The following is a 288,358-nucleotide window of genomic DNA, read 5'->3' as shown; positions in this document are numbered from 1 at the left end:
AGTGGCTGGGAGAGGTTGGGGGAAAAGCATGTGTGAGCACTGGGCCAGAACTCCCGTGTATCTGAGTTGAATACAGCGATTTCCAACGGCTTTCCTCAACCATAGTGTAGCTAGTTTCCAAATCCCATTTACGAGCGGATAGCAGACATCTGCCTCCCATGCATACACACTTCTGAGAGTTGAGCTTATGGCCTGTACCTCCACAGCCAGCCTGCTGGTACCCTTGGCTTCTAAAAGGCCTAGGCTCGCTGTTTGACGGAAGTGCTGGGAGAGATAATTGGAATCACCCGGCACACAAGACTAGTGCCTCCAAGCTCAGTTCAGCGATTTCCTAATAATTCCTGTGGTAGACTGGTGCTACATACTAAGTTCTATACGTGAGAGGGTACCTGAACGCCTTGTCTAAAACCATCTTACTTCTGAGAGTTGAGCTCACCCTCAGTCCCTCACTGTTCGACACTGCCTGCAGAGTGAGTTTCGCAGGTCTTCAGCAGAGACGTTTGCCAGAGGCTTCTGCGACGCAGGGTACCAATGCAGACCTGGAGGGTATCCTCAGGTGCAGTCGACTGGTAATCTTAGAACCTCCTGACTCAGAATACTGCTACCTTCTCACTGCCATAGGAATGCAGCTAGTTGAGAGCTGGCTTCAAGACATGCTTCCCTATGAGAGCTGAGGACAGGGTAGTACCCTCCCGCATGCTGCCTGACTGTAGGAGTAGCTGCTCACATCCTAATGTTAGTGGCTGAGAGAGGTTGCGGGAAAAGCATGTGTGAGCACTGGGCCTGAACTCCCGTGTATCTGAGTTGAATACAGCGATTTCCAACGGCTTTCCTCAACCAGAGTGTAGCTAGGTTCCAAATCCCATGTACGAGCGGGTAGCAGACATCTGCCTCCCATGCATACACACTTCTGAGAGTTGAGCTTATGGCCTGTACCTCCACAGCCAGCCTGCTGGTACCCTTGTCTTCTAAAAGGCCTAGGCTCGCTGTTTGACGGAAGTGCTGGGAGAGGTAATTGGAATCTCCCGGCACACAAGACGAGTGTCTCTAAGCTCAATTCACGATTTCCCAGTAATTCTTGTGTTTGACAGGTGCTACATACTAAGTTCCATATGTGAGATGGTAGCTGAACGCCTTGTCCAAAAGCATCTTCCTTCTGAGAGTTGAGCCCACCCTCAGTCCCTCACAGTTCCACACTGCCTGCAGAGTGAGTTTCACACGTCTTCACCAGAGCCGATTGCCAGAGGCTTCTGAGTACAAGTTAACAATGCAGACCTGGAGGGTATCTCCAGGTGCAGTAGAGTGGTAATCTTGGAACCTCCTGACTCAGAGTACTGCTACCTTCTCACTGCCATAGGAATGCAGCTAGTTGACAGCTGGCTTCAAGACATGCTTCCCTGTGAGAGCTGAGGACAGGGCAGAACCCTCCCGCATCCTGCCTGACTGTAGGAGTAGCTGCTACCATCCTTATGTTAGTGGCTGGGAGAGGTTGCGGGAAAAGCATGTGTGAGCACTGGGCCTGAACTCCCGTGTATCTGAGTTGAATACAGCGATTTCCAATGGCCTTCTTCAATCACAGTGTAGCTAGGTTCCAACTCCCATGTCCGAGTGGGTAGCAGACATCAGCCTCCCATGCATACACACTTCTGAGAGTTGAGCTTATGGCCTGTACCTCCACAGCCAGCCTGCTGGTACCCTTGGCTTCTAAAAGGCCTAGGCTCCCTGTTTGACGGAAGTGCTGGGAGAGGTAATTGGAATCACCCGGCACACAAGACTAGTGCCTCCAAGCTCAGTTCAGCGATTTCCTAGTAATTCCTGTGGTAGACTGGTGTTACATACTAAGTTCCATACGTGAGAGTGTAGCTGAACGCCTTGTCCAAAACCATCTTACTTCTGAGAGTTGAGCTCAGCCTCAGTCCCTCACAGTTCCACACTGCCTGCAGAGTGAGTTTCGCAGGTCTTCAGCAGAGACGTTTGCCAGAGGCTTCTGAGACGCAGGGTAACAATGCAGACCTGGAGGGTATCCCCAGGTGCAGTCGACTGGTAATCTTGGACCCTCCTGACTCAGAATACTGCTACCTTCTCACTGCCATAGGAATGCAGCTAGTTGACAGCTGGCTTCAAGACATGCTTCCCTGTGAGAGCTGAGGACAGGGCAGAACCCTCCCGCATGCTGCCTGACTGTAGGAGTAGCTGCTAACATCCTTATGTTAGTGGCTGGGAGAGGTTGCGGGAAAAGCATGTGTGAGCACTGGGCCTGAACTCCCGTGTATCTGAGTTGAATACAGCGATTTCCAACGGCTTTCCTCAACCAGAGTGTAGCTAGGTTCCAAATCCCATGTACGAGCGGGTAGCAGACATCTGCCTCCCATGCATACACACTTCTGAGAGTTGAGCTTATGGCCTGTACCTCCACAGCCAGCCTGCTGGTACCCTTGGCTTCTAAAAGGCTTAGGCTCGCTGTTTGACGAAAGTGCTGGGAGAGATAATTGGAATCACCCGGCACACAAGACTAGTGCCTCGAAGCTCAGTTCAGCGATTTCCTAATAATTCCTGTGGTAGACTGGTGCTACATACTAAGTTCCATACGTGAGAGGGTAGCTGAACGCCTTGTCCAAAACCATCTTACTTCTGAGAGTTGAGCTCACCCTCAGTCCCTCACAGTTCGACACTGCCTGCAGAGTGAGTTTCGCAGGTCTTCAGCAGAGACGTTTGCCAGAGGCTTCTGCGACGCAGGGTACCAATGCAGACCTGGAGGGTATCCCCAGGTGCAGTCGACTGGTAATCTTAGAACCTCCTGACTCAGAATACTGCTACCTTCTCACTGCCATAGGAATGCAGCTAGTTGACAGCTGGCTTCAAGACATGCTTCCCTGTGAGAGCTGAGGACAGGGCAGAACCCTCCCGCATGCTGCCTGACTGTAGGAGTAGCTGCTAACATCCTAATGTTAGTGGCTGGGAGAGGTTGCGGGAAAAGCATGTGTGAGCACTGGGCCTGAATTCCCGTGTATCTGAGTTGAATACAGCGATTTCCAACGGCTTTCCTCAACCAGAGTGTAGCTAGGTTCCAAATCCCATGTACGAGCGGGTAGCAGACATCTGCCTCCCATGCATACACACTTCTGAGAGTTGAGCTTATGGCCTGTACCTCTACAGCCAGCCTGCTGGTACCCTTGGCTTCTAAAAGGCCTAGGCTCGCTGTTTGACGGAAGTGCTGGGAGAGGTAATTGGAATCTCCCGGCACACAAGACGAGTGCCTCTAAGCTCAATTCACGATTTCCCAGTAATTCTTGTGTTTGACAGGTGCTACATACTAAGTTCCATATGTGAGATGGTAGCTGAACGCCTTGTCCAAAAGCATCTTACTTCTGAGAGTTGAGCCCACCCTCAGTCCCTCACAGTTCCACACTGCCTGCAGAGTGAGTTTCACACGTCTTCACCAAAGACGATTGCCAGAGGCTTCTGAGTACAAGTTAACAATGCAGACCTGGAGGGTATCTCCAGGTGCAGTAGAGTGGTAATATTGGAACCTCCTGACTCAGAGTACTGCTACCTTCTCACTGCCATAGGAATGCAGCTAGTTGACAGCTGGCTTCAAGACATGCTTCCCTGTGAGAGCTGAGGACAGGGCAGAACCCTCCCGTATCCTGCCTGACTGTAGGAGTAGCTGCTACCATCCTTATGTTAGTGGCTGGGAGAGGTTGCGGGAAAAGCATGTGTGAGCACTGGGCCTGAACTCCCGTGTATCTGAGTTGAATACAGCGATTTCCAATGGCCTTCTTCAATCACAGTGTAGCTAGGTTCCAACTCCCATGTCCGAGTGGGTAGCAGACATCTGCCTCCCATGCATACACACTTCTGAGAGTTGAGCTTATGGCCTGTACCTCCACATCCAGCCTGCTGGTACCCTTGGCTTCTAAAAGGCCTAGGCTCGCTGTTTGACGGAAGTGCTGGGAGAGGTAATTGGAATCACCCGGCACACAAGACGAGTGCCTCCAAGCTCAGTTCAGCGATTTCCTAGTAATTCCTGTGGTAGACTGGTGCTACATACTAAGTTCCATACGTGAGAGGGTAGCTGAACGCCTTGTCCAAAACCATCTTACTTCTGAGAGTTGAGCTCAGCCTCAGTCCCTCACAGTTCCACACTGCCTGCAGAGTGAGTTTCGCAGGTCTTCAGCAGAGACGTTTGCCAGAGGCTTCTGAGACGCAGGGTAACAATGCAGACCTGCAGGGTATCCCCAGGTGCAGTCGACTGTTAATCTTGGACCCTCCTGACTCAGAATACTGCTACCTTCTCACTGCCATAGGAATGCAGCTAGTTGACAGCTGGCTTCAAGACATGCTTCCCTGTGAGAGCTGAGGACAGGGCAGAACCCTCCCGCATCCTGCCTGACTGTAGGAGTAGCTGCTAACATCCTTATGTTAGTGGCTGGGAGAGGTTGCGGGAAAAGCATGTGTGAGCACTGGGCCTGAACTCCCGTGTATCTGAGTTGAATACAGCGATTTCCAACGGCTTTCCTCAACCAGAGTGTAGCTAGGTTCCAAATCCCATGTACGAGCGGGTAGCAGACATCTGCCTCCCATGCATACACACTTCTGAGAGTTGAGCTTATGGCCTGTACCTCCACATCCAGCCTGCTGGTACCCTTGGCTTCTAAAAGGCCTAGGCTGGCTGTTTGACGGAAGTGCTGGGAGAGGTAATTGGAATCACCCGGCACACAAGACTAGTGCCTCCAAGCTCAGTTCAGCGATTTCCTAGTAATTCCTGTGGTAGACTGGTGCTACATACTAAGTTCCATACGTGAGAGGGTAGCTGAACGCCTTGTCCAAAACCATCTTACTTCTGAGAGTTGAGCTCACCCTCAGTCCCTCACATTTCCACACTGCCTGCAGAGTGAGTTTCGCAGGTCTTCAGCAGAGACGTTTGCCAGAGGCTTCTGAGACGCAGGGTAACAATGCAGACCTGGAGGGTATCCCCAGGTGCAGTCGACTGGGAATCTTGGAACCTCCTGACTCAGAATACTGCTACCTTCTCACTGCCATAGGAATGCAGCTAGTTGACAGCTGGCTTCAAGACATGCTTCCCTGTGAGAGCTGAGGACAGGGCAGAACCCTCCCGCATGCTGCCTGACTGCAGGAGTAGCTGCTAACATCCTTATGTTAGTGGCTGGGAGAGGTTGCGGGAAAAGCATGTGTGAGCACTGGGCCTGAACTCCCGTGTATCTGAGTTGAATACAGCGATTTCCAACGGCTTTCCTCAACCAGAGTGTAGCTAGGTTCCAACTCCCATGTCCGAGTCGGTAGCAGACATCTGCCTCCCATGCATACACACTTCTGAGAGTTGAGCTTATGGCCTGTACCTCCACATCCAGCCTGCTGGTACCCTTGGCTTCTAAAAGGCCTAGGCTCGCTGTTTGACGGAAGTGCTGGGAGAGATAATTGGAATCACCCGGCACACAAGACTAGTGCCTCCAAGCTCAGTTCAGCGATTTCCTAGTAATTCCTGTGGTAGACTGGTGCTACATACTAAGTTCCATACGTGAGAGGGTAGCTGAACGCCTTGTCCAAAACCATCTTACTTCTGAGAGTTGAGCTCAACCTCAGTCCCTCACAGTTCCACACTGCCTGCAGAGTGAGTTTCGCAGGTCTTCAGCAGAGACGTTTGCCAGAGGCTTCTGAGACGCAGGGTAACAATGCAGACCTGGAGGGTATCCCCAGGTGCAGTCGACTGGTAATCTTGGAACCTCCTGACTCAGAATACTGCTACCTTCTCACTGCCATAGGAATGCAGCTAGTTGACAGCTGGCTTCAAGACATGCTTCCCTGTGAGAGCTGAGGACAGGGCAGAACCTTCCCGCATGCTGCCTGACTGTAGGAGTAGCTGCTAACATCCTTATGTTAGTGGCTGGGAGAAGTTGCGGGAAAAGCATGTGTGAGCACTAGGCCTGAACTCCCGTGTATCTGAGTTGAATACAGCGATTTCCAACGGCTTTCCTCAACCAGAGTGTAGCTAGGTTCCAAATCCCATGTATGAGGGGGTAGAAGACATCTCCCTCCCATGCATACACACTTCTGAGAGTTGAGCTTATGGCCTGTACTTCCACATCCAGCCTGCTGGTACCCTTGGTTTCTAAAAGGCCTAGGCTCGCTGTTTGACGGAAGTGCTGGGAGAGGTAATTGGAATCTCCCGGCACACAAGACGAGTGCCTCCAAGCTCAATTCACGATTTCCCAGTAATTCTTGTGGTAGACAGGTGCCACATACTAAGTTCCATATGTGAGATGGTAGCTGAACGCCTTGTCCAAAAGCATTTTACTTCTGAGAGTTGAGCCCACCCTCAGTCCCTCACAGTTCCACACTGCCTGCAGAGTGAGTTTCACACGTCTTCACCAGAGACGATTGCCAGAGGCTTCTGAGTACAAGTTAACAATGCAGACCTGGAAGGTAACTCCAGGTGCAGTAGAGTGGTAATCTTGGAACCTCCTGACTCAGAGTACTGCTACCCTCTCACTGCCATAGGAATGCAGCTAGTTGACAGCTGGCTTCAAGACATGCTTCCCTGTGAGAGCTGAGGACAGGGCAGAACCCTCCCGCATCCTGCCTGACTGTAGGAGTAGCTGCTAACATCCTTATGTTAGTGGCTGGGAAAGGTTGCGGGAAAAGCATGTGTGAGCACTGGGCCTGAACTCCCGTGTATCTGAGTTGAATACAGCGATTTCCAATGGCCTTCTTCAATCACAGTGTAGCTAGGTTCCAACTCCCATGTCCGAGTGGGTAGCAGATATCTGCCTCCCATGCATACACACTTCTGAGAGTTGAGCTTATGGCCTGTACCTCCACAGCCAGCCTGCTGGTACCCTTGGCTTCTAAAAGGCCTAGGCTCGCTGTTTGACGGAAGTGCTGGGAGAGGTAATTGGAATCACCCGGCACACAAGACTAGTGCCTCCAAGCTCAGTTCAGCGATTTCCTAATAATTCCTGTGGTAGACTGGTGCTACATACTAAGTTCCATACGTGAGAGGGTAGCTGAACGCCTTGTCCAAAACCATCTTACTTCTGAGAGTTGAGCTCAGCCTCAGTCCCTCACAGTTCCACATTGCCTGCAGAGTGAGTTTCGCAGGTCTTCAGCAGAGACGTTTGCCAGAGGCTTCTGAGACGCAGGGTAACAATGCAGACCTGGAGGGTATCCCCAGGTGCAGTCGACTGGTAATCTTGGAACGTCCTGACTCAGAATACTGCTACCTTCTCACTGCCATAGGAATGCAGCTAGTTGACAGCTGGCTTCAAGACATGCTTCCCTGTGAGAGCTGAGGACAGGGCAGAACCCTCCCGCATGCTGCCTGACTGTAGGAGTAGCTGCTAACATCCTTATGTTAGTGGCTGGGAGAGGTTGCGGGAAAAGCATGTGTGAGCACTGGGCCTGAACTCCCGTGTATCTGAGTTGCATACAGCGATTTCCAACGGCTTTCCTCAACCAGAGTGTAGCTAGGTTCCAAATCCCATGTACGAGCGGGTAGCAGACATCTGCCTCCCATGCATACACACTTCTGAGAGTTGAGCTTATGGCCTGTACCTCCACAGCCAGCCTGCTGGTACCCTTGGCTTCTAAAAGGCCTAGGCTCGCTGTTTGACGGAAGTGCTGGGAGAGGTAATTGGAATCTCCCGGCACACAAGACGAGTGCCTCCAAGCTCAATTCACGATTTCCCAGTAATTCTTGTGGTAGACAGGTGCTACATACTAAGTTCCATATGTGAGATGGTAGCTGAACGCCTTGTCCAAAAGCATCTTACTACTGAGAGTTGAGCCCACCCTCAGTCCCTCACAGTTCCACACTGCCTGCAGAGTGAGTTTCACACGTCTTCACCAGAGACGATTGCCAGAGGCTTCTGAGTACAAGTTAACAATGCAGACCTGGAGGGTATCTCCAGGTACAGTAGAGTGGTAATCTTGGAACCTCCTGACTCAAAGTACTGCTACCTTCTCACTGCCATAGGAATGCAGCTAGTTGACAGCTGGCTTCAAGACATGCTTCCCTGTGAGAGCTGAGGACAGGGCAGAACCCTCCCGCATCCTGCCTGACTGTAGTAGTAGCTGCTAACATCCTTATGTTAGTGGCTGGGAGAGGTTGCGGGAAAAGCATGTGTGAGCACTGGGCCTGTACTCCCGTGTATCTGAGTTGAATACAGCGATTTCCAATGGCCTTCTTCAATCACAGTGTAGCTAGGTTCCAACTCCCATGTCCGAGTGGGTAGCAGACATCTGCCTCCCATGCATACACACTTCTGAGTGTTGAGCTTATGGCCTGTACCTCCACATCCAGCCTGCTGGTACCCTTGGCTTCTAAAAGGCCAAGGCTCGCTGTATGACAGAAGTGCTGGGAGAGGTAATTGGAATCACCCGGCACACAAAACTAGTGCCTCCAAGCTCAGTTCAGCGATTTCCTAGTAATTCCTGTGGTAGACTGGTGCTACATACTAAGTTCCATACGTGAGAGGGTAGCTGAACGCCTTGTCCAAAACCATCTTACTTCTGAGAGTTGAGCTCAGCCTCAGTCCCTCACAGTTCCACACTGCCTGCAGAGTGAGTTTCGCAGGTCTTCAGCAGAGACGTTTGCCAGAGGCTTCTGAGACGCAGGGTAACAATGCAGACCTGGAGGGTATCCCCAGGTGCAGTCGACTGGTAATCTTGGAACCTCCTGACTCAGAACACTGCTACCTTCTCACTGACATAGGAATGCAGCTGGTTGACAGCTGGCTTCAAGACATGCTTCCCTGTGAGAGCTGAGGACAGGGCAGAACCCTTCCGCATGCTGCCTGACTGTAGGAGTAGCTGCTAACATCCTTATGTTAGTGGCTGTGAGAGGTTGCGGGAAAAGCATGTGTGAGCACTGGGCCTGAACTCCCGTGTATCTGAGTTGAATACAGCGATTTCCAACGGCTTTCCTCAACCAGAGTGTAGCTAGGTTCCAAATCCCATGTACGAGCGGGTAGCAGACATCTGCCTCCCATGCATACACACTTCTGAGAGTTGAGCTTATGGCCTGCACCTCCACAGCCAGCCTGCTGGTACCCTTGGCTTCTAAAAGGCCTAGGCTCGCTGCTTGACGGAAGTGCTGGGAGAGGTAATTGGAATCTCCCGGCACACAAGACGAGTGCCTCCAAGCTCAATTCACGATTTCCCAGTAATTCTTGTGGTAGACAGGTGCTACATACTAAGTTCCATATGTGAGATGGTAGCTGAACGCCTTGTCCAAAAGCATCTTACTTCTGAGAGTTGAGCCCACCCTCAGTCCCTCACAGTTCCACACTGCCTGCAGAGTGAGTTTCACACGTCTTCACCAGAGACGATTGCCAGAGGCTTCTGAGTACAAGTTAACAATGCAGACCTGGAGGGTATCTCCAGGTGCAGTAGAGTGGTAATCTTGGAACCTCCTGACTCAGAGTACTGCTACCTTCTCCTGCCATAGGAATGCAGCTAGTTGACAGCTAGCTTCAAGACATGCTTCCCTGTGAGAGCTGAGGACAGGGCAGAATCCTCCCGCATGCTGCCTGACTGTAGGAGTAGCTGCTAATATCCTTATGTTAGTGGCTGGGAGAGGTTGCGGGAAAAGCATGTGTGAGCACTGGGCCTGAACTCCCGTGTATCTGAGTTGAATACAGCGATTTCCAATGGCCTTCTTCAATCACAGTGTAGCTAGGTTCCAACTCCCATGTCCGAGTGGGTAGCACACATCTGCCTCCCATGCATACACACTTCTGAGAGTTGAGCTTATGGCCTGTACCTCCACATCCAGCCTGCTGGTACCCTTGGCTTCTAAAAGGCCTAGGCTCGCTGTTTGACGGAAGTGCTGGGAGAGGTAATTGGAATCACCCGGCACACAAGACTAGTGCCTCCAAGCTCAGTTCAGCGATTTCCTAGTAATTCCTGTGGTAGACTGGTGCTACATACTAAGTTCCATACGTGAGAGGGTAGCTGAACGCCTTGTCCAAAACCATCTTACCTCTGAGAGTTGAGCTCACCCTCAGTCCCTCACAGTTCCACATGACTGCAGAGTGAGTTTCGCAGGTCTTCAGCAGAGACGTTTGCCAGAGGCTTCTGAGACGCAGGGTAACAATGCAGACCTGGAGGGTATCCCCAGGTGCAGTCGACTGGGAATCTTGGAACCTCCTGACTCAGAATACTGCTACCTTCTCACTGCCATAGGAATGTAGCTAGTTGACAGCTGGCTTCAAGACATGCTTTCCTGTGAGAGCTGAGGACAGGGCAGAACCCTCCCGCATGCTGCCTGACTGTAGGAGTAGCTGCTAACATCCTTATGTTAGTGGCTGGGAGAGGTTGCGGGAAAAGCAGGTGTGAGCACTGGGCCTGAACTCCCGTGTATCTGAGTTGAATACAGCGATTTCCAAAGGCTTTCCTCAACCAGAGTGTAGCTAGGTTCCAAATCCCATGTACGAGCGGATAGCAGACATCTGCCTCCCATGCATACACACTTCTGAGATTTGAGCTTATGGCCTGTACCTCCACATCCAGCCTGCTGGTACCCTTGGCTTCTAAAAGGCCTAGGCTCGCTGTTTGACGGAAGTGCTGGGAGAGGTAATTGGAATCTCCCGGCACACAAGACGAGTGCCTCCAAGCTCAATTCACGATTTCCCAGTAACTCTTGTGGTAGACAGGTGCTACATACTAAGTTCCATATGTGAGAAGGTAGCTGAACGCCTTGTCCAAAAGCATCTTACTTCTGAGAGTTGAGCCCACCCTCAGTCCCTCACAGTTCCACACTGCCTGCAGAGTGAGTTTCACGTGTCTTCACCAGAGACGATTGCCAGAGTCTTCTGAGTACAAGTTAACAATGCAGACCTGGAGGGTATCTCCAGGTACAGTAGAGTGGTAATCTTGGAACCTCCTTACTCAGAGTACTGCTACCTTCTCACTGCCATAGGAATGCAGCTAGTTGACAGCTGGCTTCAAGACATGCTTCCCTGTGAGAGCTGAGGACAGGGCAGAACCCTCCCGCATCCTGCCTGACTGTAGGAGTAGCTGCTAACATCCTTATGTTTGTGGCTGGGAGAGGTTGCGGGAAAAGCATGTGTGAGCACTGGGCCTGTACTCCCGTGTATCTGAGTTGAATACAGCGATTTCCAATGGTCTTCTTCAATCACAGTGTAGCTAGGTTCCAACTCCCATGTCCGAGTGGGTAGCAGACATCTGCCTCCCATGCATACACACTTCTGAGAGTTGACCTTATGGCCTGTACCTCCACATCCAGCCTGCTGGTACCCTTGGCTTCTAAAAGGCCAAGGCTCGCTGTTTGACAGAAGTGCTGGGAGAGGTAATTGGAATCACTCGGCACACAAGACTAGTGCCTCCAAGCTCAGTTCAGCGATTTCCTAGTAATTCCTGTGGTAGACTGGTGCTACATACTAAGTTCCATACGTGAGAGGGTAGCTGAACGCCTTGTCCAAAACCATCTTACTTCTGAGAGTTGAGCTCAGCCTCAGTCCCTCACAGTTCCACACTGCCTGCAGAGTGAGTTTCACAGGTCTTCAGCAGAGACGTTTGCCAGAGGCTTCTGAGACGCAGGGTAACAATGCAGACCTGGAGGGTATCCCCAGGTGCAGTCGACTGGTAATCTTGGAACCTCCTGACTCAGAATACTGCTCCTTTCTCACTGCCATAGGAATGCAGCTAGTTGACAGCTGCCTTCAAGACATGCTTCCCTGTGAGAGCTGAGGACAGGGCAGAACCCTCCCGCATGCTGCCTGACTGTAGGAGTAGCTGCTAACATCCTTATGTTAGTGGCTGGGAGAGGTTGCGGGAAAAGCATGTGTGAGCACTGGGCCTGAACTCCCGTGTATCTGAGTTGAATACAGCGATTTCCAATGGCCTTCTTCAATCACAGTGTAGCTAGGTTCCAACTCCCATGTCCGAGTGGGTAGCAGACATCTGCCTCCCATGCATACACACTTCTGAGAGTTGAGCTTATGGCCTGTACCTCCACATCCAGCCTGCTGGTACCCTTGGCTTCTAAAAGGCCTAGGCTCGCTGTTTGACGGAAGTGCTGGGAGAGGTAATTGGAATCACCCGGCACACAAGACTAGTGCCTCCAAGCTCAGTTCAGCGATTTCCTAGTAATTCCTGTGGTAGACTGGTGCTACATACTAAGTTCCATACGTGAGAGGGTAGCTGAACGCCTTGTCCAAAACCATCTTACTTCTGAGAGTTGAGCTCAGCCTCAGTCCCTCACAGTTCCACACTGCCTGCAGAGTGAGTTTCGCAGGTCTTCAGCAGAGACGTTTGCCAGAGGCTTCTGAGACGCAGGGTAACAATGCAGACCTGGAGGGTATCCCCAGGTGCAGTCGACTGGTAATCTTGGAACCTCCTGACTCAGAATACTGCTACCTTCTCACTGCCATAGGAATGCAGCTAGTTGACAGCTAGCTGGCTTCAGGACTTGCTTCCCTGAGAGAGCTGAGGACAGGGCGGAACCCTCCCGCATGCTGCCTGACTGTAGGAGTAGCTGCTAACATCCTAATGTTAGTGGCTGGGAGAGGTTGCGGGAAAAGCATGTGTGAGCACTGGGCCTGAACTCCCGTGTATCTGAGTTGAATACAGCGATTTCCAACGGCTTCCCTCAACCAGAGTGTAGCTAGGTTCCAAATCCCATGTACGAGCGGGTAGCAGACATCTGCCTCCCATGCATACACACTTCTGAGAGTTGAGCTTATGGCCTGTACCTCCACATCCAGCCTGCTGGTACCCTTGGCTTCTAAAAGGCCTAGGCTCGCTGTTTGACGGAAGTGCTGGGATAGGTAATTGGAATCTCCCGGCACACAAGACGAGTGCCTCCAAGCTCAATTCACGATTTCCCAGTAATTCTTGTGGTAGACAGGTGCTACATACTAAGTTCCATATGTGAGAAGGTAGCTGAACGCCTTGTCCAAAAGCATCTTACTTCTGAGAGTTGAGCTCACCCTCAGTCCCTCACAGTTCCACACTGCCTGCAGAGTGAGTTTCACACGTCTTCACCAGAGACCATTGCCAGAGGCTTCTGAGTACAAGTTAACAATGCAGACCTGGAGGGTATCTCCAGGTGCAGTAGAGTGGTAATCTTGGAACCTCCTGACTCAGAGTACTGCTACCTTCTCAGTGCCATAGGAATGCAGCTAGTTGACAGCTGGCTTCAAGACATGCTTCCCTGTGAGAGCTGAGGACAGGGCATAACCCTCCCGCATCCTGCCTGACTGTAGGAGTAGCTGCTAACATCCTTATGTTAGTGGCTGGGAGAGGTTGCGGGAAAAGCATGTGTGAGCACTGGGCCTGAACTCCCGTGTATCTGAGTTGAATACAGCGATTTCCAGTGGCCTTCTTCAATCACAGTGTAGCTAGGTTCCAACTCCCATGTCCGAGTGGATAGCAGACATCTGCCTCCCATGCATACACACTTCTGAGAGTTGAGCTTATGGCCTGTACCTCCACATCTAGCCTGCTGGTACCCTTGGCTTCTAAAAGGCTTAGGCTCGCTGTTTGACGGAAGTGCTGGGAGAGGTAATTGGAATCACCCAGCACACAAGACTAGTGCCTCCAAGATGAGTTCAGCGATTTCCTAGTAATTCCTGTGGTAGACTGGTGCTACATACTAAGTTCCATACGTGAGAGGGTAGCTGAACGCCTTGTCCAAAACCATCTTAGTTCTGAGAGTTGAGCTCAGCCTCAGTCCCTCACAGTTCCACACTGCCTGCAGAGTGAGTTTCACACGTCTTCACCAGAGACGATTGCCAGAGTCTTCTGAGTACAAGTTAACAATGCAGACCTGCAGAGTATCTCCAGGTGCAGTAGAGTGGTAATCTTGGAACCTCCTGACTCAGAGTACTGCTACCTTCTCACTGCCATAGGAAAGCAGCTAGTTGACAGTTGGCTTCAAGACATGCTTCCCTGTGAGAGCTGAGTACAGGGCAGAACCCTCCCGCATCCTGCCTGACTGTAGGAGTAGCTGCTAACATCCTTATGTTAGTGGCTGGGAGAGGTTCCGGGAAAAGCATGTGTGAGCACTGGGCCTGAACTCCCGTGTATCTGAGTTGAATACAGCGATTTCCAATGGCCTTCTTCAATCACAGTGTAGCTAGGTTCCAACTCCCATGTCCGAGTGGGTAGCAGACATCTGCCTCCCATGCATACACACTTCTGAGAGTTGAGCTTATGGCCTGTACCTCCACATCCAGCCTGCTGGTACCCTTGGCTTCTAAAAGGCCTAGGCTCGCTGTTTGACGGAAGTGCTGGGAGAGGTAATTGGAATCACACGGCACACAAGACTAGTGCCTCCAAGCTCAGTTCAGCGATTTCCTAGTAATTCCTTTGGTAGACTGGTGCTACATACTAAGTTCCATACGTGAGAGGGTAGCTGAACGCCTTGTCCAAAACCATCTTACTTCTGAGAGTTGAGCTCAGCCTCAGTCCCTCACAGTTCCACACTGCCTGCAGAGTGTGTTTCGCAGGTTTTCAGCAGAGACGTTTGCCAGAGGCTTCTGAGACGCAGGGTAACAATGCAGACCTGGAGGGTATCCCCAGGTGCAGTCGACTGGTAATCTTGGAACCTCCTGACTCAGAATACTGCTACCTTCTCACTGCCATAGGAATGCAGCTAGTTGACAGCTAGCTGGCTTCAAGACATGCTTCCCTGAGAGAGCTTAGGACAGGGCAGAACCCTCCCGCATGCTGCCTGACTGTAGGTGTAGCTGCTAACATCCTTATGTTAGTGGCTGGGAGAGGTTGCGGGAAAAGCATGTGTGAGCACTGGGCCTGAACTCCCGTGTATCTGAGTTGAATACAGCGATTTCCAACGGCTTTCCTCAACCAGAGTGTAGCTAGGTTCCAACTCCCATGTCCGAGTGGGTAGCAGACATCTGCCTCCCATGCATACACACTTCTGAGAGTTGAGCTTATGGCCTGTACCTCCACATCCAGCCTGCTGGTACCCTTGGCTTCTAAAAGGCCTAGGCTCGCTGTTTGACGGAAGTGCTGGGAGAGGTAATTGGAATCACCCGGCACACAAGACTAGTGCCTCCAAGCTCAGTTCAGCGATTTCCTAGTAATTCCTGTGGTAGACTGGTGCTACATACTAAGTTCCATACGTGAGAGGGTAGCTGAACGCCTTGACCAAAACCATCTTACTTCTGAGAGTTGAGCTCACCCTCAGTCCCTCACAGTTCCACACTGCCTGCAGAGTGAGTTTCGCAGGTCTTCAGCAGAGACGTTTGCCAGAGGCTTCTGAGACACAGGGTAACAATGCAGACCTGGAGGGTATCCCCAGGTGCAGTCGACTGGTAATCTTGGAACCTCCTGACTCAGAATACTGCTACCTTCTCACTGCCATAGGAATGCAGCTAGTTGACAGCTGGCTTCAAGACATGCTTCCCTGTGAGAGCTGAGGACAGGGCAGAACCTTCCCGCATGCTGCCTGACTGTAGGACTAGCTGCTAACATCCTTATGTTAGTGGCTGGGAGAGGTTGCGGGAAAAGCATGTGTGAGCACTGGGCCTGAACTCCCGTGTATCTGAGTTGAATACAGCGATTTCCAACGGCTTTCCTCAACCAGAGAGTAGCTACGTTCCAAATCCCATGTCCTAGTGGGTAGCAGACATCTGCCTCCCATGCATACACACTTCTGAGAGTTGAGCTTATGGCCTGTACCTCCACATCCAGCCTGCTGGTACCGTTGGCTTCTAAAAGGCCTAGGCTCGCAGTTTGACGGAAGTGCTGGGAGAGGTAATTGGAATCTCCCGGCACACAAGACGAGTGCCTCCAAGCTCAATTCACGATTTCCCAGTAATTCTTGTGGTAGACAGGTGCCACATACTAAGTTCCATATGTGAGATGGTAGCTGAACGCCTTGTCCAAAAGCATCTTACTTCTGAGAGTTGAGCCCACCCTCAGTCCCTCACAGTTCCACACTGCCTGCAGAGTGAGTTTCACACGTCTTCACCAGAGACTATTGCCAGAGGCTTCTGAGTACAAGTTAACAATGCAGACCTGGAGGGTATCTCCAGGTGCAGTAGAGTGGTAATCTTGGAACCTCCTGACTCAGAATACTGCTACCTTCTCACTGCCATAGGAATGCAGCTAGTTGACAGCTGGCTTCAAGACATGCTTCCCTGTGAGAGCTGAGGACAGGGCAGAACCCTCCCGCATGCTGCCTGACTGTAGGAGTAGCTGCTAACATCCTTATGTTAGTGGCTGGGAGAGGTTGCGGGAAAAGCATGTGTGAGCACTGGGCCTGAACTCCCGTGTATCTGAGTTGAATACAGCGATTTCCAATGGCCTTCTTCAATCACAGTGTAGCTAGGTTCCAACTCCCATGTCCGAGGGGGTAGCAGACATCTGCCTCCCATGCATACACACTTCTGAGAGTTGAGCTTATGGCCTGTACCTCCACATCCAGCCTGCTGGTACCCTTGGCTTCTAAAAGGCCTAGGCTCGCTGTTTGACGGAAGTGCTGAGAGAGGTAATTGGAATCACCCGGCACACAACACGAGTGCCTCCAAGCTCAGTTCAGCGATTTCCTAGTAATTCCTGTGGTAGACTGGTGCTACATACTAAGTTCCATACGTGAGAGGGTAGCTGAACGCCTTGTCCAAAACCATCTTACTTCTGAGAGTTGAGGTCAGCCTCAGTCCCTCACAGTTCCACACTGCCTGCAGAGTGAGTTTCGCAGGTCTTCAGCATAGACGTTTGCCAGAGGCTTCTGAGACGCAGGGTAACAATGCAGACCTGGAGGGTATCCCCAGGTGCAGTCGACTGGTAATCTTGGAACCTCCTGACTCAGAATACTGCTACCATCTCACAGCCATAGGAATGCAGCTGGTTGACAGCTGGCTTCAAGACATGATTCCCTGTGAGAGCTGAGGACAGGGCAGATCCCTCCCGCATGCTGCCTGACTGTAGGAGTAACTGCTAACATCCTTATGTTAGTGGCTGGGAGAGGTTGCGGGAAAAGCATGTGTGAGCACTGGACCTGAACTCCCGTGTATCTGATTTGAATACAGCGATTTCCAACGGCTTTCCTCAACCAGAGTGTAGCTACGTTCCAAATCCCAAGTACGAGCGGGTAGCAGACATCTGCCTCCCATGCATACACACTTCTGAGAGTTGAGCTTATGGCCTGTACCTCCACATCCAGCCTGCTGGTACCGTTGGCTTCTAAAAGGCCTAGGCTCGCTGTTTGACGGAAGTGCTGGGAGAGGTAATTGGAATCTCTCGGCACACAAGACGAGTGCCTCCAAGCTCAATTCACGATTTCCCAGTAATTCTTGTGGTAGACAGGTGCCACATACTAAGTTCCATATGTGAGATGGTAGCTGAACGCCTTGTCCAAAAGCATTTTACTTCTGAGAGTTGAGCCCACCCTCAGTCCCTCACAGTTCCACACTGCCTGCAGAGTGAGTTTCACACGTCTTCACCAGAGACGATTGCCAGAGGCTTCTGAGTACAAGTTAACAATGCAGACCTAGAGGGTATCTCCAGGTGCAGTAGAGTGGTAATCTTGGAACCTCCTGACTCAGAGTACTGCTACCTTCTCACTGCCATAGGAATGCAGCTAGTTGACAGCTGGCTTCAAGACATGCTTCCCTGTGAGAGCTGAGGACAGGGCAGAACCCTCCCGCATCCTGCCTGACTGTAGGAGTAGTTGCTAACATCCTTATGTTAGTGGCTGGGAGAGGTTGCGGGAAAAGCATGTGTGAGCACTGGGCCTGAACTCCCATGTATCTGAGTTGAATACAGCGATTTCCAATGGCCTTCTTCAATCACAGTGTAGCTAGGTTCCAACTCCCATGTCAGAGTGGGTAGCAGACATCTGCCTCCCATGCATACACACTTCTGAGAGTTGAGCTTATGGCCTGTACCTCCACAGCCAGCCTGCTGGTACCCTTGGCTTCTAAAAGGCCTAGGCTCGCTGTTTGACGGAAGTGCTGGGAGAGGTAATTGGAATCACCCGGCACACAAGACGAGTGCCTCCAAGCTCAGTTCAGCGATTTCCTAGTAATTCATGTGGTAGACTGGTGCTACATACTAAGTTCCATACGTGAGAGGGTAGCTGAACGCCTTGTCCAAAACCATCTTACTTCTGAGAGTTGAGCTCAGCCTCAGTCCCTCACAGTTCCACACTGCCTGCAGAGTGAGTTTCGCAGGTCTTCAGCAGAGACGTTTGCCAGAGGCTTCTGAGACGAAGGGTAACAATGCAGACCTGGAGGGTATCCCCAGGTGCAGTCGACTGGTAATCTTGGAACCTCCTGACTCAGAATACTGCTACCTTCTCACTGACATAGGAATGCAGCTAGTTGACAGCTGGCTTCAAGACATGCTTCCCTGTGAGAGCTGAGGACAGGGCAGAACCCTCGCGCATGCTGCCTGACTGTAGGAGTAGCTGCTAACATCCTAATGTTAGTGGCTGGAAGAGGTTGCGGGAAAAGCATGGGTGAGCACTGGGCATGAACTCCCGTGTATCTGAGTTGAATACAGCGATTTCTAATGGCCTTCTTCAATCACAGTGTAGCTAGGTTCCAACTCCCATGTCCGAGTGGGTAGCAGACATCTGCCTCCCATGCATACACACTTCTGAGAGTTGAGCTTATGGCCTGTACCTCCACATCCAGCCTGCTGGTACCCTTGGCTTCTAAAAGGCCTAGGCTCGCTGTTTGACGGAAGTCCTGGGAGAGGTAATTGGAATCACCCGGCAAAGAAGACTAGTGCCTCCAAGTTCAGTTCAGCGATTTCCTAGTAATTCCTGTGGTAGACTGGTGCTACATACTAAGTTCCATACGTGAGAGGGTAGCTGAACGCCTTGTCCAAAACCATCTTACTTCAGAGAGTTGAGCTCAGCCTCAGTCCCTCACAGTTTCACACTTCCTGCAGTGTGAGTTTCGCAGGTCTTCAGCAGAGACGTTTGCCAGAGGCTTCTGAGACGCAGGGTAACAATGCAGACCTGGAGGGTATCCCCAGGTGCAGTCGACTGGTAATCTTGGAACCTCCTGACTCAGAATACTGCTACCTTCTCACTGCCATAGGAATGCAGCTAGTTGACAGCTGGCTTCAAGACATGCTTTCCTGTGAGAGCTGAGGACAGGGCAGAACCCTCCCGCATGCTGCCTGACTGTAGGAGTAGCTGCTAACATCCTTATGTTAGTGGCTGGGAGAGGTAGCGGGAAAAGCATGTGTGAGCACTGGGCCTGAACTCCCGTGTATCTGAGTTGAATACAGCGATTTCCAACGGCTTTCCTCAACCAGAGTGTAGCTAGGTTCCAAATCCCATGTACGAGCGGGTAGCAGACATCTGCCTCCCATGCATACACACTTCTGAGAGTTCAGCTTATGGCCTGTACCTCCACATCCAGCCTGCTGGTACACTTGGCTTCTAAAAGGCCTAGGCTCGCTGTTTGACGGAAGTGCTGGGAGAGGTAATTGGAATCTCCCGGCACACAAGACGAGTGCCTCCAAGCTCAATTCACGATTTCCCAGTAATTCTTGTGGTAGACAGGTGCTACATACTAAGTTCCATATGTGAGAAGGTAGCTGAACGCCTTGTCCAAAAGCATCTTACTTCTGAGAGTTGAGCCCACCCTCAGTCCCTCACAGTTCGACACTGCCTGCAGAGTGAGTTTCACGCGTCTTCACCAGAGACGATTGCCAGAGTCTTCTGAGTACAAGTTAACAATGCAGACCTGGAGGGTATCTCCAGGTACAGTAGAGTGGTAATCTTGGAACCTCCTTACTCAGAGTACTGCTACCTTCTCACTGCCATAGGAATGCAGCTAGTTGACAGCTGGCTTCAAGACATGCTTCCCTGTGAGAGCTGAGGACAGGGCAGAACCCTCCCGCATCCTGCCTGACTGTAGTAGTAGCTGCTAACATCCTTATGTTAGTGGCTGGGAGAGGTTGCGGGAAAAGCATGTGTGAGCACTGGGCCTGTACTCCCGTGTATCTGAGTTGAATACAGCGATTTCCAATGGCCTTCTTCAATCACAGTGTAGCTAGGTTCCAACTCCCATGTCCGAGTGGGTAGCAGACATCTGCCTCCCATGCATACACACTTCTGAGAGTTGAGCTTATGGCCTGTACATCCACATCCAGCCTGCTGGTACCCTTGGCTTCTAAAAGGCCAAGGCTCGCTCTTTGACAGAAGTGCTGGGAAAGGTAATTGGAATCACCCGGCACACAAGACTAGTGCCTCCAAGATCAGTTCAGCGATTTCCTAGTAATTCCTGTGGTAGACTGGTGCTACATACTAAGTTCCATACGTGAGAGGGTAGCTGAACGCCTTGTCCAAAACCATCTTACTTCTGAGAGTTGAGCTCAGCCTCAGTCCCTCACAGTTCCACACTGCCTGCAGAGTGAGTTTCGCAGGTCTTCAGCAGAGACGTTTGCCAGAGGTTTCTGAGACGCAGGGTAACAATGCAGACCTGGAGGGTATCCCCAGGTGCAGTAGACTGGTAATCTTGGAACCTCCTGACTCAGAATACTGCTACCTTCTCACTGCCAAGGGAATGCAGCTAGTTGACAGCTGGCTTCAAGACATGCTTCCCTGTGAGAGCTGAGGACAGGGCAGAACCCTCGCGCATGCTGCCTGACTGTAGGAGTAGCTGCTAACATCCTAATGTTAGTGGCTGGGAGAGGTTGCGGGAAAATCATGGGTGAGCACTGGGCATGAACTCCCGTGTATCTGAGTTGAATACAGCGATTTCCAATGGCCTTCTTCAATCACAGTGTAGCTAGGTTCCAACTCCCATGTCCGAGTGGTTAGCAGACATCTGCCTCCCATGCATACACACTTCTGAGAGTTGAGCTTATGGCCTGTACCTCCACATCCAGCCTGCTGGTACCCTTGGCTTCTAAAAGGCCTAGGCTCGCTGTTTGACGGAAGTGCTGGGAGAGGTAATTGGAATCACCCGGCACACAAGACTAGTGCCTCCAAGCTCAGTTCAGCGATTTCCTAGTAATTCCTGTGGTAGACTGGTGCTACATACTAAGTTCCATACGTGAGAGGGTAGCTGAACGCCTTGTCCAAAACCATCTTACTTCTGAGAGTTGAGCTCAGCCTCAGTCCCTCACAGTTCCACACTGCCTGCAGAGTGAGTTTCGCAGGTCTTCAGCAGAGACGTTGGCCAGAGGCTTCTGAGACGCAGGGTAACAACGCAGACCTGGAGGGTATCCCCAGGTGCAGTCCACTGGTAATCTTGGACCCTCCTGACTCAGAATACTGCTACCTTCTCACTGCCATAGGAATGCAGCTAATTGACAGCTGGCTTCAAGACATGCTTCCCTGTGAGAGCTGAGGACAGGGCAGACCCCTCCCGCATGCTGCCTGACTGTAGGAGTAGCTGCTAACATCCTTATGTTAGTGGCTGGGAGAGGTTGCGGGAAAAGCATGTGTGAGCACTGGGCCTGAACTCCCGTGTATCTGAGTAGAATACAGCGATTTCCAACGGCTTTCCTCAACCAGAGTGTAGCTAGGTTCCAAATCCCATGTACGAGCGGGTAGCAGACATCTGCCTCCCATGCATACACACTTGTGAGAGTTGAGCTTATGGTCTGTACCTCCACAGCCAGCCTGCTGGTACCCTTGGCTTCTAAAAGGCCTAGGCTCGCTGTTTGACGGAAGTAATGGGAGAGGTAATTGGAATCTCCCGGCACACAAGACGAGTGCCTCCAAGCTCAATTCACGATTTCCCAGTAATTCTTGTGGTAGACAGGTGCTACATACTAAGTTCCATATGTGAGAAGGTAGCTGAACGCCTTGTCCAAAAGCATCTTACTTCTGAGAGTTGAGCACACCCTCATTCCCTCACACTTCCACACTGCCTGCAGAGTGAGTTTCACACGTCTTCACCAGAGACGATTGCCAGAGGCTTCTGAGTACAAGTTAACAATGCAGACCTGGAGGATATCTCCAGGTGCAGTAGAGTGGTAATCTTGGAACCTCCTGACTCAGAGTACTGCTACCTTCTCACTGCCATAAGAATGCAGCTAGTTGACAGCTGGCTTCAAGACATGCTTCCCTGTGAGAGCTGAGGACAGGGCAGAACCCTCCCGCATCCTGCCTGACTGTAGGAGTAGCTGCTAACATCCTAATGTTAGTGGCTGGGAGAGGTTGCGGGAAAAGCATGTGTGAGCACTGGGCCTGAACTCCCGTGTATCTGAGTTGAATACAGCGATTTCCAATGGCCTTCTTCAATCACAGTGTAGCTAGGTTCCAACTCCCATGTCCGAGTGGGTAGCAGACATCTGCCTCCCATGCATACACACTTCTGAGAGTTGAGCTTATGGCCTGTACCTCCACATCCAGCCTGCTGGTACCCTTGGCTTCTAAAAGGCCTAGGCTCGCTGTTTGACGGAAGTGCTGGGAGAGGTATTTGGAATCACCCGGCACACAAGACTAGTGCCTCCAAGCTCAGTTCAGCGATTTCCTAGTAATTCCTGTGGTAGACTGGTGCTACATACTAAGTTCCATACGTGAGAGGGTAGCTGAACGCCTTGTCCAAAACCATCTTACTTCTGAGAGTTGAGCTCAGCCTCAGTCCCTCACAGTTCCACACTGTCTGCAGAGTGAGTTTCGCAGGTCTTCAGCAGAGACGTTTGCCAGAGGCTTCTGAGACGCAGGGTAACAATGCAGACCTGGAGGGTATCCCCAGGTGCAGTCGACTGGTAATCTTGGAACCTCCTGACTCAGAGTACTGCTACCTTCTCACTGCCATAGGAATGCAGCTAGTTGACAGCTGGCTTCAAGACATGCTTCCCTGTGAGAGCTGAGGACAGGGCAGAACCCTACCGCATGCTGCCTGACTGTAGGAGTAGCTGCTAACATCCTTATGTTAGTGGCTGGGAGAGGTTGCGGGAAAAGCATGTGTGAGCACTGGGCCTGAACTCCCGTGTATCTGAGTTGAATACAGCGATTTCCAACGGCTTTACTCAACCAGAGTGTAGCTAGGTTCCAAATCCCATGTACGAGCGGGTAGCAGACATCTGCCTCCCATGCATACACACTTCTGAGAGTTGAGCTTATGGCCTGTACCTCCACATCCAGGCTGCTGGTACCCTTGGCTTCTAAAAGGCCTAGGCTCGCTGTTTGACGGAAGTGCTGGGAGAGGTAATTGGAATCACCCGGCACACAAGACTAGTACCTCCAAGCTCAGTTCAGCGATTTCCTAGTAATTCCTGTGGTAGACTGGTGCTACATAATAAGTTCCATACGTGAGAGGGTAGCTGAACGCCATGTCCAAAACCATCTTACTTCTGAGAGTTGAGCTCAGCCTCAGTCCCTCACAGTTCCACACTGCCTGCAGAGTGAGTTTCGCAGGTCTTCAGCAGAGACGTTTGCCAGAGGCTTCTGAGACGCAGGGTAACAATGCAGACCTGGAGGGTATCCCCAGATGCGGTCGACTGGTAATATTGGAACCTCCTGACTCAGAGTACTACTACCTTCTCACTGCCATAGGAATGCAGCTAGTTGACAGCTGGCTTCAAGACATGCTTCCCTGTGAGAGCTGATGACAGGGCAGAACCCTCCCGTATCCTGCCTGACTGTAGGAGTAGCTGCTACCATCCTTATGTTAGTGGCTGGGAGAGGTTGCGGGAAAAGCATGTGTGAGCACTGGGCCTGAACTCCCGTGTATCTGAGTTGAATACAGCGATTTCCAATGGCCTTCTTCAATCACAGTGTAGCTAGGTTCCAACACCCATGTCCGAGTGGGTAGCAGACATCTGCCTCCCATGCATACACACTTCTGAGAGTTGAGCTTATGGCCTGTACCTCCACAGCCAGCCTGCTGGTACCCTTGGCTTCTAAAAGGCCTAGGCTCCCTGTTTGACGGAAGTGCTGGGAGAGGTAATTGGAATCACCCGGCACACAAGACTAGTGCCTCCAAGCTCAGTTCAGCGATTTCCTAGTAATTCCTGTGGTAGACTGGTGTTACATACTAAGTTCCATACGTGAGAGTGTAGCTGAACGCCTTGTCCAAAACCATCTTACTTCTGAGAGTTGAGCTCAGCCTCAGTCCCTCACAGTTCCACACTGCCTGCAGAGTGAGTTTCGCAGGTCTTCAGCAGAGACGTTTGCCAGAGGCTTCTGAGACGCAGGGTAACAATGCAGACCTGGAGGGTATCCCCAGGTGCAGTCGACTGGTAATCTTGGACCCTCCTGACTCAGAATACTGCTACCTTCTCACTGCCATAGGAATGCAGCTAGTTGACAGCTGGCTTCAAGACATGCTTCCCTGTGAGAGCTGAGGACAGGGCAGAACCCTCCCGCATGCTGCCTGACTGTAGGAGTAGCTGCTAACATCCTTATGTTAGTGGCTGGGAGAGGTTGCGGGAAAAGCATGTGTGAGCACTGGGCCTGAACTCCCGTGTATCTGAGTTGAATACAGCGATTTCCAACGGCTTTCCTCAACCAGAGTGTAGCTAGGTTCCAAATCCCATGTACGAGCGGGTAGCAGACATCTGCCTCCCATGCATACACACTTCTGAGAGTTGAGCTTATGGCCTGTACCTCCACAGCCAGCCTGCTGGTACCCTTGGCTTCTAAAAGGCCTAGGCTCGCTGTTTGACGAAAGTGCTGGGAGAGATAATTGGAATCACCCGGCACACAAGACTAGTGCCTCGAAGCTCAGTTCAGCGATTTCCTAATAATTCCTGTGGTAGACTGGTGCTACATACTAAGTTCCATACGTGAGAGGGTAGCTGAACGCCTTGTCCAAAACCATCTTACTTCTGAGAGTTGAGCTCACCCTCAGTCCCTCACAGTTCGACACTGCCTGCAGAGTGAGTTTCGCAGGTCTTCAGCAGAGACGTTTGCCAGAGGCTTCTGCGACGCAGGGTACCAATGCAGACCTGGAGGGTATCCCCAGGTGCAGTCGACTGGTAATCTTAGAACCTCCTGACTCAGAATACTGCTACCTTCTCACTGCCATAGGAATGCAGCTAGTTGACAGCTGGCTTCAAGACATGCTTCCCTGTGAGAGCTGAGGACAGGGCAGAACCCTCCCGCATGCTGCCTGACTGTAGGAGTAGCTGCTAACATCCTAATGTTAGTGGCTGGGAGAGGTTGCGGGAAAAGCATGTGTGAGCACTGGGCCTGAATTCCCGTGTATCTGAGTTGAATACAGCGATTTCCAACGGCTTTCCTCAACCAGAGTGTAGCTAGGTTCCAAATCCCATGTACGAGCGGGTAGCAGACATCTGCCTCCCATGCATACACACTTCTGAGAGTTGAGCTTATGGCCTGTACCTCCACAGCCAGCCTGCTGGTACCCTTGGCTTCTAAAAGGCCTAGGCTCGCTGTTTGACGGAAGTGCTGGGAGAGGTAATTGGAATCTCCCGGCACACAAGACGAGTGCCTCTAAGCTCAATTCACGATTTCCCAGTAATTCTTGTGTTTGACAGGTGCTACATACTAAGTTCCATATGTGAGATGGTAGCTGAACGCCTTGTCCAAAAGCATCTTACTTCTGAGAGTTGAGCCCACCCTCAGTCCCTCACAGTTCCACACTGCCTGCAGAGTGAGTTTCACACGTCTTCACCAAAGACGATTGCCAGAGGCTTCTGAGTACAAGTTAACAATGCAGACCTGGAGGGTATCTCCAGGTGCAGTAGAGTGGTAATATTGGAACCTCCTGACTCAGAGTACTGCTACCTTCTCACTGCCATAGGAATGCAGCTAGTTGACAGCTGGCTTCAAGACATGCTTCCCTGTGAGAGCTGAGGACAGGGCAGAACCCTCCCGTATCCTGCCTGACTGTAGGAGTAGCTGCTACCATCCTTATGTTAGTGGCTGGGAGAGGTTGCGGGAAAAGCATGTGTGAGCACTGGGCCTGAACTCCCGTGTATCTGAGTTGAATACAGCGATTTCCAATGGCCTTCTTCAATGACAGTGTAGCTAGGTTCCAACTCCCATGTCCGAGTGGGTAGCAGACATCTGCCTCCCATGCATACACACTTCTGAGAGTTGAGCTTATGGCCTGTACCTCCACATCCAGCCTGCTGGTACCCTTGGCTTCTAAAAGGCCTAGGCTCGCTGTTTGACGGAAGTGCTGGGAGAGGTAATTGGAATCACCCGGCACACAAGACGAGTGCCTCCAAGCTCAGTTCAGCGATTTCCTAGTAATTCCTGTGGTAGACTGGTGCTACATACTAAGTTCCATACGTGAGAGGGTAGCTGAACGCCTTGTCCAAAACCATCTTACTTCTGAGAGTTGAGATCAGCCTCAGTCCCTCACAGTTCCACATTGCCTGCAGAGTGAGTTTCGCAGGTCTTCAGCAGAGACGTTTGCCAGAGGCTTCTGAGACGCAGGGTAACAATGCAGACCTGGAGGATATCCCCAGGTGCAGTCGACTGGTAATCTTGGAACGTCCTGACTCAGAATACTGCTACCTTCTCACTGCCATAGGAATGCAGCTAGTTGACAGCTGGCTTCAAGACATGCTTCCCTGTGAGAGCTGAGGACAGGGCAGAACCCTCCCGCATGCTGCCTGACTGTAGGAGTAGCTGCTAACATCCTTATGTTAGTGGCTGGGAGAGGTTGCGGGAAAAGCATGTGTGAGCACTGGGCCTGAACTCCCGTGTATCTGAGTTGCATACAGCGATTTCCAACGGCTTTCCTCAACCAGAGTGTAGCTAGGTTCCAAATCCCATGTACGAGCGGGTAGCAGACATCTGCCTCCCATGCATACACACTTCTGAGAGTTGAGCTTATGGCCTGTACCTCCACAGCCAGCCTGCTGGTACCCTTGGCTTCTAAAAGGCCTAGGCTCGCTGTTTGACGGAAGTGCTGGGAGAGGTAATTGGAATCTCCCGGCACACAAGACGAGTGCCTCCAAGCTCAATTCACGATTTCCCAGTAATTCTTGTGGTAGACAGGTGCTACATACTAAGTTCCATATGTGAGATGGTAGCTGAACGCCTTGTCCAAAAGCATCTTACTACTGAGAGTTGAGCCCACCCTCAGTCCCTCACAGTTCCACACTGCCTGCAGAGTGAGTTTCACACGTCTTCACCAGAGACGATTGCCAGAGGCTTCTGAGTACAAGTTAACAATGCAGACCTGGAGGGTATCTCCAGGTACAGTAGAGTGGTAATCTTGGAACCTCCTGACTCAAAGTACTGCTACCTTCTCACTGCCATAGGAATGCAGCTAGTTGACAGCTGGCTTCAAGACATGCTTCCCTGTGAGAGCTGAGGACAGGGCAGAACCCTCCCGCATCCTGCCTGACTGTAGTAGTAGCTGCTAACATCCTTATGTTAGTGGCTGGGAGAGGTTGCGGGAAAAGCATGTGTGAGCACTGGGCCTGTACTCCCGTGTATCTGAGTTGAATACAGCGATTTCCAATGGCCTTCTTCAATCACAGTGTAGCTAGGTTCCAACTCCCATGTCCGAGTGGGTAGCAGACATCTGCCTCCCATGCATACACACTTCTGAGAGTTGAGCTTATGGCCTGTACCTCCACATCCAGCCTGCTGGTACCCTTGGCTTCTAAAAGGCCTAGGCTCGCTGTTTGACGGAAGTGCTGGGAGAGGTAATTGGAATCACCCGGCACACAAGACTAGTGCCTCCAAGCTCAGTTCAGCGATTTCCTAATAATTCCTGTGGTACACTGGTGCTACATACTAAGTTCCATACGTGAGAGGGTAGCTGAACGCCTTGTCCAAAACCATCTTACTTCTGAGAGTTGAGATCAGCCTCAGTCCCTCACAGTTCCACATTGCCTGCAGAGTGAGATTCGCAGGTCTTCAGCAGAGACGTTTGCCAGAGGCTTCTGAGACGCAGGATAACAATGCAGACCTGGAGGGTATCCCCAGGTGCAGTCGACTGGTAATCTTGGAACGTCCTGACTCAGAATACTGCTACCTTCTCACTGCCATAGGAATGCAGCTAGTTGACAGCTGGCTTCAAGACATGCTTCCCTGTGAGAGCTGAGGACAGGGCAGAACCCTCCCGCATGCTGCCTGACTGTAGGAGTAGCTGCTAACATCCTTATGTTAGTGGCTGGGAGAGGTTGCGGGAAAAGCATGTGTGAGCACTGGGCCTGAACTCCCGTGTATCTGAGTTGCATACAGCGATTTCCAACGGCTTTCCTCAACCAGAGTGTAGCTAGTCTCCAAATCCCATGTACGAGCGGGTAGCAGACATCTGCCTCCCATGCATACACACTTCTGAGAGTTGAGCTTATGGCCTGTACCTCCACAGCCAGCCTGCTGGTACCCTTGGCTTCTAAAAGGCCTAGGCTCGCTGTTTGACGGAAGTGCTGGGAGAGGTAATTGGAATCTCCCGGCACACAAGACGAGTGCCTCCAAGCTCAATTCACGATTTCCCAGTAATTCTTGTGGTAGACAGGTGCTACATACTAAGTTCCATATGTGAGATGGTAGCTGAACGCCTTGTCCAAAAGCATCTTACTACTGAGAGTTGAGCCCACCCTCAGTCCCTCACAGTTCCACACTGCCTGCAGAGTGAGTTTCACACGTCTTCACCAGAGACGATTGCCAGAGGCTTCTGAGTACAAGTTAACAATGCAGACCTGGAGGGTATCTCCAGGTACAGTAGAGTGGTAATCTTGGAACCTCCTGACTCAAAGTACTGCTACCTTCTCACTGCCATAGGAATGCAGCTAGTTGACAGCTGGCTTCAAGACATGCTTCCCTGTGAGAGCTGAGGACAGGGCAGAACCCTCCCGCATCCTGCCTGACTGTAGTAGTAGCTGCTAACATCCTTATGTTAGTGGCTGGGAGAGGTTGCGGGAAAAGCATGGGTGAGCACTGGGCCTGTACTCCCGTGTATCTGAGTTGAATACAGCGATTTCCAATGGCCTTCTTCAATCACAGTGTAGCTAGGTTCCAACTCCCATGTCCGAGTGGGTAGCAGACATCTGCCTCCCATGCATACACACTTCTGAGAGTTGAGCTTATGGCCTGTACCTCCACATCCAGCCTGCTGGTACCCTTGGCTTCTAAAAGGCCAAGGCTCGCTGTATGACAGAAGTGCGGGGAGAGGTAATTGGAATCACCCGGCACACAAGACTAGTGCCTCCAAGCTCAGTTCAGCGATTTCCTAGTAATTCCTGTGGTAGACTGGTGCTACATACTAAGTTCCATACGTGAGAGGGTAGCTGAACGCCTTGTCCAAAACCATCTTACTTCTGAGAGTTGAGCTCAGCCTCAGTCCCTCACAGTTCCACACTGCCTGCAGAGTGAGTTTCGCAGGTCTTCAGCAGAGACGTTTGCCAGAGGCTTCTGAGACGCAGGGTAACAATGCAGACCTGGAGGGTATCCCCAGGTGCAGTCGACTGGTAATCTTGGAACCTCCTGACTCAGAACACTGCTACCTTCTCACTGACATAGGAATGCAGCTAGTTGACAGCTGGCTTCAAGACATGCTTCCCTGTGAGAGCTGAGGACAGGGCAGAACCCTTCCGCATGCTGCCTGACTGTAGGAGTAGCTGCTAACATCCTTATGTTAGTGGCTGGGAGAGGTTGCGGGAAAAGCATGTGTGAGCACTGGGCCTGAACTCCCGTGTATCTGAGTTGAATACAGCGATTTCCAACGGCTTTCCTCAACCAGAGTGTAGCTAGGTTCCAAATCCCATGTACGAGCGGGTAGCAGACATCTGCCTCCCATGCATACACACTTCTGAGAGTTGAGCTTATGGCCTGCACCTCCACAGCCAGCCTGCTGGTACCCTTGGCTTCTAAAAGGCCTAGGCTCGCTGCTTGACGGAAGTGCTGGGAGAGGTAATTGGAATCTCCCGGCACACAAGACGAGTGCCTCCAAGCTCAATTCACGATTTCCCAGTAATTCTTGTGGTAGACAGGTGCTACATACTAAGTTCCATATGTGAGATGGTAGCTGAACGCCTTGTCCAAAAGCATCTTACTTCTGAGAGTTGAGCCCACCCTCAGTCCCTCACAGTTCCACACTGCCTGCAGAGTGAGTTTCACACGTCTTCACCAGAGACGATTGCCAGAGGCTTCTGAGTACAAGTTAACAATGCAGACCTGGAGGGTATCTCCAGGTGCAGTAGAGTGGTAATCTTGGAACCTCCTGACTCAGAGTACTGCTACCTTCTCCTGCCATAGGAATGCAGCTAGTTGACAGCTAGCTTCAAGACATGCTTCCCTGTGAGAGCTGAGGACAGGGCAGAATCCTCCCGCATGCTGCCTGACTGTAGGAGTAGCTGCTAATATCCTTATGTTAGTGGCTGGGAGAGGTTGCGGGAAAAGCATGTGTGAGCACTGGGCCTGAACTCCCGTGTATCTGAGTTGAATACAGCGATTTCCAATGGCCTTCTTCAATCACAGTGTAGCTAGGTTCCAACTCCCATTACCGAGTGGGTAGCACACATCTGCCTCCCATGCATACACACTTCTGAGAGTTGAGCTTATGGCCTGTACCTCCACATCCAGCCTGCTGGTACCCTTGGCTTCTAAAAGGCCTAGGCTCGCTGTTTGACGGAAGTGCTGGGAGAGGTAATTGGAATCACCCGGCACACAAGACTAGTGCCTCCAAGCTCAGTTCAGCGATTTCCTAGTAATTCCTGTGGTAGACTGGTGCTACATACTAAGTTCCATACGTGAGAGGGTAGCTGAACGCCTTGTCCAAAACCATCTTACCTCTGAGAGTTGAGCTCACCCTCAGTCCCTCACAGTTCCACATGACTGCAGAGTGAGTTTCGCAGGTCTTCAGCAGAGACGTTTGCCAGAGGCTTCTGAGACGCAGGGTAACAATGCAGACCTGGAGGGTATCCCCAGGTGCAGTCGACTGGGAATCTTGGAACCTCCTGACTCAGAATACTGCTACCTTCTCACTGCCATAGGAATGCAGCTAGTTGACAGCTGGCTTCAAGACATGCTTTCCTGTGAGAGCTGAGGACAGGGCAGAACCCTCCCGCATGCTGCCTGACTGTAGGAGTAGCTGCTAACATCCTTATGTTAGTGGCTGGGAGAGGTTGCGGGAAAAGCAGGTGTGAGCACTGGGCCTGAACTCCCGTGTATCTGAGTTGAATACAGCGATTTCCAAAGGCTTTCCTCAACCACAGGGTAGCTAGGTTCCAAATCCCATGTACGAGCGGATAGCAGACATCTGCCTCCCATGCATACACACTTCTGAGATTTGAGCTTATGGCCTGTACCTCCACATCCAGCCTGCTGGTACCCTTGGCTTCTAAAAGGCCTAGGCTCGCTGTTTGACGGAAGTGCTGGGAGAGGTAATTGGAATCTCCCGGCACACAAGACGAGTGCCTCCAAGCTCAATTCACGATTTCCCAGTAACTCTTGTGGTAGACAGGTGCTACATACTAAGTTCCATATGTGAGAAGGTAGCTGAACGCCTTGTCCAAAAGCATCTTACTTCTGAGAGTTGAGCCCACCCTCAGTCCCTCACAGTTCCACACTGCCTGCAGAGTGAGTTTCACGTGTCTTCACCAGAGACGATTGCCAGAGTCTTCTGAGTACAAGTTAACAATGCAGACCTGGAGGGTATCTCCAGGTACAGTAGAGTGGTAATCTTGGAACCTCCTTACTCAGAGTACTGCTACCTTCTCACTGCCATAGGAATGCAGCTAGTTGACAGCTGGCTTCAAGACATGCTTCCCTGTGAGAGCTGAGGACAGGGCAGAACCCTCCCGCATCCTGCCTGACTGTAGTAGTAGCTGCTAACATCCTTATGTTTGTGGCTGGGAGAGGTTGCGGGAAAAGCATGTGTGAGCACTGGGCCTGTACTCCCGTGTATCTGAGTTGAATACAGCGATTTCCAATGGTCTTCTTCAATCACAGTGTAGCTAGGTTCCAACTCCCATGTCCGAGTGGGTAGCAGACATCTGCCTCCCATGCATACACACTTCTGAGAGTTGACCTTATGGCCTGTACCTCCACATCCAGCCTGCTGGTACCCTTGGCTTCTAAAAGGCCAAGGCTCGCTGTTTGACAGAAGTGCTGGGAGAGGTAATTGGAATCACCCGGCACACAAGACTAGTGCCTCCAAGCTCAGTTCAGCGATTTCCTAGTAATTCCTGTGGTAGACTGGTGCTACATACTAAGTTCCATACGTGAGAGGGTAGCTGAACGCCTTGTCCAAAACCATCTTACTTCTGAGAGTTGAGCTCAGCCTCAGTCCCTCACAGTTCCACACTGCCTGCAGAGTGAGTTTCACAGGTCTTCAGCAGAGACGTTTGCCAGAGGCTTCTGAGACGCAGGGTAACAATGCAGACCTGGAGGGTATCCCCAGGTGCAGTCGACTGGTAATCTTGGAACCTCCTGACTCAGAATACTGCTCCTTTCTCACTGCCATAGGAATGCAGCTAGTTGACAGCTGGCTTCAAGACATGCTTCCCTGTGAGAGCTGAGGACAGGGCAGAACCCTCCCGCATGCTGCCTGACTGTAGGAGTAGCTGCTAACATCCTTATGTTAGTGGCTGGGAGAGGTTGCGGGAAAAGCATGTGTGAGCACTGGGCCTGAACTCCCGTGTATCTGAGTTGAATACAGCGATTTCCAATGGCCTTCTTCAATCACAGTGTAGCTAGGTTCCAACTCCCATGTCCGAGTGGGTAGCAGACATCTGCCTCCCATGCATACACACTTCTGAGAGTTGACCTTATGGCCTGTACCTCCACATCCAGCCTGCTGGTACCCTTGGCTTCTAAAAGGCCTAGGCTCGCTGTTTGACGGAAGTGCTGGGAGAGGTAATTGGAATCACCCGGCACACAAGACTAGTGCCTCCAAGCTCAGTTCAGCGATTTCCTAGTAATTCCTGTGGTAGACTGGTGCTACATACTAAGTTCCATACGTGAGAGGGTAGCTGAACGCCTTGTCCAAAACCATCTTACTTCTGAGAGTTGAGCTCAGCCTCAGTCCCTCACAGTTCCACACTGCCTGCAGAGTGAGTTTCGCAGGTCTTCAGCAGAGACGTTTGCCAGAGGCTTCTGAGACGCAGGGTAACAATGCAGACCTGGAGGGTATCCCCAGGTGCAGTCGACTGGTAATCTTGGAACCTCCTGACTCAGAATACTGCTACCTTCTCACTGCCATAGGAATGCAGCTAGTTGACAGCTAGCTGGCTTCAGGACTTGCTTCCCTGAGAGAGCTGAGGACAGGGCGGAACCCTCCCGCATGCTGCCTGACTGTAGGAGTAGCTGCTAACATCCTAATGTTAGTGGCTGGGAGAGGTTGCGGGAAAAGCATGTGTGAGCACTGGGCCTGAACTCCCGTGTATCTGAGTTGAATACAGCGATTTCCAACGGCTTCCCTCAACCAGAGTGTAGCTAGGTTCCAAATCCCATGTACGAGCGGGTAGCAGACATCTGCCTCCCATGCATACACACTTCTGAGAGTTGAGCTTATGGCCTGTACCTCCACATCCAGCCTGCTGGTACCCTTGGCTTCTAAAAGGCCTAGGCTCGCTGTTTGACGGAAGTGCTTGGATAGGTAATTGGAATCTCCCGGCACACAAGACGAGTGCCTCCAAGCTCAATTCACGATTTCCCAGTAATTCTTGTGGTAGACAGGTGCTACATACTAAGTTCCATATGTGAGAAGGTAGCTGAACGCCTTGTCCAAAAGCATCTTACTTCTGAGAGTTGAGCTCACCCTCAGTCCCTCACAGTTCCACACTGCCTGCAGAGTGAGTTTCACACGTCTTCACCAGAGACCATTGCCAGAGGCTTCTGAGTACAAGTTAACAATGCAGACCTGGAGGGTATCTCCAGGTGCAGTAGAGTGGTAATCTTGGAACCTCCTGACTCAGAGTACTGCTACCTTCTCAGTGCCATAGGAATGCAGCTAGTTGACAGCTGGCTTCAAGACATGCTTCCCTGTGAGAGCTGAGGACAGGGCATAACCCTCCCGCATCCTGCCTGACTGTAGGAGTAGCTGCTAACATCCTTATGTTAGTGGCTGGGAGAGGTTGCGGGAAAAGCATGTGTGAGCACTGGGCCTGAACTCCCGTGTATCTGAGTTGAATACAGCGATTTCCAGTGGCCTTCTTCAATCACAGTGTAGCTAGGTTCCAACTCCCATGTCCGAGTGGGTAGCAGACATCTGCCTCCCATGCATACACACTTCTGAGAGTTGAGCTTATGGCCTGTACCTCCACATCCAGCCTGCTGGTACCCTTGGCTTCTAAAAGGCTTAGGCTCGCTGTTTGACGGAAGTGCTGGGAGAGGTAATTGGAATCACCCGGCACACAAGACTAGTGCCTCCAAGATGAGTTCAGCGATTTCCTAGTAATTCCTGTGGTAGACTGGTGCTACATACTAAGTTCCATACGTGAGAGGGTAGCTGAACGCCTTGTCCAAAACCATCTTAGTTCTGAGAGTTGAGCTCAGCCTCAGTCCCTCACAGTTCCACACTGCCTGCAGAGTGAGTTTCACACGTCTTCACCAGAGACGATTGCCAGAGTCTTCTGAGTACAAGTTAACAATGCAGACCTGCAGAGTATCTCCAGGTGCAGTAGAGTGGTAATCTTGGAACCTCCTGACTCAGAGTACTGCTACCTTCTCACTGCCATAGGAAAGCAGCTAGTTGACAGTTGGCTTCAAGACATGCTTCCCTGTGAGAGCTGAGGACAGGGCAGAACCCTCCCGCATCCTGCCTGACTGTAGGAGTAGCTGCTAACATCCTTATGTTAGTGGCTGGGAGAGGTTCCGGGAAAAGCATGTGTGAGCACTGGGCCTGAACTCCCGTGTATCTGAGTTGAATACAGCGATTTCCAATGGCCTTCTTCAATCACAGTGTAGCTAGGTTCCAACTCCCATGTCCGAGTGGGTAGCAGACATCTGCCTCCCATGCATACACACTTCTGAGAGTTGACCTTATGGCCTGTACCTCCACATCCAGCCTGCTGGTACCCTTGGCTTCTAAAAGGCCTAGGCTCGCTGTTTGACGGAAGTGCTGGGAGAGGTAATTGGAATCACACGGCACACAAGACTAGTGCCTCCAAGCTCAGTTCAGCGATTTCCTAGTAATTCCTTTGGTAGACTGGTGCTACATACTAAGTTCCATACGTGAGAGGGTAGCTGAACGCCTTGTCCAAAACCATCTTACTTCTGAGAGTTGAGCTCAGCCTCAGTCCCTCACAGTTCCACACTGCCTGCAGAGTGTGTTTCGCAGGTCTTCAGCAGAGACGTTTGCCAGAGGCTTCTGAGACGCAGGGTAACAATGCAGACCTGGAGGGTATCCCCAGGTGCAGTCGACTGGTAATCTTGGAACCTCCTGACTCAGAATACTGCTACCTTCTCACTGCCATAGGAATGCAGCTAGTTGACAGCTAGCTGGCTTCAAGACATGCTTCCCTGAGAGAGCTTAGGACAGGGCAGAACCCTCCCGCATGCTGCCTGACTGTAGGTGTAGCTGCTAACATCCTTATGTTAGTGGCTGGGAGAGGTTGCGGGAAAAGCATGTGTGAGCACTGGGCCTGAACTTCCGTGTATCTGAGTTGAATACAGTGATTTCCAACGGCTTTCCTCAACAGAGTGTAGCTAGATTCCAAATCCCATGTACGAGCGGGTAGCAGACATCTGCCTCCCATGCGTACACACTTCAAGAGTTGAGCTTATGGCCTGTATCTCCACAGCCAGCCTGCTGGTACCCTTGGCTTCTAAAAGGCCTAGGCTCGCTGTTTGACGGAAGTGCTGGGAGAGGTAATTGGAATCACCCGTCACACAAGACTAGTGCCTCCAAGCTCAGTTCAGCGATTTCCTAGTAATTCCTGTGGTAGACTGGTGCTACATACTAAGTTCCATACGTGAGAGGGTAGCTGAACGCCTTGTCCAAAACCATCTTACTTCTGAGAGTTGAGCACACCCTCAGTCCCTCACACTTCCACACTGCCTGCAGAGTGAGTTTCGCAGGTCTTCAGCAGAGACGTTTGCCAGAGGCTTCTGAGACGCAGGGTAACAATGCAGACCTGGAGGGTATCCCCAGGTGCAGTCGACTGGTAATCTTGGAACCTCCTGACTCAGAATACTGCTACCTTCTCACTGCCATAGGAATGCAGCTAGTTGACAGCTGGCTTCAAGACATGCTTCCCTGTGAGAGCTGAGGACAGGGCAGAACCTTCCCGCATGCTGCCTGACTGTAGGACTAGCTGCTAACATCCTTATGTTAGTGGCTGGGAGAGGTTGCGGGAAAAGCATGTGTGAGCACTGGGCCTGAACTCCCGTGTATCTGAGTTGAATACAGCGATTTCCAACGGCTTTCCTCAACCAGAGAGTAGCTACGTTCCAAATCCCATGTCCTAGTGGGTAGCAGACATCTGCCTCCCATGCATACACACTTCTGAGAGTTGAGCTTATGGCCTGTACCTCCACATCCAGCCTGCTGGTACCGTTGGCTTGTAAAAGGCCTAGGCTCGCAGTTTGACGGAAGTGCTGGGAGAGGTAATTGGAATCTCCCGGCACACAAGACGAGTGCCTCCAAGCTCAATTCACGATTTCCCAGTAATTCTTGTGGTAGACAGGTGCCACATACTAAGTTCCATATGTGAGATGGTAGCTGAACGCCTTGTCCAAAAGCATCTTACTTCTGAGAGTTGAGCCCACCCTCAGTCCCTCACAGTTCCACACTGCCTGCAGAGTGAGTTTCACACGTCTTCACCTGAGACTATTGCCAGAGGCTTCTGAGTACAAGTTAACAATGCAGACCTGGAGGGTATCTCCAGGTGCAGTAGAGTGGTAATCTTGGAACCTCCTGACTCAGAATACTGCTACCTTCTCACTGCCATAGGAATGCAGCTAGTTGACAGCTGGCTTCAAGACATGCTTCCCTGTGAGAGCTGAGGACAGGGCAGAACCCTCCCGCATGCTGCCTGACTGTAGGAGTAGCTGCTAACATCCTTATGTTAGTGGCTGGGAGAGGTTGCGGGAAAAGCATGTGTGAGCACTGGGCCTGTACTCCCGTGTATCTGAGTTGAATACAGCGATTTCCAATGGTCTTCTTCAATCACAGTGTAGCTAGGTTCCAACTCCCATGTCCGAGTGGGTAGCAGACATCTGCCTCCCATGCATACACACTTCTGAGAGTTGACCTTATGGCCTGTACCTCCACATCCAGCCTGCTGGTACCCTTGGCTTCTAAAAGGCCAAGGCTCGCTGTTTGACAGAAGTGCTGGGAGAGGTAATTGGAATCACCCGGCACACAAGACTAGTGCCTCCAAGCTCAGTTCAGCGATTTCCTAGTAATTCCTGTGGTAGACTGGTGCTACATACTAAGTTCCATACGTGAGAGGGTAGCTGAACGCCTTGTCCAAAACCATCTTACTTCTGAGAGTTGAGCTCAGCCTCAGTCCCTCACAGTTCCACACTGCCTGCAGAGTGAGTTTCACAGGTCTTCAGCAGAGACGTTTGCCAGAGGCTTCTGAGACGCAGGGTAACAATGCAGACCTGGAGGGTATCCCCAGGTGCAGTCGACTGGTAATCTTGGAACCTCCTGACTCAGAATACTGCTCCTTTCTCACTGCCATAGGAATGCAGCTAGTTGACAGCTGCCTTCAAGACATGCTTCCCTGTGAGAGCTGAGGACAGGGCAGAACCCTCCCGCATGCTGCCTGACTGTAGGAGTAGCTGCTAACATCCTTATGTTAGTGGCTGGGAGAGGTTGCGGGAAAAGCATGTGTGAGCACTGGGCCTGAACTCCCGTGTATCTGAGTTGAATACAGCGATTTCCAATGGCCTTCTTCAATCACAGTGTAGCTAGGTTCCAACTCCCATGTCCGAGTGGGTAGCAGACATCTGCCTCCCATGCATACACACTTCTGAGAGTTGACCTTATGGCCTGTACCTCCACATCCAGCCTGCTGGTACCCTTGGCTTCTAAAAGGCCTAGGCTCGCTGTTTGACGGAAGTGCTGGGAGAGGTAATTGGAATCACCCGGCACACAAGACTAGTGCCTCCAAGCTCAGTTCAGCGATTTCCTAGTAATTCCTGTGGTAGACTGGTGCTACATACTAAGTTCCATACGTGAGAGGGTAGCTGAACGCCTTGTCCAAAACCATCTTACTTCTGAGAGTTGAGCTCAGCCTCAGTCCCTCACAGTTCCACACTGCCTGCAGAGTGAGTTTCGCAGGTCTTCAGCAGAGACGTTTGCCAGAGGCTTCTGAGACGCAGGGTAACAATGCAGACCTGGAGGGTATCCCCAGGTGCAGTCGACTGGTAATCTTGGAACCTCCTGACTCAGAATACTGCTACCTTCTCACTGCCATAGGAATGCAGCTAGTTGACAGCTAGCTGGCTTCAGGACTTGCTTCCCTGAGAGAGCTGAGGACAGGGCGGAACCCTCCCGCATGCTGCCAGACTGTAGGAGTAGCTGCTAACATCCTAATGTTAGTGGCTGGGAGAGGTTGCGGGAAAAGCATGTGTGAGCACTGGGCCTGAACTCCCGTGTATCTGAGTTGAATACAGCGATTTCCAACGGCTTCCCTCAACCAGAGTGTAGCTAGGTTCCAAATCCCATGTACGAGCGGGTAGCAGACATCTGCCTCCCATGCATACACACTTCTGAGAGTTGAGCTTATGGCCTGTACCTCCACATCCAGCCTGCTGGTACCCTTGGCTTCTAAAAGGCCTAGGCTCGCTGTTTGACGGAAGTGCTGGGATAGGTAATTGGAATCTCCCGGCACACAAGACGAGTGCCTCCAAGCTCAATTCACGATTTCCCAGTAATTCTTGTGGTAGACAGGTGCTACATACTAAGTTCCATATGTGAGAAGGTAGCTGAACGCCTTGTCCAAAAGCATCTTACTTCTGAGAGTTGAGCTCACCCTCAGTCCCTCACAGTTCCACACTGCCTGCAGAGTGAGTTTCACACGTCTTCACCAGAGACCATTGCCAGAGGCTTCTGAGTACAAGTTAACAATGCAGACCTGGAGGGTATCTCCAGGTGCAGTAGAGTGGTAATCTTGGAACCTCCTGACTCAGAGTACTGCTACCTTCTCAGTGCCATAGGAATGCAGCTAGTTGACAGCTGGCTTCAAGACATGCTTCCCTGTGAGAGCTGAGGACAGGGCATAACCCTCCCGCATCCTGCCTGACTGTAGGAGTAGCTGCTAACATCCTTATGTTAGTGGCTGGGAGAGGTTGCGGGAAAAGCATGTGTGAGCACTGGGCCTGAACTCCCGTGTATCTGAGTTGAATACAGCGATTTCCAGTGGCCTTCTTCAATCACAGTGTAGCTAGGTTCCAACTCCCATGTCCGAGTGGGTAGCAGACATCTGCCTCCCATGCATACACACTTCTGAGAGTTGAGCTTATGGCCTGTACCTCCACATCCAGCCTGCTGGTACCCTTGGCTTCTAAAAGGCTTAGGCTCGCTGTTTGACGGAAGTGCTGGGAGAGGTAATTGGAATCACCCGGCACACAAGACTAGTGCCTCCAAGATGAGTTCAGCGATTTCCTAGTAATTCCTGTGGTAGACTGGTGCTACATACTAAGTTCCATACGTGAGAGGGTAGCTGAACGCCTTGTCCAAAACCATCTTAGTTCTGAGAGTTGAGCTCAGCCTCAGTCCCTCACAGTTCCACACTGCCTGCAGAGTGAGTTTCACACGTCTTCACCAGAGACGATTGCCAGAGTCTTCTGAGTACAAGTTAACAATGCAGACCTGCAGAGTATCTCCAGGTGCAGTAGAGTGGTAATCTTGGAACCTCCTGACTCAGAGTACTGCTACCTTCTCACTGCCATAGGAAAGCAGCTAGTTGACAGTTGGCTTCAAGACATGCTTCCCTGTGAGAGCTGAGGACAGGGCAGAACCCTCCCGCATCCTGCCTGACTGTAGGAGTAGCTGCTAACATCCTTATGTTAGTGGCTGGGAGAGGTTCCGGGAAAAGCATGTGTGAGCACTGGGCCTGAACTCCCGTGTATCTGAGTTGAATACAGCGATTTCCAATGGCCTTCTTCAATCACAGTGTAGCTAGGTTCCAACTCCCATGTCCGAGTGGGTAGCAGACATCTGCCTCCCATGCATACACACTTCTGAGAGTTGAGCTTATGGCCTGTACCTCCACATCCAGCCTGCTGGTACCCTTGGCTTCTAAAAGGCCTAGGCTCGCTGTTTGACGGAAGTGCTGGGAGAGGTAATTGGAATCACCCGGCACACAAGACTAGTGCCTCCAAGCTCAGTTCAGCGATTTCCTAGTAATTCCTTTGGTAGACTGGTGCTACATACTAAGTTCCATACGTGAGAGGGTAGCTGAACGCCTTGTCCAAAACCATCTTACTTCTGAGAGTTGAGCTCAGCCTCAGTCCCTCACAGTTCCACACTGCCTGCAGAGTGTGTTTCGCAGGTCTTCAGCAGAGACGTTTGCCAGAGGCTTCTGAGACGCAGGGTAACAATGCAGACCTGGAGGGTATCCCCAGGTGCAGTCGACTGGTAATCTTGGAACCTCCTGACTCAGAATACTGCTACCTTCTCACTGCCATAGGAATGCAGCTAGTTGACAGCTGGCTTCAAGACATGCTTCCCTGTGAGAGCTGAGGACAGGGCAGAACCTTCCCGCATGCTGCCTGACTGTAGGACTAGCTGCTAACATCCTTATGTTAGTGGCTGGGAGAGGTTGCGGGAAAAGCATGTGTGAGCACTGGGCCTGAACTCCCGTGTATCTGAGTTGAATACAGCGATTTCCAACGGCTTTCCTCAACCAGAGAGTAGCTACGTTCCAAATCCCATGTCCTAGTGGGTAGCAGACATCTGCCTCCCATGCATACACACTTCTGAGAGTTGAGCTTATGGCCTGTACCTCCACATCCAGCCTGCTGGTACCGTTGGCTTCTAAAAGGCCTAGGCTCGCAGTTTGACGGAAGTGCTGGGAGAGGTAATTGGAATCTCCCGGCACACAAGACGAGTGCCTCCAAGCTCAATTCACGATTTCCCAGTAATTCTTGTGGTAGACAGGTGCCACATACTAAGTTCCATATGTGAGATGGTAGCTGAACGCCTTGTCCAAAAGCATCTTACTTCTGAGAGTTGAGCCCACCCTCAGTCCCTCACAGTTCCACACTGCCTGCAGAGTGAGTTTCACACGTCTTCACCAGAGACTATTGCCAGAGGCTTCTGAGTACAAGTTAACAATGCAGACCTGGAGGGTATCTCCAGGTGCAGTAGAGTGGTAATCTTGGAACCTCCTGACTCAGAATACTGCTACCTTCTCACTGCCATAGGAATGCAGCTAGTTGACAGCTGGCTTCAAGACATGCTTCCCTGTGAGAGCTGAGGACAGGGCAGAACCCTCCCGCATCCTGCCTGACTGTAGGAGTAGCTGCTAACATCCTTATGTTAGTGGCTGGGAGAGGTTGCGGGAAAAGCATGTGTGAGCACTGGGCCTGAACTCCCGTGTATCTGAGTTGAATGCAGCGATTTCCAATGGCCTTCTTCAATCACAGTGTAGCTAGGTTCCAACTCCCATGTCCGAGGGGGTAGCAGACATCTGCCTCCCATGCATACACACTTCTGAGAGTTGAGCTTATGGCCTGTACCTCCACATCCAGCCTGCTGGTACCCTTGGCTTCTAAAAGGCCTAGGCTCGCTGTTTGACGGAAGTGCTGAGAGAGGTAATTGGAATCACCCGGCACACAACACGAGTGCCTCCAAGCTCAGTTCAGCGATTTCCTAGTAATTCCTGTGGTAGACTGGTGCTACATACTAAGTTCCATACGTGAGAGGGTAGCTGAACGCCTTGTCCAAAACCATCTTACTTCTGAGAGTTGAGCTCAGCCTCAGTCCCTCACAGTTCCACACTGCCTGCAGAGTGAGTTTCGCAGGTCTTCAGCAGAGACGTTTGCCAGAGGCTTCTGAGACGCAGGGTAACAATGCAGACCTGGAGGGTATCCCCAGGTGCAGTCGACTGGTAATCTTGGAACCTCCTGACTCAGAATACTGCTACCTTCTCACAGCCATAGGAATGCAGCTGGTTGACAGCTGGCTTCAAGACATGATTCCCTGTGAGAGCTGAGGACAGGGCAGATCCCTCCCGCATGCTGCCTGACTGTAGGAGTAACTGCTAACATCCTTATGTTAGTGGCTGGGAGAGGTTGCGGGAAAAGCATGTGTGAGCACTGGGCCTGAACTCCCGTGTATCTGATTTGAATACAGCGATTTCCAACGGCTTTCCTCAACCAGAGTGTAGCTACGTTCCAAATCCCAAGTACGAGCGGGTAGCAGACATCTGCCTCCCATGCATACACACTTCTGAGAGTTGAGCTTATGGCCTGTACCTCCACATCCAGCCTGCTGGTACCGTTGGCTTCTAAAAGGCCTAGGCTCGCTGTTTGACGGAAGTGCTGGGAGAGGTAATTGGAATCTCTCGGCACACAAGACGAGTGCCTCCAAGCTCAATTCACGATTTCCCAGTAATTCTTGTGGTAGACAGGTGCCACATACTAAGTTCCATATGTGAGATGGTAGCTGAACGCCTTGTCCAAAAGCATTTTACTTCTGAGAGTTGAGCCCACCCTCAGTCCCTCACAGTTCCACACTGCCTGCAGAGTGAGTTTCACACGTCTTCACCAGAGACGATTGCCAGAGGCTTCTGAGTACAAGTTAACAATGCAGACCTGGAGGGTATCTCCAGGTGCAGTAGAGTGGTAATCTTGGAACCTCCTGACTCAGAGTACTGCTACCTTCTCACTGCCATAGGAATGCAGCTAGTTGACAGCTGGCTTCAAGACATGCTTCCCTGTGAGAGCTGAGGACAGGGCAGAACCCTCCCGCATCCTGCCTGACTGTAGGAGTAGCTGCTAACATCCTTATGTTAGTGGCTGGGAGAGGTTGCGGGAAAAGCATGTGTGAGCACTGGGCCTGAACTCCCATGTATCTGAGTTGAATACAGCGATTTCCAATGGCCTTCTTCAATCACAGTGTAGCTAGGTTCCAACTCCCATGTCAGAGTGGGTAGCAGACATCTGCCTCCCATGCATACACACTTCTGAGAGTTGAGCTTATGGCCTGTACCTCCACATCCAGCCTGCTGGTACCCTTGGCTTCTAAAAGGCCAAGGCTCGCTGTTTGACGGAAGTGCTGGGAGAGGTAATTGGAATCACCCGGCACACAAGACTAGTGCCTCCAAGCTCAGTTCAGCGATTTCCTAGTAATTCCTGTGGTAGACTGGTGCTACATACTAAGTTCCATACGTGAGAGGGTAGCGGAACGCCTTGTCCAAAACCATCTTACTTCTGAGAGTTGAGCTCAGCCTCAGTCCCTCACAGTTCCACACTGCCTGCAGAGTGAGTTTCACAGGTCTTCAGCAGAGACGTTTGCCAGAGGCTTCTGAGACGCAGGGTAACAATGCAGACCTGGAGGGTATCCCCAGGTGCAGTCGACTGGTAATCTTGGAACCTCCTGACTCAGAATACTGCTACCTTCTCACTGCCATAGGAATGCAGCTAGTTGACAGCTGGCTTCAAGACATGCTTCCCTGTGAGAGCTGAGGACAGGGCAGAACCCTCCCGCATGCTGCCTGACTGTAGGAGTAGCTGCTAACATCCTAATGTTAGTGGCTGGGAGAGGTTGCGGGAAAAGCATGTGTGAGCACTGGGCCTGAACTCCCGTGTATCTGAGTTGAATACAGCGATTTCCAATGGCCTTCTTCAATCACAGTGTAGCTAGGTTCCAACTCCCATGTCCGAGTGGGTAGCAGACATCTGCCTCCCATGCATACACACTTCTGAGAGTTGACCTTATGGCCTGTACCTCCACATCCAGCCTGCTGGTACCCTTGGCTTCTAAAAGGCCTAGGCTCGCTGTTTGACGGAAGTGCTGGGAGAGGTAATTGGAATCACCCGGCACACAAGACTAGTGCCTCCAAGCTCAGTTCAGCGATTTCCTAGTAATTCCTGTGGTAGACTGGTGCTACATACTAAGTTCCATACGTGAGAGGGTAGCTGAACGCCTTGTCCAAAACCATCTTACTTCTGAGAGTTGAGCTCAGCCTCAGTCCCTCACAGTTCCACACTGCCTGCAGAGTGAGTTTCGCAGGTCTTCAGCAGAGACGTTTGCCAGAGGCTTCTGAGACGCAGGGTAACAATGCAGACCTGGAGGGTATCCCCAGGTGCAGTCGACTGGTAATCTTGGAACCTCCTGACTCAGAATACTGCTACCTTCTCACTGCCATAGGAATGCAGCTAGTTGACAGCTAGCTGGCTTCAGGACTTGCTTCCCTGAGAGAGCTGAGGACAGGGCGGAACCCTCCCGCATGCTGCCTGACTGTAGGAGTAGCTGCTAACATCCTAATGTTAGTGGCTGGGAGAGGTTGCGGGAAAAGCATGTGTGAGCACTGGGCCTGAACTCCCGTGTATCTGAGTTGAATACAGCGATTTCCAACGGCTTCCCTCAACCAGAGTGTAGCTAGGTTCCAAATCCCATGTACGAGCGGGTAGCAGACATCTGCCTCCCATGCATACACACTTCTGAGAGTTGAGCTTATGGCCTGTACCTCCACATCCAGCCTGCTGGTACCCTTGGCTTCTAAAAGGCCTAGGCTCGCTGTTTGACGGAAGTGCTGGGATAGGTAATTGGAATCTCCCGGCACACAAGACGAGTGCCTCCAAGCTCAATTCACGATTTCCCAGTAATTCTTGTGGTAGACAGGTGCTACATACTAAGTTCCATATGTGAGAAGGTAGCTGAACGCCTTGTCCAAAAGCATCTTACTTCTGAGAGTTGAGCTCACCCTCAGTCCCTCACAGTTCCACACTGCCTGCAGAGTGAGTTTCACACGTCTTCACCAGAGACCATTGCCAGAGGCTTCTGAGTACAAGTTAACAATGCAGACCTGGAGGGTATCTCCAGGTGCAGTAGAGTGGTAATCTTGGAACCTCCTGACTCAGAGTACTGCTACCTTCTCAGTGCCATAGGAATGCAGCTAGTTGACAGCTGGCTTCAAGACATGCTTCCCTGTGAGAGCTGAGGACAGGGCATAACCCTCCCGCATCCTGCCTGACTGTAGGAGTAGCTGCTAACATCCTTATGTTAGTGGCTGGGAGAGGTTGCGGGAAAAGCATGTGTGAGCACTGGGCCTGAACTCCCGTGTATCTGAGTTGAATACAGCGATTTCCAGTGGCCTTCTTCAATCACAGTGTAGCTAGGTTCCAACTCCCATGTCCGAGTGGGTAGCAGACATCTGCCTCCCATGCATACACACTTCTGAGAGTTGAGCTTATGGCCTGTACCTCCACATCCAGCCTGCTGGTACCCTTGGCTTCTAAAAGGCTTAGGCTCGCTGTTTGACGGAAGTGCTGGGAGAGGTAATTGGAATCACCCGGCACACAAGACTAGTGCCTCCAAGATGAGTTCAGCGATTTCCTAGTAATTCCTGTGGTAGACTGGTGCTACATGCTAAGTTCCATACGTGAGAGGGTAGCTGAACGCCTTGTCCAAAACCATCTTAGTTCTGAGAGTTGAGCTCAGCCTCAGTCCCTCACAGTTCCACACTGCCTGCAGAGTGAGTTTCACACGTCTTCACCAGAGACGATTGCCAGAGTCTTCTGAGTACAAGTTAACAATGCAGACCTGCAGAGTATCTCCAGGTGCAGTAGAGTGGTAATCTTGGAACCTCCTGACTCAGAGTACTGCTACCTTCTCACTGCCATAGGAAAGCAGCTAGTTGACAGTTGGCTTCAAGACATGCTTCCCTGTGAGAGCTGAGTACAGGGCAGAACCCTCCCGCATCCTGCCTGACTGTAGGAGTAGCTGCTAACATCCTTATGTTAGTGGCTGGGAGAGGTTCCGGGAAAAGCATGTGTGAGCACTGGGCCTGAACTCCCGTGTATCTGAGTTGAATACAGCGATTTCCAATGGCCTTCTTCAATCACAGTGTAGCTAGGTTCCAACTCCCATGTCCGAGTGGGTAGCAGACATCTGCCTCCCATGCATACACACTTCTGAGAGTTGAGCTTATGGCCTGTACCTCCACATCCAGCCTGCTGGTACCCTTGGCTTCTAAAAGGCCTAGGCTCGCTGTTTGACGGAAGTGCTGGGAGAGGTAATTGGAATCACCCGGCACACAAGACTAGTGCCTCCAAGCTCAGTTCAGCGATTTCCTAGTAATTCCTTTGGTAGACTGGTGCTACATACTAAGTTCCATACGTGAGAGGGTAGCTGAATGCCTTGTCCAAAACCATCTTACTTCTGAGAGTTGAGCTCAGCCTCAGTCCCTCACAGTTCCACACTGCCTGCAGAGTGTGTTTCGCAGGTCTTCAGCAGAGACGTTTGCCAGAGGCTTCTGAGACGCAGGGTAACAATGCAGACCTGGAGGGTATCCCCAGGTGCAGTCGACTGGTAATCTTGGAACCTCCTGACTCAGAATACTGCTACCTTCTCACTGCCATAGGAATGCAGCTAGTTGACAGCTAGCTGGCTTCAAGACATGCTTCCCTGAGAGAGCTTAGGACAGGGCAGAACCCTCCCGCATGCTGCCTGACTGTAGGTGTAGCTGCTAACATCCTTATGTTAGTGGCTGGGAGAGGTTGCGGGAAAAGCATGTGTGAGCACTGGGCCTGAACTTCCGTGTATCTGAGTTGAATACAGTGATTTCCAACGGCTTTCCTCAACAGAGTGTAGCTAGATTCCAAATCCCATGTACGAGCGGGTAGCAGACATCTGCCTCCCATGCGTACACACTTCTGAGAGTTGAGCTTATGGCCTGTATCTCCACAGCCAGCCTGCTGGTACCCTTGGCTTCTAAAAGGCCTAGGCTCGCTGTTTGACGGAAGTGCTGGGAGAGGTAATTGGAATCACCCGTCACACAAGACTAGTGCCTCCAAGCTCAGTTCAGCGATTTCCTAGTAATTCCTGTGGTAGACTGGTGCTACATACTAAGTTCCATACGTGAGAGGGTAGCTGAACGCCTTGTCCAAAACCATCTTACTTCTGAGAGTTGAGCACACCCTCAGTCCCTCACACTTCCACACTGCCTGCAGAGTGAGTTTCGCAGGTCTTCAGCAGAGACGTTTGCCAGAGGCTTCTGAGACGCAGGGTAACAATGCAGACCTGGAGGGTATCCCCAGGTGCAGTCGACTGGGAATCTTGGAACCTCCTGACTCAGAATACTGCTACCTTCTCACTGCCATAGGAATGCAGCTAGTTGACAGCTGGCTTCAAGACATGCTTCCCTGTGAGAGCTGAGGACAGGGCAGAACCCTCCCGCATGCTGCCTGACTGTAGGAGTAGCTGCTAACATCCTTATGTTAGTGGCTGGGAGAGGTTGCGGGAAAAGCATGTGTGAGCACTGGGCCTGAACTCCCGTGTATCTGAGTTGAATACAGCGATTTCCAACGGCTTTCCTCAACCAGAGTGTAGCTAGGTTCCAACTCCCATGTCCGAGTGGGTAGCAGACATCTGCCTCCCATGCATACACACTTCTGAGAGTTGAGCTTATGGCCTGTACCTCCACATCCAGCCTGCTGGTACCCTTGGCTTCTAAAAGGCCTAGGCTCGCTGTTTGACGGAAGTGCTGGGAGAGGTAAATGGAATCACCCGGCACACAAGACTAGTGCCTCCAAGCTCAGTTCAGCGATTTCCTAGTAATTCCTGTGGTAGACTGGTGCTACATACTAAGTTCCATACGTGAGAGGGTAGCTGAACGCCTTGTCCAAAACCATCTTACTTCTGAGAGTTGAGCTCACCCTCAGTCCCTCACAGTTCCACACTGCCTGCAGAGTGAGTTTCGCAGGTCTTCAGCAGAGACGTTTGCCAGAGGCTTCTGAGACACAGGGTAACAATGCAGACCTGGAGGGTATCCCCAGGTGCAGTCGACTGGTAATCTTGGAACCTCCTGACTCAGAATACTGCTACCTTCTCACTGCCATAGGAATGCAGCTAGTTGACAGCTGGCTTCAAGACATGCTTCCCTGTGAGAGCTGAGGACAGGGCAGAACCTTCCCGCATGCTGCCTGACTGTAGGACTAGCTGCTAACATCCTTATGTTAGTGGCTGGGAGAGGTTGCGGGAAAAGCATGTGTGAGCACTGGGCCTGAACTCCCGTGTATCTGAGTTGAATACAGCGATTTCCAACGGCTTTCCTCAACCAGAGAGTAGCTACGTTCCAAATCCCATGTCCTAGTGGGTAGCAGACATCTGCCTCCCATGCATACACACTTCTGAGAGTTGAGCTTATGGCCTGTACCTCCACATCCAGCCTGCTGGTACCGTTGGCTTCTAAAAGGCCTAGGCTCGCAGTTTGACGGAAGTGCTGGGAGAGGTAATTGGAATCTCCCGGCACACAAGACGAGTGCCTCCAAGCTCAATTCACGATTTCCCAGTAATTCTTGTGGTAGACAGGTGCCACATACTAAGTTCCATATGTGAGATGGTAGCTGAACGCCTTGTCCAAAAGCATCTTACTTCTGAGAGTTGAGCCCACCCTCAGTCCCTCACAGTTCCACACTGCCTGCAGAGTGAGTTTCACACGTCTTCACCAGAGACTATTGCCAGAGGCTTCTGAGTACAAGTTAACAATGCAGACCTGGAGGGTATCTCCAGGTGCAGTACAGTGGTAATCTTGGAACCTCCTGACTCAGAATACTGCTACCTTCTCACTGCCATAGGAATGCAGCTAGTTGACAGCTGGCTTCAAGACATGCTTCCCTGTGAGAGCTGAGGACAGGGCAGAACCCTCCCGCATGCTGCCTGACTGTAGGAGTAGCTGCTAACATCCTTATGTTAGTGGCTGGGAGAGGTTGCGGGAAAAGCATGTGTGAGCACTGGGCCTGAACTCCCGTGTATCTGAGTTGAATACAGCGATTTCCAATGGCCTTCTTCAATCACAGTGTAGCTAGGTTCCAACTCCCATGTCCGAGGGGGTAGCAGACATCTGCCTCCCATGCATACACACTTCTGAGAGTTGAGCTTATGGCCTGTACCTCCACATCCAGCCTGCTGGTACCCTTGGCTTCTAAAAGGCCTAGGCTCGCTGTTTGACGGAAGTGCTGAGAGAGGTAATTGGAATCACCCGGCACACAAGACTAGTGCCTCCAAGCTCAGTTCAGCGATTTCCTAGTAATTCCTGTGGTAGACTGGTGCTACATACTAAGTTCCATACGTGAGAGGGTAGCTGAACGCCTTGTCCAAAACCATCTTACTTCTGAGAGTTGAGGTCAGCCTCAGTCCCTCACAGTTCCACACTGCCTGCAGAGTGAGTTTCGCAGGTCTTCAGCAGAGACGTTTGCCACAGGCTTCTGAGACGCAGGGTAACAATGCAGACCTGGAGGGTATCCCCAGGTGCAGTCGACTGGTAATCTTGGAACCTCCTGACTCAGAATACTGCTACCTTCTCACAGCCATAGGAATGCAGCTGGTTGACAGCTGGCTTCAAGACATGATTCCCTGTGAGAGCTGAGGACAGGGCAGATCCCTCCCGCATGCTGCCTGACTGTAGGTGTAACTGCTAACATCCTTATGTTAGTGGCTGGGAGATGTTGCGGGAAAAGCATGTGTGAGCACTGGGCCTGAACTCCCGTGTATCTGATTTGAATACAGCGATTTCCAACGGCTTTCCTCAACCAGAGTGTAGCTACGTTCCAAATCCCAAGTACGAGCGGGTAGCAGACATCTGCCTCCCATGCATACACACTTCTGAGAGTTGAGCTTATGGCCTGTACCTCCACATCCAGCCTGCTGGTACCGTTGGCTTCTAAAAGGCCTAGGCTCGCTGTTTGACGGAAGTGCTGGGAGAGGTAATTGGAATCTCTCGGCACACAAGACGAGTGCCTCCAAGCTCAATTCACGATTTCCCAGTAATTCTTGTGGTAGGCAGGTGCCACATACTAAGTTCCATATGTGAGATGGTAGCTGAACGCCTTGTCCAAAAGCATTTTACTTCTGAGAGTTGAGCCCACCCTCAGTCCCTCACAGTTCCACACTGCCTGCAGAGTGAGTTTCACACGTCTTCACCAGAGACGATTGCCAGAGGCTTCTGAGTACAAGTTAACAATGCAGACCTGGAGGGTATCTCCAGGTGCAGTAGAGTGGTAATCTTGGAACCTCCTGACTCAGAGTACTGCTACCTTCTCACTGCCATAGGAATGCAGCTAGTTGACAGCTGGCTTCAAGACATGCTTCCCTGTGAGAGCTGAGGACAGGGCAGAACCCTCCCGCATCCTGCCTGACTGTAGGAGTAGCTGCTAACATCCTTATGTTAGTGGCTGGGAGAGGTTGCGGGAAAAGCATGTGTGAGCACTGGGCCTGTACTCCCGTGTATCTGAGTTGAATACAGCGATTTCCAATGGCCTTCTTCAATCACAGTGTAGCTAGGTTCCAACTCCCATGTCAGAGTGGGTAGCAGACATCTGCCTCCCATGCATACACACTTCTGAGAGTTGAGCTTATGGCCTGTACCTCCACATCCAGCCTGCTGGTACCCTTGGCTTCTAAAAGGCCTAGGCTCGCTGTTTGACGGAAGTGCTGGGAGAGGTTATTGGAATCACCCGGCACACAAGACTAGTGCCTCCAAGCTCAGTTCAGCGATTTCCTAGTAATTCATGTGGTAGACTGGTGCTACATACTAAGTTCCATACGTGAGAGGGTAGCTGAACGCCTTGACCAAAACCATCTTACTTCTGAGAGTTGAGCTCAGCCTCAGTCCCTCACAGTTCCACACTGCCTGCAGAGTGAGTTTCGCAGGTCTTCAGCAGAGACGTTTGCCAGAGGCTTCTGAGACGAAGGGTAACAATGCAGACCTGGAGGGTATCCCCAGGTGCAGTCGACTGGTAATCTTGGAACCTCCTGACTCAGAATACTGCTACCTTCTCACTGACATAGGAATGCAGCTAGTTGACAGCTGGCTTCAAGACATGCTTCCCTGTGAGAGCTGAGGACAGGGCAGAACCCTCGCGCATGCTGCCTGACTGTAGGAGTAGCTGCTAACATCCTAATGTTAGTGGCTGGAAGAGGTTGCGGGAAAAGCATGGGTGAGCACTGGGCATGAACTCCCGTGTATCTGAGTTGAATACAGCGATTTCCAATGGCCTTCTTCAATCACAGTGTAGCTAGGTTCCAACTCCCATGTCCGAGTGGGTAGCAGACATCTGCCTCCCATGCATACACACTTCTGAGAGTTGAGCTTATGGCCTGTACCTCCACATCCAGCCTGCTGGTACCCTTGGCTTCTAAAAGGCCTAGGCTCGCTGTTTGACGGAAGTGCTGGGAGAGGTAATTGGAATCACCCGGCAAAGAAGACTAGTGCCTCCAAGTTCAGTTCAGAGATTTCCTAGTAATTCCTGTGGTAGACTGGTGCTACATACTAAGTTCCATACGTGAGAGGGTAGCTGAACGCCTTGTCCAAAACCATCTTACTTCTGAGAGTTGAGCTCAGCCTCAGTCCCTCACAGTTTCACACTTCCTGCAGAGTGAGTTTCGCAGGTCTTCAGCAGAGACGTTTGCCAGAGGCTTCTGAGACGCAGGGTAACAATGCAGACCTGGAGGGTATCCCCAGGTGCAGTCGACTGGTAATCTTGGAACCTCCTGACTCAGAATACTGCTACCTTCTCACTGCCATAGGAATGCAGCTAGTTGACAGCTGGCTTCAAGACATGCTTTCCTGTGAGAGCTGAGGTTAGGGCAGAACCCTCCCGCATGCTGCCTGACTGTAGGAGTAGCTGCTAACATCCTTATGTTAGTGGCTGGGAGAGGTAGCGGGAAAAGCATGTGTGAGCACTGGGCCTGAACTCCCGTGTATCTGAGTTGAATACAGCGATTTCCAACGGCTTTCCTCAACCAGAGTGTAGCTAGGTTCCAAATCCCATGTACGAGCGGGTAGCAGACATCTGCCTCCCATGCATACACACTTCTGAGAGTTCAGCTTATGGCCTGTACCTCCACATCCAGCCTGCTGGTACACTTGGCTTCTAAAAGGCCTAGGCTCGCTGTTTGACGGAAGTGCTGGGAGAGGTAATTGGAATCTCCCGGCACACAAGACGAGTGCCTCCAAGCTCAATTCACGATTTCCCAGTAATTCTTGTGGTAGACAGGTGCTACATACTAAGTTCCATACGTGAGAGGGTAGCTGAACGCCTTGTCCAAAACCATCTTACTTCGGAGAGTTGAGCTCAGCCTCAGTCCCTCACAGTTCCACACTGCCTGCAGAGTGAGTTTCGCAGGTCTTCAGCAGAGACGTTTGCCAGAGGTTTCTGAGACGCAGGGTAACAATGCAGACCTGGAGGGTATCCCCAGGTGCAGTAGACTGGTAATCTTGGAACCTCCTGACTCAGAATACTGCTACCTTCTCACTGCCATAGGAATGCAGCTAGTTGACAGCTGGCTTCAAGACATGCTTCCCTGTGAGAGCTGAGGACAGGGCAGAACCCTCGCGCATGCTGCCTGACTGTAGGAGTAGCTGCTAACATCCTAATGTTAGTGGCTGGGAGAGGTTGCGGGAAAAGCATGGGTGAGCACTGGGCATGAACTCCCGTGTATCTGAGTTGAATACAGCGATTTCCAATGGCCTTCTTCAATCACAGTGTAGCTAGGTTCCAACTCCCATGTCCGAGTGGGTAGCAGACATCTGCCTCTCATGCATACACACTTCTGAGAGTTGAGCTTATGGCCTGTACCTCCACATCCAGCCTGCTGGTACCCTTGGCTTCTAAAAGGCCTAGGCTCGCTGTTTGACGGAAGTGCTGGGAGAGGTAATTAGAATCACCCGGCACACAAGACTAGTGCCTCCAAGCTCAGTTCAGCGATTTCCTAGTAATTCCTGTGGTAGACTGGTGCTACATACTAAGTTCCATACGTGAGAGGGTAGCTGAACGCCTTGTCCAAAACCATCTTACTTCTGAGAGTTGAGCTCAGCCTCAGTCCCTCACAGTTTCACACTTCCTGCAGAGTGAGTTTCGCAGGTCTTCAGCAGAGACGTTTGCCAGAGGCTTCTGAGACGCAGGGTAACAATGCAGACCTGGAGGGTATCCCCAGGTGCAGTCGACTGGTAATCTTGGAACCTCCTGACTCAGAATACTGCTACCTTCTCACTGCCATAGGAATGCAGCTAGTTGACAGCTGGCTTCAAGACATGCTTTCCTGTGAGAGCTGAGGTCAGGGCAGAACCCTCCCGCATGCTGCCTGACTGTAGGAGTAGCTGCTAACATCCTTATGTTAGTGGCTGGGAGAGGTAGCGGGAAAAGCATGTGTGAGCACTGGGCCTGAACTCCCGTGTATCTGAGTTGAATACAGCGATTTCCAACGGCTTTCCTCAACCAGAGTGTAGCTAGGTTCCAAATCCCATGTACGAGCGGGTAGCAGACATCTGCCTCCCATGCATACACACTTCTGAGAGTTCAGCTTATGGCCTGTACCTCCACATCCAGCCTGCTGGTACACTTGGCTTCTAAAAGGCCTAGGCTCGCTGTTTGACGGAAGTGCTGGGAGAGGTAATTGGAATCTCCCGGCACACAAGACGAGTGCCTCCAAGCTCAATTCACGATTTCCCAGTAATTCTTGTGGTAGACAGGTGCTACATACTAAGTTCCATACGTGAGAGGGTAGCTGAACGCCTTGTCCAAAACCATCTTACTTCGGAGAGTTGAGCTCAGCCTCAGTCCCTCACAGTTCCACACTGCCTGCAGAGTGAGTTTCGCAGGTCTTCAGCAGAGACGTTTGCCAGAGGTTTCTGAGACGCAGGGTAACAATGCAGACCTGGAGGGTATCCCCAGGTGCAGTAGACTGGTAATCTTGGAACCTCCTGACTCAGAATACTGCTACCTTCTCACTGCCATAGGAATGCAGCTAGTTGACAGCTGGCTTCAAGACATGCTTCCCTGTGAGAGCTGAGGACAGGGCAGAACCCTCGCGCATGCTGCCTGACTGTAGGAGTAGCTGCTAACATCCTAATGTTAGTGGCTGGGAGAGGTTGCGGGAAAAGCATGGGTGAGCACTGGGCATGAACTCCCGTGTATCTGAGTTGAATACAGCGATTTCCAATGGCCTTCTTCAATCACAGTGTAGCTAGGTTCCAACTCCCATGTCCGAGTGGGTAGCAGACATCTGCCTCCCATGCATACACACTTCTGAGAGTTGAGCTTATGGCCTGTACCTCCACATCCAGCCTGCTGGTACCCTTGGCTTCTAAAAGGCCTAGGCTCGCTGTTTGACGGAAGTGCTGGGAGAGGTAATTAGAATCACCCGGCACACAAGACTAGTGCCTCCAAGCTCAGTTCAGCGATTTCCTAGTAATTCCTGTGGTAGACTGGTGCTACATACTAAGTTCCATACGTGAGAGGGTAGCTGAACGCCTTGTCCAAAACCATCTTACTTCTGAGAGTTGAGCTCAGCCTCAGTCCCTCACAGTTCCACACTGCCTACAGAGTGAGTTTCGCAGGTCTTCAGCAGAGACGTTTGCCAGAGGCTTCTGAGACGCAGGGTAACAATGCAGACCTGGAGGGTATCCCCAGGTGCAGTCGACTGGTAATCTTGGATCCTCCTGACTCAGAATACTGCTACCTTCTCACTGCCATAGGAATGCAGCTAGTTGACAGCTGGCTTCAAGACATGCTTCCCTGTGAGAGCTGAGGACAGGGCAGAACCCTCCCGCATGCTGCCTGACTGTAGGAGTAGCTGCTAACATCCTTATGTTAGTGGCTGGGAGAGGTTGCGGGAAAAGCATGTGTGAGCACTGGGCCTGAACTCCCGTGTACCTGAGTTGAATACAGCGATTTCCAACGGCTTTCCTCAACCAGAGTGTAGCTAGGTTCCAAATCCCATGTACGAGCGGGTAGCAGACATCTGCCTCCCATGCATACACACTTCTGAGAGTTGAGCTTATGGCCTGTACCTCCACATCCAGCCTGCTGGTACCCTTGGCTTCTAAAAGGCCTAGGCTCGCTGTTTGACGGAAGTGCTGGGAGAGGTAATTGGAATCACCCGGCACACAAGACTAGTGCCTCCAAGCTCAGTTCAGCGATTTCCTAGTAATTCCTGTGGTAGACTGGTGCTACATACTAAGTTCCATACGTGAGAGGGTAGCTGAACGCCTTGTCCAAAACCATCTTACTTCTGAGAGTTGAGCTCAGCCTCAGTCCCTCACAGTTCCACACTGCCTGCAGAGTGAGTTTCGCAGGTCTTCAGCAGAGACGTTGGCCAGAGGCTTCTGAGACGCAGGGTAACAACGCAGACCTGGAGGGTATCCCCAGGTGCAGTCGACTGGTAATCTTGGACCCTCCTGACTCAGAATACTGCTACCTTCTCACTGCCATAGGAATGCAGCTAATTGACAGCTGGCTTCAAGACATGCTTCCCTGTGAGAGCTGAGGACAGGGCAGACCCCTCCCGCATGCTGCCTGACTGTAGGAGTAGCTGCTAACATCCTTATGTTAGTGGCTGGGAGAGGTTGCGGGAAAAGCATGTGTGAGCACTGGGCCTGAACTCCCGTGTATCTGAGTAGAATACAGCGATTTCCAACGGCTTTCCTCAACCAGAGTGTAGCTAGGTTCCAAATCCCATGTACGAGCGGGTAGCAGACATCTGCCTCCCATGCATACACACTTGTGAGAGTTGAGCTTATGGTCTGTACCTCCACAGCCAGCCTGCTGGTACCCTTGGCTTCTAAAAGGCCTAGGCTCGCTGTTTGACGGAAGTAATGGGAGAGGTAATTGGAATCTCCCGGCACACAAGACGAGTGCCTCCAAGCTCAATTCACGATTTCCCAGTAATTCTTGTGGTAGACAGGTGCTACATACTAAGTTCCATATGTGAGAAGGTAGCTGAACGCCTTGTCCAAAAGCATCTTACTTCTGAGAGATGAGCACACCCTCATTCCCTCACACTTCCACACTGCCTGCAGAGTGAGTTTCACACGTCTTCACCAGAGACGATTGCCAGAGGCTTCTGAGTACAAGTTAACAATGCAGACCTGGAGGATATCTCCAGGTGCAGTAGAGTGGTAATCTTGGAACCTCCTGACTCAGAGTACTGCTACCTTCTCACTGCCATAAGAATGCAGCTAGTTGACAGCTGGCTTCAAGACATGCTTCCCTGTGAGAGCTGAGGACAGGGCAGAACCCTCCCGCATCCTGCCTGACTGTAGGAGTAGCTGCTAACATCCTAATGTTAGTGGCTGGGAGAGGTTGCGGGAAAAGCATGTGTGAGCACTGGGCCTGAACTCCCGTGTATCTGAGTTGAATACAGCGATTTCCAATGGCCTTCTTCAATCACAGTGTAGCTAGGTTCCAACTCCCATGTCCGAGTGGGTAGCAGACATCTGCCTCCCATGCATACACACTTCTGAGAGTTGAGCTTATGGCCTGTACCTCCACATCCAGCCTGCTGGTACCCTTGGCTTCTAAAAGGCCTAGGCTCGCTGTTTGACGGAAGTGCTGGGAGAGGTATTTGGAATCACCCGGCACACAAGACTAGTGCCTCCAAGCTCAGTTCAGCGATTTCCTAGTAATTCCTGTGGTAGACTGGTGCTACATACTAAGTTCCATACGTGAGAGGGTAGCTGAACGCCTTGTCCAAAACCATCTTACTTCTGAGAGTTGAGCTCAGCCTCAGTCCCTCACAGTTCCACACTGTCTGCAGAGTGAGTTTCGCAGGTCTTCAGCAGAGACGTTTGCCAGAGGCTTCTGAGACGCAGGGTAACAATGCAGACCTGGAGGGTATCCCCAGGTGCAGTCGACTGGTAATCTTGGAACCTCCTGACTCAGAGTACTGCTACCTTCTCACTGCCATAGGAATGCAGCTAGTTGACAGCTGGCTTCAAGACATGCTTCCCTGTGAGAGCTGAGGACAGGGCAGAACCCTACCGCATGCTGCCTGACTGTAGGAGTAGCTGCTAACATCCTTATGTTAGTGGCTGGGAGAGGTTGCGGGAAAAGCATGTGTGAGCACTGGGCCTGAACTCCCGTGTATCTGAGTTGAATACAGCGATTTCCAACGGCTTTACTCAACCAGAGTGTAGCTAGGTTCCAAATCCCATGTACGAGCGGGTAGCAGACATCTGCCTCCCATGCATACACACTTCTGAGAGTTGAGCTTATGGCCTGTACCTCCACATCCAGGCTGCTGGTACCCTTGGCTTCTAAAAGGCCTAGGCTCGCTGTTTGACGGAAGTGCTGGGAGAGGTAATTGGAATCACCCGGCACACAAGACTAGTACCTCCAAGCTCACTTCAGCGATTTCCTAGTAATTCCTGTGGTAGACTGGTGCTACATAATAAGTTCCATACGTGAGAGGGTAGCTGAACGCCATGTCCAAAACCATCTTACTTCTGAGAGTTGAGCTCAGCCTCAGTCCCTCACAGTTCCACACTGCCTGCAGAGTGAGTTTCGCAGGTCTTCAGCAGAGACGTTTGCCAGAGGCTTCTGAGACGCAGGGTAACAATGCAGACCTGGAGGGTATCCGCAGATGCGGTCGACTGGTAATCTTGGAACCTCCTGATTCAGAATACTGCTACCTTCTCACTGCCATAGGAATGCAGCTAGTTGACAGCTGGCTTCAAGACATGCTTCCCTGTGAGAGCTGAGGACAGGGCAGAACCCTCCCGCATGCTGCCTGACTGTAGGAGTAGCTGCTAAAATCCTTATGTTAGTGGCTGGTAGAGGTTGCGGGAAAAGCATGTGTGAGCACTGGGCCTGAACTCCCGTGTATCTGAGTTGAATACAGCGATTTCCAAAGGCTTTCCTCAACCAGAGTGTAGCTAGGTTCCAAATCCCATGTACGAGCGGGTAGCAGACATCTGCCTCCCATGTATATACACTTCTGAGAGTTGAGCTTATGGCCTGTACCTCCACAGCCAGCCTGCTGGTACCCTTGGCTTCTAAAAGTCCTAGGCTCGCTGTTTGACGGAAGTGCTGGGAGAGATAATTGGAATCACCCGGCACACAACACTAGTGCCTCCAAGCTCAGTTCAGCGATTTCCTAGTAATTCCTGTGGTAGACTGGTGCTACATACTAAGTTCCATACGTGAGAGGGTAGCTGAACGCCTTGTCCAAAACCATCTTACTTCGGAGAGTTGAGCTCAGCCTCAGTCCCTCACAGTTCCACACTGCCTGCAGAGTGAGTTTGGCAGGTCTTCAGCAGAGACGTTTGCCAGAGGCTTCTGAGACGCAGGGTAACAATGCAGACCTGGAGGGTATCCCCAGGTGCAGTCGACTGGTAATCTTGGAACCTCCTGACTCAGAATACTGCTACCTTCTCACTGCCATAGGAATGCAGCTAGTTGACAGCTGGCTTCAAGACATGCTTCCCTGTGAGAGCTGAGGACAGGGCAGAACCCTCCCGCATGCTGCCTGACTGTAGGAGTAGCTGCTAACATCGTTATGTTAGTGGCTAGGAGAGGTTGCGGGAAAAGCATGTGTGAGCACTGGGCCTGAACTCCCGTGTATCTGAGTTGAATACAGCGATTTCCAACGGCTTTCCTCAACCAGAGTGTAGCTAGGTTCCAAATCCCATGTACGAGCGGGTAGCAGACATCTGCCTCCCATGCATACACACTTCTGAGAGTTGAGCTTATGGCCTGTACCTCCACAGCCAGCCTGCTGGTACCCTTGGCTTCTAAAAGGCCTAGGCTCGCTGTTTGACGGAAGTGCTGGGAGAGGTAATTGGAATCTCCCGGCACACAATTCGAGTGCCTCCAAGCTCAATTCACGATTTCCCAGTAATTCTTGTGGTAGACAGGTGCTACATACTAAGTTCCATATGTGAGAAGGTAGCTGAACGCCTTGTCCAAAAGCATCTTTCTTCTGAGAGTTGAGCCCACCCTCAGTCCCTCACACTTCCACACTGCCTGCAGAGTGAGTTTCACACGTCTTCACCAGAGACGATTGCCAGAGGCTTCTGAGTACAAGTTAACAATGCAGACCTGGAGGTTATATCCAGGTGCAGTAGAGTGGTAATCTTGGAACCTCCTGACTCAGAGTACTGCTACCTTCTCACTGCCATAGGAATGCAGCTAGTTGACAGCTGGCTTCAAGACATGCTTCCCTGTGAGAGCTGAGGACAGGGCAGAACCCTCCCGCATCCTGCCTGACTGTAGGAGTAGCTGCTAACATCCTAATGTTAGTGGCTGGGAGAGGTTACGGGAAAAGCATGTGTGAGCACTGGGCCTGAACTCCCGTGTATCTGAGTTGAATACAGCGATTTCCAATGCCTTCTTCAATCACAGTGTAGCTAGGTTCCAACTCCCATGTCCGAGTGGGTAGCAGACATCTGCCTCCCATGCATACACACTTCTGAGAGTTGAGCTTATGGCCTGTACCTCCACATCCAGCCTGCTGGTACCCTTGGGTTCTAAAAGGCCTAGGCTCGCTGTTTGACGGAAGTGCTGGGAGAGGTAATTGGAAACACCCGGCACACAAGACTAGTGCCTCCAAGCTCAGTTCAGCGATTTCCTAGTAATTCCTGTGGTAGACTGGTGCTACATACTAAGTTCCATACGTGAGAGGGTAGCTGAACGCCTTGTCCAAAACCATCTTACTTCTGAGAGTTGAGCTCAGCCTCAGTCCCTCACAGTTCCACACTGCCTGCAGAGTGAGTTTCGCAGGTCTTCAGAAGAGACGTTGGCCAGAGGCTTCTGAGACGCAGGGTAACAATGCAGACCTGGAGGGTATCCCCAGGTGCAGTCGACTGGTAATCTTGGAACCTCCTGACTCAGAATACTGCTACCTTCTCACTGCCATAGGAATGCAGCTATTTGACAGCTGGCTTCAAGACATGCTTCCCTGTGAGAGCTGAGGACAGGGCAGAACCCTCCCGCATGCTGCCTGACTGTAGGAGTAGCTGCTAACATCCTTATGTTAGTGGCTGGGGAGGTTGCGGGAAAAGCATGTGTGAGCACTGGGCCTGAACTCCCGTGTATCTGAGTTGAATACAGGGATTTCCAACGGCTTTCCTCAACCAGAGTGTAGCTAGGTTCCAAATCCCATGTACGACCGGTAGCAGACATCTGCCTCCCATGCATACACACTTCTGAGAGTTGAGCTTATGGCCTGTACCTCCACATCCAGCCTGCTGGGACCCTTGGCTTCTAAAAGGCCTAGGCTCGCTGTTTGACGGAAGTGCTGGGAGAGGTAATTGGAATCTCCCGGCACACAAGTCGAGTGCCTCCAAGCTCAATTCACGATTTCCCAGTAATTCTTGTGGTAGAGAGGTGCTACATACTAAGTTCCCTATGTGAGATGGTAGCTGAACGCCTTGTACAAAAGCATCTTACTTCTGAGAGTTGAGCACACCCTCAGTCCCTCACAGTTCCACACTGCCTGCAGAGTGAGTTTCACACGTCTTCACCAGAGACGATTGCCAGAGGCTTCTGAGTACAAGTTAACAATGCAGACCTGGAGGGTATCTTCAGGTGCAGTAGAGTGGTAATCTTGGAACCTCCTGACTCAGAGTACTGCTACATTCTCACTGCCATAGGAATGCAGCTAGTTGACAGCTAGCTGGCTTCAAGACATGCTTTCCTGAGAGAGCTGAGGACAGGGCAGAGACCACCCGCATGCTGCCGGATTGTAGGAGTAGTTGCTAACATCCTAATGTTAGTGGCTGGGAGAGGTTGCGGGAAAAGCATGTGTGAGCACTGGGCCTGAACTCCCGTGTATCTGAGTTGAATACAGCGATTTCCAACGGCTTTCCTCAACCAGAGTGTAGCTAGGTTCCAAATCCCATGTACGAGCGGGTAGCAGACATCTGCCTCCCATACATATACACTTCTGAGAGTTGAGCTTATGGCCTGTACCTCCACAGCCAGCCTGCTGGTACCCTTGGCTTCTAAAAGGCCTAGGCTCGCTGTTTGACGGATGTGCTGGGAGAGGTAATTGGAATCACCCGGCACACAAGACTAGTGCCTCCAAGCTCAGTTCAGCGATTTCCTAGTAATTCCTGTGGTAGACTGGTGCTACATACTAAGTTCCATACGTGAGAGGGTAGCTGAACGCCTTGTCCAAAACCATCTTACTTCTGAGAGTTGAGCTCACCCTCAGTCCCTCACAGTTCCACACTGCCTGCAGAGTGAGTTTCGCAGGTCTTCAGCAGAGACGTTTGCCAGAGGCTTCTGAGACGCAGGGTAACAATGCAGACCTGGAGGGTATCCCCAGGTGCAGTCGACTGGTAATCTTGGAACCTCCTGACTCAGAATACTGCTACCTTCTCACTGCCATAGGAATGCAGCTAGTTGACAGCTAGCTGGCTTCAAGACATGCTTCCCTGAGAGAGCTGAGGACAGGGCAGAACCCTCCCGCATGCTGCCTGACTGTAGGAGTAGGTGCTAACATCCTAATGTTAGTGGCTGGGAGAGGTTGCGGGAAAAGCATGTGTGAGCACTGGGCCTGAACTCCCGTGTATCTGAGTTGAATACAGTGATTTCCAACGGCTTTCCTCAACCAGAGTGTAGCTAAGTTCCAAATCCCAAGTACGAGCGTGTAGCAGACATCTGCCTCACATGCATACACACTTCTGAGAGTTGAGCTTTTGGCCTGTACCTCCACATCCAGCCTGCTGGTACCCTTGGCTTCTAAAAGGCCTAGGCTCGCTGTTTGACGGAAGTGGTGGGAGAGGTAATTGGAATCACCCGGCACACAAGACTAGTGCCTCCAAGCTCAGTTCAGCGATTTCCTAGTAATTCCTGTGGTAGACTGGTGCTACATACTAAGTTCCATACGTGAGAGGGTAGCTGAACGCCTTGTCCAAAACCATCTTACTTCTGAGAGTTGAGCTCAGCCTCAGTCCCTCACAGTTCCACACTGCCTGCAGAGTGAGTTTCGCAGGTCTTCAGCAGAGACGTTTGCCAGAGGCTTCTGAGACGCAGGGTAACAATGCAGACCTGGAGGGTATCCCCAGGTGCAGTCGACTGGTAATCTTGGAACCTCCTGACTCAGAATACTGCTACCTTCTCACTGACATAGGAATGCAGCTAGTTGACAGCTGGCTTCAAGACATGCTTCCCTGTGAGAGCTGAGGACAGGGCAGAACCCTCCCGCATGCTGCCTGACTGTAGGAGTAGCTGCTAACATCCTTATGTTAGTGGCTGGGAGAGGTTGCGGGAAAAGCATGTGTGAGCACTGGACCTGAACTCCCGTGTATCTGAGTTGAATACAGCGATTTCCAACGGCTTTCCTCAACCAGAGTGTAGCTAGGTTCCAAATCCCATGTACGAGCGGGTAGCAGACATCTGCCTCCCATGCATACACACTTCTGAGAGTTGAGCTTATGGCCTGTACCTCCACAGCCAGCCTGCTGGTACCCTTGGCTTCTAAAAGGCCTAGGCTCAGAAGATATTTGCAAATGACATATCAGATAAAGGGCTAGTTTCCAAGATCTATAAAGAACTTATTAAACTCAACACCAAAGAAACAAACAATCCAATCATGAAATGGGCAAAAGACATGAACAGAAATCTCACAGAGGAAGACATAGACATGGCCAACATGCATGTGAGAAAATGCTCTGCATCACTTGCCATCAGGGAAATACAAATCAAAACTACAATGAGATACCACCTCACACCAGTGAGAATGGGGAAAATTAACAAGGCAGGAAACAACAAATGTTGGAGAGGATGCGGAGAAAAGGGAACCCTCTTACACTGTTGGTGGGAATGTGAACTGGTGCAGCCACTCTGGAAAACTGTGTGGAGGTTCCTCAAAGAGTTAAAAATAGACCTGCCCTACGACCCAGCAATTGCACTGTTGGGGATTTACCCCAAAGATACAAATGCAATGAAACGCCGGGACACCTGCACCCCGATGTTTCTAGCAGCAATGGCCACGATAGCCAAACTGTGGAAGGAGCCTCGGTGTCCAACGAAAGATGAATGGATAAAGAAGATGTGGTTTATGTATACAATGGAATATTACTCAGCTATTAGAAATGACAAATACCCACCATTTGCTTCAACGTGGATGGAACTGGAGGGTATTATGCTGAGTGAAGTAAGTCAGTCGGAGAAGGACAAACATTATATGTTCTCATTCATTTGGGGAATATAAATAATAGTGAAAGGGAAAATAAGGGAAGGGAGAAGAAATGTGTGGGAAATATCAGAAAGGGAGACAGAACGTTAAGACTGCTAACTCTGGGAAACGAACTAGGGGTGGTAGAAGGGGAGGAGGGCGGGGGGTGGGAGTGAATGGGTGACGGGCACTGGGTGTTATTCTGTATGTTAGTAAATTGAACACCAATAAAAAAATAAATAAATAAAAAAATAATAATAAAAAATAAAAGGCCTAGGCTCGCTGTTTGACGGAAGTGCTGGGAGAGGTAATTGGAATCACCCGGCACACAAGACTAGTGCCTCCAAGCTCAGTTCAGCGATTTCCTAGTAATTCCTGTGGTAGACTGGTGCTACATACTAAGTTCCATACGTGAGAGGGTAGCTGAACGCCTTGTCCAAAACCATCTTACTTCTGAGAGTTGAGCTCAGCCTCAGTCCCTCACAGTTCCACACTGCCTGCAGAGTGAGTTTCGCAGGTCTTCAGCAGAGACGTTTGCCAGAGGCTTCTGAGACGCAGGGTAACAATGCAGACCTGGAGGGTATCCCCAGGTGCAGTCGACTGGTAATCTTGGAACCTCCTGACTCAGAATACTGCTACCTTCTCACTGCCATAGGAATGCAGCTAGTTGACAGCTGGCTTCAAGACATGCTTCCCTGTGAGAGCTGAGGACACGGCAGAACCCTCCCGCATCCTGCCTGACTGTAGGAGTAGCTGCTAACATCCTTATGTTAGTGGCTGGGAGAGGTTGCGGGAAAAGCATGTGTGAGCACTGGGCCTGAACTCCCGTGTATCTGAGTTGAATACAGCGATTTCCAATGGCCTTCTTCAATCACAGTGTAGCTAGGATCCAAATCCCATGTACGAGCGGGTAGCAGACATCTGCCTCCCATGCATACACACTTCTGAGAGTTGAGCTTATGGCCTGTACCTCCACAGCCAGCCTGCTGGTACCCTTGGCTTCTAAAAGGCCTAGGCTCGCTGTTTGACGGAAGTGCTGGGAGAGGTAATTGGAATCTCCCGGCACACAAGACGAGTGCCTCCAAGCTCAATTCACGATTTCCCAGTAATTCTTGTGGTAGACAGGTGCTACATACTAAGTTCCATATGTGAGAAGGTAGCTGAACGCCTTGTCCAAAAGCATCTTACTTCTGAGAGTTGAGCCCACCCTCAGTCCCTCACACTTCCACACTGCCTGCAGAGTGAGTTTCACACGTCTTCACCAGAGACGATTGCCAGAGGCTTCTGAGTACAAGTTAACAATGCCGACCTGGAGGGTATCTCCAGGTGCAGTAGAGTGGTAATCTTGGAACCTCCTGACTCAGAGTACTGCTACCTTCTCACTGCCATAGGAATGCAGCTAGTTGACAGCTGGCTTCAAGACATGCTTCCCTGTGAGAGCTGAGGACAGGGCAGAACCCTCCCGCATGCTGCCTGACTGTAGGAGTAGCTGCTAACATCCTTATGTTAGTGGCTGGGAGAGGTTGCGGGAAAAGCATGTGTGAGCACTGGGCCTGAACTCCCGTGTATCTGAGTTGAATACAGCGATTTCCAATGGCCTTCTTCAATCACAGTGTAGCTAGGTTCCAACTCCCATGTCCGAGTGGGTAGCAGACATCTGCCTCCCATGCATACACACTTCTGAGAGTTGAGCTTATGGCCTGTACCTCCACATCCAGCCTGCTGGTACCCTTGGCTTCTAAAAGGCCTAGGCTCGCTGTTTGACGGAAGTGCTGGGAGAGGTAATTGGAATCACCCGGCACAAAAGACTAGTGCCTCCAAGCTCAGTTCAGCGATTTCCTAGTAATTCCTGTGGTAGACTGGTGCTACATACTAAGTTCCATACGTGAGAGGGTAGCTGAACGCCTTGTCCAAAACCATCTTACTTCTGAGAGTTGAGCTCAGCCTCAGTCCCTCACAGTTCCACACTGCCTGCACAGTGAGTTTCGCAGGTCTTCAGCAGAGACGTTTGCCAGAGGCTTCTGAGACGCAGGGTAACAATGCAGACCTGGAGGGTATCCCCAGGTGCGGTCGACTGGTAATCTTGGAACCTCCTGACTCAGAGTACTGCTACCTTCTCACTGCCATAGGAATGCAGCTAGTTGACAGCTGGCTTCAAGACATGCTTCCCTGTGAGAGCTGAGGACAGGGCAGAACCCTCCCGCATGCTGCCTGACTGTAGGAGTAGGTGCTAACATCCTTATGTTAGTGGCTGGGAGAGGTTGTGGGAAAAGCATGTGTGAGCACTGGGCCTGAACTCCCGTGTACCTGAGTTGAATACAGCGATTTCCAACGGCTTTCCTCAACCAGAGTGTAGCTAGGTTCCAAATCCCATGTACGAGCGGGTAGCAGACATCTGCCTCCCATGCATACACACTTCTGAGAGTTGAGCTTATGGCCTGTACCTCCACATCCAGCCTGCTGGTACCCTTGGCTTCTAAAAGGCCTAGGCTCGCTGTTTGACGGAAGTGCTGGGAGAGGTAATTGGAATCACCCGGCACACAAGACTAGTGCCTCCAAGCTCAGTTCAGCGATTTCCTAGTAATTCCTGTGGTAGACTGGTGCTACATACTAAGTTCCATACGTGAGAGGGTAGCTGAACGCCTTGTCCAAAACCATCTTACTTCTGAGAGTTGAGCTCAGCCTCAGTCCCTCACAGTTCCACACTGCCTGTAGAGTGAGTTTCGCAGGTCTTCAGCAGAGACGTTTGCCAGAGGCTTCTGAGACGCAGGGTAACAATGCAGACCTGGAGGGTATCCGCAGGTGCAGTCGACTGGTAATCTTGGAACCTCCTGACTCAGAATACTGCTACCTTCTCACTGCCATAGGAATGCAGCTAGTTGACAGCTAGCTGCCTTCAAGACATGCTTCCCTGAGAGAGGTGAGGATAGGGCAGAACCCTCCCGCATGCTGCCAGACTGTAGGAGTAGCTGCTAACATCCTAATGTTAGTGGCTGGGAGAGGTTGCGGGAAAAGCATGTGTGAGCACTGGGCCTGAACTCCCGTGTATCTGAGTTGCATACAGCGATTTCCAACGGCTTTCCTCAACCAGAGTGTAGCTAGGTTCCAAATCCCATGTACGAGCGGGTAGCAGACATCTGCCTCCCATGCATACACACTTCTGAGAGTTGAGCTTATGGCCTGTACCTCCACATCCAGCCTGCTGGTACCCTTGGCTTCTAAAAGGCCTAGGCTCGCTGTTTGACGGAAGTGCTGGGAGAGGTAATTGGAATCTCCCGGCACACAAGCGAGTGCCTCCAAGCTCAGTTCAGCGATTTCCTAGTAATTCCTGTGGTAGACTGGTGCTACATACTAAGTTCCATACGTGAGAGGGTAGCTGAACGCCTTGTCCAAAACCATCTTACTTCTGAGAGTTGAGCTCAGCCTCAGTCCCTCACAGTTCCACACTGCCTGCAGAGTGAGGTTCGCAGGTCTTCAGCAGAGACGTTTGCCAGAGGCTTCTGAGACGCAGGGTAACAATGCAGACCTGGAGGGTATCCCCAGGTGCAGTCGACTGGTAATCTTGGAAACTCCTGACTCAGAATACTGCTACCTTCTCACTGCCATAGGAATGCAGCTAATTGACAGCTGGCTTCAAGACATGCTTCCCTGTGAGAGCTGAGGACAGGGCAGAACCCTCCCGCATGCTGCCTGACTGTAGGAGTACCTGCTAACATCCTTATGTTAGTGGCTGGGAGAGGTTGCGGGAAAAGCATGTGTGAGCACTGGGCCTGAACTCCCGTGTATCTGAGTAGAATACAGCGATTTCCAACGGCTTTCCTCAACCAGAGTGTAGCTAGGTTCCAAATCCCATGTACGAGCTTGTAGCAGACATCTGCCTCCCATGAATACACACTTCTGAGAGTTGAGCTTATGGTCTGTACCTCCACAGCCAGCCTGCTGGTACCCTTGGCTTCTAAAAAGCCTAGGCTCGCTGTTTGACGGAAGTGCTGGGAGAGGTAATTGGAATCACCTGGCACACAAGACTAGTGCCTCCAAGCTCAGTTCAGCGATTTCCTAGTAATTCCTGTGGTAGACTGGTGCTACATACTAAGTTCCATACGTGAGAGGGTAGGTGAACGCCTTGTCCAAAACCATCTTACTTCTGAGAGTTGAGCTCAGCCTCAGTCCCTCACAGTTCCACACTGCCTGCAGAGTGAGTTTCACAGGTCTTCAGCAGAGACGTTTGCCAGAGGCTTCTGAGACGCAGGGTAACAATGCAGACCTGGAGGTCATCCCCAGGTGCAGTGGACTGGTAATCTTGGAACCTCCTGACTCAGAATACTGCTACCTTCTCACTGCCATAGGAATGCAGCTAGTTGACAGCTGGCTTCAAGACATGCTTCCCTGTGAGAGCTGAGGACAGGGCAGAACCCTCCCGCATGCTACCTGACTGTAGGAGTAGGTGCTAACATCCTTATGTTAGTGACTGGGAGAGGTTGCGGGAAAAGCATGTGTGAGCACTGGGCCTGAACTCCCGTGTACCTGAGTTGAATACAGCGATTTCCAACGGCTTTCCTCAACCAGAGTGTAGCTAGGTTCTAAATCCCATGTACGAGCGTGTAGCAGACATCTGCCTCCCATGCATACACACTTCTGAGAGTTGAGCTTATGGCCTGTACCTCCACAGCCAGCCTGCTGGTACCCTTGGCTTCTAAAAGGCCTAGGCTCGCTGTTTGACGGAAGTGCTGGGAGAGGTAATTGGAATCACCCGGCACACAAGACTAGTGCCTCCAAGCTCAGTTCAGCGATTTCCTAGTAATTCCTGTGGTAGACTGTTGCTACATACTAAGTTCCATACGTGAGAGGGTAGCTGAACGCCTTGTCCAAAACCATCTTACTTCTGAGAGTTGAGCTCAGCCTCAGTCCCTCACAGTTCCACACTGCCTGCAGAGTGAGTTTCACAGGTCTTCAGCAGAGACGTTTGCCAGAGGCTTCTGAGACGCAGGGTAAAAATGCAGACCTGGAGGGTATCCCCAGGTGCAGTCGACTGGTAATCTTGGAACCTCCTGACTCAGAATACTGCTACCTTCTCACTGCCATAGGAATGCAGCTAGTTGACAGCTCGCTTCAAGACATGCTTCCCTGTGAGAGCTGAGGACAGGGCAGAACCCTCCCGTATGCTGCCTGACTGTAGGTGTAGCTGCTAACATCCTTATGTTAGTGGCTGGGAGAGGTTGCGGGAAAAGCATGTGTGAGCACTGGGCCTGAACTTCCGTGTATCTGAGTTGAATACAGCGATTTCCAACGGCTTTCCTCAACCAAGTGTAGCTAGGATCCAAATCCCATGTACGAGCGGGTAGCAGACATCTGCCTCCCATGCATACACACTTCTGAGAGTTGAGCTTATGGCCTGTACCTCCACAGCCAGCCTGCTGGTACCCTTGGCTTCTAAAAGGCCTAGGCTCGCTGTTTGACGGAAGTGCTGGGAGAGGTAATTGGAATCTCCCGGCACACAAGACGAGTGCCTCCAAGCTCAATTCACGATTTCCCAGTAATTCTTGTGGTAGACAGGTGCTACATACTAAGTTCCATATGTGAGAAGGTAGCTGAACGCCTTGTCCAAAAGCATCTTACTTCTGAGAGTTGAGCACACCCTCAGTCCCTCACACTTCCACACTGCCTGCAGAGTGAGTTTCACACGTCTTCACCAGAGACGATTGCCAGAGGCTTCTGAGTACAAGTTAACAATGCCGACCTGGAGGGTATCTCCAGGTGCAGTAGAGTGGTAATCTTGGAACCTCCTGACTCAGAGTACTGCTACCTTCTCACTGCCATAGGAATGCAGCTAGTTGACAGCTGGCTTCAAGACATGCTTCCCTGTGAGAGCTGAGGACAGGGCAGAACCCTCCCGCATCCTGCCTGACTGTAGGAGTAGCTGCTAACATCCTAATGTTAGTGGCTGGGAGAGGTTGCGGGAAAAGCATGTGTGAGCACTGGGCCTGAACTCCCGTGTATCTGAGTTGCATACAGCGATTTCCAATGGCCTTCTTCAATCACAGTGTAGCTAGGTTCCAACTCCCATGTCCGAGTGGGTAGCAGACATCTGCCTCCCATGCATACACACTTCTGAGAGTTGAGCTTATGGCCTGTACCTCCACATCCAGCCTGCTGGTACCCTTGGCTTCTAAAAGGCCTAGTCTCGCTGTTTGACGGAAGTCCTGGGAGAGGTAATTGGAATCACCCGGCACACAAGACTAGTGCCTCCAAGCTCAGTTCAGCGATTTCCTAGTAATTCCTGTGGTAGACTGGTGCTACATACTAAGTTCCATACGTGAGAGGGTAGCTGAACGCCTTGTCCAAAACCATCTTACTTCTGAGAGTTGAGCTCAGCCTCAGTCCATCACAGTTCCACACTGCATGCAGAGTGAGTTTCGCAGTTCTTCAGCAGAGACGTTTGCCAGAGGCTTCTGAGACGCAGGGTAACAATGCAGACCTGGAGGGTATCCCCAGGTGCAGTCGACTGGTAATCTTGGAACCTCCTGACTCAGAATACTGCTACCTTCTCACTGCCATAGGAATGCAGCTAGTTGACAGCTGGCTTCAAGACATGCTTCCCTGTGAGAGCTGAGGACAGGGCAGAACCCTCCCGCATGCTGCCTGACTGTAGGAGTAGCTGCTAACATCCTTATGTTAGTGGCTGGGAGAGGTTGCGGGAAAATCATGTGTGAGCACTGGGCCTGAACTCCCGTGTACCTGAGTTGAATACAGCGATTTCCAACGGCTTTCCTCAACCAGAGTGTAGCTAGTTTCCAAATCCCATGTACGAGCGTGTAGCAGACATCTGGCTCCCATGCATACACACTTCTGAGAGTTGAGCTTATGGCCTGTACCTCCACAGCCAGCCTGCTGGTACCCTTGGCTTCTAAAAGGCCTAGGCTCGCTGTTTGACGGAAGTGCTGGGAGAGGTAATTGGAATCACCCGGCACACAAGACTAGTGCCTCCAAGCTCAGTTCAGCGATTTCCTAGTAATTCCTGTGGTAGACTGGTGCTACATACTAAGTTTCATACGTGAGAGGGTAGCTGAACGCCTTGTCCAAAACCATCTTACTTCTGAGAGTTGAGCTCAGCCTCAGTCCCTCACAGTTCCACACTGCCTGCAGAGTGAGTTTCGCAGGTCTTCAGCAGAGACGTTTGCCAGAGTTTTCTGAGACGCAGGGTAACAATGCAGACCTGGAGGGTATCCCCAGGTGCAGTCGACTGGTAATCTTGGAACCTCCTGACTCAGAATACTGCTACCTTCTCACTGCCATAGGAATGCAGCTAGTTGACAGCTGGCTTCAAGACATGCTTCCCTGTGAGAGCTGAGGACAGGGCAGAACCCTCCCGCATGCTGCCTGACTGTAAGTGTAGCTGCTAACATCCTTATGCTAGTGGCTGGGAGAGGTTGCGGGAAAAGCATGTGTGAGCACTGAGCCTGAACTTCCGTGTATCTGAGTTGAATACAGCGATTTCCAACGGCTTTCCTCAACCAGAGTGTAGCTAGGTTCCAAATCCCATGTACGAGCGGGTAGCAGACATCTGCCTCCCATGCATACACACTTCTGAGAGTTGAGCTTATGGCCTGTACCTCCACAGCCAGCCTGCTGGTACCCTTGGCTTCTAAAAGGCCTAGGCTCGCTGTTTGACGGAAGTGCTGGGAGAGGTAATTGGAATCTCCCGGCACACAAGACGAGTGCCTCCAAGCTCAATTCACGATTTCCCAGTAATTCTTCTGGTAGACAGGTGCTACATACTAAGTTCCATATGTGAGAAGGTAGCTGAACGCCTTGTCCAAAAGCATCTTACTTCTGAGAGTTGAGCACAACCTCAGTCCCTCACACTTCCACACTGCCTGCAGAGTGAGTTTCACACGTCTTCACCAGAGATGATTGCCAGAGGCTTCTGAGTACAAGTTAACAATGCAGACCTGGAGGGTATCTCCAGGTGCAGTAGAGTCGTAATCTTGGAACCTCCTGACTCAGAGTACTGCTACCTTCTCACTGCCATAGGAATGCAGCTAGTTGACAGCTGGCTTCAAGACATGCTTCCCTGTGAGAGCTGAGGACAGGGCAGAACACTCCCGCATCCTGCCTGACTGTAGGAGTAGCTGCTAACATCCTAATGTTAGTGGCTGGGAGAGGTTGCGGGAAAAGCATGTGTGAGCACTGGGCCTGAACTCCCGTGTATCTGAGTTGAATACAGCGATTTCCAATGGCCTTCTTCAATCACAGTGTAGCTAGGTTCCAACTCCCATGTCCGAGTGGGTAGCAGACATCTGCCTCCCATGCATACACACTTCTGAGAGTTGAGCTTATGGCCTGTACCTCCACAGCCAGCCTGCTGGTACCCTTGGCTTCTAAAAGGCCTAGGCTCGCTGTTTGACGGAAGTGCTGGGAGAGGTAATTGGAATCACCCGGCACACAAGACTAGTGCCTCCAAGCTCAGTTCAGCGATTTCCTAGTAATTCCTGTGGTAGACTGGTACCCTTGGCTTATAAAAGGCCTAGGCTCGCTGTTTGACGGAAGTGCTGGGAGAGGTAATTGGAATCACCCGGCACACAAGACTAGTGCCTCCAAGCTCAGTTCAGCGATTTCCTAGTAATTCCTGTGGTAGACTGGTGCTACATACTAAGTTCCATACGTGAGAGGGTAGCTGAACGCCTTGTCCAAAACCATCTTACTTCTGAGAGTTGAGCTCAGCCTCAGTCCCTCACATTTCCACACTGCCTGCAGAGTGAGTTTCGCAGGTCTTCAGCAGAGACGTTTGCCAGAGGCTTCTGAGACGCAGGGTAACAATGCAGACCTGGAGGGTATCCCCAGGTGCAGTCGACTGGTAATCTTGGAACCTCCTGACTCAGAATACTGCTACCTTCTCACTGCCATAGGAATGCAGCTAGTTGACAGCTGGCTTCAAGACATGCTTCCCTGTGAGAGCTGAGGACAGGGCAGAACCTTCCCGCATGCTGCCTGACTGTAGGAGTAGCTGCTAACATCCTTATGTTAGTGGCTGGGAGAGGTTGCGGGAAAAGCATGTGTGAGCACTGGGCCTGAACTCCCGTGTATCTGAGTTGAATACAGCGATTTCCAAAGGCTTTCCTCAACCAGAGTGTAGCTAGGTTCCAAATCCCATGTACGAGCGGGTAGCAGACATCTGCCTCCCATGCATACACACTTCTGAGAGTTGAGCTTATGGCCTGTACCTCCACATCCAGCCTGCTGGTACCGTTGGCTTCTAAAAGGCCTAGGCTCGCTGTTTGACGGAAGTGCTGGGAGAGGTAATTGGAATCTCCAGGCACACAAGACGAGTGCCTCCAAGCTCAATTCACGATTTCCCAGTAATTCTTGTGGTAGACTGGTGCCACATACTAAGTTCCATATGTGAGATGGTAGCTGAACGCCTTGTCCAAAAGCATCTTACTTCTGAGAGTTGAGCCCACCCTCAGTCCCTCACAGTTCCACACTGCCTGCAGAGTGAGTTTCACACGTATTCACCAGAGACTATTGCCAGAGGCTTCTGAGTACAAGTTAACAATGCAGACCTGGAGGGTATCTCCAGGTGCAGTAGAGTGGTAATCTTGGAACCTCCTGACTCAGAGTACTGCTACCTTCTCACTGCCATAGGAATGCAGCTAGTTGACAGCTGGCTTCAAGACATGCTTCCCTGTGAGAGCTGAGGACAGGGCAGAACCCTCCCGCATCCTGCCTGACTGTAGGATTAGCTGCTAACATCCTTATGTTAGTGGCTGGGAGAGGTTGCGGGAAAAGCATGTGTGAGCACTGGGCCTGAACTCCCGTGTATCTGAGTTGAATACAGCGATTTCCAATGGCCTTCTTCAATCACAGTGTAGCTAGTTTCCAACTCCCATGTCCGAGGGGGTAGCAGACATCTGCCTCCCATGCATACACACTTCTGAGAGTTGAGCTTATGGCCTGTACCTCCACATCCAGCCTGCTGGTACCCTTGGCTTCTAAAAGGCCTAGGCTCGCTGTTTGACGGAAGTGCTGGGAGAGGTAATTGGAATCACCCGGCACACAAGACTAGTGCCTCCAAGCTCAGTTCAGCGATTTCCTAGTAATTCCTGTGGTAGACTGGTGCTACATACTAAGTTCCATACGTGAGAGGGTAGCTGAACGCCTTGTCCAAAACCATCTTACTTCGGAGAGTTGAGCTCAGCCTCAGTCCCTCAGAGTTCCACACTGCCTGCAGAGTGAGTTTCGCAGGTCTTCAGCAGAGACGTTTGCCAGAGGCTTCTGAGACGCAGGGTAACAATGCAGACCTGGAGGGTATCCCCAGGTGCAGTCGACTGGTAATCTTGGAACCTCCTGACTCAGAATACTGCAACCTTCTCACTGCCATAGGAATGCAGCTAGTTGACAGCTGGCTTCAAGACATGCTTCCCTGTGAGAGCTGAGGACAGGGCAGAACCCTCCCGCATGCTGCCTGACTGTAGGAGTAGCTGCTAAAATCCTTATGTTAGTGGCTGGTAGAGGTTGCGGGAAAAGCATGTGTGAGCACTGGGCCTGAACTCCCGTGTACCTGAGTTGAATACAGCGATTTCCAACGGCTTTCCTCAACCAGAGTGTAGCTAGGTCCCAAATCCCATGTACGAGCGGGTAGCAGACATCTGCCTCCCATGCATACACACTTCTGAGAGTTCAGCTTATGGCCTGTACCTCCACAGCCAGCCTGCTGGTACCATTGGCTTCTAAAAGGCCTAGGCTCGCTGTTTGACGGAAGTGCTGGGAGAGGTAATTGGAATCACCCGGCACACAAGACTAGTGCCTCCAAGCTCAGTTCAGCAATTTCCTAGTAATTCCTGTGGTAGACTGGTGCTACATACTAAGTTCCATACGTGAGAGGGTAGCTGAACGCCTTGTCCAAAACCATCTTACTTCTGAGAGTTGAGCTCTGCCTCAGTCCCTCACAGTTCCACACTGCCTGCAGAGTGAGTTTCGCAGGTCTTCAGCAGAGACGTTTGCCAGAGGCTTCTGAGACGCAGGGTAACAATGCAGACCTGGAGGGTATCCCCAGGTGCAGTCGACTGGTAATCTTGGAACCTCCTGACTCAGAATACTGCTACCTTCTCACTGCCATAGGAATGCAGCTAGTTGACAGCTGGCTTCAAGACATGCTTCCCTGTGAGAGCTGAGGACAGGGCAGAACCCTCCCGCATGCTGCCTGACTGTAGGAGTAGCTGCTACCATCCTTATGTTAGTGGCTGGGAGAGGTTGCGGGAAAAGCATGTTTGAGCACTGGGCATGAACTCCCGTGTATCTGAGTTGAATACAGCGATTTCCAACGGCTTTCCTCAACCAGAGTGTAGCTAGGTTCCAACTCCCATGTCCGAGTGGGTAGCAGACATCTGCCTCCCATGCATACACACTTCTGAGAGTTGAGCTTATGGCCTGTACCTCCACATCCAGCCTGCTGGTACCGTTGGCTTCTAAAAGGCCTAGGCTCGCTGTTTGACGGAAGTGCTGGGAGAGGTAATTGGAATCTCCCGGCACACAAGACGAGTGCCTCCAAGCTCAATTCACGATTTCCCAGTAATTCTTGTGGTAGACAGGTGCTACATACTAAGTTCCATATGTGAGATTGTAGCTGAACGCCTTGTCCAAAAGCATCTTACTTCTGAGAGTTGAGCCCACCCTCAGTCCCTCACAGTTCCACACTGCCTGCAGAGTGAGTTTCACACGTCTTCACCAGAGACGATTGCCAGAGGCTTCTGAGTACAAGTTAACAATGCAGACCTGGAGGGTATCTCCAGGTGCAGTAGAGTGGTAATCTTGGAACCTCCTGACTCAGAGTACTGCTACCTTCTCACTGCCATAGGAATGCAGCTAGTTGACAGCTGGCTTCAAGACATGCTTCCCTGTGAGAGCTGAGGACAGGGCAGAACCCTCCCGCATCCTGCCTGACTGTAGGAGTAGCTGCTAACATCCTTATGTTAGTGGCTGGGAGAGGTTGCGGGAAAAGCATGTGTGAGCACTGGGCCTGAACTCCCGTGTATCTGAGTTGAATACAGCGATTTCCAATGGCCTTCTTCAATCACAGTGTAGCTAGTTTCCAACTCCCATGTCCGAGGGGGTAGCAGACATCTGCCTCCCATGCATACACACTTCTGAGAGTTGAGCTTATGGCCTGTACCTCCACATCCAGCCTGCTGGTACCCTTGGCTTCTAAAAGGCCTAGGCTCGCTGTTTGACGGAAGTGCTGGGAGAGGTAATTGGAATCACCCGGCACACAAGACTAGTGCCTCCAAGCTCAGTTCAGCGATTTCCTAGTAATTCCTGTGGTAGACTGGTGCTACATACTAAGTTCCATACGTGAGAGGGTAGCTGAACACCTTGTCCAAATCCATCTTACTTCTGAGAGTTGAGCTCAGCCTCAGTCCCTCACAGTTCCACACTGCCTGCAGAGTGAGTTTCGCAGGTCTTCAGCAGAGACGTTTGCCAGAGGCTTCTGAGACGCAGGGTAACAATGCAGACCTGGAGGGTATCCCCAGGTGCAGTCGACTGGTAATCTTGGAACCTCCTGACTCAGAATACTGCTACCTTCTCACTGCCATAGGAATGCAGCTAGTTGACAGCTGGCTTCAAGACATGCTTCCCTGTTAGAGCTGAGGACAGGGCAGATCCCTCCCGCATGCTGCCTGACAGTAGGAGTAACTGCTAACATCCTTATGTTAGTGGCTGGGAGAGGTTGCGGGAAAAGCATGTGTGAGCACTGGGCCTGAACTCCCATGTATCTGACTTGAATACAGCGATTTCCAACGGCTTTCCTCAACCAGAGTGTAGCTAGGTTCCAAATCCCATGTACGAGCGGGTAGCAGACATCTGCCTCCCATGCATACACACTTCTGAGAGTTGAGCTTATGGCCTGTACCTCCACATCCAGCCTGCTGGTACCGTTGGCTTCTAAAAGGCCTAGGCTCGCTGTTTGACGGAAGTGCTGCGAGAGGTAATTGGAATCTCCCGGCACACAAGACGAGTGCCTCCAAGCTCAATTCACGATTTCCCAGTAATTCTTGTGGTAGACAGGTGCCACATAATAAGTTCCATATGTGAGATGGTAGCTGAACGCCTTGTCCAAAAGCATCTTACTTCTGAGAGTTGAGCCCACCCTCAGTCCCTCACAGTTCCACACTGCCTGCAGAGTGAGTTTCACACGTATTCACCAGAGACTATTGCCAGAGGCTTCTGAGTACAAGTTAACAATGCAGACCTGGAGGGTATCTCCAGGTGCAGTAGAGTGGTAATCTTGGAACCTCCTGACTCAGAGTACTGCTACCTTCTCACTGCCATAGGAATGCAGCTAGTTGACAGCTGGCTTCAAGACATGCTTCCCTGTGAGAGCTGAGGACAGGGCAGAACCCTCCCGCATCCTGCCTGACTGTAGGAGTAGCTGCTAACATCCTTATATTAGTGGCTGGGAGAGGTTGCGGGAAAAGCATGTGTGAGCACTGGGCCTGAACTCCCGTGTATCTGAGTTGAATACAGCGATTTCCAATGGCCTTCTTCAATCACAGTGTAGCTAGTTTCCAACTCCCATGTCCGAGGGGGTAGCAGACATCTGCCTCCCATGCATACACACTTCTGAGAGTTGAGCTTATGGCCTGTACCTCCACATCCAGCCTGCTGGTACCCTTGGCTTCTAAAAGGCCTAGGCTCGCTGTTTGACGGAAGTGCTGGGAGAGGTAATTGGAATCACCCGGCACACAAGACTAGTGCCTCCAAGCTCAGTTCAGCGATTTCCTAGTAATTCCTGTGGTAGACTGGTGCTACATACTAAGTTCCATACGTGAGAGGGTAGCTGAACGCCTTGTCCAAAACCATCTTACTTCTGAGAGTTGAGCTCAGCCTCAGTCCCTCACAGTTCCACACTGCCTGCAGAGTGAGTTTCGCAGGTCTTCAGCAGAGACGTTTGCCAGAGGCTTCTGAGACGCAGGGTAACAATGCAGACCTGGAGGGTATCCCCAGGTGCAGTCGACTGGTAATCTTGGAACCTCCTGACTCAGAATACTGCTACCTTCTCACTGCCATAGGAATGCAGCTAGTTGACAGCTGGCTTCAAGACATGCTTCCCTGTTAGAGCTGAGGACAGGGCAGATCCCTCCCGCATGCTGCCTGACAGTAGGAGTAACTGCTAACATCCTTATGTTAGTGGCTGGGAGAGGTTGCGGGAAAAGCATGTGTGAGCACTGGGCCTGAACTCCCATGTATCTGACTTGAATACAGCGATTTCCAACGGCTTTCCTCAACCAGAGTGTAGCTAGGTTCCAAATCCCATGTACGAGCGGGTAGCAGACATCTGCCTCCCATGCATACACACTTCTGAGAGTTGAGCTTATGGCCTGTACCTCCACATCCAGCCTGCTGGTACCCTTGGCTTTTAAAGGCCTAGGCTCGCTGTTTGACGGAAGTGCTGGGAGAGGTAATTGGAATCACCCGGCACAAAAGACTAGTGCCTCCAAGCTCAGTTCAGCGATTTCCTAGTAATTCCTGTGGTAGACTGGTGCTACATACTAAGTTCCATACGTGAGAGGGTAGCTGAACGCCTTGTCCAAAACCATCTTACTTCTGAGAGTTGAGCTCAGCCTCAGTCCCTCACAGTTCCACACTGCCTGCAGAGTGAGTTTCGCAGGTCTTCAGCAGAGACGTTTGCCAGAGGCTTCTGAGACGCAGGGTAACAATGCAGACCTGGAGGGTATCCCCAGGTGCAGTCGACTGGTAATCTTGGAACCTCCTGACTCAGAATACTGCTACCTTCTCGCTGCCATAGGAAGGCAGCTAGTTGATAGCTGGCTTCAAGACATGCTTCCTTGTGAGAGCTGAGGACAGGGCAGAACCCTCCCGCATGCTGCCTGACTGTAGGAGTAGCTGCTAACATCCTTATGTTAGTGGCTGGGAGAGGTTGCGGGAAAAGCATGTGTGAGCACTGGGCCTGAACTCCCGTGTATCTGAGTTGAATACAGCGATTTCCAACGGCTTTCCTCAACCAGAGTGTAGCTAGGTTCCAAATCCCATGTACGAGCGGGTAGCAGACATCTGCCTCCCATGCATACACACTTCTGAGAGTTGAGCTTATGGCCTGTACCTCCACATCCAGCCTGCTGGTAACCTTGGCTTCTAAAAGGCCTAGGCTCGCTGTTTGACGGAAGTGCTGGGAGAGGTAATTGGAATCACCAGGCACACAAGACTAGTGCCTCCAAGCTCAGTTCAGCGATTTCCTAGTAATTCCTGTGGTAGACTGGTGCTACATACTAAGTTCCATACGTGAGAGGGTAGCTGAACGCCTTGTCCAAAACCATCTTACTTCTGAGAGTTGAGCTCAGGCACAGTCCCTCACAGTTCGACATTGCCTGCAGAGTGAATTTCGCAGGTCTTCAGCAGAGACGTTTGCCCGAGGCTTCTGAGACGCAGGGTAACAATGCAGACCTGGAGGGTATCCCCAGGTGCAGTCGACTGGTAATCTTGGAACCTCCTGACTCAGAATACTGCTACCTTCTCACTGCCATAGGAATGCAGCTAGTTGACAGCTGGCTTCAAGACATGCTTCCCTGTGAGAGCTGAGGACAGGGCAGAACCCTCCCGCATGCTGCCTGACTGTAGGAGTAGCTGCTAACATCCTTATGTTAGTGGCTGGGAGAGGTTGCGGGAAAAGCATGTGTGAGCACTGGGCCTGAACTCCCGTGTATCTGAGTTGAATACAGCGATTTCCAACGGCTTTCCTCAACAGAGTGTAGCTAGGTTCCAAATCCCATGTACTAGCGGGTAGCAGACATCTGCCTCCCATGCATACACACTTCTGAGAGTTGAGCTTATGGCCTGTACCTCCACATCCAGCCTGCTGGTACCCTTGGCTTCTAAAAGGCCTAGGCTCGCTGTTTGACGGAAGTGCTGGGAGAGGTAATTGGAATCTCCTGGCACACAAGACGAGTGACTCCAAGCTCAATTCATGATTTCCCATTAATTCTTGTGCTAGACAGGTGCTACATACTAAGTTCCATATGTGAGAAGGTAGCTGAACGCCTTGTCCAAAAGCATCTTACTTCTGAGAGTTGAGCTCACCCTCAGTCCCTCACACTTCCACACTGCCTGCAGAGTGAGTTTCACACGTCTTCACCAGAGACGATTGCCAGAGGCTTCTGAGACGCAGGGTAACAATGCAGACCTGGAGGGTATCCCCAGGTGCAGTCGACTGGTAATCTTGGAACCTCCTGACTCAGAATACTGCTACCTTCTCACTGCCATAGGAATGCAGCTAGTTGACAGCTGGCTTCAAGACATGCTTCCCTGTGAGAGCTGAGGACAGGGCAGAACCCTCCCGCATGCTGCCTGACTGTAGGAGCAGCTGCTAACATCCTTATGTTAGTGGCTGGGAGAGGTTGCTGGAAAAGCATGTGTGAGCACTGGGCCTGAACTCCCGTGTATCTGAGTTGAATACAGCGATTTCCAACGGCTTTCCTCAACAGAGTGTAGCTAGGTTCCAAATCCCATGTACTAGCGGGTAGCAGACATCTGCCTCCCATGCATACACACTTCTGAGAGTTGAGCTTATGGCCTGTACCTCCACATCCAGCCTGCTGGTACCCTTGGCTTCTAAAAGGCCTAGGCTCGCTGTTTGACGGAAGTGCTGGGAGAGGTAATTGGAATCTCCTGGCACACAAGATGAGTGACTCCAAGCTCAATTCATGATTTCCCATTAATTCTTGTGGTAGACAGGTGCTACATACTAAGTTCCATATGTGAGAAGGTAGCTGAACGCCTTGTCCAAAAGCATCTTACTTCTGAGAGTTGAGCCCACCCTCAGTCCCTCACACTTCCACACTGCCTGCAGAGTGAGTTTCACACGTCTTCACCAGAGACGATTGCCAGAGGCTTCTGAGACGCAGGGTAACAATGCAGACCTGGAGGGTATCCCCAGGTGCGGTCGACTGGTAATCTTGGAACCTCCTGATTCAGAATACTGCTACTTTCTCACTGCCATAGGAATGCAGCTAGTTGACAGCTGGCTTCAAGACATGCTTCCCTGTGAGAGCTGAGGACAGGGCAGAACCCTCCCGCATGCTGCCTGACTGTAGGAGTAGCTGCTAAAATCCTTATGTTAGTGGCTGGTAGAGGTTGCGGGAAAAGCATGTGTGAGCACTGGGCCTGAACTCCCGTGTACCTGAGTTGAATACAGCGATTTCCAACGGCTTTCCTCAACCAGAGTGTAGCTAGGTTCCAAATCCCATGTACGAGCGGGTAGCAGACATCTCCCTCCCATGTATATACACTTCTGAGAGTTGAGCTTATGGCCTGTACCTCCACAGCCAGCCTGCTGGTACCCTTGGCTTCTAAAAGTCCTAGGCTCGCTGTTTGACGGAAGTGCTGGGAGAGGTAATTGGAATCACCCGGCACACAAGACTAGTGCCTCCAAGCTCAGTTCAGCGATTTCCTAGTAATTCCTGTGGTAGACTGGTGCTGCATACTAAGTTCCATACGTGAGAGGGTAGCTGAACGCCTTGTCCAAAACCATCTAACTTCGGAGAGTTGAGCTCAGCCTCAGTCCCTCAGAGTTCCACACTGCCTGCAGAGTGAGTTTCGCAGGTCTTCAGCAGAGACGTTTGCCAGAGGCTTCTGAGACGCAGGGTAACAATGCAGACCTGGAGGGTATCCCCAGGTGCAGTCGACTGGTAATCTTGGAACCTCCTGACTCAGAATACTGCTACCTTCTCACTGCCATAGGAATGCAGCTAGTTGACAGCTGGCTTCAAGACATGCTTCCCTGTGAGAGCTGAGGACAGGGCAGATCCCTCCCGCATGCTGCCTGACTGTAGGAGTAGCTGCTAACATCCTTATGTTAGTGGCTAGGAGAGGTTGCGGGAAAAGCATGTGTGAGCACTGGGCCTGAACTCCCGTGTATCTGAGTTGAATACAGCGATTTCCAACGGCTTTCCTCAACCAGAGTGTAGCTAGGTTCCAAATCCCAAGTACGAGCGGGTAGCAGACATCTGCCTCCCATGCATACACACTTCTGAGAGTTGAGCTTATGGCCTGTACCTCCACAGCCAGCCTGCTGGTACCCTTGGCTTCTAAAAGGCCTAGGCTCGCTGTTTGACGGAAGTGCTGGGAGAGGTAATTGGAATCACCCGGCACACAAGACGAGTGCCTCCAAGCTCAATTCACGATTTCCCAGTAATTCTTGTGGTAGACAGGTGCTACATACTAAGTTCCATATGTGAGAAGGTAGCTGAACGCCTTGTCCAAAGCATCTTACTTCTGAGAGTTGAGCACACCCTCAGTCCCTCACACTTCCACACTGCCTGCAGAGTGAGTTTCACACGTCTTCACCAGAGACGATTGCCAGAGGCTTCTGAGTACAAGTTACAATGCAGACCTGGAGGGTATCTCCAGGGGCAGTAGAGTGGTAATCTTGGAACCTCCTGACTCAGAGTACTGCTACCTTCTCACTGCCATAGGAATGCAGCTAGTTGACAGCTGGCTTCAAGACATGCTTCCCTGTGAGAGCTGAGGACAGGGCAGAACCCTCCCGCATCCTGCCTGACTGTAGGAGTAGCTGCTAACATCCTTATGTTAGTGGCTGGGAGAGGTTGCGGGAAAAGCATGTGTGAGCACTGGGCCTGAACTCCCGTGTATCTGAGTTGAATACAGCGATTTCCAATGGCCTTCTTCAATCACAGTGTAGCTAGGTTCCAACTCCCATGTCCGAGTGGGTAGCAGACATCTGCCTCCCATGCATACACACTTCTGAGAGTTGAGCTTATGGCCTGTACCTCCACATCCAGCCTGCTGGTACCCTTGTCTTCTAAAAGGCCAAGGCTCGCTGTTTGACGGAAGTGCTGTGAGAGGTAATTGGAATCACCCGGCACACAAGACTAGTGCCTCCAAGCTCAGTTCAGCGATTTCCTAGTAATTCCTGTGGTAGACTGGTGCTACATACTAAGTTCCATACGTGAGAGGGTAGCTGAACGCCTTGTCCAAAACCATCTTACTTCTGAGAGTTGAGCTCAGCCTCAGTCCCTCACAGTTCCACACTGCCTGCAGAGTGAGTTTCGCCGGTCTTCAGCAGAGACGTTTGCCAGAGGCTTCTGAGACGCAGGGTAACAATGCAGACCTGGAGGGTATCCCCAGGTGCAGTCGACTGGTAATCTTGGAACCTCCTGACTCAGAATACTGCTACCTTCTCACTGCCACAGGAATGCAGCTAGTTGACAGCTAGCTGGCTTCAAGACATGCTTCCCTGAGAGAGCTGAGGACAGGGCAGAACCCTCCCGCATTCTGCCAGACTGTACGAATAGCTGCTAACATCCTAATGTTAGTGGCTGGGAGAGGTTGCGGGAAAAGCATGTGTGAGCACTGGGCCTGAACTCCCGTGTATCTGAGTTGAATACAGCGATTTCCAACGGCTTTCCTCAACCAGAGTGTAGCTAGGTTCCAAATCCCATGTACGAGCGGGTAGCAGACATCTGCCTCCCATGCATACACACTTCTGAGAGTTGAGCTTATGGCCTGTACCTCCACAGCCAGCCTGCTGGTACCCTTGGCTTCTAAAAGGCCTAGGCTCGCTGTTTGACGGAAGTGCTGGGAGAGGTAATTGGAATCTCCCGGCACACAAGACGAGTGCCTCCAAGCTCAATTCACGATTTCCCAGTAATTCTTGTGGTAGACAACTGCTACATACTAAGTTCCATATGTGAGATGGTAGCTGAACGCCTTGTCCAAAAGCATCTTACTTCTGAGAGTTGAGCCCACCCTCAGTCCCTCACAGTTCCACACTGCCTGCAGAGTGAGTTTCACACGTCTTCACCAGAGACGATTGCCAGAGGCTTCTGAGTACAAGTTAACAATGCAGACCTGGAGGGTATCTCCAGGTGCAGTAGAGTGGTAATCTTGGAACCTCCTGACTCAGAGTACTGCTACCTTCTCCTGCCATAGGAATGCAGCTAGTTGACAGCTAGCTTCAAGACATGCTTCCCTGTGAGAGCTGAGGACAGGGCAGAACCCTCCCGCATCCTGCCTGACTGTAGGAGTAGCTGCTAACATCCTTATGTTAGTGGCTGGGAGAGGTTGCCCGAAAAGCATGTTTGAGCACTGGGCCTGAACTCCCGTGTATCTGAGTTGAATACAGCGATTTCCAATGGCCTTCTTCAATCACAGTGTAGCTAGGTTCCAACTCCCATGTCCGAGTGGGTAGCAGACATCTGCCTCCCATGCATACACTCTTCTGAGAGTTGAGCTTATGGCCTGTACCTCCACATCCAGCCTGCTGGTACCCTTGGCTTCTAAAAGGGCTAGGCTCGCTGTTTGACGGAAGTGCTGGGAGAGGTAATTGGAATCACCCGGCACACAAGACTAGTGCCTCCAAGCTCAGTTCAGCGATTTCCTAGTAATTCCTGTGGTAGACTGGTGCTACATACTAAGTTCCATACGTGAGAGGGTAGCTGAACGCCTTGTCCAAAACCATCTTACTTCTGAGAGTTGAGCTCACCCTCAGTCCCTCACATTTCCACACTGCCTGCAGAGTGAGTTTCGCAGGTCTTCAGCAGAGACGTTTGCCAGAGGCTTCTGAGACGCAGGGTAACAATGCAGACCTGGAGGGTATACCCAGGTGCAGTCGACTGGTAATCTTGGAACCTCCTGACTCAGAATACTGCTACCTTCTCACTGCCATAGGAATGCAGCTAGTTGACAGCTAGCTGGCTTCAAGACTTGCTTCCCTGAGAGAGCTGAGGACAGGGCAGAACCCTCCCGCATGCTGCCTGACTGTAGGAGTAGCTGCTAACATCCTAATGTTAGTGGCTGGGAGAGGTTGCGGGAAAAGCATGTGTGAGCACTGGGCCTGAACTCCCGTGTATCTGAGTTGAATACAGCGATTTCCAACGGCTTCCCTCAACCAGAGTGTAGCTAGGTTCCAAATCCCATGTACGAGCGGGTAGCAGACATCTGCCTCCCATGCATACACACTTCTGAGAGTTGAGCTTATGGCCTGTACCTCCACAGCCAGCCTGCTGGTACCCTTGGCTTCTAAAAAGCCTAGGCTCGCTGTTTGACGGAAGTGCTGGGAGAGGTAATTGGAATCTCCCGGCACACAAGACGAGTGCCTCCAAGCTCAATTCACGATTTCCCAGTAATTCTTGTGGTAGACAGCTGCTACATACTAAGTTCCATATGTGAGATGGTAGCTGAACGCCTTGTCCAAAAGCATCTTACTTCTGAGAGTTGAGCCCACCCTCAGTCCCTCACAGTTCCACACTGCCTGCAGAGTGAGTTTCACACGTCTTCACCAGAGACGATTGCCAGAGGCTTCTGAGTACAAGTTAACAATGCAGACCTGGAGGGTATCTCCAGGTGCAGTAGAGTGGTAATCTTGGAACCTCCTGACTCAGAGTACTGCTACCTTCTCCTGCCATAGGAATGCAGCTAGTTGACAGCTAGCTTCAAGACATGCTTCCCTGTGAGAGCTGAGGACAGGGCAGAACCCTCCCGCATCCTGCCTGACTGTAGGAGTAGCTGCTAACATCCTTATGTTAGTGGCTGGGAGAGGTTGCGGGAAAAGCATGTGTGAGCACTGGGCCTGAACTCCCGTGTATCTGAGTTGAATACAGCGATTTCCAATGGCCTTCTTCAATCACAGTGTAGCTAGGTTCCAACTCCCATGTCCGAGTGGGTAGCAGACATCTGCCTCCCATGCATACACACTTCTGAGAGTTGAGATTATGGCCTGTACCTCCACATCCAGCCTGCTGGTACCCTTGGCTTCTAAAAGGCCTAGGCTCGCTGTTTGACGGAAGTGCTGGGAGAGGTAATTGGAATCACCCGGCACACAAGACTAGTGCCTCCAAGCTCAGTTCAGCGATTTCCTAGTAATTCCTGTGGTAGACTGGTGCTACATACTAAGTTCCATACGTGAGAGGGTAGCTGAACGCCTTGTCCAAAAGCATCTTACTTCTGAGAGTTGAGCTCACCCTCAGTCCCTCACAGTTCCACATGCCTGCAGAGTGAGTTTCGCAGGTCTTCAGCAGAGACGTTGGCCAGAGGCTTCTGAGACGCAGGGTAACAATGCAGACCTGCAGGGTATCCCCAGGTGCAGTCGACTGGTAACCTTGGAACCTCCTGACTCAGAATACTGCTACCTTCTCACTGCCATAGGAATGCAGCTAGTTGACAGCTAGCTGGCTTCAAGACTTGCTTCCCTGAGAGAGCTGAGGACAGGGCAGAACCCTCCCGCATGCTGCCTGACTGTAGGAGTAGCTGCTAACATCCTAATGTTAGTGGCTGGGAGAGGTTGCGGGAAAAGCATGTGTGAGCACTGGGCCTGAACTCCCGTGTATCTGAGTTGAATACAGCGATTTCCAACGGCATCCCTCAACCAGAGTGTAGCTAGGTTCCAAATCCCATGTACGAGCAGGTAGCAGACATCTGCCTCCCATGCATACACACTTCTGAGAGTTGAGCTTATGGCCTGTACCTCCACAGCCAGCCTGCTGGTACCCTTGGCTTCTAAAAGGCCTAGGCTCGCTGTTTGACGGAAGTGCTGGGAGAGGTAATTGGAATCTCCCGGCACACAAGACGAGTGCCTCCAAGCTCAATTCACGATTTCCCAGTAATTCTTGTGGTAGACAGGTGCTACATACTAAGTTCCATATGTGAGATGGTAGCTGAACGCCTTGTCCAAAAGCATCTTACTTCTGAGAGTTGAGCCCACCCTCAGTCCCTCACAGTTCCACACTGCCTGCAGAGTGAGTTTCACACGTCTTCACCAGAGACGATTGCCAGAGGCTTCTGAGTACAAGTTAACAATGCAGACCTGGAGGGTATCTCCAGGTGCAGTAGAATGGTAATCTTGGAACCTCCTGACTCAGAGTACTGCTACCTTCTCCTGCCATAGGAATGCAGCTAGTTGACAGCTAGCTTCAAGACATGCTTCCCTGTGAGAGCTGAGGACAGGGCAGAACCCTCCCGCATCCTGCCTGACTGTAGGAGTAGCTGCTAACATCCTTATGTTAGTGGCTGGGAGAGGTTGCGTGAAAAGCATGTGTGAGCACTGGGCCTGAACTCCCGTGTATCTGAGTTGAATACAGCGATTTCCAATGGCCTTCTTCAATCACAGTGTAGCTAGGTTCCAACTCCCATGTCCGAGTGGGTAGCAGACATCTGCCTCCCATGCATACACACTTCTGAGAGTTGAGCTTATGGCCTGTACCTCCACATCCAGCCTGCTGGTACCCTTGGCTTCTAAAAGGCCTAGGCTCGCTGTTTGACGGAAGTGCTGGGAGAGGTAATTGGAATCACCCGGCACACAAGACTAGTGCCTCCAAGCATAGTTCAGCGATTTCCTAGTAATTCCTGTGGTAGACTGGTGCTACATACTAAGTTCCATACGTGAGAGGGTAGCTGAACGCCTTGTCCAAAACCATCTTACTTCGGAGAGTTGAGCTCAGCCTCAGTCCCTCAGAGTTCCACACTGCCTGCAGAGTGAGTTTCGCAGGTCTTCAGCAGAGACGTTTGCCAGAGGCTTCTGATACGCAGGGTAACAATGCAGACCTGGAGGGTATCCCCAGGTGCAGTCGACTGGTAATCTTGGAACCTCCTGACTCAGAATACTGCTACCTTCTCACTGCCATAGGAATGCAGCTAGTTGACAGCTGGCTTCAAGACATGCTTCCCTGTGAGAGCTGAGGACAGGGCAGATCCCTCCCGCATGCTGCCTGACTGTAGGAGTAGCTGCTAACATCCTTATGTTAGTGGCTAGGAGAGGTTGCGGGAAAAGCATGTGTGAGCACTGGGCCTGAACTCCCGTGTATCTGAGTTGAATACAGCGATTTCCAACGGCTTTCCTCAACCAGAGTGTAGCTAGGTTCCAAATCCCAAGTACGAGCGGGTAGCAGACATCTGCCTCCCATGCATACACACTTCTGAGAGTTGAGCTTATGGCCTGTACCTCCACAGCCAGCCTGCTGGTACCCTTGGCTTCTAAAAGGCCTAGGCTCGCTGTTTGACGGAAGTGCTGGGAGAGGTAATTGGAATCTCCCGGCACACAAGACGAGTGCCTCCAAGCTCAATTCACGATTTCCCAGTAAGTCTTGTGGTAGACAGGTGCTACATACTAAGTTCCATATGTGAGAAGGTAGCTGAACGCCTTGTCCAAAAGCATCTTTCTTCTGAGAGTTGAGCACACCCTCAGTCCCTCACACTTCCACAGTGCCTGCAGAGTGAGTTTCACACGTCTTCACCAGAGACGATTGCCAGAGGCTTCTGAGTACAAGTTAACAATGCAGACCTGGAGGGTATATCCAGGTGCAATAGAGTGGTAATCTTGGAACCTCCTGACTCAGAGTACTGCTACCTTCTCACTGCCATAGGAATGCAGCTAGTTGACAGCTGGCTTCAAGACATGCTTCCCTGTGAGAGCTGAGGACAGGGCAGAACCCTCCCGCATCCTGCCTGAGTGTAGGAGTAGCTGCTAACATCCTAATGTTAGTGGCTGGGAGAGGTTACGGGAAAAGCATGTGTGAGCACTGGGCCTGAACTCCCGTGTATCTGAGTTGAATACAGCGAATTCCAATGCCTTCTTCAATCACAGTGTAGCTAGGTTCCAACTCCCATGTCCGAGTGGGTAGCAGACATCTGCCTCCCATGCATACACACTTCTGAGAGTTGAGCTTATGGCCTGTACCTCCACATCCAGCCTGCTGGTACCCTTGGCTTCTAAAAGGCCTAGGCTCGCTGTTTGACGGAAGTGCTGGGAGAGGTAATTGGAATCACCCGGCACACAAGACTAGTGCCTCCAAGCTCAGTTCAGCGATTTCCTAGTAATTCCTGTGGTAGACTGGTGCTACATACTAAGTTCCATACGTGAGAGGGTAGCTGAACGCCTTGTCCAAAACCATCTTACTTCTGAGAGTTGAGCTCAGACTCAGTCCCTCACAGTTCCACACTGCCTGCAGAGTGAGTTTCGCAGGTCTTCAGCAGAGACGTTGGCCAGAGGCTTCTGAGACGCAGGGTAACAATGCAGACCTGGAGGGTATCCACAGGTGCAGTCGACTGGTAATCTTGGAACCTCCTGACTCAGAATACTGCTACCTTCTCACTGCCATAGGAATGCAGCTATTTGACAGCTGGCTTCAAGACATGCTTCCCTGTGAGAGCTGAGGACAGGGCAGAACCCTCCCGCATGCTGCCTGACTGTAGGAGTAGCTGCTAACATCCTTATGTTAGTGGCTGGGAGAGGTTGCGGGAAAAGCATGTGTGAGCACTGGGCCTGAACTCCCGTGTATCTGAGTTGAATACAGCGATTTCCAACGGCTTTCCTCAACCAGAGTGTAGTTAGGTTCCAAATCCCATGTACGAGCGGGTAGCAGACATCTGAGTCCCATGCATACACACTTCTGAGAGTTGAGCTTATGGCCTGTACCTCCACAGCCAGCCTGCTGGTACACTTGGCTTCTAAAAGGCCTAGGCTCGCTGTTTGACGGAAGTGCTGGGAGAGGTAATTGGAATCACCCGGCACACAAGACGAGTGCCTCCAAGCTCAATTCACGATTTCCCAGTAATTCTTGTGGTACACAGGTGCTACATACTAAGTTCCATATGTGAGAAGGTAGCTGAACGCCTTGTACAAAAGCATCTTACTTCTGAGAGTTGAGCACACCCTCAGTCCCTCACACTTCCACACTGCCTGCAGAGGGAGTTTCACACGTCTTCACCAGAGACGATTGCCAGAGGCTTCTGAGTACAAGTTAACAATGCAGACCTGGAGGGTATCTCCAGGGGCAGTAGAGTGGTAATCTTGGAACCTCCTGACTCAGAGTACTGCTACCTTCTCACTGCCATAGGAATGCAGCTAGTTGACAGCTGGCTTCAAGACATGCTTCCCTGTGAGAGCTGAGGACAAGGCAGAACCCTCCCGCATCCTGCCTGACTGTAGGAGTAGCTGCTAACATCCTTATGTTAGTGGCTGGGAGAGGTTGCGGGAAAAGCATGTGTGAGCACTGGGCCTGAACTCCCGTGTATCTGAGTTGAATACAGCGATTTCCAATGGCCTTCTTCAATCACAGTGTAGCTAGGTTCCAACTCCCATGTCCGAGTGAGTAGCAGACATCTGCCTCCCATGCATATACACTTCTGAGATTTGAGTTTATGGCCTGTACCTCCACAGCCAGCCTGCTGGTACCGTTGGCTTCTAAAAGGCCTAGGCTCGCTGTTTGACGGAAGTGCTGGGAGAGGTAATTGGAATCTCCCGGCACACAAGACTAGTGCCTCCAAGCTCAGTTCAGCGATTTCCTAGTAATTCCTGTGGTAGACTGGTGCTACATACTAAGTTCCATACGTGAGAGGGTAGCTGAACGCCTTGTCCAAAACCATCTTACTTCTGAGAGTTGAGCTCAGCCTCAGTCCCTCACAGTTCCACACTGCCTGCAGAGTGAGTTTCACAGGTCTTCAGCAGAGACGTTTGCCAGAGGCTTCTGAGACACAGGGTAACAATGCAGACCTGGAGGGTATCCCCAGGTGCAGTCGACTGGTAATCTTGGAACCTCCTGACTCAGAATACTGCTACCTTCTCACTGCCATAGGAATGCAGCTAGTTGACAGCTGGCTTCAAGACATGCTTCCCTGTGAGAGCTGAGGACAGGGCAGAACCTACCCGCATGCTGCCTGACTGTAGGAGTAGCTGCTAACATCCTTATGTTAGTGGCTGGGAGAGGTTGCGGGAAAAGCATGTGTGAGCACTGGGCCTGAACTCCCGTGTATCTGAGTTGAATACAGCGATTTCCAACGGCTTTCCTCAACCAGAGTGTAGCTAGGTTCCAAATCCCATGTACGAGCGGGTAGGAGACATCTGCCTCCCATGCATACACACTTCTGAGAGTTGAGCTTATGGCCTGTACCTCCACATCCAGCCTGCTGGTACCCTTGGCTTCTAAAAGGCCTAGGCTCGCTGTTTGACGGAAGTGGTGGGAGAGGTAATTGGAATCTCCCGGCACACAAGACGAGTGCCTCCAAGCTCAATTCACGATTTCCCAGTAATTCTTGTGGTAGACAGGTGCTACATACTAAGTTCCATATGTGAGATGGTAGCTGAACGCCTTGTCCAAAAGCATCTTACTTCTGAGAGTTGAGCCCACCCTCAGTCCCTCACAGTTCCACACTGCCTGCAGAGTGAGTTTCACACGTCTTCACCAGAGACGATTGCCAGAGGCTTCTGAGTACAAGTTAACAATGCAGACCTGGAGGGTATCTCCAGGTGCAGTAGAGTGGTAATCTTGGAACCTCCTGACTCAGAGTACTGCTACCTTCTCACTGCCATAGGAATGCAGCTAGTTGACAGCTGGCTTCAAGACATGCTTCCCTGTGAGAGCTGAGGACAGGGCAGAACCCTCCCGCATCCTGTCTGACTGTAGGAGTAGCTGCTAACATCCTTATGTTAGTGGCTGGGAGAGGTTGCGGGAAAAGCATGTGTGAGCACTGGGCCTGAACTCCCGTGTATCTGAGTTGAATACAGCGATTTCCAATGGCCTTCTTCAATCACAGTGTAGCTATGTTCCAACTCCCATGTCCGAGTGGGTAGCAGACATCTGCCTCCCATGCATACACACTTCTGAGAGTTGAGCTTATGGCCTGTACCTCCACAGCCAGCCTGCTGGTACCCTTGGCTTCTAAAAGGCCTAGGCTCGCTGTTTGACGGAAGTGCTGGGAGAGGTAATTGGAATCACCCGGCACACCATACGAGTGCCTCCAAGCTCAATTCACGATTTCCCAGTAATTCTTGTGGTAGACAGGTGCTACATACTAAGTTCCATATGTGAGAAGGTAGCTGAACGCCTTGTCCAAAGGCATCTTACTTCTGAGAGTTGAGCACACCGTCAGTCCCTCACACTTCCACACTGCCTGCAGAGTGAGTTTCACACATCTTCACCAGAGACGATTGCCAGAGGCTTCTGAGTACAAGTTAACAATGCAGACCTGGAGGGTATCTCCAGGTGCAGTAGAGTGGTAATCTTGGAACCTCCTGACTCAGAGTACTGCTACCTTCTCACTGCCATAGGAATGCAGCTAGTTGACAGCTGGCTTCAAGACATGCTTCCCTGTGAGAGCTGAGGACAGGGCAGAACCCTCCCGCATCCTGCCTGACTGTAGGAGTAGCTGCTAACATCCTAATGTTAGTGGCTGGGAGAGGTTGCGGGAAAAGCATGTGTGAGCACTGGGCCTGAACTCCCGTGTATCTGAGTTGAATACAGCGATTTCCAATGGCCTTCTTCAATCACAGTGTAGCTAGGTTCCAACTCCCATGTCCGAGTGGGTAGCAGACATCTGCCTCCCATGCATACACACTTCTGAGAGTTGAGCTTATGGCCTGTACCTCCACATCCAGCCTGCTGGTACCCTTGGCTTCTAAAAGGCCTAGGCTCGCTGTTTGACGGAAGTGCTGGGAGAGGTAATTGGAATCACCCGGCACACAAGACTAGTGCCTCCAAGCTCAGTTCAGCGATTTCCTAGTAATTCCTGTGGTAGACTGGTGCTACATACTAAGTTCCATACGTGAGAGGGTAGCTGAACGCCTTGTCCAAAACCATCTTACTTCTGAGAGTTGAGCTCAGCCTCAGTCCCTCACATTTCCACACTGCCTGCAGAGTGAGTTTCGCCGGTCTTCAGCAGAGACGTTTGCCAGAGGCTTCTGAGACGCAGGGTAACAATGCAGACCTGGAGGGTATCCCCAGGTGCAGTCGACTGGTAATCTTGGAACCGCCTGACTCAGAATACTGCTACCTTCTCACTGCCACAGGAATGCAGCTAGTTGACAGCTAGCTGGCTTCAAGACATGCTTCCCTGAGAGAGCTGAGGACAGGGCAGAACCCTCCCGCATTCTGCGGGACTGTAGGAATAGCTGCTAACATCCTAATGTTAGTGGCTGGGAGAGGTTGTGGGAAAAGCATGTGTGAGCACTGGGACTGAACTCCCGTGTATCTGAGTTGAATACAGCGATTTCCAACGGCTTTCCTCAACCAGAGTGTAGCTAGGTTCCAAATCCCATGTACGAGCGGGTAGCAGACATCTGCCTCCCATGCATACACACTTCTGAGAGTTGAGCTTATGGCCTGTACCTCCACAGCCAGCCTGCTGGTACCCTTGGCTTCTAAAAGGCCTAGGCTCGCTGTTTGACGGAAGTGCTGGGAGAGGTAATTGGAATCTCCCGGCACACAAGACGAGTGCCTCCAAGCTCAATTCACGATTTCCCAGTAATTCTTGTGGTAGACAACTGCTACATACTAAGTTCCATATGTGAGATGGTAGCTGAACGCCTTGTCCAAAAGCATCTTACTTCTGAGAGTTGAGCCCACCCTCAGTCCCTCACAGTTCCACACTGCCTGCAGAGTGAGTTTCACACGTCTTCACCAGAGACGATTGCCAGAGGCTTCTGAGTACAAGTTAACAATGCAGACCTGGAGGGTATCTCCAGGTGCAGTAGAGTGGTAATCTTGGAACCTCCTGACTCAGAGTACTGCTACCTTCTCCTGCCATAGGAATGCAGCTAGTTGACAGCTAGCTTCAAGACATGCTTCCCTGTGAGAGCTGAGGACAGGGCAGAACCCTCCCGCATCCTGCCTGACTGTAGGAGTAGCTGCTAACATCCTTATGTTAGTGGCTGGGAGAGGTTGCGGGAAAAGCATGTTTGAGCACTGGGCCTGAACTCCCGTGTATCTGAGTTGAATACAGCGATTTCCAATGGCCTTCTTCAATCACAGTGTAGCTAGGTTCCAACTCCCATGTCCGAGTGGGTAGCAGACATCTGCCTCCCATGCATACACACTTCTGAGAGTTGAGCTTATGGCCTGTACCTCCACATCCAGCCTGCTGGTACCCTTGGCTTCTAAAAGGCCTAGGCTCGCTGTTTGACGGAAGTGCTGGGAGAGGTAATTGGAATCACCCGGCACACAAGACTAGTGCCTCCAAGCTCAGTTCAGCGATTTCCTAGTAATTCCTGTGGTAGACTGGTGCTACATACTAAGTTCCATACGTGAGAGGGTAGCTGAACGCCTTGTCCAAAACCATCTTACTTCTGAGAGTTGAGCTCACCCTCAGTCCCTCACATTTCCACACTGCCTGCAGAGTGAGTTTCGCAGGTCTTCAGCAGAGACGTTGGCCAGAGGCTTCTGAGACGCAGGGTAACAATGCAGACCTGGAGGGTATCCCCAGGTGCAGTCGACTGGTAATCTTGGAACCTCCTGACTCAGAATACTGCTACCTTCTCACTGCCATAGGAATGCAGCTAGTTGACAGCTAGCTGGCTTCAAGACTTGCTTCCCTGAGAGAGCTGAGGACAGGGCAGAACCCTCCCGCATGCTGCCTGACTGTAGGAGTAGCTGCTAACATCCTAATGTTAGTGGCTGGGAGAGGTTGCGGGAAAAGCATGTGTGAGCACTGGGCCTGAACTCCCGTGTATCTGAGTTGAATACAGCGATTTCCAACGGCTTCCCTCAACCAGAGTGTAGCTAGGTTCCAAATCCCATGTACGAGCGGGTAGCAGACATCTGCCTCCCATGCATACACACTTCTGAGAGTTGAGCTTATGGCCTGTACCTCCACAGCCAGCCTGCTGGTACCCTTGGCTTCTAAAAAGCCTAGGCTCGCTGTTTGACGGAAGTGCTGGGAGAGGTAATTGGAATCTCCCGGCACACAAGACGAGTGCCTCCAAGCTCAATTCACGATTTCCCAATAATTCTTGTGGTAGACAGCTGCTACATACTAAGTTCCATATGTGAGATGGTAGCTGAACGCCTTGTCCAAAAGCATCTTACTTCTGAGAGTTGAGCCCACCCTCAGTCCCTCACAGTTCCACACTGCCTGCAGAGTGAGTTTCACACGTTTTCACCAGAGACGATTGCCAGAAGCTTCTGAGTACAAGTTAACAATGCAGACCTGGAGGGTATCTCCAGGTGCAGTAGAGTGGTAATCTTGGAACCTCCTGACTCAGAGTACTGCTACCTTCTCCTGCCATAGGAATGCAGCTAGTTGACAGCTAGCTTCAAGACATGCTTCCCTGTGAGAGCTGAGGACAGGGCAGAACCCTCCCGCATCCTGCCTGACTGTAGGAGTAGCTGCTAACATCCTTATGTTAGTGGCTGGGAGAGGTTGCGGGAAAAGCATGTTTGAGCACTGGGCCTGAACTCCCGTGTATCTGAGTTGAATACAGCGATTTCCAATGGCTTTCTTCAATCACAGTGTAGCTAGGTTCCAACTCCCATGTCCGAGTGGGTAGCAGACATCTGCCTCCCATGCATACACACTTCTGAGAGTTGAGCTTATGGCCTGTACCTCCACAGCCAGCCTGCTGGTACCCTTGGCTTCTAAAAGGCCTAGGCTCGCTGTTTGACGGAAGTGCTGGGAGAGGTAATTGGAATCACCCGGCACACAAGACTAGTGCCTCCAAGCTCAGTTCAGCGATTTCCTAGTAATTCCTGTGGTAGACTGGTGCTACATACTAAGTTCCATACGTGAGAGGGTAGCTGAACGCCTTGTCCAAAACCATCTTACTTCTGAGAGTTGAGCTCACCCTCAGTCCCTCACATTTCCACACTGCCTGCAGAGTGAGTTTCGCAGGTCTTCAGCAGAGACGTTGGCCAGAGGCTTCTGAGACGCAGGGTAACAATGCAGACCTGGAGGGTATCCCCAGGTGCAGTCGACTGGTAATCTTGGAACCTCCTGACTCAGAATACTGCTACCTTCTCACTGCCATAGGAATGCAGCTAGTTGACAGCTAGCTGGCTTCAAGACTTGCTTCCCTGAGAGAGCTGAGGACAGGGCAGAACCCTCCCGCATGCTGCCTGACTGTAGGAGTAGCTGCTAACATCCTAATGTTAGTGGCTGGGAGAGGTTGCGGGAAAAGCATGTGTGAGCACTGGGCCTGAACTCCCGTGTATCTGAGTTGAATACAGCGATTTCCAACGGCTTCCCTCAACCAGAGTGTAGCTAGGTTCCAAATCCCATGTACGAGCGGGTAGCAGACATCTGCCTCCCATGCATACACACTTCTGAGAGTTGAGCTTATGGCCTGTACCTCCACAGCCAGCCTGCTGGTACCCTTGGCTTCTAAAAAGCCTAGGCTCGCTGTTTGACGGAAGTGCTGGGAGAGGTAATTGGAATCTCCCGGCACACAAGACGAGTGCCTCCAAGCTCAATTCACGATTTCCCAGTAATTCTTGTGGTAGACAGCTGCTACATACTAAGTTCCATATGTGAGATGGTAGCTGAACGCCTTGTTCAAAAGCATCTTACTTCTGAGAGTTGAGCCCACCCTCAGTCCCTCACAGTTCCACACTGCCTGCAGAGTGAGTTTCACACGTCTTCACCAGAGACGATTGCCAGAAGCTTCTGAGTACAAGTTAACAATGCAGACCTGGAGGGTATCTCCAGGTGCAGTAGAGTGGTAATCTTGGAACCTCCTGACTCAGAGTACTGCTACCTTCTCCTGCCATAGGAATGCAGCTAGTTGACAGCTAGCTTCAAGACATGCTTCCCTGTGAGAGCTGAGGACAGGGCAGAACCCTCCCGCATCCTGCCTGACTGTAGGAGTAGCTGCTAACATCCTTATGTTAGTGGCTGGGAGAGGTTGCGGGAAAAGCATGTGTGAGCACTGGGCATGAACTCCCGTGTATCTGAGTTGAATACAGCGATTTCCAATGGCCTTCTTCAATCACAGTGTAGCTAGGTTCCAACTCCCATGTCCGAGTGGGTAGCAGACATCTGCCTCCCATGCATACACACTTCTGAGAGTTGAGCTTATGGCCTGTACCTCCACAGCCAGCCTGCTGGTACCCTTGGCTTCTAAAAGGCCTAGGCTCGCTGTTTGACGGAAGTGCTGGGAGAGGTAATTGGAATCTCCCGGCACACAAGACGAGTGCCTCCAAGCTCAATTCACGATTTCCCAGTAATTCTTGTGGTAGACAGGTGCTACATACTAAGTTCCATATGTGAGATGGTAGCTGAACGCCTTGTCCAAAAGCATCTTACTTCTGAGAGTTGAGCCCACCGTCAGTCCCTCACAGTTCCACACTGCCTGCAGAGTGAGTTTCACACGTCTTCACCAGAGACGATTGCCAGAGGCTTCTGAGTACAAGTTAACAATGCAGACCTGGAGGGTATCTCCAGGTGCAGTAGAGTGGTAATCTTGGAACCTCCTGACTCAGAGTACTGCTACCTTCTCCTGCCATAGGAATGCAGCTAGTTGACAGCTAGCTTCAAGACATGCTTCCCTGTGAGAGCTGAGGACAGGGCAGAACCCTCCCGCATCCTGCCTGACTGTAGGAGTAGCTGCTAACATCCTTATGTTAGTGGCTGGGAGAGGTTGCGGGAAAAGCATGTGTGAGCACTGGGCCTGAACTCCCGTGTATCTGAGTTGAATACAGCGATTTCCAATGGCCTTCTTCAATCACAGTGTAGCTAGGTTCCAACTCCCATGTCCGAGTGGGTAGCAGACATCTGCCTCCCATGCATACACACTTCTGAGAGTTGAGCTTATGGCCTGTACCTCCACATCCAGCCTGCTGGTACCCTTGGCTTCTAAAAGGCCTAGGCTCGCTGTTTGACGGAAGTGCTGGGAGAGGTAATTGGAATCACCCGGCACACAAGACTAGTGCCTCCAAGCTCAGTTCAGCGATTTCCTAGTAATTCCTGTGGTAGACTGGTGCTACATACTAAGTTCCATACGTGAGAGGGTAGCTGAACGCCTTGTCCAAAACCATCTTACTTCTGAGAGTTGAGCTCACCCTCAGTCCCTCACAGTTCCACATGCCTGCAGAGTGAGTTTCACAGGTCTTCAGCAGAGACGTTTGCCAGAGGCTTCTGAGACGCAGGGTAACAATGCAGACCTGGAGGGTATCCCCAGGTGCAGTCGACTGGTAATCTTGGAACCTCCTGACTCAGAATACTGCTACTTTCTCACTGCCATAGGAATGCAGCTAGTTGACAGCTGGCTTCAAGACATGCTTCCCTGTGAGAGCTGAGGACAGGGCAGAACCTTCCCGCATGCTGCCTGACTGTAGCAGTAGCTGCTAACATCCTTATGTTAGTGGCTGGGAGAGGTTGCGGGAAAAGCATGTGTGAGCACTGGGCCTGAACTCCCGTGTATCTGAGTTGAATAAAGCGATTTCCAACGGCTTTCCTCAACTAGAGTGTAGCTAGGTTCCAAATCCCATGTACGAGCGGGTAGCAGACATCTGCCTCCCATGCATACACACTTCTGAGAGTTTTGCTTATGGCCTGTACCTCCACATCCAGCCTGCTGGTACCCTTGGCTTCTAAAAGGCCAAGGCTCGCTGTTTGACAGAAGTCCTGGGAGAGTTAATTGGAATCACCCGGCACACAAGACGAGTGCCTCCAAGCTCAGTTCAGCGATTTCCTAGTAATTCCTGTGGTAGACTGGTGCTACATACTAAGTTCCATACGTGAGAGGGTAGCTGAACGCCTTGTCCAAAACCATCTTACTTCTGAGAGTTGAGCTCAGCCTCAGTCCCTCACAGTTCCACACTGCCTGCAGAGTGAGTTTCACAGGTCTTCAGCAGAGACGTTTGCCAGAGGCTTCTGAGACGCAGGGTAACAATGCAGACCTGGAGGGTATCCCCAGGTGCAGTCGACTGGTAATCTTGGAACCTCCTGACTCAGAATACTGCTACCTTCTCACTTCCATAGGAATGCAGCTAGTTGACAGCTTGCTGGCTTCAAGACATGCTTCCCTGAGAGAGCTGAGGACAGGGCAGAACCCTCCCGCATGCTGCCTGACTGTAGGAGTAGCTGCTAACATCCTAATGTTAGTGGCTGGGAGAGGTTGCGGGAAAAGCATGTGTGAGCACTGGGCCTGAACTCCCGTGTATCTGAGTTGAATACAGCGATTTCCAACGGCTTTCCTTAACCAGAGTGTAGCTAGGTCCCAAATCCCATGTACGAGCGGGTTGCAGACATCTGCCTCCCATGCATACACACTTCTGAGTGTTGAGCTTATGGCCTATACCTCCACATCCAGCCTGCTGGTATCCTTGGCTTCTAAAAGGCCTAGGCTCGCTGTTTGACGAAAGTGCTGGGAGAGGTAATTGGAATCTCCCGGCACACAAGACGAGTGCCTCCAAGCTCAATTCACGATTTCCCAGTAATTCTTGTGGTAGACAGGTGCTACATACTAAGTTCCATATGTGAGAAGGTAGCTGAACGCCTTGTCCAAAAGCATCTTACTTCTGAGAGTTGAGCCCACCCTCAGTCCCTCACACTTCCACACTGCCTGCAGAGTGAGTTTCACACGTATTCACCAGAGACGATTGCCAGAGGCTTCTGAGTACAAGTTAACAATGCAGACCTGGAGGGTATCTCCAGGTGCAGTAGAGTGGTAATCTTGGAACCTCCTGACTCAGAGTACTGCTACCTTCTCACTGCCATAGGAATGCAGCTAGTTGACAGCTGGCTTCAAGACATGCTTCCCTGTGAGAGCTGAGGACAGGGCAGAACCCTCCCGCATCCTGCCTGACTGTAGGAGTAGCTGCTAACATCCTAATGTTAGTGGCTGGGAGAGGTTGCCGAAAAGCATGTGTGAGCACTGGGCCTGAACTCCCGTGTATCTGAGTTGAATACAGCGATTTCCAATGGTCTTCTTCAATCACAGTGTAGCTAGGTTCCAACTCCCAGGTCCGAGTGGGTAGCAGACATCTGCCTCCCATGCATACACACCTCTGAGAGTTGAGCTTATGGCCTGTACCTCCACATCCAGCCTGCTGGTACCCTTGGGTTCTAAAAGGCCTAGGCTCGCTGTTTGACGGAATTGCTGGGAGAGGTAATTGGAATCACCCGGCACACAAGACTAGTGCCTCCAAGCTCAGTTCAGCGATTTCCTAGTAATTCCTGTGGTAGACTGGTGCTACATACTAAGTTCCATACGTGAGAGGGTAGCTGAACGCCTTGTCCAAAACCATCTTACTTCTGAGATTTGAGCTCAGCCTCAGTCCCTCACAGTTCCCCACTCCCTGCAGAGTGAGTTTCGCAGGTCTCCAGCAGAGAAGTTTGCCAGAGGCTTCTGAGACGCAGGGTAACAATGCAGATCTGGAGGGTATCCCAAGGTGCAGTCGACTGGTAATCTTGGAACCTCCTGACTCAGAATACTGCTACCTTCTCACTGCCATAGGAATGCAGCTTGTTGACAGCTGGCTTCAAGACATGCTTCCCTGTGAGAGCTGAGGACAGGGCAGAACCCTCCCGCATGCTGCCTGACTGTAGGAGTAGCTGCTAACATCCTTATGTTAGTGGCTGGGAGAGGTTGCGGGAAAAGCATGTGTGAGCACTGGGCCTGAACTCCCGTGTATCTGAGTTGAATACAGCGATTTCCAACGGCTTTCCTCAACCAGAGTGTAGCTAGGTTCCAAATCCCATGTACGAGCGGGTAGCAGACATCTGCCTCCCATGCATACACACTTCTGAGAGTTGAGCTTATGGCCTGTACCTACACATCCAGCCTGCTGGGACCCTTGGCTTCTAAAAGGCCTAGGCTCGCTGTTTGACGGAAGTGCTGGGAGAGGTAATTGGAATCTCCCGACACACAAGACGAGTGCCTCCAAGCTCAATTCACGATTTCCCAGTAATTCTTGTGGTAGAGAGGTGCTACATACTAAGTTCCCTATGTGAGATGGTAGCTGAACGCCTTGTACAAAACCATCTTACTTCTGAGAGTTGAGCACACCCTCAGTCCCTCACAGTTCCACACTGCCTGCAGAGTGAGTTTCACACGTCTTCACCAGAGACGATTGCCAGAGGCTTCTGAGTACAAGTTAACAATGCAGACCTGGAGGGTATCTTCAGGTGCAGTAGAGTGGTAATCTTGGAACCTCCTGACTCAGAGTACTGCTACCTTCTCACTGCCATAGGAATGCAGCTAGTTGACAGCTAGCTGGCTTCAAGACATGCTTTCCTGAGAGAGCTGAGGACACGGCAGAACCCTCCCGCATGCTGCCGTATGTAGGAGTAGCTAATAACATCCTAATGTTAGTGGCTGGGAGAGGTTGCGGGAAAAGCATGTGTGAGCACTGGGCCTGAACTCCCGTGTACCTGAGTTGAATACAGCGATTTCCAGCGGCTTTCCTCAAGCAGAGTGTAGCTAGGTTCCAAATCCCATGTACGAGCGGGTAGCAGACATCTGCCTCCCATGCATACACACTTCTGAGAGTTGAGCTTATGGCCTGTACCTCCACAGCCAGCCTGCTGGTACCCTTGGCTTCTAAAAGGCCTAGGCTCGCTGTTTGACGGAAGTGCTGGGAGAGGTAATTGGAATCACCTGGCACACAAGACTAGTGCCTCCAAGCTCAGTTCAGCGATTTCCTAGTAATTCCTGTGGTAGACTGGTGCTACATACTAAGTTCCATACGTGAGAGGGTAGCTGAACGCCTTGTCCAAAACCATCTTACTTCTGAGAGTTGAGCTCAGCCTCAGTCCCTCACAGTTCCACACTGCCTGCAGAGTGAGTTTCACAGGTCTTCAGCAGAGACGTTTGCCAGAGGCTTCTGAGACACAGGGTAACAATGCAGACCTGGAGGGTATCCCCAGGTGCAGTCGACTGGTAATCTTGGAACCTCCTGACTCAGAATACTGCTACCTTCTCACTGACATAGGAATGCAGCTAGTTGACAGCTGGCTTCAAGACATGCTTCCCTGTGAGAGCTGAGGACAGGGCAGAACCCTCCCGCATGCTACCTGACTGTAGGAGTAGGTGCTAACATCCTTATGTTAGTGACTGGGAGAGGTTGCGGGAAAAGCATGTGTGAGCACTGGGCCTGAACTCCCGTGTACCTGAGTTGAATACAGCGATTTCCAACGGCTTTCCTCAACCAGAGTGTAGCTAGGTTCCAAATCCCATGTACGAGCGTGTAGCAGACATCTGCCTCCCATGCATACACACTTCTGAGAGTTGAGCTTATGGCCTGTACCTCCACAGCCAGCCTGCTGGTACCCTTGGCTTCTAAAAGGCCTAGGCTCGCTGTTTGACGGAAGTGCTGGGAGAGGTAATTGGAATCACCCGGCACACAAGACTAGTGCCTCCAAGCTCAGTTTATCGATTTCTTAGTAATTCCTGTGGTAGACTGGTGCTACATACTAAGTTCCATACGTGAGAGGGTAGCTGAACGCCTTGTCCAAAACCATCTTACTTCTGAGAGTTGAGCTCAGCCTCAGTCCCTCACAGTTCCACACTGCCTGAGAGTGAGTTTCACAGGTCTTCAGCAGAGACGTTTGCCAGAGGCTTCTGAGACACAGGGTAACAATGCGGACCTGGAGGGTATCCCCAGGTGCAGTCGACTGGTAATCTTGGAACCTCCTGACTCAGAATACTGCTACTTTCTCACTGCCATAGGAATGCAGCTAGTTGACAGCTGGCTTCAAGACATGCTTCCCTGTGAGAGCTGAGGACAGGGCAGAACCCTCCCGCATCCTGCCTGACTGTAGGAGTAGCTGCTAACATCCTTATGTTAGTGGCTGGGAGAGGTTGCGGGAAAAGCATGTGTGAGCACTGGGCCTGAACTCCCGTGTATCTGAGTTGAATACAGCGATTTCCAACGACTTTCCTCAACCAGAGTGTAGCTAGGTTCCAAATCCCATGTACGAGCGGGTAGCAGACATCTGCCTCCCATGCATACACACTTGTGAGTGTTGAGCTTATGGCCTGTACCTCCACATCCAGCCTGCTGGTACCCTTGGCTTCTAAAAGGCCTAGGCTCGCTGTTTGATGGAAGTGCTGGGAGAGGTAATTGGAATCTCCCGGCACACAAGACGAGTGCCTCCAAGCTCAATTTACGATTGCCCAGTAATTCTTGTGGTAGACAGGTGCTACATACTAAGTTCCATATGTGAGAAGGTAGCTGAACGCCTTGTCCAAAAGCATCTTACATCTGAGAGTTGAGCCCACCCTCAGTCCCTCACACTTCCACACTGCCTGCAGAGTGAGTTCACACGTCTTCACCAGAGACGATTGCCAGAGGCTTCTGAGTACAAGTTAACAATGCAGACCTGAAGGGTATCTCCAGGTGCAGTAGAGTGGTAATCTTGGAACCTCCTGACTCAGAGTACTGCTACCTTCTCACTGCCATAGGAATGCAGCTAGTTGACAGCTGGCTTCAAGACATGATTCCCTGTGAAAGCTGAGGACAGGGCAGAATTCTCCCGCATCCTGCCTGACGGTAGGAGTAGCTGCTAACATCCTTATGTTAGTGGCTGGGAGAGGTTGCGGGAAAAGCATGTGTGAGCACTGGGCCTGAACTCCCGTGTATCTGAGTTGAATACAGCGATTTCCAATGGCCTTCTTCAATCACAGTGTAGCTAGGTTCCAACTCCCATGTCCGAGTGGGTAGCAGACATCTGCCTCCCATGCATATACACTTCTGAGAGTTGAGCTTATGGCCTGTACCTCCACATCCAGCCTGCTGGTACCCTTGGCTTCTAAAAGGCCTAGGCTCGCTGTTTGACGGAAGTGCTGGGAGAGGTAATTGGAATCACCCGGCACACAAGACTAGTGCCTCCAAGCTCAGGTCAGCGATTTCCTAGTAATTCCTGTGGTAGACTGGTGCTACATACTAAGTTCCATACGTGAGAGGGTAGCTGAACGCCTTGTCCAAAACCATCTTACTTCTGAGAGTTGAGCTCACCCTCAGTCCCTCACAGTTCCACACTGCCTGCAGAGTGAGTTTCGCAGGTCTTCATCAGAGACGTTTGCCAGAGGCTTCTGAGACGCAGGGTAACAATGCAGACCTGGAGGGTATCCCCAAGTGCAGTAGACTGGTAATCTTGGAACCTCCTGACTCAGAATACTGCTACCTTCTCACTGCCATAGGAATGCAGCTAGTTGACAGCTGGCTTCAAGACATGCTTCCCTGTGAGAGCTGAGGACAGGGCAGAACCCTCCCGCATCCTGCCTGACTGTAGGAGTAGCTGCTAACATCCTAATGTTAGTGGCTGGGAGAGGTTGGGGAAAAGCATGTGTGAGCACTGGGCCTGAACTCCCGTGTATCTGAGTTGAATACAGCGATTTCCAACGACTTTCCTCAACCAGAGTGTAGCTAGGTTCCAAATCCCATGTACGAGCGGGTAGCAGACATCTGCCTCCCATGCATACACACTTGTGAGTGTTGAGCTTATGGCCTGTACCTCCACATACAGCCTGCTGGTACCCTTGGCTTCTAAAAGGCCTAGGCTCGCTGTTTGACGGAAGTGCTGGGAGAGGTAATTGGAATCTCCCGGCACACAAGACGAGTGCCTCCAAGCTCAATTCACGATTTCCCAGTAATTCTTGTGGTAGATAGGTGCTACATACTAAGTTCCATATGTGAGAAGGTAGCTGAACGCCTTGTCCAAAAGCATCTTACTTCTGAGAGTTGAGCACACCGTCAGTCCCTCACACTTCCACACTGCCTGCAGAGTGAGTTTCACACGTCTTCACCAGAGACGATTGCCAGAGGCTTCTGAGTACAAGTAAACAATGCAGACCTGGAGGGTATCTCCAGGTGCAGTAGAGTGGTAATCTTGGAACCTCCTGACTCAGAGTACTGCTACCTTCTCACTGCCATAGGAATGCAGCTAGTTGACAGCTGGATTCAAGACATGATTCCCTGTGAGAGCTGAGGACAGGGCAGAATTCTCCCGCATCCTGCCTGACTGTAGGAGTAGCTGCTAACATCCTTATGTTAGTGGCTGGGAGAGGTTGCGGGAAAAGCATGTGTGAGCACTGGGCCTGAACTCCCGTGTATCTGAGTTGAATACAGCGATTTCCAATGGCCTTCTTCAATCACAGTGTAGCTAGGTTCCAACTCCCATGTCCGAGTGGGTAGCAGACGTCTGCCTCCCATGCATATACACTTCTGAGAGTTGAGCTTATGGCCTGTACCTCCACATCCAGCCTGCTGGTACCCTTGGCTTCTAAAAGGCCTAGGCTCGCTGTTTGACGGAAGTGCTGGGAGAGGTAATTGGAATCACCCGGCACACAAGACTAGTGCCTCCAAGCTCAGTTCAGCGATTTCCTAGTAATTCCTGTGGTAGACTGGTGCTACATACTAAGTTCCATACGTGAGAGGGTAGCTGAACACCTTGTCCAAAACCATCTTACTTCTGAGAGTTGAGCTCACCCTCAGTCCCTCACAGTTCCACACTGCCTGCAGAGTGAGTTTCGCAGGTCTTTAGCAGAGACGTTTGCCAGAGGCTTTTGAGACGCAGGGTAACAATGCAGACTTGGAGGGTATCCCCATGTGCAGTCGACTAGTAATCTTGGAACCTCCTGACTCAGAATACTGCTACCTTCTCACTGCCATAGGAATGCAGCTAGTTGACAGCTAGCTGGCTTCAAGACATGCTTCCCTGAGAGAGCTGAGGACAGGGCAGAACCCTCCCGCATGCTGCCTGACTGTAGGAGTAGCTGCTAACATCCTAATGTTAGTGGCTGGGAGAGGTTGCGGGAAAAGCATGTGTGAGCACTGGGCCTGAACTCCCGTGTATCTGAGTTGAATACAGCGATTTCCAACGGATTTCCTCAACCAGAGTGTAGCTAGGTTCCAAATCCCATGTACGAGCGTGTAGCAGACATCTGCCTCCCATGCATACACACTTCTGAGAGTTGAGCTTATGGCCTGTACCTCCACATCCAGCCTGCTGGTACCCTTGGCTTCTAAAAGGCCTAGTCTCGCTGTTTGACGGAAGTGCTGGGAGAGGTAATTGGAATCTCCCGGCACACAAGACGAGTGCCTCCAAGCTCAATTCACGATTTCCCAGTAATTCTTGTGGTAGACAGGTGCAACATACTAAGTTCCATATGTGAGATGGTAGCTGAACGCCTTGTCCAAAAGCATCTTACTTCTGAGAGGTGAGTTCAGCCTCAGTCCCTCACAGTTCCACACTGCCTGCAGAGTGAGTTTCGCAGGTCTTCAGCAGAGACGTTTGCCAGAGGCTTCTGAGACGCAGGGTAACAATGCAGACCTGGAGGGTATCCCCAGGTGCAGTCGACTGGTAATCTTGGAACATCCTGACTCAGAATACTGCTACCTTCTCACTGCCATAGGAATGCAGCTAGTTGACAGCTAGCTGGCTTCAAGACATGCTTCCCTGAGAGAGCTGAGGACAGGGCAGAACCCTCCCGCATGCTGCCTGACTGTAGGAGTAGCTGCTAACATCCTAATTTTAGTGGCTGGGAGAGGTTGCGGGAAAAGCATGTGTGAGCACTTGGCCTGAACTCCCGTGTATCTGGGTTGAATACAGCGATTTCCAACGGCTTTCCTCAACCAGAGTGTAGCTAGGTTCCAAATCCCATGTACGAGCGGGTAGCAGACATCTGCCTCCTATGCATACACACTTCTGAGAGTTGAGCTTATGGCCTGTACCTCCACATCCAGCCTGCTGGTACCCTTGGCTTCTAAAAGGCCTAGGCTCGCTGTTTGACGGAAGTGCTTGGAGAGGTAATTGGAATTTCCCGGCACACAAGACGAGTGCCTCCAAGCTCAATTCACGATTTCCCAGTAATTCTTGTGGTAGACAGGTGCTATATACTAAGTTCCATATGTGAGAAGGTAGCTGAACGCCTTGTCCAAAAGCATCTTACTTCTGAGAGTTGAGCTCACCCTCAGTCCCTCACAGTTCCACACTGTCTCCAGAGTGAGTTTCGCAGGTCTTCAGCAGAGACGTTTGCCATAGGCTTCTGAGACGCAGGGTAACAATGCAGACCTGGAGGTTATCCCCAGGTGCAGTAGACTGGTAATCTTGGAACCTCCTGACTCAGAATACTGCTACCTTCTCACTGCCATAGGAATGCAGCTACTTGACAGCTGGCTTCAAGACATGCTTCCCTGTGAGATCTTAGGACAGGGCAGAACCCTCTCGCATGCTGCCTGACTGTAGGAGTAGCTGCTAACATCCTAATGTTAGTGGCTGGGAGAGGTTGCGGGAAAAGCATGTGTGATCACTCGGCCTGAACTCCCGTGTATCTGAGTTGAATACAGCGATTTCCAACGGCTTTCCTCAACCAGAGTGTAGCTAGGTTCCAAATCCCATGTACGAGCGGGTAGCAGACATCTGCCTCCCATGCATACACACTTCTGAGAGTTGAGCTTATGGCCTGTACCTCCACATCCAGCCTGCTGGTACCCTTGGCTTCTAAAAGGCCTAGGCTCGCTGTTTGACGGAAGTGCTGGGAGAGGTAATTGGAATCTCCCGGCACACAAGACGAGTGCCTCCAAGCTCAATCCACGATTTCCCAGTAATTCTTGTGGTAGACAGGTGCTACATACTAAGTTCCATATGTGAGAAGGTAGCTGAACGCCTTGTCCAAAAGCATCTTACTTCTGAGAGTTGAGCCCACCCTCAGTCCCTCACAGTTCCACACTGCCTGCAGAGTGAGTTTCACACGTCTTCACCAGAGACGATTGCCAGAGGCTTCTGAGTACAAGTTAACAATGCAGACCTGGAGGGTATCTCCAGGTGCAGTAGAGTGGTAATCTTGGAACCTCCTGACTCAGAGTACTGCTACATTTTCACTGCCATAGGAATGCAGCTAGTTGACAGCTGGCTTCAAGACATGCTTCCCTGTGAGAGCTGAGGACAGGGCAGAACCCTCCCGCATCCTGCCTGACTGTAGGAGTAGCTGCTAACATCCTTATGTTAGTGGCTGGGAGAGGTTGCGGGAAAAGCATGTGTGAGCACTGGGCCTGAACTCCCGTGTATCTGAGTTGAATACAGCGATTTCCAATGGCCTTCTTCAATCACAGTGTAGCTAGGTTCCAACTCCCATGTCCGAGTGGGTAGCAGACATCTGCCTCCCATGCATACACACTTCTGAGAGTTGAGCTTATGGCCTGTACCTCCACATCCAGCCTGCTGGTACCCTTGGCTTCTAAAAGGCCTAGGCTCGCTGTTTGACGGAAGTGCTGGGAGAGGTAATTGGAATCACCCGGCACACAAGACTAGTGCCTCCAAGGTCAGTTCAGCGATTTCCTAGTAATTCCTGTGGTAGACTGGTGCTACATACTAAGTTCCATACGTGAGAGGGTAGCTGAACGCCTTGTCCAAAACCATCTTACTTCTGAGAGTTGAGCTCAGCCTCAGTCCCTCACAGTTCCACACTGCCTGCAGAGTGAGTTTCGCAGGTCTTCAGCAGAGACGTTTGCCAGAGGCTTCTGAGACGCAAGTTAACAATGCAGACCTGGAGGGTATCCCCAGGTGCAGTCGACTGGTAATCTTGGAACCTCCTGACTCAGAATACTGCTACCTTCTCACTGCCATAGGAATGCAGCTAGTTGACAGCTGGCTTCAAGACATGCTTCCCTGTGAGAGCTAAGGACAGGGCAGAACCCTCCCGCATGCTGCCTGACTGTAGGAGTAGCTGCTAACATCCTTATGTTAGTGGCTGGGAGAGGTTGCGGGAAAAGCATGTGTGAGCACTGGGCCTGAACTCCCGTGTATCTGAGTTGAATACAGCGATTTCCAACGGCTTTCCTCAACCAGAGTGTAGCTAGGTTCCAAATCCCATGTACGAGCGGGTAGCAGACATCTGCCTCCCATGCATACACACTTCTGAGAGTTGAGCTTATGGCCTGTACCTCCACATCCAGCCTACTGGTACCCTTGGCTTCTAAAAGGCCTAGGCTCGCTGTTTGACGGAAGTGCTGGGAGAGGTAATTGGAATCTCCCGGCACACAAGACGACTGCCTCCAAGCTCAATTCACGATTGCCCAGTAATTCTTGTGGTAGACAGGTGCTACATACTAAGTTCCATATGTGAGATAGTAGCTGAACGCCTTGTCCAAAAGCATCTTACTTCTGAGAGTTGAGCCCACCCTCAGTCCCTCACAGTTCCACACTGCCTGCAGAGTGAGTTTCACACGTCTTCACCAGAGACGATTGCCAGAGGCTTCTGAGTACAAGTTAACAATGCAGACCTGGAGGGTATCTCCAGGTGCAGTAGAGTGGTAATCTTGGAACCTCCTGACTCAGAGTACTGCTACCTTCTCACTGCCATAGGAATGCAGCTAGTTGACAGCTGGCTTCAAGACATGCTTCCCTGTGAGAGCTGAGGACACGGCAGAACCCTCCCGCATCCTGCCTGAGTGTACGAGTAGCTGCTAACATCCTTATGTTAGTGGCTGGGAGAGGTTGCGGGAAAAGCATGTGTGAGCACTGGGCCTGAACTCCCGTGTATCTGAGTTGAATACAGCGATTTCCAATGGCCTTATTCAATCACAGTGTAGCTAGGTTCCAACTCCCATGTCCGAGTGGGTAGCAGACATCTGCCTCCCATGCATACACACTTCTGAGAGTTGAGCTTATGGCCTGTACCTCCACATCCAGCCTGCTGGTACCCTTGGCTTCTAAAAGGCATAGGCTCGCTGTTTGACGGAAGTGCTGGGAGAGGTAATTGGAATCACCCGGCACACAAGACTAGTGCCTCCAAGCTCAGTTCAGCGATTTCCAAGTAATTCCTGTGGTAGACTGGTGCTACATACTAAGTTCCATACGTGAGAGGGTAGCTGAACGCCTTGTCCAAAACCATCTTACTTCTGAGAGTTGAGCTCAGCCTCAGTCCCTCACAGTTCCACACTGCCTGCAGAGTGAGTTTCGCAGGTCTTCAGCAGAGACGTTTGCCAGAGGCTTCTGAGACGCAGGGTAAGAATGCAGACCTGGAGGGTATCCCCAGGTGCAGTAGACTGGTAATCTTGGAACCTCCTGACTCAGAATACTGCTACTTTCTCACTGCCATAGGAATGCAGCTAGTTGACAGCTGGCTTCAAGACATGCTTCCCTGTGAGAGCTGAGGACAGAGCAGAACCCTCCCGCATGCTGCCTGACTGTAGGAGTAGCTGCTAACATCCTAATGTTAGTGGCTTGGAGAGGTTGCGGGAAAAGCATGTGTGAGCACTCGGCCTGAACTCCCGTGTATCTGAGTTGAATACAGCGATTTCCAACGGCTTTCCTCAACCAGAGTGTAGCTAGGTTCCAAATCCCATGTACGAGCGGGTAGCAGACATCTGCCTCCTATGCATACACACTTCTGACAGTTGAGCTTATGGCCTGTACCTCCACATCCAGCCTGCTGGTACCCTTGGCTTCTAAAAGGCCTAGGCTCGCTGTTTGACGGAAGTGCTGGGAGAGGTAATTGGAATCTCCCCGCACACAAGACGAGTGCCTCCAATCTCAATTCACGATTTCCCAGTAATTCTTGTGGTAGACAGGTGCTACATACTAAGTTCCATATGTGAGAAGGTAGCTGAACGCCTTGTCCAAAAGCATCTTACTTCTGAGAGTTGAGCCCACCCTCAGTCCCTCACAGTTCCACACTGCCTGCAGAGTGAGTTTCACACGTCTTCACCAGAGACGATTGCCAGAGGCTTCTGAGTACAAGTTAACAATGCAGACATGTAGGGTACCTCCAGGTGCAGTAGAGTGGTAATCTTGGAACCTCCTGACTCAGAGTACTGCTACCTTCTCACTGCCATAGGAATGCAGCTAGTTGACAGCTGGCTTCAATACATGCTTCCCTGTGAGAGCTGAGGACAGGGCAGATCCCTCCCGCATCCTGCCTGAGTGTACGAGTAGCTGCTAACATCCTTATGTTAGTGGATGGGAGAGGTTGCGGGAAAAGCATGTGTGAGCACTGGGCCTGAACTCCCGTGTATCTGAGTTGAATACAGCGATTTCCAATGGCCTTCTTCAATCACAATATACCAAGGTTCCAACTCCTATGTCTGAGTGGGTAGCAGACATCTGCTTCCCATGCATACACACTTCTGAGAGTTGAGCTTATGGCCTGTACCTCCACATCCAGCCTGCTGGTACCCTTGGCTTCTAAAAGGCCTAGGCTCGCTGTTTGACGGAAGTGCTTGGAGAGGTAATTGGAATCTCCCGGCACACAAGACGAGTGCCTCCAAGCTCAATTCACGATTTCCCAGTAATTCTTGTGGTAGACAGGTGCTATATACTAAGTTCCATATGTGAGAAGGTAGCTGAACTCCTTGTCCAAAAGCATCTTACTTCTGACAGTTGAGCTCACCCTCAGTCCCTCACAGTTCCACACTGTCTGCAGAGTGAGTTTCGCAGGTCTTCAGCAGAGACGTTTGCCATAGGCTTCTGAGACGCAGGGTAACAATGCAGACCTGGAGGTTATCCCCAGGTGCAGTAGACTGCTAATCTTGGAACCTCCTGACTCAGAATACTGCTACATTCTCACTGCCATAGGAATGCAGCTAGTTGACAGCTGGCTTCAAGACATGCTTCCCTGTGAGAGCTTAGGACAGGGCAGAACCCTCTCGCATGCTGCCTGACTGTAGGAGTAGCTGCTAACATCCTAATGTTAGTGGCTGGGAGAGGTTGCGGGAAAAGCATGTGTGAGCACTGGGCCTGAACTCCCGTGTATCTGAGTTGAATACAGCGATTTCCAACGACTTTCCTCAACCAGCGTGTAGCTAGGTTCCAAATCCCATGTACGAGCGGGTAGCAGACATCTGCCTCCCATGCATACACACTTCTGAGAGTTGAGCTTATGGCCTGTACCTCCACATCCAGCCTGCTGGTACTCTTGGCTTCTAAAAGGCCTAGGCTCGGTGTTTGACGGAAGTGCTGGGAGAGGTAATTGGAATCTCCCGGCACACAAGACGAGTGCCTCCAAGCTCAATTCACGATTTCCCAGTAATTCTTGTGGTAGACAGGTGCTACATACTAAGTTCCATATGTGAGATGGTAGCTGAACGCCTTGTCCAAAAGCATCTTACTTCTGAGAGTTGAGCACACCCTCAGTCCCTCACACTTCCACACTGCCTGCAGAGTGAGTTTCACACGTCTTCACCAGAGACGATTGCCAGAGGCTTCTGAGTACAAGTTAACAATGCAGACCTGGAGGGTATCTCCAGGTGCAGTAGAGTGGTAATCTTGGAACCTCCTGACTCAGAGTACTGCTACATTTTCACTGCCATAGGAATGCAGCTAGTTGACAGCTGGCTTCAAGACATGCTTCCCTGTGAGAGCTGAGGACAGGGCAGAACCCTCCCGCATCCTGCCTGACTGTAGGAGTAGCCGCTAACATCCTTATGTTAGTGGCTGGGAGAGGTTGCGGGAAAAGCATGTGTGAGCACTGGGCCTGAACTCCCGTGTATCTGAGTTGAATACAGCGATTTCCAATGGCCTTCTTCAATCACAGTGTAGCTAGGTTCCAACTCCCATGTCCGAGTGGGTAGCAGACATCTGCCTCCCATGCATATACACTTCTGAGAGTTGAGTTTATGGCCTGTACCTCCACATCCAGCCTGCTGGTACCCTTGGCTTCTAAAAGGCCTAGGCTCGCTGTTTGACGGAAGTGCTGGGAGAGGTAATTGGAATCACCCGGCACACAAGACTAGTGCCTCCCAGCTCAGTTCAGCGATTTCCTAGTAATTCCTGTGGTAGACTGGTGCTACATACTAAGTTCCATACGTGAGAGGGTAGCTGAACGCCTTGTCCAAAACCATCTTACTTCTGAGAGTTGAGCTCACCCTCAGTCCCTCACAGTTCCACACTGCCTGCAGAGTGAGTTTCGCAGGTCTTCAGCAAAGACGTTTGCCAGAGGCTTCTGAGACGGAAGGTAACAATGCAGACCTGGAGGGTATCCCCAGGTGCAGTAGACTGGTAATCTTGGAACCTCCTGAATCATAGTACTGCTACCTTCTCACTGCCATAGGAATGCAGGTAGTTGACAGCTGGCTTCAAGACATGCTTCCCTGAGAGAGCTGAGGACAGGGCAGAACCCTCCCGCATCCTGCCTGACTGTAGGAGTAGCTGCTGACATCCTAATGTTAGTGGCTGGGAGAGGTTGCGGGAAAAGCATGTGTGAGCACTCGGCCTGAACTCCCGTGTATCTGAGTTGAATACAGCGATTTCCAACGACTTTCCTCAACCAGAGTGTAGCTAGGTTCCAAATCCCATGTACGAGCGGGTAGCAGACATCTGCCTCCCATGCATACACACTTCTGAGAGTTGAGCTTATGGCTTGTACCTCCACATCCAGCCTGCTGGTACCCTTGGCTTCTAAAAGGCCTAGGCTCGCTGTTTGACGGAAGTGCTGGGAGAGGTAATTGGAATCTCCCGGCACACAAGACGAGTGCCTCCAAGCTCAATTCACGATTTCCCAGTAATTCTTGTGGTAGACAGGTGCTACATACTAAGTTCCATATGTGAGAAGGTAGCTGAACGCCTTGTCCAAAAGCATCTTACTTCTGAGAGTTGAGCCCACCCTCAGTCCATCACAGTTCCACACTGCCTGCAGAGTGAGTTTCACACGTCTTCACCAGAGACGATTGCCAGAGGCTTCTGAGTACAAGTTAACAATGCAGACCTGGAGGGTATCTCCAGTTGCAGTAGAGTGGTAATCTTGGAAACTCCTGACTCAGAGTACTGCTACATTCTCACTGCCATAGGAATGCAGCTAGTTGACAGCTGGCTTCAAGACATGCTTCCCTGTGAGAGCTGAGGACAGGGCAGAACCCTCCCGCATCCTGCCTGACTGTAGGAGTAGCTGCTAACATCCTTATGTTAGTGGCTGGGAGAGGTTGCGGGAAAAGCATGTGTGAGCACTGGGCCTGAACTCCCGTGTATCTGAGTTGAATACAGCGATTTCCAATGGCCTCCTTCAATCACAGTGTAGCTAGGTTATAACTCCCATGTCCGAGTGGATAGCAGACATCTGCCTCCCATGCATACACACTTCTGAGAGTTGAGTTTATGGCCTGTACCTCCACATCCAGCCTGCTGGTACCCTTGGCTTCTAAAAGGCCTAGGCTCGCTGTTTGACGGAAGTGCTGGGAGAGGTAATTGGAATCACACGGCACACAAGACTAGTGCCTCCAAGCTCAGTTCAGCGATTTCTTAGTAATAACTGTGGTAGACTGGTGCTACATACTAAGTTCCATACGTGAGAGGGTAGCTGAACGCCTTGTCCAAAACCATCTTACTTCTGAGATTTGAGCTCACCCTCAGTCCCTCACAGTTCCACACTGCCTGCAGAGTGAGTTTCGCAGGTCTTCAGCAGAGACGTTTGCCAGAGGCTTCTGAGACGCAGGGTAACAATGCACACCTGGAGGGTATCCCCAGGTGCAGTCGACTGGAAATCTTGGAACCTCCTGACTCAGAATACTGCTACCTTCTCACTGACATAGGAATGCAGCTAGTTGACAGCTAGCTGGCTTCAAGACATGCTTCCCTGAGAGAGCTGAGGACAGGGCAGAACCCTCCCGCATGCTGCCTGACTGTAGGAGTAGCTGCTAACATCCTAATGTTAGTGGCTGGGAGAGGTTGCGGGAAAAGCATGTGTGAGCACTGGGCCTGAACTCCCGTGTATCTGAGTTGAATACAGCGATTTCCAACGGCTTTCCTCAACCAGAGTGTAGCTAGGTTCCAAATCCCATGTACGAGCGGGTAGCAGATATCTGCCTCCCATGCATACACACTTCTGAGAGTTGAGCTTATGGCCTGTACCTCCACATCCAGCCTGCTGGTACACTTGGCTTCCAAAAGGCCTAGGCTCGATGTTTGACGGAAGTGCTGGGAGAGGTAATTGGAATCTCCCGGCACACAAGACGAGTGCCTCCAAGCTCAATTCACGATTTCCCAGTAATTCTTGTGGTAGACAGGTGCTACATACTAAGTTCCATATGTGAGATGGTAGCTGAACGCCTTGTCCAAAAGCATCTTACTTCTGAGAATTGAGCCCACCCTCAGTCCCTCACAGTTCCACACTGCCTGCAGAGTGAGTTTCACACGTCTTCACCAGAGACGATTGCCAGAGGCTTCTGAGTACAAGTTAACAATGCAGACCTGGAGGGTATCTCCAAGTGCAGTAGAGTGGTAATCTTGGAACCTCCTGACTCAGAATACTGCTACCTTCTCACTGCCATAGGAATGCAGCTTGTTGACAGCTAGCTGGCTTCAAGACTTGCTTCCCTGAGAGAGCTGAGGACAGGGCAGAACCCTCCCGCATGCTGCCTGACTGTAGGAGTAGCTGCTAACATCCTAATGTTAGTGGCTGGGAGAGGTTGCGGGAAAAGCATGTGTGAGCACTGGGACTGAACTCCCGTGTATCTGAGTTGAATACAGCGATTTCCAACGGCTTCCCTCAACCAGAGTGTAGCTAGGTTCCAAATCCCATGTACGAGCGGGTAGCAGACATTTGCCTCCCATGCATACACACTTCTGAGAGTTGAGCTTATGGCCTGTACCTGCACAGCCAGCCTGCTGGTACCCTTGGCTTCTAAAAGGCCTAGGCTCGCTGTTTGACGGAAGTGCTGGGAGAGGTAATTGGAATCTCCCGGCACACAAGACGAGTGCCTCCAATCTCAATTCACGATTTCCCAGTAATTCTTGTGGTAGACAGCTGCTACATACTAAGTTCCATATGTGAGATGGTAGCTGAACGCCTTGTCCAAAAGCATCTTACTTCTGAGAGTTGAGCCCACCCTCAGTCCCTCACAGTTCCACACTGCCTGCAGAGTGAGTTTCACACGTCTTCACCAGAGACGATTGCCAGAGGCTTCTGAGTACAAGTTAACAATGCAGACCTGGAGGGTATCCCCAGGTGCAGTCGACTGATAATCCTGGAACCTCCTGACTCAGAATACTGCTACCTTCTCACTGCCATAGGAATGCAGCTAGTTGACAGCTGGCTTCAAGACATGCTTCCCTGTGAGAGCTGAGGACAGGGCAGAACACTCCCGCATCCTGCCTGACTGTAGGAGTAGCTGCTAACATCCTTATGTTAGTGGCTGGGAGAGGTTGCGGGAAAAGCATGTGTGAGCACTGGGCCTGAACTCCCGTGTATCTGAGTTGAATACAGCGATTTCCAATGCCCTTCTTCAATCACAGTGTAGCTAGGTTCCAACTCCCATGTCCGAGTGGGTAGCAGACAACTGCCTCCCATGCATACACACTTCTGAGAGTTGAGCTTATGGCCTGTACCTCCACATCCAGCCTGCTGGTACCCTTGGCTTCTAAAAGGCCTAGGCTCGCTGTTTGACGGAAGTGCTGGGAGAGGTAATTGGAATCACCCGGCACACAAGACTAGTGCCTCCAAGCTCAGTTCAGCGATTTCCTAGTAATTCCTGTGGTAGACTGGTGCTACATACTAAGTTCCATACGTGAGAGGGTAGATGAACGCCTTGTCCAAAACCATCTTACTTCTGAGAGTTGAGCTCAGCCTCAGTCCCTCACAGTTCCACACTGCCTGCAGAGTGAGTTTCGCAGGTCTTCAGCAGAGACGTTTGCCAGAGGCTTCTGAGACGCAGGGTAACAATGCAGACCTGGAGGGTATCCCCAGGTGCAGTCGACTGGTAATCTTGGAACCTCCTGACTCAGAATACTGCTACCTTCTCACTGCCATAGGAATGCAGCTAGTTGACAGCTGGCTTCAAGACATGCTTCCCTGTGAGAGCTGAGGACAGGGCAGAACCCTCCCGCATGCTGCCTGACTGTAGGAGTAGCTGCTAACATCCTTATGTTAGTGGCTGGGAGAGGTTGCGGGAAAAGCATGTGTGAGCACTGGGCCTGAACTCCCGTGTATCTGAGTTGAATACAGCGATTTGCAACGGCTTTCCTCAACCAGAGTGTAGCTAGGTTCCAAATCCCATGTACGAGCGGGTAGCAGACATCTGCCTCCCATGCATACACACTTCTGAGAGTTGAGCTTATGGCCTGTACCTCCACATCCAGCCTGCTGGTACCCTTGGCTTCTAAAAGGCCTAGGCTCGCTGTTTGACGGAAGTGCTGGGAGAGGTAATTGGAATCTCCCGGCACACAAGACGAGTGCTTCCAAGCTCAATTCACGATTTCCCAGTAATTCTTGTGGTAGACAGGTGCTACATACTAAGTTCCATATGTGAGAAGGTAGCTGAACGCCTTGTCCAAAAGCATCTTACTTCTGAGAGTTGAGCACACCCTCAGTCCCTCACACTTCCACACTGCCTGCAGAGTGAGTTTCACACGTCTTCACCAGAGACGATTGCCAGAGGCTTCTGAGTACAAGTTAACAATGCAGACCTGGAGGGTATCCCCAGGTGCAGTCGACTGATAATCCTGGAACCTCCTGACTCAGAATACTGCTACCTTCTCACTGCCATAGGAATGCAGCTAGTTGACAGCTGGCTTCAAGACATGCTTCCCTGTGAGAGCTGAGGACAGGGCAGAACCCTCCCGCATCCTGCCTGACTGTAGGAGTAGCTCCTAACATCCTTATGTTAGTGCCTGGGAGACGTTGCGGGAAAAGCATGTGTGAGCACTGGGCCTGAACTCCCGTGTATCTGAGTTGAATACAGCGATTTCCAATGGCCTTCTTTAATCACAGTGCAGCTAGGTTCCAACTCCCATGTCCGAGTGGGTAGCAGACATCTGCCTCCCATGCATACACACTTCTGAGAGTTGAGCTTATGGCCTGTACCTCCACAGCCAGCCTGCTGGTACCCTTGGCTTCTAAAAGGCCTAGGCTCGCTGTTTGACGGAAGTGTTGGGAGAGGTAATTGGAATCACACGGCACAAAAGACTAGTGCCTCCAAGCTCAGTTCAGCGATTTCCTAGTAATTCCTGTGGTAGACTGGTGCTACATACTAAGTTCCGTACGTGAGAGGGTAGCTGAACGACTTGTCCAAAACCATCTTACTTCTGAGAGTTGAGCTCAGCCTCAGTCCCTCACAGTTCCACACTGCCTGCAGAGTGAGTTTCGCAGGTCTTCAGCAGAGACGTTTGCCAGAGGCTTCTGAGACGCAGGGTAACAATGCAGACCTGGAGGGTATCCCCAGGTGCAGTCGACTGGTAATCTTGGAACCTCCTGACTCAGAATACTGCTACCTTCTCACTGCCATAGGAATGCAGCTAGTTGACAGCTGGCTTCAAGACATGCTTCCCTGTGAGAGCTGAGGACAGGGCAGAACCCTCCCGCATCCTGCCTGACTGTAGGAGTAGCTGCTAACATCCTTATGTTAGTGGCGGTGAGAGGTTGCGGGAAAAGCATGTGTGAGAATTGGGCCTGAACTCCCGTGTATCTGAGTTGAATACAGCGATTTCCAACGGCTTTCCTCAACCAGAGTGTAGCTAGGTTCCAAATCCCATGTACGAGCGGGTAGCAGACATCTGCCTCCCATGCATACACACTTCTGAGAGTTGAGCTTATGGCCTGTACCTCCACATCCAGCCTGCTGGTACCCTTGGCTTCTAAAAGGCCTCAGCTCGCTGTTTGACGGAAGTGCTGGGAGAGGTAATTGGAATCTCCCAGCACACAAGACGAGTGCCTCCAAGCTCAATTCACGATTTCCCAGTAATTCTTGTGGTAGACAGGTGCTACATACTAAGTTCCATATGTGAGAAGGTAGCTGAACGCCTTGTCCAAAAGCATCTTACTTCTGAGATTTGAGCCCACCCTCAGTCCCTCACAGTTCCACACTGCCTGCAGAGTGAGTTTCACACGTCTTCACCAGAGACGATTGCCAGAGGCTTCTGAGTGCAAGTTAACAATGCAGACCTGGAGGGTATCTCCAGGTGCAGTAGAGTGGTAATCTTGGAACCTCCTGACTCAGAGTACTGCTACCTTCTCACTGCCATAGGAATGCAGCTAGTTGACAGCTGGCTTCAAGACATGCTTCCCTGTGAGAGCTGAGGACAGGGCAGAACCCTCCCGCATCCTGCCTGACTGTAGCAGTAGCTGCTAACATCCTAATGTTAGTGGCTGGGAGAGTTTGCCGGAAAAGCATGTGTGAGCACTGGGCCTGAACTCCCGTGTATCTGAGTTGAATACAGCGATTTCCAATGGCCTTCTTCAATCACAGTGTAGCTAGGTTCCAACTCCCATGTCCGAGTGGGTAGCAGACATCTGCCTCCCATGCATACACACTTCTGAGAGTTGAGCTTATGGCCTGTACCTCCACATCCAGCCTGCTGGTACCCTTGGCTTCTAAAAGGCCTAGGCTCGCTGTTTGACGGAAGTGCTGGGAGAGGTAATTGGAATCACCCGGCACACAGACTAGTGCCTCCAAGCTCAGTTCAGCGATTTCCTAGTAATTCCTGTGGTAGACTGGTGCTACATACTAAGTTCCATACGTGAGAGGGTAGCTGAACGCCTTGTCCAAAACCATCTTACTTCTGAAAGTTGAGCTCAGCCTCAGTCCCTCACAGTTCCACACTGCCTGCAGAGTGAGTTTCGCAGGTCTTCAGCAGAGACGTTTGCCAGAGGCTTCTGAGACGCAGGGTAACAATGCAGACCTGGAGGGTACCCCAGGTGCAGTCGACTGGTAATCTTGGAACCTCCTGACTCAGAATACTGCTACCTTCTCACTGCCATAGGAATGCAGCTAGTTGACAGCTAGTTGGCTTCAAGACATGCTTCCCTGAGAGAGCTGAGGACAGGGCAGAACCCTCCCGCATGCTGCCTGACTGTAGGAGTAGCTGCTAACATCCTTATGTTAGTGGCTGGGAGAGGTTGCGGGAAAAGCTTGTGTGAGCACTAGGCCTGAACTCCCGTGTATCTGAGTTAAATACAGCGATTTCCAACGGCTTTCCTCAACCAGAGTGTAGCTAGGTTCCAAATCCCATGTACGAGCGGGTAGCAGACATCTGCCTCCCATGCATACACACTTCTGAGAGTTGAGCTTATGGCCTGTACCTCCACATCCAGCCTGCTGGTACCCTTGTCTTCTAAAAGTCCTAGGCTCGCTGTTTGACGGAAGTGCTGGGAGAGGTAATTGGAATCTCCCGGCACACAAGACGAGTGCCTCCAAGCTCAATTCACGGTTTCCCAGTAATTCTTGTGGTAGACAGGTGCTACATACTGAGTTCCATATGTAAGATGGTAGCTGAACGCCTTGTCCAAAAGCATCTTACTTCTGAGAGTTGAGCCCACCCTCATTCCCTCACAGTTCCACACTGCCTGCAGAGTGAGTTTCACACGTCTTCACCAGAGACGATTGCCAGAGGCTTCTGAGTACAAGTTAACAATGCAGAACGGGAGGGTATCTCCAGGTGCAGTAGACTGGTAATCTTGGAACCTCCTGACTCAGAGTACTGCTACCTTCTCACTGCCATAGGAATGCAGCTATTTGACAGCTGGCTTCAAGACATGCTTCCCTGTGAGAGCTGAGGACAGGGCAGAACCCTCCCGCATCCTGCCTGACTGTAGGAGTAGCTCCTAACATCCTTATGTTAGTGCCTGGGAGACGTTGCGGGAAAAGCATGTGTGAGCACTGGGCCTGAACTCCCGTGTATCTGAGTTGAATACAGCGATTTCCAATGGCCTTCTTCAATCACAGTGTAGCTAGGTTCCACTCCCATGTCCGAGTGGGTAGCAGACATCTGCCTCCCATGCATACACACTTCTGAGAGTTGAGCTTATGGCCTGTACCTCCACATCCAGCCTGCTGGTACCCTTGTCTTCTAAAAGTCCTAGGCTCGCTGTTTGACGGAAGTGCTGGGAGAGGTAATTGGAATCTCCCGGCACACAAGACGAGTGCCTCCAAGCTCAATTCACGATTTCCCAGTAATTCTTGTGGTAGACAGGTGCTACATACTAAGTTCCATATGTAAGATGGTAGCTGAACGCCTTGTCCAAAAGCATCTTACTTCTGAGAGTTGAGCCCACCCTCATTCCCTCACAGTTCCACACTGCCTGCAGAGTGAGTTTCACACGTCTTCACCAGAGACGATTGCCAGAGGCTTCTGAGTACAAGTTAACAATGCAGAACTGGAGGGTATCTCCAGGTGCAGTAGACTGGTAATCTTGGAACCTCCTGACTCAGAGTACTGCTACCTTCTCACTGCCATAGGAATGCAGCTAGTTGACAGCTGGCTTCAAGACATGCTTCCCTGTGAGAGCTGAGGACAGGGCAGAACCCTCCCGCATCCTGCCTGACTGTAGGAGTAGCTCCTAACATCCTTATGTTAGTGCCTGGGAGACGTTGCGGGAAAAGCATGTGTGAGCACTGGGCCTGAACTCCCGTGTATCTGAGTTGAATACAGCGATTTCCAATGGCCTTCTTTAATCACAGTGCAGCTAGGTTCCAACTCCCATGTCCGAGTGGGTAGCAGACATCTGCCTCCCATGCATACACACTTCTGAGAGTTGAGCTTATGGCCTGTACCTCCACATCCAGCCTGCTGGTACCCTTTGCTTCTAAAAGGCCTAGGCTCGCTGTTTGACGGAAGTGCTGGGAGAGGTAATTGGAATCTCCCGGCACACAAGACGAGTGCCTCCAAGCTCAATTCACGATTTCCCGGTAATTCTTGTGGTAGACAGGTGCTACATACTAAGTTCCATATGTGAGAAGGTAGCTGAACGCCTTGTCCAAAAGCATCTTACTTCTGAGATTTGAGCACACCCTCAGTCCCTCACACTTCCACACTGCCTGCAGAGTGAGTTTCACACGTCTTCACCAGAGACGATTGCCAGAGGCTTCTGAGTACAAGTTAACAATGCAGACCTGGAGGGTATTTCCAGGTGCAGTAGAGTGGTAATATTGGAACCTCCTGACTCAGAGTACTGCTACCTTCTCACTGCCATAGGAATGCAGCTAGTTGACAGCTGGCTTCAAGACATGCTTCCCTGTGAGAGCTGAGGACAGGGCAGAACCCTCCCGCATCCTGCCTGACTGTAGGAGTAGCTGCTAACATCCTTATGTTAGTGGCTGGGAGAGGTTGCGGGAAAAGCATGTGTGAGCACTGGGCCTGAACTCCCGTGTATCTGAGTTGAATACAGCGATTTCCAATGGCCTTCTTCAATCACAGTGTAGCTAGGTTCCAACTCCCATGTCCGAGTGGGTAGCAGACATCTGCCTCCCATGCATACACACTTCTGAGAGTTGAGCTTATGGCCTGTACCTCCACATCCAGCCTGCTGGTACCCTTGGCTTCTAAAAGGCCTAGGCTCGCTGTTTGACGGAAGTGCTGGGAGAGGTAATTGGAATCACCCGGCATACAAGACTAGTGCCTCCAAGCTCAGTTCAGCGATTTCCTAGTAATTCCTGTGGTAGACTGGTGCTACATACTAAGTTCCATACGTGAGAGGGTAGCTGAACGCCTTGTCCAAAACCATCTTACTTCTGAGAGTTGAGCTCACCCTCAGTCCCTCACATTTCCACACTGCCTGCAGAGTGAGTTTCGCAGGTCTTCAGCAGAGACGTTTGCCAGAGGCTTCTGAGACGCAGGGTAACAATGCAGACCTGGAGGGTATCCCCAGGTGCAGTCGACTGGTAATCTTGGAACCTCCTGACTCAGAATACTGCTACCTTCTCACTGCCATAGGAATGCAGCTTGTTGACAGCTAGCTGGCTTCAAGACTTGCTTCCCTGAGAGAGCTGAGGACAGGGCAGAACCCTCCCGCATGCTGCCTGACTGTAGGAGTAGCTGCTAACATCCTAATGTTAGTGGCTGGGAGAGGTTGCGGGAAAAGCATGTGTGAGCACTGGGACTGAACTCCCGTGTATCTGAGTTGAATACAGCGATTTCCAACGGCTTCCCTCAACCAGAGTGTAGCTAGGTTCCAAATCCCATGTACGAGCGGGTAGCAGACATCTGCCTCCCATGCATACACACTTCTGAGAGTTGAGCTTATGGCCTGTACCTGCACAGCCAGCCTGCTGGTACCCTTGGCTTCTAAAAGGCCTAGGCTCGCTGTTTGACGGAAGTGCTGGGAGAGGTAATTGGAATCTCCCGGCACACAAGACGAGTGCCTCCAATCTCAATTCACGATTTCCCAGTAATTCTTGTGGTAGACAGCTGCTACATACTAAGTTCCATATGTGAGATGGTAGCTGAACGCCTTGTCCAAAAGCATCTTACTTCTGAGAGTTGAGCCCACCCTCAGTCCCTCACAGTTCCACACTGCCTGCAGAGTGAGTTTCACACGTCTTCACCAGAGACGATTGCCAGAGGCTTCTGAGTACAAGTTAACAATGCAGACCTGGAGGGTATCCCCAGGTGCAGTCGACTGATAATCCTGGAACCTCCTGACTCAGAATACTGCTACCTTCTCACTGCCATAGGAATGCAGCTAGTTGACAGCTGGCTTCAAGACATGCTTCCCTGTGAGAGCTGAGGACAGGGCAGAACCCTCCCGCATCCTGCCTGACTGTAGGAGTAGCTGCTATCATCCTTATGTTAGTGGCTGGGAGAGGTTGCGGGAAAAGCATGTGTGAGCACTGGGCCTGAACTCCCGTGTATCTGAGTTGAATACAGCGATTTCCAATGCCCTTCTTCAATCACAATGTAGCTAGGTTCCAACTCCCATGTCCGAGTGGGTAGCAGACATCTGCCTCCCATGCATACACACTTCTGAGAGTTGAGCTTATGGCCTGTACCTCCACATCCAGCCTGCTGGTACCCTTGGCTTCTAAAAGGCCTAGGCTCGCTGTTTGACGGAAGTGCTGGGAGAGGTAATTGGAATCACCCGGCACACAAGACTAGTGCCTCCAAGCTCAGTTCAGCGATTTCCTAGTAATTCCTGTATTAGACTGGTGCTACATACTAAGTTCCATACGTGAGAGGGTAGCTGAACGCCTTGTCCAAAACCATCTTACTTCTGAGAGTTGAGCTCAGCCTCAGTCCCTCACAGTTCCACACTGCCTGCAGAGTGAGTTTCGCAGGTCTTCAGCAGAGACGTTTGCCAGAGGCTTCTGAGACGCAGGGTAACAATGCAGACCTGGAGGGTATCCCCAGGTGCAGTCGACTGGTAATCTTGGAACCTCCTGACTCAGAATACTGCTACCTTCTCACTGCCATAGGAATGCAGCTAGTTGACAGCTGGCTTCAAGACATGCTTCCCTGTGAGAGCTGAGGACAGGGCAGAACCCTCCCGCATGCTGCCTGACTGTAGGAGTAGCTGCTAACATCCTTATGTTAGTGGCTGGGAGAGGTTGCGGGAAAAGCATGTGTGAGCACTGGGCCTGAACTCCCGTGTATCTGAGTTGAATACAGCGATTTGCAACGGCTTTCCTCAACCAGAGTGTAGCTAGGTTCCAAATCCCATGTACGAGCGGGTAGCAGACATCTGCCTCCCATGCATACACACTTCTGAGAGTTGAGCTTATGGCCTGTACCTCCACATCCAGCCTGCTGGTACCCTTGGCTTCTAAAAGGCCTAGGCTCGCTGTTTGACGGAAGTGCTGGGAGAGGTAATTGGAATCTCCCGGCACACAAGACGAGTGCCTCCAAGCTCAATTCACGATTTCCCAGTAATTCTTGTGGTAGACAGGTGCTACATACTAAGTTCCATATGTGAGAAGGTAGCTGAACGCCTTGTCCAAAAGCATCTTACTTCTGAGAGTCGAGCACACCCTCAGTCCCTCACACTTCCACACTGCCTGCAGAGTGAGTTTCACACGTCTTCACCAGAGACGATTGCCAGAGGCTTCTGAGTACAAGTTAACAATGCAGACCTGGAGGGTATCTCCAGGTGCAGTACAGTGGTAATCTTGGAACCTCCTGACTCAGAGTACTGCTACCTTCTCACTGCCATAGGAATGCAGCTAGTTGACAGCTCGCTTCAAGACATGCTTCCCTGTGAGAGCTGAGGACAGGGCAGAACCCTCCCGCATCCTGCCTGACTGTAGGAGTAGCTGCCAACATCCTAATGTTAGTGGCTGGGAGAGGTTGCGGGAAAAGCATGTGTGAGCACTGGGCCTGAACTCCCGTGTATCTGAGTTGAATACAGCGATTTCCAATGGCCTTCTTCAATCACAGTGTAGCTAGGATCCAACTCCCATGTCCGAGTGGGTAGCAGACATCTGCCTCCCATGCATACACACTTCTGAGATTTGAGCTTATGGCCTGTACCTCCACATCCAGCCTACTGGTACCCTTGGCTTCTAAAAGGCCTAGGCTCGCTGTTTGACGGAAGTGCTGGGAGAGGTAATTGGAATCACCCACCACACAAGACTAGTGCCTCCAAGCTCAGTTCACCGATTTCCTAGTAATTCCTGTGGTAGACTGGTGCTACATACTAAGTTCCATACGTGAGAGGGTAGCTGAACGCCTTGTCCAAAACCATCTTACTTCTGAGAGTTGAGCTCAGACTCAGTCCCTCACAGTTCCACACTGCCTGCAGAGTGAGTTTCGCAGGTCTTCAGCAGAGACGTTTGCCAGAGGCTTCTGACACGCAGGGTAACAATGCAGACCTGGAGGGTATCCCCAGGTGCAGTCGACTGGTAATCTTGGAACCTCCTGACTCAGAATACTGCTACCTTCTCACTGCCATAGGAATGCAGCTAGTTGACAGCTGGCTTCAAGACATGCTTCCCTCTGAGAGCTGAGGACAGGGCAGAACCCTCCCGCATGCTGCCTGACTGTAGGAGTAGCTGCTAACATCCTTATGTTAGTGGCTGTGAGAGGTTGCGGGAAAAGCATGTGTGAGCACTGGGCCTGAACTCCCGTGTATCTGAGTTGAATACAGCGATTTCCAACGGCTTTCCTCAACCAGAGTGTAGCTAGGTTCCAAATCCTATGTACGAGCGGGTAGCAGACATCTGCCTCCCATGCATACACACTTCTGAGAGTTGAGCTTATGGCCTGTACCTCCACAGCCAGCCTGCTGGTACCCTTGGCTTCTAAAAGGCCTAGGCTCGCTGTTTGACGGAAGTGCTGGGAGAGGTAATTGGAATCTCCCGGCACACAAGACGAGTGTCTCCAAGCTCAATTCACGATTTCCCAGTAATTCTTGTGGTAGACAGGTGCTACATACTAAGTTCCAAATGTGAGAAGGTAGCTGAACGCCTTGTCCAAAAGCATCTTACTTCTGAGATTTGAGCACACCCTCAGTCCCTCACACTTCCACACTGCCTGCAGAGTGAGTTTCGCAGGTCTTCAACAGAGACGATTGCCAGAGGCTTCTGAGTACAAGTTAACAATGCAGACCTGGAGGGTATCTCCAGGTGCAGTAGAGTGGTAATCTTGGAACCTCCTGACTCAGAGTACTGCTACCTTCTCACTGCCATAGGAATGCTGCTAGTTGACAGTTGGCTTCAAGACATGCTTCCCTGTGAGAGCTGAGGACAGGGCAGAACCCTCCCGCATCCTGCCTGACTGTAGGAGCAGCTGCTAACATCCTTATGTTAGTGGCTGTGAGAGGTTGCGGGAAAAGCATGTGTGAGCACTGGGCCTGAACTCCCGTGTATCTGAGTTGAATACAGCGATTTCCAATGGCCTTCTTCAATCACAGTGTAGCTAGGTTCCAACTCCCATGTCCGAGTGGGTAGCAGACATCTGCCTCCCATGCATACACACTTCTGAGAGTTGAGCTTATGGCCTGTACCTCCACATCAAGCCTGCTGGTACCCTTGGCTTCTAAAAGGCTTAGGCTCGCTGTTTGACGGAAGTGCTGGGAGAGGTAATTGGAATCACCCGGCACACATGACTAGTGCCTCCAAGCTCAGTTCAGCGATTTCCTAGTAATTCCTGTGGTAGACTGGTGCTACATACTAAGTTCCATACGTGAGAGGGTAGCTGAACGCCTTGTCCAAAACCATCTTACTTCTGAGAGTTGAGCTCAGCCTCAGTCCCTCACAGTTCCACACTGCGTGCAGAGTGAGTTTCGCAGGTCTTCAGCAGAGACGTTTGCCAGAGGATTCTGACACGCAGGGTAACAATGCAGACCTGGAGGGTATCCCCAGGTGCAGTCGAATGGTAATCTTGGAACCTCCTGACTCAGAATACTGCTACCTTCTCACTGCCATAGGAATGCAGCTAGTTGACAGCTAGCTGGCTTCAAGACATGCTTCCCTGAGAGAGCTGAGGACAGGGCAGAACCCTCCCGCATCCTGCCTGACTGTAGGAGTAGCTGCTAACATCCTTATGTTAGTGCCTGGGAGAGGTTGCGGGAAAAGCATGTGTGAGCACTGGGCCTGAACTCCCGTGTATCTGAGTTGAATACAGCGATTTCCAATGGCCTTCTTCAATCACAGTGTAGCTAGGTTCTAACTCCCATGTCCGAGTGGGTAGCAGACATCTGCCTCCCATGCATACACACTTGTGAGAGTTGAGCTTATGGTCTGTACCTCCACAGCCAGCCTGCTGGTACCCTTGGCTTCTAAAAGGCCTAGGCTCGCTGTTTGACGGAAGTAATGGGAGAGGTAATTGGAATCTCCCGGCACACAAGACGAGTGCCTCCAAGCTCAATTCACGATTTCCCAGTAATTCTTGTGGTAGACAGGTGCTACATACTAAGTTCCATATGTGAGAAGGTAGCTGAACGCCTTGTCCAAAAGCATCTTACTTCTGAGAGTTGAGCACACCCTCATTCCCTCACACTTCCACACTGCCTGCAGAGTGAGTTTCACACGTCTTCACCAGAGACGATTGCCAGAGGCTTCTGAGTACAAGTTAACAATGCAGACCTGGAGGATATCTCCAGGTGCAGTAGAGTGGTAATCTTGGAACCTCCTGACTCAGAGTACTGCTACCTTCTCACTGCCATAAGAATGCAGCTAGTTGACAGCTGGCTTCAAGACATGCTTCCCTGTGAGAGCTGAGGACAGGGCAGAACCCTCCCGCATCCTGCCTGACTGTAGGAGTAGCTGCTAACATCCTAATGTTAGTGGCTGGGAGAGGTTGCGGGAAAAGCATGTGTGAGCACTGGGCCTGAACTCCCGTGTATCTGAGTTGAATACAGCGATTTCCAATGGCCTTCTTCAATCACAGTGTAGCTAGGTTCCAACTCCCATGTCCGAGTGGGTAGCAGACATCTGCCTCCCATGCATACACACTTCTGAGAGTTGAGCTTATGGCCTGTACCTCCACATCCAGCCTGCTGGTACCCTTGGCTTCTAAAAGGCCTAGGCTCGCTGTTTGACGGAAGTGCTGGGAGAGGTATTTGGAATCACCCGGCACACAAGACTAGTGCCTCCAAGCTCAGTTCAGCGATTTCCTAGTAATTCCTGTGGTAGACTGGTGCTACATACTAAGTTCCATACGTGAGAGGGTAGCTGAACGCCTTGTCCAAAACCATCTTACTTCTGAGAGTTGAGCTCAGCCTCAGTCCCTCACAGTTCCACACTGTCTGCAGAGTGAGTTTCGCAGGTCTTCAGCAGAGACGTTTGCCAGAGGCTTCTGAGACGCAGGGTAACAATGCAGACCTGGAGGGTATCCCCAGGTGCAGTCGACTGGTAATCTTGGAACCTCCTGACTCAGAGTACTGCTACCTTCTCACTGCCATAGGAATGCAGCTAGTTGACAGCTGGCTTCAAGACATGCTTCCCTGTGAGAGCTGAGGACAGGGCAGAACCCTACCGCATGCTGCCTGACTGTAGGAGTAGCTGCTAACATCCTTATGTTAGTGGCTGGGAGAGGTTGCGGGAAAAGCATGTGTGAGCACTGGGCCTGAACTCCCGTGTATCTGAGTTGAATACAGCGATTTCCAACGGCTTTACTCAACCAGAGTGTAGCTAGGTTCCAAATCCCATGTACGAGCGGGTAGCAGACATCTGCCTCCCATGCATACACACTTCTGAGAGTTGAGCTTATGGCCTGTACCTCCACATCCAGGCTGCTGGTACCCTTGGCTTCTAAAAGGCCTAGGCTCGCTGTTTGACGGAAGTGCTGGGAGAGGTAATTGGAATCACCCGGCACACAAGACTAGTACCTCCAAGCTCAGTTCAGCGATTTCCTAGTAATTCCTGTGGTAGACTGGTGCTACATAATAAGTTCCATACGTGAGAGGGTAGCTGAACGCCATGTCCAAAACCATCTTACTTCTGAGAGTTGAGCTCAGCCTCAGTCCCTCACAGTTCCACACTGCCTGCAGAGTGAGTTTCGCAGGTCTTCAGCAGAGACGTTTGCCAGAGGCTTCTGAGACGCAGGGTAACAATGCAGACCTGGAGGGTATCCCCAGATGCGGTCGACTGGTAATATTGGAACCTCCTGACTCAGAGTACTACTACCTTCTCACTGCCATAGGAATGCAGCTAGTTGACAGCTGGCTTCAAGACATGCTTCCCTGTGAGAGCTGATGACAGGGCAGAACCATCCCGTATCCTGCCTGACTGTAGGAGTAGCTGCTACCATCCTTATGTTAGTGGCTGGGAGAGGTTGCGGGAAAAGCATGTGTGAGCACTGGGCCTGAACTCCCGTGTATCTGAGTTGAATACAGCGATTTCCAATGGCCTTCTTCAATCACAGTGTAGCTAGGTTCCAACACCCATGTCCGAGTGGGTAGCAGACATCTGCCTCCCATGCATACACACTTCTGAGAGTTGAGCTTATGGCCTGTACCTCCACAGCCAGCCTGCTGGTACCCTTGGCTTCTAAAAGGCCTAGACTCCCTGTTTGACGGAAGTGCTGGGAGAGGTAATTGGAATCACCCGGCACACAAGACTAGTGCCTCCAAGCTCAGTTCAGCGATTTCCTAGTAATTCCTGTGGTAGACTGGTGTTACATACTAAGTTCCATACGTGAGAGTGTAGCTGAACGCCTTGTCCAAAACCATCTTACTTCTGAGAGTTGAGCTCAGCCTCAGTCCCTCACAGTTCCACACTGCCTGCAGAGTGAGTTTCGCAGGTCTTCAGCAGAGACGTTTGCCAGAGGCTTCTGAGACGCAGGGTAACAATGCAGACCTGGAGGGTATCCCCAGGTGCAGTCGACTGGTAATCTTGGACCCTCCTGACTCAGAATACTGCTACCTTCTCACTGCCATAGGAATGCAGCTAGTTGACAGCTGGCTTCAAGACATGCTTCCCTGTGAGAGCTGAGGACAGGGCAGAACCCTCCCGCATGCTGCCTGACTGTAGGAGTAGCTGCTAACATCCTTATGTTAGTGGCTGGGAGAGGTTGCGGGAAAAGCATGTGTGAGCACTGGGCCTGAACTCCCGTGTATCTGAGTTGAATACAGCGATTTCCAACGGCTTTCCTCAACCAGAGTGTAGCTAGGTTCCAAATCCCATGTACGAGCGGGTAGCAGACATCTGCCTCCCATGCATACACACTTCTGAGAGTTGAGCTTATGGCCTGTACCTCCACAGCCAGCCTGCTGGTACCCTTGGCTTCTAAAAGGCCTAGGCTCGCTGTTTGACGAAAGTGCTGGGAGAGATAATTGGAATCACCCGGCACACAAGACTAGTGCCTCGAAGCTCAGTTCAGCGATTTCCTAATAATTCCTGTGGTAGACTGGTGCTACATACTAAGTTCCATACGTGAGAGGGTAGCTGAACGCCTTGTCCAAAACCATCTTACTTCTGAGAGTTGAGCTCACCCTCAGTCCTTCACAGTTCGACACTGCCTGCAGAGTGAGTTTCGCAGGTCTTCAGCAGAGACGTTTGCCAGAGGCTTCTGCGACGCAGGGTACCAATGCAGACCTGGAGGGTATCCCCAGGTGCAGTCGACTGGTAATCTTAGAACCTCCTGACTCAGAATACTGCTACCTTCTCACTGCCATAGGAATGCAGCTAGTTGACAGCTGGCTTCAAGACATGCTTCCCTGTGAGAGCTGAGGACAGGGCAGAACCCTCCCGCATGCTGCCTGACTGTAGGAGTAGCTGCTAACATCCTAATGTTAGTGGCTGGGAGAGGTTGCGGGAAAAGCATGTGTGAGCACTGGGCCTGAATTCCCGTGTATCTGAGTTGAATACAGCGATTTCCAACGGCTTTCCTCAACCAGAGTGTAGCTAGGTTCCAAATCCCATGTACGAGCGGGTAGCAGACATCTGCCTCCCATGCATACACACTTCTGAGAGTTGAGCTTATGGCCTGTACCTCCACAGCCAGCCTGCTGGTACCCTTGGCTTCTAAAAGGCCTAGGCTCGCTGTTTGACGGAAGTGCTGGGAGAGGTAATTGGAATCTCCCGGCACACAAGACGAGTGCCTCTAAGCTCAATTCACGATTTCCCAGTAATTCTTGTGTTTGACAGGTGCTACATACTAAGTTCCATATGTGAGATGGTAGCTGAACGCCTTGTCCAAAAGCATCTTACTTCTGAGAGTTGAGCCCACCCTCAGTCCCTCACAGTTCCACACTGCCTGCAGAGTGAGTTTCACACGTCTTCACCAAAGACGATTGCCAGAGGCTTCTGAGTACAAGTTAACAATGCAGACCTGGAGGGTATCTCCAGGTGCAGTAGAGTGGTAATATTGGAACCTCCTGACTCAGAGTACTGCTACCTTCTCACTGCCATAGGAATGCAGCTAGTTGACAGCTGGCTTCAAGACATGCTTCCCTGTGAGAGCTGAGGACAGGGCAGAACCCTCCCGTATCCTGCCTGACTGTAGGAGTAGCTGCTACCATCCTTATGTTAGTGGCTGGGAGAGGTTGCGGGAAAAGCATGTGTGAGCACTGGGCCTGAACTCCCGTGTATCTGAGTTGAATACAGCGATTTCCAATGGCCTTCTTCAATCACAGTGTAGCTAGGTTCCAACTCCCATGTCCGAGTGGGTAGCAGACATCTGCCTCCCATGCATACACACTTCTGAGAGTTGAGCTTATGGCCTGTACCTCCACATCCAGCCTGCTGGTACCCTTGGCTTCTAAAAGGCCTAGGCTCGCTGTTTGACGGAAGTGCTGGGAGAGGTAATTGGAATCACCCGGCACACAAGACGAGTGCCTCCAAGCTCAGTTCAGCGATTTCCTAGTAATTCCTGTGGTAGACTGGTGCTACATACTAAGTTCCATACGTGAGAGGGTAGCTGAACGCCTTGTCCAAAACCATCTTACTTCTGAGAGTTGAGCTCAGCCTCAGTCCCTCACAGTTCCACACTGCCTGCAGAATGAGTTTCGCAGGTCTTCAGCAGAGACGTTTGCCAGAGGCTTCTGAGACGCAGGGTAACAATGCAGACCTGCAGGGTATCCCCAGGTGCAGTCGACTGTTAATCTTGGACCCTCCTGACTCAGAATACTGCTACCTTCTCACTGCCATAGGAATGCAGCTAGTTGACAGCTGGCTTCAAGACATGCTTCCCTGTGAGAGCTGAGGACAGGGCAGAACCCTCCCGCATCCTGCCTGACTGTAGGAGTAGCTGCTAACATCCTTATGTTAGTGGCTGGGAGAGGTTGCGGGAAAAGCATGTGTGAGCACTGGGCCTGAACTCCCGTGTATCTGAGTTGAATACAGCGATTTCCAACGGCTTTCCTCAACCAGAGTGTAGCTAGGTTCCAAATCCCATGTACGAGCGGGTAGCAGACATCTGCCTCCCATGCATACACACTTCTGAGAGTTGAGCTTATGGCCTGTACCTCCACATCCAGCCTGCTGGTACCCTTGGCTTCTAAAAGGCCTAGGCTGGCTGTTTGACGGAAGTGCTGGGAGAGGTAATTGGAATCACCCGGCACACAAGACTAGTGCCTCCAAGCTCAGTTCAGCGATTTCCTAGTAATTCCTGTGGTAGACTGGTGCTACATACTAAGTTCCATACGTGAGAGGGTAGCTGAACGCCTTGTCCAAAACCATCTTACTTCTGAGAGTTGAGCTCACCCTCAGTCCCTCACATTTCCACACTGCCTGCAGAGTGAGTTTCGCAGGTCTTCAGCAGAGACGTTTGCCAGAGGCTTCTGAGACGCAGGGTAACAATGCAGACCTGGAGGGTATCCCCAGGTGCAGTCGACTGGGATCTTGGAACCTCCTGACTCAGAATACTGCTACCTTCTCACTGCCATAGGAATGCAGCTAGTTGACAGCTGGCTTCAAGACATGCTTCCCTGTGAGAGCTGAGGACAGGGCAGAACCCTCCCGCATGCTGCCTGACTGCAGGAGTAGCTGCTAACATCCTTATGTTAGTGGCTGGGAGAGGTTGCGGGAAAAGCATGTGTGAGCACTGGGCCTGAACTCCCGTGTATCTGAGTTGAATACAGCGATTTCCAACGGCTTTCCTCAACCAGAGTGTAGCTAGGTTCCAACTCCCATGTCCGAGTCGGTAGCAGACATCTGCCTCCCATGCATACACACTTCTGAGAGTTGAGCTTATGGCCTGTACCTCCACATCCAGCCTGCTGGTACCCTTGGCTTCTAAAAGGCCTAGGCTCGCTGTTTGACGGAAGTGCTGGGAGAGATAATTGGAATCACCCGGCACACAAGACTAGTGCCTCCAAGCTCAGTTCAGCGATTTCCTAGTAATTCCTGTGGTAGACTGGTGCTACATACTAAGTTCCATACGTGAGAGGGTAGCTGAACGCCTTGTCCAAAACCATCTTACTTCTGAGAGTTGAGCTCAACCTCAGTCCCTCACAGTTCCACACTGCCTGCAGAGTGAGTTTCGCAGGTCTTCAGCAGAGACGTTTGCCAGAGGCTTCTGAGACGCAGGGTAACAATGCAGACCTGGAGGGTATCCCCAGGTGCAGTCGACTGGTAATCTTGGAACCTCCTGACTCAGAATACTGCTACCTTCTCACTGCCATAGGAATGCAGCTAGTTGACAGCTGGCTTCAAGACATGCTTCCCTGTGAGAGCTGAGGACAGGGCAGAACCTTCCCGCATGCTGCCTGACTGTAGGAGTAGCTGCTAACATCCTTATGTTAGTGGCTGGGAGAAGTTGCGGGAAAAGCATGTGTGAGCACTGGGCCTGAACTCCCGTGTATCTGAGTTGAATACAGCGATTTCCAACGGCTTTCCTCAACCAGAGTGTAGCTAGGTTCCAAATCCCATGTATGAGGGGGTAGAAGACATCTCCCTCCCATGCATACACACTTCTGAGAGTTGAGCTTATGGCCTGTACTTCCACATCCAGCCTGCTGGTACCCTTGGTTTCTAAAAGGCCTAGGCTCGCTGTTTGACGGAAGTGCTGGGAGAGGTAATTGGAATCTCCCGGCACACAAGACGAGTGCCTCCAAGCTCAATTCACGATTTCCCAGTAATTCTTGTGGTAGACAGGTGCTACATACTAAGTTCCATATGTGAGAAGGTAGATGAACGCCTTGTCCAAATGCATCTTACTTCTGAGAGTTGAGAACACCCTCAGTCCCTCACACTTCCACACTGCCTGCAGAGTGAGTTTCACACGTCTTCACCAGAGACGATTGCCAGAGGCTTCTGAGTACAAGTTAACAATGCAGACCTGGAAGGTAACTCCAGGTGCAGTAGAGTGGTAATCTTGGAACCTCCTGACTCAGAGTACTGCTACCCTCTCACTGCCATAGGAATGCAGCTAGTTGACAGCTGGCTTCAAGACATGCTTCCCTGTGAGAGCTGAGGACAGGGCAGAACCCTCCCGCATCCTGCCTGACTGTAGGAGTAGCTGCTAACATCCTTATGTTAGTGGCTGGGAAAGGTTGCGGGAAAAGCATGTGTGAGCACTGGGCCTGAACTCCCGTGTATCTGAGTTGAATACAGCGATTTCCAATGGCCTTCTTCAATCACAGTGTAGCTAGGTTCCAACTCCCATGTCCGAGTGGGTAGCAGATATCTGCCTCCCATGCATACACACTTCTGAGAGTTGAGCTTATGGCCTGTACCTCCACATCCAGCCTGCTGGTACCCTTGGCTTCTAAAAGGCCTAGGCTCGCTGTTTGACGGAAGTGCTGGGAGAGGTAATTGGAATCACCCGGCACACAAGACTAGTGCCTCCAAGCTCAGTTCAGCGATTTCCTAATAATTCCTGTGGTACACTGGTGCTACATACTAAGTTCCATACGTGAGAGGGTAGCTGAACGCCTTGTCCAAAACCATCTTACTTCTGAGAGTTGAGATCAGCCTCAGTCCCTCACAGTTCCACATTGCCTGCAGAGTGAGTTTCGCAGGTCTTCAGCAGAGACGTTTGCCAGAGGCTTCTGAGACGCAGGGTAACAATGCAGACCTGGAGGATATCCCCAGGTGCAGTCGACTGGTAATCTTGGAACGTCCTGACTCAGAATACTGCTACCTTCTCACTGCCATAGGAATGCAGCTAGTTGACAGCTGGCTTCAAGACATGCTTCCCTGTGAGAGCTGAGGACAGGGCAGAACCCTCCCGCATGCTGCCTGACTGTAGGAGTAGCTGCTAACATCCTTATGTTAGTGGCTGGGAGAGGTTGCGGGAAAAGCATGTGTGAGCACTGGGCCTGAACTCCCGTGTATCTGAGTTGCATACAGCGATTTCCAACGGCTTTCCTCAACCAGAGTGTAGCTAGGTTCCAAATCCCATGTACGAGCGGGTAGCAGACATCTGCCTCCCATGCATACACACTTCTGAGAGTTGAGCTTATGGCCTGTACCTCCACAGCCAGCCTGCTGGTACCCTTGGCTTCTAAAAGGCCTAGGCTCGCTGTTTGACGGAAGTGCTGGGAGAGGTAATTGGAATCTCCCGGCACACAAGACGAGTGCCTCCAAGCTCAATTCACGATTTCCCAGTAATTCTTGTGGTAGACAGGTGCTACATACTAAGTTCCATATGTGAGATGGTAGCTGAACGCCTTGTCCAAAAGCATCTTACTACTGAGAGTTGAGCCCACCCTCAGTCCCTCACAGTTCCACACTGCCTGCAGAGTGAGTTTCACACGTCTTCACCAGAGACGATTGCCAGAGGCTTCTGAGTACAAGTTAACAATGCAGACCTGGAGGGTATCTCCAGGTACAGTAGAGTGGTAATCTTGGAACCTCCTGACTCAAAGTACTGCTACCTTCTCACTGCCATAGGAATGCAGCTAGTTGACAGCTGGCTTCAAGACATGCTTCCCTGTGAGAGCTGAGGACAGGGCAGAACCCTCCCGCATCCTGCCTGACTGTAGTAGTAGCTGCTAACATCCTTATGTTAGTGGCTGGGAGAGGTTGCGGGAAAAGCATGTGTGAGCACTGGGCCTGTACTCCCGTGTATCTGAGTTGAATACAGCGATTTCCAATGGCCTTCTTCAATCACAGTGTAGCTAGGTTCCAACTCCCATGTCCGAGTGGGTAGCAGACATCTGCCTCCCATGCATACACACTTCTGAGAGTTGAGCTTATGGCCTGTACCTCCACATCCAGCCTGCTGGTACCCTTGGCTTCTAAAAGGCCTAGGCTCGCTGTTTGACGGAAGTGCTGGGAGAGGTAATTGGAATCACCCGGCACACAAGACTAGTGCCTCCAAGCTCAGTTCAGCGATTTCCTAATAATTCCTGTGGTACACTGGTGCTACATACTAAGTTCCATACGTGAGAGGGTAGCTGAACGCCTTGTCCAAAACCATCTTACTTCTGAGAGTTGAGATCAGCCTCAGTCCCTCACAGTTCCACATTGCCTGCAGAGTGAGATTCGCAGGTCTTCAGCAGAGACGTTTGCCAGAGGCTTCTGAGACGCAGGATAACAATGCAGACCTGGAGGGTATCCCCAGGTGCAGTCGACTGGTAATCTTGGAACGTCCTGACTCAGAATACTGCTACCTTCTCACTGCCATAGGAATGCAGCTAGTTGACAGCTGGCTTCAAGACATGCTTCCCTGTGAGAGCTGAGGACAGGGCAGAACCCTCCCGCATGCTGCCTGACTGTAGGAGTAGCTGCTAACATCCTTATGTTAGTGGCTGGGAGAGGTTGCGGGAAAAGCATGTGTGAGCACTGGGCCTGAACTCCCGTGTATCTGAGTTGCATACAGCGATTTCCAACGGCTTTCCTCAACCAGAGTGTAGCTAGTCTCCAAATCCCATGTACGAGCGGGTAGCAGACATCTGCCTCCCATGCATACACACTTCTGAGAGTTGAGCTTATGGCCTGTACCTCCACAGCCAGCCTGCTGGTACCCTTGGCTTCTAAAAGGCCTAGGCTCGCTGTTTGACGGAAGTGCTGGGAGAGGTAATTGGAATCTCCCGGCACACAAGACGAGTGCCTCCAAGCTCAATTCACGATTTCCCAGTAATTCTTGTGGTAGACAGGTGCTACATACTAAGTTCCATATGTGAGATGGTAGCTGAACGCCTTGTCCAAAAGCATCTTACTACTGAGAGTTGAGCCCACCCTCAGTCCCTCACAGTTCCACACTGCCTGCAGAGTGAGTTTCACACGTCTTCACCAGAGACGATTGCCAGAGGCTTCTGAGTACAAGTTAACAATGCAGACCTGGAGGGTATCTCCAGGTACAGTAGAGTGGTAATCTTGGAACCTCCTGACTCAAAGTACTGCTACCTTCTCACTGCCATAGGAATGCAGCTAGTTGACAGCTGGCTTCAAGACATGCTTCCCTGTGAGAGCTGAGGACAGGGCAGAACCCTCCCGCATCCTGCCTGACTGTAGTAGTAGCTGCTAACATCCTTATGTTAGTGGCTGGGAGAGGTTGCGGGAAAAGCATGGGTGAGCACTGGGCCTGTACTCCCGTGTATCTGAGTTGAATACAGCGATTTCCAATGGCCTTCTTCAATCACAGTGTAGCTAGGTTCCAACTCCCATGTCCGAGTGGGTAGCAGACATCTGCCTCCCATGCATACACACTTCTGAGAGTTGAGCTTATGGCCTGTACCTCCACATCCAGCCTGCTGGTACCCTTGGCTTCTAAAAGGCCAAGGCTCGCTGTATGACAGAAGTGCGGGGAGAGGTAATTGGAATCACCCGGCACACAAGACTAGTGCCTCCAAGCTCAGTTCAGCGATTTCCTAGTAATTCCTGTGGTAGACTGGTGCTACATACTAAGTTCCATACGTGAGAGGGTAGCTGAACGCCTTGTCCAAAACCATCTTACTTCTGAGATTTGAGCTCAGCCTCAGTCCCTCACAGTTCCACACTGCCTGCAGAGTGAGTTTCGCAGGTCTTCAGCAGAGACGTTTGCCAGAGGCTTCTGAGACGCAGGGTAACAATGCAGACCTGGAGGGTATCCCCAGGTGCAGTCGACTGGTAATCTTGGAACCTCCTGACTCAGAACACTGCTACCTTCTCACTGACATAGGAATGCAGCTAGTTGACAGCTGGCTTCAAGACATGCTTCCCTGTGAGAGCTGAGGACAGGGCAGAACCCTTCCGCATGCTGCCTGACTGTAGGAGTAGCTGCTAACATCCTTATGTTAGTGGCTGTGAGAGGTTGCGGGAAAAGCATGTGTGAGCACTGGGCCTGAACTCCCGTGTATCTGAGTTGAATACAGCGATTTCCAACGGCTTTCCTCAACCAGAGTGTAGCTAGGTTCCAAATCCCATGTACGAGCGGGTAGCAGACATCTGCCTCCCATGCATACACACTTCTGAGAGTTGAGCTTATGGCCTGCACCTCCACAGCCAGCCTGCTGGTACCCTTGGCTTCTAAAAGGCCTAGGCTCGCTGCTTGACGGAAGTGCTGGGAGAGGTAATTGGAATCTCCCGGCACACAAGACGAGTGCCTCCAAGCTCAATTCACGATTTCCCAGTAATTCTTGTGGTAGACAGGTGCTACATACTAAGTTCCATATGTGAGATGGTAGCTGAACGCCTTGTCCAAAAGCATCTTACTTCTGAGAGTTGAGCCCACCCTCAGTCCCTCACAGTTCCACACTGCCTGCAGAGTGAGTTTCACACGTCTTCACCAGAGACGATTGCCAGAGGCTTCTGAGTACAAGTTAACAATGCAGACCTGGAGGGTATCTCCAGGTGCAGTAGAGTGGTAATCTTGGAACCTCCTGACTCAGAGTACTGCTACCTTCTCCTGCCATAGGAATGCAGCTAGTTGACAGCTAGCTTCAAGACATGCTTCCCTGTGAGAGCTGAGGACAGGGCAGAATCCTCCCGCATGCTGCCTGACTGTAGGAGTAGCTGCTAATATCCTTATGTTAGTGGCTGGGAGAGGTTGCGGGAAAAGCATGTGTGAGCACTGGGCCTGAACTCCCGTGTATCTGAGTTGAATACAGCGATTTCCAATGGCCTTCTTCAATCACAGTGTAGCTAGGTTCCAACTCCCATTACCGAGTGGGTAGCACACATCTGCCTCCCATGCATACACACTTCTGAGAGTTGAGCTTATGGCCTGTACCTCCACATCCAGCCTGCTGGTACCCTTGGCTTCTAAAAGGCCTAGGCTCGCTGTTTGACGGAAGTGCTGGGAGAGGTAATTGGAATCACCCGGCACACAAGACTAGTGCCTCCAAGCTCAGTTCAGCGATTTCCTAGTAATTCCTGTGGTAGACTGGTGCTACATACTAAGTTCCATACGTGAGAGGGTAGCTGAACGCCTTGTCCAAAACCATCTTACCTCTGAGAGTTGAGCTCACCCTCAGTCCCTCACAGTTCCACATGACTGCAGAGTGAGTTTCGCAGGTCTTCAGCAGAGACGTTTGCCAGAGGCTTCTGAGACGCAGGGTAACAATGCAGACCTGGAGGGTATCCCCAGGTGCAGTCGACTGGGAATCTTGGAACCTCCTGACTCAGAATACTGCTACCTTCTCACTGCCATAGGAATGCAGCTAGTTGACAGCTGGCTTCAAGACATGCTTTCCTGTGAGAGCTGAGGACAGGGCAGAACCCTCCCGCATGCTGCCTGACTGTAGGAGTAGCTGCTAACATCCTTATGTTAGTGGCTGGGAGAGGTTGCGGGAAAAGCAGGTGTGAGCACTGGGCCTGAACTCCCGTGTATCTGAGTTGAATACAGCGATTTCCAAAGGCTTTCCTCAACCACAGTGTAGCTAGGTTCCAAATCCCATGTACGAGCGGATAGCAGACATCTGCCTCCCATGCATACACACTTCTGAGATTTGAGCTTATGGCCTGTACCTCCACATCCAGCCTGCTGGTACCCTTGGCTTCTAAAAGGCCTAGGCTCGCTGTTTGACGGAAGTGCTGGGAGAGGTAATTGGAATCTCCCGGCACACAAGACGAGTGCCTCCAAGCTCAATTCACGATTTCCCAGTAACTCTTGTGGTAGACAGGTGCTACATACTAAGTTCCATATGTGAGAAGGTAGCTGAACGCCTTGTCCAAAAGCATCTTACTTCTGAGAGTTGAGCCCACCCTCAGTCCCTCACAGTTCCACACTGCCTGCAGAGTGAGTTTCACGTGTCTTCACCAGAGACGATTGCCAGAGTCTTCTGAGTACAAGTTAACAATGCAGACCTGGAGGGTATCTCCAGGTACAGTAGAGTGGTAATCTTGGAACCTCCTTACTCAGAGTACTGCTACCTTCTCACTGCCATAGGAATGCAGCTAGTTGACAGCTGGCTTCAAGACATGCTTCCCTGTGAGAGCTGAGGACAGGGCAGAACCCTCCCGCATCCTGCCTGACTGTAGTAGTAGCTGCTAACATCCTTATGTTTGTGGCTGGGAGAGGTTGCGGGAAAAGCATGTGTGAGCACTGGGCCTGTACTCCCGTGTATCTGAGTTGAATACAGCGATTTCCAATGGTCTTCTTCAATCACAGTGTAGCTAGGTTCCAACTCCCATGTCCGAGTGGGTAGCAGACATCTGCCTCCCATGCATACACACTTCTGAGAGTTGACCTTATGGCCTGTACCTCCACATCCAGCCTGCTGGTACCCTTGGCTTCTAAAAGGCCAAGGCTCGCTGTTTGACAGAAGTGCTGGGAGAGGTAATTGGAATCACCCGGCACACAAGACTAGTGCCTCCAAGCTCAGTTCAGCGATTTCCTAGTAATTCCTGTGGTAGACTGGTGCTACATACTAAGTTCCATACGTGAGAGGGTAGCTGAACGCCTTGTCCAAAACCATCTTACTTCTGAGAGTTGAGCTCAGCCTCAGTCCCTCACAGTTCCACACTGCCTGCAGAGTGAGTTTCACAGGTCTTCAGCAGAGACGTTTGCCAGAGGCTTCTGAGACGCAGGGTAACAATGCAGACCTGGAGGGTATCCCCAGGTGCAGTCGACTGGTAATCTTGGAACCTCCTGACTCAGAATACTGCTCCTTTCTCACTGCCATAGGAATGCAGCTAGTTGACAGCTGCCTTCAAGACATGCTTCCCTGTGAGAGCTGAGGACAGGGCAGAACCCTCCCGCATGCTGCCTGACTGTAGGAGTAGCTGCTAACATCCTTATGTTAGTGGCTGGGAGAGGTTGCGGGAAAAGCATGTGTGAGCACTGGGCCTGAACTCCCGTGTATCTGAGTTGAATACAGCGATTTCCAATGGCCTTCTTCAATCACAGTGTAGCTAGGTTCCAACTCCCATGTCCGAGTGGGTAGCAGACATCTGCCTCCCATGCATACACACTTCTGAGAGTTGACCTTATGGCCTGTACCTCCACATCCAGCCTGCTGGTACCCTTGGCTTCTAAAAGGCCTAGGCTCGCTGTTTGACGGAAGTGCTGGGAGAGGTAATTGGAATCACCCGGCACACAAGACTAGTGCCTCCAAGCTCAGTTCAGCGATTTCCTAGTAATTCCTGTGGTAGACTGGTGCTACATACTAAGTTCCATACGTGAGAGGGTAGCTGAACGCCTTGTCCAAAACCATCTTACTTCTGAGAGTTGAGCTCAGCCTCAGTCCCTCACAGTTCCACACTGCCTGCAGAGTGAGTTTCGCAGGTCTTCAGCAGAGACGTTTGCCAGAGGCTTCTGAGACGCAGGGTAACAATGCAGACCTGGAGGGTATCCCCAGGTGCAGTCGACTGGTAATCTTGGAACCTCCTGACTCAGAATACTGCTACCTTCTCACTGCCATAGGAATGCAGCTAGTTGACAGCTAGCTGGCTTCAGGACTTGCTTCCCTGAGAGAGCTGAGGACAGGGCGGAACCCTCCCGCATGCTGCCTGACTGTAGGAGTAGCTGCTAACATCCTAATGTTAGTGGCTGGGAGAGGTTGCGGGAAAAGCATGTGTGAGCACTGGGCCTGAACTCCCGTGTATCTGAGTTGAATACAGCGATTTCCAACGGCTTCCCTCAACCAGAGTGTAGCTAGGTTCCAAATCCCATGTACGAGCGGGTAGCAGACATCTGCCTCCCATGCATACACACTTCTGAGAGTTGAGCTTATGGCCTGTACCTCCACATCCAGCCTGCTGGTACCCTTGGCTTCTAAAAGGCCTAGGCTCGCTGTTTGACGGAAGTGCTTGGATAGGTAATTGGAATCTCCCGGCACACAAGACGAGTGCCTCCAAGCTCAATTCACGATTTCCCAGTAATTCTTGTGGTAGACAGGTGCTACATACTAAGTTCCATATGTGAGAAGGTAGCTGAACGCCTTGTCCAAAAGCATCTTACTTCTGAGAGTTGAGCTCACCCTCAGTCCCTCACAGTTCCACACTGCCTGCAGAGTGAGTTTCACACGTCTTCACCAGAGACCATTGCCAGAGGCTTCTGAGTACAAGTTAACAATGCAGACCTGGAGGGTATCTCCAGGTGCAGTAGAGTGGTAATCTTGGAACCTCCTGACTCAGAGTACTGCTACCTTCTCAGTGCCATAGGAATGCAGCTAGTTGACAGCTGGCTTCAAGACATGCTTCCCTGTGAGAGCTGAGGACAGGGCATAACCCTCCCGCATCCTGCCTGACTGTAGGAGTAGCTGCTAACATCCTTATGTTAGTGGCTGGGAGAGGTTGCGGGAAAAGCATGTGTGAGCACTGGGCCTGAACTCCCGTGTATCTGAGTTGAATACAGCGATTTCCAGTGGCCTTCTTCAATCACAGTGTAGCTAGGTTCCAACTCCCATGTCCGAGTGGGTAGCAGACATCTGCCTCCCATGCATACACACTTCTGAGAGTTGAGCTTATGGCCTGTACCTCCACATCCAGCCTGCTGGTACCCTTGGCTTCTAAAAGGCTTAGGCTCGCTGTTTGACGGAAGTGCTGGGAGAGGTAATTGGAATCACCCGGCACACAAGACTAGTGCCTCCAAGATGAGTTCAGCGATTTCCTAGTAATTCCTGTGGTAGACTGGTGCTACATACTAAGTTCCATACGTGAGAGGGTAGCTGAACGCCTTGTCCAAAACCATCTTAGTTCTGAGAGTTGAGCTCAGCCTCAGTCCCTCACAGTTCCACACTGCCTGCAGAGTGAGTTTCACACGTCTTCACCAGAGACGATTGCCAGAGTCTTCTGAGTACAAGTTAACAATGCAGACCTGCAGAGTATCTCCAGGTGCAGTAGAGTGGTAATCTTGGAACCTCCTGACTCAGAGTACTGCTACCTTCTCACTGCCATAGGAAAGCAGCTAGTTGACAGTTGGCTTCAAGACATGCTTCCCTGTGAGAGCTGAGGACAGGGCAGAACCCTCCCGCATCCTGCCTGACTGTAGGAGTAGCTGCTAACATCCTTATGTTAGTGGCTGGGAGAGGTTCCGGGAAAAGCATGTGTGAGCACTGGGCCTGAACTCCCGTGTATCTGAGTTGAATACAGCGATTTCCAATGGCCTTCTTCAATCACAGTGTAGCTAGGTTCCAACTCCCATGTCCGAGTGGGTAGCAGACATCTGCCTCCCATGCATACACACTTCTGAGAGTTGACCTTATGGCCTGTACCTCCACATCCAGCCTGCTGGTACCCTTGGCTTCTAAAAGGCCTAGGCTCGCTGTTTGACGGAAGTGCTGGGAGAGGTAATTGGAATCACACGGCACACAAGACTAGTGCCTCCAAGCTCAGTTCAGCGATTTCCTAGTAATTCCTTTGGTAGACTGGTGCTACATACTAAGTTCCATACGTGAGAGGGTAGCTGAACGCCTTGTCCAAAACCATCTTACTTCTGAGAGTTGAGCTCAGCCTCAGTCCCTCACAGTTCCACACTGCCTGCAGAGTGTGTTTCGCAGGTCTTCAGCAGAGACGTTTGCCAGAGGCTTCTGAGACGCAGGGTAACAATGCAGACCTGGAGGGTATCCCCAGGTGCAGTCGACTGGTAATCTTGGAACCTCCTGACTCAGAATACTGCTACCTTCTCACTGCCATAGGAATGCAGCTAGTTGACAGCTAGCTGGCTTCAAGACATGCTTCCCTGAGAGAGCTTAGGACAGGGCAGAACCCTCCCGCATGCTGCCTGACTGTAGGTGTAGCTGCTAACATCCTTATGTTAGTGGCTGGGAGAGGTTGCGGGAAAAGCATGTGTGAGCACTGGGCCTGAACTTCCGTGTATCTGAGTTGAATACAGTGATTTCCAACGGCTTTCCTCAACAGAGTGTAGCTAGATTCCAAATCCCATGTACGAGCGGGTAGCAGACATCTGCCTCCCATGCGTACACACTTCTGAGAGTTGAGCTTATGGCCTGTATCTCCACAGCCAGCCTGCTGGTACCCTTGGCTTCTAAAAGGCCTAGGCTCGCTGTTTGACGGAAGTGCTGGGAGAGGTAATTGGAATCACCCGTCACACAAGACTAGTGCCTCCAAGCTCAGTTCAGCGATTTCCTAGTAATTCCTGTGGTAGACTGGTGCTACATACTAAGTTCCATACGTGAGAGGGTAGCTGAACGCCTTGTCCAAAACCATCTTACTTCTGAGAGTTGAGCACACCCTCAGTCCCTCACACTTCCACACTGCCTGCAGAGTGAGTTTCGCAGGTCTTCAGCAGAGACGTTTGCCAGAGGCTTCTGAGACGCAGGGTAACAATGCAGACCTGGAGGGTATCCCCAGGTGCAGTCGACTGGTAATCTTGGACCCTCCTGACTCAGAATACTGCTACCTTCTCACTGCCATAGGAATGCAGCTAGTTGACAGCTGGCTTCAAGACATGCTTCCCTGTGAGAGCTGAGGACAGGGCAGAACCTTCCCGCATGCTGCCTGACTGTAGGACTAGCTGCTAACATCCTTATGTTAGTGGCTGGGAGAGGTTGCGGGAAAAGCATGTGTGAGCACTGGGCCTGAACTCCCGTGTATCTGAGTTGAATACAGCGATTTCCAACGGCTTTCCTCAACCAGAGAGTAGCTACGTTCCAAATCCCATGTCCTAGTGGGTAGCAGACATCTGCCTCCCATGCATACACACTTCTGAGAGTTGAGCTTATGGCCTGTACCTCCACATCCAGCCTGCTGGTACCGTTGGCTTGTAAAAGGCCTAGGCTCGCAGTTTGACGGAAGTGCTGGGAGAGGTAATTGGAATCTCCCGGCACACAAGACGAGTGCCTCCAAGCTCAATTCACGATTTCCCAGTAATTCTTGTGGTAGACAGGTGCCACATACTAAGTTCCATATGTGAGATGGTAGCTGAACGCCTTGTCCAAAAGCATCTTACTTCTGAGAGTTGAGCCCACCCTCAGTCCCTCACAGTTCCACACTGCCTGCAGAGTGAGTTTCACACGTCTTCACCTGAGACTATTGCCAGAGGCTTCTGAGTACAAGTTAACAATGCAGACCTGGAGGGTATCTCCAGGTGCAGTAGAGTGGTAATCTTGGAACCTCCTGACTCAGAATACTGCTACCTTCTCACTGCCATAGGAATGCAGCTAGTTGACAGCTGGCTTCAAGACATGCTTCCCTGTGAGAGCTGAGGACAGGGCAGAACCCTCCCGCATGCTGCCTGACTGTAGGAGTAGCTGCTAACATCCTTATGTTAGTGGCTGGGAGAGGTTGCGGGAAAAGCATGTGTGAGCACTGGGCCTGTACTCCCGTGTATCTGAGTTGAATACAGCGATTTCCAATGGTCTTCTTCAATCACAGTGTAGCTAGGTTCCAACTCCCATGTCCGAGTGGGTAGCAGACATCTGCCTCCCATGCATACACACTTCTGAGAGTTGACCTTATGGCCTGTACCTCCACATCCAGCCTGCTGGTACCCTTGGCTTCTAAAAGGCCAAGGCTCGCTGTTTGACAGAAGTGCTGGGAGAGGTAATTGGAATCACCCGGCACACAAGACTAGTGCCTCCAAGCTCAGTTCAGCGATTTCCTAGTAATTCCTGTGGTAGACTGGTGCTACATACTAAGTTCCATACGTGAGAGGGTAGCTGAACGCCTTGTCCAAAACCATCTTACTTCTGAGAGTTGAGCTCAGCCTCAGTCCCTCACAGTTCCACACTGCCTGCAGAGTGAGTTTCACAGGTCTTCAGCAGAGACGTTTGCCAGAGGCTTCTGAGACGCAGGGTAACAATGCAGACCTGGAGGGTATCCCCAGGTGCAGTCGACTGGTAATCTTGGAACCTCCTGACTCAGAATACTGCTCCTTTCTCACTGCCATAGGAATGCAGCTAGTTGACAGCTGCCTTCAAGACATGCTTCCCTGTGAGAGCTGAGGACAGGGCAGAACCCTCCCGCATGCTGCCTGACTGTAGGAGTAGCTGCTAACATCCTTATGTTAGTGGCTGGGAGAGGTTGCGGGAAAAGCATGTGTGAGCACTGGGCCTGAACTCCCGTGTATCTGAGTTGAATACAGCGATTTCCAATGGCCTTCTTCAATCACAGTGTAGCTAGGTTCCAACTCCCATGTCCGAGTGGGTAGCAGACATCTGCCTCCCATGCATACACACTTCTGAGAGTTGACCTTATGGCCTGTACCTCCACATCCAGCCTGCTGGTACCCTTGGCTTCTAAAAGGCCTAGGCTCGCTGTTTGACGGAAGTGCTGGGAGAGGTAATTGGAATCACCCGGCACACAAGACTAGTGCCTCCAAGCTCAGTTCAGCGATTTCCTAGTAATTCCTGTGGTAGACTGGTGCTACATACTAAGTTCCATACGTGAGAGGGTAGCTGAACGCCTTGTCCAAAACCATCTTACTTCTGAGAGTTGAGCTCAGCCTCAGTCCCTCACAGTTCCACACTGCCTGCAGAGTGAGTTTCGCAGGTCTTCAGCAGAGACGTTTGCCAGAGGCTTCTGAGACGCAGGGTAACAATGCAGACCTGGAGGGTATCCCCAGGTGCAGTCGACTGGTAATCTTGGAACCTCCTGACTCAGAATACTGCTACCTTCTCACTGCCATAGGAATGCAGCTAGTTGACAGCTAGCTGGCTTCAGGACTTGCTTCCCTGAGAGAGCTGAGGACAGGGCTGAACCCTCCCGCATGCTGCCAGACTGTAGGAGTAGCTGCTAACATCCTAATGTTAGTGGCTGGGAGAGGTTGCGGGAAAAGCATGTGTGAGCACTGGGCCTGAACTCCCGTGTATCTGAGTTGAATACAGCGATTTCCAACGGCTTCCCTCAACCAGAGTGTAGCTAGGTTCCAAATCCCATGTACGAGCGGGTAGCAGACATCTGCCTCCCATGCATACACACTTCTGAGAGTTGAGCTTATGGCCTGTACCTCCACATCCAGCCTGCTGGTACCCTTGGCTTCTAAAAGGCCTAGGCTCGCTGTTTGACGGAAGTGCTGGGATAGGTAATTGGAATCTCCCGGCACACAAGACGAGTGCCTCCAAGCTCAATTCACGATTTCCCAGTAATTCTTGTGGTAGACAGGTGCTACATACTAAGTTCCATATGTGAGAAGGTAGCTGAACGCCTTGTCCAAAAGCATCTTACTTCTGAGAGTTGAGCTCACCCTCAGTCCCTCACAGTTCCACACTGCCTGCAGAGTGAGTTTCACACGTCTTCACCAGAGACCATTGCCAGAGGCTTCTGAGTACAAGTTAACAATGCAGACCTGGAGGGTATCTCCAGGTGCAGTAGAGTGGTAATCTTGGAACCTCCTGACTCAGAGTACTGCTACCTTCTCAGTGCCATAGGAATGCAGCTAGTTGACAGCTGGCTTCAAGACATGCTTCCCTGTGAGAGCTGAGGACAGGGCATAACCCTCCCGCATCCTGCCTGACTGTAGGAGTAGCTGCTAACATCCTTATGTTAGTGGCTGGGAGAGGTTGCGGGAAAAGCATGTGTGAGCACTGGGCCTGAACTCCCGTGTATCTGAGTTGAATACAGCGATTTCCAGTGGCCTTCTTCAATCACAGTGTAGCTAGGTTCCAACTCCCATGTCCGAGTGGGTAGCAGACATCTGCCTCCCATGCATACACACTTCTGAGAGTTGAGCTTATGGCCTGTACCTCCACATCCAGCCTGCTGGTACCCTTGGCTTCTAAAAGGCTTAGGCTCGCTGTTTGACGGAAGTGCTGGGAGAGGTAATTGGAATCACCCGGCACACAAGACTAGTGCCTCCAAGATGAGTTCAGCGATTTCCTAGTAATTCCTGTGGTAGACTGGTGCTACATACTAAGTTCCATACGTGAGAGGGTAGCTGAACGCCTTGTCCAAAACCATCTTAGTTCTGAGAGTTGAGCTCAGCCTCAGTCCCTCACAGTTCCACACTGCCTGCAGAGTGAGTTTCACACGTCTTCACCAGAGACGATTGCCAGAGTCTTCTGAGTACAAGTTAACAATGCAGACCTGCAGAGTATCTCCAGGTGCAGTAGAGTGGTAATCTTGGAACCTCCTGACTCAGAGTACTGCTACCTTCTCACTGCCATAGGAAAGCAGCTAGTTGACAGTTGGCTTCAAGACATGCTTCCCTGTGAGAGCTGAGGACAGGGCAGAACCCTCCCGCATCCTGCCTGACTGTAGGAGTAGCTGCTAACATCCTTATGTTAGTGGCTGGGAGAGGTTCCGGGAAAAGCATGTGTGAGCACTGGGCCTGAACTCCCGTGTATCTGAGTTGAATACAGCGATTTCCAATGGCCTTCTTCAATCACAGTGTAGCTAGGTTCCAACTCCCATGTCCGAGTGGGTAGCAGACATCTGCCTCCCATGCATACACACTTCTGAGAGTTGAGCTTATGGCCTGTACCTCCACATCCAGCCTGCTGGTACCCTTGGCTTCTAAAAGGCCTAGGCTCGCTGTTTGACGGAAGTGCTGGGAGAGGTAATTGGAATCACCCGGCACACAAGACTAGTGCCTCCAAGCTCAGTTCAGCGATTTCCTAGTAATTCCTTTGGTAGACTGGTGCTACATACTAAGTTCCATACGTGAGAGGGTAGCTGAACGCCTTGTCCAAAACCATCTTACTTCTGAGAGTTGAGCTCAGCCTCAGTCCCTCACAGTTCCACACTGCCTGCAGAGTGTGTTTCGCAGGTCTTCAGCAGAGACGTTTGCCAGAGGCTTCTGAGACGCAGGGTAACAATGCAGACCTGGAGGGTATCCCCAGGTGCAGTCGACTGGTAATCTTGGAACCTCCTGACTCAGAATACTGCTACCTTCTCACTGCCATAGGAATGCAGCTAGTTGACAGCTGGCTTCAAGACATGCTTCCCTGTGAGAGCTGAGGACAGGGCAGAACCTTCCCGCATGCTGCCTGACTGTAGGACTAGCTGCTAACATCCTTATGTTAGTGGCTGGGAGAGGTTGCGGGAAAAGCATGTGTGAGCACTGGGCCTGAACTCCCGTGTATCTGAGTTGAATACAGCGATTTCCAACGGCTTTCCTCAACCAGAGAGTAGCTACGTTCCAAATCCCATGTCCTAGTGGGTAGCAGACATCTGCCTCCCATGCATACACACTTCTGAGAGTTGAGCTTATGGCCTGTACCTCCACATCCAGCCTGCTGGTACCGTTGGCTTCTAAAAGGCCTAGGCTCGCAGTTTGACGGAAGTGCTGGGAGAGGTAATTGGAATCTCCCGGCACACAAGACGAGTGCCTCCAAGCTCAATTCACGATTTCCCAGTAATTCTTGTGGTAGACAGGTGCCACATACTAAGTTCCATATGTGAGATGGTAGCTGAACGCCTTGTCCAAAAGCATCTTACTTCTGAGAGTTGAGCCCACCCTCAGTCCCTCACAGTTCCACACTGCCTGCAGAGTGAGTTTCACACGTCTTCACCAGAGACTATTGCCAGAGGCTTCTGAGTACAAGTTAACAATGCAGACCTGGAGGGTATCTCCAGGTGCAGTAGAGTGGTAATCTTGGAACCTCCTGACTCAGAATACTGCTACCTTCTCACTGCCATAGGAATGCAGCTAGTTGACAGCTGGCTTCAAGACATGCTTCCCTGTGAGAGCTGAGGACAGGGCAGAACCCTCCCGCATCCTGCCTGACTGTAGGAGTAGCTGCTAACATCCTTATGTTAGTGGCTGGGAGAGGTTGCGGGAAAAGCATGTGTGAGCACTGGGCCTGAACTCCCGTGTATCTGAGTTGAATGCAGCGATTTCCAATGGCCTTCTTCAATCACAGTGTAGCTAGGTTCCAACTCCCATGTCCGAGGGGGTAGCAGACATCTGCCTCCCATGCATACACACTTCTGAGAGTTGAGCTTATGGCCTGTACCTCCACATCCAGCCTGCTGGTACCCTTGGCTTCTAAAAGGCCTAGGCTCGCTGTTTGACGGAAGTGCTGAGAGAGGTAATTGGAATCACCCGGCACACAACACGAGTGCCTCCAAGCTCAGTTCAGCGATTTCCTAGTAATTCCTGTGGTAGACTGGTGCTACATACTAAGTTCCATACGTGAGAGGGTAGCTGAACGCCTTGTCCAAAACCATCTTACTTCTGAGAGTTGAGCTCAGCCTCAGTCCCTCACAGTTCCACACTGCCTGCAGAGTGAGTTTCGCAGGTCTTCAGCAGAGACGTTTGCCAGAGGCTTCTGAGACGCAGGGTAACAATGCAGACCTGGAGGGTATCCCCAGGTGCAGTCGACTGGTAATCTTGGAACCTCCTGACTCAGAATACTGCTACCTTCTCACAGCCATAGGAATGCAGCTGGTTGACAGCTGGCTTCAAGACATGATTCCCTGTGAGAGCTGAGGACAGGGCAGATCCCTCCCGCATGCTGCCTGACTGTAGGAGTAACTGCTAACATCCTTATGTTAGTGGCTGGGAGAGGTTGCGGGAAAAGCATGTGTGAGCACTGGGCCTGAACTCCCGTGTATCTGATTTGAATACAGCGATTTCCAACGGCTTTCCTCAACCAGAGTGTAGCTACGTTCCAAATCCCAAGTACGAGCGGGTAGCAGACATCTGCCTCCCATGCATACACACTTCTGAGAGTTGAGCTTATGGCCTGTACCTCCACATCCAGCCTGCTGGTACCGTTGGCTTCTAAAAGGCCTAGGCTCGCTGTTTGACGGAAGTGCTGGGAGAGGTAATTGGAATCTCTCGGCACACAAGACGAGTGCCTCCAAGCTCAATTCACGATTTCCCAGTAATTCTTGTGGTAGACAGGTGCCACATACTAAGTTCCATATGTGAGATGGTAGCTGAACGCCTTGTCCAAAAGCATTTTACTTCTGAGAGTTGAGCCCACCCTCAGTCCCTCACAGTTCCACACTGCCTGCAGAGTGAGTTTCACACGTCTTCACCAGAGACGATTGCCAGAGGCTTCTGAGTACAAGTTAACAATGCAGACCTGGAGGGTATCTCCAGGTGCAGTAGAGTGGTAATCTTGGAACCTCCTGACTCAGAGTACTGCTACCTTCTCACTGCCATAGGAATGCAGCTAGTTGACAGCTGGCTTCAAGACATGCTTCCCTGTGAGAGCTGAGGACAGGGCAGAACCCTCCCGCATCCTGCCTGACTGTAGGAGTAGCTGCTAACATCCTTATGTTAGTGGCTGGGAGAGGTTGCGGGAAAAGCATGTGTGAGCACTGGGCCTGAACTCCCATGTATCTGAGTTGAATACAGCGATTTCCAATGGCCTTCTTCAATCACAGTGTAGCTAGGTTCCAACTCCCATGTCAGAGTGGGTAGCAGACATCTGCCTCCCATGCATACACACTTCTGAGAGTTGAGCTTATGGCCTGTACCTCCACATCCAGCCTGCTGGTACCCTTGGCTTCTAAAAGGCCAAGGCTCGCTGTTTGACGGAAGTGCTGGGAGAGGTAATTGGAATCACCCGGCACACAAGACTAGTGCCTCCAAGCTCAGTTCAGCGATTTCCTAGTAATTCCTGTGGTAGACTGGTGCTACATACTAAGTTCCATACGTGAGAGGGTAGCGGAACGCCTTGTCCAAAACCATCTTACTTCTGAGAGTTGAGCTCAGCCTCAGTCCCTCACAGTTCCACACTGCCTGCAGAGTGAGTTTCACAGGTCTTCAGCAGAGACGTTTGCCAGAGGCTTCTGAGACGCAGGGTAACAATGCAGACCTGGAGGGTATCCCCAGGTGCAGTCGACTGGTAATCTTGGAACCTCCTGACTCAGAATACTGCTACCTTCTCACTGCCATAGGAATGCAGCTAGTTGACAGCTGGCTTCAAGACATGCTTCCCTGTGAGAGCTGAGGACAGGGCAGAACCCTCCCGCATGCTGCCTGACTGTAGGAGTAGCTGCTAACATCCTAATGTTAGTGGCTGGGAGAGGTTGCGGGAAAAGCATGTGTGAGCACTGGGCCTGAACTCCCGTGTATCTGAGTTGAATACAGCGATTTCCAATGGCCTTCTTCAATCACAGTGTAGCTAGGTTCCAACTCCCATGTCCGAGTGGGTAGCAGACATCTGCCTCCCATGCATACACACTTCTGAGAGTTGACCTTATGGCCTGTACCTCCACATCCAGCCTGCTGGTACCCTTGGCTTCTAAAAGGCCTAGGCTCGCTGTTTGACGGAAGTGCTGGGAGAGGTAATTGGAATCACCCGGCACACAAGACTAGTGCCTCCAAGCTCAGTTCAGCGATTTCCTAGTAATTCCTGTGGTAGACTGGTGCTACATACTAAGTTCCATACGTGAGAGGGTAGCTGAACGCCTTGTCCAAAACCATCTTACTTCTGAGAGTTGAGCTCAGCCTCAGTCCCTCACAGTTCCACACTGCCTGCAGAGTGAGTTTCGCAGGTCTTCAGCAGAGACGTTTGCCAGAGGCTTCTGAGACGCAGGGTAACAATGCAGACCTGGAGGGTATCCCCAGGTGCAGTCGACTGGTAATCTTGGAACCTCCTGACTCAGAATACTGCTACCTTCTCACTGCCATAGGAATGCAGCTAGTTGACAGCTAGCTGGCTTCAGGACTTGCTTCCCTGAGAGAGCTGAGGACAGGGCGGAACCCTCCCGCATGCTGCCTGACTGTAGGAGTAGCTGCTAACATCCTAATGTTAGTGGCTGGGAGAGGTTGCGGGAAAAGCATGTGTGAGCACTGGGCCTGAACTCCCGTGTATCTGAGTTGAATACAGCGATTTCCAACGGCTTCCCTCAACCAGAGTGTAGCTAGGTTCCAAATCCCATGTACGAGCGGGTAGCAGACATCTGCCTCCCATGCATACACACTTCTGAGAGTTGAGCTTATGGCCTGTACCTCCACATCCAGCCTGCTGGTACCCTTGGCTTCTAAAAGGCCTAGGCTCGCTGTTTGACGGAAGTGCTGGGATAGGTAATTGGAATCTCCCGGCACACAAGACGAGTGCCTCCAAGCTCAATTCACGATTTCCCAGTAATTCTTGTGGTAGACAGGTGCTACATACTAAGTTCCATATGTGAGAAGGTAGCTGAACGCCTTGTCCAAAAGCATCTTACTTCTGAGAGTTGAGCTCACCCTCAGTCCCTCACAGTTCCACACTGCCTGCAGAGTGAGTTTCACACGTCTTCACCAGAGACCATTGCCAGAGGCTTCTGAGTACAAGTTAACAATGCAGACCTGGAGGGTATCTCCAGGTGCAGTAGAGTGGTAATCTTGGAACCTCCTGACTCAGAGTACTGCTACCTTCTCAGTGCCATAGGAATGCAGCTAGTTGACAGCTGGCTTCAAGACATGCTTCCCTGTGAGAGCTGAGGACAGGGCATAACCCTCCCGCATCCTGCCTGACTGTAGGAGTAGCTGCTAACATCCTTATGTTAGTGGCTGGGAGAGGTTGCGGGAAAAGCATGTGTGAGCACTGGGCCTGAACTCCCGTGTATCTGAGTTGAATACAGCGATTTCCAGTGGCCTTCTTCAATCACAGTGTAGCTAGGTTCCAACTCCCATGTCCGAGTGGGTAGCAGACATCTGCCTCCCATGCATACACACTTCTGAGAGTTGAGCTTATGGCCTGTACCTCCACATCCAGCCTGCTGGTACCCTTGGCTTCTAAAAGGCTTAGGCTCGCTGTTTGACGGAAGTGCTGGGAGAGGTAATTGGAATCACCCGGCACACAAGACTAGTGCCTCCAAGATGAGTTCAGCGATTTCCTAGTAATTCCTGTGGTAGACTGGTGCTACATGCTAAGTTCCATACGTGAGAGGGTAGCTGAACGCCTTGTCCAAAACCATCTTAGTTCTGAGAGTTGAGCTCAGCCTCAGTCCCTCACAGTTCCACACTGCCTGCAGAGTGAGTTTCACACGTCTTCACCAGAGACGATTGCCAGAGTCTTCTGAGTACAAGTTAACAATGCAGACCTGCAGAGTATCTCCAGGTGCAGTAGAGTGGTAATCTTGGAACCTCCTGACTCAGAGTACTGCTACCTTCTCACTGCCATAGGAAAGCAGCTAGTTGACAGTTGGCTTCAAGACATGCTTCCCTGTGAGAGCTGAGTACAGGGCAGAACCCTCCCGCATCCTGCCTGACTGTAGGAGTAGCTGCTAACATCCTTATGTTAGTGGCTGGGAGAGGTTCCGGGAAAAGCATGTGTGAGCACTGGGCCTGAACTCCCGTGTATCTGAGTTGAATACAGCGATTTCCAATGGCCTTCTTCAATCACAGTGTAGCTAGGTTCCAACTCCCATGTCCGAGTGGGTAGCAGACATCTGCCTCCCATGCATACACACTTCTGAGAGTTGAGCTTATGGCCTGTACCTCCACATCCAGCCTGCTGGTACCCTTGGCTTCTAAAAGGCCTAGGCTCGCTGTTTGACGGAAGTGCTGGGAGAGGTAATTGGAATCACCCGGCACACAAGACTAGTGCCTCCAAGCTCAGTTCAGCGATTTCCTAGTAATTCCTTTGGTAGACTGGTGCTACATACTAAGTTCCATACGTGAGAGGGTAGCTGAATGCCTTGTCCAAAACCATCTTACTTCTGAGAGTTGAGCTCAGCCTCAGTCCCTCAGAGTTCCACACTGCCTGCAGAGTGTGTTTCGCAGGTCTTCAGCAGAGACGTTTGCCAGAGGCTTCTGAGACGCAGGGTAACAATGCAGACCTGGAGGGTATCCCCAGGTGCAGTCGACTGGTAATCTTGGAACCTCCTGACTCAGAATACTGCTACCTTCTCACTGCCATAGGAATGCAGCTAGTTGACAGCTAGCTGGCTTCAAGACATGCTTCCCTGAGAGAGCTTAGGACAGGGCAGAACCCTCCCGCATGCTGCCTGACTGTAGGTGTAGCTGCTAACATCCTTATGTTAGTGGCTGGGAGAGGTTGCGGGAAAAGCATGTGTGAGCACTGGGCCTGAACTTCCGTGTATCTGAGTTGAATACAGTGATTTCCAACGGCTTTCCTCAACAGAGTGTAGCTAGATTCCAAATCCCATGTACGAGCGGGTAGCAGACATCTGCCTCCCATGCGTACACACTTCTGAGAGTTGAGCTTATGGCCTGTATCTCCACAGCCAGCCTGCTGGTACCCTTGGCTTCTAAAAGGCCTAGGCTCGCTGTTTGACGGAAGTGCTGGGAGAGGTAATTGGAATCACCCGTCACACAAGACTAGTGCCTCCAAGCTCAGTTCAGCGATTTCCTAGTAATTCCTGTGGTAGACTGGTGCTACATACTAAGTTCCATACGTGAGAGGGTAGCTGAACGCCTTGTCCAAAACCATCTTACTTCTGAGAGTTGAGCACACCCTCAGTCCCTCACACTTCCACACTGCCTGCAGAGTGAGTTTCGCAGGTCTTCAGCAGAGACGTTTGCCAGAGGCTTCTGAGACGCAGGGTAACAATGCAGACCTGGAGGGTATCCCCAGGTGCAGTCGACTGGGAATCTTGGAACCTCCTGACTCAGAATACTGCTACCTTCTCACTGCCATAGGAATGCAGCTAGTTGACAGCTGGCTTCAAGACATGCTTCCCTGTGAGAGCTGAGGACAGGGCAGAACCCTCCCGCATGCTGCCTGACTGTAGGAGTAGCTGCTAACATCCTTATGTTAGTGGCTGGGAGAGGTTGCGGGAAAAGCATGTGTGAGCACTGGGCCTGAACTCCCGTGTATCTGAGTTGAATACAGCGATTTCCAACGGCTTTCCTCAACCAGAGTGTAGCTAGGTTCCAACTCCCATGTCCGAGTGGGTAGCAGACATCTGCCTCCCATGCATACACACTTCTGAGAGTTGAGCTTATGGCCTGTACCTCCACATCCAGCCTGCTGGTACCCTTGGCTTCTAAAAGGCCTAGGCTCGCTGTTTGACGGAAGTGCTGGGAGAGGTAAATGGAATCACCCGGCACACAAGACTAGTGCCTCCAAGCTCAGTTCAGCGATTTCCTAGTAATTCCTGTGGTAGACTGGTGCTACATACTAAGTTCCATACGTGAGAGGGTAGCTGAACGCCTTGTCCAAAACCATCTTACTTCTGAGAGTTGAGCTCACCCTCAGTCCCTCACAGTTCCACACTGCCTGCAGAGTGAGTTTCGCAGGTCTTCAGCAGAGACGTTTGCCAGAGGCTTCTGAGACACAGGGTAACAATGCAGACCTGGAGGGTATCCCCAGGTGCAGTCGACTGGTAATCTTGGAACCTCCTGACTCAGAATACTGCTACCTTCTCACTGCCATAGGAATGCAGCTAGTTGACAGCTGGCTTCAAGACATGCTTCCCTGTGAGAGCTGAGGACAGGGCAGAACCTTCCCGCATGCTGCCTGACTGTAGGACTAGCTGCTAACATCCTTATGTTAGTGGCTGGGAGAGGTTGCGGGAAAAGCATGTGTGAGCACTGGGCCTGAACTCCCGTGTATCTGAGTTGAATACAGCGATTTCCAACGGCTTTCCTCAACCAGAGAGTAGCTACGTTCCAAATCCCATGTCCTAGTGGGTAGCAGACATCTGCCTCCCATGCATACACACTTCTGAGAGTTGAGCTTATGGCCTGTACCTCCACATCCAGCCTGCTGGTACCGTTGGCTTCTAAAAGGCCTAGGCTCGCAGTTTGACGGAAGTGCTGGGAGAGGTAATTGGAATCTCCCGGCACACAAGACGAGTGCCTCCAAGCTCAATTCACGATTTCCCAGTAATTCTTGTGGTAGACAGGTGCCACATACTAAGTTCCATATGTGAGATGGTAGCTGAACGCCTTGTCCAAAAGCATCTTACTTCTGAGAGTTGAGCCCACCCTCAGTCCCTCACAGTTCCACACTGCCTGCAGAGTGAGTTTCACACGTCTTCACCAGAGACTATTGCCAGAGGCTTCTGAGTACAAGTTAACAATGCAGACCTGGAGGGTATCTCCAGGTGCAGTAGAGTGGTAATCTTGGAACCTCCTGACTCAGAATACTGCTACCTTCTCACTGCCATAGGAATGCAGCTAGTTGACAGCTGGCTTCAAGACATGCTTCCCTGTGAGAGCTGAGGACAGGGCAGAACCCTCCCGCATGCTGCCTGACTGTAGGAGTAGCTGCTAACATCCTTATGTTAGTGGCTGGGAGAGGTTGCGGGAAAAGCATGTGTGAGCACTGGGCCTGAACTCCCGTGTATCTGAGTTGAATACAGCGATTTCCAATGGCCTTCTTCAATCACAGTGTAGCTAGGTTCCAACTCCCATGTCCGAGGGGGTAGCAGACATCTGCCTCCCATGCATACACACTTCTGAGAGTTGAGCTTATGGCCTGTACCTCCACATCCAGCCTGCTGGTACCCTTGGCTTCTAAAAGGCCTAGGCTCGCTGTTTGACGGAAGTGCTGAGAGAGGTAATTGGAATCACCCGGCACACAAGACTAGTGCCTCCAAGCTCAGTTCAGCGATTTCCTAGTAATTCCTGTGGTAGACTGGTGCTACATACTAAGTTCCATACGTGAGAGGGTAGCTGAACGCCTTGTCCAAAACCATCTTACTTCTGAGAGTTGAGGTCAGCCTCAGTCCCTCACAGTTCCACACTGCCTGCAGAGTGAGTTTCGCAGGTCTTCAGCAGAGACGTTTGCCACAGGCTTCTGAGACGCAGGGTAACAATGCAGACCTGGAGGGTATCCCCAGGTGCAGTCGACTGGTAATCTTGGAACCTCCTGACTCAGAATACTGCTACCTTCTCACAGCCATAGGAATGCAGCTGGTTGACAGCTGGCTTCAAGACATGATTCCCTGTGAGAGCTGAGGACAGGGCAGATCCCTCCCGCATGCTGCCTGACTGTAGGAGTAACTGCTAACATCCTTATGTTAGTGGCTGGGAGATGTTGCGGGAAAAGCATGTGTGAGCACTGGGCCTGAACTCCCGTGTATCTGATTTGAATACAGCGATTTCCAACGGCTTTCCTCAACCAGAGTGTAGCTACGTTCCAAATCCCAAGTACGAGCGGGTAGCAGACATCTGCCTCCCATGCATACACACTTCTGAGAGTTGAGCTTATGGCCTGTACCTCCACATCCAGCCTGCTGGTACCGTTGGCTTCTAAAAGGCCTAGGCTCGCTGTTTGACGGAAGTGCTGGGAGAGGTAATTGGAATCTCTCGGCACACAAGACGAGTGCCTCCAAGCTCAATTCACGATTTCCCAGTAATTCTTGTGGTAGACAGGTGCCACATACTAAGTTCCATATGTGAGATGGTAGCTGAACGCCTTGTCCAAAAGCATTTTACTTCTGAGAGTTGAGCCCACCCTCAGTCCCTCACAGTTCCACACTGCCTGCAGAGTGAGTTTCACACGTCTTCACCAGAGACGATTGCCAGAGGCTTCTGAGTACAAGTTAACAATGCAGACCTGGAGGGTATCTCCAGGTGCAGTAGAGTGGTAATCTTGGAACCTCCTGACTCAGAGTACTGCTACCTTCTCACTGCCATAGGAATGCAGCTAGTTGACAGCTGGCTTCAAGACATGCTTCCCTGTGAGAGCTGAGGACAGGGCAGAACCCTCCCGCATCCTGCCTGACTGTAGGAGTAGCTGCTAACATCCTTATGTTAGTGGCTGGGAGAGGTTGCGGGAAAAGCATGTGTGAGCACTGGGCCTGTACTCCCGTGTATCTGAGTTGAATACAGCGATTTCCAATGGCCTTCTTCAATCACAGTGTAGCTAGGTTCCAACTCCCATGTCAGAGTGGGTAGCAGACATCTGCCTCCCATGCATACACACTTCTGAGAGTTGAGCTTATGGCCTGTACCTCCACATCCAGCCTGCTGGTACCCTTGGCTTCTAAAAGGCCTAGGCTCGCTGTTTGACGGAAGTGCTGGGAGAGGTTATTGGAATCACCCGGCACACAAGACTAGTGCCTCCAAGCTCAGTTCAGCGATTTCCTAGTAATTCATGTGGTAGACTGGTGCTACATACTAAGTTCCATACGTGAGAGGGTAGCTGAACGCCTTGACCAAAACCATCTTACTTCTGAGAGTTGAGCTCAGCCTCAGTCCCTCACAGTTCCACACTGCCTGCAGAGTGAGTTTCGCAGGTCTTCAGCAGAGACGTTTGCCAGAGGCTTCTGAGACGAAGGGTAACAATGCAGACCTGGAGGGTATCCCCAGGTGCAGTCGACTGGTAATCTTGGAACCTCCTGACTCAGAATACTGCTACCTTCTCACTGACATAGGAATGCAGCTAGTTGACAGCTGGCTTCAAGACATGCTTCCCTGTGAGAGCTGAGGACAGGGCAGAACCCTCGCGCATGCTGCCTGACTGTAGGAGTAGCTGCTAACATCCTAATGTTAGTGGCTGGAAGAGGTTGCGGGAAAAGCATGGGTGAGCACTGGGCATGAACTCCCGTGTATCTGAGTTGAATACAGCGATTTCCAATGGCCTTCTTCAATCACAGTGTAGCTAGGTTCCAACTCCCATGTCCGAGTGGGTAGCAGACATCTGCCTCCCATGCATACACACTTCTGAGAGTTGAGCTTATGGCCTGTACCTCCACATCCAGCCTGCTGGTACCCTTGGCTTCTAAAAGGCCTAGGCTCGCTGTTTGACGGAAGTGCTGGGAGAGGTAATTGGAATCACCCGGCAAAGAAGACTAGTGCCTCCAAGTTCAGTTCAGAGATTTCCTAGTAATTCCTGTGGTAGACTGGTGCTACATACTAAGTTCCATACGTGAGAGGGTAGCTGAACGCCTTGTCCAAAACCATCTTACTTCTGAGAGTTGAGCTCAGCCTCAGTCCCTCACAGTTTCACACTTCCTGCAGAGTGAGTTTCGCAGGTCTTCAGCAGAGACGTTTGCCAGAGGCTTCTGAGACGCAGGGTAACAATGCAGACCTGGAGGGTATCCCCAGGTGCAGTCGACTGGTAATCTTGGAACCTCCTGACTCAGAATACTGCTACCTTCTCACTGCCATAGGAATGCAGCTAGTTGACAGCTGGCTTCAAGACATGCTTTCCTGTGAGAGCTGAGGTCAGGGCAGAACCCTCCCGCATGCTGCCTGACTGTAGGAGTAGCTGCTAACATCCTTATGTTAGTGGCTGGGAGAGGTAGCGGGAAAAGCATGTGTGAGCACTGGGCCTGAACTCCCGTGTATCTGAGTTGAATACAGCGATTTCCAACGGCTTTCCTCAACCAGAGTGTAGCTAGGTTCCAAATCCCATGTACGAGCGGGTAGCAGACATCTGCCTCCCATGCATACACACTTCTGAGAGTTCAGCTTATGGCCTGTACCTCCACATCCAGCCTGCTGGTACACTTGGCTTCTAAAAGGCCTAGGCTCGCTGTTTGACGGAAGTGCTGGGAGAGGTAATTGGAATCTCCCGGCACACAAGACGAGTGCCTCCAAGCTCAATTCACGATTTCCCAGTAATTCTTGTGGTAGACAGGTGCTACATACTAAGTTCCATACGTGAGAGGGTAGCTGAACGCCTTGTCCAAAACCATCTTACTTCGGAGAGTTGAGCTCAGCCTCAGTCCCTCACAGTTCCACACTGCCTGCAGAGTGAGTTTCGCAGGTCTTCAGCAGAGACGTTTGCCAGAGGTTTCTGAGACGCAGGGTAACAATGCAGACCTGGAGGGTATCCCCAGGTGCAGTAGACTGGTAATCTTGGAACCTCCTGACTCAGAATACTGCTACCTTCTCACTGCCATAGGAATGCAGCTAGTTGACAGCTGGCTTCAAGACATGCTTCCCTGTGAGAGCTGAGGACAGGGCAGAACCCTCGCGCATGCTGCCTGACTGTAGGAGTAGCTGCTAACATCCTAATGTTAGTGGCTGGGAGAGGTTGCGGGAAAAGCATGGGTGAGCACTGGGCATGAACTCCCGTGTATCTGAGTTGAATACAGCGATTTCCAATGGCCTTCTTCAATCACAGTGTAGCTAGGTTCCAACTCCCATGTCCGAGTGGGTAGCAGACATCTGCCTCCCATGCATACACACTTCTGAGAGTTGAGCTTATGGCCTGTACCTCCACATCCAGCCTGCTGGTACCCTTGGCTTCTAAAAGGCCTAGGCTCGCTGTTTGACGGAAGTGCTGGGAGAGGTAATTAGAATCACCCGGCACACAAGACTAGTGCCTCCAAGCTCAGTTCAGCGATTTCCTAGTAATTCCTGTGGTAGACTGGTGCTACATACTAAGTTCCATACGTGAGAGGGTAGCTGAACGCCTTGTCCAAAACCATCTTACTTCTGAGAGTTGAGCTCAGCCTCAGTCCCTCACAGTTTCACACTTCCTGCAGAGTGAGTTTCGCAGGTCTTCAGCAGAGACGTTTGCCAGAGGCTTCTGAGACGCAGGGTAACAATGCAGACCTGGAGGGTATCCCCAGGTGCAGTCGACTGGTAATCTTGGAACCTCCTGACTCAGAATACTGCTACCTTCTCACTGCCATAGGAATGCAGCTAGTTGACAGCTGGCTTCAAGACATGCTTTCCTGTGAGAGCTGAGGTCAGGGCAGAACCCTCCCGCATGCTGCCTGACTGTAGGAGTAGCTGCTAACATCCTTATGTTAGTGGCTGGGAGAGGTAGCGGGAAAAGCATGTGTGAGCACTGGGCCTGAACTCCCGTGTATCTGAGTTGAATACAGCGATTTCCAACGGCTTTCCTCAACCAGAGTGTAGCTAGGTTCCAAATCCCATGTACGAGCGGGTAGCAGACATCTGCCTCCCATGCATACACACTTCTGAGAGTTCAGCTTATGGCCTGTACCTCCACATCCAGCCTGCTGGTACACTTGGCTTCTAAAAGGCCTAGGCTCGCTGTTTGACGGAAGTGCTGGGAGAGGTAATTGGAATCTCCCGGCACACAAGACGAGTGCCTCCAAGCTCAATTCACGATTTCCCAGTAATTCTTGTGGTAGACAGGTGCTACATACTAAGTTCCATACGTGAGAGGGTAGCTGAACGCCTTGTCCAAAACCATCTTACTTCGGAGAGTTGAGCTCAGCCTCAGTCCCTCACAGTTCCACACTGCCTGCAGAGTGAGTTTCGCAGGTCTTCAGCAGAGACGTTTGCCAGAGGTTTCTGAGACGCAGGGTAACAATGCAGACCTGGAGGGTATCCCCAGGTGCAGTAGACTGGTAATCTTGGAACCTCCTGACTCAGAATACTGCTACCTTCTCACTGCCATAGGAATGCAGCTAGTTGACAGCTGGCTTCAAGACATGCTTCCCTGTGAGAGCTGAGGACAGGGCAGAACCCTCGCGCATGCTGCCTGACTGTAGGAGTAGCTGCTAACATCCTAATGTTAGTGGCTGGGAGAGGTTGCGGGAAAAGCATGGGTGAGCACTGGGCATGAACTCCCGTGTATCTGAGTTGAATACAGCGATTTCCAATGGCCTTCTTCAATCACAGTGTAGCTAGGTTCCAACTCCCATGTCCGAGTGGGTAGCAGACATCTGCCTCCCATGCATACACACTTCTGAGAGTTGAGCTTATGGCCTGTACCTCCACATCCAGCCTGCTGGTACCCTTGGCTTCTAAAAGGCCTAGGCTCGCTGTTTGACGGAAGTGCTGGGAGAGGTAATTAGAATCACCCGGCACACAAGACTAGTGCCTCCAAGCTCAGTTCAGCGATTTCCTAGTAATTCCTGTGGTAGACTGGTGCTACATACTAAGTTCCATACGTGAGAGGGTAGCTGAACGCCTTGTCCAAAACCATCTTACTTCTGAGAGTTGAGCTCAGCCTCAGTCCCTCACAGTTCCACACTGCCTACAGAGTGAGTTTCGCAGGTCTTCAGCAGAGACGTTTGCCAGAGGCTTCTGAGACGCAGGGTAACAATGCAGACCTGGAGGGTATCCCCAGGTGCAGTCGACTGGTAATCTTGGATCCTCCTGACTCAGAATACTGCTACCTTCTCACTGCCATAGGAATGCAGCTAGTTGACAGCTGGCTTCAAGACATGCTTCCCTGTGAGAGCTGAGGACAGGGCAGAACCCTCCCGCATGCTGCCTGACTGTAGGAGTAGCTGCTAACATCCTTATGTTAGTGGCTGGGAGAGGTTGCGGGAAAAGCATGTGTGAGCACTGGGCCTGAACTCCCGTGTACCTGAGTTGAATACAGCGATTTCCAACGGCTTTCCTCAACCAGAGTGTAGCTAGGTTCCAAATCCCATGTACGAGCGGGTAGCAGACATCTGCCTCCCATGCATACACACTTCTGAGAGTTGAGCTTATGGCCTGTACCTCCACATCCAGCCTGCTGGTACCCTTGGCTTCTAAAAGGCCTAGGCTCGCTGTTTGACGGAAGTGCTGGGAGAGGTAATTGGAATCACCCGGCACACAAGACTAGTGCCTCCAAGCTCAGTTCAGCGATTTCCTAGTAATTCCTGTGGTAGACTGGTGCTACATACTAAGTTCCATACGTGAGAGGGTAGCTGAACGCCTTGTCCAAAACCATCTTACTTCTGAGAGTTGAGCTCAGCCTCAGTCCCTCACAGTTCCACACTGCCTGCAGAGTGAGTTTCGCAGGTCTTCAGCAGAGACGTTGGCCAGAGGCTTCTGAGACGCAGGGTAACAACGCAGACCTGGAGGGTATCCCCAGGTGCAGTCGACTGGTAATCTTGGACCCTCCTGACTCAGAATACTGCTACCTTCTCACTGCCATAGGAATGCAGCTAATTGACAGCTGGCTTCAAGACATGCTTCCCTGTGAGAGCTGAGGACAGGGCAGACCCCTCCCGCATGCTGCCTGACTGTAGGAGTAGCTGCTAACATCCTTATGTTAGTGGCTGGGAGAGGTTGCGGGAAAAGCATGTGTGAGCACTGGGCCTGAACTCCCGTGTATCTGAGTAGAATACAGCGATTTCCAACGGCTTTCCTCAACCAGAGTGTAGCTAGGTTCCAAATCCCATGTACGAGCGGGTAGCAGACATCTGCCTCCCATGCATACACACTTGTGAGAGTTGAGCTTATGGTCTGTACCTCCACAGCCAGCCTGCTGGTACCCTTGGCTTCTAAAAGGCCTAGGCTCGCTGTTTGACGGAAGTAATGGGAGAGGTAATTGGAATCTCCCGGCACACAAGACGAGTGCCTCCAAGCTCAATTCACGATTTCCCAGTAATTCTTGTGGTAGACAGGTGCTACATACTAAGTTCCATATGTGAGAAGGTAGCTGAACGCCTTGTCCAAAAGCATCTTACTTCTGAGAGATGAGCACACCCTCATTCCCTCACACTTCCACACTGCCTGCAGAGTGAGTTTCACACGTCTTCACCAGAGACGATTGCCAGAGGCTTCTGAGTACAAGTTAACAATGCAGACCTGGAGGATATCTCCAGGTGCAGTAGAGTGGTAATCTTGGAACCTCCTGACTCAGAGTACTGCTACCTTCTCACTGCCATAAGAATGCAGCTAGTTGACAGCTGGCTTCAAGACATGCTTCCCTGTGAGAGCTGAGGACAGGGCAGAACCCTCCCGCATCCTGCCTGACTGTAGGAGTAGCTGCTAACATCCTAATGTTAGTGGCTGGGAGAGGTTGCGGGAAAAGCATGTGTGAGCACTGGGCCTGAACTCCCGTGTATCTGAGTTGAATACAGCGATTTCCAATGGCCTTCTTCAATCACAGTGTAGCTAGGTTCCAACTCCCATGTCCGAGTGGGTAGCAGACATCTGCCTCCCATGCATACACACTTCTGAGAGTTGAGCTTATGGCCTGTACCTCCACATCCAGCCTGCTGGTACCCTTGGCTTCTAAAAGGCCTAGGCTCGCTGTTTGACGGAAGTGCTGGGAGAGGTATTTGGAATCACCCGGCACACAAGACTAGTGCCTCCAAGCTCAGTTCAGCGATTTCCTAGTAATTCCTGTGGTAGACTGGTGCTACATACTAAGTTCCATACGTGAGAGGGTAGCTGAACGCCTTGTCCAAAACCATCTTACTTCTGAGAGTTGAGCTCAGCCTCAGTCCCTCACAGTTCCACACTGTCTGCAGAGTGAGTTTCGCAGGTCTTCAGCAGAGACGTTTGCCAGAGGCTTCTGAGACGCAGGGTAACAATGCAGACCTGGAGGGTATCCCCAGGTGCAGTCGACTGGTAATCTTGGAACCTCCTGACTCAGAGTACTGCTACCTTCTCACTGCCATAGGAATGCAGCTAGTTGACAGCTGGCTTCAAGACATGCTTCCCTGTGAGAGCTGAGGACAGGGCAGAACCCTACCGCATGCTGCCTGACTGTAGGAGTAGCTGCTAACATCCTTATGTTAGTGGCTGGGAGAGGTTGCGGGAAAAGCATGTGTGAGCACTGGGCCTGAACTCCCGTGTATCTGAGTTGAATACAGCGATTTCCAACGGCTTTACTCAACCAGAGTGTAGCTAGGTTCCAAATCCCATGTACGAGCGGGTAGCAGACATCTGCCTCCCATGCATACACACTTCTGAGAGTTGAGCTTATGGCCTGTACCTCCACATCCAGGCTGCTGGTACCCTTGGCTTCTAAAAGGCCTAGGCTCGCTGTTTGACGGAAGTGCTGGGAGAGGTAATTGGAATCACCCGGCACACAAGACTAGTACCTCCAAGCTCACTTCAGCGATTTCCTAGTAATTCCTGTGGTAGACTGGTGCTACATAATAAGTTCCATACGTGAGAGGGTAGCTGAACGCCATGTCCAAAACCATCTTACTTCTGAGAGTTGAGCTCAGCCTCAGTCCCTCACAGTTCCACACTGCCTGCAGAGTGAGTTTCGCAGGTCTTCAGCAGAGACGTTTGCCAGAGGCTTCTGAGACGCAGGGTAACAATGCAGACCTGGAGGGTATCCGCAGATGCGGTCGACTGGTAATCTTGGAACCTCCTGATTCAGAATACTGCTACCTTCTCACTGCCATAGGAATGCAGCTAGTTGACAGCTGGCTTCAAGACATGCTTCCCTGTGAGAGCTGAGGACAGGGCAGAACCCTCCCGCATGCTGCCTGACTGTAGGAGTAGCTGCTAAAATCCTTATGTTAGTGGCTGGTAGAGGTTGCGGGAAAAGCATGTGTGAGCACTGGGCCTGAACTCCCGTGTATCTGAGTTGAATACAGCGATTTCCAAAGGCTTTCCTCAACCAGAGTGTAGCTAGGTTCCAAATCCCATGTACGAGCGGGTAGCAGACATCTGCCTCCCATGTATATACACTTCTGAGAGTTGAGCTTATGGCCTGTACCTCCACAGCCAGCCTGCTGGTACCCTTGGCTTCTAAAAGTCCTAGGCTCGCTGTTTGACGGAAGTGCTGGGAGAGATAATTGGAATCACCCGGCACACAACACTAGTGCCTCCAAGCTCAGTTCAGCGATTTCCTAGTAATTCCTGTGGTAGACTGGTGCTACATACTAAGTTCCATACGTGAGAGGGTAGCTGAACGCCTTGTCCAAAACCATCTTACTTCGGAGAGTTGAGCTCAGCCTCAGTCCCTCACAGTTCCACACTGCCTGCAGAGTGAGTTTGGCAGGTCTTCAGCAGAGACGTTTGCCAGAGGCTTCTGAGACGCAGGGTAACAATGCAGACCTGGAGGGTATCCCCAGGTGCAGTCGACTGGTAATCTTGGAACCTCCTGACTCAGAATACTGCTACCTTCTCACTGCCATAGGAATGCAGCTAGTTGACAGCTGGCTTCAAGACATGCTTCCCTGTGAGAGCTGAGGACAGGGCAGAACCCTCCCGCATGCTGCCTGACTGTAGGAGTAGCTGCTAACATCGTTATGTTAGTGGCTAGGAGAGGTTGCGGGAAAAGCATGTGTGAGCACTGGGCCTGAACTCCCGTGTATCTGAGTTGAATACAGCGATTTCCAACGGCTTTCCTCAACCAGAGTGTAGCTAGGTTCCAAATCCCATGTACGAGCGGGTAGCAGACATCTGCCTCCCATGCATACACACTTCTGAGAGTTGAGCTTATGGCCTGTACCTCCACAGCCAGCCTGCTGGTACCCTTGGCTTCTAAAAGGCCTAGGCTCGCTGTTTGACGGAAGTGCTGGGAGAGGTAATTGGAATCTCCCGGCACACAATTCGAGTGCCTCCAAGCTCAATTCACGATTTCCCAGTAATTCTTGTGGTAGACAGGTGCTACATACTAAGTTCCATATGTGAGAAGGTAGCTGAACGCCTTGTCCAAAAGCATCTTTCTTCTGAGAGTTGAGCCCACCCTCAGTCCCTCACACTTCCACACTGCCTGCAGAGTGAGTTTCACACGTCTTCACCAGAGACGATTGCCAGAGGCTTCTGAGTACAAGTTAACAATGCAGACCTGGAGGTTATATCCAGGTGCAGTAGAGTGGTAATCTTGGAACCTCCTGACTCAGAGTACTGCTACCTTCTCACTGCCATAGGAATGCAGCTAGTTGACAGCTGGCTTCAAGACATGCTTCCCTGTGAGAGCTGAGGACAGGGCAGAACCCTCCCGCATCCTGCCTGACTGTAGGAGTAGCTGCTAACATCCTAATGTTAGTGGCTGGGAGAGGTTACGGGAAAAGCATGTGTGAGCACTGGGCCTGAACTCCCGTGTATCTGAGTTGAATACAGCGATTTCCAATGCCTTCTTCAATCACAGTGTAGCTAGGTTCCAACTCCCATGTCCGAGTGGGTAGCAGACATCTGCCTCCCATGCATACACACTTCTGAGAGTTGAGCTTATGGCCTGTACCTCCACATCCAGCCTGCTGGTACCCTTGGGTTCTAAAAGGCCTAGGCTCGCTGTTTGACGGAAGTGCTGGGAGAGGTAATTGGAAACACCCGGCACACAAGACTAGTGCCTCCAAGCTCAGTTCAGCGATTTCCTAGTAATTCCTGTGGTAGACTGGTGCTACATACTAAGTTCCATACGTGAGAGGGTAGCTGAACGCCTTGTCCAAAACCATCTTACTTCTGAGAGTTGAGCTCAGCCTCAGTCCCTCACAGTTCCACACTGCCTGCAGAGTGAGTTTCGCAGGTCTTCAGAAGAGACGTTGGCCAGAGGCTTCTGAGACGCAGGGTAACAATGCAGACCTGGAGGGTATCCCCAGGTGCAGTCGACTGGTATCTTGGAACCTCCTGACTCAGAATACTGCTACCTTCTCACTGCCATAGGAATGCAGCTATTTGACAGCTGGCTTCAAGACATGCTTCCCTGTGAGAGCTGAGGACAGGGCAGAACCCTCCCGCATGCTGCCTGACTGTAGGAGTAGCTGCTAACATCCTTATGTTAGTGGCTGGGGAGGTTGCGGGAAAAGCATGTGTGAGCACTGGGCCTGAACTCCCGTGTATCTGAGTTGAATACAGGGATTTCCAACGGCTTTCCTCAACCAGAGTGTAGCTAGGTTCCAAATCCCATGTACGAGCGGTAGCAGACATCTGCCTCCCATGCATACACACTTCTGAGAGTTGAGCTTATGGCCTGTACCTCCACATCCAGCCTGCTGGGACCCTTGGCTTCTAAAAGGCCTAGGCTCGCTGTTTGACGGAAGTGCTGGGAGAGGTAATTGGAATCTCCCGGCACACAAGTCGAGTGCCTCCAAGCTCAATTCACGATTTCCCAGTAATTCTTGTGGTAGAGAGGTGCTACATACTAAGTTCCCTATGTGAGATGGTAGCTGAACGCCTTGTACAAAAGCATCTTACTTCTGAGAGTTGAGCACACCCTCAGTCCCTCACAGTTCCACACTGCCTGCAGAGTGAGTTTCACACGTCTTCACCAGAGACGATTGCCAGAGGCTTCTGAGTACAAGTTAACAATGCAGACCTGGAGGGTATCTTCAGGTGCAGTAGAGTGGTAATCTTGGAACCTCCTGACTCAGAGTACTGCTACATTCTCACTGCCATAGGAATGCAGCTAGTTGACAGCTAGCTGGCTTCAAGACATGCTTTCCTGAGAGAGCTGAGGACAGGGCAGAGACCACCCGCATGCTGCCGGATTGTAGGAGTAGTTGCTAACATCCTAATGTTAGTGGCTGGGAGAGGTTGCGGGAAAAGCATGTGTGAGCACTGGGCCTGAACTCCCGTGTATCTGAGTTGAATACAGCGATTTCCAACGGCTTTCCTCAACCAGAGTGTAGCTAGGTTCCAAATCCCATGTACGAGCGGGTAGCAGACATCTGCCTCCCATACATATACACTTCTGAGAGTTGAGCTTATGGCCTGTACCTCCACAGCCAGCCTGCTGGTACCCTTGGCTTCTAAAAGGCCTAGGCTCGCTGTTTGACGGATGTGCTGGGAGAGGTAATTGGAATCACCCGGCACACAAGACTAGTGCCTCCAAGCTCAGTTCAGCGATTTCCTAGTAATTCCTGTGGTAGACTGGTGCTACATACTAAGTTCCATACGTGAGAGGGTAGCTGAACGCCTTGTCCAAAACCATCTTACTTCTGAGAGTTGAGCTCACCCTCAGTCCCTCACAGTTCCACACTGCCTGCAGAGTGAGTTTCGCAGGTCTTCAGCAGAGACGTTTGCCAGAGGCTTCTGAGACGCAGGGTAACAATGCAGACCTGGAGGGTATCCCCAGGTGCAGTCGACTGGTAATCTTGGAACCTCCTGACTCAGAATACTGCTACCTTCTCACTGCCATAGGAATGCAGCTAGTTGACAGCTAGCTGGCTTCAAGACATGCTTCCCTGAGAGAGCTGAGGACAGGGCAGAACCCTCCCGCATGCTGCCTGACTGTAGGAGTAGGTGCTAACATCCTAATGTTAGTGGCTGGGAGAGGTTGCGGGAAAAGCATGTGTGAGCACTGGGCCTGAACTCCCGTGTATCTGAGTTGAATACAGTGATTTCCAACGGCTTTCCTCAACCAGAGTGTAGCTAAGTTCCAAATCCCAAGTACGAGCGTGTAGCAGACATCTGCCTCACATGCATACACACTTCTGAGAGTTGAGCTTTTGGCCTGTACCTCCACATCCAGCCTGCTGGTACCCTTGGCTTCTAAAAGGCCTAGGCTCGCTGTTTGACGGAAGTGGTGGGAGAGGTAATTGGAATCACCCGGCACACAAGACTAGTGCCTCCAAGCTCAGTTCAGCGATTTCCTAGTAATTCCTGTGGTAGACTGGTGCTACATACTAAGTTCCATACGTGAGAGGGTAGCTGAACGCCTTGTCCAAAACCATCTTACTTCTGAGAGTTGAGCTCAGCCTCAGTCCCTCACAGTTCCACACTGCCTGCAGAGTGAGTTTCGCAGGTCTTCAGCAGAGACGTTTGCCAGAGGCTTCTGAGACGCAGGGTAACAATGCAGACCTGGAGGGTATCCCCAGGTGCAGTCGACTGGTAATCTTGGAACCTCCTGACTCAGAATACTGCTACCTTCTCACTGACATAGGAATGCAGCTAGTTGACAGCTGGCTTCAAGACATGCTTCCCTGTGAGAGCTGAGGACAGGGCAGAACCCTCCCGCATGCTGCCTGACTGTAGGAGTAGCTGCTAACATCCTTATGTTAGTGGCTGGGAGAGGTTGCGGGAAAAGCATGTGTGAGCACTGGACCTGAACTCCCGTGTATCTGAGTTGAATACAGCGATTTCCAACGGCTTTCCTCAACCAGAGTGTAGCTAGGTTCCAAATCCCATGTACGAGCGGGTAGCAGACATCTGCCTCCCATGCATACACACTTCTGAGAGTTGAGCTTATGGCCTGTACCTCCACAGCCAGCCTGCTGGTACCCTTGGCTTCTAAAAGGCCTAGGCTCAGAAGATATTTGCAAATGACATATCAGATAAAGGGCTAGTTTCCAAGATCTATAAAGAACTTATTAAACTCAACACCAAAGAAACAAACAATCCAATCATGAAATGGGCAAAAGACATGAACAGAAATCTCACAGAGGAAGACATAGACATGGCCAACATGCATGTGAGAAAATGCTCTGCATCACTTGCCATCAGGGAAATACAAATCAAAACTACAATGAGATACCACCTCACACCAGTGAGAATGGGGAAAATTAACAAGGCAGGAAACAACAAATGTTGGAGAGGATGCGGAGAAAAGGGAACCCTCTTACACTGTTGGTGGGAATGTGAACTGGTGCAGCCACTCTGGAAAACTGTGTGGAGGTTCCTCAAAGAGTTAAAAATAGACCTGCCCTACGACCCAGCAATTGCACTGTTGGGGATTTACCCCAAAGATACAAATGCAATGAAACGCCGGGACACCTGCACCCCGATGTTTCTAGCAGCAATGGCCACGATAGCCAAACTGTGGAAGGAGCCTCGGTGTCCAACGAAAGATGAATGGATAAAGAAGATGTGGTTTATGTATACAATGGAATATTACTCAGCTATTAGAAATGACAAATACCCACCATTTGCTTCAACGTGGATGGAACTGGAGGGTATTATGCTGAGTGAAGTAAGTCAGTCGGAGAAGGACAAACATTATATGTTCTCATTCATTTGGGGAATATAAATAATAGTGAAAGGGAAAATAAGGGAAGGGAGAAGAAATGTGTGGGAAATATCAGAAAGGGAGACAGAACGTTAAGACTGCTAACTCTGGGAAACGAACTAGGGGTGGTAGAAGGGGAGGAGGGCGGGGGGTGGGAGTGAATGGGTGACGGGCACTGGGTGTTATTCTGTATGTTAGTAAATTGAACACCAATAAAAAAATAAATAAATAAAAAAATAATAATAAAAAATAAAAGGCCTAGGCTCGCTGTTTGACGGAAGTGCTGGGAGAGGTAATTGGAATCACCCGGCACACAAGACTAGTGCCTCCAAGCTCAGTTCAGCGATTTCCTAGTAATTCCTGTGGTAGACTGGTGCTACATACTAAGTTCCATACGTGAGAGGGTAGCTGAACGCCTTGTCCAAAACCATCTTACTTCTGAGAGTTGAGCTCAGCCTCAGTCCCTCACAGTTCCACACTGCCTGCAGAGTGAGTTTCGCAGGTCTTCAGCAGAGACGTTTGCCAGAGGCTTCTGAGACGCAGGGTAACAATGCAGACCTGGAGGGTATCCCCAGGTGCAGTCGACTGGTAATCTTGGAACCTCCTGACTCAGAATACTGCTACCTTCTCACTGCCATAGGAATGCAGCTAGTTGACAGCTGGCTTCAAGACATGCTTCCCTGTGAGAGCTGAGGACACGGCAGAACCCTCCCGCATCCTGCCTGACTGTAGGAGTAGCTGCTAACATCCTTATGTTAGTGGCTGGGAGAGGTTGCGGGAAAAGCATGTGTGAGCACTGGGCCTGAACTCCCGTGTATCTGAGTTGAATACAGCGATTTCCAATGGCCTTCTTCAATCACAGTGTAGCTAGGATCCAAATCCCATGTACGAGCGGGTAGCAGACATCTGCCTCCCATGCATACACACTTCTGAGAGTTGAGCTTATGGCCTGTACCTCCACAGCCAGCCTGCTGGTACCCTTGGCTTCTAAAAGGCCTAGGCTCGCTGTTTGACGGAAGTGCTGGGAGAGGTAATTGGAATCTCCCGGCACACAAGACGAGTGCCTCCAAGCTCAATTCACGATTTCCCAGTAATTCTTGTGGTAGACAGGTGCTACATACTAAGTTCCATATGTGAGAAGGTAGCTGAACGCCTTGTCCAAAAGCATCTTACTTCTGAGAGTTGAGCCCACCCTCAGTCCCTCACACTTCCACACTGCCTGCAGAGTGAGTTTCACACGTCTTCACCAGAGACGATTGCCAGAGGCTTCTGAGTACAAGTTAACAATGCCGACCTGGAGGGTATCTCTAGGTGCAGTAGAGTGGTAATCTTGGAACCTCCTGACTCAGAGTACTGCTACCTTCTCACTGCCATAGGAATGCAGCTAGTTGACAGCTGGCTTCAAGACATGCTTCCCTGTGAGAGCTGAGGACAGGGCAGAACCCTCCCGCATGCTGCCTGACTGTAGGAGTAGCTGCTAACATCCTTATGTTAGTGGCTGGGAGAGGTTGCGGGAAAAGCATGTGTGAGCACTGGGCCTGAACTCCCGTGTATCTGAGTTGAATACAGCGATTTCCAATGGCCTTCTTCAATCACAGTGTAGCTAGGTTCCAACTCCCATGTCCGAGTGGGTAGCAGACATCTGCCTCCCATGCATACACACTTCTGAGAGTTGAGCTTATGGCCTGTACCTCCACATCCAGCCTGCTGGTACCCTTGGCTTCTAAAAGGCCTAGGCTCGCTGTTTGACGGAAGTGCTGGGAGAGGTAATTGGAATCACCCGGCACAAAAGACTAGTGCCTCCAAGCTCAGTTCAGCGATTTCCTAGTAATTCCTGTGGTAGACTGGTGCTACATACTAAGTTCCATACGTGAGAGGGTAGCTGAACGCCTTGTCCAAAACCATCTTACTTCTGAGAGTTGAGCTCAGCCTCAGTCCCTCACAGTTCCACACTGCCTGCACAGTGAGTTTCGCAGGTCTTCAGCAGAGACGTTTGCCAGAGGCTTCTGAGACGCAGGGTAACAATGCAGACCTGGAGGGTATCCCCAGGTGCGGTCGACTGGTAATCTTGGAACCTCCTGACTCAGAGTACTGCTACCTTCTCACTGCCATAGGAATGCAGCTAGTTGACAGCTGGCTTCAAGACATGCTTCCCTGTGAGAGCTGAGGACAGGGCAGAACCCTCCCGCATGCTGCCTGACTGTAGGAGTAGGTGCTAACATCCTTATGTTAGTGGCTGGGAGAGGTTGTGGGAAAAGCATGTGTGAGCACTGGGCCTGAACTCCCGTGTACCTGAGTTGAATACAGCGATTTCCAACGGCTTTCCTCAACCAGAGTGTAGCTAGGTTCCAAATCCCATGTACGAGCGGGTAGCAGACATCTGCCTCCCATGCATACACACTTCTGAGAGTTGAGCTTATGGCCTGTACCTCCACATCCAGCCTGCTGGTACCCTTGGCTTCTAAAAGGCCTAGGCTCGCTGTTTGACGGAAGTGCTGGGAGAGGTAATTGGAATCACCCGGCACACAAGACTAGTGCCTCCAAGCTCAGTTCAGCGATTTCCTAGTAATTCCTGTGGTAGACTGGTGCTACATACTAAGTTCCATACGTGAGAGGGTAGCTGAACGCCTTGTCCAAAACCATCTTACTTCTGAGAGTTGAGCTCAGCCTCAGTCCCTCACAGTTCCACACTGCCTGTAGAGTGAGTTTCGCAGGTCTTCAGCAGAGACGTTTGCCAGAGGCTTCTGAGACGCAGGGTAACAATGCAGACCTGGAGGGTATCCCCAGGTGCAGTCGACTGGTAATCTTGGAACCTCCTGACTCAGAATACTGCTACCTTCTCACTGCCATAGGAATGCAGCTAGTTGACAGCTAGCTGCCTTCAAGACATGCTTCCCTGAGAGAGGTGAGGATAGGGCAGAACCCTCCCGCATGCTGCCAGACTGTAGGAGTAGCTGCTAACATCCTAATGTTAGTGGCTGGGAGAGGTTGCGGGAAAAGCATGTGTGAGCACTGGGCCTGAACTCCCGTGTATCTGAGTTGCATACAGCGATTTCCAACGGCTTTCCTCAACCAGAGTGTAGCTAGGTTCCAAATCCCATGTACGAGCGGGTAGCAGACATCTGCCTCCCATGCATACACACTTCTGAGAGTTGAGCTTATGGCCTGTACCTCCACATCCAGCCTGCTGGTACCCTTGGCTTCTAAAAGGCCTAGGCTCGCTGTTTGACGGAAGTGCTGGGAGAGGTAATTGGAATCTCCCGGCACACAAGCGAGTGCCTCCAAGCTCAGTTCAGCGATTTCCTAGTAATTCCTGTGGTAGACTGGTGCTACATACTAAGTTCCATACGTGAGAGGGTAGCTGAACGCCTTGTCCAAAACCATCTTACTTCTGAGAGTTGAGCTCAGCCTCAGTCCCTCACAGTTCCACACTGCCTGCAGAGTGAGGTTCGCAGGTCTTCAGCAGAGACGTTTGCCAGAGGCTTCTGAGACGCAGGGTAACAATGCAGACCTGGAGGGTATCCCCAGGTGCAGTCGACTGGTAATCTTGGAAACTCCTGACTCAGAATACTGCTACCTTCTCACTGCCATAGGAATGCAGCTAATTGACAGCTGGCTTCAAGACATGCTTCCCTGTGAGAGCTGAGGACAGGGCAGAACCCTCCCGCATGCTGCCTGACTGTAGGAGTACCTGCTAACATCCTTATGTTAGTGGCTGGGAGAGGTTGCGGGAAAAGCATGTGTGAGCACTGGGCCTGAACTCCCGTGTATCTGAGTAGAATACAGCGATTTCCAACGGCTTTCCTCAACCAGAGTGTAGCTAGGTTCCAAATCCCATGTACGAGCTTGTAGCAGACATCTGCCTCCCATGAATACACACTTCTGAGAGTTGAGCTTATGGTCTGTACCTCCACAGCCAGCCTGCTGGTACCCTTGGCTTCTAAAAAGCCTAGGCTCGCTGTTTGACGGAAGTGCTGGGAGAGGTAATTGGAATCACCTGGCACACAAGACTAGTGCCTCCAAGCTCAGTTCAGCGATTTCCTAGTAATTCCTGTGGTAGACTGGTGCTACATACTAAGTTCCATACGTGAGAGGGTAGGTGAACGCCTTGTCCAAAACCATCTTACTTCTGAGAGTTGAGCTCAGCCTCAGTCCCTCACAGTTCCACACTGCCTGCAGAGTGAGTTTCACAGGTCTTCAGCAGAGACGTTTGCCAGAGGCTTCTGAGACGCAGGGTAACAATGCAGACCTGGAGGTCATCCCCAGGTGCAGTGGACTGGTAATCTTGGAACCTCCTGACTCAGAATACTGCTACCTTCTCACTGCCATAGGAATGCAGCTAGTTGACAGCTGGCTTCAAGACATGCTTCCCTGTGAGAGCTGAGGACAGGGCAGAACCCTCCCGCATGCTACCTGACTGTAGGAGTAGGTGCTAACATCCTTATGTTAGTGACTGGGAGAGGTTGCGGGAAAAGCATGTGTGAGCACTGGGCCTGAACTCCCGTGTACCTGAGTTGAATACAGCGATTTCCAACGGCTTTCCTCAACCAGAGTGTAGCTAGGTTCTAAATCCCATGTACGAGCGTGTAGCAGACATCTGCCTCCCATGCATACACACTTCTGAGAGTTGAGCTTATGGCCTGTACCTCCACAGCCAGCCTGCTGGTACCCTTGGCTTCTAAAAGGCCTAGGCTCGCTGTTTGACGGAAGTGCTGGGAGAGGTAATTGGAATCACCCGGCACACAAGACTAGTGCCTCCAAGCTCAGTTCAGCGATTTCCTAGTAATTCCTGTGGTAGACTGTTGCTACATACTAAGTTCCATACGTGAGAGGGTAGCTGAACGCCTTGTCCAAAACCATCTTACTTCTGAGAGTTGAGCTCAGCCTCAGTCCCTCACAGTTCCACACTGCCTGCAGAGTGAGTTTCACAGGTCTTCAGCAGAGACGTTTGCCAGAGGCTTCTGAGACGCAGGGTAAAAATGCAGACCTGGAGGGTATCCCCAGGTGCAGTCGACTGGTAATCTTGGAACCTCCTGACTCAGAATACTGCTACCTTCTCACTGCCATAGGAATGCAGCTAGTTGACAGCTCGCTTCAAGACATGCTTCCCTGTGAGAGCTGAGGACAGGGCAGAACCCTCCCGTATGCTGCCTGACTGTAGGTGTAGCTGCTAACATCCTTATGTTAGTGGCTGGGAGAGGTTGCGGGAAAAGCATGTGTGAGCACTGGGCCTGAACTTCCGTGTATCTGAGTTGAATACAGCGATTTCCAACGGCTTTCCTCAACCAAGTGTAGCTAGGATCCAAATCCCATGTACGAGCGGGTAGCAGACATCTGCCTCCCATGCATACACACTTCTGAGAGTTGAGCTTATGGCCTGTACCTCCACAGCCAGCCTGCTGGTACCCTTGGCTTCTAAAAGGCCTAGGCTCGCTGTTTGACGGAAGTGCTGGGAGAGGTAATTGGAATCTCCCGGCACACAAGACGAGTGCCTCCAAGCTCAATTCACGATTTCCCAGTAATTCTTGTGGTAGACAGGTGCTACATACTAAGTTCCATATGTGAGAAGGTAGCTGAACGCCTTGTCCAAAAGCATCTTACTTCTGAGAGTTGAGCACACCCTCAGTCCCTCACACTTCCACACTGCCTGCAGAGTGAGTTTCACACGTCTTCACCAGAGACGATTGCCAGAGGCTTCTGAGTACAAGTTAACAATGCCGACCTGGAGGGTATCTCCAGGTGCAGTAGAGTGGTAATCTTGGAACCTCCTGACTCAGAGTACTGCTACCTTCTCACTGCCATAGGAATGCAGCTAGTTGACAGCTGGCTTCAAGACATGCTTCCCTGTGAGAGCTGAGGACAGGGCAGAACCCTCCCGCATCCTGCCTGACTGTAGGAGTAGCTGCTAACATCCTAATGTTAGTGGCTGGGAGAGGTTGCGGGAAAAGCATGTGTGAGCACTGGGCCTGAACTCCCGTGTATCTGAGTTGCATACAGCGATTTCCAATGGCCTTCTTCAATCACAGTGTAGCTAGGTTCCAACTCCCATGTCCGAGTGGGTAGCAGACATCTGCCTCCCATGCATACACACTTCTGAGAGTTGAGCTTATGGCCTGTACCTCCACATCCAGCCTGCTGGTACCCTTGGCTTCTAAAAGGCCTAGTCTCGCTGTTTGACGGAAGTCCTGGGAGAGGTAATTGGAATCACCCGGCACACAAGACTAGTGCCTCCAAGCTCAGTTCAGCGATTTCCTAGTAATTCCTGTGGTAGACTGGTGCTACATACTAAGTTCCATACGTGAGAGGGTAGCTGAACGCCTTGTCCAAAACCATCTTACTTCTGAGAGTTGAGCTCAGCCTCAGTCCATCACAGTTCCACACTGCATGCAGAGTGAGTTTCGCAGTTCTTCAGCAGAGACGTTTGCCAGAGGCTTCTGAGACGCAGGGTAACAATGCAGACCTGGAGGGTATCCCCAGGTGCAGTCGACTGGTAATCTTGGAACCTCCTGACTCAGAATACTGCTACCTTCTCACTGCCATAGGAATGCAGCTAGTTGACAGCTGGCTTCAAGACATGCTTCCCTGTGAGAGCTGAGGACAGGGCAGAACCCTCCCGCATGCTGCCTGACTGTAGGAGTAGCTGCTAACATCCTTATGTTAGTGGCTGGGAGAGGTTGCGGGAAAATCATGTGTGAGCACTGGGCCTGAACTCCCGTGTACCTGAGTTGAATACAGCGATTTCCAACGGCTTTCCTCAACCAGAGTGTAGCTAGTTTCCAAATCCCATGTACGAGCGTGTAGCAGACATCTGGCTCCCATGCATACACACTTCTGAGAGTTGAGCTTATGGCCTGTACCTCCACAGCCAGCCTGCTGGTACCCTTGGCTTCTAAAAGGCCTAGGCTCGCTGTTTGACGGAAGTGCTGGGAGAGGTAATTGGAATCACCCGGCACACAAGACTAGTGCCTCCAAGCTCAGTTCAGCGATTTCCTAGTAATTCCTGTGGTAGACTGGTGCTACATACTAAGTTTCATACGTGAGAGGGTAGCTGAACGCCTTGTCCAAAACCATCTTACTTCTGAGAGTTGAGCTCAGCCTCAGTCCCTCACAGTTCCACACTGCCTGCAGAGTGAGTTTCGCAGGTCTTCAGCAGAGACGTTTGCCAGAGTTTTCTGAGACGCAGGGTAACAATGCAGACCTGGAGGGTATCCCCAGGTGCAGTCGACTGGTAATCTTGGAACCTCCTGACTCAGAATACTGCTACCTTCTCACTGCCATAGGAATGCAGCTAGTTGACAGCTGGCTTCAAGACATGCTTCCCTGTGAGAGCTGAGGACAGGGCAGAACCCTCCCGCATGCTGCCTGACTGTAAGTGTAGCTGCTAACATCCTTATGCTAGTGGCTGGGAGAGGTTGCGGGAAAAGCATGTGTGAGCACTGAGCCTGAACTTCCGTGTATCTGAGTTGAATACAGCGATTTCCAACGGCTTTCCTCAACCAGAGTGTAGCTAGGTTCCAAATCCCATGTACGAGCGGGTAGCAGACATCTGCCTCCCATGCATACACACTTCTGAGAGTTGAGCTTATGGCCTGTACCTCCACAGCCAGCCTGCTGGTACCCTTGGCTTCTAAAAGGCCTAGGCTCGCTGTTTGACGGAAGTGCTGGGAGAGGTAATTGGAATCTCCCGGCACACAAGACGAGTGCCTCCAAGCTCAATTCACGATTTCCCAGTAATTCTTCTGGTAGACAGGTGCTACATACTAAGTTCCATATGTGAGAAGGTAGCTGAACGCCTTGTCCAAAAGCATCTTACTTCTGAGAGTTGAGCACAACCTCAGTCCCTCACACTTCCACACTGCCTGCAGAGTGAGTTTCACACGTCTTCACCAGAGATGATTGCCAGAGGCTTCTGAGTACAAGTTAACAATGCAGACCTGGAGGGTATCTCCAGGTGCAGTAGAGTCGTAATCTTGGAACCTCCTGACTCAGAGTACTGCTACCTTCTCACTGCCATAGGAATGCAGCTAGTTGACAGCTGGCTTCAAGACATGCTTCCCTGTGAGAGCTGAGGACAGGGCAGAACACTCCCGCATCCTGCCTGACTGTAGGAGTAGCTGCTAACATCCTAATGTTAGTGGCTGGGAGAGGTTGCGGGAAAAGCATGTGTGAGCACTGGGCCTGAACTCCCGTGTATCTGAGTTGAATACAGCGATTTCCAATGGCCTTCTTCAATCACAGTGTAGCTAGGTTCCAACTCCCATGTCCGAGTGGGTAGCAGACATCTGCCTCCCATGCATACACACTTCTGAGAGTTGAGCTTATGGCCTGTACCTCCACAGCCAGCCTGCTGGTACCCTTGGCTTCTAAAAGGCCTAGGCTCGCTGTTTGACGGAAGTGCTGGGAGAGGTAATTGGAATCACCCGGCACACAAGACTAGTGCCTCCAAGCTCAGTTCAGCGATTTCCTAGTAATTCCTGTGGTAGACTGGTACCCTTGGCTTATAAAAGGCCTAGGCTCGCTGTTTGACGGAAGTGCTGGGAGAGGTAATTGGAATCACCCGGCACACAAGACTAGTGCCTCCAAGCTCAGTTCAGCGATTTCCTAGTAATTCCTGTGGTAGACTGGTGCTACATACTAAGTTCCATACGTGAGAGGGTAGCTGAACGCCTTGTCCAAAACCATCTTACTTCTGAGAGTTGAGCTCAGCCTCAGTCCCTCACATTTCCACACTGCCTGCAGAGTGAGTTTCGCAGGTCTTCAGCAGAGACGTTTGCCAGAGGCTTCTGAGACGCAGGGTAACAATGCAGACCTGGAGGGTATCCCCAGGTGCAGTCGACTGGTAATCTTGGAACCTCCTGACTCAGAATACTGCTACCTTCTCACTGCCATAGGAATGCAGCTAGTTGACAGCTGGCTTCAAGACATGCTTCCCTGTGAGAGCTGAGGACAGGGCAGAACCTTCCCGCATGCTGCCTGACTGTAGGAGTAGCTGCTAACATCCTTATGTTAGTGGCTGGGAGAGGTTGCGGGAAAAGCATGTGTGAGCACTGGGCCTGAACTCCCGTGTATCTGAGTTGAATACAGCGATTTCCAAAGGCTTTCCTCAACCAGAGTGTAGCTAGGTTCCAAATCCCATGTACGAGCGGGTAGCAGACATCTGCCTCCCATGCATACACACTTCTGAGAGTTGAGCTTATGGCCTGTACCTCCACATCCAGCCTGCTGGTACCGTTGGCTTCTAAAAGGCCTAGGCTCGCTGTTTGACGGAAGTGCTGGGAGAGGTAATTGGAATCTCCCGGCACACAAGACGAGTGCCTCCAAGCTCAATTCACGATTTCCCAGTAATTCTTGTGGTAGACTGGTGCCACATACTAAGTTCCATATGTGAGATGGTAGCTGAACGCCTTGTCCAAAAGCATCTTACTTCTGAGAGTTGAGCCCACCCTCAGTCCCTCACAGTTCCACACTGCCTGCAGAGTGAGTTTCACACGTATTCACCAGAGACTATTGCCAGAGGCTTCTGAGTACAAGTTAACAATGCAGACCTGGAGGGTATCTCCAGGTGCAGTAGAGTGGTAATCTTGGAACCTCCTGACTCAGAGTACTGCTACCTTCTCACTGCCATAGGAATGCAGCTAGTTGACAGCTGGCTTCAAGACATGCTTCCCTGTGAGAGCTGAGGACAGGGCAGAACCCTCCCGCATCCTGCCTGACTGTAGGATTAGCTGCTAACATCCTTATGTTAGTGGCTGGGAGAGGTTGCGGGAAAAGCATGTGTGAGCACTGGGCCTGAACTCCCGTGTATCTGAGTTGAATACAGCGATTTCCAATGGCCTTCTTCAATCACAGTGTAGCTAGTTTCCAACTCCCATGTCCGAGGGGGTAGCAGACATCTGCCTCCCATGCATACACACTTCTGAGAGTTGAGCTTATGGCCTGTACCTCCACATCCAGCCTGCTGGTACCCTTGGCTTCTAAAAGGCCTAGGCTCGCTGTTTGACGGAAGTGCTGGGAGAGGTAATTGGAATCACCCGGCACACAAGACTAGTGCCTCCAAGCTCAGTTCAGCGATTTCCTAGTAATTCCTGTGGTAGACTGGTGCTACATACTAAGTTCCATACGTGAGAGGGTAGCTGAACGCCTTGTCCAAAACCATCTTACTTCGGAGAGTTGAGCTCAGCCTCAGTCCCTCAGAGTTCCACACTGCCTGCAGAGTGAGTTTCGCAGGTCTTCAGCAGAGACGTTTGCCAGAGGCTTCTGAGACGCAGGGTAACAATGCAGACCTGGAGGGTATCCCCAGGTGCAGTCGACTGGTAATCTTGGAACCTCCTGACTCAGAATACTGCAACCTTCTCACTGCCATAGGAATGCAGCTAGTTGACAGCTGGCTTCAAGACATGCTTCCCTGTGAGAGCTGAGGACAGGGCAGAACCCTCCCGCATGCTGCCTGACTGTAGGAGTAGCTGCTAAAATCCTTATGTTAGTGGCTGGTAGAGGTTGCGGGAAAAGCATGTGTGAGCACTGGGCCTGAACTCCCGTGTACCTGAGTTGAATACAGCGATTTCCAACGGCTTTCCTCAACCAGAGTGTAGCTAGGTCCCAAATCCCATGTACGAGCGGGTAGCAGACATCTGCCTCCCATGCATACACACTTCTGAGAGTTCAGCTTATGGCCTGTACCTCCACAGCCAGCCTGCTGGTACCATTGGCTTCTAAAAGGCCTAGGCTCGCTGTTTGACGGAAGTGCTGGGAGAGGTAATTGGAATCACCCGGCACACAAGACTAGTGCCTCCAAGCTCAGTTCAGCAATTTCCTAGTAATTCCTGTGGTAGACTGGTGCTACATACTAAGTTCCATACGTGAGAGGGTAGCTGAACGCCTTGTCCAAAACCATCTTACTTCTGAGAGTTGAGCTCTGCCTCAGTCCCTCACAGTTCCACACTGCCTGCAGAGTGAGTTTCGCAGGTCTTCAGCAGAGACGTTTGCCAGAGGCTTCTGAGACGCAGGGTAACAATGCAGACCTGGAGGGTATCCCCAGGTGCAGTCGACTGGTAATCTTGGAACCTCCTGACTCAGAATACTGCTACCTTCTCACTGCCATAGGAATGCAGCTAGTTGACAGCTGGCTTCAAGACATGCTTCCCTGTGAGAGCTGAGGACAGGGCAGAACCCTCCCGCATGCTGCCTGACTGTAGGAGTAGCTGCTACCATCCTTATGTTAGTGGCTGGGAGAGGTTGCGGGAAAAGCATGTTTGAGCACTGGGCATGAACTCCCGTGTATCTGAGTTGAATACAGCGATTTCCAACGGCTTTCCTCAACCAGAGTGTAGCTAGGTTCCAACTCCCATGTCCGAGTGGGTAGCAGACATCTGCCTCCCATGCATACACACTTCTGAGAGTTGAGCTTATGGCCTGTACCTCCACATCCAGCCTGCTGGTACCGTTGGCTTCTAAAAGGCCTAGGCTCGCTGTTTGACGGAAGTGCTGGGAGAGGTAATTGGAATCTCCCGGCACACAAGACGAGTGCCTCCAAGCTCAATTCACGATTTCCCAGTAATTCTTGTGGTAGACAGGTGCTACATACTAAGTTCCATATGTGAGATTGTAGCTGAACGCCTTGTCCAAAAGCATCTTACTTCTGAGAGTTGAGCCCACCCTCAGTCCCTCACAGTTCCACACTGCCTGCAGAGTGAGTTTCACACGTCTTCACCAGAGACGATTGCCAGAGGCTTCTGAGTACAAGTTAACAATGCAGACCTGGAGGGTATCTCCAGGTGCAGTAGAGTGGTAATCTTGGAACCTCCTGACTCAGAGTACTGCTACCTTCTCACTGCCATAGGAATGCAGCTAGTTGACAGCTGGCTTCAAGACATGCTTCCCTGTGAGAGCTGAGGACAGGGCAGAACCCTCCCGCATCCTGCCTGACTGTAGGAGTAGCTGCTAACATCCTTATGTTAGTGGCTGGGAGAGGTTGCGGGAAAAGCATGTGTGAGCACTGGGCCTGAACTCCCGTGTATCTGAGTTGAATACAGCGATTTCCAATGGCCTTCTTCAATCACAGTGTAGCTAGTTTCCAACTCCCATGTCCGAGGGGGTAGCAGACATCTGCCTCCCATGCATACACACTTCTGAGAGTTGAGCTTATGGCCTGTACCTCCACATCCAGCCTGCTGGTACCCTTGGCTTCTAAAAGGCCTAGGCTCGCTGTTTGACGGAAGTGCTGGGAGAGGTAATTGGAATCACCCGGCACACAAGACTAGTGCCTCCAAGCTCAGTTCAGCGATTTCCTAGTAATTCCTGTGGTAGACTGGTGCTACATACTAAGTTCCATACTGAGAGGGTAGCTGAACGCCTTGTCCAAATCCATCTTACTTCTGAGAGTTGAGCTCAGCCTCAGTCCCTCACAGTTCCACACTGCCTGCAGAGTGAGTTTCGCAGGTCTTCAGCAGAGACGTTTGCCAGAGGCTTCTGAGACGCAGGGTAACAATGCAGACCTGGAGGGTATCCCCAGGTGCAGTCGACTGGTAATCTTGGAACCTCCTGACTCAGAATACTGCTACCTTCTCACTGCCATAGGAATGCAGCTAGTTGACAGCTGGCTTCAAGACATGCTTCCCTGTTAGAGCTGAGGACAGGGCAGATCCCTCCCGCATGCTGCCTGACAGTAGGAGTAACTGCTAACATCCTTATGTTAGTGGCTGGGAGAGGTTGCGGGAAAAGCATGTGTGAGCACTGGGCCTGAACTCCCATGTATCTGACTTGAATACAGCGATTTCCAACGGCTTTCCTCAACCAGAGTGTAGCTAGGTTCCAAATCCCATGTACGAGCGGGTAGCAGACATCTGCCTCCCATGCATACACACTTCTGAGAGTTGAGCTTATGGCCTGTACCTCCACATCCAGCCTGCTGGTACCGTTGGCTTCTAAAAGGCCTAGGCTCGCTGTTTGACGGAAGTGCTGCGAGAGGTAATTGGAATCTCCCGGCACACAAGACGAGTGCCTCCAAGCTCAATTCACGATTTCCCAGTAATTCTTGTGGTAGACAGGTGCCACATAATAAGTTCCATATGTGAGATGGTAGCTGAACGCCTTGTCCAAAAGCATCTTACTTCTGAGAGTTGAGCCCACCCTCAGTCCCTCACAGTTCCACACTGCCTGCAGAGTGAGTTTCACACGTATTCACCAGAGACTATTGCCAGAGGCTTCTGAGTACAAGTTAACAATGCAGACCTGGAGGGTATCTCCAGGTGCAGTAGAGTGGTAATCTTGGAACCTCCTGACTCAGAGTACTGCTACCTTCTCACTGCCATAGGAATGCAGCTAGTTGACAGCTGGCTTCAAGACATGCTTCCCTGTGAGAGCTGAGGACAGGGCAGAACCCTCCCGCATCCTGCCTGACTGTAGGAGTAGCTGCTAACATCCTTATATTAGTGGCTGGGAGAGGTTGCGGGAAAAGCATGTGTGAGCACTGGGCCTGAACTCCCGTGTATCTGAGTTGAATACAGCGATTTCCAATGGCCTTCTTCAATCACAGTGTAGCTAGTTTCCAACTCCCATGTCCGAGGGGGTAGCAGACATCTGCCTCCCATGCATACACACTTCTGAGAGTTGAGCTTATGGCCTGTACCTCCACATCCAGCCTGCTGGTACCCTTGGCTTCTAAAAGGCCTAGGCTCGCTGTTTGACGGAAGTGCTGGGAGAGGTAATTGGAATCACCCGGCACACAAGACTAGTGCCTCCAAGCTCAGTTCAGCGATTTCCTAGTAATTCCTGTGGTAGACTGGTGCTACATACTAAGTTCCATACGTGAGAGGGTAGCTGAACGCCTTGTCCAAAACCATCTTACTTCTGAGAGTTGAGCTCAGCCTCAGTCCCTCACAGTTCCACACTGCCTGCAGAGTGAGTTTCGCAGGTCTTCAGCAGAGACGTTTGCCAGAGGCTTCTGAGACGCAGGGTAACAATGCAGACCTGGAGGGTATCCCCAGGTGCAGTCGACTGGTAATCTTGGAACCTCCTGACTCAGAATACTGCTACCTTCTCACTGCCATAGGAATGCAGCTAGTTGACAGCTGGCTTCAAGACATGCTTCCCTGTTAGAGCTGAGGACAGGGCAGATCCCTCCCGCATGCTGCCTGACAGTAGGAGTAACTGCTAACATCCTTATGTTAGTGGCTGGGAGAGGTTGCGGGAAAAGCATGTGTGAGCACTGGGCCTGAACTCCCATGTATCTGACTTGAATACAGCGATTTCCAACGGCTTTCCTCAACCAGAGTGTAGCTAGGTTCCAAATCCCATGTACGAGCGGGTAGCAGACATCTGCCTCCCATGCATACACACTTCTGAGAGTTGAGCTTATGGCCTGTACCTCCACATCCAGCCTGCTGGTACCCTTGGCTTTTAAAGGCCTAGGCTCGCTGTTTGACGGAAGTGCTGGGAGAGGTAATTGGAATCACCCGGCACAAAAGACTAGTGCCTCCAAGCTCAGTTCAGCGATTTCCTAGTAATTCCTGTGGTAGACTGGTGCTACATACTAAGTTCCATACGTGAGAGGGTAGCTGAACGCCTTGTCCAAAACCATCTTACTTCTGAGAGTTGAGCTCAGCCTCAGTCCCTCACAGTTCCACACTGCCTGCAGAGTGAGTTTCGCAGGTCTTCAGCAGAGACGTTTGCCAGAGGCTTCTGAGACGCAGGGTAACAATGCAGACCTGGAGGGTATCCCCAGGTGCAGTCGACTGGTAATCTTGGAACCTCCTGACTCAGAATACTGCTACCTTCTCGCTGCCATAGGAAGGCAGCTAGTTGATAGCTGGCTTCAAGACATGCTTCCTTGTGAGAGCTGAGGACAGGGCAGAACCCTCCCGCATGCTGCCTGACTGTAGGAGTAGCTGCTAACATCCTTATGTTAGTGGCTGGGAGAGGTTGCGGGAAAAGCATGTGTGAGCACTGGGCCTGAACTCCCGTGTATCTGAGTTGAATACAGCGATTTCCAACGGCTTTCCTCAACCAGAGTGTAGCTAGGTTCCAAATCCCATGTACGAGCGGGTAGCAGACATCTGCCTCCCATGCATACACACTTCTGAGAGTTGAGCTTATGGCCTGTACCTCCACATCCAGCCTGCTGGTAACCTTGGCTTCTAAAAGGCCTAGGCTCGCTGTTTGACGGAAGTGCTGGGAGAGGTAATTGGAATCACCAGGCACACAAGACTAGTGCCTCCAAGCTCAGTTCAGCGATTTCCTAGTAATTCCTGTGGTAGACTGGTGCTACATACTAAGTTCCATACGTGAGAGGGTAGCTGAACGCCTTGTCCAAAACCATCTTACTTCTGAGAGTTGAGCTCAGGCACAGTCCCTCACAGTTCGACATTGCCTGCAGAGTGAATTTCGCAGGTCTTCAGCAGAGACGTTTGCCCGAGGCTTCTGAGACGCAGGGTAACAATGCAGACCTGGAGGGTATCCCCAGGTGCAGTCGACTGGTAATCTTGGAACCTCCTGACTCAGAATACTGCTACCTTCTCACTGCCATAGGAATGCAGCTAGTTGACAGCTGGCTTCAAGACATGCTTCCCTGTGAGAGCTGAGGACAGGGCAGAACCCTCCCGCATGCTGCCTGACTGTAGGAGTAGCTGCTAACATCCTTATGTTAGTGGCTGGGAGAGGTTGCGGGAAAAGCATGTGTGAGCACTGGGCCTGAACTCCCGTGTATCTGAGTTGAATACAGCGATTTCCAACGGCTTTCCTCAACAGAGTGTAGCTAGGTTCCAAATCCCATGTACTAGCGGGTAGCAGACATCTGCCTCCCATGCATACACACTTCTGAGAGTTGAGCTTATGGCCTGTACCTCCACATCCAGCCTGCTGGTACCCTTGGCTTCTAAAAGGCCTAGGCTCGCTGTTTGACGGAAGTGCTGGGAGAGGTAATTGGAATCTCCTGGCACACAAGACGAGTGACTCCAAGCTCAATTCATGATTTCCCATTAATTCTTGTGCTAGACAGGTGCTACATACTAAGTTCCATATGTGAGAAGGTAGCTGAACGCCTTGTCCAAAAGCATCTTACTTCTGAGAGTTGAGCTCACCCTCAGTCCCTCACACTTCCACACTGCCTGCAGAGTGAGTTTCACACGTCTTCACCAGAGACGATTGCCAGAGGCTTCTGAGACGCAGGGTAACAATGCAGACCTGGAGGGTATCCCCAGGTGCAGTCGACTGGTAATCTTGGAACCTCCTGACTCAGAATACTGCTACCTTCTCACTGCCATAGGAATGCAGCTAGTTGACAGCTGGCTTCAAGACATGCTTCCCTGTGAGAGCTGAGGACAGGGCAGAACCCTCCCGCATGCTGCCTGACTGTAGGAGCAGCTGCTAACATCCTTATGTTAGTGGCTGGGAGAGGTTGCTGGAAAAGCATGTGTGAGCACTGGGCCTGAACTCCCGTGTATCTGAGTTGAATACAGCGATTTCCAACGGCTTTCCTCAACAGAGTGTAGCTAGGTTCCAAATCCCATGTACTAGCGGGTAGCAGACATCTGCCTCCCATGCATACACACTTCTGAGAGTTGAGCTTATGGCCTGTACCTCCACATCCAGCCTGCTGGTACCCTTGGCTTCTAAAAGGCCTAGGCTCGCTGTTTGACGGAAGTGCTGGGAGAGGTAATTGGAATCTCCTGGCACACAAGATGAGTGACTCCAAGCTCAATTCATGATTTCCCATTAATTCTTGTGGTAGACAGGTGCTACATACTAAGTTCCATATGTGAGAAGGTAGCTGAACGCCTTGTCCAAAAGCATCTTACTTCTGAGAGTTGAGCCCACCCTCAGTCCCTCACACTTCCACACTGCCTGCAGAGTGAGTTTCACACGTCTTCACCAGAGACGATTGCCAGAGGCTTCTGAGACGCAGGGTAACAATGCAGACCTGGAGGGTATCCCCAGGTGCGGTCGACTGGTAATCTTGGAACCTCCTGATTCAGAATACTGCTACTTTCTCACTGCCATAGGAATGCAGCTAGTTGACAGCTGGCTTCAAGACATGCTTCCCTGTGAGAGCTGAGGACAGGGCAGAACCCTCCCGCATGCTGCCTGACTGTAGGAGTAGCTGCTAAAATCCTTATGTTAGTGGCTGGTAGAGGTTGCGGGAAAAGCATGTGTGAGCACTGGGCCTGAACTCCCGTGTACCTGAGTTGAATACAGCGATTTCCAACGGCTTTCCTCAACCAGAGTGTAGCTAGGTTCCAAATCCCATGTACGAGCGGGTAGCAGACATCTCCCTCCCATGTATATACACTTCTGAGAGTTGAGCTTATGGCCTGTACCTCCACAGCCAGCCTGCTGGTACCCTTGGCTTCTAAAAGTCCTAGGCTCGCTGTTTGACGGAAGTGCTGGGAGAGGTAATTGGAATCACCCGGCACACAAGACTAGTGCCTCCAAGCTCAGTTCAGCGATTTCCTAGTAATTCCTGTGGTAGACTGGTGCTGCATACTAAGTTCCATACGTGAGAGGGTAGCTGAACGCCTTGTCCAAAACCATCTAACTTCGGAGAGTTGAGCTCAGCCTCAGTCCCTCAGAGTTCCACACTGCCTGCAGAGTGAGTTTCGCAGGTCTTCAGCAGAGACGTTTGCCAGAGGCTTCTGAGACGCAGGGTAACAATGCAGACCTGGAGGGTATCCCCAGGTGCAGTCGACTGGTAATCTTGGAACCTCCTGACTCAGAATACTGCTACCTTCTCACTGCCATAGGAATGCAGCTAGTTGACAGCTGGCTTCAAGACATGCTTCCCTGTGAGAGCTGAGGACAGGGCAGATCCCTCCCGCATGCTGCCTGACTGTAGGAGTAGCTGCTAACATCCTTATGTTAGTGGCTAGGAGAGGTTGCGGGAAAAGCATGTGTGAGCACTGGGCCTGAACTCCCGTGTATCTGAGTTGAATACAGCGATTTCCAACGGCTTTCCTCAACCAGAGTGTAGCTAGGTTCCAAATCCCAAGTACGAGCGGGTAGCAGACATCTGCCTCCCATGCATACACACTTCTGAGAGTTGAGCTTATGGCCTGTACCTCCACAGCCAGCCTGCTGGTACCCTTGGCTTCTAAAAGGCCTAGGCTCGCTGTTTGACGGAAGTGCTGGGAGAGGTAATTGGAATCACCCGGCACACAAGACGAGTGCCTCCAAGCTCAATTCACGATTTCCCAGTAATTCTTGTGGTAGACAGGTGCTACATACTAAGTTCCATATGTGAGAAGGTAGCTGAACGCCTTGTCCAAAGCATCTTACTTCTGAGAGTTGAGCACACCCTCAGTCCCTCACACTTCCACACTGCCTGCAGAGTGAGTTTCACACGTCTTCACCAGAGACGATTGCCAGAGGCTTCTGAGTACAAGTTACAATGCAGACCTGGAGGGTATCTCCAGGGGCAGTAGAGTGGTAATCTTGGAACCTCCTGACTCAGAGTACTGCTACCTTCTCACTGCCATAGGAATGCAGCTAGTTGACAGCTGGCTTCAAGACATGCTTCCCTGTGAGAGCTGAGGACAGGGCAGAACCCTCCCGCATCCTGCCTGACTGTAGGAGTAGCTGCTAACATCCTTATGTTAGTGGCTGGGAGAGGTTGCGGGAAAAGCATGTGTGAGCACTGGGCCTGAACTCCCGTGTATCTGAGTTGAATACAGCGATTTCCAATGGCCTTCTTCAATCACAGTGTAGCTAGGTTCCAACTCCCATGTCCGAGTGGGTAGCAGACATCTGCCTCCCATGCATACACACTTCTGAGAGTTGAGCTTATGGCCTGTACCTCCACATCCAGCCTGCTGGTACCCTTGTCTTCTAAAAGGCCAAGGCTCGCTGTTTGACGGAAGTGCTGTGAGAGGTAATTGGAATCACCCGGCACACAAGACTAGTGCCTCCAAGCTCAGTTCAGCGATTTCCTAGTAATTCCTGTGGTAGACTGGTGCTACATACTAAGTTCCATACGTGAGAGGGTAGCTGAACGCCTTGTCCAAAACCATCTTACTTCTGAGAGTTGAGCTCAGCCTCAGTCCCTCACAGTTCCACACTGCCTGCAGAGTGAGTTTCGCCGGTCTTCAGCAGAGACGTTTGCCAGAGGCTTCTGAGACGCAGGGTAACAATGCAGACCTGGAGGGTATCCCCAGGTGCAGTCGACTGGTAATCTTGGAACCTCCTGACTCAGAATACTGCTACCTTCTCACTGCCACAGGAATGCAGCTAGTTGACAGCTAGCTGGCTTCAAGACATGCTTCCCTGAGAGAGCTGAGGACAGGGCAGAACCCTCCCGCATTCTGCCAGACTGTAGGAATAGCTGCTAACATCCTAATGTTAGTGGCTGGGAGAGGTTGCGGGAAAAGCATGTGTGAGCACTGGGCCTGAACTCCCGTGTATCTGAGTTGAATACAGCGATTTCCAACGGCTTTCCTCAACCAGAGTGTAGCTAGGTTCCAAATCCCATGTACGAGCGGGTAGCAGACATCTGCCTCCCATGCATACACACTTCTGAGAGTTGAGCTTATGGCCTGTACCTCCACAGCCAGCCTGCTGGTACCCTTGGCTTCTAAAAGGCCTAGGCTCGCTGTTTGACGGAAGTGCTGGGAGAGGTAATTGGAATCTCCCGGCACACAAGACGAGTGCCTCCAAGCTCAATTCACGATTTCCCAGTAATTCTTGTGGTAGACAACTGCTACATACTAAGTTCCATATGTGAGATGGTAGCTGAACGCCTTGTCCAAAAGCATCTTACTTCTGAGAGTTGAGCCCACCCTCAGTCCCTCACAGTTCCACACTGCCTGCAGAGTGAGTTTCACACGTCTTCACCAGAGACGATTGCCAGAGGCTTCTGAGTACAAGTTAACAATGCAGACCTGGAGGGTATCTCCAGGTGCAGTAGAGTGGTAATCTTGGAACCTCCTGACTCAGAGTACTGCTACCTTCTCCTGCCATAGGAATGCAGCTAGTTGACAGCTAGCTTCAAGACATGCTTCCCTGTGAGAGCTGAGGACAGGGCAGAACCCTCCCGCATCCTGCCTGACTGTAGGAGTAGCTGCTAACATCCTTATGTTAGTGGCTGGGAGAGGTTGCCCGAAAAGCATGTTTGAGCACTGGGCCTGAACTCCCGTGTATCTGAGTTGAATACAGCGATTTCCAATGGCCTTCTTCAATCACAGTGTAGCTAGGTTCCAACTCCCATGTCCGAGTGGGTAGCAGACATCTGCCTCCCATGCATACACTCTTCTGAGAGTTGAGCTTATGGCCTGTACCTCCACATCCAGCCTGCTGGTACCCTTGGCTTCTAAAAGGGCTAGGCTCGCTGTTTGACGGAAGTGCTGGGAGAGGTAATTGGAATCACCCGGCACACAAGACTAGTGCCTCCAAGCTCAGTTCAGCGATTTCCTAGTAATTCCTGTGGTAGACTGGTGCTACATACTAAGTTCCATACGTGAGAGGGTAGCTGAACGCCTTGTCCAAAACCATCTTACTTCTGAGAGTTGAGCTCACCCTCAGTCCCTCACATTTCCACACTGCCTGCAGAGTGAGTTTCGCAGGTCTTCAGCAGAGACGTTTGCCAGAGGCTTCTGAGACGCAGGGTAACAATGCAGACCTGGAGGGTATACCCAGGTGCAGTCGACTGGTAATCTTGGAACCTCCTGACTCAGAATACTGCTACCTTCTCACTGCCATAGGAATGCAGCTAGTTGACAGCTAGCTGGCTTCAAGACTTGCTTCCCTGAGAGAGCTGAGGACAGGGCAGAACCCTCCCGCATGCTGCCTGACTGTAGGAGTAGCTGCTAACATCCTAATGTTAGTGGCTGGGAGAGGTTGCGGGAAAAGCATGTGTGAGCACTGGGCCTGAACTCCCGTGTATCTGAGTTGAATACAGCGATTTCCAACGGCTTCCCTCAACCAGAGTGTAGCTAGGTTCCAAATCCCATGTACGAGCGGGTAGCAGACATCTGCCTCCCATGCATACACACTTCTGAGAGTTGAGCTTATGGCCTGTACCTCCACAGCCAGCCTGCTGGTACCCTTGGCTTCTAAAAAGCCTAGGCTCGCTGTTTGACGGAAGTGCTGGGAGAGGTAATTGGAATCTCCCGGCACACAAGACGAGTGCCTCCAAGCTCAATTCACGATTTCCCAGTAATTCTTGTGGTAGACAGCTGCTACATACTAAGTTCCATATGTGAGATGGTAGCTGAACGCCTTGTCCAAAAGCATCTTACTTCTGAGAGTTGAGCCCACCCTCAGTCCCTCACAGTTCCACACTGCCTGCAGAGTGAGTTTCACACGTCTTCACCAGAGACGATTGCCAGAGGCTTCTGAGTACAAGTTAACAATGCAGACCTGGAGGGTATCTCCAGGTGCAGTAGAGTGGTAATCTTGGAACCTCCTGACTCAGAGTACTGCTACCTTCTCCTGCCATAGGAATGCAGCTAGTTGACAGCTAGCTTCAAGACATGCTTCCCTGTGAGAGCTGAGGACAGGGCAGAACCCTCCCGCATCCTGCCTGACTGTAGGAGTAGCTGCTAACATCCTTATGTTAGTGGCTGGGAGAGGTTGCGGGAAAAGCATGTGTGAGCACTGGGCCTGAACTCCCGTGTATCTGAGTTGAATACAGCGATTTCCAATGGCCTTCTTCAATCACAGTGTAGCTAGGTTCCAACTCCCATGTCCGAGTGGGTAGCAGACATCTGCCTCCCATGCATACACACTTCTGAGAGTTGAGATTATGGCCTGTACCTCCACATCCAGCCTGCTGGTACCCTTGGCTTCTAAAAGGCCTAGGCTCGCTGTTTGACGGAAGTGCTGGGAGAGGTAATTGGAATCACCCGGCACACAAGACTAGTGCCTCCAAGCTCAGTTCAGCGATTTCCTAGTAATTCCTGTGGTAGACTGGTGCTACATACTAAGTTCCATACGTGAGAGGGTAGCTGAACGCCTTGTCCAAAAGCATCTTACTTCTGAGAGTTGAGCTCACCCTCAGTCCCTCACAGTTCCACATGCCTGCAGAGTGAGTTTCGCAGGTCTTCAGCAGAGACGTTGGCCAGAGGCTTCTGAGACGCAGGGTAACAATGCAGACCTGCAGGGTATCCCCAGGTGCAGTCGACTGGTAACCTTGGAACCTCCTGACTCAGAATACTGCTACCTTCTCACTGCCATAGGAATGCAGCTAGTTGACAGCTAGCTGGCTTCAAGACTTGCTTCCCTGAGAGAGCTGAGGACAGGGCAGAACCCTCCCGCATGCTGCCTGACTGTAGGAGTAGCTGCTAACATCCTAATGTTAGTGGCTGGGAGAGGTTGCGGGAAAAGCATGTGTGAGCACTGGGCCTGAACTCCCGTGTATCTGAGTTGAATACAGCGATTTCCAACGGCATCCCTCAACCAGAGTGTAGCTAGGTTCCAAATCCCATGTACGAGCAGGTAGCAGACATCTGCCTCCCATGCATACACACTTCTGAGAGTTGAGCTTATGGCCTGTACCTCCACAGCCAGCCTGCTGGTACCCTTGGCTTCTAAAAGGCCTAGGCTCGCTGTTTGACGGAAGTGCTGGGAGAGGTAATTGGAATCTCCCGGCACACAAGACGAGTGCCTCCAAGCTCAATTCACGATTTCCCAGTAATTCTTGTGGTAGACAGGTGCTACATACTAAGTTCCATATGTGAGATGGTAGCTGAACGCCTTGTCCAAAAGCATCTTACTTCTGAGAGTTGAGCCCACCCTCAGTCCCTCACAGTTCCACACTGCCTGCAGAGTGAGTTTCACACGTCTTCACCAGAGACGATTGCCAGAGGCTTCTGAGTACAAGTTAACAATGCAGACCTGGAGGGTATCTCCAGGTGCAGTAGAATGGTAATCTTGGAACCTCCTGACTCAGAGTACTGCTACCTTCTCCTGCCATAGGAATGCAGCTAGTTGACAGCTAGCTTCAAGACATGCTTCCCTGTGAGAGCTGAGGACAGGGCAGAACCCTCCCGCATCCTGCCTGACTGTAGGAGTAGCTGCTAACATCCTTATGTTAGTGGCTGGGAGAGGTTGCGTGAAAAGCATGTGTGAGCACTGGGCCTGAACTCCCGTGTATCTGAGTTGAATACAGCGATTTCCAATGGCCTTCTTCAATCACAGTGTAGCTAGGTTCCAACTCCCATGTCCGAGTGGGTAGCAGACATCTGCCTCCCATGCATACACACTTCTGAGAGTTGAGCTTATGGCCTGTACCTCCACATCCAGCCTGCTGGTACCCTTGGCTTCTAAAAGGCCTAGGCTCGCTGTTTGACGGAAGTGCTGGGAGAGGTAATTGGAATCACCCGGCACACAAGACTAGTGCCTCCAAGCATAGTTCAGCGATTTCCTAGTAATTCCTGTGGTAGACTGGTGCTACATACTAAGTTCCATACGTGAGAGGGTAGCTGAACGCCTTGTCCAAAACCATCTTACTTCGGAGAGTTGAGCTCAGCCTCAGTCCCTCAGAGTTCCACACTGCCTGCAGAGTGAGTTTCGCAGGTCTTCAGCAGAGACGTTTGCCAGAGGCTTCTGATACGCAGGGTAACAATGCAGACCTGGAGGGTATCCCCAGGTGCAGTCGACTGGTAATCTTGGAACCTCCTGACTCAGAATACTGCTACCTTCTCACTGCCATAGGAATGCAGCTAGTTGACAGCTGGCTTCAAGACATGCTTCCCTGTGAGAGCTGAGGACAGGGCAGATCCCTCCCGCATGCTGCCTGACTGTAGGAGTAGCTGCTAACATCCTTATGTTAGTGGCTAGGAGAGGTTGCGGGAAAAGCATGTGTGAGCACTGGGCCTGAACTCCCGTGTATCTGAGTTGAATACAGCGATTTCCAACGGCTTTCCTCAACCAGAGTGTAGCTAGGTTCCAAATCCCAAGTACGAGCGGGTAGCAGACATCTGCCTCCCATGCATACACACTTCTGAGAGTTGAGCTTATGGCCTGTACCTCCACAGCCAGCCTGCTGGTACCCTTGGCTTCTAAAAGGCCTAGGCTCGCTGTTTGACGGAAGTGCTGGGAGAGGTAATTGGAATCTCCCGGCACACAAGACGAGTGCCTCCAAGCTCAATTCACGATTTCCCAGTAAGTCTTGTGGTAGACAGGTGCTACATACTAAGTTCCATATGTGAGAAGGTAGCTGAACGCCTTGTCCAAAAGCATCTTTCTTCTGAGAGTTGAGCACACCCTCAGTCCCTCACACTTCCACAGTGCCTGCAGAGTGAGTTTCACACGTCTTCACCAGAGACGATTGCCAGAGGCTTCTGAGTACAAGTTAACAATGCAGACCTGGAGGGTATATCCAGGTGCAATAGAGTGGTAATCTTGGAACCTCCTGACTCAGAGTACTGCTACCTTCTCACTGCCATAGGAATGCAGCTAGTTGACAGCTGGCTTCAAGACATGCTTCCCTGTGAGAGCTGAGGACAGGGCAGAACCCTCCCGCATCCTGCCTGAGTGTAGGAGTAGCTGCTAACATCCTAATGTTAGTGGCTGGGAGAGGTTACGGGAAAAGCATGTGTGAGCACTGGGCCTGAACTCCCGTGTATCTGAGTTGAATACAGCGAATTCCAATGCCTTCTTCAATCACAGTGTAGCTAGGTTCCAACTCCCATGTCCGAGTGGGTAGCAGACATCTGCCTCCCATGCATACACACTTCTGAGAGTTGAGCTTATGGCCTGTACCTCCACATCCAGCCTGCTGGTACCCTTGGCTTCTAAAAGGCCTAGGCTCGCTGTTTGACGGAAGTGCTGGGAGAGGTAATTGGAATCACCCGGCACACAAGACTAGTGCCTCCAAGCTCAGTTCAGCGATTTCCTAGTAATTCCTGTGGTAGACTGGTGCTACATACTAAGTTCCATACGTGAGAGGGTAGCTGAACGCCTTGTCCAAAACCATCTTACTTCTGAGAGTTGAGCTCAGACTCAGTCCCTCACAGTTCCACACTGCCTGCAGAGTGAGTTTCGCAGGTCTTCAGCAGAGACGTTGGCCAGAGGCTTCTGAGACGCAGGGTAACAATGCAGACCTGGAGGGTATCCACAGGTGCAGTCGACTGGTAATCTTGGAACCTCCTGACTCAGAATACTGCTACCTTCTCACTGCCATAGGAATGCAGCTATTTGACAGCTGGCTTCAAGACATGCTTCCCTGTGAGAGCTGAGGACAGGGCAGAACCCTCCCGCATGCTGCCTGACTGTAGGAGTAGCTGCTAACATCCTTATGTTAGTGGCTGGGAGAGGTTGCGGGAAAAGCATGTGTGAGCACTGGGCCTGAACTCCCGTGTATCTGAGTTGAATACAGCGATTTCCAACGGCTTTCCTCAACCAGAGTGTAGTTAGGTTCCAAATCCCATGTACGAGCGGGTAGCAGACATCTGAGTCCCATGCATACACACTTCTGAGAGTTGAGCTTATGGCCTGTACCTCCACAGCCAGCCTGCTGGTACACTTGGCTTCTAAAAGGCCTAGGCTCGCTGTTTGACGGAAGTGCTGGGAGAGGTAATTGGAATCACCCGGCACACAAGACGAGTGCCTCCAAGCTCAATTCACGATTTCCCAGTAATTCTTGTGGTACACAGGTGCTACATACTAAGTTCCATATGTGAGAAGGTAGCTGAACGCCTTGTACAAAAGCATCTTACTTCTGAGAGTTGAGCACACCCTCAGTCCCTCACACTTCCACACTGCCTGCAGAGGGAGTTTCACACGTCTTCACCAGAGACGATTGCCAGAGGCTTCTGAGTACAAGTTAACAATGCAGACCTGGAGGGTATCTCCAGGGGCAGTAGAGTGGTAATCTTGGAACCTCCTGACTCAGAGTACTGCTACCTTCTCACTGCCATAGGAATGCAGCTAGTTGACAGCTGGCTTCAAGACATGCTTCCCTGTGAGAGCTGAGGACAAGGCAGAACCCTCCCGCATCCTGCCTGACTGTAGGAGTAGCTGCTAACATCCTTATGTTAGTGGCTGGGAGAGGTTGCGGGAAAAGCATGTGTGAGCACTGGGCCTGAACTCCCGTGTATCTGAGTTGAATACAGCGATTTCCAATGGCCTTCTTCAATCACAGTGTAGCTAGGTTCCAACTCCCATGTCCGAGTGAGTAGCAGACATCTGCCTCCCATGCATATACACTTCTGAGATTTGAGTTTATGGCCTGTACCTCCACAGCCAGCCTGCTGGTACCGTTGGCTTCTAAAAGGCCTAGGCTCGCTGTTTGACGGAAGTGCTGGGAGAGGTAATTGGAATCTCCCGGCACACAAGACTAGTGCCTCCAAGCTCAGTTCAGCGATTTCCTAGTAATTCCTGTGGTAGACTGGTGCTACATACTAAGTTCCATACGTGAGAGGGTAGCTGAACGCCTTGTCCAAAACCATCTTACTTCTGAGAGTTGAGCTCAGCCTCAGTCCCTCACAGTTCCACACTGCCTGCAGAGTGAGTTTCACAGGTCTTCAGCAGAGACGTTTGCCAGAGGCTTCTGAGACACAGGGTAACAATGCAGACCTGGAGGGTATCCCCAGGTGCAGTCGACTGGTAATCTTGGAACCTCCTGACTCAGAATACTGCTACCTTCTCACTGCCATAGGAATGCAGCTAGTTGACAGCTGGCTTCAAGACATGCTTCCCTGTGAGAGCTGAGGACAGGGCAGAACCTACCCGCATGCTGCCTGACTGTAGGAGTAGCTGCTAACATCCTTATGTTAGTGGCTGGGAGAGGTTGCGGGAAAAGCATGTGTGAGCACTGGGCCTGAACTCCCGTGTATCTGAGTTGAATACAGCGATTTCCAACGGCTTTCCTCAACCAGAGTGTAGCTAGGTTCCAAATCCCATGTACGAGCGGGTAGGAGACATCTGCCTCCCATGCATACACACTTCTGAGAGTTGAGCTTATGGCCTGTACCTCCACATCCAGCCTGCTGGTACCCTTGGCTTCTAAAAGGCCTAGGCTCGCTGTTTGACGGAAGTGGTGGGAGAGGTAATTGGAATCTCCCGGCACACAAGACGAGTGCCTCCAAGCTCAATTCACGATTTCCCAGTAATTCTTGTGGTAGACAGGTGCTACATACTAAGTTCCATATGTGAGATGGTAGCTGAACGCCTTGTCCAAAAGCATCTTACTTCTGAGAGTTGAGCCCACCCTCAGTCCCTCACAGTTCCACACTGCCTGCAGAGTGAGTTTCACACGTCTTCACCAGAGACGATTGCCAGAGGCTTCTGAGTACAAGTTAACAATGCAGACCTGGAGGGTATCTCCAGGTGCAGTAGAGTGGTAATCTTGGAACCTCCTGACTCAGAGTACTGCTACCTTCTCACTGCCATAGGAATGCAGCTAGTTGACAGCTGGCTTCAAGACATGCTTCCCTGTGAGAGCTGAGGACAGGGCAGAACCCTCCCGCATCCTGTCTGACTGTAGGAGTAGCTGCTAACATCCTTATGTTAGTGGCTGGGAGAGGTTGCGGGAAAAGCATGTGTGAGCACTGGGCCTGAACTCCCGTGTATCTGAGTTGAATACAGCGATTTCCAATGGCCTTCTTCAATCACAGTGTAGCTATGTTCCAACTCCCATGTCCGAGTGGGTAGCAGACATCTGCCTCCCATGCATACACACTTCTGAGAGTTGAGCTTATGGCCTGTACCTCCACAGCCAGCCTGCTGGTACCCTTGGCTTCTAAAAGGCCTAGGCTCGCTGTTTGACGGAAGTGCTGGGAGAGGTAATTGGAATCACCCGGCACACAAGACGAGTGCCTCCAAGCTCAATTCACGATTTCCCAGTAATTCTTGTGGTAGACAGGTGCTACATACTAAGTTCCATATGTGAGAAGGTAGCTGAACGCCTTGTCCAAAGGCATCTTACTTCTGAGAGTTGAGCACACCGTCAGTCCCTCACACTTCCACACTGCCTGCAGAGTGAGTTTCACACATCTTCACCAGAGACGATTGCCAGAGGCTTCTGAGTACAAGTTAACAATGCAGACCTGGAGGGTATCTCCAGGTGCAGTAGAGTGGTAATCTTGGAACCTCCTGACTCAGAGTACTGCTACCTTCTCACTGCCATAGGAATGCAGCTAGTTGACAGCTGGCTTCAAGACATGCTTCCCTGTGAGAGCTGAGGACAGGGCAGAACCCTCCCGCATCCTGCCTGACTGTAGGAGTAGCTGCTAACATCCTAATGTTAGTGGCTGGGAGAGGTTGCGGGAAAAGCATGTGTGAGCACTGGGCCTGAACTCCCGTGTATCTGAGTTGAATACAGCGATTTCCAATGGCCTTCTTCAATCACAGTGTAGCTAGGTTCCAACTCCCATGTCCGAGTGGGTAGCAGACATCTGCCTCCCATGCATACACACTTCTGAGAGTTGAGCTTATGGCCTGTACCTCCACATCCAGCCTGCTGGTACCCTTGGCTTCTAAAAGGCCTAGGCTCGCTGTTTGACGGAAGTGCTGGGAGAGGTAATTGGAATCACCCGGCACACAAGACTAGTGCCTCCAAGCTCAGTTCAGCGATTTCCTAGTAATTCCTGTGGTAGACTGGTGCTACATACTAAGTTCCATACGTGAGAGGGTAGCTGAACGCCTTGTCCAAAACCATCTTACTTCTGAGAGTTGAGCTCAGCCTCAGTCCCTCACATTTCCACACTGCCTGCAGAGTGAGTTTCGCCGGTCTTCAGCAGAGACGTTTGCCAGAGGCTTCTGAGACGCAGGGTAACAATGCAGACCTGGAGGGTATCCCCAGGTGCAGTCGACTGGTAATCTTGGAACCGCCTGACTCAGAATACTGCTACCTTCTCACTGCCACAGGAATGCAGCTAGTTGACAGCTAGCTGGCTTCAAGACATGCTTCCCTGAGAGAGCTGAGGACAGGGCAGAACCCTCCCGCATTCTGCCGGACTGTAGGAATAGCTGCTAACATCCTAATGTTAGTGGCTGGGAGAGGTTGTGGGAAAAGCATGTGTGAGCACTGGGACTGAACTCCCGTGTATCTGAGTTGAATACAGCGATTTCCAACGGCTTTCCTCAACCAGAGTGTAGCTAGGTTCCAAATCCCATGTACGAGCGGGTAGCAGACATCTGCCTCCCATGCATACACACTTCTGAGAGTTGAGCTTATGGCCTGTACCTCCACAGCCAGCCTGCTGGTACCCTTGGCTTCTAAAAGGCCTAGGCTCGCTGTTTGACGGAAGTGCTGGGAGAGGTAATTGGAATCTCCCGGCACACAAGACGAGTGCCTCCAAGCTCAATTCACGATTTCCCAGTAATTCTTGTGGTAGACAACTGCTACATACTAAGTTCCATATGTGAGATGGTAGCTGAACGCCTTGTCCAAAAGCATCTTACTTCTGAGAGTTGAGCCCACCCTCAGTCCCTCACAGTTCCACACTGCCTGCAGAGTGAGTTTCACACGTCTTCACCAGAGACGATTGCCAGAGGCTTCTGAGTACAAGTTAACAATGCAGACCTGGAGGGTATCTCCAGGTGCAGTAGAGTGGTAATCTTGGAACCTCCTGACTCAGAGTACTGCTACCTTCTCCTGCCATAGGAATGCAGCTAGTTGACAGCTAGCTTCAAGACATGCTTCCCTGTGAGAGCTGAGGACAGGGCAGAACCCTCCCGCATCCTGCCTGACTGTAGGAGTAGCTGCTAACATCCTTATGTTAGTGGCTGGGAGAGGTTGCGGGAAAAGCATGTTTGAGCACTGGGCCTGAACTCCCGTGTATCTGAGTTGAATACAGCGATTTCCAATGGCCTTCTTCAATCACAGTGTAGCTAGGTTCCAACTCCCATGTCCGAGTGGGTAGCAGACATCTGCCTCCCATGCATACACACTTCTGAGAGTTGAGCTTATGGCCTGTACCTCCACATCCAGCCTGCTGGTACCCTTGGCTTCTAAAAGGCCTAGGCTCGCTGTTTGACGGAAGTGCTGGGAGAGGTAATTGGAATCACCCGGCACACAAGACTAGTGCCTCCAAGCTCAGTTCAGCGATTTCCTAGTAATTCCTGTGGTAGACTGGTGCTACATACTAAGTTCCATACGTGAGAGGGTAGCTGAACGCCTTGTCCAAAACCATCTTACTTCTGAGAGTTGAGCCCACCCTCAGTCCCTCACATTTCCACACTGCCTGCAGAGTGAGTTTCGCAGGTCTTCAGCAGAGACGTTGGCCAGAGGCTTCTGAGACGCAGGGTAACAATGCAGACCTGGAGGGTATCCCCAGGTGCAGTCGACTGGTAATCTTGGAACCTCCTGACTCAGAATACTGCTACCTTCTCACTGCCATAGGAATGCAGCTAGTTGACAGCTAGCTGGCTTCAAGACTTGCTTCCCTGAGAGAGCTGAGGACAGGGCAGAACCCTCCCGCATGCTGCCTGACTGTAGGAGTAGCTGCTAACATCCTAATGTTAGTGGCTGGGAGAGGTTGCGGGAAAAGCATGTGTGAGCACTGGGCCTGAACTCCCGTGTATCTGAGTTGAATACAGCGATTTCCAACGGCTTCCCTCAACCAGAGTGTAGCTAGGTTCCAAATCCCATGTACGAGCGGGTAGCAGACATCTGCCTCCCATGCATACACACTTCTGAGAGTTGAGCTTATGGCCTGTACCTCCACAGCCAGCCTGCTGGTACCCTTGGCTTCTAAAAAGCCTAGGCTCGCTGTTTGACGGAAGTGCTGGGAGAGGTAATTGGAATCTCCCGGCACACAAGACGAGTGCCTCCAAGCTCAATTCACGATTTCCCAATAATTCTTGTGGTAGACAGCTGCTACATACTAAGTTCCATATGTGAGATGGTAGCTGAACGCCTTGTCCAAAAGCATCTTACTTCTGAGAGTTGAGCCCACCCTCAGTCCCTCACAGTTCCACACTGCCTGCAGAGTGAGTTTCACACGTTTTCACCAGAGACGATTGCCAGAAGCTTCTGAGTACAAGTTAACAATGCAGACCTGGAGGGTATCTCCAGGTGCAGTAGAGTGGTAATCTTGGAACCTCCTGACTCAGAGTACTGCTACCTTCTCCTGCCATAGGAATGCAGCTAGTTGACAGCTAGCTTCAAGACATGCTTCCCTGTGAGAGCTGAGGACAGGGCAGAACCCTCCCGCATCCTGCCTGACTGTAGGAGTAGCTGCTAACATCCTTATGTTAGTGGCTGGGAGAGGTTGCGGGAAAAGCATGTTTGAGCACTGGGCCTGAACTCCCGTGTATCTGAGTTGAATACAGCGATTTCCAATGGCTTTCTTCAATCACAGTGTAGCTAGGTTCCAACTCCCATGTCCGAGTGGGTAGCAGACATCTGCCTCCCATGCATACACACTTCTGAGAGTTGAGCTTATGGCCTGTACCTCCACAGCCAGCCTGCTGGTACCCTTGGCTTCTAAAAGGCCTAGGCTCGCTGTTTGACGGAAGTGCTGGGAGAGGTAATTGGAATCACCCGGCACACAAGACTAGTGCCTCCAAGCTCAGTTCAGCGATTTCCTAGTAATTCCTGTGGTAGACTGGTGCTACATACTAAGTTCCATACGTGAGAGGGTAGCTGAACGCCTTGTCCAAAACCATCTTACTTCTGAGAGTTGAGCTCACCCTCAGTCCCTCACATTTCCACACTGCCTGCAGAGTGAGTTTCGCAGGTCTTCAGCAGAGACGTTGGCCAGAGGCTTCTGAGACGCAGGGTAACAATGCAGACCTGGAGGGTATCCCCAGGTGCAGTCGACTGGTAATCTTGGAACCTCCTGACTCAGAATACTGCTACCTTCTCACTGCCATAGGAATGCAGCTAGTTGACAGCTAGCTGGCTTCAAGACTTGCTTCCCTGAGAGAGCTGAGGACAGGGCAGAACCCTCCCGCATGCTGCCTGACTGTAGGAGTAGCTGCTAACATCCTAATGTTAGTGGCTGGGAGAGGTTGCGGGAAAAGCATGTGTGAGCACTGGGCCTGAACTCCCGTGTATCTGAGTTGAATACAGCGATTTCCAACGGCTTCCCTCAACCAGAGTGTAGCTAGGTTCCAAATCCCATGTACGAGCGGGTAGCAGACATCTGCCTCCCATGCATACACACTTCTGAGAGTTGAGCTTATGGCCTGTACCTCCACAGCCAGCCTGCTGGTACCCTTGGCTTCTAAAAAGCCTAGGCTCGCTGTTTGACGGAAGTGCTGGGAGAGGTAATTGGAATCTCCCGGCACACAAGACGAGTGCCTCCAAGCTCAATTCACGATTTCCCAGTAATTCTTGTGGTAGACAGCTGCTACATACTAAGTTCCATATGTGAGATGGTAGCTGAACGCCTTGTCCAAAAGCATCTTACTTCTGAGAGTTGAGCCCACCCTCAGTCCCTCACAGTTCCACACTGCCTGCAGAGTGAGTTTCACACGTCTTCACCAGAGACGATTGCCAGAAGCTTCTGAGTACAAGTTAACAATGCAGACCTGGAGGGTATCTCCAGGTGCAGTAGAGTGGTAATCTTGGAACCTCCTGACTCAGAGTACTGCTACCTTCTCCTGCCATAGGAATGCAGCTAGTTGACAGCTAGCTTCAAGACATGCTTCCCTGTGAGAGCTGAGGACAGGGCAGAACCCTCCCGCATCCTGCCTGACTGTAGGAGTAGCTGCTAACATCCTTATGTTAGTGGCTGGGAGAGGTTGCGGGAAAAGCATGTGTGAGCACTGGGCATGAACTCCCGTGTATCTGAGTTGAATACAGCGATTTCCAATGGCCTTCTTCAATCACAGTGTAGCTAGGTTCCAACTCCCATGTCCGAGTGGGTAGCAGACATCTGCCTCCCATGCATACACACTTCTGAGAGTTGAGCTTATGGCCTGTACCTCCACAGCCAGCCTGCTGGTACCCTTGGCTTCTAAAAGGCCTAGGCTCGCTGTTTGACGGAAGTGCTGGGAGAGGTAATTGGAATCTCCCGGCACACAAGACGAGTGCCTCCAAGCTCAATTCACGATTTCCCAGTAATTCTTGTGGTAGACAGGTGCTACATACTAAGTTCCATATGTGAGATGGTAGCTGAACGCCTTGTCCAAAAGCATCTTACTTCTGAGAGTTGAGCCCACCGTCAGTCCCTCACAGTTCCACACTGCCTGCAGAGTGAGTTTCACACGTCTTCACCAGAGACGATTGCCAGAGGCTTCTGAGTACAAGTTAACAATGCAGACCTGGAGGGTATCTCCAGGTGCAGTAGAGTGGTAATCTTGGAACCTCCTGACTCAGAGTACTGCTACCTTCTCCTGCCATAGGAATGCAGCTAGTTGACAGCTAGCTTCAAGACATGCTTCCCTGTGAGAGCTGAGGACAGGGCAGAACCCTCCCGCATCCTGCCTGACTGTAGGAGTAGCTGCTAACATCCTTATGTTAGTGGCTGGGAGAGGTTGCGGGAAAAGCATGTGTGAGCACTGGGCCTGAACTCCCGTGTATCTGAGTTGAATACAGCGATTTCCAATGGCCTTCTTCAATCACAGTGTAGCTAGGTTCCAACTCCCATGTCCGAGTGGGTAGCAGACATCTGCCTCCCATGCATACACACTTCTGAGAGTTGAGCTTATGGCCTGTACCTCCACATCCAGCCTGCTGGTACCCTTGGCTTCTAAAAGGCCTAGGCTCGCTGTTTGACGGAAGTGCTGGGAGAGGTAATTGGAATCACCCGGCACACAAGACTAGTGCCTCCAAGCTCAGTTCAGCGATTTCCTAGTAATTCCTGTGGTAGACTGGTGCTACATACTAAGTTCCATACGTGAGAGGGTAGCTGAACGCCTTGTCCAAAACCATCTTACTTCTGAGAGTTGAGCTCACCCTCAGTCCCTCACAGTTCCACATGCCTGCAGAGTGAGTTTCACAGGTCTTCAGCAGAGACGTTTGCCAGAGGCTTCTGAGACGCAGGGTAACAATGCAGACCTGGAGGGTATCCCCAGGTGCAGTCGACTGGTAATCTTGGAACCTCCTGACTCAGAATACTGCTACTTTCTCACTGCCATAGGAATGCAGCTAGTTGACAGCTGGCTTCAAGACATGCTTCCCTGTGAGAGCTGAGGACAGGGCAGAACCTTCCCGCATGCTGCCTGACTGTAGCAGTAGCTGCTAACATCCTTATGTTAGTGGCTGGGAGAGGTTGCGGGAAAAGCATGTGTGAGCACTGGGCCTGAACTCCCGTGTATCTGAGTTGAATAAAGCGATTTCCAACGGCTTTCCTCAACTAGAGTGTAGCTAGGTTCCAAATCCCATGTACGAGCGGGTAGCAGACATCTGCCTCCCATGCATACACACTTCTGAGAGTTTTGCTTATGGCCTGTACCTCCACATCCAGCCTGCTGGTACCCTTGGCTTCTAAAAGGCCAAGGCTCGCTGTTTGACAGAAGTCCTGGGAGAGTTAATTGGAATCACCCGGCACACAAGACGAGTGCCTCCAAGCTCAGTTCAGCGATTTCCTAGTAATTCCTGTGGTAGACTGGTGCTACATACTAAGTTCCATACGTGAGAGGGTAGCTGAACGCCTTGTCCAAAACCATCTTACTTCTGAGAGTTGAGCTCAGCCTCAGTCCCTCACAGTTCCACACTGCCTGCAGAGTGAGTTTCACAGGTCTTCAGCAGAGACGTTTGCCAGAGGCTTCTGAGACGCAGGGTAACAATGCAGACCTGGAGGGTATCCCCAGGTGCAGTCGACTGGTAATCTTGGAACCTCCTGACTCAGAATACTGCTACCTTCTCACTTCCATAGGAATGCAGCTAGTTGACAGCTTGCTGGCTTCAAGACATGCTTCCCTGAGAGAGCTGAGGACAGGGCAGAACCCTCCCGCATGCTGCCTGACTGTAGGAGTAGCTGCTAACATCCTAATGTTAGTGGCTGGGAGAGGTTGCGGGAAAAGCATGTGTGAGCACTGGGCCTGAACTCCCGTGTATCTGAGTTGAATACAGCGATTTCCAACGGCTTTCCTTAACCAGAGTGTAGCTAGGTCCCAAATCCCATGTACGAGCGGGTTGCAGACATCTGCCTCCCATGCATACACACTTCTGAGTGTTGAGCTTATGGCCTATACCTCCACATCCAGCCTGCTGGTATCCTTGGCTTCTAAAAGGCCTAGGCTCGCTGTTTGACGAAAGTGCTGGGAGAGGTAATTGGAATCTCCCGGCACACAAGACGAGTGCCTCCAAGCTCAATTCACGATTTCCCAGTAATTCTTGTGGTAGACAGGTGCTACATACTAAGTTCCATATGTGAGAAGGTAGCTGAACGCCTTGTCCAAAAGCATCTTACTTCTGAGAGTTGAGCCCACCCTCAGTCCCTCACACTTCCACACTGCCTGCAGAGTGAGTTTCACACGTATTCACCAGAGACGATTGCCAGAGGCTTCTGAGTACAAGTTAACAATGCAGACCTGGAGGGTATCTCCAGGTGCAGTAGAGTGGTAATCTTGGAACCTCCTGACTCAGAGTACTGCTACCTTCTCACTGCCATAGGAATGCAGCTAGTTGACAGCTGGCTTCAAGACATGCTTCCCTGTGAGAGCTGAGGACAGGGCAGAACCCTCCCGCATCCTGCCTGACTGTAGGAGTAGCTGCTAACATCCTAATGTTAGTGGCTGGGAGAGGTTGCCGAAAAGCATGTGTGAGCACTGGGCCTGAACTCCCGTGTATCTGAGTTGAATACAGCGATTTCCAATGGTCTTCTTCAATCACAGTGTAGCTAGGTTCCAACTCCCAGGTCCGAGTGGGTAGCAGACATCTGCCTCCCATGCATACACACCTCTGAGAGTTGAGCTTATGGCCTGTACCTCCACATCCAGCCTGCTGGTACCCTTGGGTTCTAAAAGGCCTAGGCTCGCTGTTTGACGGAATTGCTGGGAGAGGTAATTGGAATCACCCGGCACACAAGACTAGTGCCTCCAAGCTCAGTTCAGCGATTTCCTAGTAATTCCTGTGGTAGACTGGTGCTACATACTAAGTTCCATACGTGAGAGGGTAGCTGAACGCCTTGTCCAAAACCATCTTACTTCTGAGATTTGAGCTCAGCCTCAGTCCCTCACAGTTCCCCACTCCCTGCAGAGTGAGTTTCGCAGGTCTCCAGCAGAGAAGTTTGCCAGAGGCTTCTGAGACGCAGGGTAACAATGCAGATCTGGAGGGTATCCCAAGGTGCAGTCGACTGGTAATCTTGGAACCTCCTGACTCAGAATACTGCTACCTTCTCACTGCCATAGGAATGCAGCTTGTTGACAGCTGGCTTCAAGACATGCTTCCCTGTGAGAGCTGAGGACAGGGCAGAACCCTCCCGCATGCTGCCTGACTGTAGGAGTAGCTGCTAACATCCTTATGTTAGTGGCTGGGAGAGGTTGCGGGAAAAGCATGTGTGAGCACTGGGCCTGAACTCCCGTGTATCTGAGTTGAATACAGCGATTTCCAACGGCTTTCCTCAACCAGAGTGTAGCTAGGTTCCAAATCCCATGTACGAGCGGGTAGCAGACATCTGCCTCCCATGCATACACACTTCTGAGAGTTGAGCTTATGGCCTGTACCTACACATCCAGCCTGCTGGGACCCTTGGCTTCTAAAAGGCCTAGGCTCGCTGTTTGACGGAAGTGCTGGGAGAGGTAATTGGAATCTCCCGACACACAAGACGAGTGCCTCCAAGCTCAATTCACGATTTCCCAGTAATTCTTGTGGTAGAGAGGTGCTACATACTAAGTTCCCTATGTGAGATGGTAGCTGAACGCCTTGTACAAAACCATCTTACTTCTGAGAGTTGAGCACACCCTCAGTCCCTCACAGTTCCACACTGCCTGCAGAGTGAGTTTCACACGTCTTCACCAGAGACGATTGCCAGAGGCTTCTGAGTACAAGTTAACAATGCAGACCTGGAGGGTATCTTCAGGTGCAGTAGAGTGGTAATCTTGGAACCTCCTGACTCAGAGTACTGCTACCTTCTCACTGCCCTAGGAATGCAGCTAGTTGACAGCTAGCTGGCTTCAAGACATGCTTTCCTGAGAGAGCTGAGGACACGGCAGAACCCTCCCGCATGCTGCCGTATGTAGGAGTAGCTAATAACATCCTAATGTTAGTGGCTGGGAGAGGTTGCGGGAAAAGCATGTGTGAGCACTGGGCCTGAACTCCCGTGTACCTGAGTTGAATACAGCGATTTCCAGCGGCTTTCCTCAAGCAGAGTGTAGCTAGGTTCCAAATCCCATGTACGAGCGGGTAGCAGACATCTGCCTCCCATGCATACACACTTCTGAGAGTTGAGCTTATGGCCTGTACCTCCACAGCCAGCCTGCTGGTACCCTTGGCTTCTAAAAGGCCTAGGCTCGCTGTTTGACGGAAGTGCTGGGAGAGGTAATTGGAATCACCTGGCACACAAGACTAGTGCCTCCAAGCTCAGTTCAGCGATTTCCTAGTAATTCCTGTGGTAGACTGGTGCTACATACTAAGTTCCATACGTGAGAGGGTAGCTGAACGCCTTGTCCAAAACCATCTTACTTCTGAGAGTTGAGCTCAGCCTCAGTCCCTCACAGTTCCACACTGCCTGCAGAGTGAGTTTCACAGATCTTCAGCAGAGACGTTTGCCAGAGGCTTCTGAGACACAGGGTAACAATGCAGACCTGGAGGGTATCCCCAGGTGCAGTCGACTGGTAATCTTGGAACCTCCTGACTCAGAATACTGCTACCTTCTCACTGACATAGGAATGCAGCTAGTTGACAGCTGGCTTCAAGACATGCTTCCCTGTGAGAGCTGAGGACAGGGCAGAACCCTCCCGCATGCTACCTGACTGTAGGAGTAGGTGCTAACATCCTTATGTTAGTGACTGGGAGAGGTTGCGGGAAAAGCATGTGTGAGCACTGGGCCTGAACTCCCGTGTACCTGAGTTGAATACAGCGATTTCCAACGGCTTTCCTCAACCAGAGTGTAGCTAGGTTCCAAATCCCATGTACGAGCGTGTAGCAGACATCTGCCTCCCATGCATACACACTTCTGAGAGTTGAGCTTATGGCCTGTACCTCCACAGCCAGCCTGCTGGTACCCTTGGCTTCTAAAAGGCCTAGGCTCGCTGTTTGACGGAAGTGCTGGGAGAGGTAATTGGAATCACCCGGCACACAAGACTAGTGCCTCCAAGCTCAGTTTATCGATTTCTTAGTAATTCCTGTGGTAGACTGGTGCTACATACTAAGTTCCATACGTGAGAGGGTAGCTGAACGCCTTGTCCAAAACCATCTTACTTCTGAGAGTTGAGCTCAGCCTCAGTCCCTCACAGTTCCACACTGCCTGAGAGTGAGTTTCACAGGTCTTCAGCAGAGACGTTTGCCAGAGGCTTCTGAGACACAGGGTAACAATGCGGACCTGGAGGGTATCCCCAGGTGCAGTCGACTGGTAATCTTGGAACCTCCTGACTCAGAATACTGCTACTTTCTCACTGCCATAGGAATGCAGCTAGTTGACAGCTGGCTTCAAGACATGCTTCCCTGTGAGAGCTGAGGACAGGGCAGAACCCTCCCGCATCCTGCCTGACTGTAGGAGTAGCTGCTAACATCCTTATGTTAGTGGCTGGGAGAGGTTGCGGGAAAAGCATGTGTGAGCACTGGGCCTGAACTCCCGTGTATCTGAGTTGAATACAGCGATTTCCAACGACTTTCCTCAACCAGAGTGTAGCTAGGTTCCAAATCCCATGTACGAGCGGGTAGCAGACATCTGCCTCCCATGCATACACACTTGTGAGTGTTGAGCTTATGGCCTGTACCTCCACATCCAGCCTGCTGGTACCCTTGGCTTCTAAAAGGCCTAGGCTCGCTGTTTGATGGAAGTGCTGGGAGAGGTAATTGGAATCTCCCGTCACACAAGACGAGTGCCTCCAAGCTCAATTTACGATTGCCCAGTAATTCTTGTGGTAGACAGGTGCTACATACTAAGTTCCATATGTGAGAAGGTAGCTGAACGCCTTGTCCAAAAGCATCTTACATCTGAGAGTTGAGCCCACCCTCAGTCCCTCACACTTCCACACTGCCTGCAGAGTGAGTTCACACGTCTTCACCAGAGACGATTGCCAGAGGCTTCTGAGTACAAGTTAACAATGCAGACCTGAAGGGTATCTCCAGGTGCAGTAGAGTGGTAATCTTGGAACCTCCTGACTCAGAGTACTGCTACCTTCTCACTGCCATAGGAATGCAGCTAGTTGACAGCTGGCTTCAAGACATGATTCCCTGTGAAAGCTGAGGACAGGGCAGAATTCTCCCGCATCCTGCCTGACGGTAGGAGTAGCTGCTAACATCCTTATGTTAGTGGCTGGGAGAGGTTGCGGGAAAAGCATGTGTGAGCACTGGGCCTGAACTCCCGTGTATCTGAGTTGAATACAGCGATTTCCAATGGCCTTCTTCAATCACAGTGTAGCTAGGTTCCAACTCCCATGTCCGAGTGGGTAGCAGACATCTGCCTCCCATGCATATACACTTCTGAGAGTTGAGCTTATGGCCTGTACCTCCACATCCAGCCTGCTGGTACCCTTGGCTTCTAAAAGGCCTAGGCTCGCTGTTTGACGGAAGTGCTGGGAGAGGTAATTGGAATCACCCGGCACACAAGACTAGTGCCTCCAAGCTCAGTTCAGCGATTTCCTAGTAATTCCTGTGGTAGACTGGTGCTACATACTAAGTTCCATACGTGAGAGGGTAGCTGAACGCCTTGTCCAAAACCATCTTACTTCTGAGAGTTGAGCTCACCCTCAGTCCCTCACAGTTCCACACTGCCTGCAGAGTGAGTTTCGCAGGTCTTCATCAGAGACGTTTGCCAGAGGCTTCTGAGACGCAGGGTAACAATGCAGACCTGGAGGGTATCCCCAAGTGCAGTAGACTGGTAATCTTGGAACCTCCTGACTCAGAATACTGCTACCTTCTCACTGCCATAGGAATGCAGCTAGTTGACAGCTGGCTTCAAGACATGCTTCCCTGTGAGAGCTGAGGACAGGGCAGAACCCTCCCGCATCCTGCCTGACTGTAGGAGTAGCTGCTAACATCCTAATGTTAGTGGCTGGGAGAGGTTGGGGAAAAGCATGTGTGAGCACTGGGCCTGAACTCCCGTGTATCTGAGTTGAATACAGCGATTTCCAACGACTTTCCTCAACCAGAGTGTAGCTAGGTTCCAAATCCCATGTACGAGCGGGTAGCAGACATCTGCCTCCCATGCATACACACTTGTGAGTGTTGAGCTTATGGCCTGTACCTCCACATACAGCCTGCTGGTACCCTTGGCTTCTAAAAGGCCTAGGCTCGCTGTTTGACGGAAGTGCTGGGAGAGGTAATTGGAATCTCCCGGCACACAAGACGAGTGCCTCCAAGCTCAATTCACGATTTCCCAGTAATTCTTGTGGTAGATAGGTGCTACATACTAAGTTCCATATGTGAGAAGGTAGCTGAACGCCTTGTCCAAAAGCATCTTACTTCTGAGAGTTGAGCACACCGTCAGTCCCTCACACTTCCACACTGCCTGCAGAGTGAGTTTCACACGTCTTCACCAGAGACGATTGCCAGAGGCTTCTGAGTACAAGTAAACAATGCAGACCTGGAGGGTATCTCCAGGTGCAGTAGAGTGGTAATCTTGGAACCTCCTGACTCAGAGTACTGCTACCTTCTCACTGCCATAGGAATGCAGCTAGTTGACAGCTGGATTCAAGACATGATTCCCTGTGAGAGCTGAGGACAGGGCAGAATTCTCCCGCATCCTGCCTGACTGTAGGAGTAGCTGCTAACATCCTTATGTTAGTGGCTGGGAGAGGTTGCGGGAAAAGCATGTGTGAGCACTGGGCCTGAACTCCCGTGTATCTGAGTTGAATACAGCGATTTCCAATGGCCTTCTTCAATCACAGTGTAGCTAGGTTCCAACTCCCATGTCCGAGTGGGTAGCAGACGTCTGCCTCCCATGCATATACACTTCTGAGAGTTGAGCTTATGGCCTGTACCTCCACATCCAGCCTGCTGGTACCCTTGGCTTCTAAAAGGCCTAGGCTCGCTGTTTGACGGAAGTGCTGGGAGAGGTAATTGGAATCACCCGGCACACAAGACTAGTGCCTCCAAGCTCAGTTCAGCGATTTCCTAGTAATTCCTGTGGTAGACTGGTGCTACATACTAAGTTCCATACGTGAGAGGGTAGCTGAACACCTTGTCCAAAACCATCTTACTTCTGAGAGTTGAGCTCACCCTCAGTCCCTCACAGTTCCACACTGCCTGCAGAGTGAGTTTCGCAGGTCTTTAGCAGAGACGTTTGCCAGAGGCTTTTGAGACGCAGGGTAACAATGCAGACTTGGAGGGTATCCCCATGTGCAGTCGACTAGTAATCTTGGAACCTCCTGACTCAGAATACTGCTACCTTCTCACTGCCATAGGAATGCAGCTAGTTGACAGCTAGCTGGCTTCAAGACATGCTTCCCTGAGAGAGCTGAGGACAGGGCAGAACCCTCCCGCATGCTGCCTGACTGTAGGAGTAGCTGCTAACATCCTAATGTTAGTGGCTGGGAGAGGTTGCGGGAAAAGCATGTGTGAGCACTGGGCCTGAACTCCCGTGTATCTGAGTTGAATACAGCGATTTCCAACGGATTTCCTCAACCAGAGTGTAGCTAGGTTCCAAATCCCATGTACGAGCGTGTAGCAGACATCTGCCTCCCATGCATACACACTTCTGAGAGTTGAGCTTATGGCCTGTACCTCCACATCCAGCCTGCTGGTACCCTTGGCTTCTAAAAGGCCTAGTCTCGCTGTTTGACGGAAGTGCTGGGAGAGGTAATTGGAATCTCCCGGCACACAAGACGAGTGCCTCCAAGCTCAATTCACGATTTCCCAGTAATTCTTGTGGTAGACAGGTGCAACATACTAAGTTCCATATGTGAGATGGTAGCTGAACGCCTTGTCCAAAAGCATCTTACTTCTGAGAGGTGAGTTCAGCCTCAGTCCCTCACAGTTCCACACTGCCTGCAGAGTGAGTTTCGCAGGTCTTCAGCAGAGACGTTTGCCAGAGGCTTCTGAGACGCAGGGTAACAATGCAGACCTGGAGGGTATCCCCAGGTGCAGTCGACTGGTAATCTTGGAACATCCTGACTCAGAATACTGCTACCTTCTCACTGCCATAGGAATGCAGCTAGTTGACAGCTAGCTGGCTTCAAGACATGCTTCCCTGAGAGAGCTGAGGACAGGGCAGAACCCTCCCGCATGCTGCCTGACTGTAGGAGTAGCTGCTAACATCCTAATTTTAGTGGCTGGGAGAGGTTGCGGGAAAAGCATGTGTGAGCACTTGGCCTGAACTCCCGTGTATCTGGGTTGAATACAGCGATTTCCAACGGCTTTCCTCAACCAGAGTGTAGCTAGGTTCCAAATCCCATGTACGAGCGGGTAGCAGACATCTGCCTCCTATGCATACACACTTCTGAGAGTTGAGCTTATGGCCTGTACCTCCACATCCAGCCTGCTGGTACCCTTGGCTTCTAAAAGGCCTAGGCTCGCTGTTTGACGGAAGTGCTTGGAGAGGTAATTGGAATTTCCCGGCACACAAGACGAGTGCCTCCAAGCTCAATTCACGATTTCCCAGTAATTCTTGTGGTAGACAGGTGCTATATACTAAGTTCCATATGTGAGAAGGTAGCTGAACGCCTTGTCCAAAAGCATCTTACTTCTGAGAGTTGAGCTCACCCTCAGTCCCTCACAGTTCCACACTGTCTCCAGAGTGAGTTTCGCAGGTCTTCAGCAGAGACGTTTGCCATAGGCTTCTGAGACGCAGGGTAACAATGCAGACCTGGAGGTTATCCCCAGGTGCAGTAGACTGGTAATCTTGGAACCTCCTGACTCAGAATACTGCTACCTTCTCACTGCCATAGGAATGCAGCTACTTGACAGCTGGCTTCAAGACATGCTTCCCTGTGAGATCTTAGGACAGGGCAGAACCCTCTCGCATGCTGCCTGACTGTAGGAGTAGCTGCTAACATCCTAATGTTAGTGGCTGGGAGAGGTTGCGGGAAAAGCATGTGTGATCACTCGGCCTGAACTCCCGTGTATCTGAGTTGAATACAGCGATTTCCAACGGCTTTCCTCAACCAGAGTGTAGCTAGGTTCCAAATCCCATGTACGAGCGGGTAGCAGACATCTGCCTCCCATGCATACACACTTCTGAGAGTTGAGCTTATGGCCTGTACCTCCACATCCAGCCTGCTGGTACCCTTGGCTTCTAAAAGGCCTAGGCTCGCTGTTTGACGGAAGTGCTGGGAGAGGTAATTGGAATCTCCCGGCACACAAGACGAGTGCCTCCAAGCTCAATCCACGATTTCCCAGTAATTCTTGTGGTAGACAGGTGCTACATACTAAGTTCCATATGTGAGAAGGTAGCTGAACGCCTTGTCCAAAAGCATCTTACTTCTGAGAGTTGAGCCCACCCTCAGTCCCTCACAGTTCCACACTGCCTGCAGAGTGAGTTTCACACGTCTTCACCAGAGACGATTGCCAGAGGCTTCTGAGTACAAGTTAACAATGCAGACCTGGAGGGTATCTCCAGGTGCAGTAGAGTGGTAATCTTGGAACCTCCTGACTCAGAGTACTGCTACATTTTCACTGCCATAGGAATGCAGCTAGTTGACAGCTGGCTTCAAGACATGCTTCCCTGTGAGAGCTGAGGACAGGGCAGAACCCTCCCGCATCCTGCCTGACTGTAGGAGTAGCTGCTAACATCCTTATGTTAGTGGCTGGGAGAGGTTGCGGGAAAAGCATGTGTGAGCACTGGGCCTGAACTCCCGTGTATCTGAGTTGAATACAGCGATTTCCAATGGCCTTCTTCAATCACAGTGTAGCTAGGTTCCAACTCCCATGTCCGAGTGGGTAGCAGACATCTGCCTCCCATGCATACACACTTCTGAGAGTTGAGCTTATGGCCTGTACCTCCACATCCAGCCTGCTGGTACCCTTGGCTTCTAAAAGGCCTAGGCTCGCTGTTTGACGGAAGTGCTGGGAGAGGTAATTGGAATCACCCGGCACACAAGACTAGTGCCTCCAAGGTCAGTTCAGCGATTTCCTAGTAATTCCTGTGGTAGACTGGTGCTACATACTAAGTTCCATACGTGAGAGGGTAGCTGAACGCCTTGTCCAAAACCATCTTACTTCTGAGAGTTGAGCTCAGCCTCAGTCCCTCACAGTTCCACACTGCCTGCAGAGTGAGTTTCGCAGGTCTTCAGCAGAGACGTTTGCCAGAGGCTTCTGAGACGCAAGTTAACAATGCAGACCTGGAGGGTATCCCCAGGTGCAGTCGACTGGTAATCTTGGAACCTCCTGACTCAGAATACTGCTACCTTCTCACTGCCATAGGAATGCAGCTAGTTGACAGCTGGCTTCAAGACATGCTTCCCTGTGAGAGCTAAGGACAGGGCAGAACCCTCCCGCATGCTGCCTGACTGTAGGAGTAGCTGCTAACATCCTTATGTTAGTGGCTGGGAGAGGTTGCGGGAAAAGCATGTGTGAGCACTGGGCCTGAACTCCCGTGTATCTGAGTTGAATACAGCGATTTCCAACGGCTTTCCTCAACCAGAGTGTAGCTAGGTTCCAAATCCCATGTACGAGCGGGTAGCAGACATCTGCCTCCCATGCATACACACTTCTGAGAGTTGAGCTTATGGCCTGTACCTCCACATCCAGCCTACTGGTACCCTTGGCTTCTAAAAGGCCTAGGCTCGCTGTTTGACGGAAGTGCTGGGAGAGGTAATTGGAATCTCCCGGCACACAAGACGACTGCCTCCAAGCTCAATTCACGATTGCCCAGTAATTCTTGTGGTAGACAGGTGCTACATACTAAGTTCCATATGTGAGATAGTAGCTGAACGCCTTGTCCAAAAGCATCTTACTTCTGAGAGTTGAGCCCACCCTCAGTCCCTCACAGTTCCACACTGCCTGCAGAGTGAGTTTCACACGTCTTCACCAGAGACGATTGCCAGAGGCTTCTGAGTACAAGTTAACAATGCAGACCTGGAGGGTATCTCCAGGTGCAGTAGAGTGGTAATCTTGGAACCTCCTGACTCAGAGTACTGCTACCTTCTCACTGCCATAGGAATGCAGCTAGTTGACAGCTGGCTTCAAGACATGCTTCCCTGTGAGAGCTGAGGACACGGCAGAACCCTCCCGCATCCTGCCTGAGTGTACGAGTAGCTGCTAACATCCTTATGTTAGTGGCTGGGAGAGGTTGCGGGAAAAGCATGTGTGAGCACTGGGCCTGAACTCCCGTGTATCTGAGTTGAATACAGCGATTTCCAATGGCCTTATTCAATCACAGTGTAGCTAGGTTCCAACTCCCATGTCCGAGTGGGTAGCAGACATCTGCCTCCCATGCATACACACTTCTGAGAGTTGAGCTTATGGCCTGTACCTCCACATCCAGCCTGCTGGTACCCTTGGCTTCTAAAAGGCATAGGCTCGCTGTTTGACGGAAGTGCTGGGAGAGGTAATTGGAATCACCCGGCACACAAGACTAGTGCCTCCAAGCTCAGTTCAGCGATTTCCAAGTAATTCCTGTGGTAGGCTGGTGCTACATACTAAGTTCCATACGTGAGAGGGTAGCTGAACGCCTTGTCCAAAACCATCTTACTTCTGAGAGTTGAGCTCAGCCTCAGTCCCTCACAGTTCCACACTGCCTGCAGAGTGAGTTTCGCAGGTCTTCAGCAGAGACGTTTGCCAGAGGCTTCTGAGACGCAGGGTAAGAATGCAGACCTGGAGGGTATCCCCAGGTGCAGTAGACTGGTAATCTTGGAACCTCCTGACTCAGAATACTGCTACTTTCTCACTGCCATAGGAATGCAGCTAGTTGACAGCTGGCTTCAAGACATGCTTCCCTGTGAGAGCTGAGGACAGAGCAGAACCCTCCCGCATGCTGCCTGACTGTAGGAGTAGCTGCTAACATCCTAATGTTAGTGGCTTGGAGAGGTTGCGGGAAAAGCATGTGTGAGCACTCGGCCTGAACTCCCGTGTATCTGAGTTGAATACAGCGATTTCCAACGGCTTTCCTCAACCAGAGTGTAGCTAGGTTCCAAATCCCATGTACGAGCGGGTAGCAGACATCTGCCTCCTATGCATACACACTTCTGACAGTTGAGCTTATGGCCTGTACCTCCACATCCAGCCTGCTGGTACCCTTGGCTTCTAAAAGGCCTAGGCTCGCTGTTTGACGGAAGTGCTGGGAGAGGTAATTGGAATCTCCCCGCACACAAGACGAGTGCCTCCAATCTCAATTCACGATTTCCCAGTAATTCTTGTGGTAGACAGGTGCTACATACTAAGTTCCATATGTGAGAAGGTAGCTGAACGCCTTGTCCAAAAGCATCTTACTTCTGAGAGTTGAGCCCACCCTCAGTCCCTCACAGTTCCACACTGCCTGCAGAGTGAGTTTCACACGTCTTCACCAGAGACGATTGCCAGAGGCTTCTGAGTACAAGTTAACAATGCAGACATGTAGGGTACCTCCAGGTGCAGTAGAGTGGTAATCTTGGAACCTCCTGACTCAGAGTACTGCTACCTTCTCACTGCCATAGGAATGCAGCTAGTTGACAGCTGGCTTCAATACATGCTTCCCTGTGAGAGCTGAGGACAGGGCAGATCCCTCCCGCATCCTGCCTGAGTGTACGAGTAGCTGCTAACATCCTTATGTTAGTGGATGGGAGAGGTTGCGGGAAAAGCATGTGTGAGCACTGGGCCTGAACTCCCGTGTATCTGAGTTGAATACAGCGATTTCCAATGGCCTTCTTCAATCACAATATACCAAGGTTCCAACTCCTATGTCTGAGTGGGTAGCAGACATCTGCTTCCCATGCATACACACTTCTGAGAGTTGAGCTTATGGCCTGTACCTCCACATCCAGCCTGCTGGTACCCTTGGCTTCTAAAAGGCCTAGGCTCGCTGTTTGACGGAAGTGCTTGGAGAGGTAATTGGAATCTCCCGGCACACAAGACGAGTGCCTCCAAGCTCAATTCACGATTTCCCAGTAATTCTTGTGGTAGACAGGTGCTATATACTAAGTTCCATATGTGAGAAGGTAGCTGAACTCCTTGTCCAAAAGCATCTTACTTCTGACAGTTGAGCTCACCCTCAGTCCCTCACAGTTCCACACTGTCTGCAGAGTGAGTTTCGCAGGTCTTCAGCAGAGACGTTTGCCATAGGCTTCTGAGACGCAGGGTAACAATGCAGACCTGGAGGTTATCCCCAGGTGCAGTAGACTGCTAATCTTGGAACCTCCTGACTCAGAATACTGCTACATTCTCACTGCCATAGGAATGCAGCTAGTTGACAGCTGGCTTCAAGACATGCTTCCCTGTGAGAGCTTAGGACAGGGCAGAACCCTCTCGCATGCTGCCTGACTGTAGGAGTAGCTGCTAACATCCTAATGTTAGTGGCTGGGAGAGGTTGCGGGAAAAGCATGTGTGAGCACTGGGCCTGAACTCCCGTGTATCTGAGTTGAATACAGCGATTTCCAACGACTTTCCTCAACCAGCGTGTAGCTAGGTTCCAAATCCCATGTACGAGCGGGTAGCAGACATCTGCCTCCCATGCATACACACTTCTGAGAGTTGAGCTTATGGCCTGTACCTCCACATCCAGCCTGCTGGTACTCTTGGCTTCTAAAAGGCCTAGGCTCGGTGTTTGACGGAAGTGCTGGGAGAGGTAATTGGAATCTCCCGGCACACAAGACGAGTGCCTCCAAGCTCAATTCACGATTTCCCAGTAATTCTTGTGGTAGACAGGTGCTACATACTAAGTTCCATATGTGAGATGGTAGCTGAACGCCTTGTCCAAAAGCATCTTACTTCTGAGAGTTGAGCACACCCTCAGTCCCTCACACTTCCACACTGCCTGCAGAGTGAGTTTCACACGTCTTCACCAGAGACGATTGCCAGAGGCTTCTGAGTACAAGTTAACAATGCAGACCTGGAGGGTATCTCCAGGTGCAGTAGAGTGGTAATCTTGGAACCTCCTGACTCAGAGTACTGCTACATTTTCACTGCCATAGGAATGCAGCTAGTTGACAGCTGGCTTCAAGACATGCTTCCCTGTGAGAGCTGAGGACAGGGCAGAACCCTCCCGCATCCTGCCTGACTGTAGGAGTAGCCGCTAACATCCTTATGTTAGTGGCTGGGAGAGGTTGCGGGAAAAGCATGTGTGAGCACTGGGCCTGAACTCCCGTGTATCTGAGTTGAATACAGCGATTTCCAATGGCCTTCTTCAATCACAGTGTAGCTAGGTTCCAACTCCCATGTCCGAGTGGGTAGCAGACATCTGCCTCCCATGCATATACACTTCTGAGAGTTGAGTTTATGGCCTGTACCTCCACATCCAGCCTGCTGGTACCCTTGGCTTCTAAAAGGCCTAGGCTCGCTGTTTGACGGAAGTGCTGGGAGAGGTAATTGGAATCACCCGGCACACAAGACTAGTGCCTCCCAGCTCAGTTCAGCGATTTCCTAGTAATTCCTGTGGTAGACTGGTGCTACATACTAAGTTCCATACGTGAGAGGGTAGCTGAACGCCTTGTCCAAAACCATCTTACTTCTGAGAGTTGAGCTCACCCTCAGTCCCTCACAGTTCCACACTGCCTGCAGAGTGAGTTTCGCAGGTCTTCAGCAAAGACGTTTGCCAGAGGCTTCTGAGACGGAAGGTAACAATGCAGACCTGGAGGGTATCCCCAGGTGCAGTAGACTGGTAATCTTGGAACCTCCTGAATCATAGTACTGCTACCTTCTCACTGCCATAGGAATGCAGGTAGTTGACAGCTGGCTTCAAGACATGCTTCCCTGAGAGAGCTGAGGACAGGGCAGAACCCTCCCGCATCCTGCCTGACTGTAGGAGTAGCTGCTGACATCCTAATGTTAGTGGCTGGGAGAGGTTGCGGGAAAAGCATGTGTGAGCACTCGGCCTGAACTCCCGTGTATCTGAGTTGAATACAGCGATTTCCAACGACTTTCCTCAACCAGAGTGTAGCTAGGTTCCAAATCCCATGTACGAGCGGGTAGCAGACATCTGCCTCCCATGCATACACACTTCTGAGAGTTGAGCTTATGGCTTGTACCTCCACATCCAGCCTGCTGGTACCCTTGGCTTCTAAAAGGCCTAGGCTCGCTGTTTGACGGAAGTGCTGGGAGAGGTAATTGGAATCTCCCGGCACACAAGACGAGTGCCTCCAAGCTCAATTCACGATTTCCCAGTAATTCTTGTGGTAGACAGGTGCTACATACTAAGTTCCATATGTGAGAAGGTAGCTGAACGCCTTGTCCAAAAGCATCTTACTTCTGAGAGTTGAGCCCACCCTCAGTCCATCACAGTTCCACACTGCCTGCAGAGTGAGTTTCACACGTCTTCACCAGAGACGATTGCCAGAGGCTTCTGAGTACAAGTTAACAATGCAGACCTGGAGGGTATCTCCAGTTGCAGTAGAGTGGTAATCTTGGAAACTCCTGACTCAGAGTACTGCTACATTCTCACTGCCATAGGAATGCAGCTAGTTGACAGCTGGCTTCAAGACATGCTTCCCTGTGAGAGCTGAGGACAGGGCAGAACCCTCCCGCATCCTGCCTGACTGTAGGAGTAGCTGATAACATCCTTATGTTAGTGGCTGGGAGAGGTTGCGGGAAAAGCATGTGTGAGCACTGGGCCTGAACTCCCGTGTATCTGAGTTGAATACAGCGATTTCCAATGGCCTCCTTCAATCACAGTGTAGCTAGGTTATAACTCCCATGTCCGAGTGGATAGCAGACATCTGCCTCCCATGCATACACACTTCTGAGAGTTGAGTTTATGGCCTGTACCTCCACATCCAGCCTGCTGGTACCCTTGGCTTCTAAAAGGCCTAGGCTCGCTGTTTGACGGAAGTGCTGGGAGAGGTAATTGGAATCACACGGCACACAAGACTAGTGCCTCCAAGCTCAGTTCAGCGATTTCTTAGTAATAACTGTGGTAGACTGGTGCTACATACTAAGTTCCATACGTGAGAGGGTAGCTGAACGCCTTGTCCAAAACCATCTTACTTCTGAGATTTGAGCTCACCCTCAGTCCCTCACAGTTCCACACTGCCTGCAGAGTGAGTTTCGCAGGTCTTCAGCAGAGACGTTTGCCAGAGGCTTCTGAGACGCAGGGTAACAATGCAGACCTGGAGGGTATCCCCAGGTGCAGTCGACTGGAAATCTTGGAACCTCCTGACTCAGAATACTGCTACCTTCTCACTGACATAGGAATGCAGCTAGTTGACAGCTAGCTGGCTTCAAGACATGCTTCCCTGAGAGAGCTGAGGACAGGGCAGAACCCTCCCGCATGCTGCCTGACTGTAGGAGTAGCTGCTAACATCCTAATGTTAGTGGCTGGGAGAGGTTGCGGGAAAAGCATGTGTGAGCACTGGGCCTGAACTCCCGTGTATCTGAGTTGAATACAGCGATTTCCAACGGCTTTCCTCAACCAGAGTGTAGCTAGGTTCCAAATCCCATGTACGAGCGGGTAGCAGATATCTGCCTCCCATGCATACACACTTCTGAGAGTTGAGCTTATGGCCTGTACCTCCACATCCAGCCTGCTGGTACACTTGGCTTCCAAAAGGCCTAGGCTCGATGTTTGACGGAAGTGCTGGGAGAGGTAATTGGAATCTCCCGGCACACAAGACGAGTGCCTCCAAGCTCAATTCACGATTTCCCAGTAATTCTTGTGGTAGACAGGTGCTACATACTAAGTTCCATATGTGAGATGGTAGCTGAACGCCTTGTCCAAAAGCATCTTACTTCTGAGAATTGAGCCCACCCTCAGTCCCTCACAGTTCCACACTGCCTGCAGAGTGAGTTTCACACGTCTTCACCAGAGACGATTGCCAGAGGCTTCTGAGTACAAGTTAACAATGCAGACCTGGAGGGTATCTCCAAGTGCAGTAGAGTGGTAATCTTGGAACCTCCTGACTCAGAATACTGCTACCTTCTCACTGCCATAGGAATGCAGCTTGTTGACAGCTAGCTGGCTTCAAGACTTGCTTCCCTGAGAGAGCTGAGGACAGGGCAGAACCCTCCCGCATGCTGCCTGACTGTAGGAGTAGCTGCTAACATCCTAATGTTAGTGGCTGGGAGAGGTTGCGGGAAAAGCATGTGTGAGCACTGGGACTGAACTCCCGTGTATCTGAGTTGAATACAGCGATTTCCAACGGCTTCCCTCAACCAGAGTGTAGCTAGGTTCCAAATCCCATGTACGAGCGGGTAGCAGACATTTGCCTCCCATGCATACACACTTCTGAGAGTTGAGCTTATGGCCTGTACCTGCACAGCCAGCCTGCTGGTACCCTTGGCTTCTAAAAGGCCTAGGCTCGCTGTTTGACGGAAGTGCTGGGAGAGGTAATTGGAATCTCCCGGCACACAAGACGAGTGCCTCCAATCTCAATTCACGATTTCCCAGTAATTCTTGTGGTAGACAGCTGCTACATACTAAGTTCCATATGTGAGATGGTAGCTGAACGCCTTGTCCAAAAGCATCTTACTTCTGAGAGTTGAGCCCACCCTCAGTCCCTCACAGTTCCACACTGCCTGCAGAGTGAGTTTCACACGTCTTCACCAGAGACGATTGCCAGAGGCTTCTGAGTACAAGTTAACAATGCAGACCTGGAGGGTATCCCCAGGTGCAGTCGACTGATAATCCTGGAACCTCCTGACTCAGAATACTGCTACCTTCTCACTGCCATAGGAATGCAGCTAGTTGACAGCTGGCTTCAAGACATGCTTCCCTGTGAGAGCTGAGGACAGGGCAGAACACTCCCGCATCCTGCCTGACTGTAGGAGTAGCTGCTAACATCCTTATGTTAGTGGCTGGGAGAGGTTGCGGGAAAAGCATGTGTGAGCACTGGGCCTGAACTCCCGTGTATCTGAGTTGAATACAGCGATTTCCAATGCCCTTCTTCAATCACAGTGTAGCTAGGTTCCAACTCCCATGTCCGAGTGGGTAGCAGACATCTGCCTCCCATGCATACACACTTCTGAGAGTTGAGCTTATGGCCTGTACCTCCACATCCAGCCTGCTGGTACCCTTGGCTTCTAAAAGGCCTAGGCTCGCTGTTTGACGGAAGTGCTGGGAGAGGTAATTGGAATCACCCGGCACACAAGACTAGTGCCTCCAAGCTCAGTTCAGCGATTTCCTAGTAATTCCTGTGGTAGACTGGTGCTACATACTAAGTTCCATACGTGAGAGGGTAGATGAACGCCTTGTCCAAAACCATCTTACTTCTGAGAGTTGAGCTCAGCCTCAGTCCCTCACAGTTCCACACTGCCTGCAGAGTGAGTTTCGCAGGTCTTCAGCAGAGACGTTTGCCAGAGGCTTCTGAGACGCAGGGTAACAATGCAGACCTGGAGGGTATCCCCAGGTGCAGTCGACTGGTAATCTTGGAACCTCCTGACTCAGAATACTGCTACCTTCTCACTGCCATAGGAATGCAGCTAGTTGACAGCTGGCTTCAAGACATGCTTCCCTGTGAGAGCTGAGGACAGGGCAGAACCCTCCCGCATGCTGCCTGACTGTAGGAGTAGCTGCTAACATCCTTATGTTAGTGGCTGGGAGAGGTTGCGGGAAAAGCATGTGTGAGCACTGGGCCTGAACTCCCGTGTATCTGAGTTGAATACAGCGATTTGCAACGGCTTTCCTCAACCAGAGTGTAGCTAGGTTCCAAATCCCATGTACGAGCGGGTAGCAGACATCTGCCTCCCATGCATACACACTTCTGAGAGTTGAGCTTATGGCCTGTACCTCCACATCCAGCCTGCTGGTACCCTTGGCTTCTAAAAGGCCTAGGCTCGCTGTTTGACGGAAGTGCTGGGAGAGGTAATTGGAATCTCCCGGCACACAAGACGAGTGCCTCCAAGCTCAATTCACGATTTCCCAGTAATTCTTGTGGTAGACAGGTGCTACATACTAAGTTCCATATGTGAGAAGGTAGCTGAACGCCTTGTCCAAAAGCATCTTACTTCTGAGAGTTGAGCACACCCTCAGTCCCTCACACTTCCACACTGCCTGCAGAGTGAGTTTCACACGTCTTCACCAGAGACGATTGCCAGAGGCTTCTGAGTACAAGTTAACAATGCAGACCTGGAGGGTATCTCCAGGTGCAGTACAGTGGTAATCTTGGAACCTCCTGACTCAGAGTACTGCTACCTTCTCACTGCCATAGGAATGCAGCTAGTTGACAGCTGGCTTCAAGACATGCTTCCCTGTGAGAGCTGAGGACAGGGCAGAACCCTCCCGCATCCTGCCTGACTGTAGGAGTAGCTGCTAACATCCTAATGTTAGTGGCTGGGAGAGGTTGCGGGAAAAGCATGTGTGAGCACTGGGCCTGAACTCCCGTGTATCTGAGTTGAATACAGCGATTTCCAATGGCCTTCTTCAATCACAGTGTAGCTAGGATCCAACTCCCATGTCCGAGTGGGTAGCAGACATCTGCCTCCCATGCATACACACTTCTGAGATTTGAGCTTATGGCCTGTACCTCCACATCCAGCCTACTGGTACCCTTGGCTTCTAAAAGGCCTAGGCTCGCTGTTTGACGGAAGTGCTGGGAGAGGTAATTGGAATCACCCACCACACAAGACTAGTGCCTCCAAGCTCAGTTCACCGATTTCCTAGTAATTCCTGTGGTAGACTGGTGCTACATACTAAGTTCCATACGTGAGAGGGTAGCTGAACGCCTTGTCCAAAACCATCTTACTTCTGAGAGTTGAGCTCAGACTCAGTCCCTCACAGTTCCACACTGCCTGCAGAGTGAGTTTCGCAGGTCTTCAGCAGAGACGTTTGCCAGAGGCTTCTGAGACGCAGGGTAACAATGCAGACCTGGAGGGTATCCCCAGGTGCAGTCGACTGGTAATCTTGGAACCTCCTGACTCAGAATACTGCTACCTTCTCACTGCCATAGGAATGCAGCTATTTGACAGCTAGCTGGCTTCAAGACATGCTTCCCTGAGAGAGCTGAGGACAGGGCAGAACCCTCCCGCATGCTGCCTGACTGTAGGAGTAGCTGCTAACATCCTTATGTTAGTGGCTGGGAGAGGTTGCGGGAAAAGCATGTGTGAGCACTAGGCCTGAACTCCCGTGTATCTGAGTTAAATACAGCGATTTCCAACGGCTTTCCTCAACCAGAGTGTAGCTAGGTTCCAAATCCCATGTACGAGCGGGTAGCAGACATCTGCCTCCCATGCATACACACTTCTGAGAGTTGAGCTTATGGCCTGTACCTCCACAGCCAGCCTGCTGGTACCCTCGGCTTCTAAAAGGCCTAGGCTCGCTGTTTGACGGAAGTGCTGGGAGAGGTAATTGGAATCTCCCGGCACACAAGACGAGTGCCTCCAAGCTCAATTCACGATTTCCAAGTAATTCTTGTGGTAGACAGGTGCTACATACTAAGTTCCATATGTAAGATGGTAGCTGAACGCCTTGTCCAAAAGCATCTTACTTCTGAGAGTTGAGCCCACCCTCATTCCCTCACAGTTCCACACTGCCTGCAGAGTGAGTTTCACACGTCTTCACCAGAGACGATTGCCAGAGGCTTCTGAGTACAAGTTAACAATGCAGAACTGGAGGGTATCTCCAGGTGCAGTAGACTGGTAATCTTGGAACATCCTGACTCAGAGTACTGCTACCTTCTCACTGCCATAGGAATGCAGCTAGTTGACAGCTGGCTTCAAGACATGCTTCCCTGTGAGAGCTGAGGACAGGGCAGAACCCTCCCGCATCCTGCCTGACTGTAGGAGTAGCTCCTAACATCCTTATGTTAGTGCCTGGGAGACGTTGCGGGAAAAGCATGTGTGAGCACTGGGCCTGAACTCCCGTGTATCTGAGTTGAATACAGCGATTTCCAATGGCCTTCTTTAATCACAGTGCAGCTAGGTTCCAACTCCCATGTCCGAGTGGGTAGCAGACATCTGCCTCCCATGCATACACACTTCTGAGAGTTGAGCTTATGGCCTGTACCTCCACAGCCAGCCTGCTGGTACCCTTGGCTTCTAAAAGGCCTAGGCTCGCTGTTTGACGGAAGTGTTGGGAGAGGTAATTGGAATCACACGGCACAAAAGACTAGTGCCTCCAAGCTCAGTTCAGCGATTTCCTAGTAATTCCTGTGGTAGACTGGTGCTACATACTAAGTTCCGTACGTGAGAGGGTAGCTGAACGACTTGTCCAAAACCATCTTACTTCTGAGAGTTGAGCTCAGCCTCAGTCCCTCACAGTTCCACACTGCCTGCAGAGTGAGTTTCGCAGGTCTTCAGCAGAGACGTTTGCCAGAGGCTTCTGAGACGCAGGGTAACAATGCAGACCTGGAGGGTATCCCCAGGTGCAGTCGACTGGTAATCTTGGAACCTCCTGACTCAGAATACTGCTACCTTCTCACTGCCATAGGAATGCAGCTAGTTGACAGCTGGCTTCAAGACATGCTTCCCTGTGAGAGCTGAGGACAGGGCAGAACCCTCCCGCATCCTGCCTGACTGTAGGAGTAGCTGCTAACATCCTTATGTTAGTGGCGGTGAGAGGTTGCGGGAAAAGCATGTGTGAGAATTGGGCCTGAACTCCCGTGTATCTGAGTTGAATACAGCGATTTCCAACGGCTTTCCTCAACCAGAGTGTAGCTAGGTTCCAAATCCCATGTACGAGCGGGTAGCAGACATCTGCCTCCCATGCATACACACTTCTGAGAGTTGAGCTTATGGCCTGTACCTCCACATCCAGCCTGCTGGTACCCTTGGCTTCTAAAAGGCCTCAGCTCGCTGTTTGACGGAAGTGCTGGGAGAGGTAATTGGAATCTCCCAGCACACAAGACGAGTGCCTCCAAGCTCAATTCACGATTTCCCAGTAATTCTTGTGGTAGACAGGTGCTACATACTAAGTTCCATATGTGAGAAGGTAGCTGAACGCCTTGTCCAAAAGCATCTTACTTCTGAGATTTGAGCCCACCCTCAGTCCCTCACAGTTCCACACTGCCTGCAGAGTGAGTTTCACACGTCTTCACCAGAGACGATTGCCAGAGGCTTCTGAGTGCAAGTTAACAATGCAGACCTGGAGGGTATCTCCAGGTGCAGTAGAGTGGTAATCTTGGAACCTCCTGACTCAGAGTACTGCTACCTTCTCACTGCCATAGGAATGCAGCTAGTTGACAGCTGGCTTCAAGACATGCTTCCCTGTGAGAGCTGAGGACAGGGCAGAACCCTCCCGCATCCTGCCTGACTGTAGCAGTAGCTGCTAACATCCTAATGTTAGTGGCTGGGAGAGTTTGCCGGAAAAGCATGTGTGAGCACTGGGCCTGAACTCCCGTGTATCTGAGTTGAATACAGCGATTTCCAATGGCCTTCTTCAATCACAGTGTAGCTAGGTTCCAACTCCCATGTCCGAGTGGGTAGCAGACATCTGCCTCCCATGCATACACACTTCTGAGAGTTGAGCTTATGGCCTGTACCTCCACATCCAGCCTGCTGGTACCCTTGGCTTCTAAAAGGCCTAGGCTCGCTGTTTGACGGAAGTGCTGGGAGAGGTAATTGGAATCACCCGGCACACAGACTAGTGCCTCCAAGCTCAGTTCAGCGATTTCCTAGTAATTCCTGTGGTAGACTGGTGCTACATACTAAGTTCCATACGTGAGAGGGTAGCTGAACGCCTTGTCCAAAACCATCTTACTTCTGAAAGTTGAGCTCAGCCTCAGTCCCTCACAGTTCCACACTGCCTGCAGAGTGAGTTTCGCAGGTCTTCAGCAGAGACGTTTGCCAGAGGCTTCTGAGACGCAGGGTAACAATGCAGACCTGGAGGGTACCCCAGGTGCAGTCGACTGGTAATCTTGGAACCTCCTGACTCAGAATACTGCTACCTTCTCACTGCCATAGGAATGCAGCTAGTTGACAGCTAGTTGGCTTCAAGACATGCTTCCCTGAGAGAGCTGAGGACAGGGCAGAACCCTCCCGCATGCTGCCTGACTGTAGGAGTAGCTGCTAACATCCTTATGTTAGTGGCTGGGAGAGGTTGCGGGAAAAGCTTGTGTGAGCACTAGGCCTGAACTCCCGTGTATCTGAGTTAAATACAGCGATTTCCAACGGCTTTCCTCAACCAGAGTGTAGCTAGGTTCCAAATCCCATGTACGAGCGGGTAGCAGACATCTGCCTCCCATGCATACACACTTCTGAGAGTTGAGCTTATGGCCTGTACCTCCACATCCAGCCTGCTGGTACCCTTGTCTTCTAAAAGTCCTAGGCTCGCTGTTTGACGGAAGTGCTGGGAGAGGTAATTGGAATCTCCCGGCACACAAGACGAGTGCCTCCAAGCTCAATTCACGGTTTCCCAGTAATTCTTGTGGTAGACAGGTGCTACATACTGAGTTCCATATGTAAGATGGTAGCTGAACGCCTTGTCCAAAAGCATCTTACTTCTGAGAGTTGAGCCCACCCTCATTCCCTCACAGTTCCACACTGCCTGCAGAGTGAGTTTCACACGTCTTCACCAGAGACGATTGCCAGAGGCTTCTGAGTACAAGTTAACAATGCAGAACGGGAGGGTATCTCCAGGTGCAGTAGACTGGTAATCTTGGAACCTCCTGACTCAGAGTACTGCTACCTTCTCACTGCCATAGGAATGCAGCTATTTGACAGCTGGCTTCAAGACATGCTTCCCTGTGAGAGCTGAGGACAGGGCAGAACCCTCCCGCATCCTGCCTGACTGTAGGAGTAGCTCCTAACATCCTTATGTTAGTGCCTGGGAGACGTTGCGGGAAAAGCATGTGTGAGCACTGGGCCTGAACTCCCGTGTATCTGAGTTGAATACAGCGATTTCCAATGGCCTTCTTCAATCACAGTGTAGCTAGGTTCCACTCCCATGTCCGAGTGGGTAGCAGACATCTGCCTCCCATGCATACACACTTCTGAGAGTTGAGCTTATGGCCTGTACCTCCACATCCAGCCTGCTGGTACCCTTGTCTTCTAAAAGTCCTAGGCTCGCTGTTTGACGGAAGTGCTGGGAGAGGTAATTGGAATCTCCCGGCACACAAGACGAGTGCCTCCAAGCTCAATTCACGATTTCCCAGTAATTCTTGTGGTAGACAGGTGCTACATACTAAGTTCCATATGTAAGATGGTAGCTGAACGCCTTGTCCAAAAGCATCTTACTTCTGAGAGTTGAGCCCACCCTCATTCCCTCACAGTTCCACACTGCCTGCAGAGTGAGTTTCACACGTCTTCACCAGAGACGATTGCCAGAGGCTTCTGAGTACAAGTTAACAATGCAGAACTGGAGGGTATCTCCAGGTGCAGTAGACTGGTAATCTTGGAACCTCCTGACTCAGAGTACTGCTACCTTCTCACTGCCATAGGAATGCAGCTAGTTGACAGCTGGCTTCAAGACATGCTTCCCTGTGAGAGCTGAGGACAGGGCAGAACCCTCCCGCATCCTGCCTGACTGTAGGAGTAGCTCCTAACATCCTTATGTTAGTGCCTGGGGGACGTTGCGGGAAAAGCATGTGTGAGCACTGGGCCTGAACTCCCGTGTATCTGAGTTGAATACAGCGATTTCCAATGGCCTTCTTTAATCACAGTGCAGCTAGGTTCCAACTCCCATGTCCGAGTGGGTAGCAGACATCTGCCTCCCATGCATACACACTTCTGAGAGTTGAGCTTATGGCCTGTACCTCCACATCCAGCCTGCTGGTACCCTTTGCTTCTAAAAGGCCTAGGCTCGCTGTTTGACGGAAGTGCTGGGAGAGGTAATTGGAATCTCCCGGCACACAAGACGAGTGCCTCCAAGCTCAATTCACGATTTCCCGGTAATTCTTGTGGTAGACAGGTGCTACATACTAAGTTCCATATGTGAGAAGGTAGCTGAACGCCTTGTCCAAAAGCATCTTACTTCTGAGATTTGAGCACACCCTCAGTCCCTCACACTTCCACACTGCCTGCAGAGTGAGTTTCACACGTCTTCACCAGAGACGATTGCCAGAGGCTTCTGAGTACAAGTTAACAATGCAGACCTGGAGGGTATTTCCAGGTGCAGTAGAGTGGTAATATTGGAACCTCCTGACTCAGAGTACTGCTACCTTCTCACTGCCATAGGAATGCAGCTAGTTGACAGCTGGCTTCAAGACATGCTTCCCTGTGAGAGCTGAGGACAGGGCAGAACCCTCCCGCATCCTGCCTGACTGTAGGAGTAGCTGCTAACATCCTTATGTTAGTGGCTGGGAGAGGTTGCGGGAAAAGCATGTGTGAGCACTGGGCCTGAACTCCCGTGTATCTGAGTTGAATACAGCGATTTCCAATGGCCTTCTTCAATCACAGTGTAGCTAGGTTCCAACTCCCATGTCCGAGTGGGTAGCAGACATCTGCCTCCCATGCATACACACTTCTGAGAGTTGAGCTTATGGCCTGTACCTCCACATCCAGCCTGCTGGTACCCTTGGCTTCTAAAAGGCCTAGGCTCGCTGTTTGACGGAAGTGCTGGGAGAGGTAATTGGAATCACCCGGCATACAAGACTAGTGCCTCCAAGCTCAGTTCAGCGATTTCCTAGTAATTCCTGTGGTAGACTGGTGCTACATACTAAGTTCCATACGTGAGAGGGTAGCTGAACGCCTTGTCCAAAACCATCTTACTTCTGAGAGTTGAGCTCACCCTCAGTCCCTCACAGTTCCACACTGCCTGCAGAGTGAGTTTCGCAGGTCTTCAGCAGAGACGTTTGCCAGAGGCTTCTGAGACGCAGGGTAACAATGCAGACCTGGAGGGTATCCCCAGGTGCAGTCGACTGGTAATCTTGGAACCTCCTGACTCAGAATACTGCTACCTTCTCACTGCCATAGGAATGCAGCTTGTTGACAGCTAGCTGGCTTCAAGACTTGCTTCCCTGAGAGAGCTGAGGACAGGGCAGAACCCTCCCGCATGCTGCCTGACTGTAGGAGTAGCTGCTAACATCCTAATGTTAGTGGCTGGGAGAGGTTGCGGGAAAAGCATGTGTGAGCACTGGGACTGAACTCCCGTGTATCTGAGTTGAATACAGCGATTTCCAACGGCTTCCCTCAACCAGAGTGTAGCTAGGTTCCAAATCCCATGTACGAGCGGGTAGCAGACATCTGCCTCCCATGCATACACACTTCTGAGAGTTGAGCTTATGGCCTGTACCTGCACAGCCAGCCTGCTGGTACCCTTGGCTTCTAAAAGGCCTAGGCTCGCTGTTTGACGGAAGTGCTGGGAGAGGTAATTGGAATCTCCCGGCACACAAGACGAGTGCCTCCAATCTCAATTCACGATTTCCCAGTAATTCTTGTGGTAGACAGCTGCTACATACTAAGTTCCATATGTGAGATGGTAGCTGAACGCCTTGTCCAAAAGCATCTTACTTCTGAGAGTTGAGCCCACCCTCAGTCCCTCACAGTTCCACACTGCCTGCAGAGTGAGTTTCACACGTCTTCACCAGAGACGATTGCCAGAGGCTTCTGAGTACAAGTTAACAATGCAGACCTGGAGGGTATCCCCAGGTGCAGTCGACTGATAATCCTGGAACCTCCTGACTCAGAATACTGCTACCTTCTCACTGCCATAGGAATGCAGCTAGTTGACAGCTGGCTTCAAGACATGCTTCCCTGTGAGAGCTGAGGACAGGGCAGAACCCTCCCGCATCCTGCCTGACTGTAGGAGTAGCTGCTATCATCCTTATGTTAGTGGCTGGGAGAGGTTGCGGGAAAAGCATGTGTGAGCACTGGGCCTGAACTCCCGTGTATCTGAGTTGAATACAGCGATTTCCAATGCCCTTCTTCAATCACAATGTAGCTAGGTTCCAACTCCCATGTCCGAGTGGGTAGCAGACATCTGCCTCCCATGCATACACACTTCTGAGAGTTGAGCTTATGGCCTGTACCTCCACATCCAGCCTGCTGGTACCCTTGGCTTCTAAAAGGCCTAGGCTCGCTGTTTGACGGAAGTGCTGGGAGAGGTAATTGGAATCACCCGGCACACAAGACTAGTGCCTCCAAGCTCAGTTCAGCGATTTCCTAGTAATTCCTGTATTAGACTGGTGCTACATACTAAGTTCCATACGTGAGAGGGTAGCTGAACGCCTTGTCCAAAACCATCTTACTTCTGAGAGTTGAGCTCAGCCTCAGTCCCTCACAGTTCCACACTGCCTGCAGAGTGAGTTTCGCAGGTCTTCAGCAGAGACGTTTGCCAGAGGCTTCTGAGACGCAGGGTAACAATGCAGACCTGGAGGGTATCCCCAGGTGCAGTCGACTGGTAATCTTGGAACCTCCTGACTCAGAATACTGCTACCTTCTCACTGCCATAGGAATGCAGCTAGTTGACAGCTGGCTTCAAGACATGCTTCCCTGTGAGAGCTGAGGACAGGGCAGAACCCTCCCGCATGCTGCCTGACTGTAGGAGTAGCTGCTAACATCCTTATGTTAGTGGTTGGGAGAGGTTGCGGGAAAAGCATGTGTGAGCACTGGGCCTGAACTCCCGTGTATCTGAGTTGAATACAGCGATTTGCAACGGCTTTCCTCAACCAGAGTGTAGCTAGGTTCCAAATCCCATGTACGAGCGGGTAGCAGACATCTGCCTCCCATGCATACACACTTCTGAGAGTTGAGCTTATGGCCTGTACCTCCACATCCAGCCTGCTGGTACCCTTGGCTTCTAAAAGGCCTAGGCTCGCTGTTTGACGGAAGTGCTGGGAGAGGTAATTGGAATCTCCCGGCACACAAGACGAGTGCCTCCAAGCTCAATTCACGATTTCCCAGTAATTCTTGTGGTAGACAGGTGCTACATACTAAGTTCCATATGTGAGAAGGTAGCTGAACGCCTTGTCCAAAAGCATCTTACTTCTGAGAGTCGAGCACACCCTCAGTCCCTCACACTTCCACACTGCCTGCAGAGTGAGTTTCACACGTCTTCACCAGAGACGATTGCCAGAGGCTTCTGAGTACAAGTTAACAATGCAGACCTGGAGGGTATCTCCAGGTGCAGTACAGTGGTAATCTTGGAACCTCCTGACTCAGAGTACTGCTACCTTCTCACTGCCATAGGAATGCAGCTAGTTGACAGCTCGCTTCAAGACATGCTTCCCTGTGAGAGCTGAGGACAGGGCAGAACCCTCCCGCATCCTGCCTGACTGTAGGAGTAGCTGCCAACATCCTAATGTTAGTGGCTGGGAGAGGTTGCGGGAAAAGCATGTGTGAGCACTGGGCCTGAACTCCCGTGTATCTGAGTTGAATACAGCGATTTCCAATGGCCTTCTTCAATCACAGTGTAGCTAGGATCCAACTCCCATGTCCGAGTGGGTAGCAGACATCTGCCTCCCATGCATACACACTTCTGAGATTTGAGCTTATGGCCTGTACCTCCACATCCAGCCTACTGGTACCCTTGGCTTCTAAAAGGCCTAGGCTCGCTGTTTGACGGAAGTGCTGGGAGAGGTAATTGGAATCACCCACCACACAAGACTAGTGCCTCCAAGCTCAGTTCACCGATTTCCTAGTAATTCCTGTGGTAGACTGGTGCTACATACTAAGTTCCATACGTGAGAGGGTAGCTGAACGCCTTGTCCAAAACCATCTTACTTCTGAGAGTTGAGCTCAGACTCAGTCCCTCACAGTTCCACACTGCCTGCAGAGTGAGTTTCGCAGGTCTTCAGCAGAGACGTTTGCCAGAGGCTTCTGACACGCAGGGTAACAATGCAGACCTGGAGGGTATCCCCAGGTGCAGTCGACTGGTAATCTTGGAACCTCCTGACTCAGAATACTGCTACCTTCTCACTGCCATAGGAATGCAGCTAGTTGACAGCTGGCTTCAAGACATGCTTCCCTCTGAGAGCTGAGGACAGGGCAGAACCCTCCCGCATGCTGCCTGACTGTAGGAGTAGCTGCTAACATCCTTATGTTAGTGGCTGTGAGAGGTTGCGGGAAAAGCATGTGTGAGCACTGGGCCTGAACTCCCGTGTATCTGAGTTGAATACAGCGATTTCCAACGGCTTTCCTCAACCAGAGTGTAGCTAGGTTCCAAATCCTATGTACGAGCGGGTAGCAGACATCTGCCTCCCATGCATACACACTTCTGAGAGTTGAGCTTATGGCCTGTACCTCCACAGCCAGCCTGCTGGTACCCTTGGCTTCTAAAAGGCCTAGGCTCGCTGTTTGACGGAAGTGCTGGGAGAGGTAATTGGAATCTCCCGGCACACAAGACGAGTGTCTCCAAGCTCAATTCACGATTTCCCAGTAATTCTTGTGGTAGACAGGTGCTACATACTAAGTTCCAAATGTGAGAAGGTAGCTGAACGCCTTGTCCAAAAGCATCTTACTTCTGAGATTTGAGCACACCCTCAGTCCCTCACACTTCCACACTGCCTGCAGAGTGAGTTTCGCAGGTCTTCAACAGAGACGATTGCCAGAGGCTTCTGAGTACAAGTTAACAATGCAGACCTGGAGGGTATCTCCAGGTGCAGTAGAGTGGTAATCTTGGAACCTCCTGACTCAGAGTACTGCTACCTTCTCACTGCCATAGGAATGCTGCTAGTTGACAGTTGGCTTCAAGACATGCTTCCCTGTGAGAGCTGAGGACAGGGCAGAACCCTCCCGCATCCTGCCTGACTGTAGGAGCAGCTGCTAACATCCTTATGTTAGTGGCTGTGAGAGGTTGCGGGAAAAGCATGTGTGAGCACTGGGCCTGAACTCCCGTGTATCTGAGTTGAATACAGCGATTTCCAATGGCCTTCTTCAATCACAGTGTAGCTAGGTTCCAACTCCCATGTCCGAGTGGGTAGCAGACATCTGCCTCCCATGCATACACACTTCTGAGAGTTGAGCTTATGGCCTGTACCTCCACATCAAGCCTGCTGGTACCCTTGGCTTCTAAAAGGCTTAGGCTCGCTGTTTGACGGAAGTGCTGGGAGAGGTAATTGGAATCACCCGGCACACATGACTAGTGCCTCCAAGCTCAGTTCAGCGATTTCCTAGTAATTCCTGTGGTAGACTGGTGCTACATACTAAGTTCCATACGTGAGAGGGTAGCTGAACGCCTTGTCCAAAACCATCTTACTTCTGAGAGTTGAGCTCAGCCTCAGTCCCTCACAGTTCCACACTGCGTGCAGAGTGAGTTTCGCAGGTCTTCAGCAGAGACGTTTGCCAGAGGATTCTGACACGCAGGGTAACAATGCAGACCTGGAGGGTATCCCCAGGTGCAGTCGAATGGTAATCTTGGAACCTCCTGACTCAGAATACTGCTACCTTCTCACTGCCATAGGAATGCAGCTAGTTGACAGCTAGCTGGCTTCAAGACATGCTTCCCTGAGAGAGCTGAGGACAGGGCAGAACCCTCCCGCATCCTGCCTGACTGTAGGAGTAGCTGCTAACATCCTTATGTTAGTGCCTGGGAGAGGTTGCGGGAAAAGCATGTGTGAGCACTGGGCCTGAACTCCCGTGTATCTGAGTTGAATACAGCGATTTCCAATGGCCTTCTTCAATCACAGTGTAGCTAGGTTCTAACTCCCATGTCCGAGTGGGTAGCAGACATCTGCCTCCCATGCATACACACTTCTGAGAGTTGAGCTTATGGCCTGTACCTCCACATCCAGCCTGCTGGTACCCTTGGCTTCTAAAAGGCCTAGGCTCGCTGTTTGACGGAAGTGCTGGGAGAGGTATTTGGAATCACCCGGCACACATGACTAGTGCCTCCAAGCTCAGTTCAGCGATTTCCTAGTAATTCCTGTGGTAGACTGGTGCTACATACTAAGTTCCATACGTGAGAGGGTAGCTGAACGCCTTGTACAAAACCATCTTACTTCTGAGAGTTGAGCTCAGCCTCAGTCCCTCACAGTTCCACACTGCCTGCAGAGTGAGTTTCGCAGGTCTTCAGCAGAGACGTTTGCCACAGGCTTCTGAGACGCAGGGTAACAATGCAGACCTGGAGGGTATCCCCAGGTGCAGTCGACTGGTAATCTTGGAACCTCCTGACTCAGAATACTGCTACCTTCTCACTGCCATAGGAATGCAGCTAGTTGACAGCTGGCTTCAAGACATGCTTCCCTCTGAGAGCTGAGGACAGGGCAGAACCCTCCCGCATGCTGCCTGACTGTAGGAGTAGCTGCTAAAATCCTTATGTTAGTGGCTCTGAGAGGTTGCGGGAAAAGCATGTGTGAGCACTGGGCCTGAACTCCCGTGTATCTGAGTTGAATACAGCGATTTCCAAAGGCTTTCCTCAACCAGAGTGTAGCTAGGTTCCAAATCCTATGTACGAGCGGGTAGCAGACATCTGCCTCCCATGCATACACACTTCTGAGAGTTGAGCTTATGGCCTGTACCTCCACAGCCAGCCTGCTGGTACCCTTGGCTTCTAAAAGGCCTAGGCTCGCTGTTTGACGGAAGTGCTGGGAGAGGTAATTGGAATCTCCCGGCACACAAGACGAGTGTCTCCAAGCTCAATTCACGATTTCCCAGTAATTCTTGTGGTAGACAGGTGCTACATACTAAGTTCCAAATGTGAGAAGGTAGCTGAACGCCTTGTCCAAAAGCATCTTACTTCTGAGATTTGAGCACACCCTCAGTCCCTCACACTTCCACACTGCCTGCAGAGTGATTTTCGCAGGTCTTCAGCAGAGACGATTGCCAGAGGCTTCTGAGTACAAGTTAACAATGCAGACCTGGAGGGTATCTCCAGGTGCAGTAGAGTGGTAATCTTGGAACCTCCTGACTCAGAGTACTGCTACCTTCTCACTGCCATAGGAATGCTGCTAGTTGACAGCTGGCTTCAAGACATGCTTCCCTGTGAGAGCTGAGGACAGGGCAGAACCCTCCCGCATCCTGCCTGACTGTAGGAGTAGCTGCTAACATCCTTATGTTAGTGGCTGGGAGAGGTTGCGGGAAAAGCATGTGTGAGCACTGGGCCTGAACTCCCGTGTATCTGAGTTGAATACAGCGATTTCCAATGGCCTTCTTCAATCACAGTGTAGCTAGGTTCCAACTCCCATGTCCGAGTGGGTAGCAGACATCTGCCTCCCATGCATACACACTTCTGAGAGTTGAGCTTATGGCCTGTACCTCCACATCAAGCCTGCTGGTACCCTTGGCTTCTAAAAGGCTTAGGCTCGCTGTTTGACGGAAGTGCTGGGAGAGGTAATTGGAATCACCCGGCACACATGACTAGTGCCTCCAAGCTCAGTTCAGCGATTTCCTAGTAATTCCTGTGGTAGACTGGTGCTACATACTAAGTTCCATACGTGAGAGGGTAGCTGAACGCCTTGTCCAAAACCATCTTACTTCTGAGAGTTGAGCTCAGCCTCAGTCCCTCACAGTTCCACACTGCGTGCAGAGTGAGTTTCGCAGGTCTTCAGCAGAGACGTTTGCCAGAGGATTCTGACACGCAGGGTAACAATGCAGACCTGGAGGGTATCCCCAGGTGCAGTCGACTGGTAATCTTGGAACCTCCTGACTCAGAATACTGCTACCTTCTCACTGCCATAGGAATGCAGCTAGTTGACAGCTAGCTGGCTTCAAGACATGCTTCCCTGAGAGAGCTGAGGACAGGGCAGAACCCTCCCGCATGCTGCCTGACTGTAGGAGTAGCTGCTAACATCCTTATGTTAGTGGCTGGGAGAGGTTGCGGGAAAAGCATGTGTGAGCACTGGGCCTGAACTCCCGTGTATCTGAGTTGAATACAGCGATTTCCAACGGCTTTCCTCAACCAGAGTGTAGCTAGGTTACAAATCCCATGTACGCGCGGGTAGCAGACATCTGCCTCCCATGCATACACACTTCTGAGAGTTGAGCTTATGGCCTGTACCTCCACAGCCAGCCTGCTGGTACCCTTGGCTTCTAAAAGGCCTAGGCTCGCTGTTTGACGGAAGTGCTGGGAGAGGTAATTGGAATCTCCCGGCACACAAGACGAGTGCCTCCAAGCTCAATTCACGATTTCCCAGTAATTCTTGTGGTAGACAGGTGCTACTTACTAAGTTCCATATGTGAGAAGGTAGCTGAACGCCTTGTCCAAAAGCATCTTACTTCTGAGAGTTGAGCACACCCTCAGTCCCTCACACTTCCACACTGCCTGCAGAGTGAGTTTCACACGTCTTCACCAGAGACGATTGCCAGAGGCTTCTGAGTACAAGTTAACAATGCAGACCTGGAGGGTATCTCCAGGTGCAGTAGAGTGGTAATCTTGGAACCTCCTGACTCAGAGTACTGCTACCTTCTCACTGCCATAGGAATGCAGCTGGTTGACAGCTGGCTTCAAGACATGCTTCCCTGTGAGAGCTGAGGACAGGGCAGAACCCTCCCGCATCGTGCCTGACTGTAGGAGTAGCTGCTAACATCCTTATGTTAGTGGCTGGGAGAGGTTGCGGGAAAAGCATGTGTGAGCACTGGGCCTGAACTCCCGTGTATCTGAGTTGAATACAGCGATTTCCAATGGCCTTCTTCAATCACAGTGTAGCTAGGTTCCAACTCCCATGTCCGAGTGGGTAGCAGACATCTGCCTCCATGCATACACACTTCTGAGAGTTGAGCTTATGGCCTGTACCTCCACATCCAGCCTGCTGGTACCCTTGGCTTCTAAAAGGCCTAGGCTCCCTGTTTGACGGAAGTGCTGGGAGAGGTAATTGGAATCACCCGGCACACAAGACTAGTGCCTCCAAGCTCAGTTCAGCGATTTCCTAGTAATTCCTGTGGTAGACTGGTGCTACATACTAAGTTCCATACGTGAGAGGGTAGCTGAACGCCTTGTCCAAAACCATCTTACTTCTGAGAGTTGAGCTCAGCCTCAGTCCCTCACAGTTCCACACTGCCTGCAGAGTGAGTTTCGCAGGTCTTCAGCAGAGACGTTTGCCAGAGGCTTCTGAGTACAAGTTAACAATGCAGACCTGGAGGGTATCCCCAGGTGCAGTCGACTGGTAATCTTGGAACCTCCTGACTCAGAATACTGCTACCTTCTCACTGCCATAGGAATGCAGCTAGTTGACAGCTGGCTTCAAGACATGCTTCCCTGTGAGAGCTGAGGACAGGGCAGAACCCTCCCGCATGCTGCCTGACTGTAGGAGTAGCTGCTAACATCCTTATGTTAGTGGCTGGGAGAGGTTGCGGGAAAAGCATGTGTGAGCACTGGGCCTGAACTCCCGTGTATCTGAGTTGAATACAGCGATTTCCAACGGCTTTCCTCAACCAGAGTGTAGCTAGGTTCCAAATCCCATGTACGAGCGGGTAGCAGACATCTGCCTCCCATGCATACACACTTCTGAGAGTTGAGCTTATGGCCTGTACCTCCACATCCAGCCTGCTGGTACTCTTGGCTTCTAAAAGGCCTAGGCTCGCTGTTTGACGGAAGTGCTGGGAGAGGTAATTGGAATCTCCCGGCACACAAGACGAGTGCCTCCAAGCTCAATTCACGATTTCCCAGTAATTCTTGTGGTAGACAGGTGCTACATACTAAGTTCCATATGTGAGAAGGTAGCTGAACGCCTTGTCCAAAAGCATCTTACTTCTGAGAGTTGAGCACACCCTCAGTCCCTCACACTTCCACACTGCCTGCAGAGTGAGTTTCACACGTCTTCACCAGAGACGATTGCCAGAGGCTTCTGAGTACAAGTTAACAATGCAGACCTGGAGGGTATCTCCAGGTGCAGTAGAGTGGTAATCTTGGAACCTCCTGACTCAGAGTACTGCTACCTTCTCACTGCCATAGGAATGCAGCTAGTTGACAGCTGGCTTCAAGACATGCTTCCCTGTGAGAGCTGAGGACAGGGCAGAACCCTCCCGCATCCTGCCTGACTGTAGGATTAGCTGCTAACATCCTAATGTTAGTGGCTGGGAGAGGTTGCGGGAAAAGCATGTGTGAGCACTGGGCCTGAACTCCCGTGTATCTGAGTTGAATACAGCGATTTCCAATGGCCTTCGTCAATCACAGTGTAGCTAGGTTCCAACTCCCATGTCCGAGTGGGTAGCAGACATCTGCCTCCCATGCATACACACTTCTGAGAGTTGAGCTTATGGCCTGTACCTCCACATCCAGCCTGCTGGTACCCTTGGCTTCTAAAAGGCCTAGGCTCGCTGTTTGACGGAAGTGCTGGGAGAGGTAATTGGAATCACCCGGCACACAAGACTAGTGCCTCCAAGCTCAGTTCAGCGATTTCCTAGTAATTCCTGTGGTAGACTGGTGCTACATACTAAGTTTCATACGTGAGAGGGTAGCTGAACGCCTTGTCCAAAACCATCTTACTTCTGAGAGTTGAGCTCAGCCTCAGTCCCTCACAGTTCCACACTGCCTGCAGAGTGAGTTTCGCAGGTCTTCAGCAGAGACGTTTGCCAGAGGCTTCTGAGACGCAGGGTAACAATGCAGACCTGGAGGGTATCCCCAGGTGCAGTCAACTGGTAATCTTGGAACCTCCTGACTCAGAGTACTGCTACCTTCTCACTGCCATAGGAATGCAGCTAGTTGACAGCTAGCTGGCTTCAAGACATGCTTCCCTGAGAGAGCTGAGGACAGGGCAGAACCCTCCCGCATGCTGCCTGACTGTAGGAGTAGCTGCTAACCTCCTAATGTTAGTGGCTGGGAGAGGTTGCGCGAAAAGCATGTGTGAGCACTGGGCCTGAACTCCCGTGTATCTGAGTTGAATACAGCGATTTCCAACGGCTTTCCTCAACCATAGTGTAGCTAGGTTCCAAATCCCATGTACGAGCGGGTAGCAGACATCTGCCTCCCATCCATACACACTTCTGAGAGTTGAGCTTATGGCCTGTACCTCCACAGCCAGGCTGCTGGTACCCTTGGCTTCTAAAAGGCCTAGGCTCGCTGTTTGACGGAAGTGCTGGGAGAGGTAATTGGAATCTCCCGGCACACAAGACGAGTGCCTCCAAGCTCAATTCACGATTTCCCAGTAATTCTTGTGGTAGACAGGTGCTACATACTAAGTTCCATATGTGAGATGGTAGCTGAACGCCTTGTCTAAAAGCATCTTACTTCTGAGAGTTGAGCTCAGCCTCAGTCCCTCACACTTCCACACTGCCTGCAGAGTGAGTTTCACACGTCTTCACCAGAGACGATTGCCAGAGGCTTCTGAGTACAAGTTAACAATGCAGACCTGGAGGGTATCTCCAGGTGCAGTAGAGTGGTAATCTTGGAACCTCCTGACTCAGAGTACTGCTACCTTCTCCTGCCATAGGAATGCAGCTAGTTGACAGCTAGCTTCAAGACATGCTTCCCTGTGAGAGCTGAGGACAGGGCAGAACCCTCCCGCATCCTGCCTGACTGTAGGAGTAGCTGCTAACATCCTTATGTTAGTGGCTGGGAGAGGTTGCGGGAAAAGCATGTGTGAGCACTGGGCCTGAACTCCCGTGTATCTGAGTTGAATACAGCGATTTCCAATGGCCTTCTTCAATCACAGTGTAGCTAGGTTCCAACTCCCATGTCCGAGTGGGTAGCAGACATCTGCCTCCCATGCATACACACTTCTGAGAGTTGAGCTTATGGCCTGTACCTCCACATCCAGCCTGCTGGTACCCTTGGCTTCTAAAAGGCCTAGGCTCGCTGTTTGACGGAAGTGCTGGGAGAGGTAATTGGAATCACCCGGCACACAAGACTAGTGCCTCCAAGCTCAGTTCAGCGATTTCCTAGTAATTCCTGTGGTAGACTGGTGCTACATACTAAGTTCCATACGTGAGAGGGTAGCTGAACGCCTTGTCCAAAACCATCTTACTTCTGAGAGTTGAGCTCACCCTCAGTCCCTCACAGTTCCACATGCCTGCAGAGTGAGTTTCACAGGTCTTCAGCAGAGACGTTTGCCAGAGGCTTCTGAGACGCAGGGTAACAATGCAGACCTGGAGGGTATCCCCAGGTGCAGTCGACTGGTAATCTTGGAACCTCCTGACTCAGAATACTGCTACTTTCTCACTGCCATAGGAATGCAGCTAGTTGACAGCTGGCTTCAAGACATGCTTCCCTGTGAGAGCTGAGGACAGGGCAGAACCTTCCCGCATGCTGCCTGACTGTAGCAGTAGCTGCTAACATCCTTATGTTAGTGGCTGGGAGAGGTTGCGGGAAAAGCATGTGTGAGCACTGGGCCTGAACTCCCGTGTATCTGAGTTGAATAAAGCGATTTCCAACGGCTTTCCTCAACTAGAGTGTAGCTAGGTTCCAAATCCCATGTACGAGCGGGTAGCAGACATCTGCCTCCCATGCATACACACTTCTGAGAGTTTTGCTTATGGCCTGTACCTCCACATCCAGCCTGCTGGTACCCTTGGCTTCTAAAAGGCCAAGGCTCGCTGTTTGACAGAAGTCCTGGGAGAGTTAATTGGAATCACCCGGCACACAAGACGAGTGCCTCCAAGCTCAGTTCAGCGATTTCCTAGTAATTCCTGTGGTAGACTGGTGCTACATACTAAGTTCCATACGTGAGAGGGTAGCTGAACGCCTTGTCCAAAACCATCTTACTTCTGAGAGTTGAGCTCAGCCTCAGTCCCTCACAGTTCCACACTGCCTGCAGAGTGAGTTTCACAGGTCTTCAGCAGAGACGTTTGCCAGAGGCTTCTGAGACGCAGGGTAACAATGCAGACCTGGAGGGTATCCCCAGGTGCAGTCGACTGGTAATCTTGGAACCTCCTGACTCAGAATACTGCTACCTTCTCACTTCCATAGGAATGCAGCTAGTTGACAGCTTGCTGGCTTCAAGACATGCTTCCCTGAGAGAGCTGAGGACAGGGCAGAACCCTCCCGCATGCTGCCTGACTGTAGGTGTAGCTGCTAACATCCTAATGTTAGTGGCTGGGAGAGGTTGCGGGAAAAGCATGTGTGAGCACTGGGCCTGAACTCCCGTGTATCTGAGTTGAATACAGCGATTTCCAACGGCTTTCCTTAACCAGAGTGTAGCTAGGTCCCAAATCCCATGTACGAGCGGGTTGCAGACATCTGCCTCCCATGCATACACACTTCTGAGAGTTGAGCTTATGGCCTATACCTCCACATCCAGCCTGCTGGTATCCTTGGCTTCTAAAAGGCCTAGGCTCGCTGTTTGACGAAAGTGCTGGGAGAGGTAATTGGAATCTCCCGGCACACAAGACGAGTGCCTCCAAGCTCAATTCACGATTTCCCAGTAATTCTTGTGGTAGACAGGTGCTACATACTAAGTTCCATATGTGAGAAGGTAGCTGAACGCCTTGTCCAAAAGCATCTTACTTCTGAGAGTTGAGCCCACCCTCAGTCCCTCACACTTCCACACTGCCTGCAGAGTGAGTTTCACACGTATTCACCAGAGACGATTGCCAGAGGCTTCTGAGTACAAGTTAACAATGCAGACCTGGAGGGTATCTCCAGGTGCAGTAGAGTGGTAATCTTGGAACCTCCTGACTCAGAGTACTGCTACCTTCTCACTGCCATAGGAATGCAGCTAGTTGACAGCTGGCTTCAAGACATGCTTCCCTGTGAGAGCTGAGGACAGGGCAGAACCCTCCCGCATCCTGCCTGACTGTAGGAGTAGCTGCTAACATCCTAATGTTAGTGGCTGGGAGAGGTTGCCGAAAAGCATGTGTGAGCACTGGGCCTGAACTCCCGTGTATCTGAGTTGAATACAGCGATTTCCAATGGTCTTCTTCAATCACAGTGTAGCTAGGTTCCAACTCCCAGGTCCGAGTGGGTAGCAGACATCTGCCTCCCATGCATACACACCTCTGAGAGTTGAGCTTATGGCCTGTACCTCCACATCCAGCCTGCTGGTACCCTTGGGTTCTAAAAGGCCTAGGCTCGCTGTTTGACGGAATTGCTGGGAGAGGTAATTGGAATCACCCGGCACACAAGACTAGTGCCTCCAAGCTCAGTTCAGCGATTTCCTAGTAATTCCTGTGGTAGACTGGTGCTACATACTAAGTTCCATACGTGAGAGGGTAGCTGAACGCCTTGTCCAAAACCATCTTACTTCTGAGATTTGAGCTCAGCCTCAGTCCCTCACAGTTCCCCACTCCCTGCAGAGTGAGTTTCGCAGGTCTCCAGCAGAGAAGTTTGCCAGAGGCTTCTGAGACGCAGGGTAACAATGCAGATCTGGAGGGTATCCCAAGGTGCAGTCGACTGGTAATCTTGGAACCTCCTGACTCAGAATACTGCTACCTTCTCACTGCCATAGGAATGCAGCTTGTTGACAGCTGGCTTCAAGACATGCTTCCCTGTGAGAGCTGAGGACAGGGCAGAACCCTCCCGCATGCTGCCTGACTGTAGGAGTAGCTGCTAACATCCTTATGTTAGTGGCTGGGAGAGGTTGCGGGAAAAGCATGTGTGAGCACTGGGCCTGAACTCCCGTGTATCTGAGTTGAATACAGCGATTTCCAACGGCTTTCCTCAACCAGAGTGTAGCTAGGTTCCAAATCCCATGTACGAGCGGGTAGCAGACATCTGCCTCCCATGCATACACACTTCTGAGAGTTGAGCTTATGGCCTGTACCTACACATCCAGCCTGCTGGGACCCTTGGCTTCTAAAAGGCCTAGGCTCGCTGTTTGACGGAAGTGCTGGGAGAGGTAATTGGAATCTCCCGACACACAAGACGAGTGCCTCCAAGCTCAATTCACGATTTCCCAGTAATTCTTGTGGTAGAGAGGTGCTACATACTAAGTTCCCTATGTGAGATGGTAGCTGAACGCCTTGTACAAAACCATCTTACTTCTGAGAGTTGAGCACACCCTCAGTCCCTCACAGTTCCACACTGCCTGCAGAGTGAGTTTCACACGTCTTCACCAGAGACGATTGCCAGAGGCTTCTGAGTACAAGTTAACAATGCAGACCTGGAGGGTATCTTCAGGTGCAGTAGAGTGGTAATCTTGGAAACTCCTGACTCAGAGTACTGCTACCTTCTCACTGCCCTAGGAATGCAGCTAGTTGACAGCTAGCTGGCTTCAAGACATGCTTTCCTGAGAGAGCTGAGGACACGGCAGAACCCTCCCGCATGCTGCCGTATGTAGGAGTAGCTAATAACATCCTAATGTTAGTGGCTGGGAGAGGTTGCGGGAAAAGCATGTGTGAGCACTGGGCCTGAACTCCCGTGTACCTGAGTTGAATACAGCGATTTCCAGCGGCTTTCCTCAAGCAGAGTGTAGCTAGGTTCCAAATCCCATGTACGAGCGGGTAGCAGACATCTGCCTCCCATGCATACACACTTCTGAGAGTTGAGCTTATGGCCTGTACCTCCACAGCCAGCCTGCTGGTACCCTTGGCTTCTAAAAGGCCTAGGCTCGCTGTTTGACGGAAGTGCTGGGAGAGGTAATTGGAATCACCTGGCACACAAGACTAGTGCCTCCAAGCTCAGTTCAGCGATTTCCTAGTAATTCCTGTGGTAGACTGGTGCTACATACTAAGTTCCATACGTGAGAGGGTAGCTGAACGCCTTGTCCAAAACCATCTTACTTCTGAGAGTTGAGCTCAGCCTCAGTCCCTCACAGTTCCACACTGCCTGCAGAGTGAGTTTCACAGGTCTTCAGCAGAGACGTTTGCCAGAGGCTTCTGAGACACAGGGTAACAATGCAGACCTGGAGGGTATCCCCAGGTGCAGTCGACTGGTAATCTTGGAACCTCCTGACTCAGAATACTGCTACCTTCTCACTGACATAGGAATGCAGCTAGTTGACAGCTGGCTTCAAGACATGCTTCCCTGTGAGAGCTGAGGACAGGGCAGAACCCTCCCGCATGCTACCTGACTGTAGGAGTAGGTGCTAACATCCTTATGTTAGTGACTGGGAGAGGTTGCGGGAAAAGCATGTGTGAGCACTGGGCCTGAACTCCCGTGTACCTGAGTTGAATACAGCGATTTCCAACGGCTTTCCTCAACCAGAGTGTAGCTAGGTTCCAAATCCCATGTACGAGCGTGTAGCAGACATCTGCCTCCCATGCATACACACTTCTGAGAGTTGAGCTTATGGCCTGTACCTCCACAGCCAGCCTGCTGGTACCCTTGGCTTCTAAAAGGCCTAGGCTCGCTGTTTGACGGAAGTGCTGGGAGAGGTAATTGGAATCACCCGGCACACAAGACTAGTGCCTCCAAGCTCAGTTTATCGATTTCTTAGTAATTCCTGTGGTAGACTGGTGCTACATACTAAGTTCCATACGTGAGAGGGTAGCTGAACGCCTTGTCCAAAACCATCTTACTTCTGAGAGTTGAGCTCAGCCTCAGTCCCTCACAGTTCCACACTGCCTGCAGAGTGAGTTTCACAGGTCTTCAGCAGAGACGTTTGCCAGAGGCTTCTGAGACGCAGGGTAACAATGCAGACCTGGAGGGTATCCCCAGGTGCAGTCGACTGGTAATCTTGGAACCTCCTGACTCAGAATACTGCTACCTTCTCACTTCCATAGGAATGCAGCTAGTTGACAGCTTGCTGGCTTCAAGACATGCTTCCCTGAGAGAGCTGAGGACAGGGCAGAACCCTCCCGCATGCTGCCTGACTGTAGGTGTAGCTGCTAACATCCTAATGTTAGTGGCTGGGAGAGGTTGCGGGAAAAGCATGTGTGAGCACTGGGCCTGAACTCCCGTGTATCTGAGTTGAATACAGCGATTTCCAACGGCTTTCCTTAACCAGAGTGTAGCTAGGTCCCAAATCCCATGTACGAGCGGGTTGCAGACATCTGCCTCCCATGCATACACACTTCTGAGAGTTGAGCTTATGGCCTATACCTCCACATCCAGCCTGCTGGTATCCTTGGCTTCTAAAAGGCCTAGGCTCGCTGTTTGACGAAAGTGCTGGGAGAGGTAATTGGAATCTCCCGGCACACAAGACGAGTGCCTCCAAGCTCAATTCACGATTTCCCAGTAATTCTTGTGGTAGACAGGTGCTACATACTAAGTTCCATATGTGAGAAGGTAGCTGAACGCCTTGTCCAAAAGCATCTTACTTCTGAGAGTTGAGCCCACCCTCAGTCCCTCACACTTCCACACTGCCTGCAGAGTGAGTTTCACACGTATTCACCAGAGACGATTGCCAGAGGCTTCTGAGTACAAGTTAACAATGCAGACCTGGAGGGTATCTCCAGGTGCAGTAGAGTGGTAATCTTGGAACCTCCTGACTCAGAGTACTGCTACCTTCTCACTGCCATAGGAATGCAGCTAGTTGACAGCTGGCTTCAAGACATGCTTCCCTGTGAGAGCTGAGGACAGGGCAGAACCCTCCCGCATCCTGCCTGACTGTAGGAGTAGCTGCTAACATCCTAATGTTAGTGGCTGGGAGAGGTTGCCGAAAAGCATGTGTGAGCACTGGGCCTGAACTCCCGTGTATCTGAGTTGAATACAGCGATTTCCAATGGTCTTCTTCAATCACAGTGTAGCTAGGTTCCAACTCCCAGGTCCGAGTGGGTAGCAGACATCTGCCTCCCATGCATACACACCTCTGAGAGTTGAGCTTATGGCCTGTACCTCCACATCCAGCCTGCTGGTACCCTTGGGTTCTAAAAGGCCTAGGCTCGCTGTTTGACGGAATTGCTGGGAGAGGTAATTGGAATCACCCGGCACACAAGACTAGTGCCTCCAAGCTCAGTTCAGCGATTTCCTAGTAATTCCTGTGGTAGACTGGTGCTACATACTAAGTTCCATACGTGAGAGGGTAGCTGAACGCCTTGTCCAAAACCATCTTACTTCTGAGATTTGAGCTCAGCCTCAGTCCCTCACAGTTCCCCACTCCCTGCAGAGTGAGTTTCGCAGGTCTCCAGCAGAGAAGTTTGCCAGAGGCTTCTGAGACGCAGGGTAACAATGCAGATCTGGAGGGTATCCCAAGGTGCAGTCGACTGGTAATCTTGGAACCTCCTGACTCAGAATACTGCTACCTTCTCACTGCCATAGGAATGCAGCTTGTTGACAGCTGGCTTCAAGACATGCTTCCCTGTGAGAGCTGAGGACAGGGCAGAACCCTCCCGCATGCTGCCTGACTGTAGGAGTAGCTGCTAACATCCTTATGTTAGTGGCTGGGAGAGGTTGCGGGAAAAGCATGTGTGAGCACTGGGCCTGAACTCCCGTGTATCTGAGTTGAATACAGCGATTTCCAACGGCTTTCCTCAACCAGAGTGTAGCTAGGTTCCAAATCCCATGTACGAGCGGGTAGCAGACATCTGCCTCCCATGCATACACACTTCTGAGAGTTGAGCTTATGGCCTGTACCTACACATCCAGCCTGCTGGGACCCTTGGCTTCTAAAAGGCCTAGGCTCGCTGTTTGACGGAAGTGCTGGGAGAGGTAATTGGAATCTCCCGACACACAAGACGAGTGCCTCCAAGCTCAATTCACGATTTCCCAGTAATTCTTGTGGTAGAGAGGTGCTACATACTAAGTTCCCTATGTGAGATGGTAGCTGAACGCCTTGTACAAAACCATCTTACTTCTGAGAGTTGAGCACACCCTCAGTCCCTCACAGTTCCACACTGCCTGCAGAGTGAGTTTCACACGTCTTCACCAGAGACGATTGCCAGAGGCTTCTGAGTACAAGTTAACAATGCAGACCTGGAGGGTATCTTCAGGTGCAGTAGAGTGGTAATCTTGGAAACTCCTGACTCAGAGTACTGCTACCTTCTCACTGCCCTAGGAATGCAGCTAGTTGACAGCTAGCTGGCTTCAAGACATGCTTTCCTGAGAGAGCTGAGGACACGGCAGAACCCTCCCGCATGCTGCCGTATGTAAGAGTAGCTAATAACATCCTAATGTTAGTGGCTGGGAGAGGTTGCGGGAAAAGCATGTGTGAGCACTGGGCCTGAACTCCCGTGTACCTGAGTTGAATACAGCGATTTCCAGCGGCTTTCCTCAAGCAGAGTGTAGCTAGGTTCCAAATCCCATGTACGAGCGGGTAGCAGACATCTGCCTCCCATGCATACACACTTCTGAGAGTTGAGCTTATGGCCTGTACCTCCACAGCCAGCCTGCTGGTACCCTTGGCTTCTAAAAGGCCTAGGCTCGCTGTTTGACGGAAGTGCTGGGAGAGGTAATTGGAATCACCTGGCACACAAGACTAGTGCCTCCAAGCTCAGTTCAGCGATTTCCTAGTAATTCCTGTGGTAGACTGGTGCTACATACTAAGTTCCATACGTGAGAGGGTAGCTGAACGCCTTGTCCAAAACCATCTTACTTCTGAGAGTTGAGCTCAGCCTCAGTCCCTCACAGTTCCACACTGCCTGCAGAGTGAGTTTCACAGGTCTTCAGCAGAGACGTTTGCCAGAGGCTTCTGAGACACAGGGTAACAATGCAGACCTGGAGGGTATCCCCAGGTGCAGTCGACTGGTAATCTTGGAACCTCCTGACTCAGAATACTGCTACCTTCTCACTGACATAGGAATGCAGCTAGTTGACAGCTGGCTTCAAGACATGCTTCCCTGTGAGAGCTGAGGACAGGGCAGAACCCTCCCGCATGCTACCTGACTGTAGGAGTAGGTGCTAACATCCTTATGTTAGTGACTGGGAGAGGTTGCGGGAAAAGCATGTGTGAGCACTGGGCCTGAACTCCCGTGTACCTGAGTTGAATACAGCGATTTCCAACGGCTTTCCTCAACCAGAGTGTAGCTAGGTTCCAAATCCCATGTACGAGCGTGTAGCAGACATCTGCCTCCCATGCATACACACTTCTGAGAGTTGAGCTTATGGCCTGTACCTCCACAGCCAGCCTGCTGGTACCCTTGGCTTCTAAAAGGCCTAGGCTCGCTGTTTGACGGAAGTGCTGGGAGAGGTAATTGGAATCACCCGGCACACAAGACTAGTGCCTCCAAGCTCAGTTTATCGATTTCTTAGTAATTCCTGTGGTAGACTGGTGCTACATACTAAGTTCCATACGTGAGAGGGTAGCTGAACGCCTTGTCCAAAACCATCTTACTTCTGAGAGTTGAGCTCAGCCTCAGTCCCTCACAGTTCCACACTGCCTGAGAGTGAGTTTCACAGGTCTTCAGCAGAGACGTTTGCCAGAGGCTTCTGAGACACAGGGTAACAATGCGGACCTGGAGGGTATCCCCAGGTGCAGTCGACTGGTAATCTTGGAACCTCCTGACTCAGAATACTGCTACTTTCTCACTGCCATAGGAATGCAGCTAGTTGACAGCTGGCTTCAAGACATGCTTCCCTGTGAGAGCTGAGGACAGGGCAGAACCCTCCCGCATCCTGCCTGACTGTAGGAGTAGCTGCTAACATCCTTATGTTAGTGGCTGGGAGAGGTTGCGGGAAAAGCATGTGTGAGCACTGGGCCTGAACTCCCGTGTATCTGAGTTGAATACAGCGATTTCCAATGGCCTTCTTCAATCACAGTGTAGCTAGGTTCCAACTCCCATGTCCGAGTGGGTAGCAGACATCTGCCTCCCGTGCATATACACTTCTGAGAGTTGAGCTTATGGCCTGTACCTCCACAGCCAGCCTGCTGGTACCCTTGGCTTCTAAAAGGCCTAGGCTCGCTGTTTGACGGAAGTGCTGGGAGAGGTAATTGGAATCACCCGGCACACAAGACTAGTGCCTCCAAGCTCAGTTCAGCGATTTCCTAGTAATTCCTGTGGTAGACTGGTGCTACATACTAAGTTCCATACGTGAGAGGGTAGCTGAACGCCTTGTCCAAAACCATCTTACTTCGGAGACTTGAGCTCAGCCTCAGTCCCTCACAGTTCCACACTGCCTGCAGAGTGAGTTTCGCAGGTCTTCAGCAGAGACGTTTGCCAGAGGCTTCTGAGACGCAGGGTAACAATGCAGACCTGGAGGGTATCCCCAGGTGCGGTCGACTGGTAATCTTGGAACCTCCTGATTCAGAATACTGCTACTTTCTCACTGCCATAGGAATGCAGCTAGTTGACAGCTGGCTTCAAGACATGCTTCCCTGTGAGAGCTGAGGACAGGGCAGATCCCTCCCGCATGCTGCCTGACTGTAGGAGTAGCTGCTAAAATCCTTATGTTAGTGGCTGGTAGAGGTTGCGGGAAAATCATGTGTGAGCACTGGGCCTGAACTCCCGTGTACCTGAGTTGAATACAGCGATTTCCAACGGCTTTCCTCAACCAGAGTGTAGCTAGGTTCCAAATCCCATGTACGAGCGGGTAGCAGACATCTGCCTCCCATGTATATACACTTCTGAGAGTTGAGCTTATGGCCTGTACCTCCACAGCCAGCCTGCTGGTACCCTTGGCTTCTAAAAGTCCTAGGCTCGCTGTTTGACGGAAGTGCTGGGAGAGGTAATTGGAATCACCCGGCACACAAGACTAGTGCCTCCAAGCTCAGTTTATCGATTTCTTAGTAATTCCTGTGGTAGACTGGTGCTACATACTAAGTTCCATACGTGAGAGGGTAGCTGAACGCCTTGTCCAAAACCATCTTACTTCTGAGAGTTGAGCTCAGCCTCAGTCCCTCACAGTTCCACACTGCCTGCAGAGTGAGTTTCGCAGGTCTTCAGCAGAGACGTTTGCCAGAGGCTTCTGAGACACAGGGTAACAATGCAGACCTGGAGGGTATCCCCAGGTGCAGTCGACTGGTAATCTTGGAACCTCCTGACTCAGAATACTGCTACCTTCTCACTGACATAGGAATGCAGCTAGTTGACAGCTGGCTTCAAGACATGCTTCCCTGTGAGAGCTGAGGACAGGGCAGAACCCTCCCGCATGCTACCTGACTGTAGGAGTAGGTGCTAACATCCTTATGTTAGTGACTGGGAGAGGTTGCGGGAAAAGCATGTGTGAGCACTGGGCCTGAACTCCCGTGTACCTGAGTTGAATACAGCGATTTCCAACGGCTTTCCTCAACCAGAGTGTAGCTAGGTTCCAAATCCCATGTACGAGCGTGTAGCAGACATCTGCCTCCCATGCATACACACTTCTGAGAGTTGAGCTTATGGCCTGTACCTCCACAGCCAGCCTGCTGGTACCCTTGGCTTCTAAAAGGCCTAGGCTCGCTGTTTGACGGAAGTGCTGGGAGAGGTAATTGGAATCACCCGGCACACAAGACTAGTGCCTCCAAGCTCAGTTTATCGATTTCTTAGTAATTCCTGTGGTAGACTGGTGCTACATACTAAGTTCCATACGTGAGAGGGTAGCTGAACGCCTTGTCCAAAACCATCTTACTTCTGAGAGTTGAGCTCAGCCTCAGTCCCTCACAGTTCCACACTGCCTGCAGAGTGAGTTTCACAGGTCTTCAGCAGAGACGTTTGCCAGAGGCTTCTGAGACGCAGGGTAACAATGCAGACCTGGAGGGTATCCCCAGGTGCAGTCGACTGGTAATCTTGGAACCTCCTGACTCAGAATACTGCTACCTTCTCACTTCCATAGGAATGCAGCTAGTTGACAGCTTGCTGGCTTCAAGACATGCTTCCCTGAGAGAGCTGAGGACAGGGCAGAACCCTCCCGCATGCTGCCTGACTGTAGGTGTAGCTGCTAACATCCTAATGTTAGTGGCTGGGAGAGGTTGCGGGAAAAGCATGTGTGAGCACTGGGCCTGAACTCCCGTGTATCTGAGTTGAATACAGCGATTTCCAACGGCTTTCCTTAACCAGAGTGTAGCTAGGTCCCAAATCCCATGTACGAGCGGGTTGCAGACATCTGCCTCCCATGCATACACACTTCTGAGAGTTGAGCTTATGGCCTATACCTCCACATCCAGCCTGCTGGTATCCTTGGCTTCTAAAAGGCCTAGGCTCGCTGTTTGACGAAAGTGCTGGGAGAGGTAATTGGAATCTCCCGGCACACAAGACGAGTGCCTCCAAGCTCAATTCACGATTTCCCAGTAATTCTTGTGGTAGACAGGTGCTACATACTAAGTTCCATATGTGAGAAGGTAGCTGAACGCCTTGTCCAAAAGCATCTTACTTCTGAGAGTTGAGCCCACCCTCAGTCCCTCACACTTCCACACTGCCTGCAGAGTGAGTTTCACACGTATTCACCAGAGACGATTGCCAGAGGCTTCTGAGTACAAGTTAACAATGCAGACCTGGAGGGTATCTCCAGGTGCAGTAGAGTGGTAATCTTGGAACCTCCTGACTCAGAGTACTGCTACCTTCTCACTGCCATAGGAATGCAGCTAGTTGACAGCTGGCTTCAAGACATGCTTCCCTGTGAGAGCTGAGGACAGGGCAGAACCCTCCCGCATCCTGCCTGACTGTAGGAGTAGCTGCTAACATCCTAATGTTAGTGGCTGGGAGAGGTTGCCGAAAAGCATGTGTGAGCACTGGGCCTGAACTCCCGTGTATCTGAGTTGAATACAGCGATTTCCAATGGTCTTCTTCAATCACAGTGTAGCTAGGTTCCAACTCCCAGGTCCGAGTGGGTAGCAGACATCTGCCTCCCATGCATACACACCTCTGAGAGTTGAGCTTATGGCCTGTACCTCCACATCCAGCCTGCTGGTACCCTTGGGTTCTAAAAGGCCTAGGCTCGCTGTTTGACGGAATTGCTGGGAGAGGTAATTGGAATCACCCGGCACACAAGACTAGTGCCTCCAAGCTCAGTTCAGCGATTTCCTAGTAATTCCTGTGGTAGACTGGTGCTACATACTAAGTTCCATACGTGAGAGGGTAGCTGAACGCCTTGTCCAAAACCATCTTACTTCTGAGATTTGAGCTCAGCCTCAGTCCCTCACAGTTCCCCACTCCCTGCAGAGTGAGTTTCGCAGGTCTCCAGCAGAGAAGTTTGCCAGAGGCTTCTGAGACGCAGGGTAACAATGCAGATCTGGAGGGTATCCCAAGGTGCAGTCGACTGGTAATCTTGGAACCTCCTGACTCAGAATACTGCTACCTTCTCACTGCCATAGGAATGCAGCTTGTTGACAGCTGGCTTCAAGACATGCTTCCCTGTGAGAGCTGAGGACAGGGCAGAACCCTCCCGCATGCTGCCTGACTGTAGGAGTAGCTGCTAACATCCTTATGTTAGTGGCTGGGAGAGGTTGCGGGAAAAGCATGTGTGAGCACTGGGCCTGAACTCCCGTGTATCTGAGTTGAATACAGCGATTTCCAACGGCTTTCCTCAACCAGAGTGTAGCTAGGTTCCAAATCCCATGTACGAGCGGGTAGCAGACATCTGCCTCCCATGCATACACACTTCTGAGAGTTGAGCTTATGGCCTGTACCTACACATCCAGCCTGCTGGGACCCTTGGCTTCTAAAAGGCCTAGGCTCGCTGTTTGACGGAAGTGCTGGGAGAGGTAATTGGAATCTCCCGACACACAAGACGAGTGCCTCCAAGCTCAATTCACGATTTCCCAGTAATTCTTGTGGTAGAGAGGTGCTACATACTAAGTTCCCTATGTGAGATGGTAGCTGAACGCCTTGTACAAAACCATCTTACTTCTGAGAGTTGAGCACACCCTCAGTCCCTCACAGTTCCACACTGCCTGCAGAGTGAGTTTCACACGTCTTCACCAGAGACGATTGCCAGAGGCTTCTGAGTACAAGTTAACAATGCAGACCTGGAGGGTATCTTCAGGTGCAGTAGAGTGGTAATCTTGGAAACTCCTGACTCAGAGTACTGCTACCTTCTCACTGCCCTAGGAATGCAGCTAGTTGACAGCTAGCTGGCTTCAAGACATGCTTTCCTGAGAGAGCTGAGGACACGGCAGAACCCTCCCGCATGCTGCCGTATGTAGGAGTAGCTAATAACATCCTAATGTTAGTGGCTGGGAGAGGTTGCGGGAAAAGCATGTGTGAGCACTGGGCCTGAACTCCCGTGTACCTGAGTTGAATACAGCGATTTCCAGCGGCTTTCCTCAAGCAGAGTGTAGCTAGGTTCCAAATCCCATGTACGAGCGGGTAGCAGACATCTGCCTCCCATGCATACACACTTCTGAGAGTTGAGCTTATGGCCTGTACCTCCACAGCCAGCCTGCTGGTACCCTTGGCTTCTAAAAGGCCTAGGCTCGCTGTTTGACGGAAGTGCTGGGAGAGGTAATTGGAATCACCTGGCACACAAGACTAGTGCCTCCAAGCTCAGTTCAGCGATTTCCTAGTAATTCCTGTGGTAGACTGGTGCTACATACTAAGTTCCATACGTGAGAGGGTAGCTGAACGCCTTGTCCAAAACCATCTTACTTCTGAGAGTTGAGCTCAGCCTCAGTCCCTCACAGTTCCACACTGCCTGCAGAGTGAGTTTCACAGGTCTTCAGCAGAGACGTTTGCCAGAGGCTTCTGAGACACAGGGTAACAATGCAGACCTGGAGGGTATCCCCAGGTGCAGTCGACTGGTAATCTTGGAACCTCCTGACTCAGAATACTGCTACCTTCTCACTGACATAGGAATGCAGCTAGTTGACAGCTGGCTTCAAGACATGCTTCCCTGTGAGAGCTGAGGACAGGGCAGAACCCTCCCGCATGCTACCTGACTGTAGGAGTAGGTGCTAACATCCTTATGTTAGTGACTGGGAGAGGTTGCGGGAAAAGCATGTGTGAGCACTGGGCCTGAACTCCCGTGTACCTGAGTTGAATACAGCGATTTCCAACGGCTTTCCTCAACCAGAGTGTAGCTAGGTTCCAAATCCCATGTACGAGCGTGTAGCAGACATCTGCCTCCCATGCATACACACTTCTGAGAGTTGAGCTTATGGCCTGTACCTCCACAGCCAGCCTGCTGGTACCCTTGGCTTCTAAAAGGCCTAGGCTCGCTGTTTGACGGAAGTGCTGGGAGAGGTAATTGGAATCACCCGGCACACAAGACTAGTGCCTCCAAGCTCAGTTTATCGATTTCTTAGTAATTCCTGTGGTAGACTGGTGCTACATACTAAGTTCCATACGTGAGAGGGTAGCTGAACGCCTTGTCCAAAACCATCTTACTTCTGAGAGTTGAGCTCAGCCTCAGTCCCTCACAGTTCCACACTGCCTGAGAGTGAGTTTCACAGGTCTTCAGCAGAGACGTTTGCCAGAGGCTTCTGAGACACAGGGTAACAATGCGGACCTGGAGGGTATCCCCAGGTGCAGTCGACTGGTAATCTTGGAACCTCCTGACTCAGAATACTGCTACTTTCTCACTGCCATAGGAATGCAGCTAGTTGACAGCTGGCTTCAAGACATGCTTCCCTGTGAGAGCTGAGGACAGGGCAGAACCCTCCCGCATCCTGCCTGACTGTAGGAGTAGCTGCTAACATCCTTATGTTAGTGGCTGGGAGAGGTTGCGGGAAAAGCATGTGTGAGCACTGGGCCTGAACTCCCGTGTATCTGAGTTGAATACAGCGATTTCCAATGGCCTTCTTCAATCACAGTGTAGCTAGGTTCCAACTCCCATGTCCGAGTGGGTAGCAGACATCTGCCTCCCGTGCATATACACTTCTGAGAGTTGAGCTTATGGCCTGTACCTCCACAGCCAGCCTGCTGGTACCCTTGGCTTCTAAAAGGCCTAGGCTCGCTGTTTGACGGAAGTGCTGGGAGAGGTAATTGGAATCACCCGGCACACAAGACTAGTGCCTCCAAGCTCAGTTCAGCGATTTCCTAGTAATTCCTGTGGTAGACTGGTGCTACATACTAAGTTCCATACGTGAGAGGGTAGCTGAACGCCTTGTCCAAAACCATCTTACTTCGGAGACTTGAGCTCAGCCTCAGTCCCTCACAGTTCCACACTGCCTGCAGAGTGAGTTTCGCAGGTCTTCAGCAGAGACGTTTGCCAGAGGCTTCTGAGACGCAGGGTAACAATGCAGACCTGGAGGGTATCCCCAGGTGCGGTCGACTGGTAATCTTGGAACCTCCTGATTCAGAATACTGCTACTTTCTCACTGCCATAGGAATGCAGCTAGTTGACAGCTGGCTTCAAGACATGCTTCCCTGTGAGAGCTGAGGACAGGGCAGATCCCTCCCGCATGCTGCCTGACTGTAGGAGTAGCTGCTAAAATCCTTATGTTAGTGGCTGGTAGAGGTTGCGGGAAAATCATGTGTGAGCACTGGGCCTGAACTCCCGTGTACCTGAGTTGAATACAGCGATTTCCAACGGCTTTCCTCAACCAGAGTGTAGCTAGGTTCCAAATCCCATGTACGAGCGGGTAGCAGACATCTGCCTCCCATGTATATACACTTCTGAGAGTTGAGCTTATGGCCTGTACCTCCACAGCCAGCCTGCTGGTACCCTTGGCTTCTAAAAGTCCTAGGCTCGCTGTTTGACGGAAGTGCTGGGAGAGGTAATTGGAATCACCCGGCACACAAGACTAGTGCCTCCAAGCTCAGTTCAGCGATTTCCTAGTAATTCCTGTGGTAGACTGGTGCTGCATACTAAGTTCCATACGTGAGAGGGTAGCTGAACGCCTTGTCCAAAACCATCTTACTTCGGAGAGTTGAGCTCACCCTCAGTCCCTCACAGTTCCACACTGCCTGCAGAGTGAGTTTCTCAGGTCTTCAGCAGAGACGTTTGCCAGAGGCTTCTGAGACGCAGGGTAACAATGCAGACCTGGAGGTCATCCCCAGGTGCAGTGGACTGGTAATCTTGGAACCTCCTGACTCAGAATACTGCTACCTTCTCACTGCCATAGGAATGCAGCTAGTTGACAGCTGGCTTCAAGACATGCTTCCCTGTGAGAGCTGAGGACAGGGCAGAACCCTCCCGCATGCTACCTGACTGTAGGAGTAGGTGCTAACATCCTTATGTTAGTGACTGGGAGAGGTTGCGGGAAAAGCATGTGTGAGCACTGGGCCTGAACTCCCGTGTACCTGAGTTGAATACAGCGATTTCCAACGGCTTTCCTCAACCAGAGTGTAGCTAGGTTCTAAATCCCATGTACGAGCGTGTAGCAGACATCTGCCTCCCATGCATACACACTTCTGAGAGTTGAGCTTATGGCCTGTACCTCCACAGCCAGCCTGCTGGTACCCTTGGCTTCTAAAAGGCCTAGGCTCGCTGTTTGACGGAAGTGCTGGGAGAGGTAATTGGAATCTCCCGGCACACAAGACGAGTGCCTCCAAGCTCAATTCACGATTTCCCAGTAATTCTTGTGGTAGACAGGTGCTACATACTAAGTTCCATATGTGAGAAGGTAGCTGAACGCCTTGTCCAAAAGCATCTTACTTCTGAGAGTTGAGCCCACCCTCAGTCCCTCACACTTCCACACTGCCTGCAGAGTGAGTTTCACACGTCTTCACCAGAGACGATTGCCAGAGGCTTCTGAGTACAAGTTAACAATGCCGACCTGGAGGGTATCTCCAGGTGCAGTAGAGTGGTAATCTTGGAACCTCCTGACTCAGAGTACTGCTACCTTCTCACTGCCATAGGAATGCAGCTAGTTGACAGCTGGCTTCAAGACATGCTTCCCTGTGAGAGCTGAGGACAGGGCAGAACCCTCCCGCATCCTGCCTGACTGTAGGAGTAGCTGCTAACATCCTAATGTTAGTGGCTGGGAGAGGTTGCGGGAAAAGCATGTGTGAGCACTGGGCCTGAACTCCCGTGTATCTGAGTTGAATACAGCGATTTCCAATGGCCTTCTTCAATCACAGTGTAGCTAGGTTCCAACTCCCATGTCCGAGTGGGTAGCAGACATCTGCCTCCCATGCATACACACTTCTGAGAGTTGAGCTTATGGCCTGTACCTCCACATCCAGCCTGCTGGTACCCTTGGCTTCTAAAAGGCCTAGTCTCGCTGTTTGACGGAAGTCCTGGGAGAGGTAATTGGAATCACCCGGCACACAAGACTAGTGCCTCCAAACTCAGTTCAGCGATTTCCTAGTAATTCCTGTGGTAGACTGGTGCTACATACTAAGTTCCATACGTGAGAGGGTAGCTGAACGCCTTGTCCAAAACCATCTTACTTCTGAGAGTTGAGCTCAGCCTCAGTCCCTCACAGTTCCACACTGCCTGCAGAGTGAGTTTCGCAGGTCTTCAGCAGAGACGTTTGCCAGAGTTTTCTGAGACGCAGGGTAACAATGCAGACCTGGAGGCTATCCCCAGGTGCAGTCGACTGGTAATCTTGGAACCTCCTGACTCAGAATACTGCTACCTTCTCACTGCCATAGGAATGCAGCTAGTTGACAGCTGGCTTCAAGACATGCTTCCCTGTGAGAGCTGAGGACAGGGCAGAACCCTCCCGCATGCTGCCTGACTGTAAGTGTAGCTGCTAACATCCTTATGCTAGTGGCTGGGAGAGGTTGCGGGAAAAGCATGTGTGAGCACTGAGCCTGAACTTCCGTGTATCTGAGTTGAATACAGCGATTTCCAACGGCTTTCCTCAACCAGAGTGTAGCTAGGTTCCAAATCCCATGTACGAGCGGGTAGCAGACATCTGCCTCCCATGCATACACACTTCTGAGAGTTGAGCTTATGGCCTGTACCTCCACAGCCAGCCTGCTGGTACCCTTGGCTTCTAAAAGGCCTAGGCTCGCTGTTTGACGGAAGTGCTGGGAGAGGTAATTGGAATCTCCCGGCACACAAGACGAGTGCATCCAAGCTCAATTCACGATTTCCCAGTAATTCTTCTGGTAGACAGGTGCTACATACTAAGTTCCATATGTGAGAAGGTAGCTGAACGCCTTGTCCAAAAGCATCTTACTTCTGAGAGTTGAGCACAACCTCAGTCCCTCACACTTCCACACTGCCTGCAGAGTGAGTTTCACACGTCTTCACCAGAGATGATTGCCAGAGACTTCTGAGTACAAGTTAACAATGCAGACCTGGAGGGTATCTCCAGGTGCAGTAGAGTGGTAATCTTGGAACCTCCTGACTCAGAGTACTGCTACCTTCTCACTGCCATAGGAATGCAGCTAGTTGACAGCTGGCTTCAAGACATGCTTCCCTGTGAGAGCTGAGGACAGGGCAGAACACTCCCGCATCCTGCCTGACTGTAGGAGTAGCTGCTAACATCCTAATGTTAGTGGCTGGGAGAGGTTGCGGGAAAAGCATGTGTGAGCACTGGGCCTGAACTCCCGTGTATCTGAGTTGAATACAGCGATTTCCAATGGCCTTCTTCAATCACAGTGTAGCTAGGTTCCAACTCCCATGTCCGAGTGGGTAGCAGACATCTGCCTCCCATGCATACACACTTCTGAGAGTTGAGCTTATGGCCTGTACCTCCACAGCCAGCCTGCTGGTACCCTTGGCTTCTAAAAGGCCTAGGCTCGCTGTTTGACGGAAGTGCTGGGAGAGGTAATTGGAATCACCCGGCACACAAGACTAGTGCCTCCAAGCTCAGTTCAGCGATTTCCTAGTAATTCCTGTGGTAGAATGATGCTACATACTATGTTCCATACGTGAGAGGGTAGCTGAACGCCTTGTCCAAAACCATCTTACTTCTGAGAGTTGAGCTCAGCCTCAGTCCCTCACAGTTCCACACTGCCTGCAGAGTGAGTTTCGCAGGTCTTCAGCAGAGACGTTTGCTAGAGGCTTCTGAGACGCAGGGTAACAAGGCAGACCTGGAGGGCATCCCCAGGTGCAGTCGACTGGTAATCTTGGAACCTCCTGACTCAGAATACTGCTACCTTCTCACTGCCATAGGAATGCAGCTAGTTGACAGCTGGCTTCAAGACATGCTTCCCTGTGAGAGCTGAGGACAGGGCAGAACCCTCCCGCATGCTGCCTGACTGTAGGAGTAGCTGCTAACATCCTTATGTTAGTGGCTGGGAGAGGTTGCGGGAAAAGCATGTGTGAGCACTGGGCCTGAACTCCCGTGTATCTGAGTTGAATACAGCGATTTCCAACGGCTTTCCTCAACCAGAGTGTAGCTAGGTTCCAAATCCCATGTACGAGCGGGTAGCAGACATCTGCCTCCCATGCATACACACTTCTGAGAGTTGAGCTTATGGCCTGTACCTCCACAGCCAGCCTGCTGGGACCCTTGGCTTCTAAAAGGCCGAGGCTCGCTGTTTGACTTAAGTGCTGGGAGAGGTAATTGGAATCTCACGGCACACAAGACGAGTGCCTCCAAGCTCAATTCACGATTTCCCAGTAATTCTTGTGGTAGACAGGTGCAACATACTAAGTTCCATATGTGAGAAGGTAGCTGAACGCCTTGTCCAAAAGCATCTTACTTCTGAGAGTTGAGCACACCCTCAGTCCCTCACACTTCCACACTGCCTGCAGAGTGAGTTTCACACGTCTTCACCAGAGACGATTGCCAGAGGCTTCTGAGACACAGGGTAACAATGCAGACCTGGAGGGTATCTCCAGGTGCAGTAGAGTGGTAATCTTGGAACCTCCTGACTCAGAGTACTGCTACCTTCTCACTGCCATAGGAATGCAGCTAGTTGACAGCTGGCTTCAAGACATGCTTCCCTGTGAGAGCTGAGGACAGGGCAGAACCCTCCCGCATCCTGCCTGACTGTAGGAGTAGCTGCTAACATCCTTATGTTAGTGGCTGGGAGAGGTTGCGGGAAAAGCATGTGTGAGCACTGGGCCTGAACTCCCGTGTATCTGAGTTGAATACAGCGATTTCCAATGGCCTTCTTCAATCACAGTGTAGCTAGGTTCCAACTCCCATGTCCGAGTGGGTAGCAGACATCTGCCTCCCATGCATACACACTTCTGAGAGTTGAGCTTATGGCCTGTACCTCCACATCCAGCCTGCTGGTACCCTTGGCTTCTAAAAGGCCTAGGCTCGCTGTTTGACGGAAGTGCTGGGAGAGGTAATTGGAATCACCTGGCACACAAGACTAGTGCCTCCAAGCTCAGTTCAGCGATTTCCTAGTAATTCCTGTGGTAGACTGGTGCTACATACTAAGTTCCATACGTGAGAGGGTAGCTGAACGCCTTGTCCAAAACCATCTTACTTCTGAGAGTTGAGCTCAGCCTCAGTCCCTCACAGTTCCACACTGCCTGCAGAGTGAGTTTCGCAGGTCTTCAGCAGAGACGTTTGCCAGAGGTTTCTGAGACGCAGGGTAACAATGCAGACCTGGAGGGTATCCCCAGGTGCAGTCAACTGGTAATCTTGGAACCTCCTGACTCAGAATACTGCTACCTTCTCACTGCCATAGGAATGCAGCTAGTTGACAGCTGGCTTCAAGACATGCTTCCCTGTGAGAGCTGAGGACAGGGCAGAACCCTCCCGCATGCTCCCTGACTGTAGGAGTAGCTGCTAACATCCTTATGTTAGTGGCTGGGAGAGGTTGCGGGAAAAGCATGTGTGAGAACTGGGCCTGAACTCCCGTGTATCTGAGTTGAATACAGCGATTTCCAACGGCTTTCCTCAACCAGAGTGTAGCTAGGTTCCAAATCCCATGTACGAGCGGGTAGCAGACATCTGCCTCCCATGCATACACACTTCTGAGAGTTGAGCTTATGGCCTGTACCTCCACAGCCAGCCTGCTGGTACCCTTGGCTTCTAAAAGGCCTAGGCTCAGAAGATATTTGCAAATGACATATCAGATAAAGGGCTAGTTTCCAAGATCTATAAAGAACTTATTAAACTCAACACCAAAGAAACAAACAATCCAATCATGAAATGGGCAAAAGACATGAACAGAAATCTCACAGAGGAAGACATAGACATGGCCAACATGCATGTGAGAAAATGCTCTGCATCACTTGCCATCAGGGAAATACAAATCAAAACTACAATGAGATACCACCTCACCCCAGTGAGAATGGGGAAAATTAACAAGGCAGGAAACAACAAATGTTGGAGAGGATGCGGAGAAAAGGGAACCCTCTTACACTGTTGGTGGGAATGTGAACTGGTGCAGCCACTCTGGAAAACTGTGTGGAGGTTCCTCAAAGAGTTAAAAATAGACCTGCCCTACGACCCAGCAATTGCACTGTTGGGGATTTACCCCAAAGATACAAATGCAATGAAACGCCGGGACACCTGCACCCCGATGTTTCTAGCAGCAATGGCCACGATAGCCAAACTGTGGAAGGAGCCTCGGTGTCCAACGAAAGATGAATGGATAAAGAAGATGTGGTTTATGTATACAATGGAATATTACTCAGCTATTAGAAATGACAAATACCCACCATTTGCTTCAACGTGGATGGAACTGGAGGGTATTATGCTGAGTGAAGTAAGTCAGTCGGAGAAGGACAAACATTATATGTTCTCATTCATTTGGGGAATATAAATAATAGTGAAAGGGAAAATAAGGGAAGGGAGAAATGTGTGGGAAATATCAGAAAGGGAGACAGAACGTTAAGACTGCTAACTCTGGGAAACGAACTAGGGGTGGTAGAAGGGGAGGAGGGCGGGGGGTGGGAGTGAATGGGTGACGGGCACTGGGTGTTATTCTGTATGTTAGTAAATTGAACACCAATAAAAAAAATAAATAAATAAAAAAAATAATAAAAAATAAAAGGCCTAGGCTCGCTGTTTGACGGAAGTGCTGGGAGAGGTAATTGGAATCTCCCGGCACACAAGACGAGTGCCTCCAAGCTCAATTCACGATTTCCCAGTAATTCTTGTGGTAGACAGGTGCCACATACTAAGTTCCATATGTGAGATGGTAGCTGAACGCCTTGTCCAAAAGCATCTTACTTCTGAGAGTTGAGCCCACCCTCAGTCCCTCACAGTTCCACACTGCCTGCAGAGTGAGTTTCACACGTATTCACCAGAGACTATTGCCAGAGGCTTCTGAGTACAAGTTAACAATGCAGACCTGGAGGGTATCTCCAGGTGCAGTAGAGTGGTAATCTTGGAACCTCCTGACTCAGAGTACTGCTACATTCTCACTGCCATAGGAATGCAGCTAGTTGACAGCTGGCTTCAAGACATGCTTCCCTGTGAGAGCTGAGGACAGGGCAGAACCCTCCCGCATCCTGCCTGACTGTAGGATTAGCTGCTAACATCCTTATATTAGTGGCTGGGAGAGGTTGCGGGAAAAGCATGTGTGAGCACTGGGCCTGAACTCCCGTGTATCTGAGTTGAATACAGCGATTTCCAATGGCCTTCTTCAATCACAGTGTAGCTAGTTTCCAACTCCCATGTCCGAGGGGGTAGCAGACATCTGCCTCCCATGCATACACACTTCTGAGAGTTGAGCTTATGGCCTGTACCTCCACATCCAGCCTGCTGGTACCCTTGGCTTCTAAAAGGCCTAGGCTCGCTGTTTGACGGAAGTGCTGGGAGAGGTAATTGGAATCACCCGGCACACAAGACTAGTGCCTCCAAGCTCAGTTCAGCGATTTCCTAGTAATTCCTGTGGTAGACTGGTGCTACATACTAAGTTCCATACGTGAGAGGGTAGCTGAACGCCTTGTCCAAAACCATCTTACTTCGGAGAGTTGAGCTCAGCCTCAGTCCCTCAGAGTTCCACACTGCCTGCAGAGTGAGTTTCGCAGGTCTTCAGCAGAGACGTTTGCCAGAGGCTTCTGAGACGCAGGGTAACAATGCAGACCTGGAGGGTATCCCCAGGTGCAGTCGACTGGTAATCTTGGAACCTCCTGACTCAGAATACTGATACCTTCTCACTGCCATAGGAATGCAGCTAGTTGACAGCTGGCTTCAAGACATGCTTCCCTGTGAGAGCTGAGGACAGGGCAGAACCCTCCCGCATGCTGCCTGACTGTAGGAGTAGCTGCTAAAATCCTTATGTTAGTGGCTGGTAGAGGTTGCGGGAAAAGCATGTGTGAGCACTGGGCCTGAACTCCCGTGTACCTGAGTTGAATACAGCGATTTCCAACGGCTTTCCTCAACCAGAGTGTAGCTAGGTCCCAAATCCCATGTACGAGCGGGTAGCAGACATCTGCCTCCCATGCATACACACTTCTGAGAGTTGAGCTTATGGCCTGTACCTCCACAGCCAGCCTGCTGGTACCATTGGCTTCTAAAAGGCCTAGGCTCGCTGTTTGACGGAAGTGCTGGGAGAGGTAATTGGAATCACCCGGCACACAAGACTAGTGCCTCCAAGCTCAGTTCAGCAATTTCCTAGTAATTCCTGTGGTAGACTGGTGCTACATACTAAGTTCCATACGTGAGAGGGTAGCTGAACGCCTTGTCCAAAACCATCTTACTTCTGAGAGTTGAGCTCTGCCTCAGTCCCTCACAGTTCCACACTGCCTGCAGAGTGAGTTTCGCAGGTCTTCAGCAGAGACGTTTGCCAGAGGCTTCTGAGACGCAGGGTAACAATGCAGACCTGGAGGGTATCCCCAGGTGCAGTCGACTGGTAATCTTGGAACCTCCTGACTCAGAATACTGCTACCTTCTCACTGCCATAGGAATGCAGCTAGTTGACAGCTGGCTTCAAGACATGCTTCCCTGTGAGAGCTGAGGACAGGGCAGAACCCTCCCGCATGCTGCCTGACTGTAGGAGTAGCTTGTACCATCCTTATGTTAGTGGCTGGGAGAGGTTGCGGGAAAAGCATGTTTGAGCACTGGGCATGAACTCCCGTGTATCTGAGTTGAATACAGCGATTTCCAACGGCTTTCCTCAACCAGAGTGTAGCTAGGTTCCAACTCCCATGTCCGAGTGGGTAGCAGACATCTGCCTCCCATGCATACACACTTCTGAGAGTTGAGCTTATGGCCTGTACCTCCACATCCAGCCTGCTGGTACCGTTGGCTTCTAAAAGGCCTAGGCTCGCTGTTTGACGGAAGTGCTGGGAGAGGTAATTGGAATCTCCCGGCACACAAGACGAGTGCCTCCAAGCTCAATTCACGATTTCCCAGTAATTCTTGTGGTAGACAGGTGCTACATACTAAGTTCCATATGTGAGATTGTAGCTGAACGCCTTGTCCAAAAGCATCTTCCTACTGAGAGTTGAGCCCACCCTCAGTCCCTCACAGTTCCACACTGCCTGCAGAGTGAGTTTCACACGTCTTCACCAGAGACGATTGCCAGAGGCTTCTGAGTACAAGTTAACAATGCAGACCTGGAGGGTATCTCCAGGTGCAGTAGAGTGGTAATCTTGGAACCTCCTGACTCAGAGTACTGCTACCTTCTCACTGCCATAGGAATGCAGCTAGTTGACAGCTGGCTTCAAGACATGCTTCCCTGTGAGAGCTGAGGACAGGGCAGAACCCTCCCGCATGCTGCCTGACTGTAGGAGTAGCTGCTAACATCCTTATGTTAGTGGCTGGGAGAGGTTGCGGGAAAAGCATGTGTGAGCACTGGGCCTGAACTCCCGTGAATCTGAGTTGAATACAGCGATTTCCAACGGCTTTCCTCAACCAGAGTGTAGCTAGGTTCCTACTCCCATGTCCGAGTGGGTAGCAGACATCTGCCTCCCATGCATACACACTTCTGAGAGTTGAGCTTATGGCCTGTACCTCCACATCCAGCCTGCTGGTACCGTTGGCTTCTAAAAGGCCTAGGCTCGCTGTTTGACGGAAGTGCTGGGAGAGGTAATTGGAATCACCCGGCACACAAGACTAGTGCCTCCAAGCTCAGTTCAGCGATTTCCTAGTAATTCCTGTGGTAGACTGGTGCTACATACTAAGTTCCATACGTGAGAGGGTAGCTGAACGCCTTGTACAAAACCATCTTACTTCTGAGAGTTGAGCTCAGCCTCAGTCCCTCACAATTCCACACTGCCTGCAGAGTGAGTTTCGCAGATCTTCAGCAGAGACGTTTGCCAGAGGCTTCTGAGACGCAGGGTAACAATGCAGACCTGGAGGGTATCCCCAGGTGCAGTCGACTGGTAATCTTGGAACCTCCTGACTCAGAATACTGCTACCTTCTCACTGCCATAGGAATGCAGCTAGTTGACAGCTGGCTTCAAGACATGCTTCCCTGTGAGAGCTGAGGACAGGGCAGAACCCTTCCGCATGCTGCCTGACTGTAGGAGTAGCTGCTAACATCCTTATGTTAGTGGCTGGGAGAGGTTGCGGGAAAAGCATGTGTGAGCACTGGGCCTGAACTCCCGTGTATCTGAGTTGAATACAGCGATTTCCAACGGCTTTCCTCAACCAGAGTGTAGCTAGGTTCCAAATCCCATGTACGAGCGGGTAGCAGACATCTGCCTCCCATGCATACACACTTCTGAGAGTTGAGCTTATGGCCTGTACCTCCACATCCAGCCTGCTGGTACCGTTGGCTTCTAAAAGGCCTAGGCTCGCTGTTTGACGGAAGTGCTGGGAGAGGTAATTGGAATCTCCCGGCACACAAGACGAGTGCCTCCAAGCTCAATTCACGATTTCCCAGTAATTCTTGTGGTAGACAGGTGCCACATAATAAGTTCCATATGTGAGATGGTAGCTGAACGCCTTGTCCAAAAGCATCTTACTTCTGAGAGTTGAGCCCACCCTCAGTCCCTCACAGTTCCACACTGCCTGCAGAGTGAGTTTCACACGTATTCACCAGAGACTATTGCCAGAGGCTTCTGAGTACAAGTTAACAATGCAGACCTGGAGGGTATCTCCAGGTGCAGTAGAGTGGTAATCTTGGAACCTCCTGACTCAGAGTACTGCTACCTTCTCACTGCCATAGGAATGCAGCTAGTTGACAGCTGGCTTCAAGACATGCCTCCCTGTGAGAGCTGAGGACAGGGCAGAACCCTCCCGCATCCTGCCTGACTGTAGGAGTAGCTGCTAACATCCTTATGTTAGTGGCTGGGAGAGGTTGCGGGAAAAGCATGTGTGAGCACTGGGCCTGAACTCCCGTGTATCTGAGTTGAATACAGCGATTTCCAATGGCCTTCTTCAATCACAGTGTAGCTAGTTTCCAACTCCCATGTCCGAGGGGGTAGCAGACATCTGCCTCCCATGCATACACACTTCTGAGAGTTGAGCTTATGGCCTGTACCTCCACATCCAGCCTGCTGGTACCCTTGGCTTCTAAAAGGCCTAGGCTCGCTGTTTGACGGAAGTGCTGGGAGAGGTAATTGGAATCACCCGGCACACAAGACTAGTGCCTCCAAGCTCAGTTCAGCGATTTCCTAGTAATTCCTGTGGTAGACTGGTGCTACATACTAAGTTCCATACGTGAGAGTGTAGCTGAACGCCTTGTCCAAAACCATCTTACTTCTGAGAGTTGAGCTCAGCCACAGTCCCTCACAGTTCGACATTGCCTGCAGAGTGAATTTCGCAGGTCTTCAGCAGAGACGTTTGCCCGAGGCTTCTGAGACGCAGGGTAACAATGCAGACTTGGAGGGTATCCCCAGGTGCAGTCGACTGGTAATCTTGGAACCTCCTGACTCAGAATACTGCTACCTTCTCACTGCCATAGGAATGCAGCTAGTTGACAGCTGGCTTCAAGACATGCTTCCCTGTGAGAGCTGAGGACAGGGCAGAACCCTCCCGCATGCTGCCTGACTGTAGGAGTAGCTGCTAACATCCTTATGTTAGTGGCTGGGAGAGGTTGCGGGAAAAGCATGTGTGAGCACTGGGCCTGAACTCCCGTGTATCTGAGTTGAATACAGCGATTTCCAACGGCTTTCCTCAACAGAGTGTAGCTAGGTTCCAAATCCCATGTACTAGCGGGTAGCAGACATCTGCCTCCCATGCATACACACTTCTGAGAGTTGAGCTTATGGCCTGTACCTCCACATCCAGCCTGCTGGTACCCTTGGCTTCTAAAAGGCCTAGGCTCGCTGTTTGACGGAAGTGCTGGGAGAGGTAATTGGAATCTCCTGGCACACAAGACGAGTGACTCCAAGCTCAATTCATGATTTCCCATTAATTCTTGTGGTAGACAGGTGCTACATACTACGTTCCATATGTGAGAAGGTAGCTGAACGCCTTGTCCAAAAGCATCTTACTTCTGAGAGTTGAGCCCACCCTCAGTCCCTCACACTTCCACACTGCCTGCAGAGTGAGTTTCACACGTCTTCACCAGAGACGATTGCCAGAGGCTTCTGAGACGCAGGGTAACAATGCAGACCTGGAGGGTATCCCCAGGTGCAGTCGACTGGTAATCTTGGAACCTCCTGACTCAGAATACTGCTACCTTCTCACTGCCATAGGAATGCAGCTAGTTGACAGCTGGCTTCAAGACATGCTTCCCTGTGAGAGCTGAGGACAGGGCAGAACCCTCCCGCATGCTGCCTGACTGTAGGAGCAGCTGCTAACATCCTTATGTTAGTGGCTGGGAGAGGTTGCTGGAAAAGCATGTGTGAGCACTGGGCCTGAACTCCCGTGTATCTGAGTTGAATACAGCGATTTCCAACGGCTTTCCTCAACAGAGTGTAGCTAGGTTCCAAATCCCATGTACTAGCGGGTAGCAGACATCTGCCTCCCATGCATACACACTTCTGAGAGTTGAGCTTATGGCCTGTACCTCCACATCCAGCCTGCTGGTACCCTTGGCTTCTAAAAGGCCTAGGCTCGCTGTTTGACGGAAGTGCTGGGAGAGGTAATTGGAATCTCCTGGCACACAAGACGAGTGACTCCAAGCTCAATTCATGATTTCCCATTAATTCTTGTGGTAGACAGGTGCTACATACTAAGTTCCATATGTGAGAAGGTAGCTGAACGCCTTGTCCAAAAGCATCTTACTTCTGAGAGTTGAGCCCACCCTCAGTCCCTCACACTTCCACACTGCCTGCAGAGTGAGTTTCACACGTCTTCACCAGAGACGATTGCCAGAGGCTTCTGAGACGCAGGGTAACAATGCAGACCTGGAGGGTATCCCCAGGTGCGGTCGACTGGTAATCTTGGAACCTCCTGATTCAGAATACTGCTGCTTTCTAACTGCCATAGGAATGCAGCTAGTTGACAGCTGGCTTCAAGACATGCTTCCCTGTGAGAGCTGAGGACAGGGCAGAACCCTCCCGCATGCTGCCTGACTGTAGGAGTAGCTGCTAAAATCCTTATGTTAGTGGCTGGTAGAGGTTGCGGGAAAAGCATGTGTGAGCACTGGGCCTGAACTCCCGTGTACCTGAGTTGAATACAGCGATTTCCAACGGCTTTCCTCAACCAGAGTGTAGCTAGGTTCCAAATCCCATGTACGAGCGGGTAGCAGACATCTCCCTCCCATGTATATACACTTCTGAGAGTTGAGCTTATGGCCTGTACCTCCACAGCCAGCCTGCTGGTACCCTTGGCTTCTAAAAGTCCTAGGCTCGCTGTTTGACGGAAGTGCTGGGAGAGGTAATTGGAATCACCCGGCACACAAGACTAGTGCCTCCAAGCTCAGTTCAGCGATTTCCTAGTAATTCCTGTGGTAGACTGGTGCTGCATACTAAGTTCCATACGTGAGAGGGTAGCTGAACGCCTTGTCCAAAACCATCTAACTTCGGAGAGTTGAGCTCAGCCTCAGTCCCTCAGAGTTCCACACTGCCTGCAGAGTGAGTTTCGCAGGTCTTCAGCAGAGACGTTTGCCAGAGGCTTCTGAGACGCAGGGTAACAATGCAGACCTGGAGGGTATCCCCAGGTGCAGTCGACTGGTAATCTTGGAACCTCCTGACTCAGAATACTGCTACCTTCTCACTGCCATAGGAATGCAGCTAGTTGACAGCTGGCTTCAAGACATGCTTCCCTGTGAGAGCTGAGGACAGGGCAGATCCCTCCCGCATGCTGCCTGACTGTAGGAGTAGCTGCTAACATCCTTATGTTAGTGGCTAGGAGAGGTTGCGGGAAAAGCATGTGTGAGCACTGGGCCTGAACTCCCGTGTATCTGAGTTGAATACAGCGATTTCCAACGGCTTTCCTCAACCAGAGTGTAGCTAGGTTCCAAATCCCAAGTACGAGCGGGTAGCAGACATCTGCCTCCCATGCATACACACTTCTGAGAGTTGAGCTTATGGCCTGTACCTCCACAGCCAGCCTGCTGGTACCCTTGGCTTCTAAAAGGCCTAGGCTCGCTGTTTGACGGAAGTGCTGGGAGAGGTAATTGGAATCTCACGGCACAAAGACGAGTGCCTCCAAGCTCAATTCACGATTTCCCAGTAATTCTTGTGGTAGACAGGTGCTACATACTAAGTTCCATATGTGAGAAGGTAGCTGAACGCCTTGTCCAAAAGCATCTTTCTTCTGAGATTTGAGCACACCCTCAGTCCCTCACACTTCCACACTGCCTGCAGAGTGAGTTTCACACGTCTTCACCAGAGACGATTGCCAGAGGCTTCTGAGTACAAGTTAACAATGCAGACCTGGAGGGTATCTCCAGGTGCAGTAGAGTGGTAATCTTGGAACCTCCTGACTCAGAGTACTGCTACCTTCTCACTGCCATAGGAATGCAGCTAGTTGACAGCTGGCTTGAAGACATGCTTCCCTGTGAGAGCTGAGGACAGGGCAGAACCCTCCCGCATCCTGCCTGACTGTAGGAGTAGCTGCTAACATCCTTATGTTAGTGGCTGGGAGAGGTTGCGGGAAAAGCATGTGTGAGCACTGGGCCTGAACTCCCGTGTATCTGAGTTGAATACAGCGATTTCCAATGGCCTTCTTCAATCACAGTGTAGCTAAGTTCCAACTCCCATGTCCGAGTTGGTAGCAGACATCTGCCTCCCATGCATACACACTTCTGAGAGTTGAGCTTATGGCCTGTACCTCCACATCCAGCCTGCTGGTACCCTTGGCTTCTAAAAGGCCTAGGCTCGCTGTTTGACGGAAGTGCTGGGAGAGGTAATTGGAATCACCCGGCACACAAGACTAGTGCCTCCAAGCTCAGTTCAGCGATTTCCTAGTAATTCCTGTGGTAGACTGGTGCTACATACTAAGTTCCATACGTGAGAGGGTAGCTGAACGCCTTGTCCAAAACCATCTTACTTCGGAGACATGAGCTCAGCCTCAGTCCGTCACAGTTCCACACTGCCTGCAGAGTGAGTTTCGCAGGTCTTCAGCAGAGACGTTGGCCAGAGGCTTCTGAGACGCAGGGTAACAATGCACACCTGGAGGGTATCCCCAGGTGCAGTCGACTGGTAATCTTGGAACCTCCTGACTCAGAATACTGCTACCTTCTCACTGCCATAGGAATGCAGCTATTTGACAGCTGGCTTCAAGACATGCTTCCCTGTGAGAGCTGAGGACAGGACAGAACCCTCCCGCATGCTGCCTGACTGTAGGAGTAGCTGCTAACATCCTTATGTTAGTGGCTGGGAGAGGTTGCGGGAAAAGCATGTGTGAGCACTGGGCCTGAACTCCCGTGTATCTGAGTTGAATACAGCGATTTCCAACGGCTTTCCTCAACCAGAGTGTAGCTAGGTTCCAAATCCCATGTACGAGCGGGTAGCAGACATCTGAGTCCCATGCATACACACTTCTGAGAGTTGAGCTTATGGCCTGTACCTCCACAGCCAGCCTGCTGGTACCCTTGGCTTCTAAAAGGCCTAGGCTCGCTGTTTGACGGAAGTGCTGGGAGAGGTAATTGGAATCACCCGGCACACAAGACGAGTGCCTCCAAGCTCAATTCACGATTTCCCAGTAATTCTTGTGGTAGACAGGTGCTACATACTAAGTTCCATATGTGAGAAGGTAGCTGAACGCCTTGTCCAAAAGCATCTTACTTCTGAGAGTTGAGCACACCCTCAGTTCCTCACACTTCCACACTGCCTGCAGAGTGAGTTTCACACGTCTTCACCAGAGACGATTGCCAGAGGCTTCTGAGTACAAGTTACAATGCAGACCTGGAGGGTATCTCCAGGGGCAGTAGAGTGGTAATCTTGGAACCTCCTGACTCAGAGTACTGCTACCTTCTCACTGCCATAGGAATGCAGCTAGTTGACAGCTGGCTTCAAGACATGCTTCCCTGTGAGAGCTGAGGACAGGGCAGAACCCTCCCGCATCCTGCCTGACTGTAGGAGTAGCTGCTAACATCCTTATGTTAGTGGCTGGGAGAGGTTGCGGGAAAAGCATGTGTGAGCACTGGGCCTGAACTCCCGTGTATCTGAGTTGAATACAGCGATTTCCAATGGCCTTCTTCAATCACAGTGTAGCTAGGTTCCAACTCCCATGTCCGAGTGGGTAGCAGACATCTGCCTCCCATGCATACACACTTCTGAGAGTTGAGCTTATGGCCTGTACCTCCACATCCAGCCTGCTGGTACCCTTGTCTTCTAAAAGGCCAAGGCTCGCTGTTTGACGGAAGTGCTGTGAGAGGTAATTGGAATCACCCGGCACACAAGACTAGTGCCTCCAAGCTCAGTTCAGCGATTTCCTAGTAATTCCTGTGGTAGACTGGTGCTACATACTAAGTTCCATACGTGAGAGGGTAGCTGAACGCCTTGTCCAAAACCATCTTACTTCTGAGAGTTGAGCTCAGCCTCAGTCCCTCACAGTTCCACACTGCCTGCAGAGTGAGTTTCGCCGGTCTTCAGCAGAGACGTTTGCCAGAGGCTTCTGAGACGCAGGGTAACAATGCAGACCTGGAGGGTATCCCCAGGTGCAGTCGACTGGTAATCTTGGAACCTCCTGACTCAGAATACTGCTACCTTCTCACTGCCACAGAAATGCAGCTAGTTGACAGCTAGCTGGCTTCAAGACATGCTTCCCGGAGGAGCAAGATGGCGGAAGAGTAGGGTCTCCAAATCACCTGTCTCCACCAAACTACCTAGAGAACCTTCAAATTATCCTGAAAATCTATGAATTCGGCCTGAGATTTAAAGAGAGACCAGCTGGAATGCAACAGTGAGAAGAGTTCGCGCTTCTATCAAGGTAAGAAGACGGGGAAAAAGAAATAAAGAAACAAAGGCCTCCAAGGGGGAGGGGCCCCGCGAGGAGCCGGGCTGAGGCCGGGGCGAGTGTCCCAAGGACAGGGGAGCCCCGTCCCGGCGACGCAGGAGCTGCACCGACCTTCCTGGGTGGAAAGGGGCTCGCGGGGTGTTGGAGCAGGACCCAGGAGGGAGGGGATGCCCTCAGGCTCCCCGGGACAGTAACAGGAACTGCGCGCCCAGGAGAGTGCGCCGAGCTCCCTAAGGGCTGCAGCGCGTACGGCGGGACCCGGAGCAGCTCGGAGGGGCTAGGGCGGCGGCTCCGTGGAGGGGGCTGCGTGGAGAGGGCTGCGCGGCCCCGGGAGCAGCTCGGCCGGGCTCGGGCAGAGGAAGAGGCTCCGTGCAGAGGGGCCTGCGCGGTTCCAGGAGCAGCTCGGAGGGCTCGGGCGGCAGCTCCGCGGAGGGGGCTGCGCGGCCCGGGAGCGCGAATCCACCAGCGCAGGCTCCGGAGCACAGGGCCCCGGGACACAGCCCAGGATCTGGCCTCTTCCGGGACAGGCAGAGGACGGGAGGGCCCAGGACAGCAAGGAAGCTCCTGCCCCGAGCTGAGCAGATCAGCGGCCCCGCCCCGGAGCCTCCAGGCCCTGTAGACGGAGTTCCTGCCGGAGCTGAATCCAGGTTTCCAGAGCTGCCCCGCCACTGGGGCTGTTCCTCCTGCGGCCTCACGGGGTAAACACCCCCCACTGAGCCCTGCACCAGGCAGGGGGCAGAGTAGCTCCCCCAACTGCTGACACCTGAAAATCAGAGCAACAGGCCCCTCCCCCAGAACACCAGCTAGACTGACAACTTCCAGGAGAAGCCAAGGGACTTAAAGAACACAGAATCAGAAGATACTCCCCTGTGGTTCTTTTTTTTTTTTTTTTTGGTTTTTTTTTGTTTTTTTTTGTTGTTTTGTTTTGTTTTTTGTTTTGTTTTGTTTTGCTTTTTGATTTGTTTCCTTCCCCCACCCCCCCTTTTTTTCTCCTTTCTTTTTCTTTCTCTTTTTCTTCTTTTTTTTTCTTTCGTTTTTTTTCTCTTCCCCTTTTTTTTCTCTTTCTCTTTTCTTTCCTTCTTTCTCTCCTCTCTTTTTCTCTTTTTCCCAATACAACTTGCTTTTGGCCACTCTGCACTGAGCAAAATGACTAGAAGGAAAACCTCACCTCAAAAGAAAGAATCAGAAACAGTCCTCTCTCCCACAGAGTTACAAAATCTGGATTACAATTCAATGTCAGAAAGCCAATTCAGAAGCACTATTATACAGCTACTGGTGGCTCTAGAAAAAAGCATAAAGGACTCAAGAGACTTCGTGACTGCAGAATTTAGAGCTAATCAGGCAGAAATTAAAAATCAATTGAATGAGATGCAATCCAAACTAGAAGTCCTAACGACGAGGGTTAACGAGGTGGAAGAACGGGTGAGTGACATAGAAGACAAGTTGATAGCAAAGAGGGAAACTGAGGAAAAAAGAGACAAACAATTAAAAGACCATGAAGATAGATTAAGGGAAATAAACGACAGCCTGAGGAAGAAAAACCTACGTTTAATTGGGGTTCCCGAGGGCGCCGAAAGGGACAGAGGGCCAGAATATGTATTTGAACAAATTCTAGCTGAAAACTTTCCTCATCTGGGAAGGGAAACAGGCATTCAGATCCAGGAAATAGAGAGATCCCCCCCTAAAATCAATAAAAACCGTTCAACACCTCGACATTTAATTGTGAAGCTTGCAAATTCCAAAGATAAGGAGAAGATCCTTAAAGCAGCAAGAGACAAGAAATCCCTGACTTTTATGGGGAGGAGTATTAGGGTAACAGCAGACCTCTCCACAGAGACCTGGCAGGCCAGAAAGGGCTGGCAGGATATATTCAGGGTCCTAAATGAAAAGAACATGCAACCAAGAATACTTTATCCAGCAAGGCTCTCATTCAAAATGGAAGGAGAGATAAAGAGCTTCCAAGACAGACAGCAACTAAAAGAATATGTGACCTCCAAACCAGCTCTGCAAGAAATTTTAAGGGGGACTCTTAAAATTCCCCTTTAAGAAGAAGTTCAGTGGAACAGTCCACAAAAACAAAGACTGAATAGATATCATGATGACACTAAACTCATATCTCTCAATAGTAACTCTGAATGTGAACGGGCTTAATGACCCCATCAAAAGGCGCAGGGTTTCAGACTCGATAAAAAAGCAGGACCCATCTATTTGCTGTCTACAAGAGACTCATTTTAGACAGAAGGACACCTACAGCCTGAAAATAAAAGGTTGGAGAACCATTTACCATTCGAATGGTCCTCAAAAGAAAGCAGGGGTAACCATCCTTATATCAGATAAACTAAAATTTACCCCAAAGACTGTAGTGAGAGATGAAGAGGGACACTATATCATACTTAAAGGATCTATTCAACAAGAGGACTTAACAATCCTCAATATATATGCCCCGAATGTGGGAGCTGCCAAATATATAAATCAATTATTAACCAAAGTGAAGAAATACTTAGATAATAATACACTTATACTTGGTGACTTCAATCTAGCTCTTTCTATACTCGATAGGTCTTCTAAGCACAACATCTCCAAAGAAACGAGAGCTTTAAATGATACACTGGACCAGATGGATTTCACAGATATCTACAGAACTTTACATCCAAACTCAACTGAATACACATTCTTCTCAAGCGCACATGGAACTTTCTCCAGAATAGACCACATATTGGGACACAAATCGGGTCTGAACCGATACCAAAAGATTGGGATTGTGCCCTGCATATTCTCGGACCATAATGCCTTGAAATTAGAACTAAATCACAACAAGAAGTTTGGAAGGACCTCAAACACGTGGAGGTTAAGGACCATCCTGCTAAAAGATAAAAGGGTCAACCAGGAAATTAAGGAAGAATTAAAAAGATTCATGGAAACTAATGAGAATGAAGATACAACCGTTCAAAATCTTTGGGATGCAGCAAAAGCAGTCCTAAGGGGGAAATACATCGCAATACAAGCATCCATTCAAAAACTGGAAAGAACTCAAATACAAAAGCTAACCTTACACATAAAGGAGCTAGAGAAAAAACAGCAAATAGACCCTACACCCAAGAGAAGAAGGGAGTTAATAAAGATTCGAGCAGAACTCAACGAAATCGAGACCAGAAGAACTGTGGAACAGATCAACAGAACCAGGAGTTGGTTCTTTGAAAGAATTAATAAGATAGATAAACCATTAGCCAGCCTTATTAAAAAGAAGAGAGAGAAGACTCAAATTAATAAAATCATGAATGAGAAAGGAGAGATCACTACCAACACCAAGGAAATACAAACGATTTTAAAAACATATTATGAACAGCTATACGCCAATAAATTAGGCAATCTAGAAGAAATGGACGCATTCCTGGAAAGCCACAAACTACCAAAACTGGAACAGGAAGAAATAGAAAACCTGAACAGGCCAATAACCAGGGAGGAAATTGAAGCAGTCATCAAAAACCTCCCAAGACACAAGAGTCCAGGGCCAGATGGCTTCCCAGGGGAATTTTATCAAACGTTTAAAGAAGAAATCATACCTATTCTCCTAAAGCTGTTTGGAAAGATAGAAAGAGATGGAGTACTTCCAAATTCGTTCTATGAAGCCAGCATCACCTTAATTCCAAAACCAGACAAAGACCCCACCAAAAAGGAGAATTACAGACCAATATCCCTGATGAACATGGATGCAAAAATTCTCAACAAGATACTGGCCAATAGGATCCAACAGTACATTAAGAAAATTATTCACCATGACCAAGTAGGATTTATCCCTGGGACACAAGGCTGGTTCAACACCCGTAAAACAATCAATGTGATTCATCATATCAGCAAGAGAAAAACCAAGAACCATATGATCCTCTCATTGGATGCAAGAAAGCATTTGACAAAATACAGCATCCATTCCTGATCAAAACTCTTCAGAGTGTAGGAATAGAGGGAACATTCCTCGACATCTTAAAAGCCATCTATGAAAAGCCCACAGCAAATATCATTCTCAATGGGGAAGCACTGGGAGCCTTTCCCCTAAGATCAGGAACAAGACAGGGATGTCCACTCTCACCACTGCTGTTCAACATAGTACTGGAAGTCCTAGCCTCAGCAATCAGACAACAAAAAGACATTAAAGGCATTCAAATTGGCAAAGAAGAAGTCAAACTCTCCCTCTTCGCCGATGACATGATACTCTACATAGAAAACCCAAAAGTCTCCACCCCAAGATTGCTAGAACTCATAGAGCAATTCGGTAGCATGGCAGGATACAAAATCAATGCCCAGAAGTCAGTGGCATTTCTATACACTAACAATGAGACTGAAGAAAGAGAAATTAAGGAGTCAATCCCATTTACAATTGCACCCAAAAGCATAAGATACCTAGGAATAAACCTCACCAAAGATGTAAAGGATCTATACCCTCAAAACTATAGAACACTTCTGAAAGAAATTGAGGAAGACACAAAGAGATGGAAAAATATTCCATGCTCATGGATTGGCAGAATTAATATTGTGAAAATGTCAATGTTACCCAGGGCAATATACACGTTTAATGCAATCCCTATCAAAATACCATGGACTTTCTTCAGAGAGTTAGAACAAATTATTTTAAGATTTGTGTGGAATCAGAAAAGACCCCGAATAGCCAGGGGAATTTTAAAAAAGAAAACCATATCTGGGGGCATCACAATGCCAGATTTCAGGTTGTACTACAAAGCTGTGGTCATCAAGACAGTGTGGTACTGGCACAAAAACAGACACATAGATCAGTGGAACAGAATAGAGAATCCAGAAGTGGACCCTGAACTTTATGGGCAACTAATATTCGATAAAGGAGGAAAGACTATCCATTGGAAGAAAGACAGTCTCTTCAATAAATGGTGCTGGGAAAATTGGACATCCACATGCAGAAGAATGAAACTAGACCACTCTCTTTCACCATACACAAAGATAAACTCAAAATGGATGAAAGATCTAAATGTGAGACAAGATTCCATCAAAATCCTAGAGAAGAACACAGGCAACACCCTTTTTGAACTCGGCCATAGTAACTTCTTGCAAGATACATCCACGAAGACAAAAGAAACAAAAGCAAAAATGAACTATTGGGACTTCATCAAGATAAGAAGCTTTTGCACAGCAAAGGATACAGTCAACAAAACTCAAAGACAACCTACAGAATGGGAGAAGATATTTGCAAATGACATATCAGATAAAGGGCTAGTTTCCAAGATCTATAAAGAACTTATTAAACTCAACACCAAACAAACAAACAATCCAATCATGAAATGGGCAAAAGACATGAACAGAAATCTCACAGAGGAAGACATAGACATGGCCAACATGCATATGAGAAAATGTTCTGCATCACTTGCCATCAGGGAAATATAAATCAAAACTACAATGAGATACCACCTCACACCAGTGAGAATGGGGAAAATTAACAAGGCAGGAAACAACAAATGTTGGAGAGGATGCGGAGAAAAGGGAACCCTCTTACACTGTTGGTGGGAATGTGAACTGGTGCAGCCACTCTGGAAAACTGTGTGGAGGTTCCTCAAACAGTTAAAAATATACCTGCCCTACGACCCAGCAATTGCACTGTTGGGGATTTACCCCAAAGATACAAATGCAATGAAACGCCGGGACACCTCCACCCCGATGTTTATAGCAGCAATGGCCACGATAGCCAAACTGTGGAAGGAGCCTCGGTGTCCAACGAAAGATGAATGGATAAAGAAGATGTGGTTTATGTATACAATGGAATATTACTCAGCTATTAGAAATGACAAATACCCACCATTTGCTTCAACGTGGATGGAACTGGAGGCTATTATGCTGAGTGAAGTAAGTCAGTCGGAGAAGGACAAACATTATATGTTCTCATTCATTTGGGGAATATAAATAATAGTGAAAGGGAATATAAGGGAAGGGAGAAGAAATGTGTGGGAAATATCAGAAAGGGAGACAGAACGTAAAGACTGCTAACTCTGGGAAATGAACTAGGGGTGGTGGAAGGGGAGGAGGGCGGGGGGGGGAGTGAATGGGTGAGGGGCACTGGGTGTTATTCTGTATGTTGGTAGATTGAACACCAATAAAAAATAAATTAAAAAAATAAAAATAAAAAATAAAATAAAATACAAAAAAAAAAAAAAAAAGACATGCTTCCCTGTGAGAGCTGAGGACAGGGCAGAACCCTGCCGCATCCTGCCTGACTGTAGGAGTAGCTGCTAATATCCTTATGTTAGTGGCTGGGAGAGGTTGCGGGAAAAGCATGTGTGAGCACTGGGCCTGAACTACCGTGTATCTGAGTTGAATACAGCGATTTCCAACGGCTTTCCTCAACCAGAGTGTACCTAGGTTCCAAATCCCATGTACGAGCGGATTGCAGACATCTGCCTCCCATGCATACACACTTCTGAGAGTTGAGCTTATGGCCTGTACCTCCACATCCAGCCTGCTGGTACCCTTGGCTTCTAAAAGGCCTAGGCTCGCTGTTTGACGGAAGTGCTGGGAGAGGTAATTGGAATCACCCGGCACACAAGACTAGTGCCTCCAAGCTCAGTCCAGCGATTTCCTAGTAATTCCTGTGGTAGACTGGTGCTACATACTAAGTTCCATATGTGAGAGGGTAGCTGAACGCCTTGTCCAAAAGCATCTTACTTCTGAGAGTTGAGTTCACCCTCAGTCCCTCAGGGTTCCACACAGCCTGCAGAGTGAGTTTCGCACGTCTTCACCAGAGACGTTTGCCAGAGGCTTCTGAGACGCAGGGTAACAATGCAGACCTGGAGGGTATCCCCAGGTGCAGTAGACTGGTAATCTTGGAACCTCCTGACTCAGAATACTGCTACCTTCTCACTGCCATAGGAATGCAGCTAGTTGACAGCTGGCTTCAAGACATGCTTGCCTGAGAGAGCTGAGGACAGGGCAGAACCCTCCCGCATCCTGCCTGACTGTAGGAGTAGCTGCTAACATCCTAATGTTAGTGGCTGGGAGAGGTTGCGGGAAAAGCATGTGTGAGCACTGGGCCTGAACTCCCGTGTATCTGAGTTGAATACAGCGATTTCCAACGGCTTTCCTCAACCAGAGTGTAGCTAGGTTCCAAATCCCATGAACGAGCGGGTAGCAGACATCTGCCTACCATGCATACACACTTCTGAGAGTTGAGCTTATGGCCTGTACCTCCACATCCAGCCTGCTGGTACCCTTGGCTTCTAAAAGGCCTAGGCTCGCTGTTTGACGGAAGTGCTGGGAGAGGTAATTGGAATCACCCGGCACACAAGACTAGTGCCTCCAAGCTCAATTCACGATTTCCCAGGAATTCTTGTGGTAGACAGGTGCTACATACTAAGCTCCATATGTGAGAAGGTAGCTGAACGCCTTGTCCAAAAGCATCTTACTTCTGAGAGTTGAGCTCAGCCTCAGTCCCTCACAGTTCCACACTGCCTGCAGAGTGAGTTTCACACGTCTTCACCAGAGACGATTGCCAGAGGCTTCTGAGTACAAGTTAACAATGCAGACCTGGAGGGTATCTCCAGGTGCAGTAGACTGGTAAACTTGAAACCTCCTGACTCAGAATACTGCTACCTTCTCACTGCCATAGGAATGCAGCTAGTTGACAGCTGGCTTCAAGACATGCTTCCCTGTGAGAGCTGAGGACAGGGCAGAACCCTCCCGCATCCTGCCTGACTGTAGGAGTAGCTCCTAACAACCTCATGTTAGTGGCTGGGAGAGGTTGCGGTAAAAGCATGTGTGAGCACTGGGCCTGAACTCCCGTGTATCTGAGTTGAATACAGCTATTTCCAACGGCTTTCCTCAACCAGAGTGTAGCTAGGTTCCAAATTCCATGTACGAGCGGGTAGCAGAAATCTGCCTGCCATGCATACACACTTCTGAGAGTTGAGCTTATGGCCTGTACCTCCACATCCAGCCTGCTGGTACCCTTGGATTCTAAAAGGCCTAGGCTCGCTGTTTGACGGAAGTGCTGGGAGAAGTAATTGGAATCTCCCGGCACACAAGACGAGTGCCTCCAAGCTCAATGCACGATTTCCCAGTAATTCTTGTGGTAGACAGGGGCTACATACTAAGTTCCATTGTGAGAAGGTAGCTGAACGCGTTGTCCAAAAGCATCTTACTTCTGAGAGTTGAGCTCGCCCTCAGTCCCTCACAGTTCCACGCTGCCTGCAGAGTGAGTTTCGCACGTCTTCCCCAGAGACGTTTGCCAGAGGCTTCTGAGTTGCAGGGTAACAATGCAGACCTGGAGGGTATCCCCAGGTGCAGTAGACTGGTAATCTTGGAACCTCCTGACTCAGAATACTGCTACCTTCTCACTGCCATAGGAATGCAGCTAGTTGACAGCTGGCTTCAAGACATGCTTCCCTGTGAGATCTGAGGACAGGACAGAACCCTCCCGCATCCTGCCTGACTGTAGGAGTAGCTGCTAACATCCTAATGTTAGTGGCTGGGAGAGGTTGCGGGAAAAGCATGTGTGAGCACTGGGCCTGAACTCCCGTGTATCTGAGTTGAATACAGCGATTTCCAACGGCTTTCTTCAATCAGAGTGTAGCCAGGTGCCAAATCCCATGTCCGAGTGGGTAGCAGACATCTGCCTCCCATGAATACACACTTCTGAGAGTTGAGCTTATGGCCTGTACTTCCACTTCCAGCCTACTGGTACCCTTGGCTTCTAAAAGGCCTAGGCTCGCTGTTTGACGGAAGTGTTGGGAGAGGTAATTGGAATCACCCGGCACACAAGACTAGTGCCTCCAAGCTCAGTCCAGCGATTTCCTAGTAATTCCTGTGGTAGACTGGTGCTACATGCTACGTTCCATACGTGAGAGGGTAGCTGAACGCCTTGTCCAAAAGCATCTTACTTCTGAGAGTTGAGCTCAGCCTCAGTCCCTCACAGTTCCACACTGCCTGCAGAGTGAGTTTCGCAGGTCTTCACCAGAGACGTTTGCCAGAGGCTTCTGAGACGCAGGGTAACAATGCAGACCTGGAGGGTATCCACAGGTGCAGTAGACTGGTAATCTTGGAACCTCCTGACTCAGAGTACTGCTACCTTCTCACTGCCATAGGAATGCAGCTAGTTGACAGCTGGCTTCAAGACATGGTTCCCTGTGAGAGCTGAGGACAGCGCAGAACCCTCCCGCATCCTGCCTGACTGTAGGAGTAGCTGCTAACATCCTAATGTTAGTGGCTGGGAGAGGTTGCGGGAAAAGCATGTGTGAGCACTGGGCCTGAACTCCCGTATATCTGAGTTGAATACAGCGATTTCCAACGGCTTTCCTCAACCAGAGTGTAGCTAGGTTCCAAATCCCATGTACGAGCGGGTAGCAGACATTTGCCTCCCATGCATACACACTTCTGAGAGTTGAGCTTATGCCCTGTACCTCCACATCCAGCCTGCTGGTACCCTTGGCTTCTAAAAGGCCTAGGCTCGCTGTTTGACGGAAGTGCTGGGAGAGGTAATTGGAATCGCCCGGCACACAAGACGAGTGCCTCCAAGCTCAATTCACGATTTCCGAGTAATTCTTGTGGTAGACAGGTGCTACACACTAAGTTCCATAGGTCAGAAGGTAGCTGAACGCCTTGTCCATAAGCATCTTACTTCTGAGAGTTGAGCTTACCCTCAGTCCCTCACAGTTCCACACTGCCTGCAGAGTGAGTTTCACACGTCTTCACCAGAGACGATTGCCAGAGGCTTCTGAGTACAAGTTAACAATGCAGACATGGGGGTATATCCAGGTGCAGTAGATTGGTAATCTTGGAACCTCCTGACTCAGAGTACTGCTACCTTCTCACTGCCATAGGAATGCAGCTAGTTGACAGCTGGCTTCAAGACATGCTTCGCTGTGAGAGCTGAGGACAGGGCAGAACCCTCCCGCATCCTGCCTGACTGTAGGAGTAGCTGCTAACATCCAAATGTTTGTGGCTTGGAGAGGTTGCGGGAAAAGCATGTGTGAACACTGGGCCTGAACTCCCATGTATCTGAGTTGAATACAGTGATTTCCAACGGCTTTCCTCAACCAGAGTGTAGCTAGGTTCCAAATACCATGTACGAGCGGGTAGCAGACATCTGCCTCCCATGCATACACACTTCTGAGAGTTGAGCTTATGGCCTGTACCTCCACATCCAGCCTGCTGGTACCCTTGGCTTCTAAAAGGCCTAGCCTCGCTGTTTGACGGAAGTGTTGGGAGTGGTAATTGGAATCACCCGGCACACAAGACTAGTGCCTCCAAGCTCAGTCCAGCGATTTCCTAGTAATTCCTGTGGTAGACTGGTGCTACATACTAAGTTCCATACGTGAGAGGGTAGCTGAACGCCTTGTCCAAAAGCATCTTACTTCTGAGAGTTGAGCTCAGCCTCAGTCCCTCACAGTTCCACACTGCCTGCAGAGTGAGTTTCGCAGGTCTTCAGCAGAGACGTTTGCCAGAGGCATCTGAGACGCCGGGTAACAATGCAGACCTGAAGGGTATACCCAGGTGCAGTAGACTGGTAAACTTGGAACCTCCTGACTCAGAGTACTGCTACCTTCTCACTGCCATAGGAATGCAGCTAGTTGACAGCTGGCCTCAAGACATGCTTCCCTGTGAGAGCTGAGGACAGGGCAAAACCCTCCCGCATCCTGCCTGACTGTAGGAGTAGCTGCTAACATCCTAATGTTAGTGGCTGGGAGAGGTTGCGGGAAAAGCATGTGTGAGCACTGGGCCTGAACTCCCGTGTATCTGAGTTGAATACAGCGATTTCCAACGGCTTTCCTCAACCAGAGTGTAGCTAGGTTCCAAATCCCATGTACGAGCGGGTAGCAGACATCTGCCTCTCATGCATACACACTTCTGAGAGTTGAGCTTATTGCCTGTACCTCCACCTCCAGCCTGCTGGTACCCTTGGCTTCTAAAAGGCCTAGGCTCGCTGTTTGACGGAAGTGCTGGGAGAGGTAATTGGAATCTCCCGGCACGCAAGACGAGTGCCTCCAAGCTCAATTCACGATTTCCCAGTAATTCTTGTGGTAGACAGGTGCTACATACTAAGTTCCATATGTGAGAAGGTAGCTGAACGCCTTGTCCAAAAGCATCTTACTTCTGAGAGTTGAGCTCAGCCTCAGTCCCTCACAGTTCCACACTTCCTGCAGAGTGAGTTTCACACGTCTTCACCAGAGACGATTGCCAGAGGCTTCTGAGTACAAGTTAACAATGCAGACATGGGGGTATATCCAGGTGCAGTAGATTGGTAATCTTGGAACCTCCTGACTCAGAGTACTGCTACCTTCTCACTGCCATAGGAATGCAGCTAGTTGACAGCTGGCTTCAAGACATGCTTCCCTGTGAGAGCTGAGGACAGGGCAGAACCCTCCCGCATCCTGCCTGACTGTAGGAGTAGCTGCTAACATCCAAATGTTAGTGGCTTGGAGAGGTTGCGGGAAAAGCATGTGTGAGCACTGGGCCTGAACTCCCATGTATCTGAGTTGAATACAGCGATTTCCAACGGCTTTCCTCAACCAGAGTGTAGCTAGGTTCCAAATCCCATGTACGAGCGGGTAGCAGACATCTGCCTCCCATGCATACACACTTCTGAGAGTTGAGCTTATGGCCTGTACCTCCACATCCAGCCTGCTGGTACCCTTGGCTTCTAAAAGGCCTAGGCTCGCTGTTTGACGGAAGTGCTGGGAGAGGTAATTGGAATCTCCCGGCACACAAGACGAGTGCCTCCAAGCTCAATTCACGATTTCCCAGTAATTCTTGTGGTAGACAGGTGCTACATACTAAGTTCCATATGTGAGAAGGTAGCTGAACGCCTTGTCCAAAAGCATCTTACTTCTGAGAGTTGAGCTCAGCCTCAGTACCTCACAGTTCCACACTGCCTGCAGAGTGAGTTTCACACGTCTTCACCAGAGACGATTGCCAGAGGCTTCTGAGTACAAGTTAACAATGCAGACCTGGGGGTATCTCCAGGTGCAGTAGAGTGGTAATCTTGGAACCTCCTGACTCAGAGTACTGCTACCTTCTCACTGCCATAGGAATGCAGCTAGTTGACAGCTGGCTTCAAGACATGCTTCCCTGTGAGATCTGAGGACAGGGCAGAACCCTCCCGCATCCTGCCTGACTGTAGGATTAGCTGCTAACATCCTTATGTTAGTGGCTGGGAGAGGTTGCGGGAAAAGCATGTGTGAGCACTGGGCCTGAACTCCCGTGTATCTGAGTTGAATACAGCGATTTCCAACGGCTTTCACCAATCAGAGTGTAGCCAGGTTCCAACTCCCATGTCCGAGTGGGTAGCAGACATCTGCCTCCCATGCATACACACTTCTGAGAGTTGAGCTTATGGCCTGTACCTCCACAGCCAGCCTGCTGGTACCCTTGGCTTCTAAAAGGCCTAGGCTCGCTGTTTGACGGAAGTGTTGGGAGTGGTAATTGGAATCACCCGGCACACAAGACTAGTGCCTCCAAGCTCAGTCCAGCGATTTCCTAGTAATTCCTGTGGTAGACTGGTGCTACATACTAAGTTCCATACGTGAGAGGGTAGCTGAACGCCTTGTCCAAAAGCATCTTACTTCTGAGAGTTGAGCTCAGCCTCAGTCCCTCACAGTTCCACACTGCCTGCAGAGTGAGTTTCGCAGGTCTTCAGCAGAGACGTTTGCCAGAGGCATCTGAGACGCCGGGTAACAATGCAGACCTGAAGGGTATACCCAGGTGCAGTAGACTGGTAACCTTGGAACCTCCTGATTCAGAGTACTGCTACCTTCTCACTGCCATAGGAATGCAGCTAGTTGACAGCTGGCTTCAAGACATGCTTCCCTGTGAGAGCTGAGGACAGGGCAGAACCCTCCCGCATCCTGCCTGACTGTAGGAGTAGCTGCTAACATCCTAATGTTAGTGGCTGGGAGAGGTTGCGGGAAAAGCATGTGTGAGCACTGGGCCTGAACTCCCGTGTATCTGAGTTGAATACAGCGATTTCCAACGGCATTCCTCAACCAGAGTGTAGCTAGGTTCCAAATCCCATGTACGAGCGGGTAGCAGACATCTGCCTCCCATGCATACACACTTCTGAGAGTTGAGCTTATTGCCTGTACCTCCACCTCCAGCCTGCTGGTACCCTTGGCTTCTAAAAGGCCTAGGCTCGCTGTTTGACGGAAGTGCTGGGAGAGGTAATTGGAATCTCCCGGCACGCAAGACGAGTGCCTCCAAGCTCAATTCACGATTTCCCAGTAATTCTTGTGGTAGACAGGTGCTACATACTAAGTTCCATATGTGAGAAGGTAGCTGAACGCCTTGTCCAAAAGCATCTTACTTCTGAGAGTTGAGCTCACCCTCAGTCCCTCACAGTTCCACACTGCCTGCAGAGTGAGTTTCACACGTCTTCACCAGAGACGATTGCCAGAGGCTTCTGAGTACAAGTTAACAATGCAGACCTGTAGGGTATCTCCAGGTGCAGTAGAGTGGTAATCTTGGAATCTCCTGACTCAGAGTACTGCTACCTTCTCCCTGCCATAGGAATGCAGCTAGTTGACAGCTGGCTTCAAGACATGCTTCCCTGTGAGAGCTGAGGACATTGCAGAACCCTCCCGCATCCTGCCAGACGGTAGGAGTAGCTGCTAACATCCTACTGTTAGTGGCTGGGAGAGGTTGCGTGAAAAGCATGTGTGAGCACTGGGCCTGAACTCCCGTGTATCTGAGTTGAATACAGCGATTTCCAACGGCTTTCACCAATCAGAGTGTAGCCAGGTTCCAACTCCCATGTCCGAGTGGGTAGCAGACATCTGCCTCCCATGCATACACAGTTCTGAGAGTTGAGCTTATGGCCTGTACCTCCACAGCCAGCCTGCTGGTACCCTTGGCTTCTAAAAGGCCTAGGCTCGCTGTTTGACGGAAGTGTTGGGAGTGGTAATTGGAATCACCCGGCACACAAGACTAGTGCCTCCAAGCTCAGTCCAGCGATTTCCTAGTAATTCCTGTGGTAGTCTGGTGCTACATACTAAGTTCCATACGTGAGAGGGTAGCTGAACGCCTTGTCCAAAAGCATCTTACTTGTGAGAGTTGAGCTCAGCCTCAGTCCCTCACAGTTCCACACTGCCTGCAGAGTGAGTTTCGCAGGTCTTCAGCAGAGACGTTTGCCAGAGGCATCTGAGACGCCGGGTAACAATGCAGACCTGAAGGGTATACCCAGGTGCAGTAGACTGGTAAACTTGGAACCTCCTGACTCAGAGTACTGCTACCTTCTCACTGCCATAGGAATGCAGCTAGTTGACAGCTGGCTTCAAGACATGCTTCCCTGTGAGAGCTGAGGACAGGGCAGAACCCTCCCGCATCCTGCCTGACTGTAGGAGTAGCTGCTAACATCCTTATGTTAGTGGCTGGGAGAGGTTGCGGGAAAAGCATGTGTGAGCACTGGGCCTGAACTCCCGTGTATCTGAGTTGAATACAGCGATTTCTAACGGCTTTCCTCAACCAGAGTGTAGCTAGGTTCCAAATCCCATGTACGAGCGGGTAGCAGACATCTGCCTCCCATGCATACACACTTCTGAGAGTTGAGCTTATTGCCTGTACCTCCACCTCCAGCCTGCTGGTACCCTTGGCTTCTAAAAGGCCTAGGCTCGCTGTTTGACGGAAGTGCTGGGAGAGGTAATTGGAATCTCCCGGCACGCAAGACGAGTGCCTCCAAGCTCAATTCACGATTTCCCAGTAATTCTTGTGGTAGACAGGTGCTACATACTAAGTTCCATATGTGAGAAGGTAGCTGAACGCCTTGTCCAAAAGCATCTACTTCTGAGAGTTGAGCTCACCCTCAGTCCCTCACAGTTCCACACTGCCTGCAGAGTGAGTTTCACACGTCTTCACCAGAGACGATTGCAAGAGGCTTCTGAGTACAAGTTAACAATGCAGACCTGTAGGGCATCTCCAGGTGCAGTAGAGTGGTAATCTTGGAATCTCCTGACTCAGAGTACTGCTACCTTCTCCCTGCCATAGGAATGCAGCTAGTTGACAGCTGGCTTCAAGACATGCTTCCCTGTGAGAGCTGAGGACAGGGCAGAACCCTCCCGCATCCTGCCTGACGGTAGGAGTAGCTGCTAACATCCTACTGTTAGTGGCTGGGAGAGGTTGCGGGAAAAGAATGTGTGAGCACTGGGCCTGAACTCCCGTGTATCTGAGTTGAATACAGCGATTTCCAACGGCTTTCATCAATCAGAGTGTAGCTAGGTTCCAAATCCCATGTACAAGCGGGTAGCAGACATCTGCCTCCCATGCATACACACTTCTGAGAGTTGAGCTTATGGCCTGTACCTCCACATCCAGCATGCTGGTACCCTTGGCTTCTGAAAGGCCTAGGCTCCCTGTTTGACGGAAGTGCTGGGAGAGGTAATTGGAATCTCCCGGCACACAAGACGAGTGCCTCCAAGCTCAATTCACGATTTCCCAGTAATTCTTGTGGTAGACAGGTGCTACATACTAAGTTCCTTATGTGAGAAGGTAGCTGAACGCCTTGTCCAAAAGCATCTTACTTCTGAGAGTTGAGCTCAGCCTCAGTCCCTCACAGTTCCACACTGCCTGCAGAGTGAGTTTCACACGACTTCACCAGAGACGATTGCCAGAGGCTTCTGAGTACAAGTTAACAATGCAGACCTGGAGGGTATCTCCAGGTGCAATAGAGTGGTAATCTTGCAACCTCCTGACTCAGAGTACTGCTACCTTCTCACTGCCATAGGAATGCAGCTAGTTGACAGCTGGCTTCAAGACATGCTTCGCTGTGAGAGCTGAGGACAGGGCAGAACCCTCCCGCATCCTGCCTGACTGTAGGAGTAGCTGCTAACATCCTACTGTTAGTGGCTGGGAGAGGTTGCGGGAAAAG

This window comes from Canis lupus, chromosome 7 (assembly GCF_048164855.1).
Source record: "Canis lupus baileyi chromosome 7, mCanLup2.hap1, whole genome shotgun sequence".
Taxonomy (NCBI): domain Eukaryota; kingdom Metazoa; phylum Chordata; class Mammalia; order Carnivora; family Canidae; genus Canis; species Canis lupus.
Note: the sequence above shows the minus strand (reverse complement) of the source record.